The 251,504-nt window shown below is 45.1% G+C and overlaps 1 protein-coding gene and 3 long non-coding RNA genes across 7 annotated transcripts; 2 read left to right on the forward strand and 2 right to left on the reverse strand.

Moving 5' to 3' along the window:
• The first annotated feature begins 4,543 nt into the window (after positions 1 to 4,543).
• Positions 4,544 to 212,651, forward strand: LOC311585860 (uncharacterized protein C1orf21). 2 transcript variants are annotated; one of them, XM_084761500.1, is made up of 6 exons: positions 4,544 to 4,914; positions 94,036 to 94,260; positions 121,949 to 122,043; positions 184,205 to 184,281; positions 189,487 to 189,547; positions 211,837 to 212,651. In XM_084761500.1, the coding sequence occupies exons 2-6, from the start codon at positions 94,167 to 94,169 to the stop codon at positions 211,873 to 211,875; spliced, it is 366 nt and encodes a 121-aa protein (XP_084617626.1). In that variant the 5' UTR covers positions 4,544 to 4,914; positions 94,036 to 94,166; the 3' UTR covers positions 211,876 to 212,651. The 2 variants fall into 2 exon arrangements, with proteins under 2 accessions (XP_084617626.1, XP_084617627.1); XM_084761501.1 differs by lacking the exon at positions 4,544 to 4,914 and adding an exon at positions 42,818 to 42,880.
• Positions 212,652 to 212,797: 146 nt separating this feature from the next.
• On the reverse strand, positions 212,798 to 221,435 carry LOC311585947. 3 transcript variants are annotated; one of them, XR_014775397.1, is made up of 3 exons: positions 217,554 to 221,435; positions 217,492 to 217,522; positions 212,798 to 217,461 (listed from the first exon to the last, which is right to left on the reverse strand). It is a non-coding gene; the product is annotated as an uncharacterized lncRNA (long non-coding RNA). The 3 variants fall into 3 exon arrangements; XR_014775398.1 differs by having other exon boundaries at positions 212,798 to 217,368; positions 217,400 to 217,461; positions 217,492 to 221,435; XR_014775399.1 differs by having other exon boundaries at positions 212,798 to 217,275; positions 217,307 to 217,461; positions 217,492 to 221,435.
• A 5,480-nt stretch (positions 221,436 to 226,915) lies between these two features.
• On the reverse strand, positions 226,916 to 234,392 carry LOC311597870. The gene is made up of 3 exons (XR_014779378.1): positions 234,247 to 234,392; positions 228,859 to 228,949; positions 226,916 to 227,016 (listed from the first exon to the last, which is right to left on the reverse strand). It is a non-coding gene; the product is annotated as an uncharacterized lncRNA (long non-coding RNA).
• On the forward strand, positions 229,404 to 239,618 carry LOC311597867. The gene is made up of 4 exons (XR_014779377.1): positions 229,404 to 229,533; positions 230,744 to 230,857; positions 233,063 to 233,179; positions 239,300 to 239,618. It is a non-coding gene; the product is annotated as an uncharacterized lncRNA (long non-coding RNA).
• Positions 239,619 to 251,504: the final 11,886 nt, after the last annotated feature.

Raw genomic sequence — 251,504 nt, forward strand, 5'->3', positions numbered from 1 at the left:
GGCACATAACGCATAATCAAACAGCATGCACTGATACTGCATGGAGCAATAGCTTTAGGAACAGGGAGAATTATGATGATGATGATGATAGCACCTTTGAAGATCTTTTTTAAAAAAGATTCATTCATTTATTTGTGTCTATCTGTGTCTGTGTGTCTGTGTGCTGGGATCAGATGACAACTTCCGGAAGTCACTCCTCTCTGTCCACTATCAAGTCATTTGCATTTACTTAGGTGTACGTGTGCATGACACAGCTTGCCCGTGGAGGTCAGAGGTCAACTTGTGTGAGTCAGTTCTCTCCTTCCATCCCATGAGTTTCTAGGACCAAAGTCAAGTGGTCGGGCTTGAAGGCAAGGATCTTTACCTTGTTTTGAGGCAGGGTCTCTCTTGTGTCTGCTGCCTCTCAGCGTCCCACTGAGTTTCCTGTGTCCTGAACGTAGGCAGGCTTATAGGATCACGGGGATCACAGCCATCTGCTGATCCTCACGTTGAGCTGAGGCTACCTTGTGAATCAAGTGCTTTTACTTGCTTCTATCATCTCCTCCGCCCCATCTTTGAGAATTAAAATGTAGCTTTTCTGGGTAAAAGGGCCATTACTCTGGAGGCAATATTTAAAGTGTTGGATGGAACGGGATTCAGATATTCTGGTGATGTGGAAGAGCAACAGAGTGATGCCAGGAAGATGCCTATGTAAGTCCGCACATAATTATTTATATGTATCTGTGTTTATAGTATTTATATCACCAATCAATGTGTCAGTAGAGACGTTATTTTGCATTGAAATGGCTAGTAGATTGGGCTGACTAAGCAGCTGGTTTTTTTTTGTTTTGTTTTTTTTTTTTTTTGCTGTTTATTTTGTGAGACCGGGTCTATGAAGTCCTGGCTGGCCATTTTGAGATCAGATGACAACCTCTTCTTCCCAAACCCTGGCAAAGTCAGCGCTGAGCTCTAGCCCCAGGCCAGGCAGTTTTTCAGTTTTTATTGCGGCATGGACTAGTGGCACATTTGCCTCCCTCCAGTCCCCTGGTGGCAATCCTCCTGCTTCCTCCTCCCACATGGTGTTCTTCTACCCTGACACTGCAGTGGCTTAGGTGTGACAAGGTGGTGGTGCTCTCTGCTCTTGTCCCTCCCAAATTTGTGGGCAAAGGAAGAAGAGGTAGGTGTCTCGAAATCCATGTGAAATGAGGAATTGGCATGTATTTTGAAGTAATGCTTAACAAAGAGGTTAATTTCTGGCCGGGCATGGTGGCGCACGCCTTTAATCTCAGCACTTGGGAGGCAGAGGCAGGCGGATCTCTGTGAGTTCGAAGCCAGCCTGGTCTACAAAGCAAGTGCAGGACAGCTAAAGCTACACAGAGAGACCTTGTTTCGAAAAACAAAACAAAACAACAACAAAAAAAAGAGGTTAATTTCTGTAAGAGTTCTACTACCAATGGGTAAGCTTACTAAAAACCTCATGAGACTAGTTTATGATTTCTTTGTATATAAATACTTCCCAAAGAGTTTTTAGTGCTTTTAAAATTTTTTTAGCTTTTTTTTTTTTCTTTTCAAGACAGGGTTTCTCTGTGTAGCCTTGGCTATCCTGGACTCCACTTTTGTAGACCAGCCTGGCCTCAAACTCACAAGAGATCCTCCTGCCTTTGCCTCCCTATTGCTGGCATTACACCATGCAGGGCTCAAAAATTTAATCTTAAAAATGGCTCAAAGTTGTAAATGCTTCATGCCCTATGAGACTAGATTGCCTGTGATCAGTATGGAGATTTAAATACAGGATTCTGTCAGTGAGATTCAAATGAGTAGTTTCTCTGAGGAACAAGTAACACTAACAAGTAACTGGGACCTGATAAATTATCTGGTCTCCTAATGAAGTGTTTAATAAATGTGTGCTGACTGAATAACAATAAAATAAATGAGAGGGAAATAGTTATGCTGGAAGCACTTAACAAGTGTTTATTTCTGAATGATGGAATTATGATTTTTAAATTTCGTCTTCATATTTAGCCAATTTTTTTTTTACATTAAAAATATTTCACAGCCTAGAATGGTGACACCTCCCAGAGATCCCAGTGCTTGGGAAGAAGAGGTTGGGAAGCAGGAGCTCAAGGCCAGAGGTGGCTATGTGAAATATTGTCACTCAAAACAACAAAAACACAAGGAACATGTACCACTCTGACTAATTTTCTAACTAGTTCACAGACTGGGTGGGCCTCCAGCAGTACATGTGTGAAGTGCTTGCTCTGTGGCCTTCTGTTATCTCTCAGGATTTCAAGTCACAGGGCAGCCCCAGAGCTTTGGGCTCAGGAAATCTCCAGTAGCAGCCCTTGTCTGAGGCTGGTCAGAAGGAAGAGATACAAGACATCTGAGAGCTTGCTCCACTTAGGGTGGTCTGTGCAGATGAGGAAGGGAGAGGAGGCAAACAACAGAGTGCACGGCCCTCAGTGATCCTTTTATGTACATGTTGACATGGACACACACGCATGCCTGCACATTGGCTATATTTTACTTTCGTTTTATCACCGATGAAACTTGAGGGCTTGTCCTAAACACTCCAGGGAATGGTTGACTACATTTGAATAAAGTCAGCAGCGGTGCCTACCCTCTTCAAGCAAGAATTTAAAGAGGGGGGAAAACATGCTAAACTCTGGGCTAACATATGTTGAAAATAGGCGGACACGGTGGCGCACGCCTTTAATCCCAGCACTCGGGAGGCGGAGGCAGGCAGGTGGATAGCTGTGAGTTCGAGGCCAACCTGAATTACAAAGCAAGCCCTGGGCAGCTAAGGCTAACATAGAGAGACCCTGTCTTGGGGGAAAACCAAAATAAAACATATATTGAAAATGACCACGCCTGTTTGTTTACTTCTTATGCCAGACACAACTGTCTTACCGCTTCAGTTATTTTCTTCTTACTTTCATAGCGAGTTTATGAGCAAGAGACTACTATCAACTCCATTGTGCAGTAGGAAAAGCTGGCTAAGCATCCCACACTTTTCCTTCCTAGCTATTCCCTTTCAAGGGCTTAGGCTATATATCCAGGTTACAAAAAGAAAAATAAACTAAAATACAGGTACTTAAAAATGCAATCCAAGTTGAGTTTCATGAACAACGTAATATTAGCCTTTCACGTTGAAAAAGAGATGGAAAGGGAATTGAATTTGAAAGAGGCCGGCTTTCCAGATACTAATGGGTGGGTTTTTAGCTCATTTCATTAAGCCGAATTATGAATTTGCTTTTCAATTAAGTGTCCTGTCACTGTCACAGCTGTGTCTTTTTCCGCCTTCCAACTTCATCCTGGCCCAAAGTGGGAAGTGATTGGGTTGTGTGTGTAACTGGTGAGGTCTGGGGAGGATCTTTTACCCCCATTGTTTTCTTGGGTGTCCTCGCTCTGGGGGCCTGGCATTCCTCACAGTGTCTAAGGCAATGAAGGGGCAGTGAAGCGCGGGGAAGCTGCACAAAAGATCTGCAAAGCCTATCAGTGTAGAAAGATCAATTCAGTGTGCACACGAAATGCCCAGTGTGCCTGGGATGGGGAGAAAAACACCCCTTTCCTAAGGGAAGGAAATTGGTTGACCCATGAGGGTCCACAAAGAACTGGCCCGCTAGCGGAGGGGGGGGGATCAATCTTTCTAGGTCCCTTGTCAATTTCTCAGCTGGCCTGTCCTCGCCCCTTCGCCCCTTCGGTTCTAAGAGGATCTAGAGGGTGGAGAAAGCAGAGCAAGGCGTCCGCATATCTCCCCCAGCAGTTTTTGGCTTTTACTAAGTCGCAGACGCTTCTTCCTTCAGTCAGCTTGTAGGCACTGCAGTTAGCTCCGAGGCAAGGTGGAGATGCTCAGAGGCAGGCCTCGGGGCCTAGGCTGCAGCCGGCCCTGCCCAGCCTGGGAGGGGTAGGGCGAGGTGGTGCAAGCCTTCCCTAGTCAGCCTCTCTCCTGGGCTTAGGTCTTTCGATCTGCAAGACAGACGTCTCCCCTCCCCGCCTCAATCCTGTGAAGCCCCGGTTTGCACCCACGCCAGACAAGATACAGCCTTTCTATCTGTCTGTCCTCCCTCCCGCCTGCACCGGTGCGCGCCAAATCACACAGGCACATACACACAGACACACCTCGCCTTCCGTGCAACATACACACACACACACACACACACACACACACACACACACACACACACACACACACACACACACACACACCACACTCCGGTTGCGCCCACACTCGCCACACAGACACACAGTCAGCTCTTCCTGCAGCGTTCATGCACACAGAGCTCGCCCTCCCTGCAGCACGCGTGTGCATTCACACACTAAGCTCGCTCCACACACACACAAACCACACACACACACACACACGCAGGCAGACAGACACACACAAGCTCGCCTACCCTCCTCCCTCCCCGCAGTCCCGCTGCCCAGCCCGTCTTCCCGGAGCGCCGCGCCCGGCGGCCTCCGCAGGCCCCGCCCTGGGGGAGGAGAGCCGGACGCGCGCGGGAGCCGGGCAGGGGAGGGGACGGGCGGCGGGGGAGTGTCTGGCTGCCCCCGCCCCTCGAATGAGCGACTGGGCGCGGAGGTCCCCTCCCTCCTCGCTCGGAGTCTGCCAGCTCCCGCTCGCTCCCTGCCCACTCCCGGGGGGCCGTTCCGTGGCGCGGCCGCCACGGCCACCGCTTCTTTCACACTTTAGTTGCGAGCCGCGGACCGCGCTCAGTGACTGGAGAGCTGGCCGCGCGCCGCCTTCCTGCACGCACGCACGCGGGCCCGGCTCCGGGGTTTTCTGCTTTTACTCCAGGCGGCTGGGAGGAGGGGGAGCCCTGGCCACACTGTAGGGAGGAGGAGGACGTGGAGGAGGGAGGAAGAGAGCAGGCGAGGAGGCCAGGGGCGGGGGGCGGGGGGCTTGCCACCTTCAGCCCCCCCCCGCGAGCGCCCAAGGTAAGCGGGAGCCACCGGCGGCGCGCTGGGTATCCCCGGTGGGCGAGGAGGGAGGCCTGCGGGTGTCTGCCGAAGGGATGGGAGCCGCGATCCCAGTGCTGCCGGCGCTCTGCTGGTGCTGGGCTGCTGCTGCTGCTGCGGGTCTGCTGGGGCTGCTTGCTGCCAGGGACCGGAGCAAAGCTCGGGGAGCTGCGCGGAAGGTGTAGGGGGGGGGACTGCTTACGGGGTGGAGGGGTTGGGATGCGGTTAGGGCTGCTGACGACTTTCGTCACATAGAGGCCTGGGTGGCTGGTGTGAGACACCCCTCCCTTTCCACCCGCGCCCCGTGCCGCCCTCAGCCTTCCTGCTCTTCTCTAGCTTTGCTTGTAGCCACTGTTACTTTGCAAGCAGGAGCTGGGAGAGGTGGTGGTGGGGGAAAACCCACCCAAATTTAGAATCTTTTGCTAAGTCTCCAAGTCCCTTCTCTGGCTTCCACTGATGCACACGTTTATGTGGGTGATGTGATTCCCGGGATTTCTGAAGTTTTGACCTTTCGGGGTGGCTTGTTTTCTGTACATCTGTTTGCCTTCCCCGGTGTGTTTATTATTCGTGCCCTTGCGCGGCAGCCCGAGGGTGCTTGGTTATATTACATGAGCAGATTTCTTTTCCCTCTGCAGGCAGTTCAAGAAGTGCCGCGGCGCCTGGGCTGCCTTTGCTGGGCTGCCTAATGTCCTTCCCCGTCAGCCACCCTGCCCCCTCCCTCCAGAGCTATTTTTTTTTATACCCCAGTTTAATGAGTGTGTGGGAGAAGTTCCTAGGCTGAAGGGCTTTCATCGCCCATTCATTCCTCTTGTGAAGGCCCTGAATGGCTCAGGCATGCTGATAACATTTGGGGGTGCCTTTCTTTGCTTATAGAGTTGCACAGCCAGAGATAAAAATACACACACCCGAACACGCATTAATCTTGAGAGATAGCAAGCACAGTTTGAGAGGGAAGTGATTTGTTTCCAGTGGGAAGTTGACAACCTATGAGATACCTTCATCGCATGCGAGTTAGGAAACGTGTTTTAAAATAGAGCTTATGCTCTGTGTGGCTGGAAGACGGCCATAAGTTCAGTTGCTGAGCAGCTCTGAAAGTGATACACCCTGAATAACCAGGACCTCACTGAAGACGCTGTACACTGACTCAGACACTGGGAGGGGGCCGGTTGGCCACAGATTGCCTGCAGTACTTTTTTTTTCCTCTTTAGACGCACGGGAAACTGACAAGCTCATTGCACAAATGGTTATAAGGAGCACTTTCCAATTCCAGCCGATGGCGTTCAGTTTCTATCTAATGGGAATAACCTTTGAGTTTGGTAGAATTGGGACGAACCAGGATGAAACAAACATGGGCAGGGTGGGCTCAGACTACTTCAGCTCCCATGAGGGGAGCTTGGGTGATGTTTAAGGAGGGGTCTGTTAAGCCCAAGGCACAGAATTTGGGATGAGGGTTCTACCCTCTTTCATACTTCTGGAGCTGGGTGATACCTGAGTATGTGCTGTGTTGGGGGCTTGAAAATTAATCTGGACTCCCGTCATCTGTTTTTGTTTTGATAACAAGGTAGGAAGGGTCTGTGGGGTAGAACAAACCAGCGTATTTAAAGGCGTTAGACACTGTTGCTGGAGCTAGCGCTTCTGAGATCAGAAATGCGGGTTGAAATGTAATCCCTCCAATGTTTGGTACTGTGCACACCAGGTTCAGAGCACCGGACCTGCTAGGAAACAAACAAAGAAGGGAGCTCTGGACCCCTTAGATGGGAGAGTGTTTCAGGAGGGACGAGGTGCCCCCGTCCTTTACTTCTTGTCTCATTTGTCTCAACGCATACCCCATCTAATTTTGGGATATACACCCTACTTGCCCTCTTGATTGGGTGGTAGAGAGGATGTGCGATGTCCAACAGGAAAAAGTTCATTCTAGAAGGATCCCTGTGCTCTTAGCTGCTTCCTTTTTCAGAGTTAAAAGTTTTTACTCCATGTTGAAAAAACCTGATAATTTTGTTTTCTTGGCTAGTAATTTACCTCTTCCCCGGCCTACCTCCCTTAATCATTTTGTAAGGATTTCTGGGAGCTGATAGTGCGAATGTATGTGTGTATGTATGTATGTATGTATGTATGTATGTATGTATGTATGTAGTCTTTTGATGAGATCCCATCTCAAAGGAGGTGGACAAAGTTCCTGAAGATGACACGTGAGCTTGTCCTCTATCCTTCAGATGTGTTTGCGTTCTCTCTCTGTCTCTGTCTCTCTCTCTCTTTGAGACTAGAGTCTCTTGAAGACTCACAGATATGAATGAAGAACTTCCCCATTCATTGGGCCTGTCTATTGTGACTGATTCAAACACGATACCAAGGATGAAGATGGTTCACACCTTGTACTATGTCCAGGCTGTAGGTGTGTTAGCATTGCGTTGGATTTGGCATTGCGCAAGCTTTGCTCAGTGTTGTGTCTGAGTGCCTTGCTCTTGGCTCTTGTTTGGCCACATCTATTGCATGTTCTTTATCAGAGAAGATGTCAAAAGCTAAGTGTCCCTGAGCTTCCCTTATGTCAGAGAGATGCAGGAGACATTTATACAGAGGAACCTAAGTGTGCCAATTACCACGGGCTTCCTGTGAACTCATCTATGTGACTGGTAGCCATACAAACACCTTTTGTGGCAGGCAACTTTAAATACAAAGCTCATGGGCTTTTTGCGTCCTTCAAGGTTTTCTTCTAGCCCTACTTTGAGGATAGCTCCAAGGAGAGACTATGATGGTAATCCTGGCTGGACGCTGTGGAAGAAAAATAGGAGTTAACAGAAAATGTTCAGCTGGCATTGTCTTATAATACAATGCCTTGCTTTCCTTCAGCTTGTTAGAGTTGAGCATGAAGGGGGCGTGGTGTCGCCTTGTGTGTCACGAATGTATTTTTCCTCCTGCTGTGTCGCTGATGTCTCAGGCTGTGGGTGGTGGTTTAAACTGTTTAACTCTGGATCTCCTCATGGCTAAACTTATGACACCTCAACTCCTCAGAGCTGTGTGGTTGAGGCAGTGCCGGGGAAGGAACGGGGTGTGCCAGCCAGCCCTCACAGCGGCACACTGCCCATTGGCAACCAGAGGCGAGGCTTGGCACAGCTGCTCTTACAACGCACTTTTACGTGAAAATGGTTTTTACATAAAAGTTGATTTGCCTCTTAACTTTTCAGAAACATATTGACTATGTAAAGCAACCCAGACATCTATCTGGTAAATAAGGGTTCACTCTAGTAATGGAGGGGTGAGACTTAGTTTCATGAAAAAGTACATCTCTTCAAAAATACTATTTTGGAAATGATTATAGGGCGGACTCTGCCCTAAAGGGAGTAGAGGGTTATGGGAGATGGTACAGGTATGAAGACCCCACACGGTGTTCAGAAGTTTCTCTCATCCTTCTCTGCTTTAGGATGTAGAAGTATTTTAATAACCTTTTTACTTATTGTCTGTTCATGTATATGTGAACACACGTACATGTGTGTGCACAGGGCAGCTTTCAGAAGTTGGTTTTCTTCCTCCACCATGTGGGCCCTAGGGGTCAAACTCAGGTTGTCAGGCTTGGTACCTGGCACACTTATGCAATGAGCCATGTCACTGACTCAAGGAGAAATCATTTTATGTTACTAATATGTTTTTTAAGCAAATATGTGCATTTTACCTATTTCATGGTTCTTCTTTGAGCTTTACTCCATAGTGTGAGAGAAGTAAATTGTATTTAGATAGGTTCTAGATAAAACCCTGAAAAGTAGATTGCAACAGACAGTGCAAAGTACTGCTTAGAAAACACACACACACACACACACACACACACACACACACACACACACACACACGGAGGGAGGATAGGTCTTTTGTGCTGGAAGAACTGCAATAGTAAAACTGCATTTTAAAAGATAGTGACAGTTTTGACTTTTAGGCTCATAACTCAAGAGCTTATCTGGAGTGGTGTGTAAATTATACATATACATATTTTTAAGGCAGGCAGTTACTTAGCCTGTCTCAGTTCTGAAGTTTAATTTTACAAGTTACAGTTGCAATAAGAAACAACATGACATGCTGCGGTTATGCAATTATGACAGGAGTGCTTGGGGGTAAACCAGGCTAGGATAAACACAGCGATGAATGCACGGCAGTGTCTGCAGTTGCCAGGTATTAATACGATCTCTCACTTTCCTACAAACGTGTAGCAGGAAAACTGTATTTCCTCCATTGTAAGTTGCTCTGTTCCCCGGGAGAGGAGACCACTTTCCCAGTCTGATTTCAAGCTACTGATCATGCTCCTGGAAGGCAGGGCTGCCTTGCTCATCTCAGAACCCCCCATGGCAGCTGGCAGGGCATACTACTTTGCACTTGGAAGTCACTCAAATAGCGATCAAACTGAAGGAATTAACTTAATTAGTTAAGGTCTGTAATGTGTTTAAGACCTTGGAGAAATACATTAGATGCAGACATAGTTTCTTTTTTTAATAAACCTGCGCGATAGTTTATTAAGAGCTGTGTATCATGCCTCGGGGTGGAGTTTTTGAAACATTTGTCAGGGACGTAAACATGGCAATCGGGATGCTCTTTTAGCTAACCTCGACTCTGAGTTAGGGTCATCTTAATTTGGAGTAGCCATGGTTTCCATAGCTGATGAATCCTTCCCTCCTGTCACTCCATCTCATTTGTCTGAGGAGCTCAGCTAACGTCTATACCTCTTCCTCACCGTCTCACGTTTTTTTTGTGTTTGTTTATATTTGTCTTCTTGGACATTCAACCTTAGTGGTAGCAGTCAGGGCTTTCCGTGTTGGCGTCTGTCCTGGTGGTGAGGTCCTGGGAGAGCTCTAGCACTCCCAACTCCCAGTTTATTAGGTTCACAGCTGCTTCCTCTAAAATAACCTGGGAAAAAGCAATGTGGAGCCCTGCCCAGTGCAATGAGCTCACTCAGGCTCCCTCCCGGCATCCTGTGGCTCTCTCAGAAATCTGTTCTCTTGGGCTGGCCTTACCTTCCTCCAGTTCCTCTGCCAAATATCCCTTGGAGTTTCCTATCCTTCCTGGAGCTTTTCCGTGCTCTTCTGTCCCATAGATGTCCACCCACAGCCCCTCTGGCTTCTCCTCCCACCACTGTATTTTCACCTGCAACACCTGAGGTTCCTTTGAGACTGGGCTGCCCTGGTACACATCTTAACCACCTCCCAGGAGCCACTTACCCCCTGTTCCTCTCACCTGACGTCCTACTGCAGACTTCCTGCTTCCAGCCAGACTCTGCCCTCAGGGCGCCTCTGCCTGAGTCCTGCTTTGCTTTGCCCTACGCCTCATTCCTCCTACCTTCTCCCCCCCCCCCACACTCCCCCCCCTCCCAATCAGGCCTTAGATCTTCCAGCACATACCTGCCTTGGCCTGTTTCACAGCCTCCCGCCATCTCAACTGATGTGTTTACAGCATTTGTGAGTTGATAGTCACACAACTTCAGACCTCGTGGGATGGATGGGGTTAGAGGGGTGGAAGTCAGGGGGCTTCCAACCCTGGGTTTCACTTTGGGCTCCACAGTGCTGTGTTGTCGACCTCGAAAGGCTCCCGGGCCATTTACTAATATGACTTGGAGCATTGCGCTTCTTTGCCTCACTTGAGGACTCCATCCTCTGCTGGGGAGTAGCGAAGGGGAATATCCTGCCGACGACGATTGTTATTTTAAAAAAAATTTGATCCACAAATCTTGGAAAGCGTTTCAGAGCTTTCCATAATAGCCCCACTCAAAGGCTTTATTACACCACCGGATTCTCCTTGCTAATCACAAGTAGAAGTGGTTTCATTTCACGTCTTTATCTTTTCTTCTCCTTTAGTTAAATAACTATAACGTGAAGTGCTCCCCTCCCCCCATTTTTTTTTTTTGATGATTTTACAGTTTACAGTGAGTCTTGGGACACACTTATGCCAAGCAAAGGTCTCTGTAGCAAAAACCTTACATAGTCAATTTCACCTCTAGGTCTGTGGTCTGTGCTGACCTTTTCAGGAAGATTGGTGAAACAGCCACGTGGTAGATGTAATACAGCTCTGAAACAGCCACCTGGCAGATGTAATACAATACAGCTCAGTGGGAGGACACAATCTGAGGTCCTAGGTTTGATTCTCAGCTCCAGGGGGGAGAGGAGGAAAAAAAAAAGCAAAAAACCGCATAAGCCTGTTAATGTGGGACTGGCCTTTTCACAACTTGAGAAGTGCAGTGAGCCAGCCCTTCTGCAGTGCAGCAGGGAGGCCAAGGGTTTGAGTGAGCGTGCAGCAGCCATGGCTCTCTGACTTAGCTGACTGAAGGTGGCAGATATCGCAGTAGTTTGAGTTCACGTCATCGGACACATATTCCACTTCACTTGGTGACTTATGGCTTTTCCTGCCCGAGCCGTGCATTGTTTCCCCTGGAATATGGGGCTTTTTTTTTTTTTTCTTTTCAGAGAGGGAAGTGGTAGGTGAAGTGGGTCTCATAACAGCCTGAGAGGCACTGAGTGCACCACAGACGCTCCTGACAGCGTCTCCTTGAACTCCGGTATGGAGGAGGAGGAGGAGGAGTGCGTTCCTTGTCTTCAGTGTGGCAGAGGCCTTGGATTCACACGGCTTCTCATGAGAAGACTCGAAGGCCCTGGGTAGAGTAAAGTGACGCAGAGATGAGTCCTGTATGTCAGGAGTTGACTTCGGTTCTGTCTGCAAGCTCAGCCAAAAGCAAGTTTCCTCTGATGGTCACGTGACAGTTCCTAGCATTAGAGAGTTATAAGGGAATAAACAAGCCTGATGGCGAGGCGGCTCACGCCTGGGAGGCAGAGGCAGATGGCTCTCTGTGAGTTCGAGGCAAGCCAGGTCTACAAAGCGAGTCTAGGGCATCCAGGGATGTTAACACAGAGAAAGCCTGTCTCGAAAAACCTTTTAAAAAAAAGGGAGGGGGGACTAAGCATCATATATCCACCCCAGGTCCTCGGATGGAGGATTTCACAATCTAGAAGGCTCTGTGAGCTGCCATAACATCTGCCGAAAACTCACATGTTCTGTTTTCTGTGTTGGGGACCTAGGACTCTCTGAGACAGGTCTTCCAAAACAAACCTGCTTACCCTTTGTGGCTTCCTCAGGCCGGCCTCTTGATGGCCTTCCTCTCACTGTTTCTCCTGAGACTGAAGAAGCCCTTTCTCGAGTCTGAGCTATAGCCCCTCCCTCCCCCGCCAACCCATCATTCATATATTTCTTGGTCCTAGGTAAATAGATGCTCTTCTGTCCTGCCCACTCAACCAGAAGAATTGATTGTGTTGTGTAAATAGTTATTGGTTGATTGACAGCTAGTAATTGATTTGAAGCTTGGATTTTTTTTTTTTTAAGAAAATGGCATTCCTATTTAAAATTCTCTTTAACTAAATGAGGAAGTCTAGTCTGGACTGGGAAAGATAGTGTTGTTGTTGGCCAAGGTGAAGGCACTCATCTGTCTTATCTGCTCCAATAATTTATTGGGCAAACATTTGCTTTTGTGGGTGATGCTCTGTGTCATCCCTGTGCCTGGCACGGGGAAAGGGGGGCGGAGTGGGTTGGGGGGAAGAGATGCTGGAAATACAGAGATCAAGAGGCCCCTGGCCCTGGCTTTGTGTAGTTCTCAGGCAAGCCCTGGGGGAATTGTCGTGTGAACACGTGATCCCTGGTGAATACACAAAGGTGCTTTGGGAGCTGAGATAAGAAAGCCTGGGAGATAGGCCCACAGGGCACCCATTTTCCCTGGGAACAGTCTTGGTTCGCTCCACCTGCCCAACACTGCTAACAAAGTGCTCTGTCACCCCTCAGACGGCCTCAGGTGGACAGTTAATTACGGTTTGATAAGTTTTAATTTTTCTCACCCTACTCATTCATGGACTCTTAGACCGGCATTTTGGGACAAGCAGGTCTGGCAGCAGCAGGGGTGGGGGGATGGGGAGGACGGAGGGGCAATGAATCAGGCCACTGTAGGCAGAGGAAGCTCTGTGATGTGGATGTGGTAGATGTGGTTCTTTGTGGCTCCTTTTTTCCCAGCAGATGGAGGACTGGAAGATGAGGCTGATGAACTGTGTAGTTTGCTGTAGAGTTTGGACCTTTACCCAACATCTATCTAAGCAGTGGAGGTCACCGCAACAGAGAAGACACATGCTTTTGCATTCTGTTCTTGATGGGTAGAGAAGAGACTAAAGGGACAAAGAACAAGTGAGGCAGCCTAGTCAGGGATGCTGAGAGCTAAGTTAATGCCTAAGCCTGCGCAAAGAGGTAGATAGGGCAAGCATTAAAAAACAAAAACAAAAAACAAACCAGAATTGGAAGAAACCAGTAAAACTAGGGGAAAAAAAAAAAGAAAAGAAAAGAAAGAAGTTGAAGGACAAGTACTCATATTTTTTTGAATCTATCATGCTCACTGAGATGAATATTCAAGCACTGAGCGGAAAAAGTTACCGAGTCAGTTAAAATATACTGCATTTTAGGATGTCTGTTCTCCTAGCTAGCTGAGGTTCTGGGACGCCTTGCAGAACAGGAGGTTGGGTTAGAATTACAGGTTTGATCTCAGCTCAGTCATCATTTCTTAGGGAGTCATTTTGCAATTTCCACAGCAAGGTTAAACCCCTTTATCCTGCTTTCTTACTGTACCATGCGACTCCTCCTTGTATGTCATCGCAGTGTTGCAACTGTGTGTTCACGTTTGTGATTTTTGGATTAACGTTAATACTACACCCTAACCCAGGGTAAAATACACAAGTATCTTTGATCCTTCCCTATTAAAAGGAATCCTATCATACACGGGGGGTGGGGGGGGGGTGGGCGTGGTGACAATGCATGTGTGTTGCGTTGGCTATGTGCATGGATGAATGAATGAATGAATGAATGAATGAATAAATAATGAATGAATGAAATGTGGTAGGTGCTGTTTAGTTTAGTATGAGATGCCCCTGGGAAGGTATAGAGGAGAAAACAGAACACCGAGTTCTGGGAGACTCCAGCCTTCAAGATGTGTGGTAGAAAAGCACAGAGGAGAAAATTCCAAAATGGAGTGTCTCAAAGAGGCAAGCTGGCTAGGTGAAAGAGGTGTCTGTAAGAGGAGAAAGGATGGGGCAGTGGTGTTTCGTCAGCATTCTTGCATGAAGAAGCAAAATAATTCTGATAAACGTTACTCAGGATTTAGGACGTCTCTTATTAAAATAAGAGAGCTGGGACTATCTACTTCATTGAGGAATATAAATATTTCCTCACTCTTCAAGAATCATAACCAAACCAAACCACTGGCAACTTGCCATTGTTATGCTAAGGTGTGCTTCATGCAAAGCTAGAAGTTCTATCACGGGTAGTTTGTGTGCTCAAACTCTCAACAACTTACGCCGGCACCCGATGAAGTGGTAATGCATTTGGGCTATATTTTTGGAAGGAGTATGAAACAGCACAATGTTTAATCATTGTGAATTTATGAGTGTGTGTATTGATTTACAAGGGGGATAAAAATACATCCTGCATACGAATAGCCATTAAGACTAACCACACAGTTGCAACATTATCACAGAGGATGGCTAATTGTCTCTTTCCAGAAGTGGAGGCTGAGAAATGGTGTCACTAATGATTTGTAGTATAAATAGGGAAGCCCGTCTACAGAGAGTCTACAGAGAGACTAAAGGTAGAGGTGGGTGACACATCCTAATATAGTGGGAAGGATGCAGTAGCTTTGGGTTCAACAGCTGCTGTTCAGCTTCCTCCACTTCTAGCTTGTGATCGTGACTTGCCGCGGCAACACTTGACAGTGGTACTAATTGAAGCTAACCTGTACTGAGTATTTGCTCTGCTCTGAGGTGCTGTGCTTGCAATAGCTAGCTGCAACAATTACTTCTACTTTATTCATAGGAAAAACTGAGGCACAGCATGTGTAGGACCTTGACCAGGGTCTTGTGGGTAACTAGTTAGTGGGTGCTGGGATTAGAATCAGATTCTCTGACCCCATTGTACGGCTCCGCCCTCTACCCTGCCTGATCTCTTTACCTGCGTTTCTTTTTAAACCATAATTACAGACATGGTTATCATCTTGTCTGTACCTACTAGATTACTATTTCTAAATGATAAGAGCCTTTTTAAAAAAAATATAACCACAATATTATTATCATGCCTAAATTTTAAAAACATAACTCTTTTATATCAGATATCAAAAGAGCAAATTCTCTTGATTGTGTGTGTGTGTGTGTGTGTGTGTGTGTTTAATTTCTCTTTCTTTTTTTCTTTTTAAACAATCCAAACGATGTTCATAGCTGAGGGATGCATCTGTTTTTATAGACTGGCCTCTTTTGTCTGCATTTCTTCCTCATTTTCTTACCGAGAGTTTATTTGCTGAAGAGACGACTGTTTCTTGGGAGGTTTCTGCATTCTGTGACTTTTTTGGTTGAATCTTTTTAATCTCTTTTTTCCTGTTTTCCCTGCACACTGGTACGCATCCTGTTACTTCAGAGGAGTGGTCACAAACACCCTGCGTCTTTGGGGAAGAGTTAAGAGAAAGGGCCTTGACTGAAGTCTTGTAGGTAGTAAGTGAGGTGCTGAGACTGTAAGTCAGGCTCAGTGGACGACACATTGGGCTTTGTTGTTGTGGTCAACCCGTTTCTTCCATGATAGAATTATCCCAGGCCCTTAAAGGCCACTGGGGGTCACTGTCATTGCGGAACAGGTTATAAGATCAGGATAATCTACCTGCACTTGCTAGCTGGGATTTTTCTTTCATTAAACGTATCAGCCATTTGGTGTATGTCTTTCGGTACAATTGATGATTGGTTTCCTTCCCTTTATTATATAATCAGTGTTCAAAATGAGTTGATTTTCTAGTATCTTCCAAATGAGACCAGTGAGCGATTTCTCATATTGCTTTTGCAAATATCATTATAAACACATGGATTTTAGTGTAGTTTTCATTTAAACCCCCTGTGATTATTTATTGATTTTTATACTTTTTTGCCCCCTCTAGACAGAGCCTTGCATTTAGCCCAGGCTGGCCTCCAATTGGAAATCTTCCTGCTTCATCCTCCAGATGGTTATTTATTTTGAAGCTTATCCTATTCCCCGCCCCCCTCCCAGCGGGAGAGTCTTTAAATTGGTTTCTGAATCTGCTTGACAAGTCTAGAAAGACATTGATTGATTCATTACTTTATGGTTTAACAAGGTATTTTAGATTTATGTTGCATTTTTCGTGCTTCAGATCTTCATTAATGATAAATGGTATTTAGATACCACAGCCTAGATATTAAAGGTGCTTGCTGCCTACAGATCTTATTGCTCTTTTTTCCTCAGTGGGCAGAATTAGGAAGGTATACATGTATAGATGTATCTACTGAGATATGGTTATAAACACGTGTATATATGCAGACGGGAGATACTAATTAATATGCATATGTTCATATTTATACATAATTTTATTTAAGGCAATCAAACTTTTGCCTTTCTTTCCCTTAGGAAAAGCAGTAGAATCCTGTAGTTCTGTGCATTCCTTTTTGCACTTAATAGTGTATTTGAGGGATCACTTGGGAGTTTTCTCATTACATCTTACAACTGTGCCTTTGTTTTGTTAAAGTATCCGAAGTATTCATTTGAATAGATGGCTGCTTCTCATCTGTTGCACTTCCATTGTAGTGGGGAGTGGGTTGTTTTGTTGATGGAGATTTAGCTGCCAATCAAACAAAAACTTGAGTGTATAGGGCTACGCTGGAAAGCCTTGTGGACATTTGTTAGTATGTGAAGGCTTATCTTTACGATAGGTTCTAAGAGGGAGAGTCACCAGGTCAAAGGATAAATGCTGTGTAGTTTTTCTCAATGCAACAGTTCCCTGTTGTCCTCAGAGATGCTGCAAGGTCCCCAGTGGATGCCCGGAAGTGGCAGATCATGCCAAAGCCTGTATTATTTCTTAGACCTCTGGTAAGACTTACTTTGTAAAGCAGACACAGGTTAAAGATTAAACAGTTGTGACACTATGCTTGTAAATAAAAGTTTTTAGAACATGAATTGTATATTTCTGGACACTCCCGTTTAGTGTTATCTAAATAGTGAGAGATGGTGATGCATGAGGCTCTCCTCTTCCCTGGGGGGCCGATTCCACCAGTCCACTGAGGCAAGAGGAGCAGAAGACGAGGTGCAGGGCTCGGAAGGTCATAAGCAAGATGGAGATGAACCACTCCAGGGACCACTCCAGGAACTAGTCCATCTCTATCAGGGAGAACCAAGGCTGTATTCCCCTTGGGGAGTGGGTAGGGCCTTCCAGGATAGGTGTTCATAATTGGTGGAAAACAGGCACTTTAAGGATGCTGGTTTTGCATTTGACAGCGTGCATCTATCATATGAGTGGGAACACAGCACCTAATTATCCTATAGGCACAGGGAGAGGAGAGCTAGCAGGGAGCTGTGTCAAGGGCCATATATCAAGTGTGCTGTGTCTAAAGACACTCTCCAGATGGAGTCAGGCCGAGAGGGAGTCCTACACCTAACACTGAGCTCAGAATGGCTATGCAGACAGGATTGCAACCTCAAACAGCAGGGCCCTTCCAACAATGTACTCACGTAATTCATCACCCGCCTTCATCTTGAGGCAAGGCCTGTTGTGTCCCAGGGTCTTCGTAGGCAAGGATGACCTTGAACTTTTGCTCTCCAAAAATGCTGGGATATCAGCTCTTGCACCGTCATGCCCAGGTGCATATGGAGCTAGCGGTCAAATCCATGGCTTCCTGAGTTGTAGCCAAGCACGCTCCCAGCTGAGCCTCACCCCAGCCCTCTTTGTTTCTCCTGATTCTAAATCAACTGCCCCTCCCCATGAATCATCTCTTAATTTTTTCCCTTTATTGTTATATTTTCAATTTATCATTTGTCATTTTCACCGACTGCACTATTCATTATATAAATGATTTGTTTTGTCTTTTTTTTATTGCTTCATGGTTTTGAGTCATATTTTGGAAAAACTGCCCTTATCTTCCAGGCTTTAGAGAAATACTTTATAGTATAATATAATGTAATATAAACCATGCGTGTAATTTGTTAGTTGCTGTGATAAATATGTAGATGAGAGTAATTAAAATAATATATTTCTTTTATCTCAAAATATTATCTTAATAAGTAATCAGGGTTTTTTTTCCCTTTCCTTTTTTATGTATTTATTTTTTTGAGACAAGGTTTCTCTTTGTACCCTTGAATGTCCTGGACTCGATTTTTAGTCCAGTTTGGCCTTGAACTCATAGCAATCTTCCTGCCTCTGCCACCCTGAGGGCTAGGATTAAAGGTGCATGCCACGAGGCCCAGCTAGTAATCAGTATTTTAAAATTATTGATATTTCCATTTTTGTTAGTGTATATTATTCAAAAATAATATGTTTCATTGTATTTCATACATATGTAAATGTATTTTGATCATATTTGCCCCATAGTAAAAAATTTAAGACTATATATGTATGCTTTAACTTAAAAGGTTAAAAATATTTTGTGGATGTATGTGTGCATGTGTGTTTATGTGCACCATGTATGCAGGAGCCCTAGGAGGCCAGCAGAGAGCATCAGACCCCTGGCACTGGAGTTCCAGGCAGGTGTGAGCCACTGTGTGAGTGCTAGGGATTGGACCTAGAACCTCTGCGGCGGCAGTAAGTGGCCTTGACCTCTGTGCATCTTTTCATCTCTGTGCTTTAACTTTTAACGTAGCTCAGCTTTGTACTAAGTTTTTAGTGTAAATATTTAGATCTCATGATTTGCAGTTGAAAAAGAGTAATTTCATATAACAATGTCCCATGTGCACCTGAGAGTTTCCCTATGACTGAATTGAGTACAAGTGTTTGAATGTCAGTTTCATTTACTTAAGAGTAAATCTAAAGAACAGTACTCAGTTCCCAAGCACTAGGTCACCATGTATGGTTGGCTGCTGCCCTTTGTAGGCCCAGGCATGGAAGAGACTCAGCTGTGTTGTCTTTTAGTAATTGTGTGATTTTTGTCATTAGCATTTCACTATGAGTTTATCTTAGTGGATGGTGTGGAGACTGGATCCAATTTCCTCTTCCTTCAATATGGTTATCTGGGTATTGCAAGAACCTGCTTTAAGAAAAAAAAAATCCATGTTTGCCCATTGATTTAAATAGGCTCCAATTATACAATTAATTTCATAGGTAATCAGTTGTATTTCTACATCTTCAATTCAGCTGTGTCCCTTCATGCTCCAGTACCCTGCTGTCTAAGCATAGTGAATGTAGAATATATTTTAATATTAAAATCATTCATGGTGCAATACCATCTCATGCTTGGCAGATCTGTCAGTGTCAAGTGTTAGGCAGATGGACAGAGGCGCCACACTTCTGGTGCTGGTGATATCAGATTGATGCAGTGATTTTGAGAAGAGGTCTGGGCAGTGTCATCCCATCAGCCATCAGGGTAGCAGAATGGAGTCTCCTTATAATGTGTAACAAGGCTGGAGCGGGAGCAGGGACTTCACTTTGCCATTCCAGCATTATGAGTTGGGCTGATTGCCCGTTGAGAAACTCTTAAACACGCACAAGAGTGCCTGGGGCAGTGCCGTTCATGATAGCAACACTCTTGAAATGGCCAACAGTACACGGAGTAAGGCAGCTCTGTATCCATACAAATAGTAGTGAGAGTAACCTACACATTGGTAAGTCACCCTGTAGTAGCCTGCTGTTTTCTCTTCCCACAAGCCTGCATGCTTTTGAAGTTGTAATGGCTGAGGTGGGGGAAGGCAAAAATGGGACAACAATATGGTAGGGCGCCATTTATGTGAAGTTCAAAGATGCTTAGCTAAAGCACCTTTTTGTTTAATGAGAGATTCGTGTGTAGGAAACTGTATTCAGATAAGCAAGGCCGTAGAGTGAGAGGGCTGTCGCTGCTGCACTGTGAAGGCAGGTTGAGCTTGGGAAGGGGCATGTGGGAAATTCTGTGGGTCCTCGCGTGGCCCAGAGATGGGCATGTAGATGCTCATTTTTGCTTTCATACTTTAAAAATCTATATGCATTATTGGTTAGTTCGTTGCATAGAGGATCCAAACAGTGGTGGCCCAAATCTAGACAGAGGCTAAGCAAAGCTCAAAGTAAACCGTATGCCGGTGAAGGCTGCCAGGTTGTTTTGTTTTTGTTTTCTCGTTTCTTAGGTCGTACCCAATAACTTTTCAGTTGTATGAAAGACTGAAAGGAAAACAATTTTTATTGATACCTGTGTCAAGCAGCAGGATATCTTCTCAGGTAGTATTTGCACGCAGGTTACTGTTCCATCCACAGACGCAATATATGTAGGCTTGTTAGTCCTGCCATACTAAGCCAAAGTGTTGTTTATGTAGATTATCATCACGGTCACTTAAAACTTTACTGGGTGAGAGCAGATCTTCTCTCCCTCCCTCCCCCTCTTCCTTCCTTCCTTCCTTCCTTCCTTCCTTCCTTCCTTCCTTTTTTCTTAGTTAGGATCTCATGTACATCAGGCTGGTCTCAAATTCACCACATAGCAGAGTGTGGCCTTGAACTAGGAATCCTCCTGCCTCCACATCCCAAAGGCTGGGATTATAGGCACACACCAACCGTGCCTGCCGGGAGTGACTTTTTGAAGCAAACTCTCAATAAGCACATGTTATATGCCAGACACGGTGTGTCTCAGGAGCTCATGCAGCTTGAAAAGCAGTCCGCAGGAAAACGAGACATGGCCTGCCTTCTGCAGATTAATAAACTGGTGCCCAAGAGGGTAAACAACTTGTCCAACACAGGTTTATCTGGCCCCCAAGTCCACATTCATCGTTTTTGTTCTAGGAAGTTCTAATTTCTTCTCTGTTTCTCTCTGTTGAGAACTTTGGCTTCTCCTCCGTCCCTTTTCTGCTTTGGTGGAGATCCATCCCAGAAAGACTGTTTTTACCTCCTCAACTTTTAGACAGGGAAATCCTTCAGTCTCGTGGGCACAGGCCATAATATCTCAGGGAGGTTTTTAAACAGCAGTTGTGGGCTTGCTTCACTGTGGATCTGCGAAACGGCTGTTTCCTGCTCCTCCGACTTGCGTGGATTCATTGGTGTTGAGCAGATTTGATTCTGTGGGAGACCCTTCCCTGTGTCTGATTCCTTGTTTTTAAATATGACGCCTCCCCAGTTTGTGCCCCCAAGACTAGACTGAATTCTCAAACCTTCCTTAGGTGCAAACCCCACCTGTGCCCCTCTCCTACTTGTCAAGTGTTAACACCTATGGTGGCTCTTATTTCCTAGAAGGACCTACACATTCCAATTTATACACGTTCCCCGATCTTTTACCTTTGGTGTAGCAGTTTTTAAAAAGCAGAGGACTGATAATTCTTACTTTGGCTTGATGGTATAGATGAATATCAAGCCCCCCTCTATTCCTCCTCACTTTTTTACTGGCATTTTAATCAGCTGACAGGGTGACTGGGCATCAGGATGGGTAAGAAAATTCAAATGAGCCTTTGGTTGCTAGGGAACCTGGTTAACTCAGAAATTATGACTTCCAACAATTATGGAGAAATCACAAGAGAGCTGCTTGGGAATTGCTGTCCTTTCCTTTTTTGATTCATGCTCCTATGGCTGTTAAGCTTCTTTCCCTGGGAGCCAATACACTAGCTGTTTCAAGGAAGTGAAAGTGTGTGTGGGGGGGTGGGGGGGAGCTAGGGATGTAGGTCATTGGTACCCTGTGCTCTTAGCACAGAGCACAGGCTTGATCCCCAGCGCTAGCAGAAGATGCTAACGTCTTATAATCAAAAGGCGAGCATCAGTGTAGGAGTGAAAATGGTGGCTGCCCATCTCTTCTGATCTGTAGGCCTTTGGGTGCCTCTTGATGACCAAGAGAGTCACTTCTAGAATGACTGACAAGCCATATTTGTGTATATCTTCCATTTTCACTGTTTGGAGCTTTGGGGTCACGTATCAGGAAACATACCATCTCATGATATAATCTTTGCTCTGTGTGAAGAGGACATCTTTTTTTTTTTTCCACTTTAAAAACAAAAATCATCTTTCTGATTAGCCAAGTTACAAACTAACCACATTTCCCCTTGACCAAACTCATTTGATGGGAGAAGAGGCACAGTGTGTGAGCATGGGGGGTGGGGTGGGGGAGGTGCCTGGGGCACCAGCTTGGTTTTCTACTGCTCTCTCAGATCATGCACTCCCTAATTTGGGGCTCTGTTTGCGGTCTTTAATTGTTACAAAGGTAGGACTCAAGTGAGGGTCAGGAATCTATGTGAGTGACAGAGCAGGAAAACCAACCCTGATATTTATGACCAACTGTTGTATTTGAGAAGTGTGATTGCTATTTGAAGGTGTGACCAGGTCGCCTGTTAAATGGGGAGGAAGATAGGAACAGGGGAGAGGATTCATTGGGCTAGCACTTCCTGCCTTCAGAGGCCCTGGAGACATCCTTGCAGGGGTAGGAAATACATTCAGGATGCTTTCCCCAGTGATTGTTCCATTCAAGGGCTATTCAGGAAAGACTTGAGCCTCATTCTGGGCCCCTTTTCATTGTGCTGTTAGGAGTCAGCTGCGTGTGTGGGGCGTAAGGGAGACTTGTGGAGACTGGTTCAGAACTGGATGCATATAACACAGTAAATGAGTCTTTACCTTCTTTCCTTGGTGTGAAGTGAACTGTGGTTATCATGTTTTCTGTGTTCCCAGGAATCCCATGTCAAGCTGCCCTCCATCTTACTTAGTGTAGCGTGTACATCTGCTAACCCAGTGCATGCACATCTAGAAGCACGAGCACATTTCGCTCCCAGACAAACAGAATACACCATCTTGGGTTGATTTAATAGTTTTAATAAATAGGGTTTTTTTTGTTTGTTTGTTTAAACAAATCCCTGTTCCCCTCGAAGCATGGGAACAGCATGACTTTTTGTGGGAATGAGGAAAGGCAGACAAGAATGTTTAAGGCAGCGTATGAGATCTTTGGCAAACCATTCATGGCGACTAGGATGCCAGGTGAGTGTTATGTTTACATAAGTATCTTTTTATTCTTTTTTATCAAGTATGCAGAAATTGTGTGTTTGTGTGGTGGTGGTGGTAGTGTGTGGTTTGTGGTGTGTGTGTGTGTGTCTTTGTATTGGTTGCAGTCATGATGGAAGGTACCGTTTACAGATGCAGGGTCTGGTCCTGGCACTGTTTGCGCAGATGCGTTAATGGGTATCAGGAGAGGGGGAAAGTTCAGAGACCATCAGGTAATACTGGGAGTCTGGGTTCTCACTCTCACATCTTACTAACCTCTACCTTTGTTAGCTCAAATGACCGATACAGCTCAGGGTAGCTGGATGATTAACAGACCTACAATACTAAGACTAGGCAGCCAGGGAGGAGAAGACGAAATAGACATGGCAGCAGTTCTGCATCTCCTTGCTGAGTAGGTAGATGACTCAGTACACTTGGTAAAACATTAAAATTGCTCTAATAAGACCGGGAAGTGTGTGCATGTTAATGCTATTACATCACAGTGGGGAATTGGCTGGTCTTTTTCTTTTTTTTTTTTTTTTTTTGGTGGTGGTGGTGTGTCTGCAAATTAAACACACATCCCAAACGGAAACATTGCTTGTCACTGACTAGATGGGCAGTGGAGTGAGCACAAAAGCTCAGTCCATTGATTCTGTAGCAGCCCTGGGGTTCAGAAGGTCTGTGCTTAGAGGTGACCTCCTGCCCGTGAAGAGACCCCAGCACCCCATAGCATGATCCCTCCTAGCAGTGCGAAACACTGTTGCATTGCCTTGACCTTTCACTCACTCACTCACTCACTCATTCATCCATCCATTCATTCAATTAAACCCAAATCAACAGTGGATTGTCAATGAGTTATTTGCTAGGACGTGGGGCTTTGTTAAATTAAGCTATAAATTAAATGTTAGCTATCACCAGGCATGGAGGTGCACATCTTTAATCATCAGCACTTGGGAGGCAGAGGTAGGCGGATCTCTCTGAGTTCAAGGCCAGGTTAGTTTACAGAGAGTTCTAAGGTAGCTAGGGCTACATAGAGAGACCCTGTCTAAAAAAAAAAAAGTTAACTATCAAAGAGGGATCAAAACAAAACAGAACAAAAACTTGTTGGGTATCTTAAGGAAAGGAATCCTTGACAAGACCTTGGAAACGGGCGGAGCCGTGCCAGTGCTAACTGCACAGAAGGCTAAGGCACGTTTTCATGGAGGCTCTATCACCCTCAGGGGATTCTCTGACATTTGAAATAGGTGTGGTAAATGGTCAGATTTCACCACACTTTCTCTTCCATCCCAATCTGATGAAGTCTCACGCATAACAAAAATAACACATTAGGGGCCTTTTATCTACTGCTGACAATGCTCCCTCAGAAGAAAGTCTGTGCCTTTCACTGTTCTCAGAGCAACCCAGGGGGCTTAGATGTCAGTGTTCTTCCTACTAGAGACTACCTAGAGTTATTTCAGCAAGAAGGTGAGACAGCCGTCATCACTGTGGCCCTCCTCCTCCTCCTCTTCCTCCTTTTCTTAGATTTATTATTTTAAATTTATATGTGTGTGTGTGTTTTCAGGGGTGGGTTTGTGCACATGAGGCAGGTGACCACAGAGGTCAGAGGTGCTGGATTCCTCTGGCACTGGTGTTACAGGCAGTCGTAACCTGCGTGACTCAGATGCCCGGAACCAAACTCCAATCCTCTGCAACTGCTGAACCGTCTCCTTAGCCCCTGACACTGCCATCTCTTGCTCAGCACCTTTTTGGTTTCTGTGTTTGTTTCCCTTCATTTTTACTTGGCGCACAAAAAACAGAGTCCTTTGTAATTTCGGGGAGGGCCTGAACCTGATGTTGGGTACAATTGATAGGGTCCTCCTGTGCTTTCCTCTCCTTGGTCCAGGAGCTTGCCTAACCCCTACCCCACAACCTGCTCTTTGTTCTTTGCTGCTTAGGATCCTGATTCAGATCTTTACCTGTTGTAGGAAGAAATCACTTCACAACCCTGGGAGGAGGTGAATGAAGTGGGAGTCCTGGAGGGTGGGATGTAGACTGTGGACCCAACGAAGGGGTGGGAAATCTGCCAAAAAAAATGAGCTCAGTGGAATTTGAAGGCAAGTTATGTCTCATGTGTCATGGAGTGAAGGGGCAAATTCAAACAGAAGAGGAAACGGAGCTTTGCCAGAGTGTTAGGGTTCCCTTGGTCACGAATTACCAACTCCTTCCAGAACAGTAATTAATTCCGTACTGAGTGAGGACTTGGTCTCCCTGCCCCGCCCATGTGGGTAGCTCACCTCTCCCCTTGCCCCATGCCAGGCTCACAGTGGGCTTGACGAATATATACTGAATCGGATTCAATGTTGTGTTGACTCCAGGAGCTCCGAGGGCTTATTGCTTCATTTCCCATCGCTCTGCATTACTGAATAATATCCTATGGTTCTAGCCCTACCCCCATGGCTTTACTCTTATTTATGCCTTTTCCCTAGCAGTAAAGCAGAGTAGCTGCCGGCAAAAGAGAGCCAAAGCATTTTTACAAATTTGTGTAAGGGCAGGGAAAGAGATATAGCAGAATGGGGATAAAGGATGAAAAATTGGCAAGCTTATGAGAAATAAAAATGATATATTAGACATTCTCTACAGAGAAGAAGTTATAGAGGTGGTAGGAAATTTATTTTTCCAATATGAACTGAAATACAAATTTATCTATAAATTTAAAATAACATCTGAAACAGACTTTCTATAGCAAAATCCTTTCTCTAGCAGCCCCCAAAGGCTCCCCCGCCCCGCCCCATATGCAGGATTTACTCATTGTGACCTCATCAGTAAGAGGGAACAAATTAAGGGGCCCACTGAGCCCAAGCCCATCCTCAGGCTACCCTTGTATGCTTTAGGGAAAGAACGGGAGCCTAGGCAAGAGAACTGCATGCTTAAGTGGCCCCAGGCAAGGCGGAGTCCGGTTGATCATTTTCTCCGTTCTGATGCTGAAAGGTGGTCAAGGAAGTCCTTCCTCGGTGTAGAGAAGGATGCGTAATGCTCTTGCAGAGGATCTGAGTTTGGCTGAAACGCGAGGTTCCGTTCTGATGCCTCTGGCTTCTGTGGACGCATGTGCCCCTACGACCCTCCATACACATAGTTAAAATTAGTAATAATAAAGATGCCTTTATTGCTGGAGTGGGAGATAAGCTGGTTCTCAGAGGCATTCCTGGGTGTGGCTCCTCTCCTGCAAGTAATTACCCTCATCTGCTGGGTGGTCTATCCTCGGACGTTTTGAAGTTCCTGGAATCCAAGGTGACTCAAGAGGAAAGGCTAAGGACAATGACAGCTCTGTGCCTTCAGCCAAAATAAAGACTACAGACACAAAATGCAGGCAGATGTCAAACTTTCATCTCTTCGCTCCACTGTGGGCCAAGGGAGCAGTTAATACTTTTTTTTTTTCAAAAGCAGCTAGGAAAAAAAGCGTTGTATCTAGAATAATAAGCTGCAAGTTTCTTCTCATTTCAGAGTTTTATTGATATGGCTAGTAAAAAAAAATTGCTATGAGGGCTAGAGAGATGGCTCAGTGATTAAGAACACTGTCTGCTCTTCTAGAGGTCCTGAGTTCAATTCCCAGCAACCACATGGTGACTCACAAACATCTATAAAGAGATCTGGTGCGCTCCTCCACTGTGCAGGCATACCTGCAGGCAGAATACCGTAATAAATAAATAAATAAATAAATCTTTAAAAAATTGCTACATAAGATAAAAGATCTGCAAATAATTTGCCTAAGAAACACAGCATTAGAAGCAATGTTTGGTAATAGTAGAGGTGGACATGCTCAGAGAGGTGGGGAACCACCTTGGGAAGGTAATCCTGAAATACAGCATGATTTTTGGATAGATATCTAGGATTTTATGCCTTCACTTTAACTACTGAAGAGTGGCCACATTGTAATAGCACAGGTATAGTGCAGATTGGAAGGTAGGTTGCTGTGTAGTTTTGAAACATCAGGCAAAGCTGGTTCATTTCCAGGTGGACATATTCCTGCTAGTTGAAATGAATTACAACGGGCCCTACATAGCAAAATCTTGCTAATGGTTTATGATGGTATTGAGCAAGAATTTGTAACCAGGTTTCAGATTTTCTTCTAACATATCCTTTGGATTTATTTTATCTGACACAATGAGAGTTTAAGTTACTAAAAATATATATTTCTTTTCTCAAAATCTCTGTCAACTAATGCTACTTCTCTTGGGCAATCATAAAACTCTGCATTGGTAATGTAAATGAAATATTTCCAGTTTGGAGAAAAGTCCCTCATTGATTTTCTGTATTTTACTGACAATATGTCCTTGCTTAAATTTGAATCTTTTTACTTAGGATGGTTTCTGGTCAAACCCAAGCTCTGAGGGTCCATCTCATTTTCAGGAATTAGCTACTGAGTGGGCTTGCTTTGAGAATTTAGCTTTGAGGCTCTGCAGGACCAGGGATGTTCCTTGTTCATGACTGACAAGTGAGAGTGCCCTTGTTCACAAGCGAGGGTGCTAGTTTGTTCTGTGGAGTGCGCTGTTGAGCCCCTCCTGGTGCTTTCACACTAGGCGGAGAGAGCTTAATCCAACACAGTCGAAGAGTGATGGCTCTATGCATTTCCTCAGAGGTGGTTTCTTTCTATCATAAGCCAAAGTTTAGTCCGGACCCACCTGGTTTGCTTTGGAGTTCAGAGTCCCCGATGTGAGACAGTTCAGAGCCCCCTGTGTGAGACACTACACTTAGCCTCTGGTGCTATCCTGATGGTAATGATACGGCTGGGAAATTTGCAAGATGATTGTATATTTATCAATTATTTGATAGAGGTGCCCATTGTCACATTTGGTTTGCAGTTTACTCCTGTCTTCCCGTGATGCGAACATCATCGGGCGGTTTTTAGATTCTGTATACTTTAATTACTTTATTTCTGTCACCCACTTTTAAATATCACTTCTGTGAGATAAAACAAAGCTTTGCTTAGGGAGAAATGAAGCCGGGGTCAGTTACATCATGTGAACGGATGGTAAGTCATTTCCCAGCGATGGGCTGCAGGCCTGCAGTGGGGCCTCTTGTGTAAGGAGTGTGCACTTGAAGGTGTGTCTCACGGACTTGGGTCTGGAAACTTTTCTGTGCTTGAGAATGTTTTGACAGGAGGTAAGCATCCCTTAGCAGAAACCTGAGTAAAATAAACCATGCCTAGGCACTTATTAAATAGTATTTGGGGTGTGTGTGTGTGTGTGTGTGTGTATGTGTGTATGTGTGTGTGTGTGTGTGTGTGTGTGTGTGTGTGTGTGTGTGTGTGCACCAGTGCGTGACAGAGATCAACCTCAGGTGCTGGTCCTCAGGCACTTGGTAACACTGCATTTGAGGCAGGGTTCCTCACTAATTCCATCAGTCGGATACATTGGCTGTCCAGTGAGTGCTAAGGATCTTCTGCCTCTCCGTTAGCACTGGGTTACTAGTATGCAACACCATGCTGGCTTTTTAATATATATCTTTTAAACCAAGGGTTCTGGGGGGATTGAACTTGGGTCCTCAAGCTTGTAAGGCAAACACTTTGCCACCCGAATCACTGCCCCAGCCCTATTTACTTGTTTCTTAAAGAATCAAATGATAAAGACAAAACCCAGGGATGCCATTGCGCATCAGTCATGTGAAACCAGAAGAGTGTTCATATCTGGAAATGCCCAAGAACATTAGAGACAATCTACAAAGCGGGCCCCGCTGTTTCCCTGCTGCCTCTTGAAAGGAAGAGGCACAACTGGTTTCAAAGCTCAGTTAGTTCTAAGGTAAAATATAGCACTGTTCCGGGCAGATGTGGCTATTTTTGCTACTATACGGCGGGGATTTCTCCTTGAACATTGGCAGTCCGGCTTCACCTGGGAAAAGCCCTGGCATCTTCTCCAGGCTGTGTGAAATAGCTCTCTTGATGAGTGTGAGCATGGGCTTTGTAAGGCACCGCTTCTATGCCCCTGGAGGAGGCAGCTCTCAGGGTGGGATCCACGTGAGATCCCGAAAGCAAGTAGAAGGAGTCTAGATGCTGCTGTTCCTCCTGACATCTGCTGGGTGGAACTGTGCTGCCACAGTGACCCTGCGGTGTCGACTCTGAGCAGATTCTGAATTCTTCAATCAAGAGACTGATTGAGGCTCCCATATGCCACGGTGTATGGGCATTTCAAAAAAGCATGTGAGAGAAATTCTTAAAACGCTAGCATCCAGAGATTGGGGCCTCCGGGAAAAAGGCCCTGTCTAACCTGGGGGATGCAGGACTCAGTCCTCAGCATAGCAAAACTTCCCCAGCAACAAAGAATGGAAACATCTCGTATCTGCCGTTCAATCTTGGGACAAAGCCCATCTACAGATCCTCATAAAGATTGCAGTGTGTTTATAGCCGATGCTAGCATTCATTTGAACTAAATCTGACAGACCGACTGGGAACACGGGAGTGAGGAGTTTGCTTTAGGTTCACGTCGCTGTCCCATGTGGACATGCGAATGGTGACAGAGTTGGTTATTTTAGGTTCATCCACGTGGATGCAGTCTGGGGACTCTGTTGTTGCCGTGTTGTCTGTTCTGGAACAGTGAGTCTCTTCAGTGTCTGTGCCAGACCTCACCATAGCAGGTGAGTCTTTCTAAAGAGCACCTAGGAGGCTGAGGCAGTGGGCGTAAGGACACACAAACAGATCGCTGTCATAGGAAAGGGCGTGACAGAACCTTTCATCTTTGCTCTTAGTCCCAGAGCTATGGGAAAAAGTGTCTCTGTCACGAAAATATGGCTGCATGTAGCTGAGACCTCTTCAGGTCTGCTTTTCTTATTTGTATTTTGTAAATAAGAAAGGAAGCCAGAAGCAAAGGAAGAGTGTCCTAGTTTGCTTTCTATTGCTGTCATTAAGACTAAGACAACTTGGGGAAGACAAGGTTTGCCTCAGCTTATACCTGCAGTCCATTACTGAAGGAAATCCAGGCAAGGACCTGGAGGCAGGAGCTGATGCAGAGGCCATGGAGGAGTGCTGCTTACTGGCTTGCTGCCCATGGCTTGTTCAGCCTGCTTTCTTATAGCACCCGTGGCCACCAGCCCCAGCGTGACACTGTCCCCAGTGAGCTGGGCCTGCCCACATCAGTCATTAATCAAGAAAACACCCTATAGACTTGCCTACAAGCTAGTCTTACAGAAATATTTTCTCAGCTAAGAGCCCTTCTTCCCAGATATGTCTAGGTTTGTGCCAAGTTGACAAAAACCAACCAATAGCATGTGAGATCCGGAGAGGCGGAGTGAGGAGGAAGGAAAGTCCCTCTGCCCTTGTGCTCCTCTGTGCGCACACTGCAGGTATTTCTTCATCAGTCTAGGTGAATCCCAGGCATCATCATCCACTTTCCTGTGTGATTTGTAAGAACACAATGCTGAGCGACTTACAAAGGACTTCCGTAGAACACATGAATTGTAGGAGTATCTCTTCCCACCCTGTAACACCCAACCCTGGACCAGAAGTTAATAGCTACTCATTAAGCTAATTTGGTTAGATGCCAGGGAATAGGCTTTGCCAGTTGTAAATATCACATCGGTCTTTCTATGGAAATCACTGTGCATGCGGCCCACAGCTGACTGTGTAAACCTGACCCAAATGGTGATGGTGATGGTAGTGGTGGTGGTGGTGGTGGTGGTGGTGGTGGTGGTGGTGGAGGTGGTGGTGGAGGAGGAGGAAGAGGAGGAGGTGGTGGTGGTGGAGGTAGAGGTGGTGGTCATGGAGGTGGTGGTGGTGGTGTGTTACTAGAAATGCAAAACCAAAAGCTTAACCAAGCTCTCAGTTGGCAGTGACTGTTCTGACCTAATGCTTAATCTCATCTTCTGGAATAGTTTCACGTAGCATCTGGAGGTTGGCTCTGCTTTTGGTTGCCATTGGCCTTTGGTTAAAATCGTGGAGTGCCATTGGTTGTTTTAGGCTCGAGGGATTAAAATGAATGCTACTGATCACTGGTTTATTGATCGTCCTGCCTTCTTTTGTATAGCTCTTCCCTCCAAGTGAAGACATTCCCTCCAGAGGGATGGGGGATGGGAGGGCTCTGAGGAGGCTAAGGCAGCTTACAAGACCGGGAAGATTAGAAAGTTGGGATTTACAAGGAGGAGACTCATCCACAGAGCTGCCTGAAGCATGGCTGGGGTACTGCTGTGATGCAGCCATCATGAGCCTTCACCCATGTTAGGGTGGACCCTTGAGTCACCCACGCACCTGTAAGCATTCCCCTTCTTCTCATGCTACTGAACATAACCGTAATAAACTCATTGGCTCACCAACCTGGGCTTGGGTCGAAGCATTTCACTGGAGTGAAGAGCTATTTGTTCACATCTTCCTCCTGTGTGGAGGGGAAACAAAGCTCTGCACTTCTGTTGTTTCATGTTTCACCATTTTTGTTAGGTCAGAGGAGCATTTGATGAAGATCAGTACAGCTTGAGTGACATGGCACATGGACTGCAGAGTGCCTCTCCCCACACCCAGGAGCCTGGCTCTGGATTTGAAGCTAATTGTGAACTTGGCCGTTTGAGTGCCTTCGTTTGTTTGTTTCATATTCTTGGAATGCTCATTTCCAAGTGGTAGGGTTTGCCTTCCTGTGGCTCCCATTGGGCGTGGCAGTTCTAGTTTCTGGAGCACGGGTCACATGTGGGTTACTGGACTAGAGATGGGCATGGGTCAGCAGAGGAGTTTTATGTGTTTAACACACTCACCTGGCAGACAGGAGGCAAGGATCCTTGTTGCTGGCTTTGCTACTAGTTCGAAGTGTGGCTTTGAAAAATCATTTCACTTCTTGTCCTTGGTACCTCCACTGACTAGAACAGATTCAGACTTCAGAGCACAAGTCAGTCTCCCGAGAAGCTCTCTGAAGTGACAGCGCATCGACTTTACCCGCTGATGACACTCTGTTGTGGGAGTCCTGGGATAGAAACCAGCAACCTGCCTATTTGGCATGCTGCATTCTGATAGAGGTTGGACTGTGGCCCACATGGCCACAAACATATGGCATGGGTCAGCACTTTCCTTAACTGTGGGAGGTGACCCGCTAATGGTCTTGAATTTCGTTTAACGGAATTTGGAAGGCTATTTATAATGTTGAGCAAGAGAAGAGAAAGTACCAGAAGCATCAAGGAGTCAAGAGGAGCCAAGTTAGATGGTTACCCAGTGCATTTTTAGGCGCTTGTTGCACTCACACATGCTGGCTTGAGAAGACTGCCTGGTGTCTGCCAGTCAACTTGAAGGGTCCAAAGAAATTAAATGGAAAATTACAGGAATAAACAAGCTGTACTTTAAAGCACATGGCATTCTGGTTGGTGTGGTGACGCCGTGGGCCATCTCACTCCATCCTACTGGACTGTGGAGGAACCATTTGTCCAGTGTCTGCACGGTATACGCGTATACGCGGCTCATCTGATAATCATTCGGTAGGCCTGCTAGTTGTCAAATGGACAGTGCGGTTAGTTATCCTGAGAGCATGCTGTTGAAAACACCTTATTATTATAGATGTTACCTTCCAGGAAAAAAAGCCATGGTTCATACTGGGTTCATGAGCTGCGATTTGGATGTAGTTTGTCTCTCAAGCTTTCATGTATTAGAAGTGTGCTGCTCGCTGTGGTGGCAGTGTCGAAGTGACAGAAGTTTGAAGAGTAGGCCGGGTGAAGGCTCGTTAGGTTTTGAGGCCGTTGTCCTCTGAGTAGATTAGTGGTGGACTTGTGTGTGAGTTACTTCTCTTCAGAGCGTATTGTTTTAAGGTGATGTGGCTGGGGTCGGGGCTGGAGACGTGCTTAGTGGTTAAGAGCACTTGCTGCTCTTGCAAGGCCCTGGGTTCAGTTCCCAGAACCCACGTAGTGGTTTACAACCTGCTGTGACTGCAGTTCCAGGGGGAACCGGCGCCTTCTTCTGGCCTCCAAGGGCACAAGACCCAAACGTGGTGCACATCTCTATTCATGGAGGCAAAACACCCATACAGAAAAGTTAAACAAATATTTTTTTTAAAAGGTAGCGTGTTTGGATTCTTACATTGTAATGCGGTTGAGTGGGGTTGGGGGCTTGCCAGGATGCTGGCTGAGGCTCTAGTGCGATGAGCTAAGCAATCTTCTCTATAAAATATCCAGCTTCAAGTATTTTGTTGTAACAACAGAAAATGGACTAGTGTAAGTAGTTCAGGCATCCGCTGGACCTCTTAGAATGTGTCTATTGAAGACAAGGGTGTTAGCACAATAGCAATCCCTGTTTCTCTTCTACTTAATTAAAACAAGTCCCCAAACAAAAAGATTGCCAGGGAGAAACTAAATCTTCACAGGAATAAAGTAACTTTGTGAAAAAAAAAAGAGAGAGAGAGAGAGACTGACTTGTCTACTGAAAGAAGTCTAGATAGGCCCTCCCAGGAACCTACGTCTCCCTCTCTTTGCTGGTATTTGCTCAGTAAATATTTTCGGGTGAAGCCTCTGTAATGTCACTTCAAAGATTTAGATAAGACGCACTCATTCAGTCCTGTGTTCTTTGAAGCATCACATTTGTATATTTTTGTGTCTTCCTTCAAGCAACTGACGAGAAGAGTAATGCAGAAAGAGTTGTTTGTGGAAGTTAACCGAGCTGCTGGATTAGCAGGGAACTGGCGGAGGTCGTAGATTCAGCTCTGTCCACCCTCTGTCTCACGTCTGTCTGAGTGTGAAACATCGTCATAGTGCCTTTGGCGATTTTGTACTAATTGCAAAGAAAGGCCTCGTCGTTGTCGTTGTCATTGTGGTTGTATAAAAACAAACAAAACTCAGGCACATCCATCACCCTGGACATGTGGAACTCTTCTTTAGAATTTCCCTTCAGAGTGAGATTAGGATCCTCACGAGAAAACCAGTTTCATGACTTCAGGGTTACACCTCATCTTTGTGAAAAACAGCATTACTCAATGTGATTGCCTACCCTGCTCGGCAAGCCCGGCGCTGCCTGCTGGTTGCGTCTCTTGAGTTCTGTTTCTCGGAGAATGACAGTTTGCTGCCTCTGGGCTGTTGGAGTGGCATCATGGGAGCTCAGAAGACGCTGCAGCTGGGAGATTTAGTACATCAGAGCAGTCTTTTGGGCTTCTGGAGGAAGTGCTGGGTTCCAAAGGCAAGCATGCAGAAAGGCCAGCATGGTGAAATGGAAAGTTTTCGAAGCACTCTGGGTAAAGCAAAAATTATCTGCTCCTGAGTTCATTATTTGATTAACGGTGAGATGCTTGGAAGCTGAGGTGCCAGAGCTTGGCCAGGCGAGCTATGACCAGGAGCTGAGTGGCTTCCTCTATGATTCCTTCAAGGAGTGCATGACTGAGTGTGTGTGTGTTTGTGTGTGTGTGTGTGTGTGTGTGTGTGTGTGTACGTGCATGTGCCTGTGCTTGCAGCTGTGTGTGTAAATAAGCCAGTTGATTTATGCTCTGCCTTCAGTGTTTTTGGCTCAATAGTGCATCAGGAAGGGTGACTGCCCAGGCAAGGCAGGGCATGTCACATGTGAGGTATGTTACTGTCACAGCACTTCCAAGTGAAGAGAAAAGCTGCATACAAAGAATATGGCCTTCACTGCCATTGAAGGAGGGAGGGTTGGAAATCAAAATATAGAGCTGTTTCCATAGCGACAATGTTATTATTATTTTTTTTTAAAGTATAGTTAGACCCCAAGTATGCCCCTCCCCTAAAGACACTCATGTTTCAGGACAATTCCTATGGTGGTTGCAGTTGTGGAAGCTTTTAATTAATTTTTTTCCTCCTAAGGACAGCCCATTTATTTTATATTAAAATGGTTACAAATTATAGATCCCAAAAATTAAGACTAGGATTAGCATCGTGATTAAAATCACTTAATAGGGCTTTAAAATGTAGGGGTTTTTAAGCAGTTACCAGAAAAGGAATTTTTGTCATTTATATGTAATCTAATTTTAGATCTTTGAATTCAAAATACAGATTTAGAAAGCAAGAGGGAAACTTTACTTAGCCACATATGAGCTATTTCATTGAAACCAGGCAATTTCTAATGTTGAATGTTAGCTTCTCTTCTAACCTCTGGGGGAGAAATTGGACGTAGCTCGTGAGATGGCCGCTATCTATCTGAAAAGAGTGAAAATAAATATTTTCTCACACAGTGTCTGGGAGACAAACCATAGGCAAATTTGGGTGAAAAGACAAAGTAACCCATGATGGAAGAAGCTGGATAAAGGCCAGGCCTGGCAGATGACCAAGCCTGGTCATACTTCCTGTATGGGAACTGGCCTTCCCTCCTTGGCCCCTACTATCTTTGATTCAAGTCTCCATTAGCTGTGGCAGCACAATGCCCATTTGCAAAGGATGCTAAGGAGGATAGAGGCTATCCTTATCACAGCATGCCTTTAGGGAGACCATGGCTGACTTCAGTAACCTGGGCCAACTCTTTATGTTTTCTTCTTGTTGGTTTGGCTGTCAGAGTGGTCTGGATGATTTAACAAGATGACCAGCTATTTTATTATAAAAATACAGCATTAGTCAGGCATAGTGCATTCCTATAATTCTATCACTGTGGAGGCTGAGGCAGGGGGGTTGCAAGTTCAAGGCTAGCCTGTGCTATGTAGTGTGACTGTGTTTCATACAGCAGTCAAGAAGAGTACAGCTCCTTCCACAGTAGTCTTCCCATTCACGTCTTTGAGTCTTGCTTTTCTGTCAATCACTAACTGCACCCCGGAGCCTTTTAAAAACATGGTGTAGGTCTTACTGTTTGGCATTCCTAAAGATGTGAATCAGTTTTATAGTGAAAGAAGCAAAGTTAGGGCTCAGACAGCCCTGGGTCTGCAGAGAGCTCACCTGAGCATTTTCAGTTTGTGTCTTAGATTGTTTAGTCATTTAGTCTTCCTGAGCCCAGTTTCCTCCCGGGTGCATCGAGAACAGGTTTCTTTTTCCCTGTGAAAAAAGAGCCAAGAGCCAATTTAAAAACAAAAGGTTTATTTAGCTTATGATTCTTATATCTGGAAAGTCTAATTTATGGCGGTGGAGTCTTTTGAGGACATCCTGGCTGCTTTACCAGATAGTGGAAAAGATGCAACAGTGTGCTGAAGAGTGGCAATCCACTCCTGACTGACCAGTCCAGTCCCACGATAGCCAGGGCTCACCAGGAAGCACATCAGTTACCCTTGCAGGTGCCAACACCTCTCACTTGTAGACTGTGCCTTGCCAGCTCCCAACACTGCTGCACTGGGCTCCAGGCTTCTGCTATAGGAACCTTTAGGGGATGTCTAATTGTCAGCCATTGGATTTTTAGCAACTCGCGTCTCTCGGGTTGGATTCTGTGGTAGAAAATCTAGTCACCAGTTTACCATTCAGGGAGTCTTGAGTACCTCATACATAGATCAAAGGAAGTGAAGCAACCAAAGATCGTTGTCACCCATTCCACAAATAATTCATTAAACACCTATGATATCCCAAGCACTCGAGATTCCATTGAGTGAGCAGTCTAGACAAATTCCACCCTGCACTGAGTATATCCGCCTCCTAACTGGTGAAAGCTGGCAATGCATAGTAAATTAATGAGCTATATCATGTTTTAAAGCATGGTACCATGGGGGAGAGAAAATAGAAAGAAAAAGCGGAGCCATAGGGCATGTTATTTTCAAGAGTCTAATGGGGAGGGAGCATTAATTGAAAGATTTCAGGTGAAGGTAGCTATGCAGTTGTGTGGGAGCATTCAAGGCTAGGCAGCCCTAGGAGGCATCCAGTGTGGCCAGAGAGGCCGTGAAGGGCAGAGAGGAAGGATGAGGGCCCTCTCTGTCGTACCCGGGAGCTCCAGGCGCTCTGACTTTTGCTCTTAGAGGAAGGGTAAGAGTTACCTGCAGGATGACAGGATCTGACCCTTTCTCCCTCTTTTAGTGAAAATGGCTTTTTTCCCCCCATCCCTTCCCTCTACTCCTCCCAGTTCCTCCTCCCTCTACTCCTCCCAGTTCCTCCTCCCTCTACTCCTCCCAGTTCCTCCTCCCTCTACTCCTCCCAGTTCCTCCTCCCTCTACTCCTCCCAGTTCCTCCCCACCTCCCCTTCCATGTGGCTCCTCCCTCCTTTCTGTCTCTCGTTAGAAAACAAACAGGCATCTAGGAGATAATAATAAAGTAAAGTATGATGAGATAAAACAAAAGCCCAGCAAGTCACACAAACAGAGGGAAAGAACCCAAGTATGGAGGCAGAGACTCGCTTGTTTGCACACTCAGGATCCCAGAAAAACACTAAATTGGAAGCTATGGTGTGTGTGTGTGTGTGTGTGTGTGTGTGTGTGTGTGTGTGTGTGTGTGTGTGTGTGTGTGTGTTTGTATTTAACATTAGGAGACAAGGACCCTCCAAAGACGCCCTTAGTTCACCTTCTGTTGGCCATCTAGGGCTAGGCATGCATCCTACCCTTAAGAGTAGTTTGTTTCCGCAGTGAGACTTCCTTGGGGGAAAACTAACATTTCTATCAATTGGAGATGGCTTCTGGGTTTAGGGGTGGTGGCGTGTATCCACTTCTTTCGGCTCTAGGAGCCCATCTGGTGCGGACCCTTGCAGGCCCTGTGCATGGTGCCTCCGTCTCTGTGAGCTCATGTGAGCTTTGCTCGTGTTGATTTACAAGCCCTCCATCCCCTCGGCTCTTACACTCTCTGCCTCCTCTTCCTCAGGGTCCCCTGAGCTCTAAGGGGGAGGGATTTGATGGTGATATCCCTTTTAGGCCTGAGTGTTCCAAGATTTCTCACTCTGCATAACGTCTGGCTGTGGGCCTCTGTATTTGTTCCCATCTGCTTCAGGAGGAAGCTTCTCTGATGATGGCTGAGCAAGGCACTGATTATAAGTATAGCAGAATGTTATTAGGAGTCATTTTATAGATACTTTTTTTTTCTTTCTTAGAACAGTAGTGTTTGGTTTCCCCCCAGGTCTCTCAGATATCTAGTCTCAGGCTCTTAGTCACCCATGCAGTGTTGGATATGGGTTCCATCTTTTGGAGTGCGCCTTAAATCAAATCAGTTATTGGTTGGTTACCCCTACAAGCTTTGTGCCACCGTTACCCTAACATATCCTGCAGGCAAAGACACCACCAGGGTGTGGCTGGGTTGGTGTTTATCTTTGTCCTCTAGTAGCATGCAGAGTGCCTTCTTCTACCAAAGATGTAGTGATGAAGGCGCTATATGTAGGCACCAGCTTGTCTTCTCCATGTTGTGTTCACAATGAGTTGTGTGGGTGTTGTCTTCAGCCATAGGGCCTTCCTTGCTGTCATTTTGTGGAGAGCAACCTATAGTCTTGGCAACAGCCCCTTTGGCCAACTCAATTAAATGTAACCCAGTCCTGGTCCTGGAAAGCTTCATTTCGTAACGAGATGTCCAATTGTGGCTCTGTCTCCTCCATTATTTGGCAGTTTCACTTAGATCTTCATATATGTATATATTTTTCCAAAGCTTCTGCTGTATTAGGTTTCTATACTATCTCTCAAATGGCCCTTAATTTTAGCTATTTTTCCTCGTTCCCCTCTTTGTAACCCCTCTCCACTTGATCCTCCTGTACCAGCCCTTCCCCCCCATCTATTTATAACTTTTTAGTTTGTTTCCTTTCCTAGCAAGATCTATATGTCATTGTCTCCCTGTCCCCCAACCTGTCCCTGGTCCCTCACTTTGTACCCAACCTCTGTGGTTCTACAGATTTTAGCTTTGTCCTCATGATAACTTGTAAGTTATCATTGACTTAACAGCTAATATCTACGTATACATGAATAAGTGAGTGTATACCATATTTATCTTTCTGGGGTCACCTCACTCTGGATGTTTTTCCCTCTAGTTCTACCTATTTCCCTGCTAATTTCATTAAAAAAAAACCATCTGAGTAATATTTCATTGTGTAAATGTACCACTTTTCTTTTTCCATTCATCTGTTGAGGGGCATTGGTCGTTTACAGTTTCCGCTTATTATGAACACAGCAGCAGTGAACACGGTTGGATAAGTGTCTCTGTGGTAGTGTGAGTGTCCTTTGGGTAGATGCCCAAGAGTGGTATTTCAATTCCCATTTTCCTGAGGAACTGCCACGCTGATGACCACAGTAGCTGTACAAGTTTGCTTCTCAGCAATGGGTGAGTGTTCCCCTTGCTCCACATCTGCGCCAGCATTAGCTATGAATTAAAAAAAAAAATTGGCCTTAGCCTTTCCGATGGGTGTATGATGAAATCTCAAGCAGTTTTAGTTTGCAAGTCCCCGATGACTGAGGATGTTGACCAGTTCTTTAAGTATTTCACAGCCATTTGAGTTTCCTCTCTTGAGAATTCTGTTTAGAAATGTACCCCAGTTTTTAACTGGGTTATTTGTTTTCATGATATGTAGTTTCTTGAGTTCCCTATATATTTTGGATATTAGACCTCTATTGGATGTATAGTTGGTCAAAATATTTTCCCATTTTGTAGGACACTGCTTTGTCTGAGTGATGGTGTCCTTTGCCACGCAGAAGCTTTTCAGTTTCGTGAGGTCCTACTTAGTAATTGTTGATCTCGGTGCCTGTGCTAACAGTGTTCTGTTCAGAAAGTCTTTTCCTGTGCCAAGGAGTTCACGGCTGTTTCCCACTTTCTCTTCTGTCAGGTTCAGTGTATCTGGTTTTATGTTTAGACCTTTGATTCATTTGGACTGGAGTTTTATCTGGATTCTTCTACCTACAGCTAACCAGTTTGGCTGGCAATGTTTGTTGAAGATGCTGTCCCCTCGCCCATCCATTTCTGATTTCTTTATTGAAAATCAGGTATCCATAGGTGTGTGGATCTATGTCTGTGTCTTTATTTAAAATCTATTGAGCAGCGTGTCTATTTTTGTGCCAGTGCCATGCTGTTTTTATTACTATAGTTCTGTGGTACCCTTTGGGCTTGGGGATGGTGATGCCGCTGGCGTTGCTTCGCTTATTCAGCGTCTGACACTTGTACAGACCCACTGGCCACAATGGAGTGAGCAGAGGAGATGGAGGGTGTTGCCAGGCACAGCTTTTGGAGGGACTCTGGATCCTCCCTCCCTCCCTCCCTCCCTCTGCCTTGTTAAAACCCATTAGATCACATTCCTAAAGCTAGCCCACAAGGTTTATTTGGCTACTTTCTCCTGCTGGGGCTCACTACCAAGGTTCAGCTATGGAAGCACTGAAGTTCACCCATCAAAAGACCCCTTTGGATTGCCTAATTAACATGCCTAGTTAAAATTAAGCACTTCATCCAAACAGGGGGTTTCCCTTTTTACCTTTATAAACTGCCGTTTTCCTATGGGCCATGTCTGTCTCCTCTCTACTCAGAAACAGTCCTGTGTCCTGCAGGACAAAAGCGGCTTTCCTTTCTCCTTTGCTCCCTTTCCCTTCTCCCTCTTTCTCTGTCTCCTGTCTGTCTCTTACTCCCTGCTCCCCATCTCTCTGTACATGAGCTGTGGCAGGTATGTGTGCGTCCGTTTCTCAGACACACACACACACACAGACACATACACACACACACACACACATGCACACACACGCACATACACATACACACAAATAAAAAATGTAATACGCAACAACAAATTGAAGGGCTCTTCAGGGAAATTGTGAAACTATCCTTTATACCCTGAGAGCCAGCATTTGGGCAGCACTGGAGGGAAATGTGCTGACCTTGTTTATTTTACTAATTATGTATCTGGGGGATGAAACCTGAAGCTGTTTTGCTTTGAGTTGTTTGTCCTTATTACTTTGGTGGTGGGTTTGTTTGTCTGTGTAGCTTGGGGTTATAGATGGATACTTCATGTACAAAGTAGCAAGCAGTTCATTATTTTGGCTTCAAGATGTCATTAGAGTTAAGTTCTCTAGGTCTGGCCACTAGGCAGGCAGCCATGGGACCACAATGTCAGTGGTATTAAAATGAGACAAAGATTATTTTTACCTAAAGAAAGAGAGCACTGCAAAGCCACCTAATTTCAACTGTTAGGAGAAAGCTGATTTGTCTTGAGTTTGTCTTCCATTAGGGTCTTTTTGTTTTTGTTTTTTTACAATAGTCTGTACTAGACTAGGCCCCGAGAACACCTTATTCAGCATTGAAATGCACTTGCCTTCCTCCTGATGTTAACTGAAGTTGTTAAAGGCTGGAGAGATGCCGCAGGGTTTAAGAGCACTTGTTGCTGTTCCAGAGGAGTAGGTTTGACTCCCAGCATGATTGTGGTGGCTCACAGCCATCTCTAACTCCAGTCCCAAGGGATCCAGCGAACTCTTCCGGCCTCTGCTGGACACAAAGCGTGTCCATGGTAGACAAGAGAGTTGACATTTGAAAGTAGGCTCATAAATTAGTTCTTAACATAGTAATCTCCCTCAGTTATACTTTTAAGAAATATTTTAAGCTCATAATTAAAAAGTAAGGTCTCTAGTAAATGGAGACTAGTCAGTGTACAGATGACAATCATCTAATGATTTGGAGAAAGGATGATTATCTAAGTTTTGAGTGTTTTTCTTCTTTTCAGTTATTTTGCTTTTTTTGCCTCCTGATTACAAATCTCCCTCCCTTTCTGTGATTGTCACACTTTCTGTGGATGTCACACTTTCACTATTTTTAGGTGTGTTTTTTTGTGCATTTCTTCTGAACCCCTGTTACCACCTTTCTCTTTGAATACTTTCGTGCACTGTTCAATCAAACCAAAATTTAACCAAGAGAAAAATAAAATTCCTTTAGGCTTTAAAATGAAACTGATGGTTGGTTGATGTGTGCTGACATTAGGAAACTTTTTGTATGTTTTTGATCATTTAAAAAAATATAACCCAGCAGGGCATGGTTGCGCATGCCTTTAATCCTGGCACTCAGGGAGGCAGAGGCAGGCAGATCTCTGTGAGTTCAAAGCCAGCCTAGCATACAAAGCAAGTCCCGGACAGCCAAGGCTACGCAGAGAAACCCTGTCTCAACAAACAAACAAACAAACAAACAAACAGAATAAAAACAAAAACCCTTCTCACTTTTTCCCATGTATTTGACTTTGATGAGGAAATCAAAAAAGTGCATGGCTCTGTTGCTAGTCACTATGTGCCAGGCAGGGCGGAGTTCCCTGGGTCATCAGTTCTCTTTTTTTTTTTCTCTACTGTGAGTGGCAGTTTTCAATAATAAATCACAGCTTTCTTCCCCATTGGCTAGAAATGCAAGAGGCCAAGTAGGAAGTGCTTGCAGGGGCACTGCCTGCAGTTTGCGGATGCTTTCTGATTTCGGCTTCACAGTGGTAATTAGTATAACAAGTATGTCTGAGCTTGAGCTGGGGAGCATTGTCTGGAGCGCCACAAAATAAGCTGCTTCCTGGGCATAAGATAAGCCCCCCAGGAGCCCTATGGAGATCGTATCACACACTGTGTGTATGGACAAAAGTATGTAAAAATACCACCTGTACACTAACCTCGGCAAAAGATGGATCAGCCAAGCATGTGAGGAGGAGAGGTGGGGAGCGGCCTTTGAACTCACAGGGGTTGGCATTGCATGATGGGTAAGATTTCAGTGGGTCATGGTTGCTAGAGCATGCATGTCAGGCAGAGAAGAGATGAGCAGTAGTACAGGGCCGCTGCAGCATGGCTGCTGCTGGCTCCCACTGCCAAACATTTGCTACCCCTTCCCACCTTATTGTCCTTTTATTTTTCCTTTCAAAACTTAGTTCAAACCTCACCATGTCCATCCTGAGGAAGACTTATTATGATCTGGCCATAAAGTCTTCCCCCAAAGACTCATTATGGTCCCCAGTTGGTGCATCCAATCACTGAGAGGTGATTATGAGGGTTCACCCACTGAGTGAGACATGATTTGATGGTCTGATATGGAGGTGATGGAGACACTGAGAGGTGGGGCCTAGCTGTGGGAAGGAGGTCCCTGGGGCATGGCCTGGGGCCTCTTTCTTCTTCTAAGCCTCTCAGTCTCATCACTAAATGGCCACTATGAGGTGAGCGGCTCTTCTCGGCCACACCCACTGTATCATGAGATCTGCCTTACCACAGGCTGAAAGCAATGAAACCAGCTGGTCACAGACTGCAGCCTCTGAGACCGTGGGCAAAAGTAAGTTGTCCCTCGTCTTCATTGTCTCGTGTATTTGGTCCCAGGGTCGAGAATCTGAGTACAAAGATTGCTTGAGACGCTTATGACAATCGGAATTAGACCCTCACCTGCTGAGCTCTTGGGCAAATTAACAGGCGAAATTTATATCAACGCTGCTGCCACTCATCGTTCTTGGCCTTCGTTGTTGGCTTGGTCTTTCATCTCTACACTTTCCCTAGGAGGCAGGACATACTGTCTATCTTATTACCCAGGCTGAGGGAACTGATCAGAACGAAACAAGAAAATTGCCTAAGGGCATACATCAAGAAACGTGGCAGGACTGGGCCTGGGACACTGGCACTTTGACTTAAGAAATGGTACTCTTTATTGTGGAGAGCCCTGCCATGCCACTGTGTATTTATTCGCAAAGCCTCACTGTATGATTTTTTAGCATCAGCATGCGGTAGCTGCTCAGAATTTAAAGGCATGGCGGTTCCTATTTTCTGTCTCCTTAATTTGACAGAGAGCTTTTTCTTCTCGTGCATTTCCTTCTGGTAATATTTGATGCAGATTTCACACAGTAGGCTGTAAGTGTCTTGAAGGCAGAGAGTATACACAGTATGGGTCCTGTCATAGAAAATCAGCGCTGTGGAGTGGTTCATATCTAGGACTTCAGGCAAACACTGCTGGGTTTGAAGCCAGCCCTTGTGGCCTATTGCCTTTGTGTCTTAGGCACATTATCCACCCTGAGGGCTCTGCTTCCTTGTCTGTTTAGTGGGGGTAATGTATTTGTGTTATATATATAAAACCCAAGGAGATAATGCCTATCAAGGGCTTAACAGAATGCTGGGCATCTAATAGGCCAACAGTTCCAATGATTTTTAGTGAATAATTGCCAAAAGTTAGGTACTCTGCCTCATGTTAGAGGTGTAGAGATAAAGATTCCTTTCTCATTGAGGAGCCTCGCAAGGGAGAATGGTTGCCAGATACGTTGTAGTTATGTACAGTAAGGTACAGTAGGCAGCTTGAAAAGGAGATCAGCCAGCTCTTTGGCGGGGGAGATAGCCAAGTTGAGTTTTGAAAGATGAATAAAAGTCATAAGACAGAGCAGGAATAGAGTCCTCAAATGCCAGGTTTGTGGATTTAATTGAATAGGGAATGGGAAGTCATCGAAAGTTCCTGAGTGGGAGGGTGACATCAACAGAGCTGTCCTTTAGGGAGATTAATCTGACAGAAATATGTAGGATGAGTTAGTGGGGAGAGAAGTGAGGAAATAAATACCACGTAGACCTTTAGTGGAACCTCCTACACGGGATAGAAATCCACTCGGCGGCAGCAGCCCGTACAGATGGTCAGCCAGCTGATGCCTGGACCGCCCCGCAGTGGGAAGTTCACTACGCCCATCGGGCGGCTCCCTGTGTCCTACTCGCCTCTACTTCCCTCTTACCCATCCATTCCCAGCATCATCCATGTGTCTATCACTTACTGTTTTCTGTGTGCCCCCTGGGTACTGGGAGCATAAAGCTGAGTATTGTCGGGCTTACCTTAGGGACGCTCACAGTGTGCAGTAGCTGTGGTTTTGTCCAGTATTGAGTATAGTCCTGATGGCTGGAAATTGTTTCTCTTTAGCTTCATCCTGAATCTTTGAGCCTCTGTCTTGCTAAACCCCCCCCCCCCCGCCCGCATTGTGTACCCCAATCTCATTGTGCGCATCTTTCATTCATGTTCACAAACTTCTGTTAGGGAACTTGCTCTCTTCTCTGTGGGAACCCAGCTAGCTCCTTTATGAGAGCCTTAGAAAGCAGGCCTGGAGCCGAGTGAGGTTTTGAAAGCTACTTAGGGCCTGTACCTCAGCCCTCATCACTCTAGGGTAAGATTTGAGTCACAAATAAGTTGTGACTTGCCTCAGATCACACAGCTGCCAAGTGACAAAACTAGGGGAAGAACTCAGGCTTTCCAGTGTCCAGACTTGCAAGGCTCCTAAGTTGTCTGTCTCTTAACTCCTCCCAGATGGTCCACACGCTTTTCGTATCTCTCAGTTGTCTGGCGGGAGAGTTGAAGGTCCCGATGCAGTTGCGTTCTGATCTGGATGTCGAACCGAGTTAGAGTTGTAAAAGGCCAGTGAGTGTGGTGTTTGAGCTTCATGCCAACCCCGTGCCTACATTTTCTCATTCCGTCTCCCTGTGGGTGGGTTTGTTGGACTAGTTTCAAGAAGGCAAAACTGAACCTCACAGGAATGCAGTGCTTTCTAACCCTTGACCGCGGGGCTAATGTTTGGATATGCTGGGACGCACTTATTTCAGTGTCTGCCACTGACCTCCCCCAGAATGTCTGACAGATCTAATGAAGATGCACTGAATGAAAGCTCAGTGTTTGTGGATGGCCAATATCTCAGCCCTTGGGCCCTTGGCCCTTTTTCCTTGAGTGGTGCAGATGCTCTCCATAATCCACCTCTGGAAGAGCCTTCAAATCTGAATGGAGGGCCTCCGCTTTCACTAAACGGCACACCATTGCTTTTACGTGACCTCATAGATCCAGAGTGGAGCGAAGCTCTTGAGCCCGGACCTGCTTTTCTTGGCTCTGTCCTTTCTGGGTGGGTGGGGGAGGGGGGCTAGCAACGTTCTTAGAAATCAGTGGGGATGTGCGATTAAACAAGCCTGTGTGTGTGTGTGTGTGTGTGTGTGTGTGTGTGTGTGTGTGTGTGTGTAGCGACTTCAAAACCAGCGCGTGAATGCTAATCCTGAGTTCTAAAATAAGGATGGGGCTTGCCTTGTGCTTGAGCTCTGAGTGTTTGTCCTCTGTTCTTACCTTCCTCAGGCTTTTCTATGCTGTGAGGAGAGCTCCCTCCTCCCCCGCCACCCCACCACTCATGGTGTTACTGGCCTGTTAAGGGCAAGGCCAGAGGCCACTTTAGAAAAACAACTCCCAAGTTGCTGGATTAGAGTGAACTTTTCTTGTCAGCACACGTTCCGGCAAGCGTGTTTACAGCACTGTGGAAGCCCTTATCACAGCCCAGTGAGTGTTCGCTTTGCCCAGATGTGCTCCCAGCACCAGAGTTCCTTGAGAACACAGGGCAGAGGGGGTTCAGCCTTATGAACTCCTCCTTTGCCTGATCCTATAAAGAAGTCAAAGGAGGCTTCGGTTGTATCCGGTGTTGAACATCCTTCCCAGATTAATGTCCTGGGCAGCTTTACTGCTTTCCCTCTGGCTTCATCCCCATCAAGATAAACATGTTGGAAAGGACAGGGACCAAGGGCAGAGCCAAGGAAAAATGTGGCCCCGAGGGCTGCTTCCCCCACAGTACCACTGGAGCATGAATGAACTTGGTCGCTGTTATGTAACTGTGAACCCTCAAACCCTGGCACGATCCATGCCTGTCCATTCTGAGTGCAGCTGCCGAGATTGCTACAGGGACTCTCCTAACTGGGCTTTCCTATCCCTCTATTTCCCAACCTCCCAGTTATGTCTGCACACACAGCCAAACGGGTCCTTCTCACATCCTGACTGATCATACTGGCCCCGGTTGCTGCCAGCCCTTCAGCTCCAGGCCCCATGGAGCAAGCGTCATCCAGGACCCTGCCCACTGCTCAGGCTTGGCCGTCTCCACAGCCTATCTTGTGGGTACCCTATGCACTGGTCCTCCTTCACAGGCCTTCTTTCCACAGGCTGCTCCTGACAAGCTCTTCCGTCTTCGGGGACCTTATCTTCCGATAACTTTTACTTTTCTAATGCTGTCTTGAGTTTTGGCTTTGGTGTGTTTGGTGGTCTTCCCCGGAGGCTTCTCTCTCAGCATCCGATACTAAGCCTTCTCAATTCAGACGTCATCTCTATGTTTCTTAGTCCGTTTAATCCCCTGTCTGTGCTTTTCTGTTCTGTGATAAGCACAAGAGGCACAAGGCAGAAAACAGTTTATTTTGCTTACAGTTCTAAAGGGCTAGATGTCCATAGTAGTGAAGGCATGGCAGCAGGCCACAAGCGCAGGAATCTGGCTGGTCATATTTCAGTCACACATAGGGAGCAGGGTAAGCTAACTGGAAATGGAATAGACCAAGAATTCTCAAATTCTTGCTAGCGACGTACTTCTTCCATGTTCTAAATGGTCCATAACCTCCTTATGTGGCAGTGCCGACTGGGGACCAAGTGTTCAACTATATGAGCCGATGGGGGAAATTTCTTACTCAAACTACAGCATCACCCCTCAACACCAAGTACTCTGAGGAGAGGCCAGGACCTTGTCTGTTTCCTAGGCAAGACATACTATATTCTCCTCACAGAGTAAGTGTACCTCAGTTTCCCCACTCAGGAGATGCTGATGTCCTCCTCTGTGCCAGGCCACATGCCTACCTACTGACTTGGGTGCTTCAGACATAAAGGAACTACTAGTAACCAGCTAGTAACTGGCCCCCTTGGGAGTAGAGATGCTGGCAGAGGTATTCAGAGGGCTGGCAAAGGTATCTCTAGAAGGTTCTGTCTGAGCAGAGTTCAGCTCTTAACTTGCTATTTTATTCTTCAGGTGTCATGACTCTTGATACCCCAAGTGGACCCAACTTTTTCTGCTCACTTAACAGCTCTTTTGGAAACAGGGTATACAAGTTCACTTGACACGATCTTCTTAGTGCATCCCTGGTTAGTGCCTTGTGATTATAAAACTCTCTGAGAAAGCTCCATTTTAGCATTGACAGAAAGCTGGCCACTGCGTTAGTTTTCTGAGTCTGTCTCCATTTGGAAAGGGAGGGAGGGCGGGAGGGAGAGAGAGAGGGGGGTGGTGGGGGGAGGGGGGAGAATGGAAGGGGAAAAAGAAAAAAAAAAGCTGCATTTTGAACAATGGACCTGCAAAGATTCCCAGAGAGGCTCAGAGGCCTGGGCCTCCTCATCTCTCCTCAACTACCTTTTCTCCCTTTTTAGATATTTTTATTTTTTCCCCTTGTTCTTTTCACTGACAAGCCCAGGGAGGTGTCTTAGCGTAGGGAACACAGTACTAGAATCTGGTGGCCCTAGGCAGGCTTTCACTCCCATCTGTTGATGATAGAGTTGACAGGAATGAGTTTGGTGTCCCTTTCCAGCTTCTGGCCCCAGGCAGCCCCACTTCCTGATGTCACAACCTTCTAGCACCAGAACCCAGGCTGAGCAACACTTGAGCCTCTCAGCTCAAGGCTCGCATGGCTCACCCTAACCCTGCCCTGTCCTCCTTGATTAGAAAAGTTGATTGGCTGCCTTTTTCTCCTTTAACCTCCTAGCACCATTCTCCTGCCTTTATCTTTTCTTGGGCATGGCCATCCCAACTTTGTACACACTTGGGCCATACTTGGAAAAAACTTAGTCCCCTTCACTCTAAAGCTCACTGACTTGGCTAGAACTGTACTGGGGTGCCCAGACTTAGATTCTGCCCCAGCTGTCTGGCTGTGGGTAGGATACTTCACCTGCCTGAGTTCCGTCTCACTTTCCTTATCCACAAAATGCGGATGAGAACAGAGCCCGCTTCTGTGGACGCCGTGAGACGTCGGCTGCTCAGAGTTCAGTACTTTATTTCTGGTGAGCCGCCTTTCATTGTTAGCCACTTTAGATGTTTGTCCCTTCAAATTTCAACCATTGAAAACTCCCCAGCAGGTCCTCATTGAATTCTTCAGCTGTCTCATGTACTGTAAGGTACTATGGCCGAGACTTTGCAGGCCAACAAAGTGGCTGCCCGAAGAACAGGACTGCGGAGGGCAGCTTTAGGAGGAGAGCATGGAAGCCAGGCCCAGAAAAGAGTCTTTTTCTAAGTGGTGCAAGAGGTGGTTTATTTACATGGTCAGAGCAGGACAAGGCTGATTGCACCTCATGTGTCAGAATTAATAAAGCACACGCGCGTGCGCGCGCACATACACACACACACACACACACACACACACACACACACACTTAGCCACATGAGCACTGAGTTGCTTTAATATTTTCCAGGCATCCAAGTAAGGATTTATTTCTTTACTTTCATTGCTTCAAGACAGGGTCTCATGGAGCCCAAACTGGCCTTGGTTTCCTATGTAGCCGGGGCTGGCCTTGAACTCCTTGTCCTGCTTTCCGGATGTGGCTTTTTCCAATATCCTTTGGTGTCTGGAGATAATTGTTCCTGTTGCTTCCCAAAGAGCCTGGGTTCTACTGGGCCTGTGCCCCTGGGAGATAAAATAGGTAGACAGAAAGGAAGTAGCTGGGTCCGAACAGAGTGCAGCGTGACATCTGTTTTGTAGGATCCAGATACAAGGGAGTGATTAAAAAGTTCCGTTTCATTGTTAGGATGTCACAAGCGGAGGACCCCATTAGGGGAAAGGACTGTGGGCAGGGCTTTGGTCACTGTACCCTCGGGTGTACCTTCTGTAGGTGTTTTCCTCACCTGTCCCCTTCCACATTCAGTCTCAGAGACTCCACACAACATTGTCACTCTCAGTTGTCCACCAGGCGTGTCTTAAACACCCACAGAGTGCCCAGGACTCTGCTCACACAGATGAATTGATGCCCATCGAGTCTGCAGACGCTCACAGTCTGTTCCTTTTCTGTCTACAGCCCACTCCTAAAAGTGGCCTCTAAGTTACTAACGCTGGGAGAGTAAAGGGAATCTGGAGGCACAGAGGCCTGGCGTCTCGCTCCTGTGAAGTCAAAGGTGTTGGTCACTTCCATGTTGACTGCAGTTATAGAAAAGTTCTCTGCATTTGCAAGTGACATAATTTTTTCTCTTAAAAAAGGAATCTATGAAGGCTTCCAATCCTACAAATTTTGTGATTGTATGATTCTAGATTAATTTAGGAAAGGAGGCAGACAATTTTGGATGTGTTTCCATGGACACTGTGGACGTTGTGTTAGGGTGTCTGCTTAGTCACATTTGTTGCCATCTGTCGTCAAAGAATTGCTGGATTTTGGTCTGAGGGCAGCTCAAGGCACTGATAGGGGCCTGCTGTCCTAATATTCAGCTGAAATGTTAGAATGTTCTAGCAGCTTAGCATTACCATCAGATAGTATTAAGCTTTCCAGGCAATGTACAGTATATCAGAAACCAACCAACCAACCAACCAACCAAAAAACACAAATAAGTTTTTACTTATACTAGTTAGAAAAGAATTTTTAATATTGGTCTATCCAGTTGATATGCTTTAGGAAATATTAATACAAAAATAATTTTTCAGCGTTAATACACTAATTATTCAAATTAACTGGAGATTATTTGTGTGTGTGTGTGTGTGTGTGTGTTTGCTAAGTTTGAGAGCCCCAGGCATGAACAGTGTTAGCATACAGCAATATTCATCACATAATAAGAAACTTTCCAGTCAGCTCTAGAGGGTCCCTCCGCACTAAGCCCCTACTCAGATGAGAGGAGCTGCTAATGGTAATTCAAGCATGATAGATCTTATTATTCATAGGAATTTGATATTTCTTTTTCTCTCCTTGCTAATAAAGTGACAATACTTTCATTAAAATGACCACAAATAAAATGTGTGTCTTAATTATCAATTGGTTACTTATATTTTTGAGAAGCAGATTTTTAAAAAATTAATTTTTAGTGACATTTGAATTTATAACGTAACTTATGAATGACTTCCTCCTGGCTTTGTTTTTCTTTCTTTTTTCTTTTTTAATTAATTTATTCATATTACATCTCAATTGTTATCCCATCACTCGTATCCTCTCATTTGTCCCTCCTTGCCTCCCTTCCACTTTCACTCTATTCCCCTCCCCTAGGTCTGTGACCGGGGCGGGGGTGGGGGGACGACTTTCTCTCCCACTATATGGTCATAGGCTATCAAGTCTCATCTTGGTAGCTTGCTTAATTCTTTCTTTGAGTACCACCAGGGCTCCCCACCAAGGGGAGGTCGTCAAATATGGGGTGCTAGAGTTCATGTCAGAGTTAGTCCCTACTCGGATCTAGCCAATGGACAGGATATTCTCCTCTCTCTCTCTCTCTCTCTCTCTCTCTCTCTCTCTCTCTCTCTCTCTCTCTCTCTCTCTCACACACACACACACACAACAGTTCTGGAATTTGTAGGAGTCAGGACCTGTTACCTGAATGACACCGACACCGGTGTCGGGCTCCACACCCTGTTCTGCAGTTCATCTTTGCTTCTCATTAGCCTTTGACTATTTATGACTTTGTCCAGTCATCATTTCTGGTGCCTGTGTGAGGAAGAAGGGAAGAACACAGCCCCATGTCTTGGCACAACTTATAGGTATGATTTGTAGGTGTGGTTTGATGACTTAAGGTATGGCCCAGAGTCCTGCGTGGGAAACACAAGAGGCCTGCCAAACCCTTCAGGCAATGAGGAACTCCTCTCTCTTCCTTGTGCTACACTGAGGGATGGAAACAGGAATCTGAAGTGCAAACTGGATGTTTTCATGATTGTAGTTGATATCAAAAGACAGGGTCAAGCATCTTTATTTCTTTAAGCCTTCATTCGGCCTCAGAATTTCTGCATTGACATTCAGAATGAATGCTTTCTAAGGCAGAGCTCGGAGTACATGCTTTTTTTTTTTTAATTTAACACATTTTTATTGAAAAATAAAATAATTCATATTACATCTCATTTTCTATCCCATCCCATGCATCCTCCCATTCCTCCTTCCCTCCCACTTTCACCCCAATCCCCCTTCCCTATGACTGTGACCGAGGGGGACCTCCTCCCCCTGAATATGGTGCTAGGGTATCAAGTCTATTCTTGGTAGTCCGCTATCCTTCCTCCGAGTGCCATTGGGCCTCCCCAGCAAAGGGACATGGCCAAATACCAGAGATCGTGTGAAAGTCAGTCCCCAGTCTCCACTTAACTGTGGAGAATGTCCTGTCCCTTGGCTAGATCTGGGTAGGGGTTTGATGATGACTGCACATATTGTCCTTGGTTGGTGCCTTAGATCAAGCAGAACCCCTGGGCTCAGATCCACCCATCATAATGTTCCTCTTGTAGGTTTCTAGGACCCTCTGGATCCACCTACTTCCCTATCCCCTATAATTTTCTCAACAAGACTCTCAATAGGATGTCCTCACCTCTATCCCACTTTCCTGGTAGGTGCAGACTTTCATGGGACCTGCCCCTTGGGCTAGTGTCCAGTTATAAGTGAGTATATACCATTTGTGGGAGGACGTGCTTTTATCCCACCAAGTCTGAGGAGTGAAGAGCCGCAGCTACCGTGGTTTTCCTATTTCTTCTTGAGCACTACAGGGGTCACAGGTCTGATGATGGTTCGTCCTCTGGTGGCAGGAGTAGAGTGTAGTCTCTATGCGTGATGGTCACTCATGGGTTGATTCGTTCACTCTATCTATTAAACACTTCCCAGTGGCAGGCACTGGTCTCTGGGGTGGGACTACCACTGAGAACAACAAAGAAGGCCCTTGGTTTCATGGGAGACCTGTCCTAAGAATGAGGGGTCGCCATAACCAAGGCGCTTGTTCCAGTAATTCACATAACAGGAATAAATAAGGAAATCTTTGTCTTACAAGGAGATTTCTCCCACACCTTCCCTTGGTTTGCTTTACCTCTTGTCTGAACTCTCTGTGTTTGGTTCCTCCATTACTTGAGAACCTTTTTTTTTTTCCTCCTGGCATCACACTTTGAGTGTAAAGACAGAGCATGAAGGTGGACAGGAGACATGGAAGTGTCAGGTAGCATGGAAATCTACAGTAGGGACGCCGTTTTATGGACTTTCCTCAGTGATCAAAAAGAGGAAAAGTTAGCGATATAAAACAAGGCCCTTGCCACCAAGCCTAATGACCTCAGTTTTGATCCCTGGAACCCACATGCTAGACAGAGAGAACTGACTCCTTCACGCTGGCCTCTGGTCACATGGTTCTTCATGCACGTTTGTACATAATACACACCATAGATAAACAACCATATTCTTTTTATATTAAACTCAAAAAAAAAAAAAAGGTCAGAGTTCACGTTCTCAGTAGCTTTTCAGGAGCTGACTTGTTCCCCCGGTAGGTGTGACATAGGACTTTGCTCACTTCCACTTTTCTCTCTTCTGCCTGGCTTATCAGGGGGTGGCACACCGAGAAGACAGTCCTGTTTTACAGTTGTGTTAGGAAGTTACGAGCTGGAAGGTCTCAGGACTTCTGTAACTCCCCAGGAAAGAAGCCCCTACCTTCCTCTTTCTGGATGATGTGGGACTAGAAGGACAGATGGGTCCCTCTACCTGTGTGGCCTTTTCTGGTCCCCAGTGTGATGCTTCTAGCACTCACCTCACAACACAGAGAGAAAGCAGTTATCTCAGCAAGGCATACTATGTGGACAACATTGCTCAAGGTCAGGTGTAGCTTGGCCTCCAGGACTGGGGTACAAGTTACAGAGGGTTGCATGTCAGCACACCTCTTGGTGACCCTCTTGTTGGAAGCTCTGCTGGTGGGATGCATCCCTTTATTAGATTGTGCATCCCCTTAAGGATGGGGACTGCGTTTGTCTGTTCTTGAATAACTTTGTGCTATAAAAAGACATACAACAATTTGCTTATGACGAGAGTTATTTTGACTCAGAGTCTGGGAGATTTCAGCCCACTGTTGATGATCACTGTTGCTTTGAGACTTTGAGGTATGCAGTACTAAATAAATGGCAAACAGGGCTCCTTCACCTCATGACTAGTGTGAGAGAAAGAGGAAGGAGCTGTGATCCCACAATCCCTTTTAAGATACCCTAAATTTCTTAACACCTTCCTTTAGCCCTCGTCTCCTTAAGTATCCACTACCTCCCTGTAGTGCCAAGCTGGGTTAATCCTTTAAAATGTAGGTATTTGGGAGGCATTTCAGAACCAAATTATAGTGCCTTAAACCCTTGGAGTGTTTTCTGAATCTGCAAGAGAGCCTCAAGAATATGGTCACTTTAAATGCAAAAAGGATCTCATTAGACACACGAAAGAAAGAAAGAAAGAAAGAAAGAAAGAAAGAAAGAAAGAGAAAGAAAGAATAACAAGCTACATCACTAGGTTGCAATCATGACACATCATTAAGAATGTTATCTTTCTGTTCCTGGCTTGTTTGTTCACATCATTCTGGGTTGAATCCTATTCCTCACACTGTTTGGCTATTTGATCTTAAGCAGTGTTGTGGTGATGCTGTCAGATGATTGTGGAGCCTGTGGGAGACAGGGCATGGCTTATGGATGGTGGTCATAGCCTGTAGCCTAGCCTCACTTCTGGTCCTGTTCTCAGATCTACAAGCAAACTGTCTTGTGCTCCTGTTGCCATGGCTGACCTGCGGTTACAGCGATGCCTTCCCCATCATAGTGAACTCCTTCTTCCCCTTAAGTTGCTCCCACCAGATAGTGTCGCAGCAGTGAGAAAAATAAGTACAAGCTGACGTACCTATCTCTGGAGGCCCTGGTATATACAGCTATACAAATGAGATAGGGTTCTGTGTGACAAAGCCAGACCTTACACCAGGGCTGCCCTGACTCTACAGCATTGTTTTACCTAGCATGTGCCCCCCAGAAAAGCTTGCTTGCCTGCCTGCTTTCCTTCCTTCCTTCCACCCAAAAACTTACTCTCCGCTGTATGTATTACACACAAGAAGCCAGGATTACAGCCTGTGATTTAGTTAAAATAGAAACTGGCTAATAAGATGTGTAAACTACTTGAGGCCAACCCAACAGTTTGTGAACTCCTTGGGACCGATCGTTCATCATTTGTAATGGGACATCATCTTACGTGTGAAGAGTTACATGGATAGTTAAGGTTATGGCGCAAAGAAAAGTGGCATAAAAATGGAATCTAATGATTCCTTCAGGGCTTTCTCTTTCTTGTGGTTGATTTAAGGAAAAGGAACAAGAAAAAGAAGTGAAGAGTTTGCCCATTTGGTAGTCAGGTGATTTCTCTAGATATCATGACTCGAGCAATGAATTAGACACTTTTCCTGGTTCTGCTCTCACAGGTCTGATGGGGAGGAGTCTTGTGAGGGTGGGGGCCACTAAGATGGACTTTAGAGTAAATTGGAGGGGGGGAGCAGAGTAGTAGGAAGTGGTTTCTGAATCCTCCACAGTAGGTATTGATGGCTTTGGGAAGCCTATTTCAAGATTAACAGCATCAGAAAACATCCATTTCCTTTCTGTGTTTGTATAATTAAAGTATTTGTCTTCATATTTACCTTGAGGAAAGTCCTCTTTGTCTAAATTTCTTTGAAAGGCACTATGAAGTTAAACTTGCTTCAGAATAGCAAGATAGTTAGCAGGTTTGGAGAGGTATTGTCAATACTTGCAAGGTTACAACATGAAAACTGTGTGTGTGTGTGTGTGTGTGTGTGTGTGTGTGTGTGTGTGTGTGTGTGTGTGTGTGTCTCCATGCAGTGAGGGTTGTGAAGCATGTGTCAATGAAAGATACCATTAAGTTATACAGTCAGCAATTATGGTAAGCATTACTAAGAAACTGAGACTGAAACATTCATCCCTCAGGGAAGCTCCTTAAAGAGGAAGGTTAAACAACTCAAAATAGCTTCGGGAAGTCCCTGAAACTGACCAGATTCACTCTGCCCCTCCCTGCCAGAATAAGCAATAAAAGCAACAAAGATGCCCCAAACTAAGCAGAAGGCTCCCAGGTAAACCAAGCTGTGAAAGAAGACTCTCAGACTGTCAGAAGCCTGTCAGAGGTTTAGACCAGTTACTTGAAACGAGTACATTGCAACCTGTTGCACTGCCTGCAGCCTGTGCCGTGTGCGACAGCTTTCCCAGGTCTGTGAGCTGTCACCCATGCTGGGACGGGCCTTGGTGAGTCATTTCTGCTCCTGTACGTAACCCCTCACTCGTATTCCTTTAAGTAACCCCAGTGAAACTTATTGCTTCACCAAGTAGTATTTGGGCAGCATCTGTTCTTTGGTCTGTTGTGGGATCCCTGTCTGGGGTGAGTAGACAGCGTTGTGTCTGCTCTGGAAACATTTTGTCATACAACAGAACCTGCCCGCCTCCTTTTTTTTTTTTTTTTTCCTTTGTTTAATGAAAGAGGCTAACCAGACCCCAACTTCTCTTTAAAAAAAAAAAAAAAAAAGTCCTGGAGTGGCTTTGCATTTTGTTAGAGTTCTGAAGCCAAAGACTAGGAGAGGTGTCTCCTTATGTCTGAGCCTAAGGGCTCACTCTCCTCTGTCTGTTTAGGCCAGCCTCCTCAGCGGCTGCAGTTCCACTTGCTTCCTTTGGAGCGGCAGGGAGGAAGAGGTACCTTCTTCTGTTAGAAGTCTTCCTCTTTTGATTTGTGGAAATTTGCACCCTGGGCTAAACAGACATTTCACCTCATTACAGCTTCCTCTTAATTTTTGTGATGGAGTTATTTTTAGTGAGTCACCACGTTTCTCCTATTCCCCGTTTGGCTAGGCTGTATCTGTTCCTTCTCTTTTGCCATTAAGTACTTCCCACAGCTTGTTCTTAAACCTTTCCTATATTGAGAGGCACTTTACCATCTTTTTTTGTTTGCTTCTTTTTAGGAATAGGTGGGGAGGGGCGTCTTTTGTTTGGAAGTCAGGTATAGGATCTGCCCTAACTTTATATGTATTTATTTCCGGGCTCAGACTTTCATTTAGCATACGACAATTAGAATTCATTCTCTGGGCTCTTTATTCTGTTATTCTCAGTGAACCTAAAAAGGACCTCCCTACTTTTAGGTGCAATTCTAAAAGAGAGGACAGGAGCAGTCTGTGTGACTACAACGGTCTTGAGTGACTGTGTGTGTCGCATTACAAACCGTCCTTAAAATGTCCCATACTGGAGCCCTGGGGTAATGTGATTTGTCAGAGCTAGCGGTTTAACCGCTGTGGAAAAAATGTATACTGAGTTTCTTGGGAACTTACTCCTGTATTTAAAGCTGCTGTAAACCCCAAGACAGTCGCTTGTCAAGGAGTTGGGCACTAGTTAAAGTAGTAGGCTAGCTCGTTTCTGCTGTAGTTCAGGTACAGCAGGAACAGATGTTGACAGTGCTTGCTGTTCGTTTTCACTCTTCATGTGGAAGATAGCAATGGCTGCCGCAGCCCAACCTTTTAGATTCTGCTCAGCTATGGTGTGATCAGCAAGCAGAAGACGCCGATAACGAAGTGCACCTTGAACTCCGGGGTCACATGGTGCTTGATTCAAGTCCTAACTTTCCCCTAACTCTTGGATGAACTTGCAAGTTACTTAGCTTTAGGATAGTTCATCGGTAAAGTGGAAAGAAACAGTAGATCCTTGGGGGGTGGGGTGGGGTGGGGGGGTGGGCAGTGATCTGATTAAATGGGAAAATGTTTGTGAATTGCTTAGAGCTGGATCCGTAATCAACATTCATTAACATGACAGCTGTAAAATGCAAGGTGTTTTCTATGTCTATCCTTGCTCTGAATAGTGAGTAACATGAGACCATTGTATTTATTAAAAGCTTCAGGCACGGTAGCTGGGCTGATACTCAGCTATTCTAACAGTGGCCTGCCGTGTCCTGCCACATGGCCCGGTACCTGTCATCTTAGTTTCATTCTGGGACTTGCTTCTTCATCCATATTCTCAATGCCAACTCTCCAGGTCCCCACCTGAGAGTCATTCATTGGCTCTGTCTCTTGTCTCTCTTTCTCTCTATCCCCAGAAGTCCCGCCTTTCCCCCTCCTGTTCAGCTCTTTATTTTAGCCAATCGGGAAAGTGATGGAAAACAATGTTTACAACATAGCAAGACAGGAGATGCTTTATAATAACGACAGTGCCAAAATCTGGACTGTAACCAGACCTCTGGCTACAGAAATCAGCATTTGAATACACAGTACACAAAAACATCCTTCAACAGACAGCTGCTTATAGCACTTGAAGCAGTCATAGACTGAAAGTCAGGCCAGGCGGGCGACACAGTGGAAATTCTGAGTCTCTTAGCAGTAGAACCTCCATTAAACCCCCGTGTCTCTTTGAGTTTCTTGATTTGTGTCGCGGAGATATATAAAAGAGGATTATGGTAAACTTTATGAGAAATGTGACCTTTGAAAATACAGAGAATTAATTGATCTTCATAAATGCTGATAACCTGACCCTGTGGCTGCCAGGGCCCTGGACAGGCCTGCTCTAGGACGTACAATTACTGGGGGAACTCGGCTTACACTGACCATTAGTTCCCCTGTGGCACTTATCACATGGCGACAATCCCTTCCCAGTGATTGACATGTACTTTCTGGGTCCAGTCTTGGGTTAGATCCTTAAATACTCTTAGGACCTGAACTTGCTTGATTGTTAAGATGAACGTCTTTATTCTTCTACAGTTGGTATTCTTTTGCAGAATCTTTTTTCTGTTTTAATTTAACTTTAAGTTAGGATGCAAAGTAATTGTTTTCATTGTGGCATTTGTATGCTGTTCCACCTTGCTGTTACCCTCCTCCACACTGCCCTTCCCCCATCCTTTCTTGTTGCTACCCCCCTTCTGCCCCACCCCCACCCCCCAGCTTTCATGTCACATGCTAGGTGATCCTTACCTTCAACATCTTGGCTGTATTCTATCATGAAAAAAATTTTTTTCTGTGTATGAAAAAAAGGAAGCTACAAATGAAAGGATCATGACATTCAGTGTGCTATGTTACCATGTGAGTCGGGCGTTTCCAGATGTGATTCTTGTGAGCCAGTCAGAATTTGGTATCAGACCAGCAGTGTTTTAAATAATTAAACATCATGTGACAGGATTAAGTTTGAAAGAATCTGCCTCATTCTTCCCGGCCAATTTTGTACGAAGCATTATAGGTTTGAAGTTTTTTGTATGAGGCATTATAGGTTTGAAGTTGGTAACAGCAGTCATCTGGGCTTTGAATGTGAAGGAAAGGTGAGCCAGGCCGAATGGAGAATGGCTCTGTGCCTTTGGAGGTCCCCCGCTCGGAGGCACTTCCCCAAGGCTTAGGTGCGAAGTCCCTTGCAGCCTGTTTTGTTTCTGTAGCCGTGTGCCCTGCGCACGCAGCTCTGCGTGAGAATGTCATGAGTAAGATAGGATCTTCTTCCTTAGCTGCCTCATGGTTTGGGAGCTGGAGATGACAAGAGTCACTCTGAAGCATATCGTCGTCTGGTTTCACAACCTGAAGTTTGGTTCATCACTGAGTACTGGGTTTTATATTCCACTGGGGGAACCAGTCTATAAATACTTTGACAACTTTCCTCTTCTCTCACAGAAGGCTCTGCCTCCTGTGGCAATAATCTTCACGAGCTTGTGCTTGGCCCCAGAGTCTACAAGTTAATTTTCCTTTGTAAATACTGCACCCGGAAAACCAGTATTGTGTCCATTTCTACTTCCGTTTCTTTTTCCGAGCCCATGGTCTCACTCTGTAGCTTAGACTGGCCTCAAACTCAGCATCCTCCTGCCTCAGCCTTCCAAGTGCTGAGATAGTACAGGCGGGACTTAAAGAAGGAGAGAATGAGCGACTTTCAGCTGGGGCCGGGAGAGCTGGCGCGGAGAATATGGATGGAGAAGCCAGTGTCATAGCATATTGGAAGAACTCATTTCAAGTTCTTTTTGTGTAATTACACTGTTGATTTATTTCTTCGGGTGCTCCATCCCTTCTTCCCAAAGCTGTCCTGAGCATCCCTAAGGAACATTAGAGAAGTCTCTAGAACTTCATTGTTTCCATCAGTGCCATTTGTCGTGCCGGCCTTTGCTGCTGCTGCTGACGTGGCGACTCTGGAACAAATTGCAGGGCCAAGATAGCTAAGCAAAGTCCCAAAGGCTTCCTAGTGTATCGGGAGCAGGAAGTGAAATGTCCTGTCCCCGGTGGGGCCTGTACACAGGCAGCATTTTTCACAGTGACTGGAAGCACAGCATTGAAGCACAGGTATTGAAAGTTTTTTTTTTTCAATGAAAGAATTCTTGTTTTCTGGGGTGTGGTGTGGTGGGGGCGGGGCGGGAATGCTGACTCCTAACATTGCCTGAACTCTAGGCATTCTTCCTTCACATGAAGTCAGTTTACATAAAAATCCCAGGTTTAATGATCCCTGTCTCAGCACAGGAAGACCTTTGCTCTTTCCTCTCTGTATTGCATCCCCAGGGTTATGCTAACAATCACCTCAGTCTCTTACTTTCATCAGCATCATTCTCAAGTACAGTGGGCTCCTTAGCTAGGATGCTCTGGAAGAAGGCATCTTGAATTCTAGTCTAATTTTTCTTTCTCTGGAGACAGGGTTTCTCTGTGTAGCCTTGGCTGTCCTGGACTCGCTTTGTAGACCAGGCTGGCCTCGAACTCACAGAGATCCACCTGCCTCTGTCTCCTTGAGCTCTGGGATTAAAGTGTGCGCCACCGAGCCCGGCTGCCTAACCTGGTTATTTTTAATGTAGAAATGAACATATACTGTTTAGCTTTCCTGTCCAGGTCACATTATTGGTATGAGAAGGAGTGAAATGGTCCATGCTGTCACTCAGGGACATTTCATGCTCACAGGGAGGAGGCTGACCAGGTGTGGAGGCAGACAAGGAGGGTAAAAAGAAGAATGCCCAAGCTAAGAAAATACTATTGTACCTGTTGAGTTCTTTAGCGTGGAAACACCTAGAATGATTCAGCATTTGTTCAGGGGTCACGTGGAATGTGATTTCTGCTGAAATAGACAGGATGCAAGTGAGAAAATAGCAAAGTATGATGGGTTACTACTTCCATGGGGTGTGGAAAAAAACCTTCCAGCAGAGGAAAAATTGGAGTTGAGCTACGCCTTTCATTTGACAAAAGTTCATGAGAGAGCGGATGTTGTCGCCTTGGCTTCCTGTTCTCTACAGTGGTTGCCTGTCTAGTCTGTGCCCCAGCATCGCTTGTTGGCTTGGACTTAGCATTCACCCTAACAAAAGCCACTTCATAGGTGTGCTTACAAACACATTGGAACGGGCTTGTTCTCAAATGTCAGTTTGTGGATATACACTTTTGTAATGGAAAGCCTATTTACTTTTCTGGGCCAACTTTGCCCCAGACCACTTACTTGTCTATGAATAAGAACCTGCTTTGTTTTAGACATGGTGTTTATTTCCAGTGACAGGGTAATTATAATACATGGGGACACTTAATGCTTTGGAATATATTTGATACAAACATTGAAGAAAATGTTATTCCTTAGGGGTACAGACAAGAGAAAAGTTAAAGGCAATGAGGTGGGTTTTCAGGAGAGAGACAGTGTTCCTGTGGGGGGAAAATGTCACGTGAGGTAGTAGTAAGTGTCATGTGCAACCTTGAGTCACTATATCACTTTATGTTAATAGTTACACCAATACTATGTCATTGACTAAATAGTTTTGGGTTTTTTTTTTTTGCAAGATAAAGAATTATGATTGTATAGACTTAGTCTTATGATAAAGATAGCCCTTGAATTGACACTGTAGAGAATGCTCTTTCATGAGTTTTCTTGAAAGACAGCAGAGATTTCTAATTTGGGTAAGTTATAATGGCAGACTTTTTAAAATTCAGGACATGCTCAAAACCTCTCATTGAAGTAAATGCAGAAATAAAAGACTTCAGTGTCGTGTTGTTGTTGTTCTCGTGTGTGTGTGTGTGTGTGTGTGTGTGTGTGTGTGTGTGTATGTGTGTTGGTGTTGGGTATAGGTGTGTGGGTATGGGTGTGAGTGTGTGGGTGTGGGTGGGTGGGGTGGGTGAGTGTGTGTGTGTGTGTGTGTGTGTGTTGGTGTTGGGTATGTGTGTGTGTGTGTGTGTGTATGTGTGTTGGTGTTGGGTATAGGTGTGTGGGTATGGGTGTGAGTGTGTGGGTGTGGGTGGGTAGGGTGGGTGAGTGTGTGTGTGTGTGTGTGTGTGGGTGTGTGTGTGTGGGTGTGGGTGTTGGGTATGGGTGTGGGTGTGTGGGTGTGGGTGGGTGGGGTGGGTGAGTGTGTGTGTTGGTGTTGGGTATGGGTGTGGGTGTGTGGGTGGGTGGGTGTGGGTGTCATCTTCCTGATGTCTTTAGGATTGCTATGGTGGGTCTGGGAGTACAGTGCTTTGTGGGTATAGTATGCAGAGCTTTTTATGCTTTTCTGAATCTCTCCTGACCACCAGTAGTTTTATTGCCACACTGTCTCCTGTTGTCGTCCTTAAATTTTTACTGGCTTCCTCACACCATCCTCAGTTATCCTGGTTCCCTTAGTTGCATGTTTGCATCTCTACCTCTGGTCCCCGGCCTGCAGTTCTGTCCTTTGCATCTGCCCTGGGCATCACTTGCCAGCTCCTTATCTTCCTGTTTGCATCAGCATCTCAGAAACTGTATTTGGGTGATTTCTACCCAGACCACACAGCTCTGAATCAGCCTAGATTGTTCTTCCTTCCTTACCTATTCAGTGCCTGGATCCTTTTCCTTTCTCTTCCTCCCGTCTTTCCTTCCTTTTTCCTCCTCCTCCCTCCTCCTCCTTTCATGGAATCTTATCCTCATTCTTGCATAGAAGACACTTACTTTACTGATTGGATTAGCGGTCTCTCCCAGCCACTCCAACCTGATTTAAAAACATCTTCCTTCGATACATCTTGATAGCACTCTACAGTCTTTATAAGTTATATTTACCAGAATACTGAACCTGAATCTATCTGATCAGATGTCCACAGCCAAGGGACAGTGTACACAGTATGAAGGAATCAAGTGGACACGTTAGAGGATACTTTGCAGTTGTAATGAACAAGAAGTCAAAACTTAACAGGTCAGATGACCAGGAACAAAACAAACACACATGCAGAGGAAACCTATAGCTTGGAAGAGACCAAAGGGGCCTGACAGACGCCAGTTATACAGGATGGATTGGGTCCTGATTTCAAGGAAAGGAAAACAGTACAAGAGAATTGAGTGTTCAACACTAGCTTGGTTTTTAAAATGGCTTTAAGGACTTGCAGGATCTGGTAATAGTGTGGTTATGTTGCCTTTTTAAACAAGTGGTCCTTCTAGAGACAGAATATCTAGGAATAAGATCGTGTGTGTGTGTGTGTGTGTGTGTGTGTGTGTGTGTGTGTTGCGGTGATGATTTAAAGTTAGACATGGATACAAAGGGCTGTGTCTCTCTACTTCCAATATTTCTTTAAAGTTTCCAGAAGTGAATATTAAAAACAGCAACAAAGCAAACCCTGACTTTGAAATGCACTCTTATTTCCTCTGTTCTTTCCAGATTCCTACCGTGCATTTTCTAGAAAGGCAGTCCAGGCTTAATTCTTTGTTACTGATGCAGCATTTTCTTCTGTTGTCTATTTTTTTAAGGCTTATTTTTACCTTGAGTATGAGTTTTGCCTGCATGTATGTGTGTGCACCACATGTATGCCTGCTCCCTGAAGATACACTGGATCTTTTGGAAGCCGAGTTAGAGGCAGTCGTGACAGAGTGGCCACGAGGATGCTGGGTCCTCTGCACGTGCAGCAGGTGCTCCCAGCCAACGAGCCAGCTCTTTATTCTTCTCCTTATTTCTAAACTGCTGGCCTCTTCACTTCTTGGTTTATTCTCGAATTCTTAATCAGTTCATAGATGAGCTCCAAAAAAGAATTCATTCCTCTGAGATGTAGTGCTTCATATATATGCAAATGTGTACTTTTTTTTTTTTTTTTAAGAATTCAGTCTTTTGACTTTTATCTTAGTTCAGGTGTGCATGATTCAAGAACATTTTGGACCTCCTCACACTATCCTCAGTTATCCTGGTTCCCTTAGTTGCATGTTTGCATCTCTACCTCTGGTCCCCAGCCTACATTCTGTCCTTTGCATCTGCCCTGGGCATCACTTGCCAACTCCTTATCTTCCTTGTCTCTGCATCAGCATCTCAGAAACTGTATTTGGGTGATTTCTGCCCAGACCACACAGCTCTGAATCATCCTAGATTGTTCTTCCTTCCCCACCTTAGCATCTCTAAGTCTGTTGTGCCTTCTTGTTTGGTACCCTGTCCTAGTTCAGGCCCACCCTGCACTTGCTTATGGTACCCTCACTGTAACTTAGGTGCCAGTTTCATTGCTTCTAGCCCAGTTTCTTGTGCCTCTGCATTCTGTGCATCTCTGCTGATCCCAGTGGCTTATCAGGGCTCAGTGAAGCTCTTCATTAACCAGCTCCGGTCCTCACAGTCAGTCTCATCCTGACCATTCCTCCTCAGACTTATTTGGAGCACGACAAGTCAGATCTCCACCATCCCCTAGCACCCTGCCCTGCCCTGTGTCAATGTGGGAAATGCCTCTTTAGCCTTCCCATTTTAGGAGATGGCTCTGCTGGGTCCCTCAGGGGCTACCGTTTGCAAAGTCACCATGCTAGACTGTCAGGGCTTTTAATTGTGTGTCTCCAGAACTGCACACCCATGCGTTAGTACTTTCATAGCATCTCTGAAGATGCCTAGCTGTGGCCTGAGACTTGGAGATGGTCAGTACAAGTTGCCCTGAGCCTTCAAGGACTGTTCTTTCTCACTGTGGACCTCACTTCCTGCTTTGCTGGGAGATGATGGCAGGGAGATGAGAAAGCCCCTTTTCTGTTGATTTTCATTCCCCCAAGAAAAGAGAGATGTGAGGCCTGGACCAGAGGGGAGGTGAAGGAGTGTTCTAAGATGTTTTTCTCTAGTGAATTGAGCATGTTTCTCCCCTTCTAAGTTTCCTTGTTTTCTCCCATTTTTTTTAAAAAGCAATTCCTATAAAATATAGGGTACGGGATTTGCTGAAAGATTATTCTCTTCCCAACCTTTCTGTTTAAATATATCGTTTGAAATCAATAAGGTGATAAAAACATTATTTGAACCTCACTGTCCAACACTTTTTAACAATAACAAAGAGTTTAACTGGATTTATTTTTAATTTACTTATTTATTATAATTATGGGTATTGTGAATGCGTTCATACATGCCATGGTGCATATGTAGGGCAGAGAACAACTTTGTTAAGTCAGTTCTCTCCCACCTTTACACGGGTTCTGGCGATCAGACTCAAGCATCAGACGTACATGGTGTGTCACCAGCTCTAACTGGCATTCTTAAGGCCCATTGAGCCACTAAACTCAGTGTTGATAGTAGACCCACTTTCCCAGAAAATAATAATTCAAATCTTCTGAGAGCAGTTTAAGTCAGAAAAAGCTTTCCCAGTTATCTCAGCATTATGCATGTAATAGCAGTCATAATTAAAAGCCCTGCATTTAATATATTTATAAGCCAGGGATTAGCAACAATGAGCCTGTATCTAATCGTGTGATCGTGTAGCTCTACCTAGCTTTCTTTCAGTTTGTAGCAACTTCCTCACACCAGGGGGCTGGACCAAGACATAGGGCGTGCTAACCCTTAATGGTTTTGAAATTGGGAAAGGAATGCTTATATTGACTTCATTTTAGAAATCAAAGAAAAGTTCCCCCTAACTGGTGTGTACGGCATGGGTACAGAGCGTGGAATTGATGGGGGACTTCTATGTTGAAATTGGGTGTACGGATATACAGCGTTATGGCTCAAGGATTGTGAGCCTTGAAGACAGCATGGTTAGGTCCTGGGTGGATACCTGCTACAGCTGTGTGTCACCTCACTGAGGAGCTTTACAAAGGGCTTGTCACCTGAGCTTCAATTCAATTAGTTGAGCCAGTGAAGTGCAGGACGTGGGAGGTTTGGGGCTCTGCGAGAGGCAGCGGCAGCCAGGCTGTGTCCCTGCAGGCAGGCGTCTACCTGCTTCTGCTTCCTAGACTCCCCTGCTCCTATTGCTACATACTAAGTGAATTGAATAAAGCAGACGGTAAGCTATGTGTTGTCCTCCCAATGATGTGACCAATATCTTAATACAGAGCTCAAGAAATCTATGAGCTTTATGGTAGTAAAGTTTTGCATACCCCAAAGGTATGATAAATATGTGGACACCTGGCCCCCAGCACCCCTGTCCCTCCCCCCCCCCCCCACACACACAGAGGGGGAGGGGAGAGGCTGTATCTAGGTTGCCTGTTATTTCGCTGTGACTTTTAGATATTCTGCTTTGTCCACGCCAACATAAAACTTAATGAAATTTGATTTCCATGAAAGGTTTTAAAAAGGTCAGGATAGATCATGACATATTTTTGAAGTTAGTGAGTTATTTTAATCGTTATAACCAGATTAGTTGATTCTGTAGGTTTTCTTGTGGTGTTGATCTCTCTGGCTCCTTCAATCCTTCCTTCCTGTCTTCCATGGGATTTTCCAAGCTCCACTTAATGTTCGGCTGTGGGTCTCTGCATCTGTTTCCATCCGTTGCTAGGTGAAGCCTCTCAGATGACAGTTATGCTAGCCTCCTGTGTGCAAGTACAGCAGAGTGGCATTAATAGTGTCAGGGGTGGGCTCCCTCTCATGGCATGGGTCTCAAGCTGGGCTAGTCATTGGGTGGCCATTCCCTCAGTTCTGCTCCATCTTTGACCTCTGCACATCTTGTAGAGAGAAGCTGTGGGTGTGAGGTGTTGGTGCTATTGCTGTTTTGATTCCATTTTTTTGAACATTGGGTTTAATCTCAACTTGCCTATGAACATCTACTTAGTGTTTTGTGGCTCTGATGAATGAAATGGGGGAGGGCAGCGAGGAGAGGGAGAGAGAGAGAGAGAGAGAGAGAGAGAGAGAGAGAGAGAGAGAGAGAGAGAGAGAGAGAGAGAGAAATATGAATGAGAAGGTAGGGAGGTTTCTCTAAGGTTTAGGAAGCATGGCCCCCAAACAAAAACGTGTGTGTTAGGCCTGGGCTGGTGGCACATGCCTGTCATTCCAAGCATTTGGGAGGATGAGAGTTCAAAGCCAGCCTCAGCTCCACAGTGAGGCCCTATCTCAAAACATTAGTTATTATTTTTTACTTTGTTGTCTGGCATATGGAAGGCCTCCTTTGCTCCGGCCTCACAGAGGGCAGGAGTGACAGCCAGGCGTTAGAAACTCAAGCTCCCCGTGTTTATAAACCGGATGGGCAAGTGCTTCACTGGCTGATTACGTTCTCTGTAAATTGTTTTGGTTTTAGACATAAATGTTAATGTTAGTTTGTTGTTGGACACAAATGAAAGTGCTAATGAGTCCCCGAATGGTCTCTGTCCATCCGGTCAGGGCAAATGTGTTGTGACATTGAAATCACAAAGCAAATCATAGGCCAGATACTAAGTGAATTCTCCCTTGGTGACATGTGGAATTCTTCTTGGATCCCTAGACAGCTGCCTGTGGTGTATGCAAACACTTTGGGGGGGATGCTCATCATAGATGGTTTGGAATCTTATTATTGACAAGGTAGAAGAGTGGCAGACTGGATGATGTGAAGGAAGAATGGTGCATCACCGCCGAGTCTCCTGGAAAGAAGCACTGTTTTGGTTTGGAACAGATTCTCACACTGGAGTCCTGGCTGGCATCAAATTCAAGGCAGTCAACCTACCTCAGTGACCTGAGGGTTAAGATCACAGACCAAAGCTGGAGATGCAGTGACTGCCCCGGCCATCATTACTGGGGTCACCGCTGGGGAGGCGCTGACCTCTCCTCTCATTGGTGGGGTCTCCATTAGAGAGGTCCTTGGATCTCTTGTGTTTATAACAAACAACAGTTGGGAGTTGCTCTGGAAATAAGCCTCTGAGTTTTCTGTTTGTGACAAGGTCATGTCACATTTGCCTTATGCAGTAGCAGTGTGACCCCATCGTCGCCAAGAGAGAGGCATCATGGCCACCATATTCGCTGACCTTTTCACTGTAGTCCTATGTGATTGATGTCTTAAAGCAAGCTTTGGTTAATAGTTTTAACCAATAAATATCACGAAAAAATTCCACAGATCCCATTACTTACAGTGCCACACAGGGTTAGTGACATTGTATTCTCTGTCTGTACCTTCCGTGTTTATTCCCTGCTGTGACCCTCTTGGAGCACTGTCTTTCTGTGGCCCAGCATACTTTTACTGGAGACTGTATGATGAGGGATTTTTAAGGCCTTTAAAAAATTTAGTAGCTTTGGCCCATCTCCTTTGTTTGTACCATAAAAGCTCTCGCGGGGCGCTGAGGGAAGGCCCTGGTGGGGGGAGTCACTTAGAAAGAAGCAATGAAGTGTTTTGCCAAGAGGACAGCTGTCTCTCAGAAGCTATTGATTGCTTTTATTTTGCTGTTTCCCTCTTCAACAGTGAACTGACTCACTGTCAGCCATAGTGTACTTCTAGAAAGATCTCCTGGTTGGAGAAAGCACACTATGAAATGTCTCTAAGTGACGAAGAAGCCATCGCTTTGGGGAGAAGAGCATCGTGTTGTAGCCGTGCTGTCTCTGTGGAGTAGAGCCCCATTCCTTCTGCAGGTTCCATGCGGTGGAAGCTGCAGCTTGCATGGGGCAGGCATCCCAAGTACTGGCGGTGTCGTCTCTGGTACGGGGGCAGCGGGAAGCGCGGCTTCTGACAGCATGCGTTTGTTTTGCAATTCTTCCTTTGCCGTTGATACAATTTTAGTTTGGAGTGTTGTGTTGTAACACATTTAAACATCTAGAACCATCGTTCTCAGGAAACTGATGCTTCATTTTTCAGAAGACGGCAGCTCAGCATTCCTCTACCCTGTTTCTTCAGCCTGGCGAACGGCCTGATTTTAATTTTCTCTCGTGCTCTAAGACGGCTTCATTAGTTGCTGGCACCTAGTTGTTTTTACCTTTTGAATAAATCTTTACTAGAACTAACCTTTTATTTTATTTTATGTGGATTGGTGTTTAGCCTGCACGTATGTCTGTGTGAGGGTGTCAGCTTCTCGGTGTTACAGACAGTTGTGAGCCACCATGGGGTTGCTGGGAATTGAACCCAGGCCCTCTGGAAGAGCCCTCAGTGCTTTTAACTGCTGAGCCATCTCTCCAACCCCCGAACTATTATTTTTAATGTTTTTGTTTTATTTATTTAAATTTGGTTATTTTCTGTTAATTATGATGTTTGGCCTGTTCTTGAAGAAATAGCTGGTTTTCTATATGAGACTTCTGAGATGAGGTTGCAGCGAGGGCCACATAATCCTGCTTTTTTCCACTTACGTTAGGGCTCATCTGAACGAAGCTCCTGCCTTAGCGTTGCCTAGGATGGGCTGTTGGATTTCAGCCTGAAAGACAGGCCATGGAGAAGACTGATTGCAGCCAGTCTTTGGATAGATCGATTGAACTGTTTCTAAATTTAAAAACAAGTATATTTTGTAGATGGGAATTTAAACTGCATAGCCTGGATGCCTGCAGGTTTTGGATGAATATTTACCACACATAGACACCTACCCACCCACATATCTACACACACACACACACACACACACACACACACACACACACAGTGAAATATGACCCTCCCCCTTTTGGAAAGACAGTTAGTAAGGAATTCTGTATGTTTGAAACAGCCTTTTTGTTACTAACACTGAGAACTGAAGGAAAAGATAGAAATAGTTCAAATTTCCCACATTTTCTCTACTTCAATATGATATGGTTGGGTCAAATACTTTATTTTATATGGGCCATCTATTGTCAGAAAGGGTATAAACAGAATCAGTAATTACAGTCACAGAGTCTTAGAGGCAGGGTTTATGGTATGTCCAATGGCTGCAGGCAACGTAACCCACTAATTACAAGCTTATGAAATATACAGGGTCCTTTACTAGGTACCTGGGATTGAAATTTGACTTCCCTAAGTTTCTTAGGAGACACTGGTCCCAAGCAAGTGCAAGACTGGTCTCAGATACCTGCATTCTTTGGAAGAAATGGGAACAGTACATATTTTCTCTTTTATAAAGGATTTTAAGTGAATTATGCCCTTGTTTCAAAACAGTCTAGCCTTTGAAAGTGGGGATTAAAGTTTAATGAGGTGTGATGTGTCTTGGGCATCTAATAATAGATCTGCTCTGACATCCAAGTTTTGAGTTTCTCAAGGTTCTGTTGTTAAAGATGGTGAAGATATTTGCGGGTTTGTCCCCAGCCTTATGACCTAGCATGTGTTAAGAGCACCTGGGCTCCCTGCAGACTTCCGGTGGCATTAACACGATCTTGGGTTACATAGATGTGGCACTAATCGAGGGTGATTTGGGGTGTGGGGCGGTCTTTCAAGTTATTTTTCTTTTATAGAGATTGGCCCTCCGTAGAGATTCCTCTTTATTAATAAGGACCAGACCTGTTCAAAGAGAATAAATAAACACTCTGAGCCTCATCACAATTAAGCCGAGTTAAGAACACAGTGGCACTTGATGGCTGCATAACCTCACCAAAGCCAACTTCTCACACCCTAGCTCTCCCACAAGTTTGGAGAGAGCCTGAGATGTCTGATTTGCCGCGTGCTAGGTGAGCTGTCTAGCAAGTGAACTTACAAATAAAGCCAGCTCCAGAGGCACTTCTGCACCTCCAGTGTGCACATGCGGTGTTTAGCAGTCCAATTCTGAGTCCTAGGTAAGGCCCAGCATCTGCATCCCTAAAATAAGCCCTCTCGGTCGTGTCGGTCCCCAGATCACACCTTGAAAAACAGTTTTAGGAAGTGACAGTGACACAGTTGTGCTTCTTGTACCCCATAGCTGGAGTCAGTGCATCCTTTGGGCAGTAAGATTTCCCCCTTTGGGGGAGCAATAAACATAGTATCACTTCATGATTACCTTTCAAGGTAATTGCTAACGTTAAGATTTACTAAATCGCTACTAAAATTCCTGTCATTTGGTTTCCCTTCCTATTTCCCGGATCTACAATACCTACGCATACCAGGCCCTAAATAAATAAGTCAGCCAACTAAGATTATGAGTGACCATGTGACTGTGAGACTAGGGATCGTAAGAATATTATCCGCGTTTTGTTTTTGTTTTTTTCTTTTTTGTCGTTTTTTTTTTTTTTTTTTTTTTGAGACATGGTTTCTCTATGTAGCCCTGGCTGTCCTGGAAGTTGCTCTGTACACCAGGCCGACCTCAAACTCAGAGCTCTGCCTGTCTCTGCCTCCCAAGCACTGGGATTAAAGGCATGTGCCATCTTGCCAGGCCACTTTTGTTTTTGAGTGTCACATTTTCAGTAGTGGGCTGTGGGATCAAACACACCAAGAAGACACAGTTCTATGAGTAGAGGTGAGCATTCTGTGTGTTGAGGCCCCGTTCCTGTCTGTTGTAGGGTGTCTGTGTTGACACCTGGTCTCTCTTCAAGGCCTGGTGCTTGCGCTTACTTTCTGAATAATCAAGATAGCTCATCATAGCCAGTAGGTTAAACTGTGTGTGTGTGTGTATGTGTGTGTGTGTGTGTGTGTGTGTGAGAGAGAGAGAGAGAGAGAGAGAGAGAGAGAGAGAGAGAGAGAGAGAGAGAGAGAGAGAGAGAGAGAGTGTTTATATTGACATGCAGAAGCTTGGTCCTCAGGAAGACTCTGTTTTTCTCCTGTTGTTTTATGAACTCCTGGCTCCCACTCCTCTTTAGGAGCAAGTGTAGTGGCCCATACTCAAGATTTGAACCTTTTCATGCTGAAATTCTCCATACTCCAACTGAAGCCCTCCCTTCTCAGCACACTTTGTCCTGACTCCGCTCAGGCATACCTTGTAGCTTTTTCTTTGATACTTCGTTTTCTGCTAATTCTACCAGTTGCCTTATTGTCTGATAGGGTTTTTATTTAATTATGGCTTTTATTATATCTTTAGAGGATAGAACTGATGTCTTGACATATGTATGCCTGATGAAATGACCACAATATTCAATCAAAGTAACACATCTAGGATACCTTCTCACCGAGTTACCTTCTAGAAGTTCTATGAGTGTGTGTTTGTGTGTATATGTGCATGTATGAGGTGTGTGTGTGTGTGTGTATGTGCATGCATATGTATGTATATGTGGGTGGTGTGTATGTGTGTGCATGCATATGTGTACTTATGTGGTGTGTGAATATATGAAGTATGTGTGCATATGTAAGGTGAGTGTGTGTGTGTGTGTGTGTGTGTGTGTGTGTGTGACAATAGTACCTGAACTCTACTGTCAGCAACTTTCCATTGTAAAACTCAGTGTAATTTATGTATCTTCTGAAACCGCTGCCCTGTGCTCTTTGAGTTACTTCTCTCCCACATACCTTTCTGGTAATTACTATTCTAGTCCCTGTTGCTGTGTATTTAACTTTATTTTAAACATATATCCCAATGAGTTTAAAAGAGGCTAGGTCATGTAGTATTTGTTTTTCTGTCCTTAGCTTACTTCACTTAGCTTGATGTCATCTAGTTTAATCCATATTTTTGTTCATGTGGGACCTTTTATAAGACGGAATAATGCCTCATTTAATAGTACTTTCTTTATTCATCCATTCATAGACAAGTGTTTGTATGATATATGTATGTATATAATATTCTGTATTTTCTATATATAGCTCCTGTGAACAATACTACAGAAAGCTTGAGAGTACCGGTATCTGTGTGTCATGCTCCTTCCACTGACCTTGAGAGCATATCGAGAAAGAGGGTTGCTAGGGCATCTTCTGGTACTGATTTTTGAGAGTCATCCATACTGTTTTCTCAAAGTAGCTGTACAAAGTTACATCCCCACCACCAGTGCCCAAAGGTTCCAATTTCTCCACCTTCTCACCAACACATGCTATGTATTCAAAATGGACAGCCTAGCAGATTTGCTGTGTATCCCATTGTGGGCTTCATGGGCACTTTCCAGTAGCCAGTGATGCCATCACCTTCCCAAATCTGTTGGCTCTTCATATGTGCTCTAGAAATAAGTCTGTTTAGGCCTCGATCTACAACCCCTGCACCCTTTTGCTGTGGAGTGTTTTTTGTTTGTTTGTTTGTTTTGTATATATTTTTTTCTTTGATATTTTCACTTACACAGATAAGTTTTAGATAACAGAATTCAGCCCTTATGGCCTTGTCCTATCCCCCCTTTTTTTCCACTAAAAACCTTTCTTCCTTTTTGTGCATGTGACCCACTACTGAACTTACTCATGGTTGCCCATGTAAGCGCGGTAAGAGCTTGTTTAATGGCACATGGTCAGTTTATCAGCAGCTACACCACTGAAGAGAGGGACACTCCTTCCACCGGCCACATTACCTTTACATAGCTTCTCAGCGAGGGTGGAGTCTCATGGACCCTTCTCCCATGATGCAATGCTGGCTGGCCCAGTGCCATTGCAAGGCTTGACCAGGTAACCACAGACCCAGTCAGCTCACGACTGCCATCAGCCCTGTCGCCTCAGGAAGATGCCGCTTTCCAGCACTTGTCCCCAGTTTCTGGCTCCTACATTCTGTACCTCATCCTCTGCAGTGTTCCTTGAGCCTTGGGGAGGAGGCTAGATGTTCTTTGCCCGAGCGCTTTACAGATCTTATTCTCAGTCTTCATGAGTTGGAAGTCTCTCTTACCCACCATCCACGGCAAGAAGAAGTTTCCATTGACGAAGGCAGAGAGCTCCACTGATCTGTGGATATAAGGGCAAGTATTTAGGAGCCAGTTTTCATTGCTGTTTCTCATCACCCACGTTTCGCTCACTGAAAATTACTCCACTGAACTCAGATATTATTTAAATATACCTCTGTATAAGTCTATAATATACTGTATATGCCTCTGTATAAGTTCGGTGTGGCCTGGGTTACACAGGTCTAACAATGGGATGTGGACTGAGCAAAATGATGGCGTGAAACACTAAGCTCAGAAAGAAGATCGTCTGGGGCAGCCTTTTGGAGAGGATGCCGAAGGAAGGTGGGGGTCAGCTTCCCCTCCTGAGCATAGTATGATAGCATTGCCCTTTATATTTTAGAGTTGTAAATAAACTCTTCACAAGACAGGGTTGCCTTGTGTGCAGTAGTCAACAAAGACTCTAGAATATTCTAGAAATTCTTACTTGAAGGAAGGCATTCAGGGCTTAAGAAAGGCTAGGATTACATCTGTCACCTTGAGAGGCAAATGAGTATGCTCAGCAAATACTGAGCAGAGACAAGTAGCATTTGGCTGGCCTTCTAGGGGTGTGTGCTTTGTAGTGCATAGACCGACACGGGCAGCCAGCTCTGACCTCGTGAGATGGATACCAGCAAAGAACCCAAAGGGAGCAGCCCTCAGCCTAGCTGAAGGGAGTTCAGGCTAATAGTTGGAGAGAAACATTGCTCCTTTTCTTTCTACTGTTTATGTGTTTGTCTGTTTATAGGACTACAGCTCTGTTTCTGTAGATGTATTTGTGTCTTGGCTGCTTTGCTATGACTCATTAACCCTGCTCTTCTGAGTTCGAAACCCCCCTCCTCACCCAGGTCCGGTGTCCATCCTCTCTTCTCTGAAACTTTACCTCAACTATCAGCTCCACGCACATTAACACGTTTCCCTTTGCTCCTTCATGCTAGAGTATGCGTATTTCTCGTTAGCCCATGCATTTGCTCGGCTCTTCATCATATCTCACTAACTGGTACCAAACACTAAAATGGCTGCTTCTGAGTATTCTGATAAAGTCATTCAGAAAGGTGTAACTTTGTTTTTGATCGGGTTTCACTTTGTCGTCTTAGCTGGCCTCAGACTCACTAGGTAGACCAGAGATCCTCCTGCCTCTACCTCCTGAGTGCTGAGATTAGAGGTGTGTGCAGCTGTGCCAACTAGAAATATGTGTGTATGTATGTATGTATATATATATATATATATATTTTTTTTTACATAAATTTTATTTCTCTGTACTTCTTAAGCAGGTTCGATGGGCTATTGGCAGTCTGAGGTCTGTGAATACACTATTATTATATCCTGGTTACTTTTTCTGTCAACATAATTTAGAGTCACATGGGAAGAGGAGCTCTCAACTTTGTAAGACCGGCCTTTAGGCAACTCTGTCAAGTACTTTCTTGGTTAATAACTGATGTGGGAAGGCTCAGCTCACTGTGGGTGGTACCAACACTGGACAGGTGGCCTTGAGTGGAGCGTGAGCAGCAAGCCAGTAAGAAACAGCATCCGTCCATGACTTCTACTTTAGTCTCTGCCTTGAGTTCCTGCCCTCACGTCTCTCAGTCCTGGAAATATAAGATGAAATAAACCTTTTCCTCCTCAAGTAGCTTTTGCCCATGATGCTTTCTCACAGCCGTGGGAAAGTGTGACCTGTGGGCTGTGGAGCTCACCCTGAAAGCTATGCCCCCGAGCTGCACTGGCTGAGCCCGTGTGGATGCGTGCTCACGGTTCTTCTGTGCCACTTTCATGGGCATCGTGCTAGCTACCATCATGCGTGCGTCCACATTCTCTTTCCTCCACCTGATCAGCTATGGACTTTAAGGCAGATGAAGAGAAAGTGAGTTTGCATTAATTTCAAATGTTCTGAGACACCTTCCTGGAAGTCGCACTTACTATAAAGTTCACTGAGGCAATAAGTAATAGCCCTTTTTTATCAGTGAAGAGAGTGTGTGCTTCCTCATAGATGGGCTTTTTATTTTTGTTTTTCATTCTTACCTCCTGTAAAAGACCTACTAAGTTCTTGGTAATGTGCCTTTGCTTTGCATATTTTGGCTCAAAGCCTCAGAAGGCTCCTACAAGGAAAATGCTAGAATACCTATTTTATTAGAGGGAAAACAGGTTTAGAGAGATTAGTTCTGCCTAGGGTCTGCCCACTACTGTCCAGTTTGTCTGTCTGTAGGTGAGGGGGTGTGTTCTGATCTAAGAGCATGGCTGCCTTACTGTAGGTGCCCTGTTCCTGCTGGAAACCAGTAGTTGGAAGCGTAGATTATTGAGCACGGAGGGGAAATGACTATTTTCTTGTGTAGTGGTTGCTCCCGAGGTGCATACTGCTTTGTTCAGCATGGAGGGGGAGGGGTGCTGGACATCAAACCGTGAGCATCACGGCAGCTAGGCGAGGGTTGCAGGGTTGCACAGCGGAGGCACACTCTACCCCATCTTCTGCGGCACTTGTTTCTCTACTGGGATTCAAAGGACATTTGTCAAAATCCATAGTTGCTTCTTTGACTGTGCTGGTTCTCCTTGGAATAACAGATTAGAGGAAGCTTCTCTGAAGAATTTGACGTGTATAATTAAAGATCAAGACAATAAAGACCTTGAACATACGCCTGGCCTATGTGTACTGAAATAAATGGGTATGCTATCGAGTCTGCTGTAATTTGAAACAACTCCACAACAATTTAATTTAACGTCTCCATTCACTTTTTCAACAGTCTGGCTTGCTGCCAGTTATCACAAGAGATCTGGAAATTTTCTCATAACAAAGTTAATTTTAATTCATTGCTAAATATATGCCATAAAAGGAACTCAGACTAACTCAGTGCTTGAGCATTAAAATTTGCTTTAGGAAACAAAACAGTGATGAAGTGACGGCGTATCGGAAACAGTAAGAAATGAACGCTTCCGTAAAGGCTGTCAAATTGAAATGAATCGAAGCCGGAGTGGTATTTATGTTTGTGTGGTAGAGGTGATTCTCCTTGAGAAAAGTCTGAGTTTTTAAAAAAGCAACCTGGGAGTAGTTTTCCTACTGAAGAACTACTCAGCAGCTTTTCAGTGTATCACACGAGGCTGCTTCTTAGACTATGTCCTTGTGTCAGTGTGTCAGTATTTTAGTCCTTTTCCGGGTGGTGGACACAGAGTCCTAAACCTCCGTGTCAGCTCCATCATTTTCACTGACTGAGTCAATATGGCGTTGAGAGTCACCTATTTACTAAACGGCCAGACTTCCAAGGAAGGAGTTCATAACTCTTAAGAAAATAAACAGTATTTCTCTAGTTATGTCTCTTTTTATTTTTCCTTCTGGAGATGGCAAAAGCTAAATCAGACTGGTTTGTTTGTTTTTCTTTTTGTTTTTGTTTTCAACTGGTGATTTTGGTGGTCAAGCCCGGGTCTTCATGAGTGCAGAGCAGTCACCACTGAGCTATCCTCCCAGCCCCCACACTCTCCTCAGGCTGTTCAGGTTTGCTTTCATACTTTTAGAGCAGATACTGTCAAGTATTCCATTTGTACCGGTAACGAACTGGCACTGGTGGCGAGGTGTCTAATTTGGCCTCCCAGAACATTGAAACAGCACACGGCTTTCTCCTTTATCTCCCTGTGAAATGAATGGCTCCCCGCATTTCTCATAAAAGAGGTTTTATTAGTGTTCCTTGTGCTGTGTATTGGCTTAAGATCCCAAAGCCACCCCAGGATTGTTATAGCCTGTCTCTGTCTCTGTTTATTGACGTTGTCTGCATTCTTAAGCCTTATCTCTTACTCAGGCCCAGTCACAGTCCATGGAGTCATTTAAAAGTGAGGAGGGGAGCTCTGGCGTCCCACCCTCATCCTCCGCTGTAGGGACTGACACTTAGGGAAGCAGTGGGAATAGTGGATGAGGAGTTGCAGGGGGGCTGCAACTAGTAACTGAGGCTCCCAAGAGCCACATGCTTGGAGCTGAAAGCGGAGGCTGAAGTGGGCTGCCTAGGGTGGTGTTTCACACTTGTAACCCTAGCACTCGGAAGGCTAGGGCAGGGGGATTGCTGTGAAGCTTGGGCTATGGTGATTTCTAGGTCAGCTGTGCTACACTGTGTGACCCTGTGTCCAAAAGTATAACAAATAAAAAGAAGTCCTGGCATGGCGGGAAGCAAGGCCACCCCCAAGGACCACTGCACCCACTCACTTCCCCAAGGACCTCGACATCCATCCACTCACTTCCCCACGGACCTCGACATCCATCCACTCACTTCCCCAAGGACCTCTGCATCCACTCACTCACTTCCTCAAGGACCTCGACATCCATCCACTCACTTCCCCAAGGACCACTGCACCCACTCACTTCCCCAAGGACCTCGACATCCATCCACTCACTTCCCCAAGGACCTCTGCATCCACTCACTCACTTCCTCAAGGACCTCGACATCCATCCACTCACTTCCTCAAGGACCTCTGCATCCATCCACTCACTTCCCCAAGGACCTCTGCATCCACTCACTCACTTCCTCAAGGACCTCTGCATCCACTCACTCACCTCCTCAAGGACCTCTGCATCCACTCACTCACTTCCCTAAGGACCTCTGCATCCACTCACTCACCTCCTCAAGGACCTCTGCATCCACTCACTCACTTCCCCAAGGACCTCTGCATCCACTCACTCACTTCCCCAAGGACCTCTGCATCCACTCACTCACTTCCCTAAGGACCTCTGCATCCATCTACTCACTTCCCTAAGGACCTCTGCATCCATCCACTCACTTCCTCAAGGACCTCTGCATCCACTCACTCACTTCCTCAAGGACCTCTGCATCCACTCACTCACCTCCTCAAGGACCTCTGCATCCACTCACTCACTTCCCTAAGAACCTCTGCATCCATCCACTCACTTCCCTAAGGACCTCTGCATCCATCCACTCACTTCCTCAAGGACCTCTGCATCCACTCACTCACTTCCTCAAGGACCTCTGCATCCATCCACTCACTTCCCTAAGGACCTCTGCATCCACTCACTCACTTCCTCAAGGACCTCTGCATCCATCCACTCACTTCCTCAAGGACCTCTGCATCCACTCACTCACTTCCTCAAGGACCTCTGCATCCATCCACTCACTTCCCTAAGGACCTCTGCATCCATCCACTCACTTCCTCAAGGACCTCTGCATCCATCCACTCACTTCCTCAAGGACCTCTGCATCCACTCACTCACTTCCTCAAGGACCTCTGCATCCACTCACTCACTTCCTCAAGGACCTCTGCATCCACTCACCCACTTCTCTGTATTTCATTTCCCTCAACTGTTCCTCCCGTTGTTCTCGTTTCCTCAGTCTCCCACAGTCCTTAGCACGTGGCTGGTCTTCTCACCCTACTTACCACTCTCCAGCTCCTGTGTAGCCACTTTAGGCTTTTCCCTATGAGAACTCTATACATGGTCCTTTCTAGACCCAGGGCAGCAAAGCCAGCAAGTGCCCTGGGGGAAAATGGCTCCACTGTGGATAGAAATCATTATTGTTTCTCTGTAGATATTAAGTCACATACTTAACTCAAGATCTTCTCGAGAGGTGGTGATTGAACTAGTCAAGTGGAGTGGAGACATAGGAAGAAAGCCACTCGGTGCACCCTAGATGCCAGCGTTTGATCTACTTACTTGAGAAACCACTGCCATTGTCCGATGGGTCTGTTCCCTGTGTGGCTAGTAATATCACCAACCGTGTGCAGTTCCAGTGGACACTGAATGGGAATGGAGTTGTGTTGAGGCTAGGATGACACTCAGTGGTAGAACACATGTTTAGCATGTGCAAACCCCCATGTTCCTGTCTTAGGGTTTCTTCTGCTGTGATTATAAACATCATGAGCAAAAGCAGCTTGGGGAGAGAGGAGGGATTATTTCTGCTTAAAACTCTCAGATCAGGCTCCATCACGTAGGGAAGTCAAGGCAGGAACTTAAGGTAGGAACCTGGAGGCAGGGACTGAAACAGAACACTGCTCACTGGCTTGGTCCTCAGAGCTTGCTCAGACTGCCTTTTTACATCACCCAGGGGCACCATCCCAGAGCGCCATGGCCTACAGTGAGCTAGGCCCACCAACACCAATCGGTAATCAAGAAAATGTGCTATAGACTTGAGCCTGGAAGCCATCTGGTGAGGGACATTTTCTCATTTGAGGTTCCCTCTTCCCAGTCATGTCTAGGTTTGTCCCTAGTTGGCATAAAACTGACCAGGACGGTTCCATTTGCTAGAACCTCTCCCAAAAGAATACAAAAAAGGAAGAAATTGACCTTTGTATGTGCTAACAGGACAAGCTAAGGTCAGAGATGTTATAAATACTATTGACTGTTATCTGATACTCTGCAAGGGAGAAAAGAAACCAGTTACTCTTCAGCAGAGATTAAATTAAGGTAATGACTCCCCCCCTTTTAAAATATGCTTCTCCCTTACTTTGCTGGGCACCTAGCTCTGGGTTAACTCTATTGGCACATAGAGCCTGTTATTTGTCCTCTAAGTTGCCTGGATGAACCTGGCTGACTGACTAAGCGCCTGTGTGAAAGACAAGGCACATGATGGGTGCTGCATAAACATAAGTCGAACTTGTAACTGTGGCTCTGAATATTGTCACTGCGCATCACCATGTGACCCTTTGAGGAAGGACAGGTGTCTTTCCTTGTCCCTAGCTGTGCTTTGATCACCCGCTGTCATTGGGCATCACTGCTGGAGATAGCCTGGTAGCCACACTGCACTTCATGCTGTGACCTGGAACAACCCATCTCAATCGCTCCATTATTTGTTCCTCTGGCTAGGCCTCAAAGAGCTTACCAAGCCACACAGACTCTGACCTCGCCTGCCCCTTGGGGACAGCATGCTGCTTCTCTTCTGATGCCAGTGGACCGCATTTCCCTGTGTCTCATGTAACATACCATCCTCTTGACAGAGTTGGGTGGGTGGCCAGCCTCTACCATGGAGCTGATGGGATGGAAGTGCAATTCATAAAACTGAGTGTAAGACATTGGGCCTTAAGCTTTCCACATCCTCGGGACCTGACCTTGGGTACCTTGGGAAGTTTGAGTCTCCATTTCTTAGTAAATTTTTCCCACTCTTGATTGTTTTCTACTAAGAAATTCTGACATGACTTTATAGGCATATAAAATAGATATTTATCAGGCATTTACTGATAACATATAATCAGAAATTTTATTTTAAAATAATTCTTTGGTATACGTAGAGTTTTCTTTCTTTCTTTCTTTCTTTTTTTCTTTCTTTCTTTCTTTACCATTAAGAATGATGGCAGATTTGCTTACTAATGAATAATGAGATTGGTCCAATTATTTTTACTTAGTTAAATCGTGGCTGACTGTTTGATCCTAGAGGAAGTAGAACACCAATAGCATTTACTTCAGAGCTGACCGCTGTTTTGATTTTGTCATTGTCACTGTGAGAATGCCATGTTGTCACACGACCACATAGTACAAAACAGCAGAAGTATGTTTCGAAGCACTTACTTCAGAGACTGTTGGAAATTCTGCTCTAATCCTAAACCAGAATCCATTTAGCGACGTTTTAAGTGAAACTCAAGTCAACAGCTCAAACACCAACTTGTACAATCACACATGTTAGCACCATGTAGTTTTAAAGCACACTGATTTGACACATGCTGAGAAAAGATCGCTGGATAGTAGTCAAAGTCTTTGTTTTCCAGGGCTGGGAAGATGGCTTAGTCTGTAAAGCATTTTCTGTTGCTGTGATAAACACCATGACAAAAAGCAGCTTAGCGGGAAAGGGTTTATCTTATCACATAGACCATAGTCTGTCAATGAGGGAAGACAGGACAGGAGGCATGGAAGAAAGCCGCTCACTTGTCTGCTCCCAGACTCGAGTTCAGCGGCCTTTCCTTGTAGCTCAGGCTCACTTGCCTTGGGATGGTATTGCCCACCATGGGCGGGGCCTTCCTACACAGACATGTTCAAGGTTAGTCTGACAGAGGCCGTTCTTCAAGTGAGATTCCTCTTTCCCAGATGTGTCAAGTTGACAGCCAAGATCAGCTGGGACACAAGGCAGGCTTGGAGACCCGAGTTTAGATTTCTAGCACACACATGAAAATCCAGGTGTGGTGACATGTTGTCTACATCCTGGTAGGGGTGTGGCAGAAGCAGGAAGATCTCTGGAGCTTCCTGGCCTCCTTCATTGGTGAGCTCCAGGTTCAGTTAAGAAGATGTCTGACACTGATAACCTGTCTGCGCGCGCGCACACACACACACACACGAACATGAACAAACACATAAACACACACATACAGAAGAAAAATCTTTATCTTCCATAATTAAACCACTATGATTCTATAAGAGCAGACACTTGATATGAATGGTAAATAAACAAATAAATCCCGTACTGCACTTTACAGTGGTCTCTGATCGGAGCCATGCCATCTCAGGCAGTGCTCTTACTGTTGCAGGGCATGAACAGCGCGTGTAGCGCCAAGTGTTTGAGTTCTGTGTTTAAACCCCCACCCCCCACCCGCCTTCACTTGTCTGGCTCAAAGTTTAAGAAGTTGTGTCTTGGACACTGTCACCCATAGGTTGTTGTCCGGCCCTTGTCACCTTCCCCTTTCTGCAGTACAGAACAGGGCCCCAGTAGACAGGAGGCAGCTAATGTTTGGGAAGGCTGCAGGTCTGGCTGCAGCACTTCCCTGTCTTACAGACTGACGGTGCCTAGCTGGTCTGCTGATCCCACTGTGCATCTGTGTTTCAGAGTGAGTGTAACAGGGGAGGACGGTGGGGTTTTTTTAAAAAAATTATTTATTATGTACAATGTTCTATTGCCTATATACCTGCACACCAGAAGAGGGCATCAGATCACATTACAGATGGTTGTGAGCCACCATGTGGTTGCTGGGAATTGAACTCAGGACCTCTGGAAGAGCAGACAATGCTCTTAACCTCTGAGCCATCTTTCTAGCCCCGAGGATGGTGGTTTTAATCTAACAAGAACCCATTGCCCTTCGAGGGATGAAGGGTGGGTTTGTGGCTTACTCCAGTTTGATTTGCTTGCTTCATTGGGGCGGGGGGGGGGGGGGGGGACAAACAAATGGCTGTGTCATTCCATAGAGAAGTCTGCTTTTTCTTTGACATACAAATAAACAATCTTCCACATTTGATTTATTTCTTTTTACTGCTGCTGGAACCATTAGTTTTTTTTTTTTAACCACATTTTTTTGTTGTTGTTGCTTTACTGTATTATGACCTTCATTTTTGGATGGGAAGAGGAAACAAAACAATAAATATGCCTCTGTATCTTATTATATAAGACGTGGAGGGCCCTTAGCTGCAAGTGACCGCTAGAAACCCGAATCCTCTAAAGTCTAAAGGATGGGCTGATAAACTAAAGTGAACTCCAGGGCAGAGGACGGGAGCTACCCTGTTTCTGGAAATGTCTTTATCATGACAGTTCAATTTTTATCTGCTTGTTAAAAGAAAGCATTAAAATATCTTGTCTCTTTCTTGTCCCCTTTGTCTGTCAGAAGGTCGGTAGTAATGCATATCTCGCTGTTCGTTTTCATTCAAAGCGCATAGCCGGCCCGCAGACTATCAAAATGTTAGCTGTTGGCTGTTAAGAGCATCTAGATTCGTATTAATTTGAGTTGTGCCAAGGCAAAAGTGTAATTGGCATCTAGTCCTAAGTAATATGTTTTCTTCCTCTTCATAGTCCTGATGCTGAGATGTTTGGAACCTGGCATCAAGGCTCCTATAACCTTCCAGTTGTTTCTCCAATCTGTCTGCCATTATCGATTTGTCGTTAGCCAAACCTGACTTGAGCAGTGGGTTTCCAAGCCCATGCCAGGCAGGTATGTAGATGTTGGCACAGTTTGGGAAAAGGTCTCAGGCTGCTCTGTTGCTAGGTTACTGAACCCTGAAGTACTGAGCCCCAAACATAGCTCCGAATTCTGCGCTCCAAATTCATTATTTATGGTTGCAAGCAGCTGCTGTTCATACTTGGGTAAACAACGAGATACAAAATGAATAAAATAAATAGTTCAACACAGCACCTTGACAGATAACTGCGGGCAGACATTTGGGACTTGCTCAGTGAAGGAAACTGACTTGATGGTACTGTTTGTGCTCAGAGAGCTGTTGAGCCACCTTTGCAGAGCTTTGATGTTGACTCAGTCATGAGCTTGAATTGAGCCCTGTAGCCAGAGCTAGCCAACGAGGCTGGGCTAGAGGTGGGGTTAAAAGTGTCAATTTTGGATATAGGGGTTTAAAATCCCCCTATATTCACTTTCCACTGAAATTTCTCCTCTTTATAGTTTTAGTCACATGGGCAATTAAAAAAAAAAAAAAAAGAAAAACCCTTATTCAGAGAATATGTTTTCCAAAATGTGGTATATAATTATATAATCAACATTTGACCTCTTTAAATCACCTTGGATAGTGATTTTTTTCACCTACACTTTTCACAAAAGTTTCTTTTAAAGCCAAAATTACTATAGTTCTCTCATCCTACACACTTCTGCTTTCCAGCCGGCGTCTAAGGTAACAAATGTTAGTTAAGACTCCCACCTTCTACAAAGATTCATGCAGGAGCAGAGTCATCGGAAGCACAACTGGCCTTCAAAATTCACAAACGACACCAAAACTCAAGGTCACAATACAGAGCAAGAGAACGGACGATGCCCCAAGGCCATGTGTATAATTATTTCCCAAATGAGAGTTAAATGCTAACGTCAGAGAGAGGACTCCTAGTGGACCAAGTTAGATGGAGATGGAAGGACACGTGCAGACTTCTAGCAACTTGGAGGATGGTGAGTGGGTCCTGTAGACCCACACTGAAGATGTCAGAGAAAGGGAAGAGCTGTGGCCTAGAGCACGGTTTCTTAGAGATGCTAAGATGTGTTCTGACCTTTGAAGGGTGGCCAGACTTTGATAGCAGGCAGAGATCGTAGGCGGAGTTCTGCTTAAGGAGACGACTGAGAATACAGAATTTTGTGGCTAGACACTACACTTAGCTCATCAAAGCACCCCTAAAAGCCAGATGGGATGGCATATGTGTATGGGAAACCTTCAGTCACATGACAAGGTTTTATGCTTTCACTTAAAAAAACACATCTATTACTTTTTTAAAGGATGTATTTAATTGTATATACATATATGTTTCTGTATGGGATATATGCTGTGTGTGCAGGTGCTTTCAGAGGCCCAAGGCAACAGATCCCCCTGGGTGCTAGCAACTCAGATCTCTTCAAGAGGCTCTGCGCCACTCAGTCTGTCTAACCCTTACTTACTACGTTTCTGGTGAGCATATATTCTAAGCTAAGTTCTATTGAGGTAACCCCAACACTCAGGAAGCTGAAACAGGACAGTAGTAAGTTTGAGGCCAGCCTTGGTTGGACAACTACACTCTGCCTTTAAAAAAATGCCATAGAGTTTAAAATTCATATTTCTGGAAATGATTTGGAAAGGCTGTTGCTCACTGTGATGGTGGCTCTGAGGTGGGTGACCATCTGTGGCTCCAGCACCTTTTAGGAAGGTCGGCGTACGTGCACCAAAAGTCAGGCAAAGGTGAGGCAGGAGAACCCTTTTCTGTGCAAGGTAGAGGGGCAGCAAACACAATGGGGAGACACAGCGGCCTGCTGTTTGGCATTTGAGGATTTGTAGCGTCCCAGCACAGCTGTGGGAAAATACAGAGATGGGGGTCTACCTTCTAGACGCGGCTCCTGCTAGACTGACATGTCTTCAAAACACCACAGAACCAACTCACTGAGAAAGCATTTAGAAGAGTGGGGAAACTGAGGCACATTATGGGGTGAGAGCTACAGTGCACGAAGGGCAGAATACTGAGGAGGAGGTTGTTTGTCGAGAGCCATGGCGGGGTTCTCTTATTCTGAAGCGGTAGGAAAAAGCTGTGGTGGTTTAGCAGGTCTCGGTGAGAGTTAGTAGTATTTCCCCAGCGTTCAGTGTTCTCAGTTGTGGCTTTAGCAACCTGACCTTAAGTACCCCGAGGATGGCTTCAAGTCTTCACCTAGGAAGCATCCGTGAGTGTCGTGGGTCTGAAGCTGGAAGAAGGCCTTGATTTATCTTTGTCATGGAAAATTGATGAGATACTTTTGAGTTTGTGAGAAGTAAAATGTTTTGGTGAGAATTTGAATCATTTTCTGATGCTTCCAAAACTGCCATCCTGACGCCCATCGGACATGACTGTGCAGTTTTCCCTCTCAGGCAAAGCAAAATAGAAACAAAGGAACACAATATAGCAAAATCTGAAGTCCGAAGGCCAGGTCCATAGATGACCTACAAATTCTGATTTTAATTTATATCCTTTTAAAAAATATTTTCAACAAGAGCTTGGAATTAGAAACACTTTGTCATATTTTTTTTTTCTAGCCTCCTCCTGGGGTGGCAGTCACAGGGATGAAGTTGGGCTAGGGGACAGTGTGTTGGCAGTCCTCCTAGGCACAGCAATGATAACCAGGCTGCCCCGTGTATGTCTGTCATTTTTAGGCATACATAGCCCCTGCAGGTGAGATACCCATTGCTGAGCCTACAGCCACATCTTAGGCCAAGGTCTAGCTGGACTGGAATGTAGTCACACCATCTTTTTGCTTCCTCAAGCCCTCTCTGGAGCTTAATGTCTGAGCCGGGTGTTTAACACTGTGTTTCACATAAAGCCTCCGTGTCTGCAGTGAGAACCGCTTGTAGCTAGCATGTCTTGATGCTGCACTTTGGGCCTTCACGCCCGTGTCGTGCGGTCTCCTTCTCTGAGTACATGCTGTGGACAAGCATGAGAGAACACCACGTTCAGCAACATGTGACCTGAAGTAGGGAACATTGGGTTGATGCAGAATAATTGGTTGCAATTTCTGGGAACATTTACAAGGTCATCAAAGCTTGGGACCTTTAGCCCTACATACTTTTGGATTGACTTTTGGTGGCCAGATAAGAACATGCAGGGTTAGGGGGGGCATCACTTCTGCTTGTCCTCTCGGACCCCAGTGACCATCCAAGGCTAACTGCAGGTGCAGTGAGAAGAGTTAAGGTTAAATGTGGCAGAGGCGTGGCTGTCACTTTGCTGATTTTGTCTTGTCCTCTTGGATCTAGTCTCCAACCTTCCGGTGACAGTGATGACACAGAATGGCTTTTTGGCTGCCTGCTACAGAATCAACACAGTTCCCCAAAGCCTTAAGCTTTTCTGGAGAACAGTATGAAAGAAAATGGAGATGCTTAAAAACAAACAAAATCCAACTTAGTAGGTGGAAGGGTCTGGTTTATGCTACCTGAAAAGATATTTATCATTTAGCCTCCTAAAGATGTCATCCTTAAAATGTTCTTTGCTGTGGAAAACCGTTCAAAGACTTCAATTCCAGCCAGAACAATCAATCAATTTGATAGATTCGATAGTTGATCTATCCAATAGATTCTACCAGATGGGTCTGTTGAATTGATGCAGCTCATATATTGATTCTAATGAAAAATGAGGAAATACATGCAGGGGGCGGAGCTAGATACCTTACTTTGAATCTCTGGGTCCCAGTGGAAAGTAGAAAATGAAGGAGATTGGTAAAAAAGTGTTGTCAAAATAAATAAATAGCCCATTTCCTCAGAGCAGATTAGGGCCAACATTTAAGTGCCAAAACATTGAAAATTCTGCCAATTACCCCTTTCCTGTTTTTTTTTTTTTTTTTTTTGGAGGAATATACTGAACACTTTAAATTCTCTGTAATGAAGCCGGGCGTGGTGGCACATGGCTGTAATCCCAGCACTTGGGAGGCAAAGGCGTGTGGATCGCTGTGAGTTAGAGGCCAGCCTGGTCTACAAAAGTGAGTCCAGGACAGCCAGGGCTACACAGAGAAACCCTATCTCAAAACAAAACAAAACAAAACAAAACAAACAAAAAACCAAACCAAAATAACTAACAAAAAAACAAACAAAATAAAATATCTGAAATGGCCCAGATAAACATTTTAAATTTTTATTATTGCTATTTATGAAAGATGTCACTGTCCATGAAGGTAAGTTAAGACACAGAACTGAAGGCAGCGCCCTTCCTTTAAAGCATTCTCCGATATGCCATGTCTCTGTGAAAAGAGGATTCCAAGATACTTCATACATTGGCCATTTGTTTATCCACTGTTGGCCTGCCAGTGTGGTAGACACAGCAGAGAGAGAAATGATTAGGGCAGGTTGTAATCTTGGAAATCTCCCTGGGGAGGGAGACAGAAACAAGCTGGTAACAGTGAACTTCATGCTCGTGGGAACTGAGACCACGTGTGACTTCTGCCCTACAGTGCGTTTGCACGCAGCCCGCGCTGGTAGAGCCTTGAGACATGCTGCACAGGGACTGAGTGTCCCATACCCAGCACAACAGAGGCACCTGAGTCTCTGCTCAGGGCTCCTTATTTGTGCTGCACAAGGGCCACACGCTTCTTCTAGAGAAAGAGCTCTCTCCCGGTGTTCTCTTCGTGGTGGGTCATCCTACTAACCCTTGGTTCCTAAAACCAATAACCTGCCACAAATTTTCTCCCCCTCTCGATTTCTTCTTTTGTTCCTTCTGCTTCTGTTCTCCAAAAGTTCATCAATGTGCCATTAATAGTGTGGATCGTGACAATAGGTACTTAGTAGCTGGTTTCTTCACGCCAGGTGTCATCTTAGGTGCTTGCCATAGGTCATCTGGCCTCCTCTCCACATTCACAAGGCCTGATTCCAGGGTACAGATGAGACACAAGGCGTGCCGCAGGAAGGAACTTGCCCACACATCCTTTCCCATAAGATACCGGATGTAATTTGCTACCTCATCAGGATGGTGTATCTATGAGAGAAACACCTTCCCCTCCATGAGGAGGTTTTGCCTGTGCACATTCTCCAAGCTTTCAAGGCCCTTTCAGATCACACACAATGTGTTCTAGAGAAAGTATGAAGATTCCAGAAGACAGAATCTGAGAGAGCAGAGACTGTTCTGTAGAGATAGGTTTCAGCGAGCTGCTGTCTACCCAGCAGTCTGGGGTACTCACAGATGCCACGCACACCTGGACCATGTGGCCTGAGATCCTAGAATGAGGAGACCTTGTGGGGGGAATTTCACTTATTTTGGTCCAGGGACTAGAAAGAAAAGGGGAGGTTATTTTGGGAGGGAAGAGGGGCACATGCTTATATTTTTAGGGAAACTGTGCTTTGAAGTTGTAGGACTGAGATCTTTCAGCGTTCCTACTCTATTAAAAGTAATACTAATTCTGGCCAAATCAAATATATCCCCTCTCAAATATCGACACCAAATTAAGTTCTCAGATATAATCCATGCATTCCTTTATGTTTCCAAGTTATAAAAACTCATTGGCTTCTGGTTCATGCTTCTGTGGTTTAAATTGTTTAGAGTTTTATTTTAATTTTTGTGTATACACACACACACACACACACACACACACACATATATATATATGCATGCAAGGGGGGAGAGTGAGCGCGTGTCTGTGTGTGGCATGTGCATAGTGTGACCTGCTGAGTCGGAAGGGCTTGGACCCTTGGGAGCCAGAGTGATAGGCAGTTAGAGCTACCCAGCGTGGGTGCTGATGTCCTGGAGAGCCCACACTGGCGTTGGTGTGTGGTTTAGTCAGGAACTGTTTGACTGTCCTCCCCGAAGCCGTGTCCAACACTCACAGTATGATGGCACAAAGTTCTTACCCTGAACTTGAAGGGCAGCCGTTACTCCCCAGGTGGTTTTGTTTTGTTTTGTTTTGTTCTTTTCTCCTAACTGATTCCCTACAAGAAGCATCACAGGAATTAATTTTATTCATTAAAGCCAGGATAGAGAAGAGGGGGAAAGGCTCTCTGCTCTGGTTTTCAGATTTTAACACACTGAAGCCATCATCACCTGTGGGCCAAACATTATCAGAAATTATACTGATATTTCTTATGTCACTACTACCTGGAGCGCTTCTGAGAAATGTCCAGACTTTAGACTTCCAAGCATCTGTTAATGGAGAAAGTGTTATCAAAAATAAAAAATAAAACAAGTATGTACATGAATTGACTCTAGGTGAGATGAGGCCTTTTCATGACTGGTCATTCTGTCCTTACTATGGAGCCTTGGGTCAGGCAGGCCACAGACTCAAGCTTAGCTACGTGAATCCCAGCCTCGGTCCAAGGACAGGCCTGTGACCGTGGAGACCAGGGTTGACCTGCCTCACATCCGTTCTTTCTACTTCTCACCCGTCTCTTTGCCTCACTTGGAAAATCCCGCAGATGCGTACCCCCTTGCGTTAAGGCCTGCTACTCCTATATTTCTGTGAGATACCTACCTCTGCCCAACTGTTATTTGCAGAGAGATGAGTTCTCCCATTAAGAAAACAGAAGCCAAAAGCTGGGTGTCTTTGGAGTTAATAGCATATTGTCGATTGTTTTGATACCGAATAAGTGTGAGTGGAGGGGTGAGCCTGGTTGGTCTGCGATGTGAACAGGAAGATTTGACTTCCGGATACCATCATGCCAAATGCATTTCATCTCCGTGTATTTTTAGCAATCACATTGAAATGTGAAAAGGTGTTAACAGCAGCCCAAGGGTACCAGAGCTTCAAGATTAGAAATCACTTTGAAGATCCACCACCCCCCCCCCCCGCCCCCGAAACCGACCCCCAGTGGGCTCTTGCATTAGCACTCACTACGGGGACTCACAGCAGATGGTCAAACAGACTGATTATTTTTACAAAGTGTGTGTGTGTGTGTGTGTGTGTGTGTTTCTTTATGGGGCTTAGATGCTGTCTCTTTCTTCAACAAAAGAACGGTGCTTTAGATGTCACCTTGTCTTGGTTTCCCTTTTTAATCAAAAGTACAAAAGGGGCCACTTTGCTCTGGTCTATTAATAAGGCAACTGCATCCTTTTCTTAACTGCTAACTTCATAGCCCTCTGTGTGCCCATTGCAATCAGAGTTTGGTTTCTTTCCAGACCTGCAAGCCTCGTGTGAGCCTTCACATCCGTGTTCTTTCTGGCCTGGGGTTCTTTATGGGGTTTATCACTTCTTTAATTCACTTTTTTCAGATGTGGTTTTCTTCACAAGAAATTTCTCTGAGATATTTTGTCATTTCTATCCAGAATGAAAAGGTCTTCGATTAGTTAGTGGGAGGCAAAGTCACCTGTAACATTATAAAATCAGAAATCTCTAACTGTAGCCTATTTGTTTAAACAAAGGGATTGTTTGTCTCTTTGATTTTCCGCAAAAAAAAGTTTTTGTTTTACTTTTCGGTTTTATGAAAGTGGTTTTCTTTTTAATGAAACCCTGCTTCTCCTAGTTTTTCCTTGTGATGGGCATGCGTATAAAATCCATGTGTGCATATAAACAGAATTTCCTGTGGTGTGCCGTGAGTCAGCGTGGGGTGAGAACTCGCCTTGTGATACTGTGAGAACCTTGGAACACGGCACAGGGAAAGGGTGCAAACATGGTCACACATTTTTAAAGTCCTTCATAAAAAAACTGAATTAGGTGTATAGATTTGCTGATGCATTTTATAAGAAAATAGTCTTTAAAGATGGTATTGAATTAGATTAGGTCATGGTATTGTAGTTTCCACATTTTGAGGACATTACCCATGTCCTCAGTCATTTGAGGAGAATTATACACAAAGCCATTAGCAGCTAATTGGGCTCTGTGTTGTCTGAGATGTCCGATGGTCCTAGCTCATAGATTATTTAGCTTAAAAACAAACCATCCTGTGAGTCCGTTTTAGAAGTGTCCATCGAACTTCAAAGAGATGCTTCGGCTCAGTTCTCACGCTGTGATCTGCGGCTTCAAGCAGCAGCATGCTGTTAACAACGCTGGGGGAGAGAGTGGACGCTGCATGCTTGTTTGCACCACGAGCCTTGCATCTGAGCGCTGTGGTTGGAGGGACCTAAGTGAATAGGCCAGATGGGGGGCTGGGAAGGAGCCCAAGCAAAGCTGAAGGGAAGACGGAAGGTGAATAGGAGCTCCTGTTTTTATGTGAAGGTATGAACCGGAGGGGAGCTTTCCTGAGCAGGCGCCTCTACCAGTCCTCAGGGACACATCCTTGAAAGTCTGCTCAGAAGGAAGTCTGAAGTCGAATTCAAGTAGAATGAATCTTAGATGAAGCCTTGACGTTACACACGGGTACTGAAGACTAAGCAGTTGAGAGATGTTCTGATGAGGGGTCCTTAGCTGCAGTCTGGTCTCAACCCCAACAGCTCTTTATACTCACTCTCTCAAAGCTGAGTCAGGTGCCTGTGGGGTGATCGCTCTGTTGTCCTGGGTTTAATCTGCGGAAGCCAGACCACATGGCTGCGCAATTGGTCAAATTACCTTCTTCACTGAGATCTGTGCGGGCAGAGAGGGAAGTCATCTCTCACCTTCTTACCACTGTGGGTTTGCTACCTACCGATCACAGCCTACCACTACTAGGGAGTTTTCAATTAACATCTGCTAATTAAGTGGTTAAATGGCATAGTCAAAGTTTCCTCAGTGATCCGTGCATGACGAACTCCATTACCGCCAGAGGGGTAAACTTATTGAAATATATTTGTAATGAGCTTGTAAAACTTGAAAATGTCACTTTTAAAGTCAAAATAGTGCTACAAGGTATGTCCTTTAGTGTATTTCATAAATAAACTCTACGCCGACTGCTGATGGAGAGAGAGTGCCTATTGAGTGACGGTGCTTATCACAACACACTTAGCTGGATGTGGTGGTTCATGCCCAAGTCCCAACTGAATCAGGAAGATTGCTTGAGCCCAAGAGTTCAAGATCCCTTCCCTCACCTTCCTGCCCCCCGCCTCCCCCCCACCCCGTGATATCATATGATATATACTAAATATATACCTAACTAAACTGAAACTTCTTATGGAGTCATTTGAATTGCCTTCCCTATGCCTGCATGAAGTAGTTTTCTTGTACACTTTTTATTTGGAAAGGAAGAGGTTTCCTTCCAGCCCTGTGACTTCCCCCTTTGATGCTGAGCTGAGAAAGGAGTTGATGCTGGCCTGAGGAGGGGGTGACAGAGGTCAGAAACCACCCCAGCACCAGCAGGAGAGGGATAGTGAGATCGTGGCTGCTGTAGGCTGGGGAGGCATTTTCACCTCCTCACTCCTCCCCACAGACAGAGGCCGATCTCATCTGTTTCTGTGGTGGTTGGTTCTTCAGAACCTAAACGAGCTAGGCAGAGGGATAACATGCTACTATTTTAATGCACCTTGCAGAAAGCACTCCTGGGCAAGTCACGCCTTCTCCTGGCTCTTCAAATCACCAGCGGCGCTGGCCTCTTTCTGCCCCGACCCTTCAGAAGCAAGTGTACAAACGTGCCCAGTTCTTAGTTCAGTTGCTCGTCACGTGTGCATGCTGTCGCTGTGTCTTCAGACCGGTCAGTTTCTACCGAACCTTTAATACCCGCACAGAAATACCACTTCCTCGGTCTAGTCGTTGCCGCCAGCCAGTCAGATTTTGATCTGCTCTTTTGAATCATGCCTTGCCATCGATTCTGCCACGGCCCTTGTTGTGTGCGTATATTTGTTTTCATTGTCATCAGCTCTCCCCCATCATGCTCCTGAGATATACTGTTGTTTCAGAGACCCTACTGCTAAGTAATAGAATAGCTTCTGTGTATGTGTGTTACTACGTACATTCACAGACCTAGATTTCACCTTTATAAAGATGAAAACGTGTTAACGTAAGGTCCCCTGGTGTGTGAAGGAGGTGTCAGCATTAGCGCTCTAGGAGACAAGGCTCCATGGTTTGTAACATTTCTCCAAGCAGCTCTGTGCTTTCTTCTCGTGGTCAGTGATAAGAGAATTCTGAGCGGTTACACACAGGCAGTGTGTGTTATTGTCATGGTATTGCTGCAGCTATTGTTTGCATGGCTTGATTTGGATCATTACCCTTGTATTTAATCTCATTTATTAACTTAATTAGGTTGTTGTGGGGAAAGGCTCTTTGCTGGGGTTTTATGGCTTAAATGATCAGATTTCTGTATCTACAGATGTCCTTTGCTAGATCTATATCTACAGCTGTCCTGCTGAAAAATAAAGCATGCAGCTTTGGGTAGCAGCATCTGTGAGACTTGACAGTCTCAATTGATCCCGGCAGGAATGGTAGGATGTGGGTGCTGGTGAAGGCTGACCAAAGCTTGAGGAGGAAAGGACTATGTTGATAAGGGGAGGGGCAAGGGGAGGGATGGATAAGAGGCATTGCAACAGGAAACAGCGTTGGGGTTGTAGCACCTCATTTCCAGGACTGCAGTGGCTGAATAAGACCGATGATAAACACAGCAAAACCAACCCAAAGTATGCGAGTGCGTTGAACAATGCAAACGCTGAGACTCTGGCAGCTACCTTCGGGGTGGCAGCGAAGGTGCTCTCACGTCAGTTGGAGTGAGGGTTTGCTCTGAGTGACTTATATTTAATGAGGGTCACATTCCAAGGGGTTCATTCATAAGCAGCCCTTATGCCATTATGAGAGACCAGTTGCCACAAAGGCCATGCCAGGAGTTAGACAACTAACTGAGCGGTGTGTTTTCTCCGTCTTCCTATATTTTCGGCTCAATCCTGGAAACAGCGAGTGGGCTGAGCAGAAAGTGAGCACAAGCGAGTCTAATTCCAGATGCTTAACCTGGTCCAGGGCTCCATCTGAGAAGGAAGGGATCCCTGGGAAGAATGGCCTGCAGGCAGGGATGGCAACGAGGCACCGTGTGGCTCTCACTGGTGTGCTTTGCTTATTCTGGAAGTTTCGAGACTCCAGAACATCAGCAAATTTGGAAGCACCTTGGATGCCCATGTGGCCACCGGGTGTTGTCATATCCTCAAGTAAACGTGGAATGCCTTTTGCATTTCTTTGAGAATGTCTCCTAACCAGCATGCGATGCGTGCAGCATGGCTTCCGGGGTTGCTTTCTGAGCAGGGATCGATCGAGAGGGGATGGCCACCCTGCACTTCTTTTCCTCAGCACTGAGTGCTGAAGCCAGGAGTTGGGCTGTGTAAACGCTGTCCACCCACCCCGGGGAAGCAGTCCCAGGTACGGGTCTCCCTTTCTGACCCAGCTTTCTCTCTTCTCAGGTGCACACACTGTGACCAACACAGCCGCAACGTGGATTTCCTTTGTGCTTGAAGAGAGGGGGAGAAAAATGTCCCCGTGTCTGTAGAGATGATTTGCAGTTCAGCCCGGGTGAAGCTGACCAAATGAGACTATGGGCTGTGCCTCTGCCAAGCATGTTGCTACTGTTCAGAATGAGGAGGAAACCCAGAAAGGGAAGAACTACCAGAACGGAGATGTGCTTGGCGGTGAGTGCTCACACGCTCTGCTCTTGGCCTCTGACCTTGGGTGATGGCGAGCCACTGGACTGCTCTCATGGCTTCTGCTCTTCTCATGTCGAAGTGATGCTGAGGCCTGAGTTCAGTCGGTGGTGACCTTTCCCATCGTCAGCTTACATCGTTTGTACCCAGGGAGGCCTGGGGAGGATCGTGGAGGTTTTAGACACAAGTTCACGGTCAAATCAAACTTAAAGAACCAGAGAAGAGGTTTTAAGTAGGGACAACAGGGGTGATGATGCCATGTGTGTCCTGATGGGGGACAACTGAAAACACAAGCCAGAAGTGGAGTGGGTAGAGGTTTATAAATGAGAAGGTGGGTGTGTTTTAGGGTTAGTAGAGTGAATTCATATATTTTTTAAAATGCTATAAGGAATTTTAGTATACCTAGTGCAAGGGCCACACAAGCTCATGGCCTCCTTCTCTAAGCCCGAAGAATTAAAAGAAGGTGCGGGGTGAGGGGGCAGATTTTAAAAATCAAGATGCTTCGCATAAAAACTCAGTGTTTTCAGGAGCTCTCACAACTCTAGGTTTTTATTTTTTGGGGGATCAGCAGGGGTGTTTGTCCTTTAGTCAGCCTTTAGCCTCCATTGAGCCCCAGACCCTTCCCCCATCAACATGCGCCAAGCCTAGGTCACTCTGTAGCATTACCTGCCTGGCCACTTGCTGGGTTTTGAGCCTCTTAACCTTGGGTTCGTCCTTTAAAAGAGTAATTTCTGCTTTGACAGAGGCATGTATATTTGTATACGGTTCTATTAGTATAGGGCACATGAAACAGTTTCTGTTGAGTGACTTCAACAGTAATATCCAATAACCAGAAAAAAATAGCTCTTTTATTTATAAAAATACCATTTCCTCTCTCACTGGATAAAGAATCTCCCCAGGAAATGTTTCATCCCCTAGTCAGCCTCAAACAGTGCTGTCACTTGTACAGTGTGTAGGGGTGTGTGTGTGTGTGTGTGTGTGTGTGTGTGTGTGTGTGTGTGTGTGTGTGTGTGTAGAGGCCAGAGGACAGTCTTAGCTATCTGTTGTCAAGCATGCTCCATCTTGGCTTTTCTGAGTCAGGATTTCACTGGCTGGACAAGAAGCCCCGTCCCAGGGGCCCAGTCTGTCTCCATTTCTCCAGTGCTGGCATTACAAGCAAGTGCCACCAAGCCTGGCATTTTTGTTTGAGTTCTGGGGGACAGACTCAGGTCTTTGTCATATAGAACAAGCTCTAAGCTGACTGAGCCATCTCCCCGGCCCTGGCAGTTGACCCATTGTAATGATCGTTCTTGAACTGAGATTTCTATGTGCTCTTGTGAATGAGGAGTTTTGTTCCTGCACCAGACTTCCCTATCGTGGTGACTACCTGGAGGATTTAGAAGTGTAGGGGGACATAATGGTTCTTTGAGCATCTTAAGAAAGCCAGACACCAGCTCACTGAAACCTCGGATACAGGGGAAACAGCTAATTAGAACTGGACTCGTTGCTGTAACCCTTAAATACTTAACTTCCAAGAGAAAATGATCCACCATCAAGGGTTTGTTTAAACTAGCCTCTGTGTGATGTTCTGTCATGATCGCTTTTATAATGGAGCTACTTGGGATGGAGCTGCCACCATATGTCAACACCGGGAGGCATTTTGCATTCATTCTCGTGTTGAATTTTCACAACAATCCTGTGAAATATGCGCTGTCTCAGTTGGCATATGTAGGGGCTGACTCACAAAAAGCTGGCTGCTTCAAAGCTGCCCGGCTACTCAGTGTCAGCATCCACATCGCCCAGGCTCTGGTTCACCGCCTCATCCCACGCTCCCATTGTGGCATACTGTTTAAGGCCTTTCGCTACGCGTCACAGAGATTACGGGGCAAGCATTGCACAGCTCTTGCTGTCTTTGTGGGAGGATGAGGAAGTGTTGTGAGGCAAAATAAACAAAATAGCAGAAGATACCTATCATGGTAAGGCCCAGGGGATTAGACTGATTCCAAAGTCAGAATCAGAATGATATATGTATGTATACAGGCATGTATGTATGAGTGTATGTGTATATATATGTATATATGGAGGAAAATTACATATATAATTTATATTTTTACATAATATATATAATTTATTTTAAAGAAAACAGCAGGCCTCCTATGGATATCAACCAGCCATGGCATTTCAAGTTGCAGTAAGACTAGGCACCTCCTCTCCTATTAAGGAGAGATGAGGCCACCCTGTAGGAGGAACGCGTCCCAAAGGCAGGCAACAGAATCAGAGACAGCCCCTGCTCTCACTATTCGGAGTCCCACATGAAAACGGAGCTACCCAACTGTAACACATGTGCAGAGTAACTAAGGGCTCAGGGGCGCACAGGGGCTGACCTGACAGCTGTGGAGCCTGCACAGAAGGAAGTCTTTAAAGAGGTGGATAGGAACCTGTCTTGGAGTAATCCAAACTTGTTGGATAAGTGTTCAGGAGCAAGCTAGGTGAGAAAAGGCTGGACGTGATGTGAGACACACCCAAGAATTATAAAGAACCCAGTTTGAATGGAGCATAAAATATACATGAAGAAACCCAAGTTGGGGTTAAGTTATAGGGGAAAAAAATGAATATCAAATTAGTCTTTAGAAAGAAAATCTACGGCAAGGGCACGATTTGATGATATTGGTACAGAGTATTTATATTCAGGTAGTCAGCTGTTGCTGGGTAGACTCTCAGTCTCGGTGGTGTGCAGCAGCCAGTGCTTGGTTGCAGGGTCAGCTGGGTGCTGCTTCACTCATCTTTGGCCCCACACACCATGAGCCACTGAGGGCCAAGTATCTTTTCTAAGAAGAGCAAGTGTATGAAGCACACATAGGGTGCTTACTAAGGGTAAACATACATGCATCACATTTCACTAGCCAAGGAGGTGACACAGGCCCAAAGTCAAGAGAGAGAAAAGTGCACACTGGCTGCATTGCATGTATGGTGAGGATGTGTATGCAGGGAGCAGCTAGCATTTGGTAAGCAGGCTATTCCAGGTCTGCCTAGACCCTGATGGCTCTGCATCCATGCAGTCCAGTTATAGGAAGTACAGTTAAAGACTCTGCTGAGCTGTGTGTGTGTGTGTGTGTGTGTGTGTGTGTGTGTGTGTGTGTGTATTTGAGAGAGAGAAGAGAAAGAGAAAAAATGGAGAGATGATCCTATACTGACCTGCTACCTGTCTAAACTTTGTAGGGACCAGTTTCTCAGGACAATGGTGAAGATTAAATGACCAAATCCTGATGTATTTAGAAATGCAAAGCAGTAGGAGGCAAAGTAATAATTCCTTGTGTATCTCTTATAATTTTGATTGCACAAAGTGAAGAGTCATTAGGGACACTTCGTTCATAAAATAACTAGAGAGAGGATAATGTGTCTCTGTGTGATACAGTAGCCATTAGCCACATGTGACTGTGGAGCATTGATGATGTGGCTGGGGCTGCGATACTTTTACATTTTATACTAAATGAAGAGCTAATATGGAAAAAAACATAAAACAGCTCATTAATAATTCCATTATTGATTGCATGCTAAAATGATAACGTGAATCTATCAGATAAAGTAAATTGTATTATGAAAATTACTTGCACCTGTTATTTTGTTTTTGTTTTTGTTTTTTGCACCTGCTATTTTTGTAATGCAGCCACTAGAATACTGAGAGGCCAGGCCAGGCCAGGCCTGGTGGCATTTGCCTTTAATCCCAGAACTCGAGAGGAAGCAGAGGATGGATCTGTGAGTTCGATGCCAGCCTGGTCTACATAGTAAGTTTCAGGACATGCAGAGCTACATAGTGAGACCCTGTGTCAAAACCCAAGAATAATAACAAGCAATAACACAACCACCCCCAAAAAACAGAATGTTAAAGGCTGAGGGCATTTAGGAAGACTTTGATAGGGCTGGTTTGTAGATGCTAAGAACTCAAAAAGCTAAACACCAGAAGATCTAATAATTCAATCAAAAAGTGGGCAAATGAAATAGACATGCTTTTCAAATGCATCACTTGTTTTCTATATGTGGAACATCTTTTCTTTAAAAGACACTAGTGTAGGAAGAGGAACTACTGGGAAACAGGAAAGAGCATTGGGCGTTGAGGAGTGACATATGTGTGAATAATGGAGAGTTACGTATAACCAACATACTTGATACACATGTATTTAAAAAAAGCACAAAACCAACTCTTTCATATAATTAGCAAACAATAATAATAAAAAGAAATGCAGGTGTCTAATATATGAAAACATGGTCAACATCATTAGCCACCAAGGAAATACATTGTGATTGAGTGTCACACCAGCAAGAAGAAGAGTAAATGCTGCCAAGGATGGAGGCACTTGAGGGAACTTTGTAACACTGTTGTTTATCAATGCAAAGTATCTAATGTAAATTAGACCAGCCATGATGGGAATGGTATGGAGGGTTCTTTCTAAAAACCAAAAATAGAACTACCATATGGTCCAGCTATTTCACCGCTGCATATATTATCCAAAAGAGCGGAGATACCTCCCTGCCCATGTTTATTACGGCACGATCCATAGTAGCCATGCTGTGCGACCAGCCAGGGTACCCTTAAATGGATGTGTCAGTCAAGAAAAGATACCCTGCATAGGCAATGGGGTTTTATCTAGCTATAAAGAACAAAATTAGGTTGTTGGCAGAAAAATGATTGGAATTTGAGACTTCATATTAAGCAAAATAAGCCATTTGCACAAATGATGTGTGTTTTCTGTCATATGTGGAATTTGGGGGGAGCAGAGTCAAAAGTAAAAAGAAGACTTGAAATAGATGAGGGGACTCGAAAAGATAAAGAAAAGAGGGGATAGGAAAGGGTAATAGAGGTCATGACTTTATAAGCACAGTAAGATCTGTTAACCTTGTATAATTTCTATTTACCAGTACAAAACTTAAAAACAAACAAGCAAAAAGCCTTTAACTCAAAATGTGAAGAGCATATCCTAGTGTAGTCTTGGAAGATACTATGAGCTCAGAAAGTTTTGCAAGGCTAAAAACCCATGCAGCCTTCATAAATTATAGAAATCTAACACCCTGGCCAAGAGTTTTTAAACTGCACGCTCTTGTAATAAAAGTGCAGCCTGCTCGGTTATTAAAGCCTTTGAGAATCAAAACTCTTCTGCCTGAGGGAAGTTGTTTCTCGAGACCTCAAAGATTCTGAGCTAACCAGTGTTTTCTAAGAGCTGCCTAGTCCATAGCAAGTACCCAGTAACAGCTGAGTTTCTCCAGTGTGTTGGGCACTGTATTATGCACATGACACATAGATTATCTTACTTTATCTTCAGTACAGCCCACAGGAAAACAGAGCCTCTAGTGTGCCTGGCTCTAATACCCAGTGATAACACACACACACATGCACACACATGTACGCACTGGCTTGCGCATACACACACACACATGCACATGCACGCACGCACACACGCACGCATGCACGCACAGGATCACAGAGGGTGATGAATTCTGGCTTACAAGCAGGAGTTTGGTTCCGTCTTCACCACTGCTTGCATTGCCTTTAAAAAGAACCTTTGCTCTCACTGTGCCACATCTGTAATATGGAGATAATCGTGGTGCCTATCACATGGACGTGTGTGTAACAGGAGAGAGTAGGTGAGACAGGGCCTGATGCACAAGCTGTCAAGCACTCATTGTTGCTGAATGGCCTCATTTCCATTGACTGACTTAGCAGTTTTATTCCTGCCCCCTTGGCCACCGCTAAACACACACAGCATTTGTATTTTACTAGTTGGAAGGTTTTGGTGAAAGAAGTCAAATGCTCCATGAGCTCATTGTATACATATATATGAGCTTGTGTGTATACATATACACATATATACACACATGTATATAATTATATATATGCATTTATGGAGCATTTTGGGGAATTATATATATATATTCATTCCTAGATGCTAATTTTCCCTTGGTGTTGGCTATGGAGAGAAGTGAAAGAGTCATATATCGCCTAGTGTTCCCAGCAGCCTGACTATAAGAGGAAGAAGCCTTTGACTGGGCAGAACCTGTTTCAGGGTTTCCAGCAGGGCCCTGGTAGTCCCAGCAGTTTCCTCCAGTTACTCAGTTGCCCCTCCAGGGGCCTTGTGTTTGTGCTTGGATCCCTCTAAAGTAAAGTGAGCTCGGCTCCGTGGAAGGTAGTGGCAAAGCTACTGGTGCTTCTGGCACTCTTCAGTTGGGACACACAGGGAACCGGAGCAGCAGGCAAGGCTCGCTTGGTGCTGGGGGAAGTCCCATGGGAGTGACGCACCAACAGGAGTGGAAGAGGGTGGGGGCGGTGTCTCTTTACCCTTAGCAGTTCTCCTTCCCAAATGACACCAATGGATTGGAAACTGTGACTTCTTCCTGGAATCCTGGCTGGTGTGACAAGGGTGTTTCATAGGCGTCTGCCTGGCAGTCTCCCGTAGCATCGCCCCACCTGGCAGACTGGCCTCATTTCATCTCTCTTGCTCCTGTGTGGAGACCAACATCTAGGGCTTAAGTGTGCCTGCTGCTTTTGCCATGAGTTATTACAAGGCATCAAAAGCATGGTACTGGACCCTTGCATTACAGTTCCTAAGGCGGCGGTGGCGGCTTCTTCTTCTTTTTCCTCTTCTTCTTCTTCTTCTTCTCCTCCTCCTCCTCCTCTTTTTCTCCTTCTTCTTCTTCCTCTTCTTCCTCTTCTTCCTCTTCTTCCTCCTCTTCTTCTTCTTCTTCTTCTTCTTCTTCTTCTTCTTATTATTATTATTTTCTTCTTCCATGCAGTTATCACTATTACCTCATCTGTTCCAGACGAGAGGAGGAGGCTGAAGTTAAGACCTATCCTTGGTCACTTAGCTAAAGAAGTGGGATTGTTTGTATACTGAGGAAGGTGGCCTGATTGAGAGGATTCCCCCTTCAGGAGTAAACATACCTGTTGTGGGGGGGGAGGGCATTAAATCTAAACCAGTCTTTGCTTAGGAGCTTTAGGATAAGAAATGACTAAGGGCCTCATTTAACCAGTTAAATGCGGATGTCTGGAGATTCTATTGTGGTAATTAGGGTTCTTTTCGGTGGAGATGACATACAGTCATGTTAACCACACAGCCATGAAATCTGGCAAACTGGCTCCACAGCCTGGCTGAGCTCCTCACAAGCACGTAGACTTGTCAGACTGGAGAGCTTCTCACTGGCTTAGGTCCCCTCTGTGCAGTGTGGGGGACGACCGGTACTTTCCACGGAGCTGTGGGCCTTACACACATTGTTGCATGTTAAGCTTTTCAGTATTACTTGGTGACATGTGATAAGCTCTGAGTGGGTGCCAACTGTTAATCTCCACCATCGTGCTGGCAGCCGGGAGACACGCTTGTTTCTTGTTTATGCAGCTGCGACTTCTGAAAGTTGTTGATCGGTCCTCTGCAATTAAACTTGGAAGAATTATTATCTTTGTTTTGTTTTTGTTTTTGTTTTTGTTTTGTTTTTTTTTTTTTGGTTTTTTGAGACAAGGTTTCTCTGTGTAGCCTTGCCTGTCCTGAACTCACTTTGTAGACCAGGCTGGCCTTGAATTCATAATGACCACCTGCCTCTGCCTCCCGAGTGCTAGGATTAAAAGCATGCACCACCACGCCCAGCTTCATTATTATGTTTTAAACAATGTCAGATTCGCCAAACCTGAACAGTTGAGTCATTAACCTGGTGATTCTATATTTTAGATCTTTAAGTATTTGTGTTAATATGATTTTCTTCCCTTTCTGTCTTGACCTAGTCAGAACTTCTGTATTTGTAAGGTGTGTGTGTGTGTGTGTGTGTGTTTGTGTGTGTGTGTGTGTGTGTGTGTGTGTGTATGTGTTTTAAATCAGAAAGACAAGGGATGTATCTAAGAAATTATAGAAATATTCCATCTTATTATATACATGTATATGTATATATATAGTATAGTTTTAAAAATTTCCCACCATACAGCTTAACAAGCATATGCCTTATTTATTGTGTGTGTTTTTATTACTGTGACAAAATACCAAAGTAAACCACTTAAGGGTGTAGGGACTTATTTTGGTGCACAGCTTCAGCCTGTGCTGCGGGCTCCAGTTCATTGGGCCTGAGATCAGATAGACGTCATGACAATGGAAGGACGCATGTGACAGAGAAGGCTGTTCACTCGGGGGACAAGGAAGAAAGAGAAAATGGGGAAGGACCAATAGCCTGCTTCCTCAAACTGGACCTGCCCGTAGTCCACCACCTCTCAGTTGTATCACTGAATTATGAATCAAAAAAAAAAAAAAAGAGCTGATTCACTGATGAGGTCAAAGCTTCCATGATCCACTCACATCTACATGTCCCACCTCTGAACCAAGCCTTCAGCATGTTAACCTTCAGAGGACTTCAAACCCAAGCCACGCTACCAGACATAAATAGTGTGTGTGTGTGTGTGTGTGTGTGTGTGTGTGTGTGTCTATGTGTGTATGTTGTTGTTGTTGTGGGTGGTGGTGGTGGTTTTTTGTTTGTTTGGTTTGGTTTGATTTTCTGAGACAGAGTTTCTCTGTGTAGCCCTGGCTGTCCTGGATTCACTGTGTAGACCAGGCTGGCCTTGAACTCACAGAGATCGACCTGCCTCTGCCTAAGTGTGTGTTTTATAACCTGTACTTTGCCAAAGCTTTGTGTAGATGTGGACCAAGGATATTTCTTTCTTTTTTTTTTTTTAATTTTTTATTGAAAAATAAAATCATTTATATTACCTCTCAATTGCTATCCCATCCCGTACATCCTCTCATTCCTCCCTCCCTCTCGCTTGCACCCCATTCCCCTTCCCTATGATTGTGACTGATGGGGACCTCCTCCCCTTGAATATGATGCTAAGTTATCATGCTTCTTCTTGGTATCCTTCCTCCGAGTGCCATCGGGCCTCCCTATCAAGGGGATATGGCCAAATAAGGGGCACCAGAGTTCGTGTGAAAGTCAGTCCCCAGTCTCCACTTAACTGTGGAGAATATTCTGTCCCTTGGCTAGGTCTGGGTAGGGGTTTGATGATGACTGCACATATTGTCCCTGGTTGGTGCCATAGATTGAGCAGAACCCCTGGGCCCAGATTTACCCATCATAGTGTTCTTCTTGTAGGTTTCTAGGACCCTCTGGATCCATCTATTTCCCTATCTCAAGGATGTTTCTTAAAAGATATTTCTTTGTGAAGTGCTGTAGAGAGAACACGAGGAAATAGACACTGATGATGCCTGTCATTAGAGAAATGCATCTAGAACAAAATGAAATTTTAAAATGATGTAAAAAATAGGTATTGTTGTAGCTCACAGTTTATTTTATTGCTTTTTTGAGATAGGGTTTCTCTGTGTAGCCTTGGCTATCCTAGACTTGCTTTGGAGACCAGGCTGGCCTCGAACTCACAGCCTCTGCCTCCTGAGTGCTGGGATTAAAGGTGTGCGCCACCACACCTGGCTCACATTTTATTTCTTAAAAGGTATTTATTCATAATATTAAAGTTGAATTCCTCACTTTATATTAAGAATTTCCAGGTGAACTTACTATAATTTTATTTACCTAACGTGTGTGTGTGTGTGTGTGTGTGTGTGTGTGTGTGTGTGTGTGTGTATGTGTGTGTGTGTATGTATATGTGGATGCTTATGTGCTACTGTGCACACATGTTACGGTGTGTTTCTGGAGGCCAGAAAACAATTTGCAAGAGTGGGTCCCAGCAGTAGAACTCGGGGAGTCAGTCAGGCTTGGCTGCAGGCTCCATCCCCCCTCTGCACCATCTCACTGGCTCTTCAGATGAGTCTGCAAATTTAAAATGTAAGGTAAGAGATGGGGAACTGAAGAGTTCATCTCAGTCCACAGAACACTTAACCACACAAGCATAAGGAAACGGTGACTCCCTGGGACCCACGGAAAAGGTTGTATGTGTAATCCCTTCCAAGGCCCAGAGACCAGGAGAGTGGGTGGGAAGCCTAGGGGAGGTAGAGGACGGGGAGGTGTGTTTTCAGAAAGACCTCTTCTATGTAAGGCATAGAAGTTGCACTCATGAACTCACCGTAGCTGTGGTCACTCAGCACAAGACATGCATAAGATTGAGCCAATCAGCTTTTCTCATGGAAGGGGGAGGGGCTTGTGAGGCCCCACCACTCCCTGGGAGTCTAGACACTTTCTTCAGTGGTGTGGCCACAAATAAGTTGCCCGTGTTCCAGTAATGCCCCCCCCCACACTTCTGCTCAAATGGGAAACCTGATTAAACTCAGGGGGGCCACACATACTAAAGCCATGAAAGTAGGCCTGGGACCTCCTCAGGAGGGAGATGTGGATAATGGAGGTTGAAGATGGGTAAAATCCACTCTATACATGCGTGGGACTAAGAATGAAAATAAAATTTTAAAAGTAAATGTTTCCCCAAAGTGCCAGCTGTGAAGGTGCTCAGTGCTGAGTAGGGCGAACGGGGCTGGCCGACCAGCCAGCCTGGCCAAGTGTTTTTATAATCTTAGGTTGCAAAATGTCTTCCATTTAATGCTATGAAAATATGACCTCATAAAACCAAGTTGATAAATTTGGCTGCGTAAAAAAAAATCTAAAAACCTCTTCATGGCATTAACTAAACGAACCACTGTAAGCTAAGTTAAAAAGACAACTGTCAAACCATGAACAGTATTTGCAAAACAAATAAGGTAAATGTGAGAAATATTTTTTTTTAAAGATGTGAAATCTAAAAGCAAATGCTTATTGAAAACTGAGCTGAATATGTGACCAGGCAGTTTAAAGAAGAAAAGTTTATAAGACTTCAGTAAGCAGACAGAAAAATATTCAACCACTCAGTCATAAGTAACCCCTACTCTCACCCTACCCCCACACAAAAAGAAAGCAGAACAAAGCCGTTTTTACCCCCATCAAACTAGGCAGGAATAGACATCTGTCTTATGTTCTAATGAGCAATGTCAAACCAGAAAAATTTTTCCTGGAGCACAAAATAGCAGTGTGCGCATGGATTTAAATAATTATGCCTTTTGTGCCTGCGGTTTATTATGAGGAGCTAACTAGACAATCGTATATAGTGCACACCTGTATGCTCAGCCGTCTCCCTCACTATCGGAACGTGTGTGCAACAGAGTCAGTAAAGGTCAAGGAACCCTGCAGTGTATTCTAAAGTGAAAAGTGCAAGGAGATTTTGCACAGTGTGTCTTATTTATAATGGTTTCTCAAGAGTTTTGTTTGCTTCCAATTATATGTGCTTGTTTATTGTCTGTTTGCTTGTCTATTTGTTGATTTACTTATGTGTGCGCCACACATGTAGAGGTCCAAGGACAACCCTGAGATTGAATTTGGGCCATCAGGCCTGGCAGAAGGCACCTTTACCAACTGAGCTATCTTGCTGAACCTTTGTGTTTTCTGAGCCTCACGGCATAGCCCAGGCTAGCTTACAGCCCGTTTATCTACCCGGGCTGGTCTCATATTCACAGCAACCTTCTGTCTCCGCTGGGATTAGAGGCATATGGTGCCATACCTGGCTATATGTTTTGTTTGCAATATATTTAATATTCTACATCAGTGCATAAAGGAAGAAGGTGTTCAGGAGCCTTCCACCAGAATTAGCAATAGTCTGTCTGTGACTGTGAATTTCTTCTTTGTATTTATAGTTAACACATATTATTCAGTGCAACTATTTATTTTGATCAAAATAATTTAAATATTTCCAACCTCCAAAGGGCTTTGGTTGAATTTTCGGGCACTGCAGATCTGTTTCCTGAGGGAAAGTGTGCCATGACTGGAAATAGCTTTGGGCCGTAGCGATCTGTGTGATGGCATGCTTGCTCAGGTAAACAGATGGGTGCTCATCACCAGTGCTTGCTTCAGTCAAACCTTAGTGTTCCTTGTCAGTCTGCAAAACATTTATTTGCTCACTGTTCCGCATGCTCCGGACACCAGGCTAGGCAGCACAGCTCATACAGATGGGCAGAGCTAATGCCTGCCTCTAAGGAACTAATGAGCGGGTGACAGATGGATATCTTCGCCTAAAGTGTCAGTATCCTGTGGAGATGCTGCAGAAGGGTGCCACATTACAGGATCAGGGGAGGACGCACACAAGATGATTAAAGTCTTTGCTTAAAAGATGAACAAACAAAGGAAGCGGTGGGGCTGAAGCATGGCAGCGGTATAAGCAGAGCGCTCAGACACGGTGCGTACAAGCTTTGTGCAGAGGAGGCCAGGGAGCCGAACAAATAAGCAAGAAACCAGCTAGAAAATCTCACATTAGGAAAGGAGCACTAAATATCTGGGAATTTCACACTAATTCCCCCCCCCCCCCAAGACACTAAGAAGCTCACACAGACAGACAGTCTAAGAATCATGTTACCGGTCTGGAAATTGGCTGAACATTTGGGAAAAAAAAATGCTAGAAAAAGAGTTTAGAAGATTGGAAGGCAGTTCCTTAAATGGGCAGCCATACCTCCTATTAGATAATTCTGGACCCTGAAATAAGGATCTTAGAGCACAGGCTCCCATGTATGTTGAGACTGCACTATTACAAAGCCATGACAAAACCAGGTGAGTCATGGTATGACAGTATTATGGCCTTTGTCCTCCGTGGGATTGGACACCACCTACTTATTTTTGTTAATTGCTGGTGTCTTCAAAGAAATGATGCGGGCCATGCAGTCTGTGCGTCTTATGTTACATGCGGATGCGCTTCATGAAGCCTATCAAGGGAGCTGGCAAGATGGCTAAGTGACCTGAGTTCAGTGCCAGCACACATATGAAAGCCAGGTGCAATGCTGGAGAGGTAGGGATGGGTGGATCCCCGGGCCTCACAGTCCAGCCAGTCTAGTCAAAACTGTGAGCTCTAGATTCAGTGACATGCCCTGTCTCAGAATATAGGTGGAGGGTGATTGAGGAGGGTACTCAAAACTGACCTCTGACCTCTGACCTCTAAATGCATGTAGACACTTGTAGATATATACCTGTGTGTATATATACACACACAGAGCTTTGGGAGTCATCACCGCCTTAAGATTTAAGTTGCTCCCATTGCTGCAGGTAAACCCTAAATCTTTGCCTGTAGCACACCATTCCCGTGGGACAGCAGAAGAGACACGGTGGGGAGGATCAGCAAGATGTCTCCCTCCGTGAGACAGCAAGAGTGAGGCATAGCAGTCGAGCATTAAGCCACCTGCCCTCAGTGTTTTTCAGCTATGAATTGCATTCAGTTGAGCAGTTTGTCATCATAAATTGTTGTCACAGTTTAATTGTGTTTCTGATAACAGTGCTCTAAACTGTGAGGAAAATTGCCCCCAACCAATTAAGTGCTCCTAAGATAATAATTCTGCATGAGGGGGTGTTGATTGGCCTGTTACAAGGTTGAGTGTTCCATGGGACTGAGGCTGTAGGAGAAGGCAACTGTTTGCTTGCTGATCGTGGATACCAACTGTACAGATTCAGGCATCCTGCCCTCAGTCTGTAAGCTGTTTTACAAGAGAAAACGCCGATGTGTAGGTAATCATTCAGCACGAAACTGAGGACTGGAAGCCACACTCAAGTGCACTCCACCAGTGCCCCGTGCTGTGCATGGCATCTCTCCAAGTTAATACGACGGGATTCTAACTCTCAGCTCAGTGGTGGAAAGGGTTAGGTCCTGAGGGGCAGCACTCATTAATGTTATCAGCACTCTTATCAAAGGGTTCCCAGGACAGTTGGCCTGCATTTGCTTCCCTGTACCTACACATTAAAAAGGCAGGCACCCAATGGACAGGACATTCTCCACAGTTATGTGGAGAGCAGCAACTGACTCTGACATGAACTCTGGTGGCCCATATTTGACCAGTTCCCCTTGGTGGGGAGGCCTAGTGGCACTCAAAGAAAGAATAATCAGGCTATGAAGATGAGACTTGATAGCCTCATGACCGTATAGTGGGGGAGGAGGTCCCCCTCGGTCATAGACCTAGGGGAGGGGAATAGAATGAAAGTGGGAGGGAGGGAGGAATGGGAGGATACAAGTGATGGGATAACAATTTAGACATAATCTGAATAAATTAATTTTAAAAATCTACCTTAAATTAATATTTTAAATACAAAAATGGTGTTGATAAGGTTGAGGAGAAACAAGAACACTGTACATAGCTGTAGGAATGCACATTAGTGCAGAGCCAATGAAACAGTTTGGCTGTCTCTCAAAAAAATTAAAAATAAAACACCACATGATTTAAAAAAAAAAAAGGCAAGCAGCACTTGTGAGAAAGCAAGCCACCATTGACACCTGCTGGCAGCCTGACCTTGGACTTCCAAGCTTCCAAAATTGTGAGAAACAAACTACATAGAAATATTATCTTGTAGCAGATGAGCTGATTTAGACATGTGGGTGATAGGAAAATGCAGTGTGTCCTGCTTTAGAAGTAGAAAGAAGAGTAAAATGGGATGAGATAGGCGTCCCCTGCTTGGAGAAAAACCTAGCCCCAGTTCAGGTGATCATCATTATTTTATGATCACTGATAGCGACCTGCTTGAAGAAAGTATAAATGATTGCTGGGTGCTGTTGTGTACACTCAGGTAAAGGAACCGAGGTTGTGAGAAACAAGATGGATTCTGAAGGTTTGCTCGGGTCATTTTTTTCTAACATCTGGTCAGAAACTCTACTGCTTTTGAATCCCAGACCTTATTGCATCAGTGAGCAATGTGTACCATTGAAAGAGGAAGCAAAGCGGCTGGAGAGATGGCTCAGAGGTTAAGAGCACCGTCTGCTCTTCCAAAGGTCCCGAGTTCAATTCCCAGCAACCACATGGTGCCTCATGACCATCTGTAATGAGATCTGGTGCCTTCTTGTGCAGGCAGAATTCTGTATAAATAATAAATCTTAAAAGAAAGAAAGAAAGAAAGGAAAGAAAGAAGCAAAGAAGTAGAAACAGTGCCTTTATTCTAGATGTTTCCAATTCAATGGAAAAACAAAGGTTTGGGTCACCTGGCTCTTGTTTTATCAAGAGTTTGGATTTATCAGGCACTGATTTAAGCACTATATACGTGGGGCCTTTTTTTTCCTGGTCTGCCATATGAGCAGGGATATATAGCTACATTATTCTGGCTCCTATTCCTAGTAGTGACCTACTGTGACTCTTTAGGTGACAGTGACATGAGGGCTCTGCAGACATGCCTTCTCATTGTAACCTCCTCCTGAGCCAGGTTCAGCCACTAGACTCTTGGCAACCTGATGCTAAGGAAGGCTGAAGGTACCTGTTGTTGGATGCTGAGTGCTAGAGATGCATCCACATGTTTGGCACAGCCTGGCTCTTACATTCCTTGGACCGGATGAAAACTATGTGCAACAGATAATTAATGTCACAATGGTAATATATATATAAATGTCCAGCTACCACATAACTAACAATTACTGTTTAAACATGAATGAAATCATCCTTGAACATTCTAAAGGTTTTTCATAGTAAAAGTTTAGCTAAAAAGGGTCATAAGTGGGGAGGGAAGACTATAGGGACAAACACAGCTTTTGTAGTCTGCTTTCTTTTACTCATAAACCATATTTGAAGCCATAGTGTATACAAATATTCAAATTTTCATTTAAAATGCTTTCACAAGCATATTCATGTGACTATTAAGAAATAAAGTGGGGCTGGAGAGATATCTCAGTAGTTAAGTGTACTTACTGCCCTTGCTTAGGATCTCTATTCCCACTACCCACATTAAGTGGCTCACAGGTGCACCTGAGACTCCAGTTCCAGTGGACCCAATGCCCTCTTCTGGCCTCCTCGGGCACTGCACTCAGGTGGTGCACATACACATACAGTAAAAAACAAACGTTAGGGGGAAATGAAGGTAAAAAAACCTAAAGGCAAAGTAGAAGTAGCATGTCTACAAACTATGAAATAGCATGTCTCCAGGCTGGACCATTCCCGCAAGCTGCAAGCAGAGCCACACACGGGTCCAAATCTCTATCCAGACCACGGTGCATTTCCATTTTCAAAACCACATTCAAAACAAACTAAATTACATTTGAATTCTCTTCCCGCCACGGCTGTCTGTGTTTTACTATGTAAATGTCACTGCTGATCTTGATATGCAGCCACAGAAGAAATTGTCAAGTGATGTAGGAATATGAGAGTTTAGTTTTAATGCACAGGAATCTTTGCATTCATTGTGTCATCTGCATGGCAGTATTTTCCCATTGATCTTTTAGTTCTGATTACTTCCTTTCACTCAAGAAATGTCTTTACTTTGCGGTGCTCATAACTTGCGAGGAGGGCTTTCCTCCTGTGCCTTACCAAGTTTCCCTGATACAGCTGTTAGATTTGAGAGAGAAAACAATATGTTTCTAATGGAACTCTCAAAATCAGAATTACTCAATTAAGAAACACTAATTGTGCAAATATTATTGGAAATAAAGCCTGGCTTTTGCTAGCAGATGAAAGATGTAGTTGGGCAGTGGCTGCCCATGTTGTCTGCACTAGAGGAGATGAGCCAGGCGATAGGTGGAAAGACGGATGTATGGGGTTAGCAGGGATGAAGCCACACGGAGAAAGAAAAGGTGGTCAGCAGGTGAAAGGGTGGCTTGTTCAGGCTCGCTGGCCGGGAAAAGTCAAGGAGCCGGCCTCTGCGCACACCTTCAGGAAGCAAGCCAGGAGAGCACTTGAGACATTAGTGTTTACAGAGGAGCAGCCCCAAGCCATATGTCTGAGAAGGAGCTGTCTCATGGGTTCCAGGAAAGAAGCTTGAGACCCTGGCACCCAGGTGATAAACAGAGGGGGGAGAGCCAGGCCCAGTAGCTGAGGCAAAGATGCAGAGGAGGGGTCCCAGTGGATGAAGCCTGACTTTGGTTTTAAACTAAAAAACAAAAACAAAACAAAAACAAAAACAAAAAACAAAAACAAAAACAAAACAAAAAACAAAAAAACTACCCAAGGCAAGGAGGAATGGGTCAATGTGTACAATGTCACACTAAGATAGAAGAAAATCTGATATTCGATTACACAGTAAGGAGGCTGACTATAGCTAGTAATAATGTTGCGTTTCAAAATAAGTAGGAGGGGGATATTTGAATGTTTTTACCACAAAGAAATGATGTTTAAAGTAGACTGATTACCTTGATTCGATCATTGCACGATGCACATACAGGGAAAATCCTTACAGAGAACTCTTTAAAAAGCACTATCCTGGCTGCCATGGAGGGGACCGACTGTAGAAGGTGAGCGTAAGGCCTAATACGGCGCACCTTTGATAGTGAGTTCTAGGCCAGCCAAGACTATGTAGTGAGACTGTCTCAAAAAAGAAAAGAGGGGGTGAGATGGGGGTGTGGGGAGCAGAGGAGCAGTCAAGAGCTCTATCCCGTCATTCTAATGAGAGGTGCTGGGGTCCCAACTGATATGCCAGTAGAGATGGGGAACCCAAGGCCAGGTTTGGGGTTCTTGAGAAGAATGGTTAAGCATGGGATTCATCACAGCCCTCTTATCCATGGCTTTCTCCTTGAATCTGGGAATGGGGGGAGATGTTTGTACCAAAGAAGCTCCCCTCATGAAGCAATGGCGTCCTCTGAAGCTTCACAGTGTGGGAGGGCCAAGGAGCCTGCGCATTTAGAAAGTGTATCGAGCTGGGCTGAGAGTAATGGGGTCAGAGCTCTCCTACCTCAGTGTCCCCCGCCTGGTGTTCACATTTGAGTCTGGCTGAGAGGTGCAGAGCAGAATTAAAGAGGATGGTGACGTGCCTTGTGGCATGTCCAGGCCTCAGCTCTGCACAGGCACAAGGTAGCGCGTCACCGCTGGCCTCCAGAACCCAGCTATGCTTGCCTGCACTCAATCTAAGCATGAACGGGGAGTTCTGACATGCAATGTTTGTTTAATTGAGGGCCGGTGCTCCCAACAAAGCCATGTTGCTGGTCTCACCTCCCTCCCCATAGCAGCCATTTCTCCCCCTCTGCCACAGTCTCTGGTTCGTCCACTCCTTCCTGTCCCTCACAGCCTCCTGAGCGCCTGTTTATTTTCTTCCCATTTGCCATCAGCTTTGCCCGCAAGCCCCGGCCCCAGCCTTCTCCACTTCAGGTGCATCCTCCCCAGCTCCTGTGCTACGTGAGAGGAGGAAGTATGCACTTAAAGCCTAGCTCTCTGCGGAGGCGAACCAAGCGCCCAGATAACTTCCCAGTGGAGAACCTGCGGTGCGCGCTCTCATCTGCCCTCTGTCTAGTCTCACCATCCCTACGCTAACAGCATCAGGAATCTGTAGCGTGCTCAGGGAAAGAAGTGTTTTGTGCACCACAGAACCTTACAGCCGGGGAAAGTGCCCGATGACAAGATGCAGTGTGTGTGTGTGTGTGTGTGTGTCTTGTCAGACACCGTGAAGGTGATCCATGGTGGTTGGCTTCACCTCTACTGATTGTGAGGAGCAGCCAACAGAAGATGAATCTCAGAAGATGAGGTAGTGGAAGTAGTCAGATGGCCGGGTGGAAAGGGTAGAGAAGGGAGCAGGAGACAGAGACGATTAAATGGGGGTTTAGTAAGGCAAAGCCAGGCCCTTCCACAGAGCATCCTGAAGGAGACAACTGAGGGCAGCTGGAAATGATCTTTTGTTTTATGAAGAAGCAGTTCTTGTGGAAAAGAGGTACATGCTCATCAAAGGAAAGGAGAGTGGAGGCAGCAGACCTCCCTCATGCTCCCAGCATTCCCATCGCTCATTTCCAAAATTTATGGATGAGGGAAGAAGGGAACATTTTTCAGAAGTAAAGAAATTACATTACTTCACCGTGAAGTGTAGTTAGGATGTGTTTTTTCCCTTTTGAAAGTCCAGTCACGCCGTTTGTATCAGGGAAATTACTTCGGCTGAGAATGACTCTATCCATTTTCTTCCTGTTCTTTCTAATAATGACTTCGCTACTGCCGAAGCCTTTTTAATAGCTCTATAACCCAGGTAAAGCCAGGCTCCTGGAGGCCAGCATCAGTCCAGAGACATATTTAAAGGAACACCGACATCATCGAAAGGCTATTGAAACTTATAAAATTACCCTTAAAACCCAAAAAGCCATCTAGTCATGGGCAGCACATTGAAACATACTTATCCCCCCCCACCCCCTGAATTTCTGCCATTGGCTGTTCCTATCTTTCTTCTTTTGAACTTCCTCAAAACTCTGCAACTTTCCAGCCTACCCAGGGCTTCGTGCGCCGTCTCCTTCCATCTGTTCTCCTCTTTAACCCTGAAACTCCGGTGTAGTGCAGACTGGCTGGTTCCTTGGCTAATCTCCGGACCCCTCTCGATCCGTACCACAAATGTCACGAGCCAATCTGCTCTAGGCAAGGCAGCCTTCTGCTTGGCTCCCAGGATGTCAGGTGTTTAGCATCGAGACAAATGAGACAAACATTTCTCTGCACTCTGTCATGATTATCTGAGATTCTTTCCTCAACCAGAAATTCAGTTAAGCCAGGATCCAGTGAAAGGAATTAAGTTCAGTGGGCATAGTCATAGATTGTGGTTCCTCCCAGATGCACACACAGGTGTATGCACATGCAAAAACACACACACACACACACACACACACACACACACACACACACACACACACTTTTCCTGAACTAAAGGGTAAGCGAGTTTTCTGGTGTTGATTCAATGCAAATGCCTCCTGCAGAAAGAGTAAGAGATTATTCTGAAGCAAACACGAGTGGCCATGGCCGTGGCACAAGGATCAAGTTCCACTGGGGCAGAGGTTGCTTGAGCTTTCATAGACACATAAGAAAACAAAGCCATGAGTCAATGTTTGGCAAACTCATTGATGGGGACATCAGGTAGGCTCGTTACAACAGGGCCAGGGAGGTCTCAGATGCTGCCCTTGGGTTTAGATGCGAATGGTCATGCTGGCATCTAAAGTAGCATTGTTTTTGCTACTTTATTTGGTTCTTATATCTTCTAATCCCCCAATCCCTTCCAAGCCCCCCAACACTAGGTTGGCAAGAAAGGAGGTGAGAGAGGAAAGGGGACCTAGACCTCGTTAGACTACTTCCTGCTGCTTAGGGCCATCAGGTTCCTGGGGTCAAGTTTGATCTTCGTACAGAGGATACTCAATTTCTTCTTTTCTCTTTGCCCCCGACCACTTGACAAACCACAACAACAGCGACCACAAGCAGCAGCAAGGGGAACAGTAGCCTCTTCCTCTTCTTCAGACCACCACCCCCTCTCTGGGCTCTGGCATTATACCCTCTCGAGAGTCCCCAGAACTCCAAATGTAAACTATCTGCAGCTGGCAAATCATAATCCGCTGCTGTGGGCAATCTGAAGTAGTCCTGTGTACCACACCTGGGATTAAAACCAAAACAGAGTCGAAAAACGCAACTGAGTTTTTTAAGAAACCAAAATTCTCACTATAGGTCAACTATGTAATACACCTTAAATGTTTTACCTCATAGTGCTGAACACATTGAGTCTGATACAGCGTTTGGTAGTGTTTATTGAGAGGACTAAAGGCACCTTTGGAGCATTCCATCCTTCTACACAGACTGTGATGTGCTACACAGACTGTGACGTGCTACACAGAGAACTTCAGTTCATACTGATGATCCTACACTCTCCTACTCATCAGGCATCCTAAAAATGTGTGGGTGTAGTCAGTGAAGGAATTAACTACAGGTTAAACAGCTGAAATGTATTAGAAAAACACCTTGTTCTTCTTGGCCCTCCAGGGAGTGGTGGGTTAGCAATGTTACATACAAAGAACACATATGACACTGTAGCAGCGTCCTTACATGCTTGTCTACCATGCTCTATAGTTTGTCTAAAAAAGAATTCAGCGTTTATGTTTATTCTAGATTTTATATGAAACATGTATGTAAATTATGTTGTAGACCAGTTCTGAAGCTCTACCGTACAACAGCCCAGTCAGGGTTCCATGATATAGAACCATTAAGGCCACTTCAAAAAAAAAATTTAACTCTGGGACCAGGTGTGGTGACGCAGGCCTTTAATCCCAGCACTCGGGAGGCAGAGACAGGCAAATCGCTGTGAGTTCGAGGCCAGCCTGGTCTACAAAGCGAGTCTAGGACAACCAAGGCTACACAGAGAAGCCCTATCTGGAAAAAAAAATTAACTCTGATTTTTTTCTTATCTTTTATTTAAATATAAACAAGCATCAGGTTTCATTATTGAATAAACACACAAAAGGTACAAGGAATTTGTATCTTAGTGGCATTTGCATACTTAAATTATGCCTCGTCTTAACAGGCTTGTATATAAATATGAACAACATGTTCTTTCTCTAGTAGACTTCTAAGGGCTAGATACCACTTGTGCTCAATCCCCACAAAGTATAACCCCCAAAATAATTCTTGTTTTTGAACACCTGGAATCTTTAGGTCATTAACACATAAGTGCTTCCATTTTGAAAGAAGCTTTTGTTTATCAAGATTTGGTATAAACTCTGAAAAGTACAGAAACTTTCCATGAATGTGCAGAAAGATGCCTTGTGCTAGATAGCTCTGAACCATTAGGGCATGTATAACTATCCTAGAAATTACTCAGTAACGACCAGCCCGTGAGCGCTGATGACATCACTGTATACAAGGACAGTTAGGCAGTTACAGTTAGAGACTGCACGGCTCAGGGACTTGATGTCGGTTCTCCAGTGGAGTCTGCTTCATGCATAACGTTGTTCCAGATTTAGAGTCCATCTGGTGAACCTTGGGCGGTGAGATGCACTCAAACTTTGTGTGCTGAGGGATATGCCGAAGCTCGAGACAGGTTCGCAGGGCAGGAGTTGTCCCCTCCTCCAAGACACCTGTTTTCCTTGGGCGCCTTCAACACCCCCTCCCCCTTCCCTGCGTAGCTTAGCACGGAGCCCAGCACATAGTGTATATTGATAGGAGTTTGACTGATTAAAACTGAATGTAGACACGCCGACATGGGGCAAATCTTCACTGTTTTGTGCACTTTAGTACCTCTATAGTTTACACTTCGGTCCAGCAGATGCCCCACACGGAGCTCCTGCTACAAAGGGAGACACAGTATTCACCTATAGAGAACAGGATGATAGGAGAGGTCATTTGAAATACACGCTGATGTGAGAGTTACGTATGGAAGTTAGGGTGTCTGGGTTCCCCATCTCCACTATTTATAGAGCTGTGTGTGAAAAAGGGGAGGGGGACTAGGAGATGAAGCGAAGGAAGGAGCAGAGAGTAACGTGTGTCTGATGAGAAATTTCTAAACTTGATTAAAAGCAACAACAAAAAACATAAACAAAAGCCCAGTGACCCAAAGTTCAAGAGGCTCAGTAGTGCCCCCAAAAGACAGAGGCTAAGACAGTCTGTGAATGTGGATTCCTCCACTCCCTTCTCAGCACAAATCCAGCCTGTTTCTCCTTTTGTGTTGTATGTATACTTTTGAATGCACCAACTAAAGATTCTTCTCTTACGAAGATAACCATCTGGGCAGAAAAGCAAGTTTGAGAGAAGTCCTCGAGACATGTCACCTTAGTAGGACGCTGCAGTAGAGGGCCAAGGGTAAGAAGCCGCAGAGCACACTGGGGGCTTGCAGTGTGGCCGAGCTCAGGAAGAGGTGTGAAGAGGAGGCTGTTTAACATCAAACACGCCTGTTGCCTGCCTAAACTGTTGGCTTAGCTCCAGCCCTCTGCCCAGGATCAGGAGAGAAAATTCTTCATCTTTCCTCCAACATCACAAGACTGTCTCCTCACAAGACCTACCATGAGAGGTCTTCCTCTTGCTGACCTGGCTCAGCTCTGTTAAGTTAAAGGGGCTTCCGGGGAGAAAGCTGAAAAGAAAACCATCTCTTCTGTATTTTCTGTACAAACATGAGCTTGTAAGTGCAGACCATTCAAGCCTGTGCACACACACGTGAGTGTGTGTATTGTGTGTGTTTATGCCTGTGTGACTGTGTGTGTGTGAGAGTGTATGTGAGTGTGTTTGTACATGTGTGAGAGAGTTTGTATGAGTATGTGTGTATATTTGTGCATGAGAGATATGTGTGTTTGTGTATGTATGAGTGTGTATTTGTGTGGGTATGTGTATATGAGTGTGTGTTATGTGAAAGAGTATGTGTGTGTTATTGTTTACTTTCAGTTGTCCTTATTAGAAGAGGTTAGTAGTTTAACTCCCACGCACAGCTTTGTGCTTTCAAATGTACACTTCCAAATGGTTGACAGTCATTCAGGATTGCTAAGAAAGGAGCAACATTTCTTTTTCATTTAAGATTTGTGTGTGTGTGTGTGTGTGTGTGTGTGTGTGTGTGTGTGTGTCCCATGTGTGTATGTGTCCACAGAGACCAGGAAAAGTCATCAGGTCCCCTGGAACTAGAGCTGTGAGTCCCTGACAACCAGAATCTTCAGCTAGGGCAGCCCATGCTTGTGACTCTGCCCTCTTAAGCTCTAGATTGGCCCTTCTCAGTTGCCGTCCCTCAAGCGCTCTTTACAGATGGGTTTGCTACAGGTTACTTAATAGTAATAATAAGAATAATAATTTAAGACCGTGGCTTTGGGGCTGGAGAGATGGCTCAGCAGTTAAGAACACTGGCTGCTCTTCCAGAGAACTCAAGTTCCATTCCCAGCACCCACACGTTAGATCACAACTCCGTAACTCCAGCCTTTGGAGATGTGACACTGTTCCTTGCCTCAAAGGTCACTCACTGCATTAATGTGGTGCTTGCAGAGAAAACACCCATACACATAAAATAAAAACAAATTAAATATCTCTAAATAAAACAAACAAATAAAAAAAAACACCCTGACTGTAATCAATTAGGAGAAAAGTGCTTTTCTAATTCCAGGATTATTAAAATTTAGAATTTTCACAAGCACAATAGATGGAGGAGGAGGAAAGTCAAAGCTCTCTGGAAGCATACTCCAGCTAAGAAGGGCTTTCGCTTTTGTTTTCCAAGACACTGGAAATCTGAAGCTACTTTGACACCCCTTTTTCTCTTTTTCATCAATGGCCGCTACCCATCCATCCCCCTCTGTTGTTACCTTGAATAAGATGCTAAAAATCCCACCACAGATCTATTTTGACTGGAAGCCTGAAACTGTTTAGGGGATGAACAGCCTGCCAGAGTTGCTGACTTGCATTTTAATAAGCCACCTGACAAGATGAGCAGGAAGAAAGAAAAGTGAACGGGTGTGAGGGAGGAAGACAGCGCTGCTTCTGCCCTTCATCAAGTGCCACACTGTTCTGCTGTCAGGATTCTGACTTGTAGCAGAGTCTCCCCTCCCCCCCCCCATGTGGGCTCTGATTAAAAGAGGCTGAGGTAAAAAAAAGAAAAAATTAACTCCCCTGTGCCATTAACAAAAGGAAATCTTGCTGCCATAACCCAAAATGCTTGGTCCACCTACCCCTTGAGGCCTGAAGAGAGCCTTTCCTGTGGGCCACGTCTCTATGGAAATGCATGACATCTTCACTGATGTCTGTCTCCATACGGACATCTGCATCTCAGGCCCCAGCCTTCAGAAATCTGACCGGCCCTTTTAATTTTATTTTATTAAGTATTTGTTTTTAAGAAATTGTGGCTTCTTAGAGGGTCTTGCCGACTTCTTGTCTTGTGCTAGGATGGGCTTTGCATAGCGTGTTGTGTAACTTGTAGTCTTAGATGTTTGTTTTCTCTCTCTCTCTCTCTCTCTCTCTCTCTCTCTCTCTTTCTCTTTTTTGTTACTCAGTAATATTGCATTCTCCTGGCGATGCCCTGGCCAGCCAGCTAGGCTTTTCATGACACTGTCAATGCCTATCTGCAGTCCAAACTGGCCAGAATTCTGTCTTGATAAAAAGAAAACAAAAAGCCCCATGTTTGCAGTAATGCTATTTTGAAAGTCATGTCACCAGGAGCTTTTCCATTTCATTGGAGAAAAATATTAATAGTTTGTCTATCTATCACTTTTAATTCAGTTGTGATCTCTAGAGGGCTGAGGAAATAAAGAGTGATGTTTACTTTACCACGCTGCTCAGAGTGTGATTATACTGGAGTGTGGCAGGCCAGATGGGAGGGGGCAGTAGGCAGGGGAAGACGGGTGGCCCTTCCTGGGGGACACCCATGCTGTGTAGTGTGCAGAGGGCCGTCATTCAGACGTCTCTGCTTGTATCCTAAAGTGGTGTGTGGTCTTCTCTGCCCTATTAGCTGAGGTTTAAGTTCTAGGAAGAAAAGCATAGGATCTACCAGATTGTGCTATCTGTTATATTTAATAATTGGAGGCTCAACTAAGTGTGTATTTGTTTGATTAAACTGTAGCAATTGTACACTGATTTATAACTGTTAATGCCTCAAACCAAAGTTTGGGTGCCCATATTTTTTTAATGCTTCTACCTTTATTTTGATCTTTGTATAACTATACTGGCGACATAATTATGTCTGTTCTATTTTTAATTAGCAAAGGCTTTGCAACTTGTGAGTAAACAATCCTTAATTAAACGTGTTGGTATTATTAACTTTCTTTTTTCCTGAATAGAAAATCAGAGTATGAGATTCTCTTGCTTTTTATTTTGAGACAGTGTCCGCTTTGTAGTGGCTTCAAACTCACTATGTAGCGTAGGCTGGCCTCAAACTCACTATGTAGCTTAGGCTGGCCTCAAACTCACTATGTAGCATAGGCTGGCCTCAAGATCAAGATCTTAACTCCTCTCAGTCATCCGTGTCCTGGGATTACACGCATGGGTCATCATATCAGGTTAAGAGAAACTTTTACTTTGTACTTGTAGATCCAAATCTATCTATAAACTTGACAATTTTGGAGTTAGAATTCCTGAAGGGCTCATTATTTAATTGTATGTGAGTCTCTCAGATTCCATTAGAAAGAAGCAGGAGTGGGGCCTGGAGAGATGGCTCAGATGGTAAAGGGCTTTCACACAGGGACCAGGACCTGAGTTCAGATCCTCAGCACAGATGTAAAAATCCAGGTGAGAGGGTTGCACTTCTGGGGAAGCAGAGATGGGGCGTCCCTGGGACTTGCTGGCCAGGCAGTTAGTCTGACTGACTCTTCAAGCCCGTTTTCTGCGAGAGACTCTGCCTAAAAAAAATGAGTGATGCAGTGAGACGCCAATCATTGACCTCTGGCTTCCACATTCACGCACAAGATTATAACATGCACGCAGAACACACTCGTGCACAAACATACAATAGAAATAAAATATTAATAGAGTCAATATCTACCTTGAATTGCCACATGGGTGGGTGGGGGGGGGAGAAAGGGAAATGGCTTAGTCATAAATATTGGGTCTTTTTATACACATACATGCAAATGCATTTGCTGTGCTTCAGAAGGAAGTGAGGAACGTTTGACAAGCACAGCTTCTTGGATGTTACTATAACTAGATTTCGGAAATACTGTGTTATGAGGTAGGATGGGGAAACTACAACTACGTTAGGAAGTTGCGTTATAAATACTAGCCCAAGACTTTCTGTTTTGTTTCGCTTTTTGAGACAGGGTTTCTCTGTGTAGCCCTGGCTTTCTTAGACTCGCTTTGTAGACCAGGCTGGCCTCAAACTCACAGCGATCCACCTGCCTCTGCCTCCCAGAGTGCTGGGATTAATGGTGTGCGCCACCGTGCCCGGCTAGCACAAGACATTTTTAAGGAATACACTCACTGTACTCCATCACAGGCCATAAGAAAATATGTTACAGCTCTTTATCTTGAAGTACAAACTTCCTTAGTGATAGACAGCTGTCTTTCTTAGAGATGATGGCATACCGTTCTCGAGGCAGCTTCCTGATGAGATTTTTCTAATTCTCCAATTCCTGTGGTTTTCTTTTTTTCTTTCCCCACAAGTTGGACCAAAGATGAGTAAAAAAATCTCACTTGTTTTTGAACTTAGTGTACCCAAGTCATTTCCTGTTGACAGGAATCTGACGAAAACGTCTCCTTGTCATCGCCAGAGCTCTGCCCGAGAGAGGGGCTTTGCTGGCTGCCTGATTTTGTCCCATGATGGGTGCTGAGACTCATGTTCTCCTCTCTGGCTGTTACACAAGTCTAGGTTTTGTCTGCAGCTTCTGTCCTCTCCAGCTTCGGGACCTTCCTTACCAACCCACTTACAATGAGCTGATATTTTGGCTCCTGTGCGTGTAATATAGAGGTTAATGTGCAGTAAGTGCAGAAGGTTCAAATTTAATGGAAGAGCCCTAAAAAGAAAAAAGAAAATAATCAGTTTCCATTTGCTTTTATTTATTGGCACAACTCTATGGTCATAAACAGTACTAAATTTCTCAAAAAGGGGAAAAAATAAGGGGTGAATATCTAGATGAAAATTGCTGCAGCAGGCATTCTGGACAGAGAGTCCCCTGGGGTTGCCAGGTGTGGTGGAGCACACCTTTAATCCCAGCACTCGGGAGGCTGAAGCAGGCCGATCTCTGTGAGTTCCAGGACAGCCAGGGCTACACAGAGAAACCTTGTCTTGAAAAGCAAAACAAAACAAAAGTCTCCTGGGGATGAATGTGGACATTCTCCTATCTCCTTAGGCTGATGTGTGGGGTTCCCAAGTCACGGTGGAAGAGCCTGCTCCTTCAGTGCTCTCTGGGTAAGGTCTGTGGGCACACAGGGTTTCTCTGAACTGGAGAGCTCAGCCCTGCAACAGACAAGGCAGAGCACTTACTAAAGGGGACCCAAGCTGTCCATGCAGCCTTCTTCCAGATTGTTCCAGATGAGCCTCAATGTAAAGGCTACGAGGGAAGTGTCTAATGTATGGCTTTGGCTTTGCTACTACTTTTCTGCCACTGTGGTAAAATTCCTTCCCCCCCTTTTTTGTCATTCAGATGAGTATAGGATCAAACCCGTGGAAGAGGTCAAATACATGAAAAACGGGGCAGAAGAGGAGCAGAAAATAGCAGCCAGGAACCAAGAAAACCTGGTAAGAGCTGCAGTTCTCCTTTAACAATGCCTGTGTGTGGTGATTATTGTAAGAAAACCTGCATCGCGTATGGAGCTGAGGTGCACACCTTGGTACAAGATTCCTTGAAAACGCTGCAGCTATTCTTAGCTTGCCTGGAAGCTGCACCGTTACCCTGTATCCTGTTTGTCTCAGAATAGGTCTCTTTTTATTGCTGATAAAAAATGCTCCAAGGAAAGCACAGAAAATTTACTAATGTTTCTGAAAGTGAAGTTGAAGGGGGAGAGGTGGGGGGCGGGGCCTGATGTAAGATTGATTGAGGTGGACCGTCCCCCACTCTGTCTCCTAACATGTATTCAGGTCAGGAAGAATAGTAGCATCTCATTATTTGCAACGTGTAATAAGGAAGCTGCCTTTCAAAGGGAAACTGCATACTTCTAAAATAGGTCTCCGTTCCGAGAGCCTGCTCTTCACATTCATGGTGTTAAAGGCGTCGCACATCAGAGTTCACGTGAGAATTTTGTAGTGACGTGAAGGGAGGGAGCGCCCTGCTCTGTTAGGCCTGGCCGTACACATTCCTTCCCAGCAGCCCACCTCTATAACCCATTTAGGCAGTCATCATAGTAATTGATTTGTAAGAGGTTAAGCTGGTTAATACATTTACGCAGTTGCATTAGTATGAGGTGGGTTTTGTTCGTATTCTGCACGTATTTTATATTTGGATTATCTACTTATATGATTGGGCGAATGTTCTTTTTATAATTTCGTGTATCATAAAGTGGTTTTTGCTCCACTGACATTTTTCTAATACGTTTCATTCTTTGGTGACATCTACTGTAGCTCGGGGATTGGCATGTTCTTAGCCACTCCCCACGGCTGTCATTTTTCCGTCAGACGCTAGTGGCTAGAGTGGCTTTGTTTCCTTCCTTCTCCTCTAAGCATGTGACCAACAGTCCTAAATAGCAAAATGCCAGCGAGTGAATATTTTGCATTTTAAGTAGTGGGAATAAAGGGCCGCTTGGTGGAAGGACACTTGCCTGGGACAGGCAAAGCCCCCGGCCACCGCTGCCCCGGGGTTTCCGTCACCAGCACCACAAACTGGGGGAGGAGGTGTTGACAAGAGTCTAGAAAATGAACTATTTCTTAAATCCATGGAAAAGGGGTAGAAAAGTAGAAGTCAGTGTTAAGTAGACTTTTTCACAAAGTTTGTTCATTGCTGTTTTTGCTGTGAGCATCAGATAAAGCAAAGACCTGGGCAGGTGAGAGGTGGGCTTCGTTTTTACTCAGTGGCCGAGTTTTCCCCGCTTGATACAGTCTGGATTCGCTGTGTAGATAGATCTCAGCACTGATGTTAGAAGCTGGCCTGGCACAGCCTGGCCTTGGCTTCCCCTTCTGTGCCACTGCTTGGTGTGCTTGTCCCTTGGGAACCTGAGGAAGCTGGAGACTGGGGCTGCCCTCGCTGCTCATCCTGCTGAGGCCAGCACAGTCTTCCCCCTCCTGTCAACCGGAAAATCCTTTGACTCTTCTCCTACCTTCCTAGTCAACTCTGTGGTCAGAGTTAGTGCTAGTGTCCTGTGCAGGCCAAACAGACACTCAGAGAGACTTCTGGGCATTCTGGCTGATTCCTGTGACACGTACGGCAACCTCAACTCCTTTATTTGGCCAGATGATCAGGATTCGTACTGCTGATGGCAGTTTTATCGTGTGCAAACATTTGCGCAGGAACAGGGAGGAGATAGATGTCTTTGATTCTGCGGTGAGCAAGCTGCTTTCCAAAGGCAGAAGTGATGTTCACTTACCTGTTAGTGTGCTGTACATGTTAGCGTGTAGTCTTAGCAGTATACACTACCTAGTAGTTGCTCAATAAATGCATACGTTCTCAGAGCCTTTTCGGCCAGTTTCCATGGCTGATGAATCCAGCCTATGCCCACCACAGATGTACTCTAAATTCACAGACATGTATCCTAATTTCTGCGGTTGCTTTCTATCTACATATTCCATTCACTCTACCTTCTTAAGCAAGGTGGGGTCAACTAGTAGATTGACTTTCTTTTCTTTTTTTTAATCATCAAAAAGATTATTTACTCATAAGTGTCAACAAGAATCCCAGCTTCTCCATTTCCAGCTTTAAAAGCTTGGCCCACTTAAGTTCAAGTTCTTTATCTGGAATGTATCTGGAAAATATTAGAAAAAAAATATAGGGAAAGGTCTTTGCAACTGAGATGCTCCTTCCTTCCTTCCTTCCTTCCTTCTTTCTTTCTTTCTTTCTTTCTTTCTTTCTTTCTTTCTTTCTTCCTTGCTCTCTCTCTCTCTTTTCTTTCTTCTTCCAGTTAAAGCAAGCTTTATTACATACTGGCCAGGAAGAGGGACACTGGCCAGGAAGAGGGACACTGGCCAGGAAGAGGGACACTGGCCAGGTCCTTACCCAGAATTCCTAGAAAATAGCATTGAATTAAGTCAGTCAGATTCCTATAAAAGCCAAACCCATAAGGCTGTGTATTTTCTGGGCAAAGGAAACTTTCTTAATGGAGACAAGGATAGATGACAAAAGCTATAAAAAGAGAACGATGTTACCTGACATCTGAGTCAAATACTTTTGTAAAACCTTCGTAGCTCCAAGATGGAGGTAATAGTTAAGGAGGAGCCGGGGGGAAACATTTGTGGTCAATAAACAGTGAAAGGGCTCACATCTGGGGTATACAAAATACACCCCTAAATATACAAGAAAAGGGCAGTCTCTTAGAAAGATAGATAAGTAAATAGATGTGTGGTTGACAGTAGGAGCACATAGGGTCACAGGCTTTCAAAAAGGTGTTCTCCATCACCTGGATTGGGCATACTACCTCAGAGACAGCATTTTCTGTGTGTCTCTGAAGGATACTGACCCCCTCCCCCAAAGCATGCCTGCCTGGGTCTCTGGTGGGCTCCTCTCTAAAACACTTGTGCTTTTGTTCCTATGACTTTGTGTTTCCAAGCGCCAGAGGTGTGCTGGTTCTCAAACCGGTTTGTGCTGGTTGAAAGTCATTGTAATTATGTAATTTAGTTAAATAATATGCAAGCCATCGGAACACCACCATGGAGAGAGCTGTTACAGTGAAATGGAATGCTTTGAAAAGGTTTGATGAAGCTTATTAAACGCTTGCTGTTTAATTGAATTCTGCATTCATGTTCTTTTTACAAGGTCTTTACTTTCTCACTTCACTTAAGAAAACCAAACAAATCTCAGCTGTGCATTGAGGACAAGGTCATTAGAGGAGGTCCTCTCTTACTGTCCCCTCACGAAAAGAAGAAGCCATGTTCTTATGACAAAAGATGGGAAAAGAAATGCGCGTTTGGTATCTTAGAGTTAAATATGTTTAGTGTCCATATACATTTTATATGTTTCTACAATCACTCAATGACCTCCATTTCCAGTTTGGGTGGTGTTACCTGATACTGCTTATTGTAATTATGGAAATGAAAATTAAAATGAGATTCCATTTTTCATCCATTAGATTGGCAAAAACTTGAAACTCGATAATACCAGACAGACATTGGCATGATTATAGGAAAATGTGTGTCCATATATCAGCAGTGAACACCTCTCTCAGAGGACAGTGTAGTAGTTGGTGTCTATGGAAGTTTAAACGTGCTTAGCCATGACCCAGCAATGGGCAGCAGCCTGTCTGCACAAGGGAGCTTGCACAAGACATCTGTTAATAACGCTGTGTATATCAGTAAAAACCAGAGTGAAAACCTTTCTGCCTGTCAGTAGGAGAACGGAAGTTACATCACACTAGGCGACAATGAAAAAGAACAAGTTGGAGCTATTTGGGGGGAAAGCATGCCAATTTGAACGTTGATATATGTACTGTGATGCCCTTGAAGAGTCTTTAAAATGAACCCCAAACAGCACTGCTCTGTGTGTTGCCACAAATATTCACGTGTATGCAAAGATTCATAGATATTTCAGAAAGCTATGATGTGTTCCAAATGAGTGACACACAAAGTTTACCTGAGTTTGCAAAATGGACATGATCATGGAACTCACGTTAGTAAGAACTTGTGCAGAGTACATAAGATTCTGCACAGTTCCCAGCGAAGAACATGCCATTATTGGTTATTATTGTTTTGCTTTTGTTAATGGGATTGTATTACCTAGGAGCAAAGGAGAAAGAATCGATAATGTATTCAAGGTAGATTTTTGGTATTATATTAATATTTAAAACTTTGATTGAAAATTCATTTATTCAAAGGGGATATAATAACACTTTCTTAGTTTTGACTACATCACAACCATAAGTAGCATCGCGACATTTTCTCCTTGACTTGGGTGCATAGATTCCACGTGGGGAGGACTAGAAGTCAGCAGAAGGAAGCATGAGACTCAACAAGTTTCATGCTCTGCGAGTTCAGAGTGTTGCATGTAAATAATGTAAGCATATATTACTCTAGACTTGGCAGCACCCAACCAACCCTTTGCCTCTGCTAGTGTCTTTAGCAAAGAACTGTCCACGTATAGTTTGGAAGTCCTCCCCGCCGTTTAATAAAACATTGTCTTGTTTTCCTTAATTAGCACTTACCATCCTGAGGCTGTCCTCCCTCAAGAGCTGTTAAATCATTTCATGCCAAGTTGTTTACTTTGCTGGTTTGGGGCGTGCGCTTCCTAGATCTACATGTGTTGCATTTTTTATTCACTGTGTAAATGAGAAGATTCTTCTCTCTCAGATGATACACAACAGGAACTTTTGATTTGTCTTGTCCTTAGAGCGGAGGGATGACTTAAAACACCAGCTCTCTGTGGTGTTCAGGAGGTGGCTCAGTGGTCTGAGCATCCCCTACTCTTGCAGAGGGCTTAAGCGTGGCTCCAGAAACCATATGAGGCAGCTCAGAGCCTGCTGTAACTGCAGCTCCAAGAATGCCAGCACTCTATTCTGGCTGCCTTAGGGAACTGCACTCATGTGCACATAGGCACACACAGACGTGCACACAATTAAGACAAAAATCAAATATTAAAAAACCACCCTTATCTAACTCATCAGTTTCTGAGCACAGCCAAGAAACAAAATTTTTTAAATGAAATGTTCTAATATGACTCAGCAGGAACATTGAAGCGGAGTTCAGTTTTAAGTGCAACCACACACACGCCTCTTAAGTTTGTGAATTTCCAAACCTACCCCAATGCATTCAATTTCCCCCACATATCAGAGCTTTGGACTACAGAAAAGACTTGAAATTAGGAAACATCTTTGATGAGAGTCTTCTGAGGAGTAGTGGTGTCTAGCTGGTGATGTAAGAAAGCGCCCTGGCACGAGGGCTCCTGTTCTGCAAAGTACTGAGCTGTCAAGCAGCCGGAAACGTGAACTGGGACTATGTGTGATCCCACTGGGTAATTTTATCAGCAGGAAAGCTGAGTGCTCCAGACCACAGGCACCAAGTCACTCTAATTCTCAGTAGATATTTTGTAAGGACTAAGCGGCATGTGAATGAAGTCTGTGAACTGATAAATGCCCCCACTGAGATGTTCTTATAATTAGCAATGCAGAAGTCCATGCGCACTGTACTTGTTTAACTTGTAGGACTGTGTTGACTGTTCCTGTGACTTGTAGAGCGGCTAATACAATAGCAAATTGACTTTTCTGTTTCAAGTTTGCCTTCTAGAGATGATTATCTTTGATCACTTGTCCTCAAATGCAAGGTTAGGTTGTTCTTTCTAGAAATCAAATACTGCAAAACGCTATGACTTTGGATTGTCTCATTTTCTCAAGCCATTTAAACGTCCCTAGTACTTCTCAGAATGAGGTAAATGAACTGACAGTGACAAAAGTGGTGCTCATGGAGAAGTGGGTCGCTCTGTGGCACCCCCTGCTCCAGGCACAGCTTGGATTTGTCCTCAGGTTGGAGTTTAGTGAGTTGTTGGGAATGGGGGGAGGGGTCTCAACTCGGAGGGTCCTGCTTCCTGGCATAGGGACCAACGTGATAGACACCGAAAAGTTCCCACGACAAAATAAAAGAAGACGTGCTTGGTAAAAATTAGTTGCCTGTCTTGCTGTGACTGACCAAATACCCAAGAAGAAGCGGCTAAGGGAGGGATAGCTCACTTTGGCTCACAGTGTTCGTCATGGAGAGAAAGGCCCCAGGCTGTTCCAAGGTGACAGGAGACTCCTGCACACTCGAGGCTGCAGGAAGCAGAGATCAGACAGGAAGTGGGGCAGGCTGTCAAACCGTAGGGCCTGCCTTCCAGTGACCTACTTCCTTCAACAACAGTCCACCTCCTGAGTGTTCCACAGCCTTCCAGAACAGTGCCACCACTTAGGGATGGATGTAAGTGTTCAAACAAATGAACCTATGGAGGAGATTTCACATGTAAACCACAATGGCAAACTAGATACTTTTCCGAAACGTGACTGTTGCCCTGGCATTAGACTTAGCCCCAAGTACATATAGAGTTTAAGTACTCTTGCTTAATATTGCTAATTATCAGGCAGAGGGGGGCAGAATGTGTGAGTGGATGGGTTTGGTAGCATCCTTCTCTTTCTCTCTGTCTGCTGTGCATAGAGGGAGTAGCAGGAAGAACGGTACCTCCTCATCGATCTTGGACAGCTTCCTCTCCCCAGCTGGCATCTTGGTGTCACTGGAGCCAAGCACACTCAAGGTCTTACAGATTATTCTGGCACTGTGCTAATTTGTTTTCAAGTAGAACAAAAGTAGAGTTTAATCTCTAGGGAGGAGGGATTTGTTGACTCAGCCTTCTGAGTGTCCCGTGACTCGCAGAAACCTGGCTCCTGATTCGGGAAGAGCGTGTTAAGGGATTAAAACAGCACTCACGGGTGTTCTGTACCATACAGCAGAGCTCCCGCCATCGCTGCCACGCCTGCTTCACCAGTCACCAGGGTCCGTTGCTGTTATTGGGTTTTATGGTAGAAACAAAGATGGATTCTAAGTAGGCATATTACCCACTACCCTTGAAGAAAGAGCTGTTATCATGGAAACTTCCAGGTAACAGAGGGGCAGTTATATACACACCCTAAACACAGAAATCGATGGTTCAGATGTTGCTGGGGAGTAGGGATGCCGAGAATTCGGCCCAGAGCCCTGCACGTGCAAGGCAGGTGCTGTACCGCTGAGCCACCCCCCAGCTCCTCAGAAGCGGTTTCTGAAACAACTGCAAAACCATCCCAAAAGGAAAGAAAAATGACTGAAATCCTATTTCAGGTGACCTTTTCTCTTTCCCTCACTAATACATAGCCCTAACAAGGTGAGAGCAAGCAGGGTGTCTGCTCTCAGGACCAGCTGTCTCTTGAATAAATTGCTATTTCAGCACACTTAGTTCAGACCATCAATTGGGCACATTAGGCACCACTGAAGAGTAGAAGGTTGGCAAGGGCAAGTGGTAACTCTCAGGAAACCCAAAGGGAGACGGATGGGTACAGTGTAAACACAGGTGAGGGAGCCTTTTAGTGAGGCCTCAGGGAGACTGGGGAGAACTAACATGGGATGGGGGACCTGGGGTCTTAGGAGAGTCATGGTAGGCCAGCATTGTAGCATGGCCTTTGCATGAGGCCAGCGTGTCGTTAGCTAGAGACTGGAAAGATTCTGAGCAGAACGGAAAGTGTGAGGCAGTTGTGGAGAGATGGCAGGAATGCTTAGTGACTTAGGAGGCTGATGGAGTGCGTTAGGAAGTTTTTGTGACTAGCTGACATATCCGCTAATTTTGTGTCTTAGCTTTTATCTTTTTCCTTTGATGGCACATTAGTTCCTGGTTTACCAGTTGTCACCATATGTAGTCTATTACAGCATTTGCATCTACAAACACAATAGGGCAGACACCACTGGTCTAGGTTGAAGATGGAGGGTGCTGTTCCAAACATTATTGCCAGAGTGATTGCTTTTTCAAGATGCTTTTCTTTCTTTTTTAAAAGAATTTTTATAAGTTATTATGTATACAATGTTCTCCCTGTATATACACCTGCATACTAGATCTCATTATAGATGGTTGTGAGCCACCATGTGGGTGCTGGGAATTGAACTGAGGACCAGTGCTCTTAACCTCTGAGCCATCTCTCCAGGCCCTCAAGATGCTTTTCTTGAATGGCCTTAGATGAATCTGTTCTCTTTTTTGCTTCTTTTTGCCTAGTAGTGGACAGCCTTTGGAGTAGCCCTTGACACTAGACCTAACTAGTAGTACTTAGGTCTAGGTTTCTGCTTTCTTTTTCCAGCTGTGACCACAATGTTTAACTAGAACCAAACGGAAGCCATCATCAAAGAGGACTTCTGTTCATGTCATTTAGGATATCTCTTTATCTCATCGGCACATGGACATTTTGTATGCAAGTGGCCCCGTCACAGCAGTGGAGTCTTGGGAATGAGTGACAGCTGAGGTGCTTAGAGCCATCGTACAGTGGTGTGCCTGTTCAGATTTCTCTTATAACTCAGGTGAAGCTAAAAATAAAACCGGACTGTATAAATTTCACTCATCTGTTGACAAACTCAGTGAGGTGGCTTCACCCTACTTTAATAATTTATGTCGTGGGAGTGAGAGCATCCAAAGAAGCCATAGTGTTTCCAAAAGCTGGGCTCCGGTCAGCACCTCTCCTTCATTTGTGAGGCGAAAATACCTAGAATTTGTAGAGATGAAGGAGTCAACAGCCTCATGGTTTTTATCTTCAAAGGGTTCTTGATAATTCTGAAAATGAGTGGTCATTCAAAAAAGAGAGAGAGTGGAAAGAATAAACAAACAATGCATAAAATATTCATCCATCTCCTTTAAAAGCAGGAGAGTGTATTGCTCAGCCTGTCAATATCATAATATCAAATACTGTTCTAACTTCCTGTTTCCACATGTTTAATAGGGCTAATTTAATTTCTTTACTCGGTGTTCTGTATGATAGTTGATGCCAGATTTCTTCTTTCTTTGGACAATAAAACAATTGATAGTGACAACAGTATCTTTCTAAACTCAATGAGTTGTCTTGGTTTTTCTGGTTTGTGTCTGAGTGAGTGAGTGATACCTTACAGGTTTTCATTTGTGGATAAAGTTCTCATAACCTGGTAACTTAGGGGTTTGGTAAACACTTCTTTGATGGGTTTTTGTCTTGAAAGGAACTTAAACCAGAAGTGAGATGGGACTCTGGAGAAAGGAACTGGCATGGAGAAAGTGTTGCTCCCTGAAACAAAGGGGAATGCTCACTATTAGGACAGAGACCCTGCAAGCCTGGCACAAGCCCGGGTTCCCCAGATGCTGCCCAGGGGCTCCTTACTCTGGGGTCTATGGCATGCTGAGCATGACAGGGACAACAGGAAGCAGAAGCTGTAGACAGAAAGGGGAGAGTGTGCTCTTGCTCGTGCTTTGCAGAGGTACCTTAGCCCCCTTAACGCTTAAGCTCATCCCAATAGACGCTGTTGGCCAAACCAGGAAGAGAGGGTGAGCCAGCATGTAGCCAGTGCCACATGTTCACGCCTGTTGTTTAACTGTGCTTCCAAAATTAACTCTTCCTTGTCCATAAATATATACTACTTGCTTGAATTACTTTAAAACACAATTGGCAAAAGGTAGAAGTGAATAAAAATGAATAAAAATCTTTCACAAGTCCCATGAGAACCATTTGTGTTTTTATACCTCATATGCATAGAAATATAATATTCCCAAACAAAATTAGATCTTACAAAGCTAAATATAGTCTCACCATATGTCCAGCAATCATGCTTTTAGACTGCTTCCTGAGTTGATTGAAAAACTGTACAGAAACCATGTGACTCCTGGTAAGAGTTCCATTCATAAGCACTTGAAACTAGAAGAAACCAAGATGTCTTTGGTAGAGGCATGGACAAACTCTGGCATGCCCATACAATAGAATATTACTCAGTGATGAAGAGGAATAAGCTACCAGAGGGGAGATTCTAGTGAATCTCAAATGCATATTGCTGAATTGAAAGTTGCTGGACTTTTACTTGGAATCATTATTCCCTCTTGCTATTATTAGTGCCAAGTTCCCTCTTGCTATCTTGAATAGAATATACCACAGAATGTAAAAGTAAATCCAGCCACTGATACTCTAAAGCTCACCATGGACACACTTATATTTGGGCTGTTGCTTTAGCAAATAAGAATTATTTGGCATTCTATGGTAAACTAACTCCCAATGTATTTAATCATTATATAAGCTCTACTCTTGTTTCTGGGGGAAAGGGCATACATTTTTGCAAGATTCCCCCCTCTACTTATTGATAAGTAGCCCAAATGTTTACAGGAGACATTTTTGTATTCCCTTGAATCTTTCCAAAGTTAACTCTCAAAAAGAGAGTTTGATTACCACAGCCTGGCCACCACTTGAAATATAGATGATATTTTAGTGTGCACAGTCTATGCCCAAGATAAAATTTTAGTTTCTTTGGAGAGGTACATTGCTTCAGCCTAGAAGGCGTCATCATCAATATTGTTCTGATGAGTTGTTACTATATAACAGGCCTCTGCACTGTGTCGTGCCTTTCTTATTTTCTGAAGCTTCCGCTGATTGCTTGACACAGGATCCTGCTGAGGTGTCAGTGGTAGCTGCTTAGGACATGGGCTGTTCTTGGCTCGATGATCAAGATGGCTTGCATACAAGGCTGCAGTTCAGAGAGGCAGTAAACTCAGCTGGAGGACAAGTGTCCACATGGGACTTGTCTACCTGTTGTGGGATTCCTGTAGCTGGTTAGGCCAATGGTCATCACGCACTTCACCTGAAAATTGGCTTTGGGCAGGCAGAGTGACAGGTGTGGCGAAGGGATGTAGGGAATGGCAGAGATTGGCCCCAGCCACCCTTGGGAGCTGCAGTCTGCTATGATCACCTTGCTCAGATTTCTGGGTCGGTAGGGAGTGCTCCGTGGGGGAAGCATCGTGGGGAACCCCGCTGACTTCAGAAATCTGGATCGAGCCCTTCAGTTTAATTTCTATTCAAAGAGAAAAGCTGGTCAAGAAAAACAGGACCTCATGCTCCCGTCCTGCAGAAAACACCCTTGTGAGCGCTTGGTACCCACAGGCACACTATCTACCCCCGGAGGACAAAGAGTCCTGTTGTCCATCAAGTCTCAGACAGAAGGAGCCTGAGAAAAGCATCGACCTTGCTTCTAGCTCAGCAGCCTCACACAACAGCAAACTCCATGAACCTTGCTCCCTTCATCTAAAACAGGAGAGGTTGTCACAGGCCTGGGTTATTTGAGGTTTAAGCTAATAGCCTTTTTTGTAATAAGTTGCATGATTATTTTTTGTTTTGTTTTGGAAACACATAGCAAGTTATTAATAAAGGGTGCGTGTTGTGCCTTGATTTCCACATAGAGCAGCAGTTCTCAACCTTCCTGATGCCGAGACCCTTGAATACAGTTCCTCATGGTGTGGTGACCCCCAACCATAAAATTGTTTTCATTGTTGCTTAATAACTGTAATTGTGCCACTGTCATGAATCATAATGTAAATTTCTGTTTTCTGATGGCCTTAGGCAATCCCTATAAAAGGGTTGTTCGGCCCCTTTAGGGTCCTCAAACCCACAGGTTTAGGACCACTGATCTCTAACATATGCCTTCAGAACTTTCTATAAGATTCCAGCCACTTTAGTGCATATGGACCACAGTTTTACTGTTCTGTCAAGCATGACTCATAGAATCTTTCTAATTCCAGCGTCAGCCTTTGGACATAGCATAGATACAACATGATAATCAGTGTTAAGAGCTGGTCTCTCTTCCAAGCGTTCGAGTTTGGCGGCCAGTGTTGAGTTGTTGTGTTTAAAGCAGAAGATTCTACGTCTTTACTCCGCCCCCCCCCCCCCCGCCTTCCACCTTAGATTAGCCCATATTGCATATGAAATTGAGAAAGAACAAATTCAGAGAGAGTTTATAGTGAGTTATGCTGTGTGCTTTAATAGAATTCGCCATCACACATTAATGAGAAAAAGCTGTGTCTATCTTTAGGCAGCATTCTTGTCTCAAGAGCCTGCTAATTAGCTAAATGTTTGCCACATCTCCGTTACCCCAGTGGCCTTGATAATTAAAAGTCAGCTTTGGACTCGCCAGTCTTCCATGTCTGTCTTATCTCTGCTTTTGAAGGCATCTTCATCCACTGTGCTTTCTAATTGTAGTGCCCCACTCGCTCCCAAGCTGCGCACAGGAGACAGCGAGTGGACCACCACGTGAATCCTCTCACGGTCTGTGTCTTCAAAGGACGCTTAAGTTAAAAATAGCCTTTTACTTTTCCAAAAGTAAAATTTCTATTTTTAAAAGGATGGAGGTCTTTACAGGGTTAAAGCTCTTGGTAACATCCTAATCCTTGATGAGAAACAAAGATTTGAGATTCAGCACAAAGTGACCAGTGTGGTTGAGCCTTTTATTTTAATTCATTGATTTATTTTTACACAAAATTCAAGGAGTGCCATGACACTGAGAACTCCCACCATCTAATAGCAATATAATATATCATGTTACAAATGGAGATACCAGGGGCTGGAGAGATGACTTGGTGCTTCCGAGCATGTGTTGCTTTTGCATAGACCTGAGTTTGCTTTCCAGCAACCACGCAGTTTATCACAACCACTTACAGCTTTTGTTCTAGGAGATCCAATGCCCTCTTCTGGCCTTGCAGGCACCGGGCGTGCTCATGGCGCATACACGGGTGCAGGCAAAACATGCGTATACCACAAAAATAAAATAAGCAAATCTAAAACATGCAAACAAATGGAACCCAGAACCCAGAAAAAAGAAAGTCTCAACTCCATCCATTTTCTAACTCATATAGTAAGTCTCCATTAACCGCTGATTTCAGCTTGGTGTTGGCTTGGCTTTGGGTGTGGCCTGGAATACCCAGAGTTCCCTGTCTACTGCTGAGAGGCCAATCCATGAGCAGCCTGTTTCCATGGAACCATCTAATGGGTCTAAAATGTGAGCATGTGACACTGCGTGCACCTGACTCTAACAGTGCTTTGGGGGAGCCTTGTTTTCGTTTAGCTAGTTCCTTAAAGTCCTGTGGAAGCTGCTGTAGCCGTCTGTGTATTACGAGCATTGCTGCTCTGTTGGCCTCATTCTTGGGAGTAACCTCCGTGCTGGGATATTTTGTTCATTCTACAAGTAATCATGTATGGGAACTGTGCCCTAGAATAGTAATAAGAGGGTTAACAAACTTGCAGGAAACATGGCAGACTGGTATAGAAGTATAAAAGATGGTACTTACTAATTTTAAAGCCACAGAGCAAATTAGCAAGCAGCAGGTCATGGGGACAGTCGGCTATGTGTGAGGAGCTGTGGGAAGACAGACTCTTGAAGGCTGGAGGGCAGTGTTGAGGAAGGTGGGTGAGAGCCAGCAGGAAGAGAGGCCAGAGATTTATAGAAAATCGTGGTGGCCAATCAGAACTCTCCAGGGCCTGAGATGATGGAGTGTAAGGCTCAAGATCTGAAGGGCTTTGGACACACCCTAACAAGACTGGACAACACACTGTCACTTACCTGGCAAAAACAGCTTAAGGAGGGGAGGTTTCCTCTGGGTCCACCCTTGGGAGTACTGTCTGTCATAGCAGGGAAAGTGTGGCGGGAAACAGCCGGAGGAACATGAGACGCTTGTGGCTGCTGATGCTCTGCTCGCTTGTTCCTCTTTCACTCGGGGACCCCAGCCTCTGATATGGCGCTGCACAGATTCGGAGAAGGGGGCCTTCCTTCCTCAGTTAAGCCTTTCTGAGAGCATCCTGATCAACCCAGCCAGGTCTGTTTTCTTGGTGATTCTAAATCCAGCTGGGTTGATGAGGACCATTAAACATCATAGCCAGGTAGCATGTTTATAGTATATTAAACTAACGAAATATGTGAAGCAATTGAGAATGGGTTTTTATTTGACAATGAATCAGGCAAATTCAGAGAAAGTGAGCTCCTGGCCCGAGGTGGTTCATTAAATAAAATGTAAGCAAGTATGCGATATATGTCTGACTCCATTTTCAGAGCAACTACATCTTAAACTTTGATTTAAAGGATGTATGTAGTCCTGTCATCATAGTGCATTTTTCATTTAGAGTCGGGGGAGGGGGAGAACACTGTCCATCTTTGCTAGATGCATGTAATAGCTTTTATAGATGCGGAGTCATGGCCAGCATAAATTTTGCATTTTTTTAAAGCATTATATTGTTTTCCATTTTCCTTTATCGTCATCGTTTTAAATTTTAATGGGTGTGTAAAAGTACTTTAGATTGATTTCCCTTTACTTTTATCCTGCAGCGGAGTATTAGTCTACTTCCTGTTATTTATCCTTCCTTACACAGTGCATAGCGTGGCTGTAAGCGTGTCCCCAGAGGCAGCAGTTTCTTCTCTTGATTTAGTTCCCTAGATAAGGTTTCAGATGTGGGAATCACTGACTTGATGGTCAGGAGCATCTTCATTGTTTCTGACATTGGCTGCCTGCAGCCTTCCGCTAGTAACGGAGAGTGTCAGTCTCAACACTGATATAAAATGGGTGTTTTATGGTTTTAAAAACTTTTGAAGATTTAATGATAAATACAAATGATGCCTCAAGGCCATTTTTTGCTTTGCTTGCTTTGATTACCAACTCTTTGAAATATGTTTTTACCTAATTTAATAACCCCCTGTCTTTTCTTCTTAATCAATTACTGTTTGATTGAATTGAATAGTTCTTATTCAATTACTGAAGGTGTCTTGAGTACCTACTCTTTACTAGACTTAGGCTTTAGAGCCAGAAAGGAAATGAAAGACAGGATTTTATGCTTTCCTAGTGAAGGTGTGAGAATGAATACCCAAATTCAGCTTCTTAAGACGTGTTCACGTGTGATCTGAATAAGACACCAGAGGCGGGAATAGCAAATGCTTGCAGAAATAAAGTGACTGCTGAGCTATTTTCAAAGATGTTATCGACACTACACATGTATAGACGTATGTATGAGCGTTCTTAATAGCTGTGTGTCAAGAACGTGTAATAATTACTCATAACCATGGTATGATGTCCTGACAAGAGGAATCCTGCACAAAGACAAGTGTACCTGCAAGGAAGGAGATGGAAGAATGTAGCAGCCCAGAAAAATAGAGTGAGAGGTTTGAGGCAGTCAGCGGGGGGGGGGGGGGGGGAGCCCTGGAAGATGGCAGGAGGAAGGAGGTTACAGAATCCCAGCTTCTCCTATCCACCCTCCACCCTTGTAACCTGCCGCCCCCCTACCCACTCACCCCCCCCACACACAGAGTATACCTCTTTCTCTCTCTGTCCACACATTTTACAGAGGGAGTTAAGTCTCTTGGGAGATGTCTGCCCCATCGGGCTGCCCCTGGAGGTCTTCAAGTAAACTTGGCAGAGGTTACTGGGTCTTGTCAAAACTAAGTCAACCTCTTGTCCTTTTATCTCTAATGCCCCCAGAAGGGTAGTATACAAGAGAAACAGTTTGTGCTTCTGAGTCAAATAGACACTATTCAAATCATGGCTGTGCAGCCTACTGGCTAGTTGACCCTGTGCAGTGCTAATGCCGTCACAAGATTTACAACATCCACACCCTCACCCTCATATCTTATAGAGCTCTTAGAACTGAATGATCCCATACAGATGCTCAATGCAATGCCCAGCACATATGGGTCCTTTGTAAATAGTAGCTGCTGTAATGGTTAGTGTGCTTTTAAATAGAATGTATAGGGGACATACATTCAGTGTATATTGCTCAGCAGTAGAGCATTTTTCTAACATGGATGAGGCCCTGAGTTCCATCCCTAGCAACTTTATAAGTAAAGGAATGTATATATACATGGATATAATAGTGACTTTAAAAAAAAGATGTGCTATATACATACTCTGTTCTTCTGGTCACAGCTAGTGATGGAGGCAGGTAAGTGACGCTGTTAAGGACTGGCCTACAATCCTACTTAACTCTGGGCCTTTGGTAAATAACTTGATTGCTTTGGACCTCAGTTTCCATATCTGCAAAACAGAGACAGTAATAATACCCACCACATAGATTCATTTTGAAGTTTGGAACAAGAATGGTGACAGCTTCATAGTAAGTGCTGAGTCATTGGTAGTGTTGGCAACATTGGTAATGATTTTGCCAAGGATGAAGGAGACGATGATGATGTTTATAAAGATGGCGCTGATGATAGTAACCACCTCTAAATAAACTAACCTTATTCCCCTTTCAGCATAAAACTACCTATGACTTTTGACTTTTGAATCCCTTTGTTACCCATTGCTTCATTATTTTATACTTAAGGGTCTTAAATTCTTTTTCATTTATTTATTTATTTATTTATTTATTTATTTATTTATTTATTTTTACTTTTTATTGATTCTTTGTGAATTTCACATCATGTGTCCCAGCCCTTCCTATCTGCCCTCCACCTTTGCAACCTCCCTCAGCCAAATAAAGAACACTCAAACAAAGAAACAAGACAAAGCATAGAAAGCATCTCATTGTAGAAGCTGTAGTGTGTCACAGTGTGTCCTACAGTATACCTCTCTGTCCACACATCTTCACTTGATAATGTTGATTGCAATGAGTTATTGATCTGGTTCAAGGCCTCTAGCTTCTGTGACACCATCAATATTGGATCCTCACCAGAACTCTTACCTGTCATCCTGTTGTGACCCTGTGTCGTGGAGATCCTGCAGCTTTGGATCAGTAGGACCGGCCCTTTCGTGTGCCCCAGCAGTTCACAGATGATGTAGATTTTGGAGTGGACCAACTCAAAGCCCTGGATCTGGACCTGAATGGTAGCTGAGCTGATCAGCCTGCCAGCTCTCCCTTAATCTGCACCACCAGGGCAAGCTCTCCAGCACTGCTCTGGCTAGGCCACTCAATATATTGTAGCAGGAGGCAGAGTTAGCTCTCCCTCTCTTACGTCCTTGGGGATGGCTACCTGCACCTTTGCCTCCAGAGCTAGCTCTATTGTGCTGCCCAGTAGATGTTGGGGGGGGAGGCACACTCTCCCAAGTGCTGCAGCCGGTGTGCCGGTGAGAGGCTGGGAAAGAGCTCTCCTGCTCTCATGATTCCAGGGTCGGCTTTCCTGACTGCTGGAGGTGGCAACCTCACTGCAGACAAGTTACGGGCTAGTTCCCCTTCTCTCTAACCCTTGGGGCTGGCTCACCTATGCCCACCCTACCAGGGCAAGCTCTATCGTGCTGCCCATGCAAGGTGAAGGGCCACTCTCACAACTGCTGGGAGGGACAGGGCCAGCTCTCCCACTCTCGTAATCCCAGGGCCGGCTTTCCCAACTGCTGGAGGTGGGTGGAGGAGGGAGAGGCTCTTTTTTATTTCTTTTGAGGTTCACTTGTATTTAATTTCCTCTTCCTTTTGTATCAATAATTTCTTCAAACCGTTTAATCCATCATGATCAGTACTAAATAACTATATTTTTTGATAAAGGGTTTCATCATACAAACTGTGTTGATCCTAGGCTCACAGTGCAGCCTTGAACTTTTGATACCCATTTCCGACTCCCGAGTGCTGGGATTACAAGTGAAATCCACCATACCCAGCCATATGTTCTTTTTTTAAATAGCTACTGCCTTCTCTTAAATCAAAGATCATTTCAATCATCATACTTACGTATTACCCAATCTAAGAGTGACTTTGTGGCCACCCAGCCCCGTCACAATCAGCATCTCCCCACCAAGAGATTCCTCTCTTCTTCTGTCCCTGGTATTTGGGGCGGACTGTCTGAATTTTGTAGATATGGCATGACAGTGATAACGGTCTGGACACAGAAGTCTGATGGGATACATTCCATGTCTTACTCTCCTGCCGTCCTGCAGCACTGACTTTACCATTGACTAGGCCATGGGGACATTACTTCTGTCACAGAGTAAGTGTGTCCTGCTCTGTTCCATTTCATTTGTTTTGTTTTGTTTTGTTTTGTTTCAGACAGGGTCTCTCTGTGTAGCCTTGGCTTTCCTGGACTCGCTTTGTAGACCAGGCTGGCCTCGAACTCACATCTATCCACCTGCTTCTGCTTCCCAAACGCTAGGATTAAAGGCATGCGCCACCACACTGGACTTCTGTTCCATTTCTTAATGAGATTATTTCTTTTCTGTCCCCTAAGAATGAATAACATCTGCTTCCTGAATATTTTTCACATGATGTGCTAGGTTTATTTCAAGGGGTTTATAATTGCTTCTAAGATCTCCCAAGCTTTCCTTTTCATTAGTGCTGCATAGCTGTCTCATTAGGGCCAGACTCCTCCTTAGTCTTCCGCCTTCTCTCCTGGTTTTTGTGTGTCAGTTATAAGCAAATAGAGTTTAAGGAACACTTCCACCAGCACGGGGGCTAAGAGCAGGTCTTGTCCCTGCCACTCAGGAGTCGGCAGGGCGCAGCTGAGGTTGTAGTTCAGGCCAGTTTCGTGAAATATATTTATCTTTCCCCAGCCACCTGGTCACTTCCAGTGTTTATCCCCACAACAGACTAGAAGCATGGTTCAAATTTCATGTCATCAGTGTGCTAGTTTAAAAGTAAAAATTTTCTTGTTGCCTTAATTTTTATTCTTTGGGAGCGTGTATGTAACTGACTGACTTAACTCTCAGAGAAGTTTTATGTGGATTCTGTTTGGCTTGGGTGGTTGTTGTTTAGAGAAAATTTTCTTTTCTCATCTCATTTCCCCCAGTAAATTAAATTTTGCATGTGATGTTGGAGTCTGGAGTCGGTTCCGGTGTGATGAAGAAATGGCCGTGGGCCCTGATCACATGGCATCATGGCCTGTCTGGCCTCAGACGAGTCAGAACATGTATGTGAGCCTCGGATTTTCTGGAGAAGCACCATGAGGGTCTTCAGGGAGGCCGTGAAGGTTTCCTGGGGGAAGGATCTAACATGCTGCCCTTCACGGGTTCCTGTCAAGTGACTGCTGCTGTTCTTAGTGGCCTTAAACCCCCATGGGATTGGAAAGCAAAGCCAGCTCTGTAATGTAGAGCTGAGTCTCGCTTAGGGGAGAGCTCTCCCAGGTACAGTTTTCATTATTAAAAAGTAGAACACTAGCCAGGCATGGTGGCGCACATCTGGAATCCCAGCACTTGGGGGCAGAGGCAGGCGGATCTCTGTGAGTTCGGGGCCAGCCGGGTGTGCAAATCCAGGACAGCTGGAGCTACACAGAGAAACCCAGTCCTGAAAAACCAAAAGAAGAAAAAAAAATTTTAAAGTAAAACACTAGGTCAGGACGATGTGGCTCTTTGTTTTCTCTTTGTGATGACCACGCCCCTGTCCCACCGTTTCACCTTTCCTCCTTGCCACTCTCCTGGGTATTAAAGCCATGTCTTAACAGAGCTGACTGTGTCTTGAGAAAAAACAATGGCTTCTTGTGGCTCTTGTGTTATCACCTGAGGAGGTGTGAGCCCTTACCACTGTGTGGTGGCTTTGGGCTGTCCTGAGGGTGATTAGGTTTTGTTTTTTTTTTTGTTGTGTTTTGTTTTGTTGAATCCCTAACATGTGCCGCTTGCCTGGCCCACTGTAACCACTCTGAAGAGAATCCCTCTTCGCCTTCTCTCTAGCACAGCCTCCCATTGCCTGGCGCTCTAGTTTATGCGGCGCTTTCAGAGCCACCAGTTCCTTGGAGCCATGTACATTATGAAATCTTTGCTGTGGTTTTTTTTTTGGTTTTTTGTTTTAGTTTTGTTGTTTTTTTCCTTTCTAATCGAATGACTTCAAACAAGGAAAGGCATAGAGGAGTGTTCCTTTACAACTAGTGCCTGCAATTTACTTTGGAGTGAAGTGGGATTTCTATTTTAATTTCCTGAATGTCAGTTGTGCAGCTTTAAGGAGATGGACGGAGGCACTGCCAGGCCTCCTGGACCCAGGCGCAGCCTCTGCTTCAGCTTTTCTGCATTACTAACATTTTGTTTCTGTCACAGCACAAAAGATAGCACAAAAGGCAGCATTACAAACCAGAACTGTTTTTATCGAATTCATTTTTTAATTTACACACAGTATCTTAGGCTTCATTTTCCTCTCATTCTCAGTCACTCAGTCAGCATATAGTGATTGACTGGCTTCCAAAAACCAAGAACTGCCTCCTGGGCAAGGAATAAAATTAGGGGATAATCCCATCCCCTGAGGTGCTTACAACTTGTCTGGGTGGTTTGGAAACATAAACAAACTAACTAACTAACTAACTAACTAAAATACAGTTAAACAGAAAATGCTGTGGAGGTTGCAGATCCCCGATTGTTTTCCCTCAGAGTCAGAAGGGAGCAGGCGAGGACACTCAGAAAGGGGACACTTGGGAAATAGTGAGAGTGCGCAGGAAGGATGAGGAGCGATGCCCCTGAGAGCCAGCATAGGCCGGCTGGGCCAGCAGTGGAGGTGAGGAATCTGGAAAGGTTGCCTGAGGGTCTTAAGATGGTAAAGCTCAGGCTTTCTCAAGCAACAGGAATCCCTGGGGGATTTTGAAACCCAGTACATGACATCAGCTCTGAAACAGTAACGGCATTGAAGACTCTGAGCATTCCAGAGTCTAGTGAAGCAGAACGGCAATTTGTCATAGGAAAGCGAGCCCCGGCTCCCACCGCTGTCACTCCTGCTAGCCTGAAAATGACTCAGGACAGCTGGAAGGGGGACTTGGAAAGAGGGGCGTGTAAAATCCAACCTGCGATTTCAGTTGTCAGGTGATTTATGATCAGCCCTCTCAACAAGAAAAGCTCCTAAGAAAAACCTTAGCAGAAATGTCCCAGCAGAGAGAGAGGAGCCCTGCTTAGCCCCGCTTCTACAGGCTGGATCCATAAGCGGTTGCCTCCTGAAGCAGCAGTTCTCAGCCATTTCACAACTCCTTTTCCGCGTGGTCCCAGATGCAGGAGGGGCAGCAGGCTGCGCCATTTTCTCCTGAAAGTCATTTCAGAGCAGCAAGTGAGCAAACCAAAGAAACAGTGAAACCTCTTCTCACCCCCTGGGTGAACTCCACCTTAAGTGAGGCTGTATTTCCTCCTGTGCTCACCTAAAGCTGCTTGTTTTCACCGTCAAAGCCAAATCCCAGTTGTATCTTAAGTGCAGATCGGCTCAGTGACCACTGCCCAGAGGGGGTGAGTCAAGAATTGCCTGGTGTGGCTGCTTCCTTGGTCCTGATAGCTTTGGAGTCAACCATTTACACTGGATTAAATCATTTCTAAGAGTTCTTGCTGATCATTGTAAGGCACTTGAAATGATGTCATTCTTAGAATGAAATACTCTTGCTGCCCTTGCCATTCTACTGTGAATCATGATGCTAAGAAGATAGTTTAAATCATCAAAGGACAATAGGATACCTCACCTCGTGCCCATATTTTAACGTACAGAGTACAGAAGAAGGAGCCACTTGACCCTGGGGTCATCTTCTAACCTCCCCCACTCTTAATTTCTCCATGTCAAACCACAAGAGTGAGCCAGCTCCCACAAGCACGGTCATCACCCTCTTACAAGCATGTATTTCTTTACACACAGCCCTGGTAGACAGGCTTCAGGGCGGTTACAGAAGTTTTGTAGATTCAGAGACCCAGGCCCCTTCCGTCTTGTTGCTCTGCCATAACCCAACATACAGCTTTCAAACTGGGTTTTTTAAAATGTTGCTTCTGTGCCTATCATCATGTCCACATACCAGCCAGATAGAAGAGAGAAAAGCCGGGGGGCAGGAGGGGGGGGATAGTGCTCTTCCTCAAAGACCTGACTTATTCCCTCCCCTCTATACGTACCTTTCTGGCTAGGATGTAGGAACACACCTTTCAGGAAGAGATGTGGGGGACTGCTGTCATGTCTTGTCATATAAGGGCTGTATGCCACAAAGTAGTTGTGAGAGTCAGATACTTGACAACGATAGCGATCAGTGCAAGCTCCATGTCTAGTGCCTATAATCTAGTGGGAAAACTTCAGATGGCATCAGTGGGGCGGCATTGCCAAACTCAAGAGACTAGAAAGACTGCTGCCTCCTAAGAGGTCTGTAGTTCTAGGCCTTATATATCTTGTCCATCTGACTTAAGTTTGTGTGTGGGATTAAGGCCCAGCCTCATTTTTTTGCATCCGGACATCCACCTTTTCTAGCACCAATGTTCAAGGAAAATATGTATCCTTATTGCAGTCTTGGCTTCTTTGCCAAAAATCATTCAACTGAATATTTCTGGGCCTTCCATTTCATACCACTGTTTCCTGTGTCTTTATATCAATACCATACTGTGCTGCTGAGATTTTTTTTCTAATAATTTATTAGTTTTAACAATTTGTTTTGTGAACTCTTTTATTTTTCTACATATTAGATTATGTCATCTACAAATGGATCATTTTATAACTTTGATACTTTTTCTCTTCCTTACCTTTTTGCTCTGGCCAGAACTTCAAGTTCTATACCAAATAGACATTTGACATCAGACATTTATTTTATTCTTTATTCTTTGTTCTGAGTAGTAGAGAAGAGTTAACAGCTTTTGGCCATTGATTCTAATGTTTCTGTGCAGTTTATTCAGAGCTTTTGTCATGTTTTCTTTTCTTTTCCTAAGTTGTTGACCCTAAAATTGTGAATAAGTGTTCTATTTTTCCAAGTCCTCTTTGTATCAACTAAGATGGTAATACAAATCTGTTGAATTAAAATTTGTTCTTTATACATTAATTAATACAATGAAATATTAGGACAGTAGTTTTCTTTAACCAGCTAGTTCCTCAATGACAGACACAGAGATACTATGGTTTATTATTAAGCTGTAAGTACTATGCTGGGCACATTCTGAGCTACTCTAATGCTACTACCTTTAAAACACACATAAAGGCTTACCAATCTAATGACTCTTGGGGCGGCTTCTACTCCATCAGTCTCTTTCTCCAGCCATGCGCTCTGCCAGCCTCTTCTGAACCTTTTATCAGGAACCCCCACCTTCCATTTCCTGTCCTTCTGCCCAGTTTATTGGCAAAACAGCTCTTCATTGACAAGTGATATATCCACCAAAGACTCACAGGAGGCTTGGTTCTTCCTTCTGTTAATATGTGTCATTGCTGAGTCTCTCTCACTCATCATCCATACATGGCTGAATGAACCATCCTTGTATTCTAGGAGGAAGCCCAAGTTGGTTATAGTTTATACTCCTTTTTTTTTTTAACCCCAAAGATATCAAATTAAGTTTGCTAATGTTTTGTTAATAATTTTATATCAGTGTTTGTAAAAGATCTTGATCTGTAGTTGACTTCTGTGTGGTGTCTTTGGCTTTGGAATTGAGATTAACTTAGTCTTTTAAAATGGGTTGGGAAGTGTTCTTTTTTTAAATTTTTGCAAAGTTTGGTAAAGACAACATTTGTTCTTCCTCAAGGCCCATGGCATGTCACACTACATGTTTTATCCTTTAAATTACAGTGAACGGATTCTAGAAAGCTCCGTGTGTAGTGTTGAAGTCACTGGGGATGCCCACCACTCACATTCTCAGTCTTCTCCCTCTGGGTTCATGGCACTTCTTTGCCCCAGTGACGATATACTTGTTTTACCCACAATGGCAGTGGAGGTGGTATGTGTCACATCTAAGGTAGTCCCTTGAGCCCCAGTGCAATATTCTACTGGTTCCTTCCTGCTTAGTGTCATGACCAGTAAGCGTCTGGATCATTGGTGTCTTAGTTTGTGTCTCTGACTGAGGCCATGACTTGCAGCAGTGTCCCCAATGATGATGGACATAAAAGCTGAGTTATTGTTTGAAACTATTGAGTGGAGGAATATGTTACCACAATATAAGGCCCTCTGAGAGAAACAAACACCCCACTTCCCGAATGGTAAGCAATACAGGCTGAGGTAATCACTCTGCAGTCTTTATACAGTGAACTCATTAAGTAAAATGTCCATTGTAGTTAATAAAATAAATCATGTATACAGTCTGTGTGTCCTTCTGTTCCTTCTGAACACGTTCATCCAAATGCTAGTCAATGGGGCTCTAATTACGTTCTCAGTTTATTTGCTGTCTTTTCCCAGTAGTTACTCATAAATACTGTTGCTAGTTTTTAAAGTAAATATGTACCCCTGAACATCTTATGTTCTGAGCATCCTATAGATGTATCAAGATTATAAAAAGAGTTGGCAGACATAGTATATTCTTGAATGTGGCAGTTGTTACTATTTCAGGATCTTGCAGTTTCTAAGTTAATTTTGAGAAAAATTCAATGTGCTAGAACATTCCATATGCAGTCGCATGATGAGTGATTTTTCTGTTCTGTAAACTGTAAATGGTCATGTTGGAGATGCCATCATAACAGCTTTCCAATCCATGTGTTGATCATGTCTGACTATTTAAAACTATTATTGATGAATTTTGCTACATTTTAAAATAAGTTGTTTAAGGAAAAATCCATCTATCTGAAAGCCTATTATAAGAATGTATAGTAATATTATTTATGTGCTTTCTATGTGTTACATAGTATTATGCACATAATTTAGTTCATAAAATCTCGATAACGATCACCTTATGCATAAGCAAACTGGGGAATAGAAAAATCAAGAAGTCTGCTAAGATACGTATCGGTAGAGAAAGGAAGTGGGGTCTAAAACTACGTTGTCTGGCCCTAAGCCTCTATCTGGACGCAACTCTCACGTGAGTGGGAACCCAAAAATACTGTGTCTTCTGATGCCTATGACTGAGTGGACAGTGAAAGCACAGATAGAATGTAAAGTGTATGTCTTTCCTGCCATACTTAGCATATGATATTTTTTAAACTTAGGAAGCACAAGCCTTTGTTTGTTTGTTTTTTGTTTGTTTGAAGTGAATATCATAGTTTGTACCTCAAGCATCATGACGAGTGACAAAGCTTTCTGTAACGTCAGAAGAACCTGTGCAGCCTGTTCTTTTTCCACCTAACACAAAAACCATGGCCTCATCTCCTCCTTGGGTCCCAGGCTAGGACTTTTGATAAGTACCTGCCTGGATGTCTTCAGGTAACACATAAAGGCGTATATCTTTGCTCGGACCCTGCAGAATGTCTGGCCGGGACGTATTTGTGATCCCCTGACAGTGTCAGGAGCCTGAAATGTTTACAGCGTTCCTCAATGAGTACTTTAACTGCAGTGCCCTAGCTTTCTTCTTCTTCATGGCGAGCCAAGTAGACCTGGAAGTGCAAGTGGGAAGCTCAGCATGGCTTGCTCTTTGGGAAAGGTGTACCCACAAGTGGATCCCAGTGGTGTCCAGGACTGTTATGCAGAGATGCTCAAGATGAACACTCTGAACTTCAGCAGGATGGTGACAGCATTTATGTGGCTTTGAGTGGAAGTGCTAAGCCACCTTGGCCAGCTGTCCAATCACACTTTTGTAAGGACGGAATCCCTGACATTTCTAAAGTCTAATGTTGTGGGGGAAAGAGGAAAGGTGATTAATTGCCCAAACTATGTTGTTGTTCTCAGACAGACTCTTCCCTGACACAGGGTGTAGTCATGTTTAGCCCGCCAGCCTGATATTGTCACAACTTGTTGGGAAGCTCATCGCCTTTGCCACTTGCAGCTAGCTGCCTAATTGAGCAGAAACCCCAGGCATTCCGCTGGATCTCTGGTGGGTGTGGAGAGACTGAGGAGATAGGACCGGGGAATTCACAGAGCAAAACCAAGAGCAAACACTGTGTGCCTGCCACAGGCTAAGCATTTTACATGTCTCTACTCATCTGCTATGAGTAACCGGGTATGAAGGAGGCTTTTTCAGTATCCCTCCTTCCCAGAGAAGGAAATCTTACGTACTTAGGTAGCTTGCCTAGCATCATGTGGGAAAGCAGCCTGCCAGGAGGGGCTGTGATAACCTCATTGTCCACAGTCGTATTCACTCAAGATAGTGAATTACAGGATGCATACTGATTTGCAGGAAGGAATGCGTGTTGTAGCAAGATATATCATTGATTTTTTTTATTATTGTCTGAAGTTAACGTGCGACGCCCGTGACAAGCATGTCAGAATCCTGAGCCGTTGGCCAGAGGACAAACCTCCTCACAGTAGAAGCCATTGCCCTCCCTGCCTAGAGAAACACGCAGTTCCTGAGTACAACGGGCGGTGCATTCTCACAGATGGAGAAGTAGGAAAAGCCTGCGTGTAGTGCAGTGTGTGTGGGGCGGGCATCACCCACAAGATAGAGGTCATAGCCTTTGTGTCTGCTGAGGATTTGACAGAGTGAAGTTTATCATGGTGGCGCCCGCCTTTGATCCCAGCACTCGAGAGGCAGAGGCAGGCGGGTCTCTGTGAGTTGGAGGCCAGCCTAGTCTACAAAGTGAGTCCAGGACAGCCAAGGCTACACAGGGAAACCCTGTCTTTAAAAAAAAAAAAGAAATAAAGAAAAGAAAGGAGAAAAAAAGAAGGAAGGAAGAAGAAAAGTAAAAGAGCGAGTGAAGTTTACATTCCTAGACACAAAGCTCACACTTGAGCTCCTTGAAGACTTCCTGCCTCCTGAGGATATAGCATCTTTTGGAGCAAAGATCCAATGGCTTCGTCCAGAGCCATCTTTGGCCTTACAGAAAGAACTCACTTAGGAGAATGAGTTCCAGTGAGGACAAGTGCCCTCTTACTCAAGCCCTTTGATTTTCCTGCTACAGGAAACTGATGCAGCCTGGGAAATTATCGGGGATACTTGAATTAGATTTGAATTAACTTCCTTGACTTGTTCTAAGTGAAGAGCCAACAAGTCAGTGCAGTGGCCACGCAGGGCCTTCTTGCTTTTTTATTTGAGACTAAAAGGACCATATCATGCCATACAACCAATTGGTTTTGAATCCTAGATGTTTAGAAAATGCTTTCTAAAACTCAAACTTCCCTGGTGTGGCGTGTCTACGGTGTCATTGTAAAACATGTTTGTTTTCACTGAAACAATGTTTTTGATGACTTCTGGCAGTAGTAATACATGAGATGGATAGTTTAGTGAATTGTCCTTGAGACTAATGTTTTGAAGCACTAAAGATCTTTTGTCATTGGTGTGGTCCTGGGGCTAGGTGGGGGTGGGGTGTCTCCTGACTTCACATGGGCATCTGGAATCTAGTGAGCCTCCTATGGCCTGGCTTCTCCAGAATATCACCGGCTTCCAATATTTTTATGGCTTTTCACAAAACGTTAAGCATTTTCTCCCCAACCGGAACCATTTATTCTCCCTGGGAAGTTTTGAGTTTGTATTTGACCCAAGACCTGCTGTGATGGTTCACTTCGGTCCTACAGCTTTATAAAACATACAGCATGATGAAAATGAGACGCTGAGTCCTTACTGGACCCCAAGTCCCTCCATTTGTTTTCCTTGTGAAACTTCTGGCAGGGCAGGATCAGAGGAAATCAGTGCTTGAATTCTGTGGTTCAGGGAGAGCACGTGGAAGGGGCTATGCCTACTTTCAAACTCAACCGCGGTGGCTGTTATCTTGAGATTGTCATGGAGATTTTAAGTGTCATATTATTGACGTGGAGGTTAAGACTTGCTGCCTTCCAGTCTCTAGTAATAAACCGTATGGCTCCTTACAATACACCTTCTTCTGCATCCCTGATCATGGTGTATTGGGTGTGTCCAAAGATCTTTTGAGATAAAAAAAAAAAAGATCAATGCAACAAGATGACATTTCTCCTACTAGCTGAACACAGTTGTCTAAGGACTTAGGGAAATCAGAGCTCTGCTGCTTTATTTACTTCTTGATAAAAATTTGGGCCAAATCTTTTCAAACTTTACTGCAAATAACTTTGGAGGGTTGATGCAAGCTAGTCTAGTCCAAGGTAATCTAAAACTCCTTTTGTAGCCAAAGCTGGCCTTGAACTCCTGATATTCCTGCCTCTACCAAGTGCTGAGCTCATAGGCATGTGTCACCATGTCTGGCTTAGTGGATTCCTTTGATGTTGGTAACTCACCATTATGCCTTTATCATGTGTGGTATACTAGTTATTTATTACTGTGCCATAGAAGTTAGCATAGAACAAGCACTATTCCCTGTAATCGTTTCTGAGTTCAGGATTAGGGCAGATTAGCTGGAGGTTCAGATTCAGGGTAGTTTCTGAGATTGCTCTGGCCAAGGTTTTCATTGTCTCAAGGTACAAGTAGGGCTAGACAATTCATTTCCAAGTTCCTTCACGGCTATATGGAGGCCTCAACCCAGGTCTTCAATAGGCAAGCCTGTGTGTTCTCACAGCAAAGCTGCTGGCTTCTGCCGGGGCATGATCCCAGAGGCAGCCAGCAAGCAAGAGAGGAAAGCCTCCACCTTTTATAACCTAATCTTGGAAGTGACATGTCCCCATTTCTACTACAGATCACCTGTTACATAATCCAGTCCTATGGGAAGAGACTACCCAAAGGTCAGTCTCTGACCTTTCTGGAGGTCACCTTGGCCACCTGCCCGTGAAATGATGATGCGTTGTAGTGTAGACCGCGTTGCAAGCTGTTAAGATTTGTATGTACAGATATGAAAATATCTAAGTTATCCTAGTACGTAACGGATTATGACAGGAAGTGATATATCACTGCCTGTGTTTTACGCTCATTTAAAAACAGATGTGCACAAAATCTGGTACATATGCTACTCTTCCTTTAAGAATGGGAAACTGTTACCAGCGATTGAATCCTCTGTCTCCTCCTTTCCCTCCCTTTCTCTGGTGAGGAGCTTTTAGAACTTCAGGGTTGAAACACCTCCCTCTGTAGGGATGACCGTCCCCCTGCCTACTTCGGTCCTTCCCAACACAGAGCCCTCCTGTTCGAGTCCAGAGCCTGCAGACAGACCCTGCTCAGACTCTAGCCTTTCTTCCCCGGCCTCAGCTTCCCAGCAGCAGCGTTCCTGGCACTCAGCTTGCAGCCTGCACGACAGAAAGAAGCTTTGCCTTTATGTCCTCAGATAACTGGGCAGGATTTTTTTCGTTTCAACAAGTGCTTCGAGCCCCAAGATGCCTTGTCTCTCTAGAGTCTCCTGAGTCATTGGAACTCTGTCTCGCTGGGCTCCCTCCCAGCTTGGGGATGCTGTGTAAACGCCCCTTCAGCTCCAAGCTGGCCTCAAGGCACACACGGCCAGCCTGACTCTGCGTTTTTTTAGAAGAAGCAAGTTTCCTTACAGCCCTGGAGGGAAAGGTTCCAGTGAAAATACTCCTTCTGGTTATGAACGGATGACTCCATGTTTTAGCCTGCAAAGTACCCCTCTCTGTCTCTGGGGTTCTCATCTCCTCACTGACGTGTACGTACATCTTCCAGGTACCTCCTTCATGCCCCCAAGGTGAGCATTTCTTTCAATATAATGTCCTTTTCACCATGCGTCCCTCAAATACACACTTCACATTTTCTTTAGCACTGGCAGAGGTAACGAACAGAAAGCCCGTTTCCTGCCTGCCATGGTGGCTCCTGGCAATAGGAAAGCCTGATGCTCCTCGGTTAAGAATAAATGATTACACACCCCCCTTAAGAGCTGGGAATGGGAAGGCCTGTTGTATATGCAAGGCTAGACCTGCAGAGTCAATGAGAAATCATGTATCGCCTTTGTACAGATTATAGAGTGAAAGGCAGCCTCCAGGTGTATGCAGACTTGCTGGCAGGCTAGCAGGTTGATGGGCCCTGTTTCTAGTTTTCACAAAGGCTTTCTTTCTTCCCGCTGGACACCCAGTCCCAGCACTCATGGCTTAGCTGAAGGAGCACCCTCCCCACGCCTGTACTTTGATGAGAGTTTGCCCAGTTGACAGCCCAGGGTCTGGGCACTGGCTGACCTGGAGGACTGCTGTAGGCCTCAACAAAGACCTTGGGATGAGCTGCTGCTACAGGGAGATAGTGAAAGGAGCCACCAGTAGCCTGTCAGGCAGAGGAAACCACATTGAGAGTTAACAGAGGTGGCTGGGAAGATAGATCCCATTGAAGAATACTTGCTGACTAGTGTAAGGGTCTGGGCTGGGACCCTCAGCACCTATGTGAAAAGCCAAGTGCAGCAGCCTGTGCCTCAGTCCCAGCCCTGGGCAGGTGGTCCCAGGAGCGTGCTAGCCACCTAGTCTAGCCCATTTCATGAGCTGCAGTTTGAGTGAGAGACCCTGTTACCCAGAGAAGATATGGAAAGTAACTAGAGACTCAGTATTGACCTCCGGCCTACACACACTGCATGCTCACACAAACATGTGCGCACACATGTCACCAAAGTAAGAGAGACCTTGGGCTTTTCCAGGAATTAAGTACAGAGAAAAAAAAATACGGACAAGATCTGGACAGGATCTTCTAGGACAAGGCTGAAGAGTGGTACTGAGCCTGGTCTTCGTGGCCAAGCTAAGGTCTATCTGTAAAATGGCGACCTTTTCTTGTCTATATAGGGGTCTGACCTATGTGGCTTCATTCTTGTCTTTAACTGTAATCACTCTTTACTTCCCTGACCTTACATCTGTGATACTATCTCGTTGACAGTTAACCATACAGAATCCCTCTCTGCACAAAGGACATATATTAGATTCTTAGGGTAGCTGATGGGAGTGTGGCTCCTGGGAAGAAATCTAGGAAATCCTAAAGAAGCTCTTTCTGCAGGGTTAGTGCACACAGGGTGGGGGTGGGGGCAGAAAAGAGAACAAGCCTTTCTGGTATGTAACACCCATATACAGTTGAGCTAGTAAAACCAAATATTGCTCTTTTTTTCTGTCAACCTTTGAGATATTTAAATTTTTATAGCTCATATCTTAAGCTAATTTTTAAAACGGAATGGATTAAATGTGAATAATCAAAATGAATACACCGTCCTCTAGGATGGCCGTATGGGACAAGACCAGATAAGAATCCGAGTACTGCACGTTTGGCATTCATAGCAGTCTGAAATGTCAACCTAGGGCATCAGAAATGTGACACTCCAAAGTACACAGTGGTGAGTTTGCAAACAGACACCTGCCTCTGCCACCTCATCAACAGCCACTCTGATGTCACCTACTCTTCTCATTGCAAAGGTTGTTACAGCGTGGGGAAGGCCTGTCTTCTGTTGTGCCTTGCGTCTGGCTGGGTCTGTCTCTCAAAGCCTTGCTGATGGTTCCTGGTGGTACGTCCTGCTGCATGGCCTGAGAGAGAGCAGGCTTGGTGGCACCAGGCCAGTAAGAGGACATGAATTAGGCCAGGCCTAGGGGCACACACCTTTAATCCCAGAAGACAGAGGCAAGCAGATCTCTGTGAATTCAAGGGTAGTCTGCTCTACAAAATGAGACCTTGTCTCAAAAAAAAAAAAAAAAAAAGAGGAAGTAAACAGTTGACTCATGAGGGATTCAGATAAGCGTTTGGTGGAAACATTAATTATTCATTTGATCCACACTCCTCACAGGGTGCCTACTGAGTCCTCAGCACTGTAAACCTCTTGGGTGTATACACATTGCTCAGAAAGTCTGTGAACTTGGGTCCTGAAATGCATCGCAGTCAAAACATTGCACCTTTATTTCTACTAACTTCTAGCACAATCTAGACTTCGATCTTGACCAGTTTTCAGATCGCCTCTCTTTGGAGGAAAGAGTACAGTGCTCAGCTAACAACACCCTGGTCCTGAACACCAGTGTGATGGTGGTGACAGGCCTGTGCCTCTGAGCTCTGAAAATCACAAGTATAGCCATATAATGCTAAAGTTGTTGAAATAATAGTGTTGGGGGTGGGGAGAGGGAGGAAAAGGGAGAGAGAGAGAACACACCCGATGGGATAGACAGCCTCCGCACCGTGTAACATCACAACACCAATCTGGGACTCAGTTTCCCCAACTGTGCAACAGTTCAATCAGACTGGAAATCTCAGTGAAGGAACTGATTCTTCACCCTATAATTATATGTAAAAGTCCGAGGCCTTGTTTCTTTGCAGTTTGCTTTTCTGCCAATGACAATGTATTAAAATATAAGAAATCTATACTTGAACATAAAACCTGTAAGATGAGGAATCCTGTTGGGTACAACCATTTCACATCTTTCAGTTGTTGGCCTTAAATATTTTAGTGTCCAGTCTTCTATTTATAAAACAACAATGCACTCTCCATACATTTTTTGCCTGTGAGATAACATCTGTGGGTTTTTTCTTTTTCTTTTTCTTTTTTTGTTATGTAATGACAAATCATAATTATTATAGGGGTTACAGAAGTCTTTCTCTCTGTCCACTATGTGGGTTGCAGGACTAGGACTCAGGTCATAAGACTTGACAGCAAAGACCTTGACCCACTGAGCCATTTCACCACCCTATGTAGTAATTCTGGTTTTAGTTTTCTGAGGGACTCCCTGCAGATTTTCACAATAGCTATGTTCGTTCACTGAGGGATGTGTTGATGCTGTTTGCTTGCTTGATTGTTTTTGTGGTGTATGAAAATTTACATGTCGATAAGAAAAGGACTATCGACCACATCGTTCTGGAATTTTCCTGCCTGGTTGTCCCCGCCCCCAGCTTCTCTTGTCATTTTAGTGGAAATATCACTGAGGTGCCGAAATGATTGGTTTCTGCATTTACTTTTAAGTCCATAAATGGTACCATATTTTTTGGACTAAAGATGCACCTGGCCATAAGATGCACCCAGTTTTTAGAGCAATAAAACAATAAAAACAGGAAAAACCAGCAGTGGGGCCATAAGGCACACCCTAATCCCCACACCACAGACACACTTTTTTGGGGGAAAGTGTCTTATGGTCCCCAAAAAATACAGTACTATTTCAGGTAAGTGTATACATCCTTTCTGTTTCAGAGTACCTTATCATCTGCAGAAGGTGCCTCCAGAATTATGACTAAAGGACAAAAGTAATAGCTGGCTAAGGCTGTCAGGATGGCTTCCCCTGAGAGCCCTAGAAGTACCAAGTAGTACATTCTAAGAGCAATAGTAAAACACAGTCCTAAATGGGATCTCAAGCCTTTCGTATTGCTTGCTTTAAATTTTGTAGACCACACAGTTTTCTTTACCCATTTTTTTAAAAGGCAAATTATAATGCCACGTAGAACTTATTTACCGAATCTCTCTTAGCTGCCTTACTTACTTCTCAGGGCAGGGCAGATCAGCAGGGGTTCTGGCAGTCGTCTGGCATCCAGGGAGTTTAGTTCCTACAGCTTTGGTAGGATGGAGGCACTGGGTGGGTCTGAAGCAAAGCTACCAGATGGTGACATGGTAGAGGAAAAGTCTCATTTCATACCACACTGTTCAGAGGAGCAGTGAAGGGGAAGATGCTATGGCAAGCCCTGGTGTATACAACAAAGTGACAGCGATTAGAGCTGAAGTGGAACTGAAGAAAGAGGCCTGAAATGCACAGGCAGATACTGGCACACAAATGTTTGAGCACCAGAACGTTGCAAGCCGGTGGGGGTGGGGGACAGGGGGATAGGGGGAAAGGGGTGAGGGTCAGAGGGCAGGGGTCAGGGAGCGGAGGTGTGGGGGATGGGGGTCAGGGGGTGGGGGAGATATGGATTGATTAGTCGCAAACCACATACCAGCGAGTACAGATGAAATTAGAAAACTGTCATTTTTAATCATGTTATTAAAATATACAAGAAAACAGTTGGCAAGCATTTAGCCCATATTGGAATGACGTAGTATTTTGAATAAAAAGCAGAAGGAACCACCAGGGAAACAGTCATTATACTCCATCCTGTCTTAGTAAAGTATGAGGAACAAAACCAACTCAAATTGCCACAAGTAAACCAAGATGTCACCTAGCCAGATGGCAGGTTACCCCAAGGGCAGCACCAGGGCTGGGGCAGACCTTGCCAGGGTCCACAGGAAGTAGTTCTAGATAGTTCAGGCTGGAAGGACCCGAGCCCTGAATCTGTGGCTTTCTCCTTGCTGGGCTCATCACTAATGAAGCTCAGTTGTGTAACTCCGGTTCTGCTTCTGGCTAGCTGCTTTCCCTGTTGTAGTCTGCTGTTTGGTGAGAGGGTAAGCCCACTGGCTCCTCTGGGCAGGGGTGCATTAGACAAAAAGGGGCTCTGGGCAGGGCGAGAGTGATTCATGCCTAGTGTGTGTGAATTTGAAATGTCATAGATTGGATAAGACACAAACACTTAAAAGGCTGAGAAAAAAAAATATTTGTGACAAGTGTTAGGCAGAGATGATGCCTCTAACAGAGAAGATGGTCCTGACAGTCACGGGAGGCTGTAGCTCAGGACGGTCTTTAAGCGGGCAAAGGAGATGATGGACAGTTCGCAGGAGGAAATGAAATGTGTGGAGGGAGAGGAGAAAGTTAGCCAGTGCAGGTATAAAAGACAAAAGATTTAGTAAAACAAAGTGATGGCTTTGCTTAGGATGTTGGGAGCACTTTTGTGAGGCTTGTTTATTTGTTTGTTTGTTTGTTTGTTTTTAAAATCATACTGCCAATTTTGTCGAAGAGTGAGCCAGATCCTCGCGTTCTGCTGTTCAGAATATAAATAAGTACAAGCCTTTTTGCATAAAGATACTGCCAGCCAAAGAGATGATCCTGTTCCACTGGCCAGCAGTTCTAAGAGACAGAAGTCAAAGAGGCACAGCCATGGACAGCGCACCATTTGTGTGTTGGGGGGGTGGGGGCCCTAGCTAGCTAGAGTTTGGTGGCTGACGAGTAGGCTGTCCAGGTACTGACATGGCATATGCCACTAAAAATCACTCATACAAAGATGTCTAATTTCTTCATTCCAACCTTATAGATGCGTAGGAGGCAGAGAGGCAAAACTTTCACAGGCAATATTCTACATTTTAACAACACTTGGTGGATGTAATAATAGGTGACGGCTTCTTAACTGCAGTGAAAATATTACTTTGGTTGTCAAAAGAGCCTCCTCGGCAGTATATCTGCTGTTTGTACCAAAGATATAATCTCATAGGCTCTTGTTCCCTCAGACCCTCCCCCACTGTGCTCTCCCCTCCTGTGCATCTGAGACTAGGCCTCCTTTATTCAAGTAGCCATTGATGCTGAGTAGAGGCCGTGCCAGAGGCTCCCGTCCACAGAAGGCAGCCAGCCCCTCATGGTCCGTGCCCAGGGAGGCGAATGTCCCTGTGCCACTGCTTGCGACATAGAAGACTGCACATCAGAGCCCATTCTTCTGTAGAACTGTGGTGTGACGTGGGGATGAACTCTGGGACTCGCCACACTTGGGGCCCCGAGGAGAATTCCTGAAATAAACGCTGGGTCCACAGAGGTTGATTAAAACTTCAGTGATGGTGGAGAGATTGGAATGTGAAGAGTTCCAGGACTGATTACAGTTTACCTCGGGCCATCTGTAGCCCCATCAAGAGCCATTTCTTGCCCACATCTGTGTCAGACTTATCATCGTGATAAACAGATAAAAAGATTTGGAATGTATTCACTTAACAGAATCCCATTTCCGATAAACCACAGGACTGAGAATGCGGTCAGATAGCATCTGAGGCCTATGGCTGGGATGCTTGTGTTGACCAAACCACGCCTCAGATGCTCCCACCAGTCTGGTTTTGTTTGTTTGTTTATTTCCTACTGTTTTTGAGACAGGGTCTCTCTATGTAGCACTGGCTGTCCTGGAACTCGCTATGTAGGCCAGGTTGGCCTTGAACTCAGAGATTCTCCTGCTTCTGCATTCCAAGCACTGGGATTAAAGGAACGTGTCGCCACACTCAGTGTGTTTTAGGAATGCTTTAGCCGTTCGTAGCTTACTCTGTTCTGTTACTATAACGACTCCCATGTTGAAGCAGTGAAGCCCGGAGTAACTTAAGTCCTGGTTTCCAGAGAGCCACTCAGATTTGCTTCCAGAAAAAACTATGCCTTTTCCTCTTTGAGTTGAGAGCTGACTTTTGGCATTGGCTGGCCAGTGTGCACACATGTGCATGCACATAAGCATGTGCAAACACCTGTCTGCTTCCTGGTCAGCCTTCCAGCGCGGCTAAATTGTTCCTTTTAGTAAAACCTCACTTTCTGGTTTTACCCTCAATTTGGAGGGTGACATTAAGAAAAGAGGACGCTGAGGGTTGTTGGAAGAGGCTTGACCAAGTCAGAGGGTCAGTAAGGAAGGCTTTTCCTCCAACACAAAGACATTCCTCTGACTCAGCTAAGTGTGCCTCTTGCAGGAAAAATAATTTCCATCTTGCAGCTAAGCACATGGAACCTCATGCAAATCGGTGCTGTATGCAGCAGCCCACTGGCCCACCATGCCGGCTGAACACGGTGGACCCCTGGGGTGAACTCAGAGTGGACTCAGGCAGGACTCTTGCTAAGAACCGATAAAGCTGTGCTGTTTGCTTTGGCTTTACTCCCACCTGCACGTTAGATCTGTAGGAAACATCCTGATCAGTAATTGCCTCTTCTCTTTCTCAGGGTTCCTACCCTCCCCACACCAAGAACACACACACACACTCCCACTCACACCAAGAACACATACACACTCCCACACACACAGACAGACACACACACACTCACATTCCCACACACACAGACACACACACACATACTCCCACTCACACCAAGAACACACACACACTCACACACACACAGACACACACACACTCGCACTCAGACATACACACACACACACACACACACAGTGTTCAGGGTATCACCTCTCACTTTGGAGTGTTGGTCAAACACACTGCAGACGTAAGTGTTCAATGCAGCTGTGGACCAGCTGGAGGCTCCCACTTCAGAAAAGCCCCTGCCAGGCCTGCTCACTCACTGCATGCTCCTGCTATGGTAACTGTATCCAGCAATTCTCCTGCCTCAGAGCTCAGCCTCCAGCCTCTGTGGCAAAGGAGCCTTTGTTTCAGAAGGCTGGTGTTCTGGGTCTGGGCAGGAGAAGTCCCAGCAACTGCGCCTTCCCTGTTTGTAAACACAGTAGGAAGGAAGGCTCCTTCCAGTTGAGGACAGGGCCTCTGTAATGGCTGCCCATGGTTCCTTTTCGGGTCTGTGTGGTCATGTAGTGATTTCAGCCAGAAATTCTTAAAACCACTACGTTTTATTTTGGAATAGTTCAAGGTGTTGAAGAAAAGTACACAAAGAAGAAACACACTTGGATTTACAGATAGTGGAAAGGTGGCGGGGGGGGGGGGGGGGGGGAGGCTACAGGCTGAGTGTCTGGCCGGAGCTACCAGGCCAGTGGAAGACATAGGCCACACTCACTTCTTAAACGCTTCAACCTTATTGTTACAGAAGGCTGTTATAATTTTAGAAAGGAAAAGATGAATGGAAGACTGTCTTGGTTTAAAGAATCTACTTCTATTTTTTGTCCAACTGAATCACTGTGTGATAAAAGCAGCCCTGGGCATCACAGGACTTACTAACCTTTATGTCATTTCCCCTCCTACGCCCTTCCTGAAATGGCCTCTCCCGCCCCCCCCCCCCTTCGGTTTTTATCTTGCTCAAAACAATACGTAGCTTCTCCATGCTGGCAGGCATTCTGAGCACTCAGGAATTATCTCTGATTTGTTTGCACGTGTAGCCAACTGCCCTCCCCTCTCATGCTGTCGCCCTCAGACTGGAAACCACAGTGGGCTGGGCTAAGCCTCCTGCCTCATGAATATCAATGAGGTAATCATGAATTAATCAGTATTGTTCTTGAAGTGTTGGGTTGGTCTGAGAAGCCCAATTTGAAATATTCCCTTTCGTGATTTAATTTCTGTTCTTAAAGTATTTTGATTATTTTTGGTGCTTTTTGAGTATGTATTGATTTTTACTGATTCTGCTTTAACTTAAAACAGCTTAGCGGTGCCGCCTACCTACCGCAGGATAGCTAGATGGTGGAGCCTTGCTTTCTAGATCAGATGGCAGATTGGACACACCTGTTTGGATGTGGGGACTTGAGGGAACCTCAACAGAACACAGTTGTCCTTAGGCTCTGAGATGAGCCTTTGTTGGTCATGAATTCAGGCATGCATCAGCAGACAAAGCCCCGTGTGTCCCCTGCTTTGTCTGTTTGGCATTCCAAGTGATAAGAGGAAAGGGCAGCTGTGTCCCTGTCCACAGCCAGCTTTCCCGGGGCCAGGTTACCCCAGTCCATTTCCCAGCTCCGTTTTCTCCCTGCTGTTCATTAATTCAGTAGCAGCCTTTAAAGTAAAAGTGACCTTAGCTACATTTCCCACCTGTGCCAGCTCCTTCTCGTCACCGTCCTAACACTCACCTGTGAGAGGCTTTACCAAGAGTTCTACAATGTATAGAAGCCGCCAGTGTGCATCAGTAAATAGCCCTGATAATTTCTGTGCCACTTCCCCCCCACAACCCCACCCCCCCACCCCACCCCATCTGTGTGAGTCATGACCGATAATTTCCCTCACCAAGGCTTTCAGAATTTGGCCTTGGCAAATTGTGCATTTCTTTTGTTTCTTAGAGTGGTGGATCCTGGGATGATTTTTTTTTTTTAAATACCCAACTTCTATAATGGAAATTCTAAAGTCGAAATATACACTAAACCATCCAGGCAATATCAAAATAAATAAATAAATGAATGAATGAATAAATAAATAAAAGTAAGAAATCTTTAAGAATAAAGTAAGACAATCAAGTACAACTGCCGGCCGTTCTCCAGCCTCCCCAGCGCAGGGTCGTGCTGAGTGAGAAGTGAGAAGAGGGATCTCCTAGGTGACCAGCCTCTCCACCCAGCTGGCTGCACAGCTGGAGCCACATCTTTAGTGTGAAGTTGGGCTCCATCTCTTCCTCCTACGTAGTTGGCAATAATATATCATTACTTCCTCCGAGGATCGTCACAAGTGTTAAATCAGCTAATATGTGACATACCAAATGCTTTGGACTTTGTGTGACTGCGGGCTCTGGGGGTGGGACTGCAGAGCATCGGAGGCCGGGCCTGAGTCCGGCCTACTAGGCGAGAGTCTACAATATGCCCGTCCTTCCACTGCCAGCATGAAAACAAGGCAGGTTACTTACTCTGGTCTGAGTTTGAGTTTCCCTTTCTGTAAAATGTGGATAAAGAGTCTGCGCTCAGTAGGAAGGCAGTGTGTAAAATGCCAGGTCATTTGGGCTGGCAGGATTCACAGAAGATGCCTGATGCTGAGCAGGTCGGCAGGGGACCCTTGTGATTAGCCACGCTTTGCTCTTGGTTCAGTAGAAAAGACCGAAAGAAAAGAAAAAGGAAAGAAAAAAAAGGTCTACTTGCTTTGCTTTGGCATTCATTGTACCACTGCTCTCAACACATGACATCCTTAGTGCAATATTTTGGAAGTTATTTCAGATTTGGGGTTTCTAGGAACTGAAGGAAGGACAACTTTTTGTAAGGCTGAAGAGACAATGCTTTATACTAACCTAGGATAACGAAGATGGTTTGTAGGAACCTCAGTGCAAACAAACATCTCTGGATCTGTTGAGCCAGGGGGGAAGAAAAAGAAAAGGGGGAGGGAGGAGGGCGGAGGGAAGGAAAGGCACCTCACAATTCTTTCCGGTCCATCCGTGCATTTCTCAGTGTTCCATATGGATGTGACTCCCCTTCCTGTCCCTGAAAGGCCCATGGCTGGAAGAACCCTGGTGTGGTGTCTTCCCTACAGATGAAGGAGCACGGTGTTTTGTTTGTCCATATGAAGTTGAGAATTGAACTTTCAGTGTCTTTAAATTTTTGTGTAGGTGTTTTGATAGGGATTGCATTGAATCTGTAGATTGCTTTTGGTAAGATGGCCATTTTTACTATGTTAAGTCTCCTGATCCATGAACAAGGGAGATCATTCCATCTTCTCATGTCATCTTCAATCTCTTTCTTCAGAATTTTGAATTTTTTTTCAAACAAGTCCTTCACTTGCTTGGTTAGAGTAACTCCTAGATATTTTATATTGCTTGTGGCTAACATGAAGGGTATAGTATTCCTAATTTCTTCCTCCACGTGATTGTCATTTGTTATATAGGAAGGCTACTGGTTTTGTTTGCTTGTTTGTTTTGTTTTTTTTAGTTAATTTTGTATCCAGACAATTTGCTGAAGGTGTTTATCAGCTGTAGGAGTTCTATGGTGGAATTCTGGGGGTCACTTATGTACACTATCATATCATCTGCAAATAGGGATAATTTGACTTCCTCCTTTCCCATTTGGATCCACTTTTGTTGTCTTACTGCTCTGACTAGAACTTCCAGTACTATATTGCAGAGATATAGAGAGAGTGGACAGCCTTGCCTTGTTCCCGATTTTAGAGGAATTTACTTGAGTATCTCTCCATTTAATTTGATTTTGGCTATTGGCTTGCTATATATAGCCTTTATTATGTTGAGGTATGTGCCTTGTATCCCTGATCTCTCCAAAACTTTAAACAATCTTGTACAATAAAATATCCTCCAGAAGAATTTCCATACCTGATCTCAAGCTTTACTATAAAGCAACAGTAATTAAAACAGCATGGTACTGGCACAGCAATAAGCTGGTTGATCAGTGGAATCGAATTGAAGACCCAGAAATGAATCCACACACATATGGTCACTTGATTTTTGACAAAGAAGCCAAATCTATTCAATGGAAAAAGGATAGCATCTTCAACAAATACTGTTGGTCTAACTGGATGTCTACATGTAAAAAAAATGCAATTAGACCCATATTTGTCCCATGCACAAAACTCAAGTCCAAGTGGATCAAAGACCTCAACATAAAACCAGAGACACTAAATTTGTTAGAAGAAAAAGTGGGGAAGAGCCTGGAACATGTTGGCACAGGAGACAACATCCTGAACAGAATACCAACAGCCCAGGCCTTAAGGGCAACAATTAATAAATGGGACCTCATGAGACTGAGAAGCTTCTGTAAGGCAGGAAACACTGTCAACAGAACAAAGCGAAAGCCTACAGACTGGGAAAAGATCTTCACCAACCCTACATCTGACAAAGGTCTAATATCCAAAATATATAAAGAACTCAAGAAATGAAACACCACCAAACCAAATAACTCAATTGAGAAATGGGGCTCAGAACTAAACAGAATTCTCAACAGAGGAATATCAAATGGCTGAGAAACACTTAAAGAAATGCCCAACCTCCTTAGTCATCAGGGAAATGCAAATCAAAACAACTCTGAGATTCCATCTTACACCCATCAGAATAGCTAAGATCAAAAACTCAAGTGATACCACATACTGGCAAGGATGTGGAGAAAGAGGCACACTCCTTCATTGCTGGTGGGAATGCAAACTAGTACAGCCACTTTGGAAATCTATCTGGTACTATCTCAGAAAACTGGGAATAAGTCATCCTCAAGACCCAGCTATTCCACTCCTTGGAATATACCCAGAAGATGCTCCAGCACACAACAAGTACATATGCTCAACCATGTTCATAGCAGCCTTATTCATAATAGCCAGAACATGGAAACAGCCTAAGTGTCCCTCAGTAGAAGAATAGATAAAGAAACTGTGGTACATTTACACTGTGGAATACTACTCAGCTATTAAAAACAAGGAATTCCCGAAATTTGTGGACAAATGGATTGAACTAGAAATGATCATAATGAGTGAGTTAAGCCAGAAGCGGAAAGAGTCAAATGGTATATACTCACTTATATCTGGACACTAGCCCAAAGGGCATGTACCATAAAAGTCTTCCCTTACCAGGAAAGTGGGACAGAGGGGAGGACATCCTATTGGGATTCTAGGTGAGAGAAGCATGGGAGAATGGGGAAATAGAAGAATCCAGAGGGTCCTAGAAATCTACATGAAGAACATTATGATGTGTGGATCTGGGCCCAGGGCTCCTGCTCAAACTATGACCCCAACCAAGGACAATACGTGCAGTAAACATTGAACCCCTACTCAGATCTAGCCAATGGACAGGACATTCTCCATAGTTGAGTGGAGAGTGAGGACTGACTTTCACACGTTTGACCACGTCCCCTGGATGGGGAGGCCTGGGCACTCAGAGGAAGGAAAGCAGGCTACCAAGAAGAGACTTGATACCCTATGAGCATATACAGGGGGAAGAAGTCCCCCTCAGTCACAGTCATAGAGGAGGGGAGTAAGGGGAAAGCGGGAGGGAAGGAGGAATGGGAGGATGCAAGGGATGGGATAACAATATAGATGTAATATGAATAAATTAATAAAATATAAAAAAAGAAGGAGCAGGGTTGGTGAGGGCTGAGGAAAGGGAGGCTGCTTCCTTGTAGCCTGTGACCCCGCAGGTCTTAACAGAAAGTTCCCAACCTCCAGAATGCCCCCAAGACACCAGTCCCCGACACAAAGGCAGCACTAGCTGTCACAGGGCCACTGCAGGATGAGTCTTCACTTTACCTTGAATGACCCTTTCTTCCTGGATTGAGGAGCTGGTGACTGTTGGCCGCCCCTAAATTGCCTGTTCTAAAGAATGGATGAGAATTATTTTTAATTAGTGTCCTCCAAATGTCTGTAAATGACAACCTCTGATGCATTTAGTGGCCTTTGGAAAACACCTTTTTTTTTTCTTTCTTCTGCTAAGTAAACATTTTCTAAGCACTCATATGTCCAGTGCTCTCTGTGAGGACTCCCAATAAGTAGAGGTACACTTCTAGCCTTCCTAGAAACCTCTGATTTTCCTGGAGGAGGCGGCTTTGACAAAGGCATCTACCAGGTTTAGACTATGGCTCAGTAGGTCAGAATGCTTGTCATGCAAGCATGAGTTCCTGAGTTCTAATCCCTAGAACCCGTGTAGAATCTGGACATGCACAGAGGTGTCTGGAATTCCAGCACTCCTACAGGGCGATGGCAAGTGGACACGGGAGAATCCTCAGAAGTTTACAAGCCAGCTTGATGTGGGAGCGAAGAGATCCCGTCTCCAACCAGGTGGAAGACAAAGACCTGCAACCAATGTTGCAGCGCTGGGTTTGCTTAGCCCAAGGACTTCTGATAGCCATCCCTGTGCACAGCTCAGAAACATAGCCATGAGCCATGCCCCGCCCTCAATCCATGACCTTAGAGTGGGAATGAGAGGACAGACACCTGGTCTCTGGCCAGCTGTAACTTGGATGAATGACAAATCCTCCCAATGGCAGCATGGAGGCAGTATTCGGCATTTTAGGATCAACTATTATGATTTGGTCACAGACATAATATGATCACGTGCCTTCTCCCAAGTCCCCACCCAGTTATTTCTCTCCCAAATTTTCTAAGTAACTCCCTAAAAAGTCACTTTAGGTTCTAAAAAGTCTAACTTTGTCTAGTGAAGAGCTATATTCTTTTTTCAGAATTTCTTGAAATGTGGCCCATTGCGGGGAGATGTCCCCCTATGGTTTTCTTTTTCTTTCTTTAAGCATCGAGGAGCAGCTTTCGCTCACCAAAACCCTCTACAGTCTCTCTAGTATACTCATCAAAATAGAAGCTTTATTATTGCCAGCTGAAAAAGAGCTGTGTGTTGTGAATGCTGAGGAAAACTATTTCCAAGAACAGATTAAAGAGTTCCAGACAAAGCAGTACAGGAAGTGACTCCCACAGTATCCTGGAGCAGAGGGAGAAAGCCCACTGTGCCTCCGTGTTCCAAAAGCTGTCAGATCGCAGCAAAAATTACCTAGGACTTCTTGAATAGAAAGCAAAGGAGGTGAAGTTTTGCTGTCCGCTCCCACCTTAGTCAGAGGGACATTAATGACAGCTCTCCTGCACCACAGAGTCAGGTCTCCGGGAATGTAGATACATCTGATTCTGTCTGGACAGGGTAGCAATCGACATAATGTTCACTGGTCTCCGTTTACCTGACACTGTTTTAGCAGCTACATAAAATATCAGTGGTACATGGAAAGACGGTACTTCCACTAATACATTTATAAACTGATGACATGACTGCTCAGTGGTATAGTTAAAGGTATGGTTACTGGTGTAGATAGGAGAGAAAGAAAAGCCAGAGGCATGTGGAAGAGTCCAGAGCCGAGAAAAGGAAGTCCTAGACTGAACATGGCCAGCAGACTGGAGCTGGCCAGGAGAGGAGCAGGAGAGGGGGAAGGTGGGTGTAGAGAGAGATAGCAGAGCATAGGAGAGGGGTAGGGGGAGGGGGAGGGGGAGACAGGAGACAAAAAGGAAAGCATGGCCTAGCTAGCAGGGTTATAAGGAGAATGAGTAGCTGGGGTCAGGGGCGGGAGATGGAGAAGCTGGGGTAGAGGAGGAGGTGAGAAGAGCTGGGATGCTACTATGGGCTCTGAAATGTGTAACAAGTACCTGTGATCCTGAGGGAGCCTGGAGACCAGCATGGGCTTTGGCATGCTCCTAGGCACCTCAGGTAGCCATCTGTCCTTTCTGCCTTTTGGAATTTGGGGAAATGGAGTTGCCTTTGAACCTGACAGTACCTTAGTATGCTGTATGCTGTTGTTTATCTACACAGAGCCTTCCAGTACACACAAATGACCCCTCCTCACTTTCTTTTGAGGCGGTGCTAAAAATTGATAACTGGGCTGGAGAGACGGCTCAACGGTTGGGAGCACTGACTGCTCTTCCGGAGGGCCCAGGTTCAATTCCCGGCACCCACCTGGCAGCTCACAACTGTCTGTAACTCCAAAATCTGACACTCACAGACACATATGCAGGCAAAGCACCAATGTACATAAAATAAAAATAAATGAATTATTTTTAAAAATGATAACTATGGAGTCTGTTATCTTTACTAGTTAAGAAGAACAGTAGCCATGTGCTACTAAAATTGTTTTATATGGAACTTGGAGTTCTACAACAAATAATTTCTTACACCACCCATGAAAGTTCTGAGACAGATACAAGTTTGAATGCGTGCTTAATTCCTGTTTGGTCTTCAGAGTAGTCCCACTTGTCCTTCGGCCTCTGATGTGTGCAGGATGTTTTCCAATTAAAACTAAGCCGGGGTAATTACATTTGTGCTATTTGTAACCAGTTTTAGGGTCAAAACCAGCTTTAGGAGTCTTATAGGTCCAGAGTCAGCAATCTTTATAGCCACTTAGATAATATGAAGCACAGAGTGGAGATTTAATCTGTGCAGGCAGGGAAGAGGAACAGATGAAGGGCACAGATGTGTCTAAACTCATCTTCAGGATACTGACACGAGCTCTAGGATTCATCAGGAAGAATGCAGACAGGACAGCAAGAGGTCTCCATCACTAAGCAGTAAGTCAAGATGTGGTCTGGTTGTTTCCATTCGAGTCCTGTGATGTGGCCCAAAGAAGTCCTTATTGCTTGAGAGGACAAGATGGTTCTCAGGAGATAACCAGTCCCATTCCTTATCAGACACATACCTCGGGTGGGTAATCACCCTCATCTGCAGGAGAGAGCTGTCTTTCCAGGCTGTGCTGGTCCTGGGATCCTGGGCAACTTGATTTAGGACAACTCGAAATTGTTGGCATCCTTTGGGGACCTAGAACGGGACACTAAAAGCTGACGGTAAGATGCCTAGGTTACTCTGATCCTAAAGAGGGTGGAAGGCTGGGCATTACCAGTGTTCAGCATCAAATGTACTTCCAGAGGTAAGGAGCTGCCCCCACAGCACAGCGGACGTGAAAAATGAAGGCAGTGATGCCACATGTCACCCTGCTTGGCTCCCCTCATTGGTAAAAGAGGCCGTGAAGAGCCTGCTAGAAGCTCAGCACAGGCGCCACTTCTGTCCTCCTCTTCATTATCCAGTGTGCTTCCTCCATCGTGACATAGTGACCAGTGTGCAGGCCAGGACAAGATTTCCCGACTGCTAAGACTTCGGTGCCACCAATTCGACTTTGTTCATCTTTTTGTGTCACACGTTCTATTACGTACTGCATGACCCAAGCCTTTACACCATCGGTTTACCACCTACATGCCGGTTTTTTTTTTCATTAAGTTCTTGGACCTGGGAGGAGAAAAACCGAAACCACGATTAATGCTTCTGCACGAATAAGAAGTCACTGTAAATGTAATGAATGAGACTATTTTTTAAAATGTCTTCTGTACTAAAACATCTTGTTAATTAACACTTACCAAACTGGAGCTAAGCAATTTTTAATTAAAACACAGAAAACCTACAGGTTTGCAATATTCTAACACACTGTACAATTCAAAGAACCCAACGAACCAGACCTCTAAAATTGTTCAGCACTGCCCCCTAGCATGTGTAATTTTAGGCAAGCGAACTAGGAAGGAAATCCTTTCAAGCATGTGTTATTTTTACACGTCTAATTAAACAGGCAATTCTGGCCATTATTCCCAGCCTGCATGTTGAAGATACCTACCAGCAGGGGATTGCGTAATCTAGCAAAATTACTTCCTGTTCAAATAGTTTCAGAATGATGTTACTGCAGCTCTGCGTGTCCTGGATCCCTTGCTTCTGCTTTGGTGACTGGCTTGGGGAGATGCCCCCACCCCTGCCCCACCCTGTCATCCATTTAGGAAAGAGAGGCAACAGGACTGGGAAACTTTCCTAAAGCAGGCTAGGGAATCCTTCTTCAGAAAATGCCCAGATATGGTCTCTGCAGCCACCGTCTCCAGGTGTTGGGATCCTGAGGAAGTCTTTTTACTAGTGTAGGGCAGGCTGTGTTCCTCTGTGAAATGGGTAACAGCTCAGTCCCTGTGCTGCGGCGCTGTTGAAAGTTAACGCCCACAGGAAATGAGTGTTGGTCAGTGGTCATCATTACCGTCAGTCCACAGCGGACATGGTTTGGGCTTCGATTTCCAACCTGAAATTCTTTGGACAAGTTCCTGGAACTCAGTTTCCTTGTCTCTAAGCGGGGTAAATCACAGCCGCTGGGTACAGTGGTACAAATAGAAAATTCGTGCAAAGTCCCTGTCAACAGGAGGAGTAGAGAGAGCAGGCAGAGCACAGCTGTTGGGCCTTCAGAATAACAACAGGATTAATCCTCTGAGACCAGAGACCAGGAGACAGCAATGTCAGTGTTCTGTGATCTGCGGGCAGAGACTAGAACCTGACTCAACAAACCCAGGAAAGCCCATTAAACCCTACATGGACAGAAGGTCCAGGGCTTGCTAACACCAGGTATCCTAGATACCGAAAGGAAGATACACTGACACCAAGAGGCTTGATTAGGATTCCATTTTTAAAGGCCATCTGGAAATGGGGAGACGGCTTAGTGAGGAAGGCATTTGTCGTGCAAGGGGGAGGACCCGAGTTCAGATCCCCAGCACCCATGTAACAGATGGGCAGGTGCCATGGCCTCATAAACCCAGCTCTGGGAGAGGCATGGGAGGGAACAGGAAGATCCCGCCAGCCCCTGGGGCTCCAGGCTCATTGAGACACTGTGTCTCAAGAATGAAGAATATGCCCTCAGGCCTCGATGCTTGCCCACCCCACCCACACAAGCATGCCAACTCCCAGGCCACCATACTTTTTTTTTATTTTTAGGCACTCTAAGGAAAGGATACTAAACTAAAATCACAACTCTTAGGTGGAAGTTATTGCCAAGACTCTTGGTTGTCACCCCCTATTTTGATACCCAGATGCTGGCAAGAAGGTATAGAGTCTCCCGGTAGCTGAGGTGAGATGAGATGAGGTGAGGTGAGCCTTCTCACATTCCTCTTCAGCTTATCAGGCAGGCACACAGGTGAAATTCAAGTCCTTTAGTCTGTCCAGGCATCCATAGCCAGAGTGTACACCCAAGGGCTCGGAGTTACAGTCAGATAGCAGCTCTGTTCCGCAGCGCATCTTTAGAGCCCTGGTTTTCAGGCTCCGCTACAGACCTTCCTCCAACACTGCTTCATGCCCCAGACAAGCAGAGCACTGTGCTGCCTCCTCCAGGGCTTTCCGTTTCCACGGTGGCTGTACCACCATTCCCTAGACAGTTGAACGGGGTTTCTTCCCATAAAGAGCTCAGGCATTGAAGAATACAGACCTGGTGCCATGCTTCTCTGATGAATTAGCTGTTCCCTGTTCTCGAAGTTCACGGGTGTCTGAAAGGCTCTGCAGGTGTGAGATTGCCAACATGCCAACGCATGTGGAGTTTTTCCAGTACAACCAAGCCCAGAGATCATTGTTGCGCCGTCGATTGTGTGGCACCAAAGTTATCCTTTGAGGTTGCACCGTGTAAGCGCATGAGTAACTGTTTTAACAGATCTGTGTGTGAGAGCATGCTTTCTGGTTTTGAAATATACAAAAATAGCACATTGAACAAATTTGATCAAAAAAAATTTTAAATGTGTAGTTACATAAGATTTGCTACTCTGACATTTTTAATTTTATTCTTTGACAGTTGCATATATATATATAATGAGTTTTAGTTTTTAACCCCATTACCCTCTCTCATGCCCCTTCTACTCTCCCCATGTGGGGGTGGGGGTGGGGGAGGGGCCATCTATCCTGCTGACTTGAGTCATGCTTGCTTCCAAGAGCATGCGCAAAGGGCATGGGCTATCTATCAGTGGCTACCCCACTAAAGGAAATGAGACTGCCTCCCCCAGGAACAGTAGTCCCTCAGAAAGGGGTGGGGCCTCATCCTTTGAGAGTTTTTACATGTGTATTACACTAGTACCACCTGTCAAACTTGCAGCCCCGGCCAGCGCAGCATCCAGGACTTTTTTTCATCTTGCAAAACTTCAGCTCTGTTCCCGTTAGCCACTCACTCCCTATTCTTCCCAGCCCCTGGCCACCGCCACCCTACCTCTCCTGAGTGCTGGTGAGTCTTTTTAGCTCTTACACAAATGATTGTTATTATTACCAATGAATGAGTAACAGCCGGCATTTGTTACTGTTGTGATCCGGAGAATTGTGGTGAAAATACTTGACAGGTATTTTCAGTGAAATTAAGTTCTTTTTCCATTCCTGAAACAACTTAAACCCTGTTTTCATGGAGGAAAACCACCATGAACTTCTTAAAGCCCATCTTCAGAGCGCCGGTGCCGTGAAGTTTGGTAAATGCTGTTTCTTGCTGCTTTGCTTTCCTTTTTCCCCACTCTCCTGTCGGCACAGCTTTAGTCAGGGCTACAGTTAAGATTCCCAAGCCTTGTGTCTTTGTTCTAAGGCTCGATCTTACGATTCTCCAGCCCTTTCTGTGTCCAGCTTTATTTTGAGTTGGGATTCCTGTTAACTGAACAGTATAGTAAAGGAGAAAGACAGATGTTCATTCATCCGTCCAGCAAATACCAAGTGACAGCCGCCGCCGTCTCCTGCTATGGTTTGGATATGAATGCTCTCCCAAAGGCTCGCGTTTTGGAAGCCTGGCTCCCAGCTGATGGGTCCAGTCATTGAGAAGTGACTGGATGCTTGGGACCCTGGACCACTCAGTGGACACATCTGTGGATGGAAGATGGATGATGATGGGAACTGGTAGGAAGCAGTAGTCACTGGGAGTGTGTCTTTGAAAGGTACCTTGTCCCTGGCCCTTTCCTGCCTCTGTCTGCTTTCTGGCTACTATAAGACAAGTGGCTTCCTCTGTCATAAATTCCAGTTGCCGTGACGTTCTGTCTCATTCCAAGCCCAAAGCAATGAGTTCAGCTGACCTTGTCCCAAAGGTTCTTGGACTATGGACCAAAATAGGTCTCTCCTCTTTAAGTTCTTTTGGATATTTGTCGCGGCAACAGAAGTCTGTCGCATCTGTATATGGATACTGTAGACGGATACGGATACTGTAGACAGGATACTATCGCTCGTTTGAAAAGACGTGTTTAACCCAGGCCACGAGAAGAGACAGACTTATAAACTTAAGAATGGTGGCTGGCTACCAGGACAACAGTGGAGGGAGGCGTTCCACCCAGGAGGCTGACACTTTCATCTTGGTGTCTTCCTTACCTTCTTCATGGCCTGGGCCGCTGGGCAGGACTGTGTGTCCAGCTTCTGCGGTAACTGCTCACAGCGTCTGGAGGTTAGAGAACTGTGAGGTGACTGTGGAGCAGCGCAGTGGACGGGTCCTTCCTTATTTAGATAAGAGCGGCCAGTTCCAATCACTGTTCCTGCCTTTTCCTCTTGACCACATGTAAAGGATACTTGACATATCGCCACATAATTATTTAAAGTCACTCTATTGCCCTGGTGGCTATAAACCACCAACCTAGGTGGCTAGAGCAGCCACATCTTATCTATTAAATAACGCCTCTATATAACAACAGCTGATGAAACAGCTTAGAGGAAGGAGGCAGGCATCGATTTATAATTATATGCCAGGCAATTCTGCACTGTAGTTGGCTCACAAAATTTCTATATATTTAGGAATTAGTTCTGATATACGCCAGGATAGATATACATTTTATGTGTCATTTGGATGCCATGAGTTGCACTTTTGAAGTGTTTTAATTGAATGCCTTTAGAAGGAGTGGCCTCTTACATTTATCCCTGGTCTCTAGTCCTTGTTAGTGACTCAGAGCTCAGTGGTCCCTGAATGTTCTGGACCTTGGCTTGGTTTGGACTGGAAGGGGGATTGCAGTGGCTGAGCAGTGGTATCAGGACATCACCAGTGTTCAGGACTCTGTCCTTAAAACTGTGCCTTCCATCCAGGCCTTGGTCTCTTCTTCAGATGTGAGGACATAAGGGAGACTTTGAAAGGGAGAGGGCCCCTCTTTCCCTCGTTCTCTTTAATTTATGTAGAGTCATCTTTTTAAGAAATGCAAAGTACGTAATGAAAGAGATGTGCGTTCGGGGGCCACTCTTTCACCCTGGATCACAACTCACCGATTCTAAGGATCTCCATTGCTTTAAAATGACCTGCTTCTAATTCTCAGCATACGTACAGAGTTGTTGTCAGAATTAGCTGATACAAATTAGATAAACAATAATAGTGGTAAGAATTATAGCTGACATTCACTGAGATAATAGCGCTGGGGCCGTGGTTGGATTTTATCTTGATCTAAATCAATTAGAGCCCACGGGCTAGCGTGAGCCCAACAAGGGAAGGATGCTGTCAATGCTAGCTATTGTTTTCGTCCTTGTTGCTGCCTTTATAGTTGTAAGAAACCTTCAACAACTCAGTATCGATGCCTGTTTTCCCGTTGTCGGGTGCTCATGGGAACATCACTTAAGTATGTGTGCTCTCATCTCAGAAGCAAGTGAAGCTCACCGAGGCATTTATCCTTGGTAGCATGAAATGGGAGAGAGAGCAGGAGAGTGGAAAGTGAGAACTCGCATTAGGCACAAAGACCCAACGTACATGTTTTCTTTTTGGTGCCCCCAGTATGACACGTGACCATTAGACAGCAGTCTTCATGCTGCTTGTGAACTTTCATGACACTATGTTACTGACATGAGAGTTTTGCAAAGTGGTATAAGGTCTCCAAGATGTCAATTACATTTTATCAAAAGCTGTCCTTTCGGCCATGATTTCTGTGGTAAGGTTCTTTTATGTTATGGTTTATGTTTGTTTGGGAAAATAGAATGCTACCCTTTCTTTGAGTCTCAGAGGAAGGAGCACTCGTTTATTTTAAACAGAGTTTGGGAGAGATACAACTTAAAATACTGATACGCTTGTTCCTTCGGATGTTTTGTAAAGCTCTTCCAGCAGGTCATTTTGTTTGTCGGTTGGTTTGTTTTCCCTAAAGGAAAAAAATAAACTAATTTAGTCATGACTTCTGGTCGGTCTTCTTATACAGCCCTTCCTGGGGGACAAGGATGGGAGGGCTCATGCGGCAGGATGGCCTTACAGGCTACATACCGTGAAGAGTGGTCTTGAACTTCTGATCCTCTTGCCTGCCTGTCCCAAGTGCTAAGAGTATAGGTGTGAGCCACCACACGTGGCATAAGCAGCTTTTTATCAATTACTTTGAAAGGATAAGGCAGTGAGTGGCAAACTGTGCTGCCCTGGTGGCTTAGCGTTACAAGGTCAAAGTGCATCTTATTTCATACATTGAAGGGGAGGATAATACTCCTGAAAACATGAGGTGAGGTGAAAATGCTTGTGATAATAAGCGATTGCAAACATCAATGTCAGCGGCTCCAGAAGAGGTTTAAATTATTTCAAAAATTTTGAGTATGGAAAATAACATTTCAAATTGAAATGGGTCTTCCATATCATGTGACTATAAACACATGCAGATACATCTGAATTAATAAGCTATATTAAAATCTAGAGATTTCAGTCATGCCAAAGGATGGCAGTTAGGCTTGCCAGGACAGGCTTTGCAAAAACAAGCAACTTATCTTCAAGTCCCCATAGTTGATTGACGCTCATAAGCCTGCACTTTAATTTTGTTTTATTTTTGCTTTTTACTCAAGTGGAGGAAAAATCTTGCTGAGTTCTAGAGATAAGGAATGAGAGAATCAGCAAACTGACTCTGAAAACTAATTTTTCTCTGGTGTCGTTTCAGTAGGAGGTGCAGCCCAATGAGGCTGTCCCTTGGGGGGCCTCTCCCAGAAGCAGCTGTGGTCTTGACTTATGCTGCATAGGGGAATTTTAAGACAAGGCAGTATGAAGCAAAAGAGATTTTTTTAAAACAAAATGTCTATTTTTTTTTTTAAAGATAAAAGCATTGGGGAGATGGCTTAGTAGGTGAAGTGCTTACATGCAAGTATGAAGACCAAGGTTTGGGGCTCCAGAACCCAAGTAAACATACATGGTGGCCCACCTACAATCCCAGGACTTGGAAGATAGAGGTGAGGGCTTTCTGGAGCAAGCTGGCTACCCAGACTAGCCATATTGGTCAGTTCTGGGTTCCAGTGAGAGACCTTCTCTTAATAAATAAGCTAGAAAAAGATTAAAGAACATTGCAGGTCAACCTTGGGCTTCTAGCACAAATGCACACATGTACCTGTGTGTACGTGTGTGTGTGTGTGTGTGTGTGTGTGTGTGTGTGTGTAAAAGAAAAGTAAAAGATATACATTTACACTTAAGCACTAGCACTGAGAGGGAGGTGTCACCCGAGCAAACCGTAGAAGCTAGTACACACTGGGGGCAGGCTGTGCTTTTGCACAGACAATGACATCATTAGGAGCATGGGTGGGATTTTGGATAGCTTATTTATATATAACTCTAACAAAGGAGGATATTCATGGGCGTTAGGGAACAGTCCAAGAATGGTCAAGATTTCTAAGAATAGAGAGATTCTTCTATTAGGTTTCTAAATATGTCACGAGTCAGATGCACGATGGTAGCAATGATATGAAGATGCCATTACAGCAATAGACGGTAAGTCACCCGTTGAAGTCGTCACACTGGTTGCGGCTGTACCACAGCCGTGGGTCCCATTAGCCATCTAACGCTGTTCATTTCAGCTGACCTGTTGGTTTTCCCTGCTTAGCTGGCTTATGTCAGCTGGCCCTAGAGGGCATACAGGAAGAGCGAAGAGAACAGTGTGATCCATCAGGTAGTGTTCAGAAGCTTTGTCACGGGTCAGTTTAGCAAGCCTCGCTCACTTTCTCAGGCATGAAGCCCTGTTCAGTAAGTCTCCTAAAACTGATCCTCAGTTAGGTGGGACGTGAGAGCAGCAGACATGGTAGACTTCTCTTCCTTGACGGGTCACCATCCCAGGCTGTGCAGGCCCGTCACTGCCCACCCACCCTCTGTAAATGCCCTCACTCAGATGTCTTCGGGAGATGTACACCGAATATAGGGGGCGATTAGAAAAAGACGGTATGGAAGCTCTGCTAGAAGGCTTCTGGAAGACTGAGCAGCTAAACGAATGAAGAAACTCAAAGCTGACCATACCTTTTAAGCATGTCAAGATCAAAGCCACTATTTCTGGCTGCACGCTTCTCTAAAAGAAGAAAAAGAGGTTAGGGGCGTGCTGGCTCTTTATGGCCTAAGCACTGTACATGTTAACCAGGAAGAGCCTCTTCAGCCTGGACGGGTAGCTACAACCAGTCTCCACCTAAAGCCTTGGGCTGTGAGTGCTCACACAATGGAACAGCGCCAGATGCCATCATCGAGTGCAGGACTCTATAGGAATCCAGTGGTGGACGTCATCCACTGTGTGAAACAGTTCCAGCACAGCAGGTCTGACGAAAGCCAGAAAGGGAGTGTGCTATGAAAACAGGGATTTCTCGTTTGCTCGACTTCTGATGGCAAAGATGTGTGAAGAGGGAACTAAATTAAGAAGTAGCTAGACTGATACCCTATGAGCATATACAGGGAGAGGAGGTCCCTCTCAGTCACAGTCATAGGGGAAGGGAGTAAGGGGAATTTGGGAGGGAGGGAGGGAGGAATGGGAGCATACAAGGGATGGGATAACAATTGAGATGTAATATGAATAAATTAATAAAATATATTAAAGATGGCACCTCATCAATGTGTGCGTTTTTATATTTTTATATCTCTGTTAAAAATAAGTTATAGGGTTGCTGGGAGAAAAGGAAATGAAAAAGAGAAATCTTTGTTCGCCAGTTCAAAACTCAAACCTCTTAGATGTGAAAGCATGCCCTCGCTGTATGGGCCGCGTTACATAGACTGTCATTTTAACAGTAGAGTTTTACATATGTGTACATACATAGGTTCTAGTAGAAAACATCTGTAATACAAAGAATACAAAGAGCCCATGGGCAGATGAGCAGCAAATGCGGTGGCAGCCGTTGCATCCTCTTTTCCCAACAGCGTCCTCTGACTCGCTAGGACACCACGGCCACAGAAGTGGCCAGCTGACTCCTCCTCTGGTTAATTTTGGTGTTTTCCTACTGTATTCATAACTGGGACCACAGGAAAGACTCTCCTTAGGGACCACACAGCTGGCAGGATTGAATCTGGAGCTGGCAAAGTCGTGACATAAAGTCACAATGATAAGCAATGACATACGGAGAGACGTACTGTACTTCCTGCGTGGCACTGGGTGAGATCCATCCCTCTTAGGTGCATTCCTTCCTGGCTTGAGGGAGAGATCTAACGGTGTCTGAGGGAATCCTAACTCGTGGGGACCACTCTAGGGCATGTTGTCCTCTCGGCATCTCCCGGCTCCCCCCCTTCCCCTCCACACCTCCCACTGGAGTACCCTGGAGAACGGAAACGTCTTCTCACCCCACAATCCAGTGTGTCCTCTCTACCATCAGGCTCACCCTGTACGGTCCGTCAAAAGACCGCCGGGATTACTGTGGCAGGCTCCTCGGGAGACAGCCTGCCTCTGCTTCTCTTGCTCCATGGCGGCGATGTTTCTAGAGCTTAATATCTAGTCATGTGACCTCCCTGTCTAAAACTCTTTAGGGTTCCCCGTTGTATCTAGAATAAAATCCAGAATCTTTCATTTCTCTTCCAAGCCTGGAGGAGTATGGCAGATCAGCTCGTAATTCCTTCTGTTCCACCCTGAGTGCCACGCCAGCTGTGAACAAGGATGCCCGGCAGAGGAGAGTTGATAGGCCATTGGTCTTACTGATGAAGATTAGCATGAATGGGATTCCCATTCCTATGTGTTTTGTTTTATTCAAAGGGAAAGGAGCAATGGAGAGGCTATGATGTGTGATCATATGTGCTTTCCATGCATTTTTCTGGAATGCATGCACTCCAGACGTTACGTCCAGATTGTATGTAGTGTAATTGACCAGTGCTAGCCACTGTGGTCACTTGCCTAAGTGCTTTAGCCTGTTCTGAATTCTGAATGGCATTTTCATCCTGTTTATATTTTCAATGTTTATTGTGTATTTGCATAAAAATTTCACATTTTAATATAAATAATAGTATTCATTATACAATTATGCATCAGACTGCTCAGAAAGAGCAAATTCTATAATTAATATTTGGTAGTACTATGATTGAAAATACATGCGTTTAGAAAAACTAGAAATGTAGTAGTTAATAGAGCATCAAGATAAATTGAAATTCTCCTCGCAAATATGTAGTAGGATTGTTATTATCTTCCCCTCTCTCCCTCCCTTTCTCTCTCTCCTCTTTTTTGTTTTTTCTTTTCTTTTCTTTTTTTTTTTTTTTTTAATAATGTCTCACTGTATAGCCTTGGCTGGCCTGGAACTCAGATTTCAGACCTGTCTGGTGTCATGTTTTTCCTGCTTTTGACTTTAAATGTTCTGTAAGGTATTACGGCCAAGTAAATATGAGGATTTAATGTTGATGGCCTAGCCATGATGAGTTTGAAAGTCACAGTGATACGGAGCCTCAGCCCGAGTATCGGGCTTCCTCACCCTGCACTGGAGGAGTAGCGTGCACCAGCAGTCAACTTCCATCTGTTAACCTCCTGGCATTGGAGGCTGCTTGTTACACCGCATAAGCTACCTTTTCCTAGCTAATAAAAGCATCATGGGTAAAAATCGAATATAGTTCCAAAGTAGGTGGCTCCCTGCATGTGTGTGCCTTGAAAAAATCCAGAGAAGCATCATCTTTTTAAAAATATCCCTAACTTATAATTGTCAGTAGGATTTGGTAACACTGTAGCTTGTTTCTTTTAATTACCGACGTAGTGACTTAATGACTTTGTTCTAAATTTGTTGATATACAATTAAATCTGTTCCAAGCTGTTTCCTGTGGCTGTTTAACTTACATGATTATTTCAAGTGTTTCCGGTCTGCCTTAAAAAGCAACTCCATGAAAAGCATCGGATGCTTTGTAATCCCTTTGCCCCTTTCACACTCGCTTGCCGTAAGATGGAGCGCAGGGCAGTATTTTCGTTTAAAGGGAAGGAATTTAAAAACAAAAAACAAAAACAAAAAACCCTGACACTTCACATTTTAACTTCATCTCCAGTAAATGACTTTAACAAAATGCTAATAAGTCTAGAACTCTCTGTACCTAAGGAAGGATGATAGTGGACATTGGACTTTGCGTTATTGTTCTGATGCTGGGTGGCCAAGTTTAAAAGCTGCAGCTGATGGAGTGAACATTTCCATATATAAACATGCGGTAATTCTGGGCAAGTAAGTGCGGTTCAGCTAACCGCAATCATGAGAAGACAAGCTGTCTAAAAGAGACAGTGTCCTTCTTCATAGAAATCAAATATCCCGTGTCACATGAGATGGGTTTTAGAGTTTACATTCTATTAAATTCACTCCCCCAAAGTGAAATGATTATTTTGTATCTAAGTAAGTTCCTATTTTTCAGATATGTGCCTGTGCCCCAAATTTTCTTGATTATTGGACTTTGAAAAGTATTTTATTTCCTAGTTTCCATGGACTTTCTCAAATGAAGTGATTGTGGTGTGGAAGAAGGGAGTCACAGACAGACAGACAGACAGACAGACAGACAGGGGTGGGGGAGAGAAACCACCTATAGCACTAGCCCTTTGTTGGGCTTTCATGTTCAGTGTCTTCATGTCATTTCCCTGCACAGGACACTGTGGCAGGCCCAGGAGCCGTGACTGTGCTCCAGGCCTCACATTCTGAGCCTTGGGGTTTCTAAGTAAGAGAGAACTCCCCAAGCCGGGCGTGGTGGCGCACACCTTTAATGCCAGCACTTGGGAGGCAGAGGCAGGAGGATCGCTGTGAGTTCGAGGCCGGCCTGGTCTACAAAAGCAACTCCAGGACAGCCAGGATTGTTACACAGAGAAACTCTGTCTTGAAAAACCTAAGAGAGAGAGGGGGGGAGGGGGGAGAGAGAGGAGAGAGAAGAAGAGAGGAGAGGAGAGAGGAGAGAAAGAGAAGAGGGGAGAGGAAAGAGAACGAGAGAGAGAGAGAGAGAGAGAGAGAGAGAGAGAGAGAGAGAGAGAGAACTCCCTGCTCCTGCGCATTGGAAACCTGGGGCGGGGTCCACTCTACACTTTAAGCCTAGCTAGGAAGGAGACCCTCACAGCTACAGCTGTCAGCTCAAGCAAGGTAAACAAGACAAGGAGGTGATGGAGAAAAGATGTCCCATCCTCCTACATCCCAGCCTATAGCATCCTGAGTAGGTCCTGCCTCCTTCAGCATTTTGGAGGTGAGGTAAGAGAGGAGGTTTTAAGAAAGCCCCAGGCTCTTCTGGATATGTTCTTTCTCCCTCCTCCCCGCTGGGAGTTGCCAGGTTGTGGGGGGGGGGGGGTGCGGAGGGAGCTCTTGGCAGCAGCGTTAATATAGTTGCTTTGGCTGTCTTCAGTGGCTGACGAGGGAAGGAGAAACTTACTCTTACATGACAGGTGTGCTCTGTTCCTAAAGAAAGAAATTATTCTGAGCAAAGGAAAAAATTCGTTATTTAAATATGCTTGTCACTACCTGGCAGTAGTTTGCAAGCATTTTTGCAAAATGGATGCTTCTTCCAGCTGATAGAGCCCCTGAAAATAAGCGTTGAAGAGGTGGCTGGCCTGGCAGGTAGGTCTCTGTGAGGACCCTGAGGTGTCCGTGCAGAGCCTCAGGAACCGTTCTGTGAAGGGCAGATGGGGAAATACAAAGCATGAAGACATCTTTATTCCGAAGTGAAGTGCTCAGACTTTTAAAGAGTTGCAAGGACTCCTTTTCCGGCTGCAGAGTCCTTGGCCTGCAGAGACTCTATCCAGGGTGTCCTGAGTAGGTCCGGAGGCTGCGTTTTAGCACACACCCCAGAGGGCTCGGATGCCAGCGTGGAGAGAGGAAGCTCCGTGGCTTCTAGTGAGTTCTTGCTGTGCCCAGCTGATTTGTGTAGGGTACTATGTTTTTAAGGGTGAAATAGCATTGGAATAGTTTCCCTCTTCTGAGGGAAACAGCACCTCAGTTTCCTCTTCCTCTTTCTCCCAGTTTCATTCCTGGAGCAGGTGTCTCGTGGCTCTCATGGGTGCCCACCACTCCCACTTACCTGTTCCGGCCTTTTTTTTGTTTCCTGTCCCATCCCCTCTAAATTAGGCAATCACTTCACATCTCTCATTCCCTGACAAACAAACCCTGAAGTACAGGTTAATTATGTTTCAAAAGAGATATAAAGCTGGCTTTCTTTGATAAATGTAGGCAACCAGTAAATATGTCAGTACTCTGTCTAAAGCACAAAGTACCCTGGGGGAATGCATAGGGAAAAAATAAGAACAAATTATTAAGAGGCAACGTTTAATAATAAAGTTCCCAGTGAGATGGCACTACGTGGCCTCTGGGATAGGAGTAATTGAGAGACTGCCAAGTGCTGGTGGTGGAATGTGTAAAGCCTGGACCCATCATGCATTGCAGATGGGAATATAAAATCAAGCCACCACTTTGTGAAATAGTGTGTTGATAGTTTCAATAGGGAAACAGAACTTATTGTACAACCCAACAATTCCACTCCCAGGAATCTCCCCAAGAAAAATTAAAACCTATGTGAAATTACACAAAAGCACCTAATGTAACCACCAATAGCATCATCCTCCATAATGGCCACAGACCAGTAAGTGATGGCTAGGTGAGGAAAGTACAGTATACCCACACACTGGGACGTTAGCTTAAAATTAAAACAAGGGAAGTGCTGATACATGCTTGCATGTGAATAAATCTCTAAAGTTTGCCCAGTGAAAACTGCTGAAACAAAAAGCTACACGTTGTATGACGTCACTTACAGGAACTTAGAAAATGCAGGTTTGTAGAGATAGCAATGATTGTTTGGATGAAAATGAGTAGCTACAAGTGGTTTGGGGAGACGTTTTTGGAATAAGGAAGCATTAAAACTGGGCTATGGTGATCTATACATGGAACTACAATTATACTAGAGAATTTATGGCATGTGAATTTACCCCATGAGGCTGTTAATTTTATTTACACGAGGTATGCACCATGATCAAATAAGTAAGCTTGTGTGCGTGTGAGAGAGAGAGAGAGGAACTGTGTCAAGGGGTGGTCTGCACAGCCCTTGGGTCCCCCAGGCAAGGGTACCCTCACCAGGAGGAAACACTTGAGACTGCCTGCTCTTGGATTTTCATCTTCCGAAACTGAGCTAAATAAGCCCTTTCTCAGTTTCTAGGATTTCACGTAAGACAGCAGTCAGTGTGCATTGGCCACCCTCTCATGACTTATGGTAGAAAATTTATTTTCACTTAAGAATGCCCTCAATTAAGCAGTATTGATTTACTTTTATTAAACCTTGTGCTTGGGGGCATATCTTTTTTTCCCACCTTGCAACGCAGTGAGTGGTAGGTACGCACAAAGCAAGCATTTCCTTTGCCTACCCAAGGACAGCGTCTTCATGAAGAAGGGCACTTCCGAAGCTGGTGGAGTTGATGGCTGAATTAGCAGTTCTTCCTTTGAATGGGATGGCAGAGCTCCAGACAAACCATGGGCGCTCAAGAATGAAGAGAGATCGTCACTTCAGTCGGTGGCAGGGGTTTGTTTGTGTTTTTGCCAGTGATAAAATTCAAACCTTCACCAAAAACCATAATGTTGGAAAGCTCTGTACCTACGCTTATGAACCTGACCACAGTCAAGAGGTCGCTGATGTATGGGTGGGGATTTCAACAAATGCACTTCTTTAAAATAGTGTGAATGAAGTGTCAAATTTTGAAGACTGCAGATAGAAGCGTTGATTCTAAACATTTGAGAACTTGTGGCCTAGTAACTGAGAGTGTGGACTCTGGAGTCAGGCTGCCTGGGTTCAAATCCCAGTATCACTTCTCCTTACTTAAGTAATTACGTTCTTCATCTCCTAATGCCTCCTCAACTTGCTAAGCTGTAAATGAGGATTAAGGGACCAGGGATAGTGGTGTCCGCTGTAATCTCAGCACGGTAAAGCCGAGGAATGGGGCCTGAGATTTCAAGAGCAACACTGTCTGGAGTGAGAAAAAAAAAAGAGGGGGGTAATAAAATGGTACCTAACTCAGAGAGGTGGTATAGGTATGAAAATGAGGTAATGTATGCAAATATTTGTGAACATTAATTAAGTGAATATATATAAATTTCTTAAAATACTGTCTTACTTAAAGGAAGTCCTCAATAAGTTGTTACTGTTGGTCTCGAAGAATTATAATGTGCAAGATAAAGACGACATGCATAGTAGAAAGTTTTGCCATTGAGCCTCTGTCATTTGGGGGTTTGTTCATAAGTGTGTATAGTAGGCCTTTAAGGGAGATGTGAAGAGGTAATGTAGTTATGTAGGGTAGTTTCATAAGTAGAACACCAGTAGGTTACAGTTGTGTGGCATTTCAGTTCCCTGCCTCTGTGATGTTGAAAATGATGATGTATCGTTTGAGCTCTAGGAATTTGGGAGATGGTGTGACGAGAAGGAAGTGACAAAGCATAGCTGCCCACTCTCAGTGTTTAAGAAAACATCCAGCTTCCAGGAGAAAGTGCCTCTCCAACTTGGAAGAAACTTGGAAGTGTATCTTCCACACTGCATGGGAGGCTGCCTTAGAGCTGTTTCCCTCTCTGAGCCTTACAGAGAGGCCAGTCATTTGCTGGCACTGTTGGCTCTGCGACTCTGTGCTGAGCACCACGCGTGATGCTTGAGGCCCTTGTCCGGCAGCACAACCCCAATGGTAAACAGTGGACACGGGCCCTCGGCTACTGGAGATGGTGCCTTAGTTTACTAATAGCCCCACCTGCTTTGTAAAAGACCCAATAACTATGTGTTGTTCCCTACCTACCCCAGCAGGAGAAGCAGTGTATAGCCCATACTTATTTTTAAATTTATGTTGTTTGCCATTAGGGATCATGGCCAACACAGCAGGCATGTGGAGAGAGCCGGGGGGGGGGGGGGTGGGTGGGTTCTCCCCCTGGGGTCTGGGGATGGAACTCAAGTCATCCAATGTGTGTAATAACCACTTTTCCTCACTGAGCTATCTCACCAGAGCCTCATTTTATACTTTAGATGTTCATGAATACATTACTTTACTATGAGGAAGGTAAGGTGGGCTGGAGAAAAATGGTCATTTTTTTTCTTTTCCTAGAACCTGAAATTACCATATTTTCAGAGTGCTGATATTTTGCAGACCCAGACGTGCTTGGTGGTAAATAACAACCAGCCAGAGAGTATAAAAGTGGCTGGGATTTCACTGACTGAAATGGTGTCCGCTCTCTTCAGAGAAACTAGAGACACAAAAGAATTTATTCAGGGGGATCCACCTGTTCCATGTCATCGAGGCTACTCCACATGTAGTGACGCTCCTGAGCTAGTCCACTGTGGCTTTTAACTCCTAAATTAAACAGTGACCTCTTCAATTGTGGCCACAGTTCAAGCTCTTTAAGGACGGACAGCCTCCTGTTAATGAGGTGTAGAAATTTCCTTCCACTTTAAGGGCATGTTTTCCAAGCTCCACGTAAATCGCTTTGCCTATGTCTCTAAAAGCACAGGATGGTTGTCTTTTTGACATAATCTACTTACTGATCCACCAGCACTTTAATACTTGAGTATTCCTTTCCCGTGTGGCTGCTGTGCTGGAAATACAAAGTCTTGTCTAGCTAAAAGCCAAGGACTTTTATTAACCCAGTAACATCTAGTCCCAAAATTTTAATGGGAGTAAAACAGTTAGTCATTTGTAGTCATATGCTTGTCCTTGCCCCAGCTGGGCGTTCACCTGAGCAGGTAGACAGTGCCTGTGGTTGTCCCCTCCCCTCCATCTGACACTGGAACCTTTTGTCGATTTTTCTCACTATTAAAAACCAGTAATTAGATGCTGGCTGCATGCTGTTTCCTAAACAGAGTGGTACCTGTGACAAAGCCAGCTCCTCATTTCATTACTGTACTTTCTGTTCACAAGTCTGTCGGGGCCTGGCTGTATTATGTAACGTCTTTGTGGGGGTACACAGCTTCGGTAGAGGGGCAGATCAAAGGGTTCGTGACAGAAATGCTCACTGTATCGCATGATTGTGGGTTCTCATCTGGTCTTTTACATATGTGCTTGTGTTCCAGGAAAAAAGCGTCAGCTCGAATGCCAGGCTTAAAAGTAATAAAGAAATCCCTGGACTAGTCCATCAGCCCAGAGCAAAGTAAGTCCTCTTTTCTGTTTGCCTTGTTTTTTTTTTTTTTCCTTAAAACTCCATTTTTGCTTACCGGGTAATCAAGACTTATTATAAAGCTTTAGTAATTGAGACAGTAAACAAAATAGAGTCTCCGAACACCCCCAGGGCATATCAAAGCTGACAGTTTCAGGCCAGCCAGTTAGTAAAATAAATAAATAAGAAGGATAGTTTTATGGCTCTTGGATAGAGGGAGGTTTTAATTAAGATATAAAGTATATATATAAATCTTAAGGAAATTTACCAATAACAACTGCATTAAAATTATGAACCTATCTTCATGAGAATATACCGTAAGACAGTAGAGGTCACAAAACAGAGGATGACGTACAAATGACAGTGTAGATTTTCTAGAATATAGAAAATAATTCTACAAGTAAGATCACATTTTCCACACAGCAGCATGTATGTAGTGTGTATGTGTGTGTGTGTGTTTTAAGTTGCAAGTGGAATCTTGTGTACTTGGAATGCCTTTGGGGTGGGGGGAGGCAGCTGCCCCTAAATGGGTCTGTGTAAGTGAAACACCGGCTGTTTACACAATAAAAAATGAGTCAGCAGGCTAACCAAGGGCTCTGCAGCAGTGCACCCTGGCAAATTCCATATCAATCCTACCCTAGTTACACAGAACATGTTGCACTCTACAAATTTTAAAAATACAACCAAAGCAGATAATTGGCTTTTTAGCACATTCCGAGACACTGCCCAGTAAAAGGCAAGAGAGGGTCTCTCAAGGGCTGAGGGACACACAGCTGGGGACAAACCTGAGTCAGCTATAGCTTATAATCAAGGTTCTGGTCATTAGTTTTGGTTTGAGTTTTATGGGTACTTAACATTGTCTTTTGTTTGTTTGCTTTGCAAACAAAACAATTAAACAAATAAGAGTAGTGGTATCTGAACTACCACCAGGAGTGTGTCAGAAAGATTAGAGTGAATCTTCTGCCCCAAAGTTCAGTTGAAAATGGCTGACGCTCATGAAGAAAAAGCTGAGCAACTTAAGATTAAGAGGCGCTCAATAGGTCGTTGAATTTTGGGTGTGCAGGTGTCCAGACAGACCAAGCTGTGTCTCTGTCCACGTGAGTTTCTGTTTGGACTTGAGAATTAAATTGTCACAAGGTAGATAAACAGGAAACGCCTATCTGTGCTGGGAACCCCTGTAAAAAAGCGAACACCGGAAGCCAGTAAAAACCTCAGTGTTGGTAAGTTGAGCAGAGAGAAGCAGTGTATTTGGGGATGACGTGCTGTCTGCCTTCTCTGCTCCTCCTGTCGTAGTGACGTTTCTACAGCTGTAGTAGAGCATCAGCCAACATCAGTCTGGGGAAGAAAGGGCTCCTTCCATCTTATGGCTGGTGCTTCATCGATGAGGGAAGTCAGGGCAGGACCTCAGGGCAGGAACCTGCAAACAGGAACTGATGCAGAGACCATGGAGAAGTGTTGCTTACTAGCTTGCTCAGCCTGCTTTGCTGTGCCATCCAGGACCACTTGCCCAGAGATGGCACCCCCAACAGTGAGCTAGGCCCTCCTACATCAATCATTAATTAAGAAAATGTCCCATGGGCTTGCCTTCAGGCCAGTCCTATGGAGACATTTTCTCACTTGTTCCCTGTTCTCAATTCTAGCTTGTGTTAAACTGACCAAAAAAAAAAAAAAGAAAGAAAGAAAGAAAGAAAGAAAAAACCACACCAAAAAAACAGCTGGGACACCTCCTATGTAAATCAGATTTCCATTGCTGTGACAAAACACCAGAGAAGAGCTTCCCGAAGAAAGGAAAGTCCATTTTGGCTCTTAGTCATTTGCTCTGTTGTTTCTTGGCCTTTGATGAAGCAAAGACATTGCAGCGCGTAGCATATGATATAGCAAAGCCACTTACCTCATGGCAGCCAGGGCAGCGGAGGCAGGAAGACAGAGACAGATACTGTTGAATATGGAAAGGGCCAGAGACAAAAAACGTGACCTTCAAGAGCCTGCTCCAACCAGCCTCCGTCTTCCAGCTAAGTCCCCTCATTCTAAGGTTTCCGCCACCTCTCAGTTACCCAATTGAATGCTAACTCTGTCAATGAATTCATCAGTAATAATGAGTTTAAGGATCCGGTGCCCCGCCCCCAGGCATTGCTATACTGAATCCTGAGCCCTCATGGCCACCGCCTTTGGGAGGTCATTAGCAGATCCAAACCGTGCTTATTAAAGCCTTCTGGTTTTATGGCTGAAGTTTCCCGTGTTTGGAAGCATCATACGTCGCTGGAAATGAAAGCGGAATGCCTTTTGCCCTGAAGCCCCGTTTTGCCCATCATTGCATTGCTTGGCATTGAGGTTCCCTAGTCCCCCTAAGCGGAGAAGCAGCAGAAAGAGAAGCCTCTGAGGGTGCAAAGCGGTCTTACGGAGCATTGCAGTGCCCTCTGGGGTGTTCGCTGAGCTCTGTTAGTTAGTACAGACACCAGTGGGTAGCGTTTATAAAAGTGTAGGCCTACTGAGTTTCAGCCCCACATAGTCACGCTGTTTAAAACTTGTGTACAGAGCAGCAGCAGTCTCTACCTAGTATGTAGAGAGAAAAGATAAGAAAAATCTGTGGGTTTTGCCTCTCTCTACCCAACTCGCAGTCATTCGATTGTGCATCAGGAAAAGAAGATGCCTAGAGGCTGGGCGTGGTGGCACTCTCCTGTAATCCCAGCTCTGAGGGAGTCAGAGGCAGGCAGATCTCTGTGAGTTCGAGACCAGCTTGGTCTACAAAGTGAGTCCAGGACAGCCAAGGCTAAGACAGAGAAACTGTGTCAAATAAATAAATAAATAAATAAATAAATTTAAAGATGCCTAGAATAGAGTTGGTACCCAGGGACTGGTCCTCACAGGGCAGTCTGTACTCTTAAAGGTAAATGCTGATAGCAGTGCTATTGAGTTAATAGGATTTCCATGTGGTAAGGGAAGGATCCAGCTGATATTGGGCAGTTTGTTTCACCAGAATAAAAATTCTGTGTTGATGAGATTGCTTTCTTTCCCCTGGAATGAACCCATGGAAAACAGACTAAGCTTTCCTCTTTCCTACCTCACTAACAACCAGGTGATAGATAGGTGCGTAGGATCGTGAGGGAGCATTTGCTCCTGTGTGAAGGGTGCCCTTGTCCCACTGACAGAAGCATTCATCTGACGGAGCGTGTGTCGTACACGAGGTTTTGCCAATGACAAGTGCCCCTCCGGTCCATCAGTTCTGCCTTCTGCGGATGCATACTGTATTTCTAGAGTGCTTCTGCCTGGCATGTGCAAGGCAGGCATTTCCCTCTCCATAGGCTGTACAAACTAAAAGCTCTGAGGAATCTGTGCTTCTGTCTCCACACACATCTTTAGTAGGCCAGTGGCCTTCACCTTCAGTCTCAGGTTCCTGATACAGGACCTGGAATAAGTTCCTGTGACTGTAGAGATGGCAAACGCACTTGCATCGCTAAGGCTTCCCCCCTCGCCTTCTGTGCATCTGTGCGACTGCTAGGCAGGCACTTCTGGTCCCATGTGGTAATCATTAAATAAAGACTTAAGTGGAAGCCGGCAACAATTGCAGATCGTTAGTAGGAAGCCTGCTTGTGTCTGAAGGGGAGTCTGAGGTCAGGCGCCTCACCCCTGTGACAGACCACGCTGCCTCTGTGAAAGGTCAAGACTCGTGAATTTAAATAGCACTGTGTTAGCCAATTAAATACCCTTTCCCTTGCTTTACATGCAAAGTAACACACTGCTAAGAACTAAAGCCAAAAAAGTTTGCACCATCAACACCAAAACCTAAGAATGCCATTTCCATGGGTTTGGGGATGTTTGTTTGTTTGTTTGTTTGTTTGTTTGTTTGGACATTCTTAAAGAGGCTACACCGACATGTGTCTTTTGTTATCTATCTGAAGATATACTCCTATTTTAACCCCTTTGCTACCTGGGACATACAACTGTTAAGAGCCTAGCCAAGAGCAAGAACCAAAGTATGCCCATCTGGCCAGCACAGTGCCAAGTGGTTCGTGCTTTGTACCATCAGGAAGCCTGGAGTATAGCAGCATCCGGGAACAAGGCTGGGAAGACCAGCACCACTCCCACAAGAGACAGCTAGAAAAAAAGCCTCAGCATCAGGCATCAAACTGAAGCTCTAGGGCTCCAGCTGGCCAGCCCTGTCCATGCTGTCGACCCTGGGTATCACAGTATTGCAGGCGAGTCGTGAGTGAAGAGTGGGGACTGACTTTCACATGAACTCTGGTGCCCCATATTTGACCACGTGCCCTGGATGGGGAGGCCTGGCGGCACTCAGAGGAAGGATAGTAGGCTACCAAGAAAAGACTTGATACCCTATGAGCATATACTGGGGAAGGAGGTCCCCATCAGTCACAGCCATAGGGGAGGGGAGTAAGGGGAAAGCAAAAGGGAGGGAGGAATGGGAGGATACAAGGGATGGGATAACAATTTAGATGTAATATGAATAAATAAAATATATATTTTTTTTAATTTAAGAAAAAAGACTATGGGTGTGGCCTGTAGTCAGCAAGGGAACATGGGCAGATGCTAATAGTGACCCCTCTATTAAGAGAATGTACAGCTGGCCAGATTTGCTTCCAGAGCAGCCCAAAGAAAGAGAACGCTTTGACGTTTAAGCAGGTAAAGCTGTGAGGAAGCTGCGCACTGCCTTTTCTGCTCAGGGCCCTGAGAAGAGAAGGCTGTTTACCGTGTTCTCTTCATCCCCGGCTGATTCTTGCCCCTGCCATTTAAACCTGCATATGAAAGAGGTCCAGTTCCCGAACAGAACATTTCCCTTATTTGAGCAATTTCATACAGGACTGCAAGATTACACGCTACGTGTGAAAGCGTTTTGCAAGCTGTGAACCAATTAGTGGTGTTGCAGGTTTACCCTGTGTTCCCTCCAGAGCGCAGCTGATGCCACGTGCTTACTTGGCCTCACACCTAGAGGGGAGCTTCTCAGGAGAGTCCGGTTCATGGAAAGCCCGATGGTTTCAGGACACCTGTGTCCTCAGGTGGCCTCTAAGGGGTGAAGTGTCATGCTAATGGCACATCAGGTCGCTGCTGCTCCCTCCTACCTTTGTCCCCAGACACTGCAACCAACATAGTATGCAGGAGGCTTAGGAATCCACCATCACTGACTTGAGCGGGCGTGGTTTAAGAAGGCACTGAAATATGCACTTACTCTTCTTTGTTTTCCAGCATGCACATCTCTGAAAGCCAACAAGAATTCTTCAGAATGCTGGATGAAAAAATTGAAAAGGTAAGAAAGCAAAACAAGTGAAACACATTATTTCAAGGTAAATACACTAATAGCAAGCTAGGATAAAGATACTTTTACCCCTGTGTTCTAAATCTGCTGGTGAAGGATTAGACAGTTAAAATAAAACAGTCTATATGGAAATGATGCGGTAGAGCCCCCACCCCCACCCAGGGTCATAGGCTGCCCTAGTTTGTTCTATTGAGTCAAATCAGGTAGAAGCCATTGAAAAACTCAAACCTCAGGCTGCAAGGAGGGCGACTGCCTGCCAAAGTCCGCCGAGTGCCCATGTTTGCCGAGCACCGCACTGAGTTCTTCACAGACACCATGTACCTGTTTCCGTTACTACCCTCCCGGGCAGTGGCCTTTTCGCCGCCAGACCACACCAGCAGAGTGCTGCTACATATAACACAGAGGGAGGGGTATTGTCCGCGTTTTGCTGAGACTCACGATGCTTGAGTAACTTTCCCACAGTTGGCCATCTTCCCCTCAAGCGGCAGCTTCCCTCACTACAGCCTCAATGACTCAACAGTCAAGTGTGGTTCAGAAATACTAACGGGAGAATCAAGTGATAACCCATAACTATTGGCATAATTATTATTCCTTGTCACTAACCTCTTACTATGACACACTTATATGGTAGACTTTATCAGACTGCATACGCGAGGGCTGTCGCCTAAGATTGTGACACAGCTGAAAGTGCCTCTCACGCAGTGCTGTTGGAGAGGAGCTGTCACACCACAACGTGGCTTGGGTGTTTGTGGTGGTGCCGCTGTAAAAAGCATCCCCTCCTCTGCCAGCGGCATGGAAGGGCAGCACAAACAGTCCTGGTAGATGATGCTTGGGAACAAAGGGGCTATACTACTGACCTGTATACCTAGTGTACTACTTACTGTTTTAAAATGTGTCCCTTCTGCTCATAACAAACTCTAAGTTGACAATTAAGAAAGAGTGGCCTTGCGACATCTCATGCATCTGGGGTACCTTAACAGGCCACGTTAGGTGACTGATCCAGATCTGTGGGAGTTCCCTCTCTGATGTCTGTACAACGAAACTATCTAGTGATGTATTTCTCTAAATGTGTCTTTATCATTACATGGCGTGTGACTGTATATAGGAAAACAGGATACATGGGGGTTGCCACCATCCCCAGCTTCATGAGTGTTTGGGAGTCTTGGAGACCTATTGCCAACAGATAATAGGGATGACTATAGTAATCAGGATGGGAATTCCATGGTCCTGTCTCTCAGCAGAGTCTCCCAAGTTGCTTCTCTAGCAATACATGGATTTACATTGACAGAAAAGTATATGTAGAAGTGTAAGCACTAACTTGATCTCAAGTGCCACATGTACTAAATGGGGTATGGAACCAGGTGATAGTGTTAACTTACACAGCTGACGTTATAGCTTACGAACACTATCCTAGAGAGGAATAAATTCAGAACATACTGTATTATTAAAGCATCACAGAGCACTCTTTTTGAGCTTTGTTGTTTATTATTTTACCTCCTTGTCTTGGTGTGTGTATTGTTCAGGGGCACATGCACGTGTGTGCATATGGAAGCCAGTTGGTCAAGCTTAGGTATCATTCCTCAAATTCTTTCTGCTTATATTTTGAGGCAGAGTCTCTCAGTCGATTTACGAGATGAGCCAGCCTTTCTAGCCAGTTGAGCTCCAGGAATGCACCAGCTCCATCTCCTCAGCGCTGGGATTACAGTCCTGTACCATCAGGCCTGGCCTTTTTTTTTTTTTTTTTTTTAATGTGGCTTCTGGGGATAGCATTCAGGTCCTGTGTTTGCAAGTTAAATACTTCATGGAGGGAGCTATCTCTCTAGGATCCCCATGCCTTTTTTTTTTTAATTGAGGGCTGTTAGGCAGGTGTTGTTTGTTTTTGTTATTTTTACTTTTTTTAAAAACTTCATTCATATATACTATGAGTCTCTTTCTTTCTTTCTTTCTTTCTTTTTTTTCCTTTTTTTTTTGGTTTTTCGAGACAGGGTTTCTCTGTGTAGCCTTGGCTGTCCTGGACTCCCTTTGTAGACCAGGCTGGCCTCGAACTCACAGCGATCTGCCTGCCTCTGCCTCCCGAGTGCTGGGATTAAAGGCATGCGCCACCACGCCCGGCTTCTTTCTTTTTTTTTAATTTGTTCACTTTACATCCCGATTGTAGCCCCTTTCCTCATCACCTCCCCATGCCACTTTCCCTCCCTCCCCCCCTCCGTCTTCCCCTAGTCCTCAGAAAGCCCTCCTCCCCTAATTTCTGACCTCAGCCTATCAAATCTCATCTGGACTGCCTGTATCCTCTTCCTCTGTGGCCTGACAAGGCCGCCCCACCAGGGGAAGCAATCAACCAGTGGGCCCCAGAGTCCATGTTAGAAGTAGCCCCTACTCCCCATATTAGGGGAGACTGTGCTGCCTATCTACTACATCTGAGCAGAGAGTCTAGGTCCCTACCATATGTAGCCTTTGGTTGGCACACCAGCCTCTGCAGCACCTGCCACCCCCTCCTGGCTCCATTGGGCTCCTTGTGCAGCTCTTGACCCCTCCAGGTCCTTCTGTCCCCAACTCTTTCCTAAGACTCCCTGCGCTCCACCCTGAAGCTTGGTGTCTTGGTTGTATCCACCTCTCACTCCCCACTCCAGGCTCCTCTTAGGAACGAACCCCCAGCACATCTCTCTCTCTCTCTCTCTCTCTCTCTCTCTCTCTCTCTCTCTCTCTCTGTCTCTCTGTCTCTCTCTCTCTCTCTCAACTCCATGTTCTCTTTTGTAGTTAAATTTTTAACCCAGAGTCCGATTAATGTTCCCTTTATGTGCGTGGACATGGGGGAACAGGTGGAACCTACCAGGAGCCACACCCCTAAAAAAAAAAAGCGACTCTCTTGTCCGATTGTCATCAACTACCAGTAACTCCTCAGCTGTGCGCATGGCCTTGTAACGCCCTCTCCCTCCTGTGCTGGGCTTTCTAACTGGCTTGATCTTGTGCAGGTCTTGTGTAGGTAACCACGGCTGCTGGGAGTTCATGTGTACGTCGGCCATGTCGTGTCTAGGGGAGAGCACCTCCCCATCCTCTGGCTCCTCCGGTCTTCTGCCCCCACTTCCCACGATGCTCCTGAGTGTTGCGCAGAGGCAGGGATGATGTCAGGGTCCCGTCTATGACTAAGCACTCAGAGTCTCTTACTCCCAGCCTCTTATTGAACACAAATGCCTCTCTGCATCAACCACTACCCACTGCAGTCAGAAGCCTCTCAGGGAAAGATTGGAAACAGCACAAGTCTATGGACATTTAAAATAAAAAGTATCTAGAAGGCAGACGTCACTTGGATTAAGCCTTCTCCTGACCCCTCACTTGCCCCCCCTCCCCTCCCCTCCCCTCCCTGCTTGTGCCACTCTTCCCCGGTTATTTCCCCCTCTCTGTCTTCAGTTCACCTGTACCTTACTGTTTTCCCTCCCTGAATTCTTGCCCCTGGCAATGGCAGTTTCTAGTTTCCTGGCTCCCCATGTACTCCATGCTAAACAGACAAAAGATTTGAAGTAAGGCTACTCACGTGAGAGAGGATGTGTGGCCTTTACTCTTTATGGCCCTTTCTTCTGGGTGCCTGTCCCTGAAGTTGTGCCTTATGGCTATGCTACTTAATGTAGGATACTTACATTATGTAATGTGTACGTAAGGTAAGTGGTAAGAATTTCAGAGTAGACCCAGGAACGAGAAAGTCCATAGACGTCTCTCTCATTGAGTGACCAGCAGCTCCCACCAGTGGAAAAGGTAAATGTGGATAATGACCCTAAATGGTGTTCTGTGGAGTTCCCTGTCTGTGTTTTTTGTTTTGTTTAGTTTTCAGTAAGATATTGGCATATGTCTGACTTGACATTGAAAAAACTTCATTTCGGATCAATTACCAAATTTCACATATTGGTTCAAAAGATGTTCAGCATGCTGATAGCATTTTGTTTAGTGAAGACAAGCAAAAAATAAATTGTTCCTACTATAATGATAAAGGTCTTTTCTTTTTCGGTTTATCTGGCCTTTCCCACTACTAGCTCTTTTTTTCTTTTTTCTTTTTTTTTTTCTTTTTTTTTCAGGGTAGACTGGAAATATTGAAACCTGCATTTTAAGTTATGATCTTTGTGAGCTCTGACAAGGCATTGAGATGTCCTCGTCCTTTCCCATCAGGTTGCCACGACTGAAAGGAGCTTGACAATCTGCCTCACTTCTCTTTGCGTGTCCCTCAGTAGATTAGTAAACTAACGGGCCCAGATCACTTATTTAGGATGAGGTCCGGTTTGGTTCTGGAGCTAGGAATTCATGCTGTAGTCCAGGCTGGTCTAGAACTCACTGTGTAGCCCAGGTTAGCATTGAACTCACAGCTATTCTCCTGCCTCTGCCTCCTGAATGCTGGGGCTACAGGTATGCACTCCTGTGCTCACTTTGTCTTCTTTACTTTAGGTCATTAAGTTGGGTGGGTAGGGAAGTGGGGGGACGGGTGCTGAGAGGAATTAGGGAAAGGGAAAAACATCAGAATATATTGTGAAAAATGTTAATTTAAAAAACTTTATGAAGACTGCCCCTATTGAAATGGGTGTAGTGTTAGATACACAAAAGTTTTTACCTCTAATTTCAGGGTTTTGTAACTCCACAGGACCCGTCCATGGGCCCCAGTTCTTGCTCTTGCTTCTTAGAACCCAGCGGCGCCCATGAGCACATAGGCAGTGGTCTGCTGTGTGTGTATCTTTGACTTTAGAACGCAGTGTCCTTTGAGTTGGAAATGACTCCTACAGGCTCATGTGTTTGAACATTTAAGTCTCCAGTGGGTTTGGATAGATTATGATACCTTTACAAGGTGGAGTCTTGCTGGAGGAAGTATGTCACAGGACAGGCTTGGGGGTGGGGGGTGGGTTGCAGCAGCCTTTCACTTCCTCTTGTGTCTCTCTGCTTCCTGTGTGGATAAGAATGTGATCACCTACCTTGCTCCTCCTTCCCTGTTGCCATACCTTCCTGCCGTGACGGGTGTTTCCCCTCTGGAACCAGAAGCCAGAATAAGCCCTTTGTTTCCTAAATTGATTTTGTTCATGGTATTTTATCACAGCAATAGAAAAGTAACCAACACCGGAAGCTCAGGAAGCAGTGGAAATTCTTCCCTTATAAACGCATTTCTCCTTCTTTTCTCACTGCCCTTCATCCTCCTGCTGAAAAGTACCTTTCAGATCGCCATACTCTTGCATCATTCTGAGACTTTGGCTCTTGTGGTTGGAATTACTCAGTGTGGTAATTTTTGAGGAAATGTCTAAAGTAGAGCAGCATATGAGTTTGAAATGAGTTGGTTTTAAGATGCAAGTTCGTTTATATAGAGACCTCTACCTATGGAACAATCGTTGATTCACGCTTACAGAATACATCCCTGAAGGGCCTGATCTCCAAGGGCTCAAAACTTTACTAGCTGGTAAGAAAGATTGTAGTAAATCTGCCTGTATGAAGTTGTTTCGAGTACCTTTGTCTTTTAAATCAAATTGGGCCAGTCTGACCCATGCCTGCCCAGAGTCAGTGTATCAGGCATCAGAAGAAGCCCACTCTTTACCTGATGCAGTTATGACCACAATGCTGAGCTCTGGGTGAACAACTTTCTTAGGGACATTTAGTCTCTGAGTTGCTGGAGAACCAAATACAGTGTTTGACACATGTAGCTTTACATTCCGGCAGTGTATTTAAAGACTCCTTCCATGCTTGAGACTAACAAGAAAGCATGGGGCTATTGTGTACAAGCCTAAAGAATGTCACGTGGCCTGACTTACACACAAAAGATTGCTCTCCCACGCCATGTGTTAATCAGAAGTGGCTGCCCTGCCATTATCATTAAGTAGAACAGTTTCCTGCAGGGCTGGGGAGATTGCACAGTCGGTGACGTGCTTCCTTGAGCGTGAAGACCTGAGTTCAGTCCTCAATAGCTGGTAAAAAACCTGGGTACAGTGGTGCACATCTGTAACCCAGCACTGAGGGAGGAAACACAGGAGCATCTGGCCAGCAAAGTTAGCTAATACAGTGACATCAACCTCTGGCCTCCACACATACATGCATGGGGGAGTATAGACCAGCACACACACACACACACACACACACACACGCACGCACACACACACACACACACACACAGCGGTTTCTTTTCATGGTGAGCATGCCATCAGACTGCAGCCTCATCCTTTGCATCTCTCCCTTCACCTCCTGGCCATCCCTCTCTCCCACTTGTATAGCCAAATTAAAGCTGTGAGTACAAAGAGCAAGGATATGACTCACTCCGGCTTTGTTTTTATTCCTGCTTCACAGCTTTACGCAGATGACTTAATAATTGTTGTGACAGCGACCGTGGTAAAGAAGCCCCCAGTGACATGTGGATGCACGCTGGCCTTTAAGTATGCCAGCATTCCCCTCCGGCCCCGTAGGAGTTGTTGATGCAGTCAAGGGGCATGAATGGGACTTGAAGGGGAATGAAGGGGACTAAAAAACGTAAACTTTCCTGTGCAGAGCTTGAGTTGCAGAGAATTCCTTAAGTTCCTTTAGCTCGTTGGGGAGCAGCAGGAAAAGTATTCAGGTCCCGGAGCTAGAGAGTGACGAATCAAAGAGAAGCTATATGCCATGGCTATGAGGAAGACATGGCTGACAACCCTGTGGGCTCAGTGTGGTAAAGCCACCGGACAAGGCAGGGGCCCCACAGTCGCAGTCGGGGCAGCAGGATGCTTGTGTTGTTTGGTCCGTGGTCCTGGTCGCATTTCCGTTTCTGCCCTCCATTATTCTTCAGCTGTCTATCTCTCTTCTTCTTGGCAGCCGCTCTACCATTTGAATTTGGCATCCGTGAGCATCACTGTGGCATTACAGCAAGTGCTCAGGGGCAGAGTGTCAGTCCTGGGTAACTAATTGTCTCTGATGTTTAAAAATACCTTTGGTAGATGTGGTAGCACACACCTAAAAGCTCAGCTGCTCAGAAGGCTCAACGTGGTGGTAATTTCAAGGCCAGCTTGGGCTACAGCATGAGGTAAAAGCTGTCGTGGGCAATTTAGTGAGACCCTATCTCAAAACCAAAAGTAAAAATGGGGCTAAGAATGTAACCCAGTGGTAGAGCACAGTTGGGCTAGCTTTTTTTTTTTTAGGCCCCAGGGTCAGCTCCAGTGCTGGAATTAAAAAAGTCAGAAGATATTGGAAGCATTGAGCAAATCCCTAAGCTTAAAAACCAAGTCTCACTTGTCTTAGTTTCCCTAGAACATAGCTTATGACATAAGGGCCATACAGATGGACCATTGGGCTTCATTGGGGAAAAGGCTATAAGAGATGGGCGCATGGTTGGGAAGATGCCTGTACCTGTCCTAGATAGATGCTGTTAACAATTTGGAGCAACATGGGAGTGCCCAGCAGGTTCATTGCCAGAGGACTCAGTCCACTGGGTCTAGCGTGAGACCCAACACAAGAGAAAGCTTTAAACCTGAGCCAAATCCAGGAACTGGCTGCAGCTACATGACTTAGGCTCATCACTTAGACTCTCTGATCCTTAGTCTCCATACCAGTGAGATTAGAATAATGATGCTAACAGGCAGTTAAACAAAGTACATGTATACAGAGCTATGGCTGTGGCATAGATGCCTTGTGTTCAGTGGCTCCTCTTTTGAAGCTGAGCACAAGCATCACCGAACATTGAGAGGTGTAGCGTAAGTCACTTATAACCCTACTAACCAAAACAATAGGAGAGGAGGATTAAGGAACACAATAACAAAACCGCAAGCATATCAGTTCCAAGGAACCATTCTCCTGTGTAATCAGCAGGATTTCTTCTGCTGGAACCTGGAGTAACCAGAACCCAGAACCTCAGCAGGAGCCAGAGCCCCGAAGCCTTCCCTCAAGTGGTTCTCTCTAGGAGCATCTCGAAGCGCAGTGATGAACAGTCAAAACTATCTGAAGTCTCAAAAAGCCCCGCCTCCTGTTCTGGGTTCATTTATACATCTCCTCCCAGAGTCTGTTCATGGGTCTTTTCAGCTGGCAACAATCAAGCTCCCGCACAAGATGGTTGCTCTTCTAGTGGATTAACTTCACCTGTTCTCTCACAAGACTGTTCCGATCCCTCACTTGGGATCCTAAAAAAACAGGTTTATCTCTCCATCTCCCCCTTTCTATTTAATAAAATAAGCTATATACAACAAAATAAGAATTATCCATTAAGTCAACATTTACAAGGACCAGTCCATTTGTAGTTAACAATTTTTAAGAAATTATTCCACTGTCCTATGCTACTGATTCTTTTTTTTTCTCCTTTATTAATTTATTCTTGTTACATCTCAATGGTTATCCCATCCCTTGTATCCTCCCATTCTTCCCTCCCTCCCATTTTCCCCTTATTCCCTTCCCCTATGACTGTTCCTGAGGGGGATTACCTCCCCCTGTATATGTTCATAGGGTATCAAGTCTCTTCTTGGTAACCTGCTGTCCTTCCTCTGAGTGCCACCAGGTCTCCCCCCTCCAGGGGACATGGTCAAAGGTGAGGCACCAGAGTATGTGAGAAAGTAATATCCCACTCTCCACTCTACTGTGGAGAGTGTTCTGTCCATTGTCTAGATCTGGGTAGGAGCTTAAGGTTTACCGCCTATATTGTCCTTGGCTGGTGCCTTAGTTTGAGCGGGACCCCTGTGCCCAAATCTGCCTATCATAATGTTCTACTTGTAGGTTTCTAGGACCCTCTGGATCCTTCTACTTTGCCATTCTCCCATGCTTCTAATACTGTGGTTATCTAGTCTTCAACCCCATCAGAGACCCCAAAAGAAAAAACTAATATGAAGGAAGTGCAGGCAAGCAACTTCCAAAAGTATGGACAGGACAGAGAGCTGACTGTCTGGGCAGTGACTAGTTCCTCTCCATTGTCGGGGCATCCAGTCTTCAGCCAGCCGGCCCAAGGCATCTGACAGACTGTTTCTGGACTGTCACAAGTTTCTCTCCATCGCAGGTGCATCCCACCTTAGGCAGCCAGCTCAAAGCATCTCACAGACTGCTCCTGAAGGACCAGCCCACCTGGCCTCTGCAAGGCTGGGCAGTCAGTTTCTCAGTATCAGGCTTGATCATAGTGCACAGTCATTCTGTCATCAGTAGTAAAGATAAACAAAGTTCCTCAGTCCAGTGGCTATTTACCACTTGATGGCCGCATAATTAGACTGGAGGTGCTACCTGGAACCGATGTGTCTCTCTGTCATAAAAGCTCTTTATTATTAAATGCCATTTTCTGTGGATCTCTGAAGTGTTTGAAGACCATCTATCTATCTATCTATCTATCTATCTATCTATCTATTATCTATTCCTTTGAAAACATATGCAAAAATTAAATAAAGCTTATTCTATAATTAGTTTAGTATCTAGTAAGATTTATAAGTGATCAACTATCAATTTCTATCTCCAACCATCCTGAACAAGTTATAACAGTTATTTTTCACCTTTTCAAATAAGTTGTACATGTATAATATATTAAGTAAATGTCAAACAAAATGATCTTAAGTTTCTACCAACATACAATATACAATAAAGTTTCCATTAACATACCATATATAATACATAAAGCAGAAGTTGAAAAAGGAAAAAAATCTTAAATTTACATCAATCTACAATGCCAATGTGAAATATATAAATACTAATGTAAATTATTTGAGGCTAGTAGATTCAGTAATCTATTTTTTATTCTATAAATCTATCTCATTCCTCATATCCTTCCCTTTTATCTTCCCTTCTTTCTCCCTTTTCCCCTAATGTTAGATAAGATAGAAAAATAAGAGAGAAAGAAGGATAGAAGAAAGAAATCCCTAAATGAAACTTTTATTAACTATAACTAACCCCCCTAGGCAAAAACAAACATTGATAACTCACCAAAACCCGCCATCTCACCTATTGGGAATGGGGGCATCATTCTCTCAAAATTACTTTTTGCTATTTGGGGGAAAAACTTCTTTTGGGTACCCATAGAAAAATAAGATATTGGCCAAGCGCTGCAAAAGCCAGCTGTATCTGTTTTGTCCAGTCTTTTTTTTTTTTTTTAATTGATCCTTGAGTCTAGCCCTTTTTAAAGTTTATATGCGTGCAATTTCTTGAGGAAAACAGTAGCTGAAGCAGTCTTTGATGTTGAATCGCCCAGGCTATCTGCTTTGTCTTCATAATTATCTATTTTTTGCTCAGGTTCCTCCACCATGTCCCAAGCTCTTAAGGCTGCAGCGCGACATTGTTTGATCCCCGTGTCATCATATTTGACTTGTTGTCTTAAGTCAGCATATTGCCCTTCACCAAGTAATTGCTCCTTACTGATATTAATCTCCATCCTCCTATTTTCTTGTTCTAACCGCTCTGCCTCCCTGCCTCCCTTCGCCACCATGACAACCACTGCAACTGTTGCACCACTTCTAATACCGCTGAAACCAAACTTTTCCGATCTTGAGGAACAAGTCTATGCTGCGTGGCCCAGTTGCTCAACATTTCTTTGACGAAAACGAAATGTATTCCACACCTGACGATGGACTCCTTAAAATGTTTTAAATCTAACATATCTATTGGACGCCATACCATTTCATCATAACTCTCAGCTCCATCTGAGCTGGCACACATTTTACAGTCACTGGAAAAGCCGATGGTGATGGTGTGACTCTGGGGCGTTCCTCTATGGGAACATTTTCCTCCAAAACCCTTTTTCTGCTCTCCTGATCTTGTAGTTGTTTGTTTGTTTTTGTTTACAGCCTCTGCGGCTTCCCGTTTCTCTCTGCCCCCTTCCACACGCTGGTGCTCTGACCACCTGGCCCGTGGAGCAGGGCAGGGCGGCAACTGTGGGAAACACTCACCTTTATCAACGATGGCACAGTTTGTTTTCTATTTGCTTCAACCTCTACCTTCAAATTTCCTAGTTGTGCTGCCAACTCTGCAATCCTTTCCAGAACGATAGAATTTACTGACCCTTCCAGTTTTTGTATCTTATCCGTCTCTCTTCCAAACCCTTTAAATATGTTATACAGTAAAAAGACCAAGGGGGGAAAAAAACAAACGATTCCGTCTGGATATAAGACAGGAAAAGACTTTATAACAGCAACTGCAATTTTGCCGACACCCTGAAAAAGCAGCATTATCTCTTGAAAACCACTATCTTCCTCCTCCACAACATTAGAAGTTAGGTTACCCATGATGCCCAAACCATGCTGGGCGCCACTTGGTTTGTCTTCTAGTGGATTAACATCATCTGTTCTCTCACAAGACCTTTCTGATCCCACACTTGGGATCCCAAAACACTGGCTTATCTCTCCTTCAGGGAGGTCTACAATAGAAACTGAAAGCGAAGGATTTGGCTCAAGCCTTGCCTAAGCCAATCCTTCCTGTGGCGGGCATCTCCTCTTAGATAGAGACAGAGTGTTAGAACAGGCCATCGCCTACACACCGGCCGTCTTGCTTCTGTGTGGCATAACTGTGCTGTGGACATTTATAAAGCCACTATGACTGCAGATCAAGCCAGTCAGTCAGCGGCAGGGTCCAGCCAAACCCTCAGCTGGATTTGTCCTGTTTGGGGTTACTTTTAATTAAGTCCTGCAGGATTTTTACAACTTCCATTCATGAGTCTTTTAGAAGTGTGTGTCGATATCCACCCGAGAATGCTTGTAACAATAATAGTGACCAAAAAAGTTAAGAAAAGAAGCACCGTGAACATCACAGAGATAGTGAGACTGACTTCTTTGGTTCCTTTAATAAGCCTCAGTTCTAAGGGTAAGCACGGTCACTCGGTTCTCTGGACCGGAATGGACCAGCAACAGGGAGGTACAAGGTAAAGCATTAGAAGAGAGGGCTTGCTTTCGGATGCTTCTAATGCAGAGGCATAGCTGCCGGGTTAAGGGCCTGTGGAGAGTGTCTTACCCGTTCCTCCCTTTTCATCTTCCTCTCCAGCACAGAATGAAGCTGGCTGGCGTCTGTCAGTCAGTCACAATGTGCTTGTGTAGTTCTCTGAGCATTTATGCTGGGGCCTCTTTTATTCCTGGGGAAGGCTGCTGTATGAAGACAGCCCGCTCCTTCCTAGAGGAGCCTGCCTCTTCTGCACGGTTCGCACTTCAGTTCTACTTTCTAAATATATCTATAAGAGGAGAACCAAAATGGTTTATGCGTATATGTTCAGTCTTGATTTTTAGAAGTTTGGAGTTGGGCAATCATAGCTGCCTCTCTCTGGGTACCCAGTGAGTAATGACAGACACAGGAGCCAGGGTAACATCCTGATTCAGCATGTTTCAGACACATATTCAGAACTAGTTTGGGATACATTTGTAATATTTAAAACCCCAAAAGGCTTGTTGTTAAATTAAATAATATAAATATATATAATATAAGGTATATGTAATTCAAGCTATTAAAGATTGTCTCTTACATTAGTAGGTATATACCCTTGAAATTCTCTTACATATATAAAATAAAATTCACCATAGCATTATGTGTTAAATAGCAAAAATGAAAATTTTTAAAGCTGGAAGCAACGGAACATTCAACAGCAGAGGACCAAATTAAATCTTCTATATTCCAGTATTATACAACAGTATTACAACAGAAGTGAGCCAGATGTATAGATAGCACAGTTACATTTTTCAAACTTCATTATTAAATGAATAGAGTGTATAAAAATGTGTGTTGTGAAAATACTATATTATTTTTATACTTACATTCAGCAAATAGACAACAGATACCATTAGTCCATAGGTTTGATAGGCATGTGATAATTGATAGGCATCTGATAAATGCATGTTCATACTTGCATATTAGTATGGTATATTTTATATGAAATATTTATAGCTGGAAAGTATGTATATGCTATGTATTTAAATATTCAGACACACTTAAAAAATAGTATGTTTGATATAGTATATCTAACACATTGTGGATGTTAGGAATATTAAAGTGTCTAAAAAGCTTGGCGTGGAAGTGGAGCTCAGTTTTAGAGTACATGCCTATGCCTGAGTTCAGGTCCCAGCATCTGGAGGGAAAAAAGCCAAAAGGATGAATACCAAACCTCCCATTACAAAAATACCATTATAATTTCATTTCCTACACGGGAGGGTGAAAGATAGATGCATGTTACAAAATATGAGGAGTTCTTGTGTCTGAGTGGTAACTAGACAGGGCTCACTCCATTCTTTATACTGTTCTGAGACTTAAATTTCTCAGAGTCAAAAGAAGTCCACGAAAACAGGAATATATTTATGACGAAATGTCAAGTGGCAAGCAGATGGCACGGTGGTTCACTGGCCTTGCTTACACCTTCCGCTGCCCCCAGCACGCGCAGCTGTCCGGAAGGAAATCTCTAGGACGCATTAGCCTCTGGGCAGTAGGCCGGGCACTAGGTCACCTGAAACATTTCTATTTTAGATTTTGGTTGGAACTCCTATTGCAAAGGCTCCCATGGTCATAGCTGCAGATAAATCTGAGTTGCCTGGCCTTTGTGAAATGCTGTTCCTATTGGCCATTTGGTCAGATGTGTGGCAGCTCATAATTTAATCAACATTTGATAACGCACTGGGACAAAAAGTCTCCTCATACAGTTGATTCTGCCAGCTCAGACATTTACGTTCTGTCTGAACCCCATTTGGTTACCATCCTCCCAACCTGCTCTCTTGGGAAATAGGTTGGGTCAGGCTGGTCAGCAGGCAATCCCAAATATACTGTGAAATCAAGGGGACCCTCTCATCTTCCTTTCTGGAGTATGGGCAAGTTGGCCACCGGAGCCATGCCCTGGAAGAAGAAGGAAGCCATGTGCAAGTGTTCTAACTCAGAACACATATTCCAAAGGCCTCTCTGCTTCCTGCTTGGTGACCTCATGTTCTGCCTTTCACAGCTTTTATAATAGTTGTCCCTTGTGCTTCCTATTCCAAAAGCCAAGAGAGAGGAACAGAAGGGGAGCCTCCTCATCCAGCAAGCAGTGGTCCACCCCTTGTGGGGAAAAAGGGAAACAACCATGTTAAAAATTGACCATCCTCACAGTCTTCAATGGGCCTGGTCTATGGCGCAGTAAGAGTGGTAGGCAGCATCCTCCACTGTGACTAGCCAGGCCGGTCACCATCAAGAGAGCCTTAGTGGCTTTGAGGGACAGGAGGAGGCGTCTGTAATCCAAGAAACAAGCTGATGGTCTCAAGACTCTTGCTGTCGATCGCTGGTTAAGTGCAAGGAAAAACAGGATGTTACCCATCTTCTCAAACATCCATCCTCGCTATAAATTCTGGAGTAAGTGTAACCTAACTTCAGGTTATAATGGCTCTACAGAATGTGGACTCACATCTCTGTCATGATTTCACATCTCGATTTGCCAATTGAACAAAAGGAAATTAGCCTTGGGCAACCCACAAAGCCCTCAACCACAGTAGGTTATGCTAGAGCTCCTGGCAAGCCACGGGACAAGACATTAAATAAGAATCTCGTAGAATCAGATCCATTCAGGTAGCCTGGAAATCTTTCACAAAAATATATGGCACACCTGTTTATCATCACACACACACACACACACACACATACACACACACACACACACACACACACACACAAAATCTCATCTCAACAGGAAAATATTAAGAAAGATAATGTCCAGTGGAGAAAGAATAAGAGGAAAAAAATTATGCCTGTCGCGAGATAGATGCCACAAGAGAATGACGTGTAGATGGATGAAGAAGCAGATGAAATGTGAAAATTCGAATTCCACAGGGAGATGAGACTGCAAGTGAATTATTAAATTTAATTTTGATTGCTACCATTTTCTCATTGCTGGATTCTGAACAGTGTTTTGTAAGTTGCCACCTTGCAGAATTCAGTTCTTTCTGGAAGAAACGGTAAAGCTCTCAGGGTAGACATCAACTCCGATGTCTGATCCTTAGGGAAAGAGCAACGCTGACCTCTCTCCGCATGGGGACAGATCACCGTTGTCCTTTCTGGGACCAGAACAGACAAATAATAACCATGCCACATCTGACCCACGAGATGAGAATGGTCTTTACATGTTTATGATCTGGCTTATGAAGGGACCAAAAAGAAATATTTTACACTATTTGACAAATTTCGTGAAATTCAACTTTTGATAGCCACAGTCAGTTTTTGGAGGGTTGTGGCTGACGTTGCTCTAAAACAGTGTCATGCTACGTAGCCCAGGCTAGCCTCAAACTCAACAATCCTCCTGTCTCTGCCTCCTGAGTGCTGGGATAATTGGTACCACCATGGCTGACCTCATGGACGTTTCATGGGGACTTGGCTGTGCTTGGCAGCTGGGGGCCTCAAATATCTACCAGGTGGCTCTGCCAAAGGTAGTTTGCCAGTCTTTGCTCTAGGACATGGGTTCAGTGTGGCCTGGAGAACATAGTAGACACCCCAAGTTCTTTATCCTTGCAGTCTTCTCATCGCTGCTCCTGTGGGGGAAGGGCATCACTGATGTAAGTACCAAGTGAGACAGAGCTTGGGAAACGCAACCTTTAGAGCTTCTGAACAGTCCTTGCTGATGGTGGTGTGGCTACAATAAACATGGCAGCAGGGGTGTAGGGGGCAGGGGCATAGTTAATACGTGTTGTGTCTTGAAAATGCAATGCCCCATACACCAGGATTGTCATGGCTTCTGTTATCACCGCATCCTCCCTGAATATGGTCAAAGCAGCAGTCAGAGGCTGCCACACTCTGCTGCTCCTCACCAAGCAGGCCTTTTCCCCAACTGAACTAATAATGTGTGAGTCTAATTAGAATAAAGCTCATTAGAGACAGAGACAGCCATTAATGCCTCCATTGATTTTTCTAATGAAATAAGCCGGGGGAGGAGACTTTAACAGGGCAGCTAATTATTTTTTGTTTTCTTCAGCATTTCTCCTGCTTTTAAAACTGTTGTTGTAAGCTGCCATTGGACTGTAAATGAAAGTGGAGCTGAAAGCAGCGTGTGACATTTTCAGCCCTGGGGAAGGCGTCTGCTTCCAGCCCGCAGCCCTGCAGGGAGCTGTAAGACCCCAGTCCCCTCCCCAGTGTGTTTCATGGCATTATGGCTGGTGGCTCTGAGGTGCCAAAGCTGTGAGCGTGGTTATCCGGCCCAGTGGCCCTGGCACAAGGCTGAATGTCCGTCCACATTCCATGGACTCTTAGATGGTGTTGTACCTAGAGGAACAGCTTGTGAACTAGCTGGGCAGAGAAGGGAAATGCTCCCCGCCCCAAGCCTACCCCACCCCCCCACCCCCCCACCCCCCATTGAACTTCTGTACATTGAGTCGATGCACAGGAACTCAGATGGGCCAATCACATTGTATTAATCTAAGTGCTCCTCGCTACTGAGTAAGCAGTAAAGTCCCCCACAGTACCAGTTACAGAAGGAAAATGGTCATTCAGACCCGAGTGTGTGCCTCGGGACAGACAAACACACACACACACACACACACACACACACACACACACACACACACAGCGGACACGTTCCCATGTGTGCGTCCCCTAGAAACTACTTAAATAAGGTGGTGACTAATGAACGGTGGGATTCGAGTATCAGCTGCTAGCCTTCCCCCATATACACTCTTCCCCTCTCCCCACTTCCACACTGTTCTAGCAACACTAGCCTGACCGCTGCTCGTCCTGGAACCGCAGCTGATACAGCTGAATTGTTAAAGGGGACCAGTCTTCTTCCTCCAGTGGGACCTGAAACATGGTGACCGCTTACTTCCCTTATGAAAACGCCAGGGTGCCTTCTGATCGCAAACACTCGCCAGTCTCCCTTCAAGGCAGGGTGTTCACAGGTGATGTGGTGGGAGACATACAGGATTCAGTTAGACACCAAAGGGCGGGGCAGCAGGAAGCACTGCCTGTCCTCTCAAGTAAGGGGGGTGGGGTGACATGTTAGCCTAAGCTATTGATTGGGCTAAAGAAGGACCAACGAGAGGGGAAGAGACATCTGGGGACAGACTGACGGGAAGACGCCATATTAAACCCAGGTCATACAGACACAAGTAGCCAGACAGTGAGTGCGAGAGGAGAAGAAGGAAGAGAGCAGCCATGTGAGTACATGACTGGGGCACAGAGAATGCGGGATGCTACTGAACTTGTGTGTCGGTCTGTCTGGTGGGAGGCAGTACATGAATGTATACGGGTATCTGTTTTCAGATATTCCTTTCCATATCTAATAAAAGTGCTGTAAGATAAATACTTGTAATTATAAACTCGACAACTTCATCAAGGCATAATCTATACCCCATAAAGCCATCTGATTTTACATGCACAGGTCGATGGTTTTTAGTAAGTTGGCCCAACTGCAGAGCCCTTAGCACACCCTGACTTTAAAACACTTCTATTGCATTACTAATGACTTTCCTACTTGCTTGTCGTCAGTCTCTATTCTCACCTATAATCATGTATCTTTGAGTTTTATTCTCTGATTGTTATTTTTAAAAAAAGGATACAAATCTTCACATGGCTTAGCAGGGATTGCCAGGCCACTTTAGAAGCAGCCTACCACTATGTACTGCAGCTAACAGTGAGTGGGGGCTGCATCACACTGTACACCCTCAACAGCTGGCTGCCACGAGTACTTAACTTCTAATTATTTCTATTGGGTTTTTGCAGATTATGTTTCTCTTTGTGTACTTTTTGCTTTCATTTTGTTTTGAATGAGTTTTCATTCTCTGCTTTATTTCTCTTTAGGATTCTCTTGTGTCTTTAACTAAAATTTTAAAGTGTAGGTGGATGTGGTGGCGCACTCATTTAATCCCAGCACTCGGGAGGCAGAGGCAGGGGAATCTCTGGGAGTTTGAGGCCAGCCTTGTCTACAGAGTGAGTCCATGACAGCCAAGGCTATTACACAGAGAAACCCCTGTCTTGAAAAACCAAAATATATTTTTTTCTTACAGATTTTGCATATTAAATCCTTTGGCTTTTTTGCCAGTGTGACATTTTCCCTTTTTTTAATGTGTGAATATAGATGTGTACAGATAAAAGGTAGGAGTGTGTGGCTATGCAGACAGGGAGGAATGCAACCTCGAAGAGCAGGGCCCTTCCAACACCTGAGAAATATCCACTGGGTCCCCTTCACAAGGCTGGAATTGTGACTGACAATTCTCACCTCTGATTGCAACTTAGGGTCTTTACAGAGGCTTTCATTTTGGGGTCCCTTTATGGAGGTGGAGGGGCATACTTCAGCTAAGAGACTTACTGTGTGTTGTTGCCTTAGTAGGCTCGCTCCTACGTCCTTCCTCCTCCTGACGACTAAAAACTTGACAATTCTGTTTTTTAGCTGTTCTTTAACAATTTAAGTGAGACATGAAGTCCTGTTGGCAGAATCAGGTTCCCTGGCTTGCCCAGCAGGACCAGTGTACAAATGGGGGTTCCCATAAGGTGCAGAGACTGGACGCCAGGCAGCCGGTGCATCTTAGCTGTGCTATGTTCTGATTTCAGAAGTCTTTGTTAGCAAAGTGTACGGTCCTCTTAGCTGCGGTCAGGTGATAAGAAAAATGAAACTGGCTGGAATTTGAATTTTTCTTATCAAGTCATTACAGTCTTGCAGAAAAGGCAAAGATTAGCTCAGGGATCTGGGCTTCTCTGAGATTTGCTCACAAGCCATGCGCCTCACTCCTACCCTGCAGGGTTGATATGAATAATAAATGAAATGATGTCTGCAAAGAAGCTCATGTAGGTTTTTTTTTCCTCCTTCTCATAGTAATTACAAAAATTTAGGGGAGTAAAGTCTCAAGAAATGAAAGTTTCAGGGTCTTGCCTATACACAGGGGTTTATTCAGCAGCATCTGTCAAAGGGTGTGGGAGAGGCCTTTGTGTGTTAGCGGTGAACTTGCAGGGTCTGAAATGGTCCTTTAGGTTATTTGCTTTTGTTTTTAGTGAGTGTGTGTGTGTGTGTGTGTGTGTGTGTGTGTGTGTGTGTGTGTCTGTGTGTGTGTGTGTGTGTATATGTGTCTGTGTCTGAGTGTGTGTGTCTATGTCTGTGTGCATGGGCACGCATGCGGTACACCATAATCCTGTAGTGCTCTAAGAGGCCAGAAGGACGTCAGATTCCCCTACAACTGATGTTACAGGAAGATGTGGGCTGCCATGTGGATGCTGGGAATTGAACCCAGGTTCTCTGCAAGAGCAGCAAGTGCTCCTCCCTACTGACTCATCTCTCTAGCCGTGTGTTCTTTAGTTTATAATCTTGTAGCTCCTTTGCATGGTTAGGAACTGTGTTATCAATCAGTACAAAAGGTTTTATATACAGGGTGTGACTATGTGTCTGTATTTGTGTATGAGGGGTAGGGGTGTGTGTGTGTGTGTGTGTGTGTGTGTGTGTGTGTGTGTGTGTGTGTGTTTGCTGTCAAGTTCATCCCAATGGTGGAAGGGCCCTCTCATCCTCACGTGAGCCACGTGAACCTTCACTTAGATGTGAGGCCTTATTTTGGCACAGGATGGGAAGGGACTTTAGTTTTTGCCATAGAACATGTATTCATATACAAGGATTGGGGTTCAGATCTGCCTGGGACACACTGCTGAGGAAGGAGCCACTGTCGGGTCACACTGTGACCACAGCCCTCACTCACCAATGGGGCTCTTCATCTCTGCTGGACACCTGAACAGACCAGTGTTTATAATAACAGTGACAACAGAAGCGGCAACAGCGAACAGTTATTGACTCCCTGACAGAATGATGTATTTTTCCACATCTAGCCCTGATCACAGCCCTAGTGGATAGAGATCATGGCTGTACCCAAGAACCAAAGCCTATTATTTCACCCAGGTCCCACTTTTCTATGCTAATAAAATCTCCATGGAAATTCTGAGCCCAGACTGGCCTGTCCAGCTGCATGCCCAGCATCCATCAGCAGGTCCACTCCGAGCCTCCTCCTCAGTTACAGGCACATGGAGAGCATCACTTGATGTTTGTAACCTCATTCAGTTAGATGTGTGTGTGTCCTGTTTCCCATGCTGAAAAATAAGTTCCCGACAGGCAGGAACCTTGGGGGTCTCCTTTGCAGCTCTGCAACAGGTGGCTGAGAGAACAGCTCCTGCCTCACCTGGGCCAAAGCTAGAGATGGTGTCAGCTTGAGCCATGCCACCAGGAAGGCTGTCATGGGGTGACATGACTGCTACCTACATACTCTTTCGGGTGGCCTTGGTTACCCATTTTCTCTGTCCACTAGAGGTATTGTGCCACAAGTGAATCAAACCTCAGCTTGACACTGGACTCAGGTATTCTGCAAGACACTGAGGACTGCAATCTGATAGTGGAAGAGCTAAACCAGGCTAAGTAGTGACTCATTCTGACAGAACAAGCAGTCTGGGGCTATTTGGCAAGGAGTTGGGATCCTGCTTCTGCAGATCCCAAGGTTTCATTGGATGGCCACAATGGTTTGTTTGTTTTGTTTTCAAGTATGAAACATGCTTGTATACATGAACATACACACTATGAACAAATTAACTACCAATCACTATTTAGACACTATTAATACTACCAACAGTCACATCAAATAACTGTTGTCATTTTTATTTCATCAGTGAAAAAACTGAGACTAAAAGAGGTAACTTGAACAAGGTACCCAAATTAGTAAGAAACACAGCCAATATTAGCATCCAGACATGTGATTAATAATTCATTATGGTGACACTTAAGCATAGGGAAGTGTGCAGTATTCCCAATGTGCAGATACATAACAAAGAAACAGTTAAACATGCTATGTATGTGAGGAACAGTTACATAAAGAAATTTAAGCATTGGTGCTTTTAAGAATTGATGCTGCCAGGTGTAGGGTCACACAACTGTAATCCCAGCACTTGTAGAGGCAGAGGCAGGAGGATTGCTGTGGGCCTGGTCTACAAAAGCAAGTCCAAGACAGCCAACACTACACGGAGAAACCCTGCTTGAAAAAAAAATTATTCCAATTATTTAGAAATTTCTGGGTTTGTTTGGGAGAAAAAAAAAAACAAGTTTTCTGAATATACTGGAAGGAGCCATGGGATGAGAGATTTAAAAAGTGCTTCTAGTAGCCAAAATTGTAGTTTCTTTATGTAATAAGATACGACTTTATACTATTATCAATTCAGCCTGAAATCAAAGGAGTCTATACACAGTAAACAAAGAAGTGTTTGCTACCAATTCTTCATGCACACCAATTACAAAAATGAGGTAGAATAAACAAAAATAAAAGAAACAACCAAATATTCATTGAAGTTGCCTATAGTAAATGTACTATAAAATAGTTAGCAAGAAAACAGTTTAGGGCAATGGCTGCTCATCTAAGTAGGATAAACTGCTGACGCATCCACTGCCATGTACAACTTCTAGTTACATTGTTTAAGGTTCTGATTTTTATAGGTTATAGAGTCAAAGTGTTTGTTTTTAAAGGAGTGTTTGTGCCCAAACTTTAGAGCATCTAGTTTGTATTTTAAAAAAAGAAAAACAAGTGAAGGGTACAACGAAAATATTCCAGCTTGCCCTTTCACCACCGCCTGTCCTGTGACGCTGTGATGAAACAGGAAGGGACTTTTGTCTTGTCCTGTCTGTGGAGATTTGCTCTCAGAAAGCTACATACTTTGATCAAAACAACCCAGCCGGATCAGATGTGGAACTTCAGTCCTGGTCCCGTCTGTGTCCTCATGTGGAGAGAGGCTAGAAGATGCTCAAAAGCAGCCGTTCCCTCGCGTCCTTAAGCCTGCCAAGATCCCGCCTGCCGGCAGGCTCCCAAAAGCCTCTTGTCCTCCTAGTCATTCATGAGGACTAGGCACAGCCCCAGATCTGTCACACATGTTCATAAAATCCTTATTTGCTGTTCCTTTAAACCATTTTTAGAGCGAATTAAAAACTCAGGCATCCCTCGATTACACACTGTTCTCCTGTGACACTTTAAGTGCCCAAGCCTGGGGAGGGAGCTGCATAATGTGAGCCCCAGAAGGTGACTGCCCAGTCTTCCTGGTGGGAGATAAGACTCCTAGCAGCAGCAGCCCTTTGACTTCTTGGTGTAAGCTGTACCTCATTCATGCCAATGATCCAAGTTGACATAAATTCTTGCTAGCATTTTTAAAAAACTTATTATGGGACTGGTCTCTTATGCCTTGAGATAATTAGACCCTAAAAATCAGACTCTCTCTCTCTCTCTCTCTCTCTCTCTCTCTCTCTCTCTCTCTGTGTGTGTGTGTGTGTGTGTGTGTGTGTGTGTGTGGTCACTGATGAAGACTGGATTCCATCACAAAGCCGACTTAAATTGGAAGGAAATGGACCAGCAGTAACTATTCCAGGCCCTGGCTTGACTTTTGTATTCACGTGACCTTTTCTCTTTTGTTCCCAGGGTCGGGATTACTGTTCCGAAGAAGAGGATATCACATAGCATCGATTCTCCCACTCAGACCAGGAGCTACTACTGTGTAAATAGGTTACACCCCAGTTGAAACCTTTGCAAAGGTCGGTTCTCTTCACCGAACAGCACTATTAACAAGCGAAGACCGGTCCATATCGTATGCCCCATTAAATTACAGTGTTTCTTAATGAACCTGCAAAGGAATATTGCTAAACACAAACACAAAAAACTGTTCTGGAACTTTCTTTGTTGCTGCTAGTTAAAACTTGTTGCAACTTTTCACTTCTCTTGTGTCCAAGTATGCAGCAAAATTCTGCAGTTCACCTTAAAGATACTATTGGTTTTCCGATGCTCTCCAGCCTATTTTCTAAAAGATGAGGTAGAGATGCACTCTGACACAGACTCCGGTTCTAGCCTGGTTCTGCTTTGATGTCAAGCATCCCTCCCCCTCTTTCCTCCTCTTCCATCTCTTCTGAGTGGTCCAGGGATGGCCTGAGCCTTGCTTCTCACTGGTAATGTGTGGCTTTGGACATGGAATGGTGGCCATGGTAAAGCCTTGTTTCTCTGCTCAGAAGTAGAAGAGCCGCAATTGATTAAAAGCATGTTGTGGCCTGACTCCTGGAAGTGACACAGGCCCCGAGCAGTTAGGTTGTTCCACTTGCTAGGACTCTTAGTGCAGGATTCAGCTTGTAGCATTGGCTTTGCTCACATGCAAATGGAAGTGTGACCACAATCAGCTTGAATCCCTCTTCCTCACTCTCTTTTTTTTTTTTTCTAAGAAATAAACATTTTACTGTTTTTATGTATCCTTGTCTTCTCCCATTCATCCAGCTCAGCATTTTAAGATGATCCCAGGTGTGGAAGTTAAGTCCTCCTTCACAGTGGCACTGATGATTGCCCTACATGGCTCCCCACCCTTCTGTTGACATCTACCATGGTGTGGAAGGGCTGTGAGTGGTCGGAAAAGATACAGGACAACCCCGCGACTCCTCAGGAGGGCTGGAAATCACCGCTGCCTATCACTTTGTTAGCTCCTAAGGCACGCTGTTTTCTAATTTCTCCCCTTTCAAAATCAAAATGCCACATTAGCCTTGCCCCTTCCTTCCCTTGTGTTTCCAGATCCGGTAGTATGGGTAAAAGGTGTCTGCCTACTGGAAAACATAGGACATCCACACTGGAGATGTTATTTGGAGATGTGAAAGCCAAAAGCCCCTGGTGGTGGGGAGTGTTGGCCGTGTGTTCAGTAGAGTTTATTTTTCCATGCTATGTGAAGAGAATGATCTCTTCTCAAAGACAGAAGTAATATTTTTAACAAATATTGTCACAAGTAAATAGCAATCAAAAGGAGAAAATAACTTTTGTATTTTTTTAAATCATGTTTGATAGCTTTGAACGAGGGTTCTCTTTGTTACTTTCAGGGGAGGGCACCCTATCATATGCCATGCCAGCAGTCCAGGGTTGGGCTTGCCCTACACACACACACACACACACACACACACACACACAAGAATGCTCTGTTCTTTGAGGGCTGTGAATTTCAAGGGCCTCGCTATCAGCCACACTGCCACCTTCGGAAGGTGGAATAGTTACAAGAGGATTAGTTAAGATGTTCCCAGCTGTCAAAAGATTGTCTGCCACAATACAGAGCAGGAAGCTAAATTCGTTCTTGCCAAAATGAGCCTTGACTTTCAAATCCGTCCACAAAAATGGCAAGATTCTTCACCTCCTGTCAGACCCGAGGCAGCAAAAGCGAGGGAAAGAAAACGTGGTCGAGTGCTATAGAAAATGGACTCGGGTGTTAGCAACAAAACATCCCATAATTCTTGCAGCCAGCAGCAGCTATTTTGGGGAGCAGCTGTGGTTGTTACATAAATAGAGATGTGGCCAAAAGCTGAGGCTTTTTATCCAGCTCCACGCAGAAAAATGCAGGGAGAGTCGAGTAGTCTAGAGTTTTAAGTTCCCTCCTCTCATATGGTTTTTTTGGCCAAAGGACGAAAATAGTTTTCCTCCACTGTAAATGAACTGCTAAAGCCTGCCTCACTCGTTCACTGGCGGCTTTGTTCACTGTTCTCTGGATGGCCATTTGCGGGATCTCGTGCTCTTATCAAGCAAGAAGGAAGCGAATGTTAACGTCTTCCGTTTGACCCCTCTGCTTGGTGTCTAAGACAGTGTCTTCCCAGGAAATCAACATCCTCCGCCCGAAGATGAGATGCCCATGTCCTTTTCCTCAGTCATGTTTAGTGTTTTGGGTGTCACACATGTTTCTCGGGAACCTCACTTTTGAGTGTTAATGAAACCCTCAGTGCTGTCTCAGGAACAGCGGCTTTTCACAGATTTGTCTCCTGTATTTCATGCTGGATAGCTCTTTTGCTGTACAGAAGTGATTTCATCTTCAGGTACGTTTGGTTACCTCTAGAAATAGGTCCAAGAAACAGGATGGTTGAGTGGGTTGGCATGAAATGCTGGACTATATTAGCAACACTCGAAACTGTCTGTTTTCCATTTGTTGGTTTGAATCATAAAATTGTCAAGTGATTTGTGTTTGTACTTTATTTTTCTATACCTTCTGGAAGGATCTAAATTAAAAATATATCCCCCCCTCCCCCATATCATAGCATTAAGCAGATTGTCTCAGGTATAAGGAAAAGATTTTTCCAGTATAGATGCTGGTACATCTTGCTGGTTGTCATGTCTGTAGGACTTGGGAGCTGGAAGGAGGGAGGAAGAAAGGGGAGTGGCCTGGTAGGTGCAGGAAGGGGAATGGGCAGAGGCTATTTTGAAGAGCTTGTAGAGCAGCTGTGTGCTAAGGCAGCTGGCCTAGTGGCCAGTGGGTGGAGTGGATCTGCTGGCAAGACTCGTAGCTGGGTTACACACGCCTCACGTCCTCCACCGTGTAGAGTTGTAGAGGTTCGACAGTGTGTCCGCGCGCAGCTTTCTTTGGCTTGGCAGACATTCAGGATCCCAGAGTACTGCTCTCATAATTGAATACGTGTTTCTTACTGGCAGACAAACTCAAAAGAGGCTTTTACCTCCAGGAAGCCTCCTAGCCCCAGGCTTAAGCGGGAGCACTAAGAGTGACATTATAGTCTATTTAGGGACAAAGAAGGTACAAAGTCCAGAGATGAGAAAACTAGGTCAGCCCTGCAGAAACAGCCGCACAGTGGCAGGCCTCTCCCTGTCTGCTGTGCCTAGGGTCTGAGGCTCAGCTTTGATGACGCAAGTAAGAAATACGTACCCCAGGAATAGCCTTGGTTCTCAGCCCCCTGGCGCCTGCCTGGTCCTTCACTATAAAGCTTCTCTGTGTCTTGGGTGGAGCCAACTCTGAAGTGGCCATGCCAGAGAGATGACAGCCCAGGGATGGTAAACCCTACGACTTGACCCAGTTGATGGCCTCCGACTTTGAGTTATAGCTTTGCCTCAGCCTCATCACCCCCTTTCTTGGTCTCTGTCTCTTCCAGCAGGGGTCCCATAACCTGCTGGAGTAGAATATCCCTCTTCTGACCTTTGCCTCAGTCACCTACAGGGCAGTGTGGCATAGCGATAAGTCTTGTTTCGATGCTGGGTGAAAATGTAAAAGTTGTTCCATCTCTACTGGTCCCCAAAAAAAAGAAGCTACATTAAAAATGTTTGATTTGTAGTAAGAGAAAAGATCATCTTCTTAATCCAGGAAAAATATGAAGAATCTAGACTTTAAAAGCCAGGTATTTTCCTTATAAAAGACAAAACAATTGACATAGAAAGTCTTTCCCTTAAGCTTCTCTCAAAAACAAGGGGGGGCCAGTTTCATTTCTTTATACCTCTTTAGAAGTTGATCTTCTTAAGTTGCTTTAAACTCCAGTAGAAAAATAAAGCATGCTTGGTGGGTAGGGGCTGTGTATTTACAAGGCATAATGAAAGGGGTGGCTGGAAGTGGGGGCTTCAAGATGTCATGAGTGGGTTGGCAGACCCCAGTGTGCCTCTGCAAAGCTGTGTGGAACCTCTACAGATGCCCTGGGATGAAGCATTGGGATTCCTTGAATGAGATCTGTGACTCGCCTCTTACAGACAAATGGATGCATTCTCCTGATGGGGAAGACACCTTGATTTCCACAGTCACCAGAAAGAAAAAAAAAACAAAAACACAAATCTGTGAGAGAATATATGTCCATTATGACAAAATCCTGGGGCCCATGGTTTTCAGGAGACCTTCTGTCATATCTGAGATCTGATTTCATCTTGAATGGGAAAAGGAACAGGAACCTTATTTATGCTAGCTCTGTGCCAGATGTCCTTGACATCCTATCTTTATCTCGTGTATTCTTCAAAATAGTCTTTTTACCCTGCCCCCACATTCTAAGTAACGTGTCTTACATGTTGAATTCGTCTGTCCAATGCTCGTGTTGAAAAAAGGAAAGATGTCTTTGGAGTATATTACTATTATTACTACTACACACCTTGCAGCACTGTGAACAAAAGCTTCTGGGGGGCGTCTGCCTCCTAGAGTCTCTCTTAGGCTCCTTCCCAGCTTGCCCTCCTCATGAGGAGTCTTACCTGACCTTCCCTAGTCACACAAACTGCACATAGACCTGAAGAAGCCACTGGTGATGGAGAACTTTGGGGTTCAGAGGGAAAGGCTTGAGGGAGGGGGTAAGTCATCCTTTCTGCTTCTGAGAAAAGATGTAATCTTTATCACGCTTTGGGTGATGTGGTTTTTCCCCCCTGAGTCTTCGAAGCTTATTTCATCAGAGCCTTGTCTTTTGAAGGTTAAAAGGCATGCTCACCTTCGCAGAGAGATCTGAGGGACTCTGAGAAGGAGCCAATGTCTGGACCAGTGACTTGGATGGAAAGCCTTCCTGGGGGGGCTGCAGTTGGATATTTCTTTTTGATTGTTGGATTAGGAGTCTGTATTTTCCAAGGCTACTTTAAAGCCAAACTTCGATGTGACTCTTAAGATCATAAGCATTTTCTGATAGTCATATGGTAAGCAGGGAAAGTTACTCTGCTCCAAGGTTAGGCTAGCTCAGGAACACCACAGAGTTCATCTGCTTGCTTCATAAAGCGAATGAGGCAAAAGATGACACGTCGCTAGACTGGCTGGTGAAGGCACCACCTGGAGGGGACCCAGCTGATAAAGGCGCCACCTGGAGGGGACTCAGCTGGTAAAGGCGCCACCTGGAGGGGACCCAACTGGTAAAGGTGCCACCTGGAGGGGACCCAGCTGGTGAAGGCACCACCTGGAGGAGACCCAGCTGGTGAAGGCACCACCTGGAGGGGACCCAGCTGGTGAAGACACCACCTGGAGGGGACCCAGCTGGTGAAGGCTCTACCTGGAGGGGACCCAGCTGGTGAAGGCACCACCTGGAGGAGACCCAGCTGGTGAAGGCACTACCTGGAGGGGACCCAGCTGGTGAAGACACCACCTGGAGGGAACCCAGCTGGTGAAGGCACTACCTGGAGGGAACCCAGCTGGTGAAGGTGCCACCTGGAGGGGACCCAGCTGGTGAAGGCACCACTTGGAGGGGACCCAGCTGGTGAAGGCACCACCTGGAGGAGATCCAGCTGGTGAAGGTGCCACCTGGAGGGGACCCAGCTGGTAAAGGTGCCACCTGGAGGAGACCCAGCTGGTGAAGGCACTACCTAGAGGGGACCTAGCTGGTGAGGTGCCACCTGGAGGGGACCCAGCTGGTGAAGGCACTACCTGGAGGGGACCCAGATGGTAAAGGCACTACCTGGAGGGGACCCAGCTGATGAAGTCACCACCTGGAGGGGACCCATGGCCACCCTCATTTACTACCTTCTGAGACTCAAAAGAATTTCCTTGTTCAAGTTCCTTGTGAAATAGGTCCTCAAGATCCTGATTGCTTCTAACCTAGCAACTTGCAGATTCCTTCGAAATGATGTGGGAATAGCCCTCATCTCTCGGGAGCCAGAGAAATTCCTTAAAGTCAGGAAGGTCCCACAAAGCCAAAGTCTCCTATATGACATTGTCTCTTTGCCTTGAATCCATTCTTTTTCCCTTCTCGAGGGCTATTTTTAGGTCAAGCCTTTGGGTTTGGCTGAATAAGATTTAAAGTTTAAAAAAAAAAAAAGCATTAACATAACCAGGCTTCTCTCAGTCCTCCAGGGGCCACTTGGCTCAGACCCAGGAGTTTTAAAAAAAAAAGTGGCTTGGCATTTCAGTCCAGACCTTCAGGGCCTCTTCTCCTTTGACAGACAAGTGAGCAAATCAAGTTTTGCAGAAGATTCCAAGCCAGATTTTTTCCATCAAAAAAAAATGTAAATTCATAAAAAGTATTATCTGTTTTCCTGGATCAGACCCAGGCAGTTGCCTTATTAGGACTTTAAGTGTGGATCTTTTCTTTTAACACATATACAAAGATAGATGGATAAAGAAAACATAAATACTTAATCATAGACAGGCTGGGGTGAGGGGGCTGTCTTTTACCATTCTGTAATCACGACAGGAACGTCTAGATGTTCACGTAACTGTAAGGATGCTTAAAACAGGAAAACGTCGTGGCTGCTTCTGTAGAAGTCTGAGTCAGATCCAGTGAGAGCACAAGGTCTGTGAGTGGACTCCTCACTCCGTGCTCTTCTGTGCCTGATGTCTGCATGTGTCTGATCCCTCTGGACCTCTGGGTCGGTGTTCTGCCTCATGCCCTTTTCCCAGCGCACAGTGGGACTGAAGACAGGTGCCAGGTCCAGCCATAGCAGTGCTTACACAGTGCCACTCATCAGTGTGGCCTTGACTGTGACATTGCAGCGACTCTGCTGGGACCCTCTCTCTGGTTGTCCTGGGTGTAGCTACCCCTCGTAGGCTCCAGGCGCTGAGCCAATGGCCAAGCAATACAAAGGTGAGCCACAGTATTCACACTCCTGGAGCCTGTCACTAGGGGCGGGGGGAAACCAACTGGAAGGGCCACCTTAGAGAAATCACAGAGAACTGTGGGATCAGGCTGCAGTGGTAGCTGGCCAGCTTCAGGCATCGAAGCTTCCAGAAAACAATGGAAGCACAAGTCTTACTTGTCTAAGCACAGGAGGAATGTTACCAGAAGAGGCATCCGTGCCCAGAGGACAGCATGAGACCGCACGGGTGGGAGGGCCCTCTGGGGCCTCCGTGCAGGGAAGCGACTCAAGCTTAAGAGTAGCGGAGAGAAGAGCAAAGGATGAGGACAGAGAGGCAAACCAGGCTCTGGGGCTGAGCCGTGGGTTCCTGGAGAATGAAGCAGAGTTTCGGATGCATCTCTGCACGCTCTGCTCAGTGTATGCCCCTGAGAGCCAGATGTGACCATTCTTAGGGTGGGAACTGCCTTCCTCTGGAAATACCGCAGCTGCTGGCTGAGATTTATGCCCAGCCGTCGTCTCTCCCCTTTCCAACTTCTCTTCCTGCCTCTAAAAGCTGTATGAGTTCAGGGGCTTTAGCCTGGGCTGGATCTAGTTTGGAGATTCGTGGGAGACAGGGCTGGGTCATCCTGACCTGTCTTTAAAGAAATGATAGCTAAAAATACCTCTTGGGACAAGGTTGGCCTAGACCCAGAGATGTGAGTGCACCCTAAAATAAATATTACGGAAGTGCGAGAGCTTCCCTATTTAGTGTGTGGTTCTAGCCAAAGCTTGGCCTTCGCATAGCCTTGCCCTGGCTTAGGTCACAGGCGCTGACCCAGGGACAAGTGCATACCTGAGGCTTGCCTAGGAAAGAGGATCTGGGGGTCTTTGGTGGGGGATTGTTTTGGTTTTTTTTTTTAATCATAAAGTACAGATAAGTTGTGTGTGAGTGCAAAATATTCCTGAGGATCTACAGTGGCTGAGGACCAGGGGGACTGTGGGTGCTGGGAGCTTCCCTGAAATGAGTTGGGGAAAGCAGAATTCATCAGGCTGAGAAAACAGTTTGCAGTGCCTTGTAGGTCTTCCAAAGAATCTATTTAGAATTTGCAACAGTGGTTTTTTCCCTTCCTTCCTTCCTTCCTTCCTTCATTCATTCATTCATTCTTCCTTTCTACAAAAGAAAAAGAAAAAAGGAAGATTTTTAGAAGAAGCAGAATTAGATACTTCAGAATACTAGCAATAAGTCAGCATGACCAGAAAAACTAAGGGAAGACTCACACAGGGTGACGTTCCCCTGAGAGGCCAGAGCTTTGGGGCCGAATGCAGCTTTTCTAGCCACATGGCACTGGCTCTCTACTTGGGGATTTTGGGCAGCCCTCTCTAGCTAGTCTTGGGGCTCTCAGCTTCAAGCTGCCTACATCTGCCTTCCTGAGTGCAGCTAGACATGCCTAACGTCCACACCACCCTCTAGGCTGGAGGGAAGTTGGTTTGTTTCTTGTTTGTTTGTTTGTTTGTTTGTTGCTCAGAATGCCCACTCTTCCCAGATAGCCATCTCGCTTCTCACCCAAGGATTTCTAGTTCTGTGTCTTGGGGTTACCTTGGTAGAATCCCACACGCCTGACTCTGGCCTGTGTTGAGGCTGACGCTGGAAGCCAGTGGAAAATGTGGCCTCTCACCTGCTTGAAAATTAGGATGCCCTCTTGTCATTTTCTGCCCACACTCCTCCACCACCGCCACTGCCGCCACCGTGTGCACACGCTCATTTCCCATTCATCTCCATCACATTGCCAAGAGATGGTCCAACTGCCTCTATGCCAGTTGTCAAAGGCTGCATGATGGCTCATCCCACAGGTACTGGCATTTATATAGGAGCATTGCCTTGATTCCGGGTAAAGCTACTAGTGAAATATTCAACCTCAAACAGTCTTGCTCTTTTCTAGGAACTTAAATAGTCAAGTAGTGGTGGGCCTGGGAACATGGAAGGGTTCTTCTGCCTGCACATGGACCTGTGAGGCAGCCAGGGCCTGTTTCCATCCCATGTGGCTACTACAAAGCCATTGTGACGTACACCCTCCTGTACATTAATTTGTTAAATCATATGTCCATCTACTTTTATAGTAATAGACATACAAGAAAAGAAAAACAAGTACACAAATTTAAAACAATGATACATAAGACAGTACAACGGTTGTATTATTTTCTCTGAACTCCTGTGACCACGGGTGTCTCTTGGTATGTTGGATACCCACGTGAATACCACTGCTTTGGTGCAAATCAGTATAGCGTGATAGTATCCCAGACCACTGTCTGGCACTCAGCCTACAGAAGGAAAGAGTCACAAGGCAAGCCCTAAGAGTTTTGAGTCTGAGAAATCTGAGGCAAGCAAACTCACATGGCATAAACTGAAATAACTGAGAACCCTGAGGGAGATGTCCACAGAGGGAAGTGGCTGTCGGTGCTAAGAGCAGGCACACTGCACAGGGTCAGGCTTCGTTCACCTTCTCTCCCTGGGTCTCCTGAAAAGGACATTGTCGCTACCCCAGCTCTCTCCTGAATGGAATTCTTTGAACCCTCAAAGTGCTTCAGCCATCCCAATCCCATGGCACCAGTGGACTGTGGCTTAAAGATCATGTTTGATTTGACTACCAAGATGTTCTGATGCTTCTGTCCCATTTTGAAAAGGATCTGAGAAAGTATATGAGTCTAATTATATATACATATTTATACATGTGTATTTTTGTTTATTGTTACATTTTGACATTGGACTTTCTATTAAATAATTTTTAACAGTTGCCCTGGCTCTGTTCTTTCTTATGTCTCTCTGCCTACCTGGGTCTGGGTTGGAGTGGGTGGACTCATCTATCTATATGAGACCCTGTGATCAATTTTGTCCTTCCTTTTCTCTCTTCTGGACTCTCCACTTGGGAGGGTGTCTGCTTTCCTTCCTTACATGAACTCTTGACTCTGCAGGACACTCATCCAATCAGGTACCCCATTGGGAGCCCCCAACCTTCCTGCCATCTCCAGTCTTGCCCACTCACTTCCGAAAGTTCATAAATCCACACAGCTGCTCCTAATGCACACATGGGGAATGACCCCAAAATGATACCTTGAGCTTTATCTCTTGTGTAGTTCCTAACACACATGCACACACATACTCACACGCACACATACACGGGCACACACACACACACACACACACACACACACACATACACAGTTCTACCTGTGAGACCTTGGACAAGTTACTTAACCTTCTGGAGCGCAGTAAAACAGAGTCTCCTCATAAGTTTGGCCGGTGGCAATCCCCTGGAAACCACCTAACAAAAAACCATCTGTTTCCCAAAGACTTATTTATGTGTTCTCGTCGTTTTGCCAGCTGACACATGCTATTTGTTCATTGTGTGCTAAGCTCTAGAGTCCCCCCAAGAAGAGAGCCAGGGGTTTGAGGACTTGCAGAGTTTGCTCCTCCAAAGTTAAAGGTGCCAGTGGATCAGCATGAATGAATCGGCCTGTGACTTGCATGCCCAGCTCAACCCTGCGACCGCCTGACTGGCTTTGGGGTCTCCATGGCACCAGCTGGCCCAGCAGCCTTTGGCTCGTAGAAGCAGGGTACCTTCATGATTTCCCGATGGTATCGTGGTAGGAGAAAGGGTCAGCTGTTAGGGATAAGGGATCAATAACCAGTTGCCCCCATCCCGGGCATTTTTCTCCCAGCCATAAAGTTGGAAGCTCAAATTATTCACTGCTGAGTTTCATGAGCTGTCACACGAGGCCAGTGCTTAAGCCCAGAGTGATCCAGAGTCCAGCTGGATCTTTCAGAAACAAACCTGTTTCTTCCAGTACAGACCCACTTAGACTCGCAAAGGCCACTCCCTCCCCCACCACCCAGCCCCCCACCCCTCCCCCCACCCCCTACCCTGGACAGCAGTGGTCAGTGTAATTCTCCTTCCTGCCCTGTTTGCCTAATCATTAGGAGTACAGGATGAATAGCCTCCAGTCGCCCCTGCTTGCTCACCGGGAAACAGCACTCAGCTTGGGGAGCTTTCCAAACCTCTGCTTCACATCATGTGTCTATAACCTTTCCTCTAGTTTCTCAGTGTAGATGACAGGTTCCCCTAAAGCCCCTGGAGGCTTTGGAATTCCAGACAACGGGTAAGCTACTCGGTGTGCTTCGAATGCCTGCCAGTAACTCTAGCTCCCCTTCTAAACATGTTTGACCCCAGGCGTTCATAGAACAAACAGGTGCTAGCAGTAGGTGGGGGTGAGAATCTGTCACCTTGTAAACATTAGATAAATAATAAATAAATAATAGAAAGTATGGTGTCAGTTTGGCAAAGCTTGCTCCTAAGTCCATGAACAGTGTGCTCTAACTGGCCCCCACCACGTTCATACATTGGGCTAACTGGAGACCTCTCCTTAATACCTCAGGTCAAGTCAATCAGTATCCCTGGGGGATGGAGCTAGACCTAGCACTTTCATATCTTCCTGGAAGTTGGAGGAGGTCCATTTGTGTCAGAAAACCAGGGAGAGCAAATCCCCACTCCTGGAAAAGCCTCCGCGTGAAGGACAGTGGGTTTTATCGGACTCAGACTCCCTGCTGCTGTGTCTCCTTAGCTGCCTGAACAGAAAAGCAAGGTTTACACACACAGTGCCTTTTGGGGAAAGGGCCCATGATTGCTAATATTGTGGCTGCAGTGGTTGAGTTTCTGGCAAAAGAAGACCATCTTGGTAAGTTTGGGAATTGCCCGCTGATGTATGACCCAAAACGGATCAGCCAGGCTCGTGGCCGGAATGCCAAGCCCTCACTCCAATTGTTTGCAGAGCTCTGGTCATCGGTATGCTCGGCGCTTGGCCATGAGTCTGGTGCTGGGCTCTGCAGCTAGCTGTCCTGTGGAGGACTGAAAGCCTCGATGCAAGGGCACAGAAAAGATCCAATAACCAGGAGCCGTAAAGACTTGCCTTTCTCCTCTTGGCATGAGGGGAGGCTGGAAACTGGGGGGGAGGGGGGTACAGGGTGGGTGGTGGCTGATCCCTCAATGTCTTCTTATGTCAGCTGAAGATCATAAGGGATGCTTACCAATCACAAACTCAGGCTGGGTGCCCAGAGGGATGTCAGTGCCCCATGATCGGACTGGAATACAAATAAATGAGGTTTGGGGTTTAATGACGTGGCTGGGTAGCGTGTGGGGAGCAGGGCACAGGAAATGTTCTTCTCAAGGTCCGTTGTGCTAGGAGTGAAACAAATCACTCACCTTGTCTGCTATTAGCTCCCTCCCTCAACTCACAGGCTTTGCCACCACCACCACCACCCCAGGAATCACTAGCAGAAACTTGACATCGCGCCTTCCCAAAGCCTCCTATATTTTTGAAATGATGGGTCTGGCATCCGTGTCTCTGCTGACACAATGGTGTTCTGGTGTCCCAGACCCTTTAGAGAGCACTGATGAAGGCTACAGAGGTCACCTTAAGTATCTCTCCCTACTCCCAAGCACAAGGAAGGGGAGCGCTTGAGGCACCTCCAAAACGTAAATACCAAGTAAGGATTGGAAAGACGACTGGAGCCCCCTCACTCAATAGCACGAGGTCTTCCGTCTTTTCCTGGTTTCCACAACAGTAGCTTGAACAACGGACAGAGCCCACAGCACACAGGCCCAGAGCCATCCCCTAGCAAGTACGACCCACCCCCTAACTCCTGGAAATGGCTGACCCTTTGTTTTAGAGTTAAAGAAACTAGGCCTCAAAGAGATTAGTTCAGTTCACCCGAGGTCACGCAGCAGTAAGCGGTAGAAATACAGTACCAACTCAGGTTGGTTCTACTCAGAGGCCTGGCTTAGAGCCAGCTCTAGCGTCCTTCGTGTTGCCACCTCAGGATGACATGCCGTTGGTACCACATTGGCTCCAGTCTTTGCCGGAGCCACGCAGAACCACCTCATCTGCCTTTTTTCCAGGATATTCTGCCCATCCCTCTGCAGAAGCTGGTGTCCTAAGTGTCCCTCCTGCCTTGAATACCACCAGCAGCCCAGCCCTGTGCTGGTAGAGCCACACTGCCTTGAGGCACAGGTATGGGACCACCCAGTTTCTACCCCTCAGGCAGCCCTTCTCACAGCATCTACAATAGCCTACTAATTCCTAGCTTTCTCTTCTTCGCCCTAGTTCTCCCTCACTGCTTTCCCTGAGGCATTGCTCTCTTGTCAACCTTTTAGGCCCACTTGCCAGATGCGTGGGAAACAATGGCAATTTGCACGTATGATCTGACGTCTCAGGCATTTTACTTGGTTCTGCCCAGACCATTCCTGGCAACTAGTCCCATAAAAGAAAAGCCACTGTCACCCGCTAGGGCCCTGTCTGCCCAAGGTCTCCTGGAGCTCCCAACAGCACATGAGCCCTTCTAACCATGGAAGTGCGAATCTGTATTCGCTAGATGCTGTACCAGGGGCATCTGTATTCGCTAGATGCTGTACCAGGGGCAGTGAAGAATGGTGCCCATTACCCACAGGGCCATCTCTGTCAGACTCCTCCCTCACCAGAGCTCCATTCTGAATTGCTCGATTGGCTGTGACAGACACTTCTGGCAGCCCATGACAACTAGTGGCCAATCAGTACTCCCCACACCTAGCCGACGGATCTATTTCTTGAGGCAGAGAGAAGATGGAGGCCTTTGGGAAGATAGCTTCCATCAATCGATGGCAGTAGGCCCCCCAGCATCTAAGAGCAAGAGGCCCCTGTCCCCTATGTATTCTGGTTTCCAGGCTAGTGGGTGGTTGTTTTTCCTCCAAAGTCCTTCCTCTTACCAGAGGGCTGTGGTCTGAGGAATGTTTTGACTTGAAACATTCAGGTCCTTGGTGGTATTTGGAGCTGTGAGACCCTTCTGTGCTAAAAGGAAAAAGAAGATGAATGGACTATTTAGAGACCGCTAACAATCCACAGCCTAAGAACAGCCTACAGCTCTGTAGCTGAAATGCTAGCTTTCAGAGAGAAGCCCCAGGGGAGCTGCTAGCCTTGCAGCAACCGTGGCCTCAACTCTTGTTAGTCCTGCTTGGAGCGCCCTGCCCTAAAGTGTCACAAAGCTTCCAGAATATTATGCCTTTGTTCTGGCTTTTTCTCCACCCCCACCCCACCCCGTCAACCTCTTCCCAGAAAACTCCCATCCTGGAGCCTGTGGCATTCTTTCTCGGTGACTTAGAATGCTTCTAAACCAAATGACCTTTGCACAGGGAAAGGGACCTGTGTTTGAGAAAGCCTCAGACTGCTTTGCTTGCGAGTGAGTGGTTCAGTTTGACTTCCCCATCACGAGATGTGTGCTCAACCTGTGGGAGAACGTTAGCTTTCTCCGCAGAACTTAATGGAAGCCCCTAGAGCCTGGCGTGCCCGCCTGTGTGTTTCCATCACCAGAAAATGGTGCTGGCATTGAATCCTGAGATCCAAAGAGACCGACAGCCACAGGGTTCTAAATGTTCACGTCTATTTAAAACCTGACCAGTTGACAGAAATAACAAAGGCTTGTTTCTAAGATTGCCATAATTAGGAGCAAGAGTCCAAAAACAGACCCACCCATTCATGATCGATTGCTTCCAAACAAAGGTGTCACAGTAATTCACTGGGGGGCAGGGGGAGTGGTACCTTTTGTTTTTCATTTGTTTTGAGACAAAGTAATCATTGTTTCTGAAGCTATCAGGAAACTCACTAATAGCGTGTGCGTGGGCTGTCTTCTAACTCACCATTCTCCTACCTCAGCCTCTGGAGCCCTAAGGTCACAAATGAATGCCAACACACCCAGCACAGATTGTCTTTTCAGTAAATGGTGCTGCTGCTAGATGTGGCAAGTCCAGACCTGTAATTCCAGCACAGAAGGTAGAGCCAGGAAGTCACCCTCAGCTATCTAGCAAGGCTCACATAAAACCTTGTCTTGAAAAATAAAATCATGGGCTGGGAGATGGCTCAGTGGATAACATCATTTGCTGAACAATCATGAGGAGTTTGAACCCCAGCACCCACATACAATCTTGGTGTGGTCACAAGTACCCCAGAATTGGGGGATATCTTCCCAACATGTTACTCAAAAATCCCACATTCAAGAGAAGGACTCCCACCCACCCAAGACTTGTATCCTGTCCATGGCAATTCTACTCATGAGCTCCAAAAGGCATACACTTCCCAGACGTCTGTTGCCTGGAGAATGACTTAGCAGTCATGGTAGAGCCATATGACACAACAAAAGTGACAGAAAGGATAGATGCAACAAGGGAGAATACCTTCAGCATTTGGCGAAGCGAAGGGTGCCAGTCACCAGTTCCCATTCTGTGACATAATGGAAAATTACAATGACAAAAACAAAAAACAGATTGGTGCTGCAAAGGAGTTGAGCTGAGAAAGTTACAAAGGGATACAAAGTCAATCCTAGAGTAATTTTTAAATACAAAAATGAAATATAAGATAAATATGAAGTATAAAATATGTGCCACAAAACATACATGATATGGAGAAGTTTATTATAGTGGTAGAGGTACCCCAGAGAGAAAGAGAGAAAGAGGATTGTGTGTGTGTGTGAGAGAGAGAGAGACAGAGACAGAGACACAGAGACACAGAGACACACACACAGAGAGAGAGAGAGAGAGAGAGAGAGAGAGAGAGAGAAAGAGAGAGAGAGAGAAGGTGGATTTGTCCTTTTATGTACTCCTGGGCAGGGAGACTGCTGGTGGCAGGTAGGTTGCTAGGCAGACTGAGGCAGTATACTAACAGTAAGGATACATCAAATACTTTTAAAAGATGTATTTTGTGTTGTTTAATTATACCTTAATAAACGTAACTAAAATGAATCTTCAAAACCAGCTTAGCTCATAGAAACTCATAAACTTGGATGGTTTTATTTATAATTAGTGACAATTTATACCTACAAGGTATAAATTTTACATTTACTCTATAAAGCTAGGTGTGGTGGCTCATACTTATAACCCCAGCACTCTAGCAGGGTACTGAAGCAGGAGGATTATCATGAATTCAAAGTCAGCCTAGGTAACAGCTACACACACACACACACACACACACACACACACACACATATACACACACATTTTCTGTATAAATCCCTTACCCTGTTGGGGTTCCTCTACAGATCACTAGAGTCTTCCCAGTAACTTGGCTACAACAGACCAGAGAAAAAGCCCCATCCTTCACAATGTAATCACTTTTCTAAAATGAAATTCTGGGAAGGGGCGTCCCCTCCAACGCCCACCGGAAGCCTTTCTCCTTCTCAGTCTTCCAGACTCATTCAGCAGGGGCGTCCTGCTTCAGAAGGTGACCCGACGACCCTAGCTTAGCTCCCTGATCCTCGTTCTTTTAGACCTCACATATATTCTGCCCGCCACACTGGCCTGTAAGTACCTAAGAAGTTTTGTCTTCCCACCCACAGTTTCTTGGGTGGCAGCCATCCTAAGGGCCTCACCTCAACCCCTGCATTTATCCTAGTCCCTAGGGCAAAAGTGGAGAAATGAATCCCAGCACTCAGGAGGCAGAGGCAGGTAGATCGCTGTGAGTTCGAGGCCAGCCTGGTCTACAAAGGAAGTCCAGGACAGCCAAGGCTACACAGAGACAGAGAAACCCTGTCTCTAAAAAAAAGAAAGAAAGAAAGAAAGAGAAGTGGAGAAATGTACGAAGGGAGGTAAGTAGAAAAGGAGGGAGGGAAGAAAAGAAAAATGGAGAACTAGCCTGAACAATGTCTGTATATGATGACATAGTAACCAGAGTTCCCCTGTCCTGCCTTAGCTAACTTTTTTTCATCTATGTGGTCAACTTGGCTCACCAGTAAGCCCCATGGTCTCTTTATTTCTTATTCCAAGGGCCCCAACGGTCTCCCGGCATGGGAACCTCACCTCCCAGAAATGCCCACCCAGGGCCTCCAGCATTTGTCCTTCTCCGAGCTCTGCTGTTCCCAAGCTCCCCAACAACAGCATCCCTGACTGTACCAGCCCCCTGCCATGGATCCCACTGAACAGTTCTGCTCGGCTCCACCTATTGTCTGGGTCCAGGGCTTTCTTTCTCAAATAGCTGAAGTCTGGATGGCCATGTGTTGGGATAATCTTTATCTTCTTTTAAGGTTTGTCACACTCCTCTTCATACCCTCTGACGGGGACATCCCAGGGGGATGATTACCATCCCAGTGGACTTTAGGGAGGGCCAGCTCGTCCTTCCACAGGCGATGTCTCCTACCTGGGCAGCTGGATGGCATCTTCCATAGGAAAGGCACCATGTCCTCGGTGAAAGATGAAGGATGATGCTCTCTCCTCACACTCGTCACAGGCTAGTGGGAAAAGAACGTCATCTTATTCATTTGCCTGAGGGTTCCCTCCACCCAATGCTGTGACTGGAACATAGGAAAAAGCTAAACGTGGCCTTCTTTTATTATTATTATTATTATTATTATTATTATTATTATTATTATTATGCTTTTCTTTTTTTTCTTTTTTAAAATATATTTTATTAATTTATTCATATTACATCTCAATTGTTATCCCATCCCTTGTATCCTCCCATTCCTCCCTCCCTCCCATTTTCCCCTTATTCCCCTCCCCTATGACTGTGACTGAGGGGGACCTCCTCCCCCTGTATATGCTCATAGGGTATCAAGTCTCTTCTTGGTAGCCTGCTATCCTTCCTCTGAGTGACACCAGGCCTACCATCCAGGGACGCCTTCTGAATGAATGGGTGCGCGGCGTGTCCTCTGTATGTTCTCCAGTTCTTTACCCAACCCTTGGCAACTACTGAGGAGTAAAAGAAGGCAAAAGGAACAAAGCAATGTTGAATAGGCGTTCTCCAGACAAAAGACAGAAAATGAGCCAGGCACAATGGTGCACACCTATAATCTCAGCACTCAGAGAGGCAGAGGTGAGTTCAAAGCCAGCCTGGTCTATAAAGTGAGTCCAGGACAGCCAAGGCTACAGAGAGAAACCCTGTATTAAAAAAAAAAGCCGAGGGGGGGGGAATGAATGAATGAATGAATGAATGAATGAATGAATATGAGACCCAGAGCTCCCAAGAGCAGAGAGAATGACATCTACCCAAGTATGGAGCTTTCAGGAAACACAGCTTGTTGAAAATGGTCTGCAATTTTACCTGAAATTATTTTAAAGATTTACAAGAAAATGTCAGAAGGCCATCTTGGTTTTCTCACATCTTTCCCTTTTAGTTCTATTTCTGTTGCTCTGATTAAATGCCTGTCAAATGCAATTTAAGGGAGGACGTGGTTTCTTTTAGCTCACAATTCCGAGGTTCCATTCCGGAACTGTGGAGATGTCAGAGCGGGAACTTCAAACCGCTAGTTACATCGCATCCACAGCCAAGAGCAGAGAGAAATGAATTATGACCAATAAGCACACTTGCTTGACTGCTCCTATATAACTCAGGGACCCTTGTTAGGGGATGTTGCTACCTACAGTGGGCTGGATCCTCCCATATAGATTAACAAGAAAAACCTCCACAGACCCACAGGCCAAAGTGATCTAGGCAATGTCTTGAGACCCTCTTCCCAGGTGATTCTAGCTTATATCAAGTTGACAAAATTAATTGTCACACCCTTCTACTATCAGTTTATCTGTTTCGGAATATCAGAGTCCTTATACTTTCATTATACTGTGTCCCTTTGTTTGCAAGAGTAATACTTTGGTCAAACTAGCTGAAAAGAACCAGCAAGTTCTCTAAGTGTTTCTATGCATAGATGTCTTTATGGCTAACCAGTGTTCTAGTTTGTCTTCTGCTGCTGGGATAGAACACCATGACCAAAGCAGCCTGGGAAGGAAAGAGTTTATCTGATTTACAGATTACAGGCCATCATTGAGGCAAGCCAAGGTCAAGGAAGTCACAGCAGGAACAGGGCGAGGCTGCTTCCTGGCCTGCTCCCTGGCTTGCTCCACCAGGCTTTTGTATACAGCCCAGGCCTCCCTGCCCAGGGATGGCACCATTTGACGTGTGTGTGTGTGTGTGTGTGTGTGTGTGTGTGTGTGTTTACCTATGTGTTGATGTGTTTTCTAAAAGGGGAACAAATCTTAGTAAAGTTCTGAGCAATACAAAACGCAGCCTTTCCCTGATTCTACAACAGACATCTTTCTGGAAAACTTCCTGCATTTGAAAATATGCTACAAATCCTCCATGTTCCTATGCCAAGAGGAGTTCAGTTTTATTTGATCAAGAGTCCAGACGGAGCATCCAGCAGGTATGTGGGAAGAGGCAGTTCTCCCAATGGTCACTGCCCAGAACTCAGTAGAGGTTGTCCGACATGTTCCCCTTTCTCCTATTAAGTGCTGAGACCATCCTAGATAGGCCAAACCTCCAAACTCTGCTTCAGAGAGAATCAATGCCCCAAAGCTTGCAGACTTGGAGAGATGAACAGCATATTGGGATCAGCTCTGTTTCATCGGGCACAGTGAAAATGAAACATTATGTCAATGTGATTCCCTGTGACTATCAGATTTGTTGAGGTTTTGTTCCAAAAGATCAGAAGTGACTGGGCCCTGGAGGAAGGGTCTGGGCATGGCGGCTCAAAAGGCAAAGCCCTTTACCCCAGGGACCTTTAAGACTAACTTTGCCTCTTAGTTTCTTTGTAAAAGGAGGAAAGAGAGCTGGGGAGATAGCTCCGTTGACAAGCATAAATCCTGAGCCAGATTGCAAGAACCCAGGTTAAAAAGCCAGGTGTGGTAGTGTTATGGTTGTTGTTGTTGTTGTTGTTTTAAGGTGAATTGCACCTGAGAAATGACACCCAAGGCCTTCCTTTGGCCTCCACACACCTGCACAGGTACCTGCACACATACACATGGTAACTCTCTCTCTCTCTCTCTCTCTCTCTCTCTCTCTCTCTCTCTCTCTCTCTCTCTCTCTCTCTCTCTCTCCCTCCCCCCTCTGTCTTCCCCTCCCCTCTCTCTCACACACACACACATACACACACACACACACACACACACACACACACACACACACACACGGAGGAATAAAGGGAGAAACTGAAAATGAATGGAATTTAGCTCTGCCCCTTTCATTTCCTGCCTACTAATAGCATATGAATGAGTCACAATGAAACATTTATTAGCTGTCTCTGCAAGTGCTTTTACTTAAAATAGTCCCCGGCCATTTTTCTTTGCTACTCTGACACTGGGCAGCCAAGATGGTGGACACTGTTTCCAAAGAAATGTGCCTGGAAAAATCAGGTCTCATTGGGACTATCTGGTTGGGACCCTGAGTCAAAGCACCACTAGCCTCTTCTCAAATTCAGAAACCAAAGAGACAGGAATGCATTACCCGCTGCTAGGAACATCCAGGCTGCAGCCTGGGGTCTACACACAGACAGCTGTGAATGCAGACTAACAGAAATCCATAAATTTACCCAAGACAGCATTGGCTTTATTTTTCTTTTCTAACTCAATTGTGTAGTCCTCTTGTGTGAAGTTTGCATCACAATGTCAAAAACTGAATGAACCCGCAACCCTCTTCCCCAGATCCCGCCTTACCAATATTTCATTGAAGACACCTAACTGCCTAAATCCCAACATAGTTTCTTAACGGACTGGGGGGCGGGGAATAAATAAAAAAGCACTGAGCACTTCCACGTGTATAAAAAAAGAACAGAGCGACAAAAACGAGTGAGATGTCTGCCTCCCAGGACCCCAGTGTCAGCAATGTCTCCTCCTCCATGTCTCTGAGATGGTCACCCACTCTGGGCCAGCCCCTCACTCTTTTCATTTCCTGAGGCCCCACGACTTCATCTCCTCCTCTATCCCAAGCCATTTTTAACCATCAGACTGGGAAGGATCTGACCTGACAGGACAATTAAATATTAATACCTTGATTGAAGAGTCTGTGTCAAATCAATTAAAAATAGGACATGTGGGGGCTGAGGCATCTTTCATCTTTTTTTCTGTCAGGGCAACTCTTGCTTTCCTGGGGACTGGAGACTGATTCCGGGGAGGCGTAGGGGCCCCCACTGTGTGGTGGGTCACTGTCCCTCTCAATGAGCCCATGTACCTGAGCTGATGTGGTCCTTGTCCTCCAGAGAGGATGGGAAGGGACCCTACGGGCCGTTCCCCACTCCTCCATCAAAATCTTCCTGGGAGAAGCTGCCACACCCTGGGCCGTGTACATCACACATCTGCGATTGTTTGCCTTTTTAAAAAATGTGTGCTGCATCATAGCGTGTGATGGGGCACACTGAGGGTGGGTTCTTTCTACACAGCTCCTGACCTGGCCTGGAATAGTCTGGGCATTTTTAACCAGCTGATGAGATCTGCCTCCGTGAACAGCAGCAAAAACACAGAGCTCACAGGCATTGCATGGCAACTCGAGGTGGCACAGGGGCGGGGGAGAAGGCACAGCATATGTGGGAAAAGTTGAGGGCAAATGGGAATGTATACGCTCGTTCATTTTCTAGAAAGAAGCTAAGTGCCAACGACTTCGGCCCCTGAGATACACTGGTGGCCTCTTCAGTGGAGGGCAAAAGATGCTGAATTTGGCTTTCTGGAAATAGCCAGGCCTAACAGCAGACACTGTAAGCTACCTACTTCTCATGAGTATCTGACTAAAAGTGCACAAGCGATCTGTGGAGATGGTTTTTCTAAAGCTCTGTAACCCGGGGATTTGTCATATGAACCCTTACGCAGAAACCCTCGTGTGCCTTTCCTCTTCTTCCACGCCGCCATTAACTCTACCACAGCACGAGTCCTCATCCTGCAGTGTGTCAGTGTTTGCCTTTCTGTTCAAAGGACCCCTCCAAAACCATGCTACTCTGCCTGCCTACCACAGTGCACTGCTCCCTTTATGCTCCCTTATAGCCCTCCGCTGCATTTTCCCTGTGTGTGTGTGTGTGTGTGTGTGTGTGTGTGTGTGTGTGTGTGTAAATGATTGCTTTAACCCGTCCTGTCCACATCATCTGTCTCATATATCAGGGGCCTCAGCAAGATTTGGCAAGCCTTTGCTCACTCAGAATAGATGGAGTTTTTCCCCCTTTAATTTAGGTTTATGAGGGTTGCACGCATGTTCTAGTGTGGGGGTGTATCGTGCGAAGGTATCATCTGTGTGTTCGCACATGCGGAGGCCGGAAGCTGACAGCAGGTATTTCCTCTTTTCAAGGAGGGAGAGTCTCTCGCTGAATCCGAACCGCACTGATTGATTCGACCACTTTAGCTGACCAGATCCATACGCGGAGGCTCTGTCTCAGCTTCCCTAGAAGAAGTTCGTGACCAGCTTGCAAGTACGGGCTGGCTCAGAGAGCACTTTATCTACTGAGCCATCCCTGCCGCCCCAGGCCAGGCCTTCTAATTGGACTTCCCTCCCACGTTCTCACGCGTCTGGGTTACTTAGCATGAGAGCCAGATAAAGAGAAAAAGCAGCGCTCCCCTGCCCTGTTGTGTTTGACAGCCATGGGCAACATAAACTAAGCTGAGTAGAAACAAGGAAGCAGGAATAGCTACAGGCAAAGCCCTAGCAGCCACTGCCAAGAACGTTCACAAAGCCCGGGGGCAAAGGCTTCCAGTACCACGTGGTCTATAGCACCTGTCCGTAACAAGTCACCCCGGCACTAGCAGGCATAAAAAGATAACCAAACATCCACAGTACCTGCGGGCCAGGAATTGAAGGCTAGGTGGGCTGATGGTTCTGGCTTAGATGTCTCCTAAGGTAGAAGCCAGAGCGGACATCACCTGTGAGCTTGACCTGGACTGGAGGGTCCACACTTCCACACATGCGACTCTCGACAGTTTCTCACTGCCTATCCGCAGAAGGTCTCAACTTCACCATCGCTGAGAGTCCTCATAATGTGGTAGCTGACCACCACCACCACCACCCACCCCACCCCCGCGCGCATCAAAGAGACAGTTGCGAGGCACTTCAGGCTGATCTCGGAAGTCGCTCTGTCCTTTCCTCTCTATATTCTGTTTTCTGGAAGTGAGTTGCTACATTCAAATTACAATCCACTATAGAATTCAACTGTCTCTTAGAGGGGAGAAAAAAAAAAAGCCAAAGGGTGTGTGGACATATTTTAAAGTCAACACAGCAGCTGGTATGGTGGCCTTCGCGGCCATTGCCGGATACAGTTTGGTAGGTGAGGTTGCATGATACACAAAACAGCTGGTGAGCCGAAGAGTCAGACCTCCCAGACACTAATAGCTCAAGGCCATCACTCGCCAGCTGGATGAATTCAAAGAAAATGTACTTGCTCTGGGCTTCACTTTTCCCTTAAGATAGAAACAAACGCTGTGAGAACCGGAAATTGATGCCAGTCAGTCCCTCTTCTGCGCCACATGGCTGAGTGCTCGAGAAGTGATGCTGTTATTAAATTATCCAGCGTGTCTCTTAGTCTTTAATCTTCTAGTAATTCAAAATTATTAGGGCAGTCAGGGGGGCTACAATCAGAATGTAAAGTGAACAAATTAAAAATTAAAATAAATTATTAGGGCAAGGTAAACTGCCTTATATAAACTATATAAATAACAATAAATGCTACCTAACCTAGTGATCTTTTTATATTCACTTTAGTTTAGCAACATTCACCTTATCAACATTCATCTACTTCTGGTGTGTGTGTGTGTGTGCGTGTGTGTGTGTGTGTAAGAGAGGGGTCTCTAAAGATTTAAAATTCATTTGTGTTTTTATTCATTAATTTTTTATGTGTATGGGTGCTTTGCTTGTATGATTGTACACTACACACATGTAGTTCCCACAGAAGAAAAGGGAGGTGGAGCCCCTGGAACTGGAGTTACAAATGGTTGTTAGCCACCGTGTGGATGCTGGGACTCAGCCCCAGTTCCTTTGGAAGAGCAATCAGCGTTCTTAAGTGCTGAGCCATCTCTCCAGCCTCCCCCAAAGACATTTTAAACAGCTTACAATATTACCAATCGCAAACCAAAGACACTAAAAATATAACTTTAAAAATACACAAGAAGAAATGAACACAAATGCATGAATATGCAAAGCACACTCCAATGAGAAAAGAAGTCTAAAATGAAGAAGAAAATAACAAATTGAGACAAAATTGGGATGTAACCCGGGGAGCAGATTACCATGACGAGTGCCTTTAGGAGATGCTGAACTTGATTCTAGAGGAATATCTCCAAGAAAGTTGCCACAGAGGGATGGAGAGCCGTCGCTGAGAAAGTATGACACTGTTTTTATAGCTTGTTACATCCCGTGAGTGGGTGACGTTGTGATCTCATACTTCAAATCCGGGAGTCTCGATTCAGAGACACTAGAGTGACCGGATTCTCCCTAAGAGTATTTAAGCAGGCATCAAGCAAGGCTAACAACATTGACTTCATAATAGGTCTTCAGCCAGTACCCTTTGATGTTTTCCCCTTTTTACATGATTGGAGCTGTGCTGGAGCTGCTGGAATATTTGATTGACAGCTGTCAGACACTCCCCCTTGCCTGAGTGCTTTGAACAATTCATGGACTCCATTTGAGGCTTAAAATCTGCTGCCTCCTCAGGGAATCCTGTGGAAGAGTAGTGGGGAGGGAGGATAAGAAGGGAAAGAACGCCGCAAGAAGACCAACAGAGTCAACCAACCTGGGCCCATGGGAGCTTACAGAGCTAGAAGCACCAACCAAAGAGCATGCGTGGACCAGACCTAGGACCCCCTTCACATATGTAACCAATGGGCAGCTTGATCTTCATGTGGGTCGCCTAATAAAGGGAGCAGGTGCTGTCTATGACAGGGACTCTTTGGAAGTTGCCTGCTTTTCAGTCACTTCCCCCTAATGAGAATGCCTTGCCAGCCCTCAGTGGCTGAGGATGAGCTTAGTCCTGATGCAACTTGATGTGGTGGGGTGGGTTGGTAGGGTGGGGGCTCCCCTTTTCTAAGGGGGCAGGAGGCTGGGGGAGGAGGCTGGGAGGAGAGGAGGAAGAGGGCTATGATTGGGATGTAAAGTAAATACATAAATTAAAAATGAATCACCTGGCTGGTGGTGGCACACGCCTTTAATCCCAGAAGGCTGATCTCTGTGAGTTCAAGGGCAGCCAAGGCTACACACAGAGAAACACTTTCTCGAAAAACTGAAAAAAGAAAGAAAGAAAGATTAAATCTGTTGTTTCCATGTCTACTGCTAAAGCTGCAACATCTGTCTGAGGAGGCCTGGCTGTAGTTGGTCCAGACAGCTTGTACCAGCTCTGAGAGGCTTCACCTCAGCAATGACAAAGCTCAGTATCCTCCTGATGACTCCAACCCTCTTGGGAAGATTCTCACGGGAGTACCTGCTTCTCTCCCACTCCAGTGACAGAACAAGCCCATGAGCGGTGTGTGTTTGGAAGAGCTAGAAGCCATGCGCATGGGCAGCTGTGTGTTAGCTGTAGGTTCAGAAGCCACGCACGAACTTGCCATCCAGCCTCTCCAGCTATAGAAGCAGCTTGTTTCTCAGGCTCTTTGTGTGGAGCTGGGAGCCTTGCCTTCCATTGCCCGTCAGTGTTACCTTAGGCCCTAGTAAAGCTATGGTGGTTTGTATGAGACTGTGCCCCATGAGCTCAGACACTTGAACACTTGCTCCCCAGCTGGGTAGCTACAAGTAAAATGCTTTGCGTGCTCTCTCTCTCTCTCTCTCTCTCTCTCTCTCTCTCTCTCTCTCTCTCTCTCTCTTCCCTCTCTCTCTCTCTCTCTCTCTTCCCCCCCCCCCTCTCTCTCTGCTATCACGTCTCCACATCATGATGGACTCCTAGTCCTTCGAAAACTGTAGGCTAAAAAGAAACTTTTCCTTTTATAAGTCACCTTAATCAAAAAACAAACAAACAAAACAAAAAACCAACTAATACAAAAGTTCTCTCCTGAGCAAGCTTTTCATTGCTTGTTTGTGAACTACTGAGGAGGGGGGAGAGGAAGGGAACGCAAAACCCTGGGACTTCCCACTCAACAACAACAGAAAAAAAGACAGCCAAGGAGCTCCAGAGACTACATGGGAACAGAAAACTACAGAGAGCTGAGATGGCAGAGCATGAGACTCTGAAAGTCAAAGGTAAATGAGTATGAAGACCCAAGACCGCAAAGGCTGCATGCCCCTCAGAGAGCCGCCAGGAGCTGACAGGGGTCCCAGAAGCTGAACATCAAGAGGGTTGGAGACTTAAATCCCAGAGCAATCTCCGACCTGAGCACCCAGAGCTATAAGCCTATGATTTTAAAAGCTCAGAGCAATGAGCCTGTCATTCTCAGGACCTAGAGCCACAAGCCTTTAGCTGTGAAAGCCCAGCGCTTGCTCTGACCTGAGCGCCTAGAAAACCTGAAGTAATAAGCATCTAATTTTCAGGTGATAAGTCTCTGGGTCGAAAAGCCTGGCCATTAAGTCTCTGGTGTTCCACAACTCAGAGCTCTGAGCTGGCATTCCCAAACGTTTTAATGAAATATGTTAAGATTCTGCAAGAACTAAATAACTTCTAGCCTAGAAGGTCCCTTTAAGAACTTTCACCTCAAGGACCTATGATTTTGTCTTCATTTAAACCAAATAATAAGGCCAGGAGGATGGCTCAGTAGGTAAAATGCTGCCTAGATCCACAGAATCTGTGAAAAAATGTTGGGGTTGTAGTAGTGTGTGGTCCCAGTGATGGAGAGGCACAGACAGGCTCCTTGGGGCTCTTGGCCAGCCAGTCCTGCCTGATTGGTAAGCTCCAGGTTAATGAGAGACCCTGTGCCTTATATTTTTGGCTGTGAACCTAACCTTTAGCCATCTCTTCAGCCTGAGAGATGCTGTCTCAAGACTTTGTTCTTGAAGATAGCAATCAAGGCTGCACATTCCCTCATGCACTCAAACATGCACACATGCACAACAATAGATGATAGATAGATAGATAGATAGATAGATGATAGATAGATAGATAGACAGACAGATAGATAACTGCACCCTCTCGTGCATACAGGTAGTAGTAGATGCACACATGAATGACAGTCCCCTAAACATATTTCTTTGGAAAAAGGAAAATTTCCTAAGCCACCCCGAGCATCTATCTGTTTTCCTTGTAGAATGTCTTTCTCTCTGCCATGCTGGTAGCTAGCAAGACAGTCATCCAGGCCCCAATAACATATTCCTGTCTTAGACATTTATGTCATGAAAGTGTATACATTTATGTAATGAAAAATATCTCTCTCCAAATTCTCCTACCCATTTGTTTACCTTCTTGTTCTTTACCCAAGCTGTGAGTCTCTCTGTATTCAAAATAGCTTCCATTTACACATTACTTTCAGTATTTTATGGTTTTTAAAATTTACCATACAGAGTGAATAATTGTAAAATTTCCAATTTTAAAGAATTGTATCTTGCCAGGACCCAGAGGCAAGAGGATCATGAGTCTGAGACTGGGCTACATTGTGAGATCCTGTCTCAATACAAAGAAAAACAACAAAAGAATTGTCTCTTTTGTTACAGCTCATATACACTGAAGGGTCAATATTGAATCTGCATGATGAAACTTTCTAATGATTGTTGTTGTTGTTGTTGTTGTTGTTGTTGTTGTTGTTTAGTAAGACTGTTCCAGAATCTGGCCGATTCACTGGCTTCACCCGGAAGTAGTCTCAGCAGTAACTGGGATTCCTCAAAGTCTGAGCTGAGAACTTCACTTTTCCTTCCTGGGGCAGGATACAAAGCAATGGTGACTCGCAGGGCAAAAAATGCTTTCTCGCATTTCGTTCTCTTTCAGTGCAAAGTTCAGCCTTTACATTTCTAAAATGTCCCTTGACGTGGAGCATTGGCACTGGGGAGAGACACGCCCACTCTTCTCTCCCTTAAACCAGAGGCCGGCTTCAGAAGCACCTGCTCGGATGGCGCAGTGCGAACCTCTCTAACACAGACCGGTTCCATCTAGCTGCTCAGGAGATCGAAAGCACAGACCTGAGCCCAGAGAAGGCTGCAGAGTTATGCTGCTGGTCCATCGCTGCCTTGTTTTCTCCTCATTGAATTTCATGCCCTATTTTTAAACTGTTTCACCTTATGGTAACAAAGTCACCCTCTGAAGATTATATAAGGTATGTTGTTTAATTTGTTTACTTCAAACAGCTTCACTTATTTTAGCATTAATTAGAAAACAAGTGCTGCTGTGCATATTTTCATATGCATATACAGATGCATATATGCATGTGTTCATAAAACATAAGCTATGCATATGATCACTGAATGTTATATAATATATAGTAATACAAAATGTATATACTATGCATGTAAATAAGCAATATGATTTATTTACAAATCATATGATTTACCCGATAATACATATATACACGTGCATTCATCCGTACTTACATACATGTATACGTATGTATGTATGTATGCCTCATGACTTGTATTTTTTTTCTTTAAACTCTCTTTTAGACTTACTCACTTTATTTTATCTGTCTGCGGGCATGTCTGTGCACTTCTTGCATGCCTGGCACTCAGAAGAGGGCATCAGATCCCTGGAACTGGAGTTACAAACAGCTGTAAGCCTCTATGTGGGTGATAAGACCTAAACCCAGGTCCTCCGCAAGAAAAAGTGCTCTTCACTGCTAAGCCAACTGTCTGGGCCAATCTACCTATATTTTCCGATCAGTCTTTACAGCTCTGCAGTGTAATAGCTAATGTTCCATTTCTTGAGCAAGGAACCCTCCACCCAAGGATGTGCTGTAATACCAAGGGGTACTTCACCTCGGCGCTGTCTCTTCAGTCTGCATCTTCCTTCTGGCATATTATTCTGACTTTCCTACAGGCACTTGACTCTCCGCACCATGGACTGCTAGAGCAGAAGGAAAGTGCAGAGGTCAGAGGTCATCCACCTAACCCTCCTGTTACAGGGGGGCTCGGAGCCCAGAGCACTTGTTCAGATTCATGTCACTAGTTTAATGACCACCATGTCTCAATACCTCCTGACGTTAGTCCAGAACTTTACCCATGCAATAAGCCCTCAGTGTGAGGTTGTGTTGAGATTTTTTTTCCCCACAAAATGAGACTAGCTTTGATGTATTTTGTCTATAAAGGAGTACGTGATTTAAAAGGCCAGCCTTTGTTTCATTTATGAGACACTGTGAGTATACATAAAGAAATGTATGAAAGATAAATCTAAGACATTACTGGTGATTATTTACAAGCAGCAGGATGTCAGAGCACTTCATTTAGCTTCCTATATTTCTTTGTGCTTGAATTGATTCCACACACACACACACACATGACCTGACCACAAGGCAGGTAGGAAACCAGCAGCAGCCCTGTATTTACTTGTTCTCGAATTCCTGTTTCCACTTAACAATATGCAAATGCATATACACATATTTAAGTGTTGTCAATATGTGTTATGCAAATATATCCTCCCCCACTGTATGAGTTCCTTTTCTATTGCTGCAAAGACACCATGGTTAAGGCAATGTACAGAAGAAAGTTTATTGGGGGTTACTGTGGTGAATGTAAACATGTTTTTGTTTTTATCTCAAGTGTGGAATGGGGAACAGACTTGTGAGAGATCAGGTGATGTTAATCCACTAGAAGATGAACCACCTTGTGTAGGGGCTTGGTTTTTGCCAGCTGAAATACATCTTAGTACAGATTCTGAGAGAGATACATACATGAGCCCAAAAAAGGAGGCGGGGCTTTTTGGGTCTTCATATTGTTTGGCTGTTCATCCCAAGACGCTCCTGAGAGACCGCTCTAGAGAACACTTCGGGCTGTGGGTTCCAGCTGCTGTTCCAGGTTCCAGCAGCAACTTTGGTTGAATTTTGGTTGAATTGCTGGTCTGCTGAAATCCTGACAACTATGCCAGGGAGCATGACAGCAGGTAAGCAAGTGTGGTGCTGGAGCAGGAGCAGGAACTGAGCGCTCGCATCCTGACCCACAAGCACAGGGCAGAGGACAGAGGGAGAAAGTAGTCATGAGAGGGGGAGGGAGAGAGGAGGGGGAGGAAGGGAGAAAGGGAGAGGGAGAGAGACAGACAGACAGACAGACAGACAGACAGACAGACACAGAGATAGAGTCGGAGACAAAGAGAGCTACTGAGAATGGCATAGGCTTTTGAAACCTTAACTCCTGCCATTGGTGACACTTCTTCCAACAAGGTCACACCTTCTCAAACCATTCTACCAACTGGGGACCAAGCATACAAATATATGAGCCTATGGGAGTCACTCTCATTGAAATGAAGACACCCATGTTTTCTGAAATTTGTTTTTATCACTAAAAATCATATTGTCAAAAATTTCTCCCCAAGAAAACGAATAAAACACTAAAGATGGCATAATATTACAATATTAGGACTACGCCTAGTTGCTCATCTTCCTCTCCTTACATTTCCACCCTGTTTCCTGCTGTTTGAGGTCACTATCCCTGTACAGGCAGCCTTATTTCTGCAAAACACACCCTTGGAGTTGAAGTGATGAGTCAAAGGATGTTGTAGCTCTGACGTGCTAAGTGGTAACTGCCAGAACACACCCTCGAAAGGATGGTGCCACACTGTTTCCACATCTCAGCTGCGGTTCCCAACCAGCTGCGCACTCTGTGTTTGCCAGATCCATGGGTGAGGTTACCCTAATTTGCATTTTTCCTGATTCACAACTTCAGCAAACATGTATCTAATGCTTTGCTACGCACCAGGCTTGGCGTGTGTGCAGGCTGCAGATGGCACCCTTGTCATGTGCTAGGCCTTCACCTTTCCGGCAACCCAGGATTCAGGTAGTGTGAGCATCTCCATCAGTAAGACCATGAGCATCTCCATCAGTAAGATCATGGCACCAAAGCGTGGGGATGGTCCATAACTGGCCAAGGTCACCGTGGCAGCCTCTGTCTCTGCAGGTGCTCTCTATCTCAGCCACCCCACCAGCCTCCAGGATATACAGCGCACCCATCTGTTTGTGGACATTTGGAGACATTTCCAATAAAGTGCTCATTTGCTTATTTTACTTACACCACTTGTGTTAGATTGTCTTTTGAGTCTCAATATGAAGGCCTCTTTGATATGCAGATATTAACTATAAAAAATCTTTTACTTATAGTTCTCATGGGATTTCTTCTGCATTTTGTTTTGTTTTAGGTTTTTGAGACAGGGTTTCTCTGTGTAGCCTTGGCTGCCCTGGACTCCCTCTGTAAACCAGGCTGGGCTCGAACTCACAGAGATCCACCTGCCTCTGCCTCCCAGAGTGCTGGGATTGCAGGTGTTCACCACTATGCCCAGCTGTGGATTGTGTGTGTGTGTGTGTGTGTGTGTGTGTGTGTGTGTGTGTGTGTGCGTGGTTTTTGTTTGTTTGTTTTAGATTTATTTTTATTTTATGTGCATGGATGTTTTATCTGCAGCTAAGTATGTGTTCCCCTGCATATAATACCCAAGGAGGGCAGAAGATAGATAGATAGATAGATAGATAGATAGATAGATAGATAGATAGATCAGTTGGTCAATTGATGGATGGATTGATAGGTAGAGGGATATGGGGATATCTTCTGGCCTTCCTGTTTTAGTAAAAATGTTCTCTGCAATAAGAAATTTGTCATATACATACATGTATCTAAGTAAATATAATTGTGTATATATACTTATATCTATATTTTTATCATTTTAAGGTTATAATCAGTCAAAACTATTTTTTACTATAGTACAAGGTAAGACTCCAGCTTTAATTTCTTCTGATGGGTTTCACATGGAGCCAATATCATTTAGTACAGTATAGAAATTTCTTATTAGATTAGACGTTCTCTTTTCCACACAGTATACTACTGTTGAGATTTATTTTTAAGCTATATATGCTGTTTGGGGGATTTTATTTTAAAATTTTAAAGCTCTATACCACACTGTACCAAATGTATTACAATGACGTTAGTAAGTGGTTTATTTCCTGGTAGGAGATTTTCCTTCCCCACTCTTCCTCATCAGTGTCTGACTGCTCTTGGATATATAATATTCCACATAAATCCTAGAATCTTGTGCCTAACTTAAAGACTCTGCTTAGATTCTAATTAGACTTCCACTAATTATACTTGTTATTTGGAAAATTATATTTTATAACATGAAACGTTCCTTTCCTTCCTGTATGTTTTCACTATTTTTTTCTCATCTAACAGATACTTTAATAAAGTATCACTTTATATGCCCCTGGGGCTTCCTTCTTTATATTAATCCTTTAAAACTTGTCTTAGTTCTAGTATTGTGCTATCTCTGGGATTCTCCAGGTATAAAATTACATTGGCAAAATTTCTTACATGTTGCCCCTTCTTTTCCAGTATTTATAGAAAATATTTCAATTCAGCGCTTTCTTGCATTTATTAGAACCTCTAAGTAGTACTGGTTTGTAGGGTGGTAGTGTGACGCCTTTCTCATTGCTGGTCTTAATTTCCCACTTCCTCACTCACACCAATGCTTGCTACTGACATCCGCTCACGCCGATCACATGCACACGTTTTACTTACATTTGTACTCCAGGGTCTTAAGGAATAATAATGTGCTTTAATATACTAACATGATGAATTACATGGACACACTTATTGATTCAGAACCGTCTTCACATTCCTAAACTAAAACCTCCTTGGTCCAGCACTGTTCTTCTGATACAACATCTTATTTGCTCGTTTGAAGTTCAGCCTTTTTGCAGCCACATTATTGGTATGATTAGATTATAGTTTTCTTCTGATTTTAATTTGCAAAGCTTTCTCACATAAACTATTGTCAATCTATTCACTGGCTCTTTTTTTCTTTCTCTCTCTCTCTCTTATTTTTAAAGTTATTTGTACCTTTATGGTATCGCGTGGCTATAATTTGCTCTCTAATTTTAATTGGTCCAGTGAAAGCTGGGGTAAGCAGTGATTTCAACCCTGAAAGGCATTTTTTCTTGAAAAGATGGCAATTCAGATGAGTTCTGGTGACTTCCCTTTCTACTCTGGGGAACCGTGAATAAGCCCTTTGTCCTCAAGAATTTCATTCAGAGAAAGTCGTAAAATCATCCCTATTCCAAAAAAGGAATATCTTGGCCTATGAAGCAGGGCACTGGGCAGACTGTGGCAAACACATATGTCTGCCTGTGCCAAAGACCAATTCATATAGAATTAGTTAGCTTTACTTTCTGCCTGGTGCGTGTGTGTGTGTGTGTGTGTGTGTGTGTGTGTGTGTGTGTGTGTGTTGTTTTGTTTTTTATAGTGTGAAAGAAAAGAGAAAACAGAAGAGAAATGTTTCCCTTTTTTCTAAATCTGGAATGTGATAGAGTGAAAAGCATAGACCATGAAGCATTGTTTGCAAGATGACGTAGCTAAAAAACAAAAGCAACAGAAGCTGGCCGATAGCAGCTGCGTAACAATGGCTATTCTGAAAGAGTAAACAGACCAAAATCTGCTGAGAAACCCGGAGATAGATGTCTTTCCCCCAAGTGCCACCTTGTGGTGCAAAGTGACATCTCCAGAAAGAGGGTCATTAGCCCCTGTTGAATGTGTTGCTAAGAATGGGAGCCCCTGGGACAAGGAACAAAGCCTGGGAAAGGCGGCCATGTGCTCTGCTGGTAGCCTTTTCTTCTATCCCGGCCTTGGGTAGTGAGTAGACATGAGCAGCTGTTGGAGCTAGGCCTGAATTGAGGCCTCTGAGAGCCCCCAGGACCAAAGCACCTCACACTAAGCGTTACACACATTCACCGCCTCTCCAGTCCTTTTCCATGTCCCAGCCCTTTGGAAAACCTTCCTAAGAGCAGCAAGGCTGATGGGAATTGAGGAGGCTGCTCCCTCCCTGAGGAATCCTGAGAGCTCATGGCCACCTCCCTTCAAGGCACACAGGTGGTTCTTGAGGGTTCCTCTCAGCTCCAGAGGTCCACTCTCCCTTCTAGGCGAGCCTTCCTATGGGGACTAAGGAGTCTGGTGTCTAGAATCCTGGCCCGAGTGGTGCATGACACGTAAAAGGCAATACTGGACAACGTTGTTGTTAACTGAAGTATGGAACTCTGTCTTTGGGCCATCCCTTCCAGGGTGCCTTAAGTCTCTGTAAAGTAAATAAACAGGAAAACAAATAGCACCTGATGATGTCAGATTTCTGGGATGTGCAAGGCTCCCAGCAAAGCAGATTTCGAGCTGCCAATAAACGTTTACACTGCTTCGCAGCAAGCTTGCAAAGCCCCTGCTTATGGAGTCAGTAGCCTCTGAGATGCTGAGGAGCTGGCTCCAGCGCACAGTAGACAGGGGTGTCTTCCAAGTCTCCAGGTCACCGTTAGCAAGCATGCATCTTGTTCCCTTTGCAGTGTCTGCTCCTGGCTCTGTCATTACTGACCACAGCCCCCACAGTCTTACAGACACCCTCACCCAGCCAACCATGCCTTGTTGTTTTATGTGTCCTGACTATTCCTAAAGAACTGTCCCCTTCTGCAGAGGCCTGTGCTACACAGAAAACATTAGGCATTCTACCCACTTGGCAAAGTACCGTACCCATTTCTCTGTTGCTCTTTTGAGCATGGATGCTTTGTCTGCACTATGTTTGCACACCTCTTGCATCCCTGGTGCCTTTGGGAGTCCAGAAGACGGTACGAGATCCCCTGGAAGTGGAATTACAGTCACTTATGTTTATAAGTGGTCTGCATACATGTGTGTATATGTAGCACATATGTGCCTACTGACCTCCATGGTCAGAGGAAGGAATTGGACCCTCTTCCCTGTCCCCCTGGAACTGGAGTTACAGACAGTTGTGAGGCACCATATGGGTGCTGGGAACCTAACCCTACTTCTCCGCAAGAATAAGTACTCTTACCCATTGAGCCGTCTTCCCAGCTGCCTAGATACTTGCAGCTGTACTTGGAGATCTCTCACTGAATCCGACACCCACTGATTGGCTAGCCTGGCTGAGCAGAGAGCTCTAGGGGGTCACCTTTCTCTGCCCTGTCCTGTGTGCATGGTTGCAAACACACACAAACATGCCTGGCTCCTTTCTGTTGATGCTGAAGGTCCAGACTTGGGGCTTCATATTGTTAAAAGTGAAGGTGTTTTGCCCAGAAAACACTGAAAAATGTTTTTTATGTTCAATTATTTAATGGGGGGGGGGCATGCTACCACATGCATGGAAGTCAGAGGACAATTTGCAAGAATTGGTTGTCTCTTTCCACCATGTGGGCTCTGGGAATTTCACTCTGGTCATTATTAGGCTTGATGCTAAGTCATGATAGCCAAGAAAATACTTTTTTTTTTAAAGCATGTCTGCTTTAAGCATATATAGCATTTTTAATGTATTATTCACTGTGCAATGTAGTATAGCAGCCGTTTATTTGCATTTACATTGTATTGGGTATTAGGAGTAATCTAGAGATGTTTTAAGGTATAAGGGAAGATGTGTGCAGGTTACATGCAAGTACTACAGCATTTTATAGAAAAGACGGGAATAGCCACGAAGGGTGAAGCATTGAATTTTAAGAGCAGAAGGCAGGATAACAACCTACAGGATGAGACCAAGTCTGCAAAATGGTAAACGCACTAATGGATCATGGTAAGAAAATGAAAAACAAAAACAAACAAACAAAACTAACAATAGTCTTCTTCGAACACTGGCAAATGGACTACTTTTCCCAGTTCCTTTTTTAAAGTATCTTTATTTTTCATGGGTAATACATAAATGAATACTACTGTTATAATAAGAACACAGTATATTCTTTTCATTCAGAAAGTTCAAAAATAAAAACAAAAACCCATACCCATTCTGCCTCAACAATTGTTTCATCTTGGCTTAATGCATGTTTCTGGAAAAGATTTAATTTAAAATAAATAGCAACTGTTGCATGGGCTCTGAGCATCATCCCCCAGGCCAGGTCGGGTCTACACAAACCCTCTGGGCGCCATGGAATCCCTCTGTACACTTCTCTATGCACCTTTCATGTGTACGTTACCTCCAGTCCTCACAAAAGCCCTTCAGCTGACTGGTATGTGACTTGTCCAGTTCTAGAGCGCTAAGAAACTCACTGATTGTGAGGACCAGGGCTATCCCCAAACTAGAGCATCTTTTCATTTTATCTAATGGAGAAAATGTGGCCTTCCCCTAAAACTAAGTTGTGGGCTAAGGACTGTGTCCAGAAGCAAGGAGTTGACCTAGCTACGTAACTCTCTCTTTCTCTCTCCCTCCTTCCCTCCCTCCCTCCCCCCCCCCCACTCTCTCAGTTTTTTGAGACAGGGCTTTTCTGTGTAGCCTTGGCTGTCCTGGACTCGCTTTGTAGACCAGGCTGGTCTCGAACTCACAGTGATCCACCTGCCTCTGCCTCCCAAGTGCTGGTGGTGCACGCCTGTAGTCCCATAACTTTCTCTCAAAGGGTTGCTATGAACATTAAATGGCACAATAAATAGAAACGCCTTCCCACAATGACGGGTACAAATTAACCACACTCCGAAGCAGAGCTATGACTTGCACACAAAGCTGTCTGGACTCTAAAATCCATGTGCTGCGCACAAATCTCTACTAAGCCAGACCGCATGCTCCTGTCCAAAGCCCCTGTGCCCTCAGATTTCTTGGCTAAATCCAGCACCTGTGCTTTAGATTGGAGCAGTGTCTCCAGCCCAGTAAGCTCCATCATCCCTGAGGTGTGGTGCAGCGGGGAGCTGTGGTCCCCCACTGGGCGGCTGGGAGGCCCACGGTCCTTCTGCTTGGAAGGTAACTGGACCTTGAGCTCAGTTCCTTACTCCAGGGACTCCTCAAGAATCACAAGAGGCAGGGTTTCAGCTGCAGACCTCCCTGGGGATGGTCCCTGCCAAACTGCCAGTCCCTAGGTTTTCCTGTTGCCACATAGGACAGGTGGCTTTGCCCAGGATCTGGATGATGCCAGCAGGCAGACTGGGGACAATCGACAGAAGAGCTCTTTGCTAAGAGCTGCCATGTGCTTACTCATGCCCGGATCCTTCGACTGGAGCACTGCTAGACCCTGGAGATGTGGGTGGCAGAGCCCCTGCTGTTTGCTCCTTCTAGGCTGAACCTTATCCGGCAGTGAGGCTGGGAGGGTCCTGCTGTGCCTTGAGCGCATGGAGTTCTTCCTCCACGTTTGCAGCTGGGGCACTAAACTGGCCGCCCACGGGAGGGAGGCCGCCCTGCTCTGTGCTGAAATCTCTCCAAGTACAGGCAGGGCTGCGGTTTCTCTCCCCATTGTGTACCCTATTTAGTACCTCCGTACTCTTAAGTGATGGCCACCTGGAGTCCCCGAAGGGTGATTGTTGAGGATGACAATTTATAGAGAAGTAAAAACAGGGCTCCTTTTCCATCTCCTTGGCTCACTCACCCAGTTGTAACTCAGCTACCACACTTCTCAGGGAAGGCTTCTTTCCCTACCTTATCTCTGCCTTATGAGGTACCTTGTGAGGCCGTACAGAAACGAAATGTTCGATCTATGTAGATTGCATTTACAGTGTCACTGGCTTCTAATGGAATGTAGAAAAATTGGGCCATAGAATGACAATGTTTTATTTCTAAGGTTAACTGAGATGCCGGAAGGGAAGCCGGTACCGAGACAGGGTAGGTAGGTGATGAACGCGTCTCAAGGGTCTCCCAAGGTGTCAAGCACGGACTGGGCTAGGTGTCTTCTGGGTGTTAGCTTGTTTCATAAAAGAATCCTACTCTGCTCAAAGGCAGGCAGCTCGCTGGCACATTAAAGAAAAAGGAATGTTCAGGACTGGAACGCCTGCAGTGTCAAGACACCTAATTAGAAAACAGCGCCACAGTGAGTTAGTAAGGAGGCCTCCTGTTGCACCAGAGGAGTGAAAATAAATGTGTCACCACAGGAACCGCGGAGCCAAGCATGTTATCATCTGGATGACGGCTCGATGCAGCAGGCAGAGTCAGCCGGGAACTGGGCATGCGCACCTGAGTGTACTGCGAGCAGCAAGCCTGGATCAATAAGAGAATCCATTGCCGTCAGAAACCTTCACTCACTTGAACTTGTCTAACGGTCATGAGGCTGCACTAAACCAACAAAACAAAGCACTTTGACAACAACAAGATTTACCAATTTTAATTTACTTTCTCTAATTAAATTATTTAATTAATAACAACTGACAACTTTAACCACCAACAAAAGATAGAGATTTTTGCAAGGGGAGAAAGTTCTATGGTGTAGTGAGACAAGAGTAGGCCAGGCTAGTCTAGAACTTAACAATCCTCCTGCCTCTGCTTCTCAAATGCTGGGGTTACAGACCTGTGTTACCACTGCCAGCAAGAGAGTTCTTACGTAATCTCTGACACAGCAGTTTCTTCCTGTTCCACCCCTCACTTGTTTTTTCACATTCAACCACATGAGTTGAGGACCATCTCATAATGGCTGAGGGGAGTGGCGATGTGGAATTCCAAACAAGAAATGACGCCCAGTTTAGGCGACACTGTCTCAGCTGGGTGCAAGCCTTTAATCCCAGCACTCGGGAGGCAGAGGCAGTGAATCTCTGAGTATGAGGCCAGCCTGGTCTACAATGTGAGTCCAGGACAGCCAGGGCTACACAGAGAGACCCTGTCTCGAAAAAAGGAAAAAGAGAGAGAGAGAGAGAGAGAGAGAGAGAGAGAGAGAGAGAGAGAGAGAGAGAGAGTGGGGTGGGGTGGGGGGAAATTCTGTCTCTTAGGGGATAATCCAGTGGTAAAGACTGATCGTAAAGGAACTACAGCCCAGGCTTGGACCTGCATGCCGCCATGTTTCCCGCCTTGGTGATAATGGACTAAGCCTCTAAAACTGAAAGCCATTCCCAGTTAAATGTTTTCCTTTAAAAGAGTTGCTGCAGTCATGGTGTCTCTTCACAGCAATGAAACCCTAACTAAGACAGATGGTTTGTGAGTGTTAAGAAGTTGGTCACTTATTGTTTGGGTCAAGTTGGGGCTATTGAAGAAAGTTGAGCCTGGGGGTGGATATCCAGGGGTTAGTGGTTGTGTAATAAAGGATGATTACAGGACCTTTCTTGGAGACCCCTACTTCCCTTGCCACTCACCATGCTCTTCCACACAACCTCTCCCTCAACCCTATGGGTGAAACCATTCTTTCCTTTGGCACCAACATGTTTCAGATGACTAAGGCTCATTTTTTTTTTTTAAATCACGTAAGATGTCTCTAATCTACCTGTCATCTGGACACCAACTCTAGCTGGAAATATCTCTGAAACACAGTCTCTCTTTAGCCTGTGTTTTTGCCTGTGTTTAGCCTGGAATTTGCTATGTAGACAAGGTCAGCCCTCACAGATAATCTCCTGCCTCTGCCCTCACCACCCACCCACCCACCCACCCACCAAAGTGTTAGGATTAAAGGTGTTCTACCATCCCTGTCTGACTGTGTTTACCTCCATTTCCAAGGCAGCTGTTCTGATGGGTCCCACCTGCCAGTCAATTGTTGATGGTAGTACTGATATTAGTGCCCACCCCACTTCTGCTCTGAAAGGCTCCCTGGGAAATGCCGTGTGTGTTTGTGACTTCTACAGCTAAAAAAAGAAAAAAAAAATCCCTCTTCCATAGCATATGTCTTGATAAATAGCTCCTGAACAGGGGGCACAGAGGTAGGGAGGGTTATCACTGGAGCTGCTGTCAACATTATGTTGTAATTAATCTGTCTTTGAGATGAAGAGGTGGAGACAGATAAATAAGGTCCCCTTTCCTTTAGTCACATTACAGTTGTGTTAGGACCTGTTTGCACTCACAAAAGTCACTCAGATCTGGCCCATCACAGATCTGACTCATCTCCATCAGTCAAGCGTTCACTAAAGAAGAAGGGTGGGGCTGGGGAGACGGTTTGGTGGGTACGAAGCAGAACTTGCTGCACAAGCATAAGGATCTAAGTTGGGATCCCCAGAACTCATGTGGTAAGCTGGGTGTGTCCACATGTGCCTGGAACCCCAACATTGTGTTGAGGGCACACAAGAGCATCGCTGGGGCGTGCTGGCTGCCAGTCTAGTGTGAGACTCTGTCTCCAAGGAGTCAAGGGAGGAATGATAGC

This window comes from Acomys minous (genome assembly GCF_964271855.1).
Source record: "Acomys minous genome assembly, chromosome: 1".
In the NCBI taxonomy this organism is placed as follows: Eukaryota; Metazoa; Chordata; class Mammalia; order Rodentia; family Muridae; genus Acomys; species Acomys minous.

Coding starts and splice junctions, on each gene's coding strand:
- LOC311585860 (XM_084761500.1), top strand. CDS start 94,167: ATGGGCTGTGCCTCTGCCAAGCATGTTGCTACTGTTCAGAATGAGGAG. Junction 94,261..121,948: donor GAACGGAGATGTGCTTGGCG/GTGAGTGCTCAC, acceptor TTTGTCATTCAG/ATGAGTATAGGATCAAACCC. Junction 189,548..211,836: donor TGGATGAAAAAATTGAAAAG/GTAAGAAAGCAA, acceptor TTTTGTTCCCAG/GGTCGGGATTACTGTTCCGA.